This window comes from Lissotriton vulgaris, chromosome 4_1 (genome assembly GCF_964263255.1).
Source record: "Lissotriton vulgaris chromosome 4_1, aLisVul1.2, whole genome shotgun sequence".
NCBI classification, from domain to species: domain Eukaryota; kingdom Metazoa; phylum Chordata; class Amphibia; order Caudata; family Salamandridae; genus Lissotriton; species Lissotriton vulgaris.
This window is the reverse complement of record NC_141691.1, coordinates 2,067,548,854-2,067,810,574: the sequence shown is the minus strand read 5'-3', so window position 1 is coordinate 2,067,810,574 and position 261,721 is coordinate 2,067,548,854. Positions and strand designations below refer to the sequence as shown.

Here is a 261,721-nt window from a genome sequence, read left to right as displayed (position 1 = left end):
GTGGTCCTTGGCAGGGCTGCCAATAGTACTCGTTACAGTGAGCCTAAAGGTTATTTTGATGAGGCTGATGAATATGTTTCCCCTTGGTTGAGAAGATGTTTAATCTTGTTGATATTCATCATCCACGAAATGCAGAGGTGTGGCCTTGGCACATGTTAGTCAGTTTATAGCCTTCTTGATGAGAAAGCCCATAGCGAGAGAAGCTAGGAATGTCATGAAGGCGAAGTGTTGGAGGATAGTTATAGAAAATAATGTCTGTGTAACTCCAGGCCTACATCCAGATTAAATAATAGTTTTCTTTACACTGGGTAGCTGTCCAAGGAAAAGATGAGAGAGAGCACTAAAACAGTGCAAGGACCGTGTTCCTGAAGTGGTAGGTCCTTTAGCTAGGATATTGGATAACCCCGAAGAGGCGAATTGTAAAAAGGTGCAGGTTGATGGTCTGTGGGTGAGGAGCCAACAAGCTATATGTGTAACAAGAGCTGCCACTGTGGCTTTCATTTTTGAGAGATGTAAAGCCATTACATTGCGTATTAGACCTGACCTGGGCAAGCTTGCTAAGAGGGAACTTGTGGAGCTTTCAATAGGCCTTCTGTTTGTTGACAGTATGGTGAAGACAACTGGCAATTAAACTACTTAGCGATATTCTCCGGGAGGAAGATTGATTAGTGAAACTGGATCCGAGGGATGCATATTTTACGATTTATATGGATTATGCGAGTCAGAATTATCTCCAGTTCAGATGTGGTGTCATCTCTACCAATTCTTCTGTTTACCTTTGGCATGACATCAGCACCCTGGTAATTCATAAAGGTAATGAGACCAGTAGCAGCATGGTCGAGCAAGCAAGGTGTGCGTTTGATTATGTACTTGGACAACTTTCTAATAACTTCTTACTATTTGAGAGAATTAGTAGATCATTTGAGAATATACAGATATGTTGAAAGGACTGGTTTTCTAATAAATCTGGAAAAATCAATCATAGTCCCAAGCAGAACATTTCTGGATTTTCAACACTGTTGAGTCTTCCTTTCAAGAAAGTTATTGTAATCATTGTTTGTTAAATCTGGATCAGTTTCCTTTTAGAATGCTTGCTTGCGTTGTGGGTCTCCTGTCTTTTTCTATTTAGGCATTCCCCCTCAGTACCAGTGTCTTCAAAGGTTGAAAGCGGATCATCTTTGGCAGGGAGCTTGATACGGCAACTATTTGTTTTTGGCAAAAGAAGACAGAGAGGAATTGGCATGGTGCCTAGACAACCTAGAACGCAGGAGCTATATTTGATGGTCCTCAGAGTATGATGTAGAATTTCATGAGAGTTAACTTGCTTGCTGTGCAAGATTAGTTTACACCTTGGGGTAAATAGATGATTAGAGAGATTGTCCCATATACATTTTTTTAACTTGAAAGCAGGTCTATTTGCACTTCAGTGTTTTTCAGAACATGAAGACAAATTCCAGGATTACCGTGATTGGAAAATGAATAAATTGGTATTTAGGGGAATTCTGTAAGTTTGGGATCCTCCGAGGGTAGATCTATCAGCATCATGGTTGACCACCCCGCTTATAATATATTTCAGCTGGAGACCAGTTCAGAGTCCAGAAGCAGTGGATGCTTTTCTGTAGTACTGCAGATTGCTGAAGGTTTTGCTTTTCCACCCATTTCAGGTATTCAGAGTCATTGATGAAGGTCAGGAAGCACAGGTATCAATTAATATTGGTGACTCCTTTTGGGGTAGGTCAACTGTAGCAAAATAAGGTACTCAGAAGTGTACCACCAGCTTCCGCAGCCACCAGCAACTGATGTAGAATCTCGTGCTCCAATCTCTTTTCTCAACCCCTCACACGCTATCACACGCTCCCACCATCTTCAACTGAGACATGAAGTCAATGTGTGATGAGTGTGGAGTAACGTTATAAGTCTCCACACCCAACCAACCTCAGACTAATGAGCTTCATCAAGACCCTTAAAGGCATGATTATGATCCTACCAGAGCCCATGAGGTAGAAGTGGGATGACCTCTTGCCATGCCTTCTTTTCGCCTAGAGGGAGGTGCCATAGAAAAGAGTAGGGTTCAGTCCCTTTAAACTCCTGTATGGCCACCCTGCTAGGAGATCTCTAACTCTGGTGAAGGAGGGGTGTGAGCAAGCTCCCATGAAGTCCCACAATGTAGTTTGCTACATGTTGGCTCTCAGAAACCAGATGTAGTGCTTCTGGAAAGAGACCTCTGAGAATCCAAATCCAGCCAGGCGGTTATGAAGCTCTGGCATGACCAGAAGGCCACCCTAGTGGTGTTTCAGCCTGGAAAAAGTGTGTGCAATCAGGGCCTTATGAGGTGAAGGAGACACCTATATGGTGAACCTCAAGACCCCCAGTAAACCTTTAAGGGTACGCCATGTTAATTGCCTCAAACCACACTGTAAGAAGCCTGAAGTCACTGTGCTCCTGTTGACAGATAATGGGGTAAAAGAGGAAAATGACCTCTCCCTGTCTTCCTATCGTCCAAGGAGTAGGGTGGATCAGTGGAAGATGTCAACTCTTCCCTATCCTGACCCCAGAACAGTAGAGGAGCTGTCATCAGTTGCAGGGGCATGTTTCCTACCTGTTCTCCCTCACCTTTAGTTTTATAAAGTTGTTTACCCATGATATGAATGCTGGGGACAGCATGCCTGCAAAGAGCAACATTTTCAAACGAACAAGATGAGCACTAGCATCAAGGAAGATGTGTCCAAGATGCTTGAATTGGGGGTGATTAAGAACTCCACTAAAGCCACCCCACCGGCGAGAACTCAGGTTCTATGTGGATTGTATGGGGCTCATCTCAGTTACCAACACTGATGCTCATGTCATCCCCTGAGCAATGAGCTCATAGATAGGTTGATAGCTACCAAATTACTCAGTACTTTTAGGATAGGATAACGATAGGATAATACTTGTAAAGTTCACTAATAACCAAGGGTGTCAAGGCGCTATAGCAGACAATGAGGATGATAGGCGATCAAGCAGCGCAAGCTAAGACAAAAAAGCCAGGTTTTCAGATTTTTTTAAAAGCCAATGAGTCTGCGTTAGAGATGAAAGTGGATAGGGCACCCCATCTGCTCCTACGAAATCTAGGGAGCACAAGTTTTTTCTGTAAGTAGGATTGCAAATGCCTCTCTGGGAACATACCATTGAAACAGAAACTTCAGATATGAGGTGCCCTTACTATGCATGGCCTTAAATACTACACTCCGAGCCTTAAAGCAAATACGATTCCTGCCATAGAGCCACTGTAGGGAACAAATCCCATCCCTGGCTGACCGATGCTTGGGAATACCAGAAAAATTAGGAGAAAAGAAGGAACATAAGTGTGTCCAGATATTCCCACATAACCATAACATGAATTAATGAAAGAATAGATGTGATTGCATTTCAGACATGCAGAAGCTGCTCCTTAGTGACTCGTTAGTATGTTGTGTTACATATGTCCCCACAGGGGAGTAAGAGATATACATCCGTGGGCAAATCTCTAACTTACATAAACTGCAACAGAGGACGTGTCCTAAAGGCACCACTGTTCGATTAATCACTAAAATTGAGGCAACGTCAGTATTGTGTTTAGACTGCTCCTCTAGACAAAATGCATAAGCCTCTATTTTGCACTGCGAAGTAATGGAAGAATGTATTAGGGGTAACACTCACCTAAAAGCAGAATCTTACTACTACCTAAATACCTATTCCTGTTTATATCCACCTGATGTCAGTGAAATCCCACTGCACCGTCTTGACCCAAATAAATATTGTTAACAAGGTTCTATATGTCACTCCTCACTTAATATGGGGTATCATCAATACCTGTAGAGGTGTACAAAACGCAAATGGGTTTTGGTTAGACACAGGAGGTAAACTATGTCTCATTGCTAAGTCAGAACACTCACTGGCGCCTATTGTGAGGTAATGTGTTAGAGAACGTGAAAGTGTGAGAATACGCATACACACCTGTTTGTATATTTCCTACTGTGATATGAGATATAAGGTAAAACCGACTCTGACATATTCTTGATGTGCACAAACGCGATCACAAGGTTTTTTTAAGACTCCACTCCTTACTTATTATATTGTCAGTAGCACAAAAAGAAAAGATGTTGGATCAGGGTGTGTCAACAATAGCTACCGTACTGACTCTAGGATTTCGAGCAGACGTCAGAATATTGAGAATGGACAAAATTATTAATGACACATTTTTTATGTATTTTGTATTTGTGTAATGAACCACAAGCTGTTTCATACATTGATCATGACACTATTTTTGATTACCAGTGAAACGGGGCTTGTGGCAGGAGTTGGAAATGGATTGTGGGAAACGTAGTGCTTTCGATTGATAGTGGCACGGACACGTGATATTTAATGGGTTTAGTCCGTATTTGAATTTAAGGTGACCCAAGCAAGAGATGAATTACCTGTGAGGTAGGGGAGAGGCGTTCAACTAGTGAGTATGTTTAAAACAGTGCTTAGAGTCAGTAGGGTATCACGCTATTGAGCAGGAAATGGAAGAACACGGACCGCGCTCCAGTTGTGTGAAAGTATGATCACAGACGGAACTTCGGGTCTATAATGTGATAAATAGCTCTTATGTTACGGTAAGCCATTGCAGTCTATTGTATAAGGGAATAGAAAAATGATACAAAGACATGGCGACAGACGGGGAGGATAATATAATGAGATGCAAGGTTTTCATGGGAGGTACTTGTGAACTTACTAGGAATTTGAGTGTATAACCGAAAGCCTTGGGGAACGAGGCAATGATAAATGCAGTGATCTAGCATGCAGGGGAGTACACAGCATTAATGAGATTGTCATATCTGGAGTGAAGTAAATGTATTTGGTTGTTGTCAGTTGTCTGCATGTATTAGTTATGCTGATGGCAGTCGCTATGAACAATGTTTTAATCTTGGATTGTAGATACCCCTGACGAAGGGAAGATGGCATCCCAAAATGCATTGGGCCTTTTTAAAAAATAAAATAAAGACGCAACAAGAGGAACTATTTGGTGTCCTTTTAATTTATATGAAGAACATGGCATGGTTATGGAATGAATAAAATGAATTGAAGAGAACATGGCATATAAGGAATATGGAGAAAAAGAATGAGGAGTAAAAAGGAAGATATAATGGATAATTTATTTGAATTGATTAATTTAGTTACAAAAAAATGGCTGAGCAGTTTGATTGGAACCTCAACCTGCTCCAAACGTGTTTGTTGATTCAACTCTTATTCCGCCATGTAAATGTTTGCTATACTGGGGGCACAAGAAGCCCCCATGCTCGTACCTTTAGTCTGTTGGTACGTTTGTCCGTTGAATTCTAAAAAGTTATTAAGGAGGACCACTTCCAGGCATTCCAGGATAAAGGTGTCTAGTCTGGTCTTTCAAGAAGGGATGTTACAGATTGTAACGCTCGACATTGAGGAATGTTGGTATAAAGTGCCTCAATGTCAAGCGTTACTAGGACCACACATTAAGGGTCAAAGGGCATGTTCTCAACTTTGTCAATTATATCACCAGTGTCCTTCATGTTTGAGTGGTAGTTCTTGGTCAGCGGGCATAGAAAAGTGTCTACATATTTAGACAGGGGCTCAGTGCTGGGTCCTATGGTAGAAATGATCGGTCACAAAGGTGGATCATAAATACTTTTGTGGGTTTTTGGATCCCCATAGAGAGCTGATACCACTGGGGATGTCTTAATAAGGTAAGTATGTTCTTGATGGTAAATATTTCCTTCCTCAAGTGCCTTCCTAGTTATTCTTTGGATATGGGCATCTAATTTGTCAAGTGTTGAGGAATGGGCTTTCTTGTAGTGTTCAGGGACTGCTAACATGTTGTGTATCTTACTGTCTTAGCTTGCTTTGTCCATCACTACTATTCCTCCCCGACCTTATCCCAGGGCTTGATGACTATCTTTAGGTTTGTTTTGAGTTTGTTAAGAGCCAAATTTTCACTGCGTGACAAATTTAATTGGTTGTTAAGGGGATTTTTTGTGATGCATTGCACTTCATTCAAGACTGTCTTCTCAACAAGGCTGACCTTCTGGCCCACCATCTCTAGTGTAGGTGTAAATGTAGATTTGGACCTGCATTGAGATAAATTATCTTCATCGTCTTCTACAGGGTGATGCATGAAATATTTTATAAGCCTCACCTTTCAAAAGAAAGCGAAAATGTCTTGGTGGAGTTTGTAAGTGTCACATCTAGTACTAAGTACAAAAGATAACCCCTTCCCCAAAACTGAGATCGCTTCTTTAGTCAGTGCCACCGATGACAGATTGAAGGTGGGTAGAGAGTCATCTGTGGTTGTGTGGTGCTCTACTCTGTCTATGATCTCCTGTATTGTTGATTCCTCGTTTTGAGGTAGGGTTGCTGATGTTGTTGGTACATCTGCTGATAGTCGCTTCTGTCCTGTGTCCATGGTCTGTTTCTCCCCCTGTTTCGTCCCCTCTGTAAACAAGCATTGGCATAGCCAATAGGTCTCGCCTTTGGGACCTTTTAAGTGCTTAGCCATGCCTTGCGTCCACACCCCTAGTACAGACAATGCTGTTTGCCAAGGAAGTTTGGTACCATCACACATAAACACCCAGAGTGAACATTACTTAATCACAGATACATATATTAAAGCAAGCTACTTACCAATATCACACAAGCACTGGGACAGCTAATAGATCTGGTATTAGCCGGCCCTCCTTTCGGCTTTGTAAGTCCCTGTTTTGAGGTATTTTTTGTAAAACATTAGTGTTCTGGAGCTGTCTTTATCAATACAAAAAAATACCACTAGCTAACACTAAGTTTACTACCAGGTTTGAAACTGGACGACCCCACTCACTTAGAGCCCAGGCGGCCCCTATAGGCTTGTGTCAGATGATGCTGGAGCTTCGCTTCAGGTCCATGTGGACCTTCGAAAGGAGAGGAGCTTTCATGTGGTTTCCAAACACCCCCTTTCATACCTCATATGCCTAGAAATACACAGCATTAACTAATCCTTGCTTCAACAAGGCTAGAGAAAGCAATAACGCTCAAGTGGCTGAACTGCACACTGTGGAATCAAAAAACCTCAAATTGTGTGGTCCTAGACAGATATTGGATTCCTCTGTGCCTCATTTGGTCATTCTTTCACGAGTGAGCACCAGGAAATACTTCTGTTCAGAATATACACTGTACAAAAAGCTCTATTGTCTTTGATTTATTGGACTATAATGTTGCTTTAAATAAAATACAGATCTAGGTCAGCTGTCTGTTGCCCTTGACAAGTGACCTGCTTCTAGGTTCAATAATGTCATTGTCATTAAGGGGTGGAGAGGCATTAATGTTTCAAACTTCAAGTTTAAAAACTTCCATTTAATAAATGCCTATAAAGCAGTAATGCAATCTAAAGCAGGGTGGTAAAATGCTTCAGTTGTCATGGAAATATACAGGAACCTGCCCTTTGACCCTCCTAACCATGGGTGACAGCACGATTAAGTATTGCTCTATAATTCAGTGTACCGCGGACCCTGTCAGAGCTGCACTGAGGCCACACAGTCATTGAAAGAAGTGACCTGCACTATTCTAGAATAAGCCCCATGAACCTATACTTGGCACTCCATACTGGTGTCCAGCCTTTGTTGGAAGCTGGAGCTGGCCACATTCAGATAAAGTATTTTGCCCACGATCACGCATTTTGGTCAAGTGTGGAAATCCACAAAGAGAACTCAGTGCTTGTTGTCTGTATGTAACAAAATTTATTGAGCACCTGTATTATTTATATCAAAGGAGCACTGGAATTAATCAGTCAATTTGGTTTCTAAAAGTTTGGTGCAGGGCAAATTTAAAGAGCCAGCATGCCTATACCTCCACATAGTTGGCTGAGGTGGGAAAGGGTTAATGACCTGAACATGCCACCAAAGTAAACAGAGGCCGGGAACGGGTGGGAGGGATCCACAGTGCAAGATATCGGCGTTGTCTCTCCAGTGTGAAAAACCAACAGCTGCATTTGGGCTTGGAAGGTGAGGGAGGGATGCGAATAAGAGTAGGGGGAGAGGGGAGAACGAAAAACAAAGAGACAGTGACGGAAGGGAAAGTTGAGGTGAGCAATTTATGTCTGGCAGAGCATGTGCGCTGCGCTAGCCTGGACCTAAAAAGGGGACAGTTTGCAAGAAAATAAAGGTGCACAGACGCTACAGTAAATGCGTGCCGCGCTCCCAATTAAAACTAGCAAGCAAAAGCGAAAGCACGAGTTTGGAAGAAAATAAAGGTCCACGGACACCACAGTAAAAGCGTGCTACACTGCCAATTAAAAGCAGCAAAGAAAAAGGAAAGTACAAGTTTGGAAGAAAATAAAGGTGCACGGACGCTACAGTAAAAGCGTTCCGTGCTGCCAATTAAAACCAGCAAGCATAAGCGAAAGCGCAACACCTTGTGTGTAACCTGAGCTGCCACCCTGCAACCCGCTACTCGCTCCCGAGAGCAAAACGCCGGGGGAGTGACACATTGGAAAGGAGGTGGGACATGCAACTCCCTTTGGCCATTTCTGTCCTTTACTTATTGAAAGACACATGAAAGGCCAATCCAATGTGTGGGAGGAGTCAGACCCACACGGAATAGTTTGGAGTGCTCACAAGAAGCACCCCATAGAGCAGCATATGAGCGGTGTACTAGGCTCGACCTAAAAAACAGTGACGACACAGTCATCTGTGTATGTATATATCACCGGTAAAGGCATGAGGCCGGGCTAGTTTAATATTAGTTTCAAAAAGATCAACATTTTATTGGATTTAGAATTCAATGTAACTGTGACTACAGATTTACATAAATAAATCTACACGCATACGTTTGCTCAGTTTTAGGTGCCAATAGTCTATAAGTGTGAGTTTTTATTCGAACACTTGCTTGGTTACTTAAAACCCTTGCAATCTATACAGAATACATATCTCCATAGTAAGTTAAATCATTAATAAAATCTTTGTTTATCAAATATAATGGATTAAAAGAAATCTGGTAATTTCAATTTAAAATTGATCATGCTGGTACACGGAAACAATTACATTTGTATATATGCCAATAGATTCAAATTCGCCCTAACAGCCTGCCAATTAAAATTTTCATTTGATAGTAACTTATATATACATAATAAAACCAGAAAGTCATAATGAGGCAAAATTCGAAAATAAAATCTGTGGTATACAAATTTTTCTAATGGTAGGAGGCAAGCATAGGTCGTGATTTAGGGGAAAAGAACATTCAAGTTCATTGGTTGTTCTTAGAGGGATTCAGTTAGAGTCAATAATTAAATCCCTAGTAATGTTGTGGGGACTCTAATTTGCTTCTAAATGTTTGGTATAGCATTTAAATTGCTTCTTATGTCAAAAACTCTGAATGATTTTCATGTTCTTTAAGTCTTTGCTCCACTTTCAGTAGAAATTTGACAAAACAGCAATTTAGTTGAGGGTCCCCTGAATCGAAGCATGCTAAAATAGCCTGTCTTCAATAGTCTATCAGTATTTATTTGCACAATTTCTATGTTTGCAAGTTTGCTAACATGTAAGCATTTACAGATTCACACTTTGCAACTGTTTTACATAGGACTTAAGTGTCAGATGGTGTCACAAGGTCTCTCAGCACATACTGTCGGAAAAATAAATACATTTACGATTGATTTGCCTAATTTTTAGCATTTGTGGTGTTTTTTCTAACTGTTTAAATATCTTTCTTTTGATTTAAAACACAAAAACAATGGGAAACAAATGCCATAATGTATTGGCGATATAAAAAATAGATTTTTATCTGTAGAAGGCTGAAAGTAAAGTTAAATAAGGTAGTTAACAGTTGCTAAAATCTTAGTTTTTATAAGCTGAAATGTACTTACCAAAGATTTAACAATGGTAACAGTACGATTGTCACAATATTTTTCTGGGAGCAGGAAGTAGGAAGTGTTTGGGAGAGTGGCTTTTTGTGTTTAAATAAGGTAAAAGGTAATAAAACGTCGTAAAGTTGTTTGAATTCCAACAAAGAATCAATCGCAAAATTTAAATTAATTTGGAGACAGACGTGGTGTGAATGGGCAAGGGGTGAAAACAGCATTAGGGGGTTAACAGCAGTGTTTTTGTTTCGACTTCAGTCTGTTGGTAATATAAAGTGCCACAGCTTTGTGGAAGTGCACTCCTATTTTAATTAATGTGGCACCAGGAATGTACAGATGTGTAGATGCTCCTATTTGTGTGTGAATTGTGTGTTTTACAGTAGCGTGTAGGCAGTGTAATGTAGTTGTAAACTTAATTTGGTATACTTTAAATGAATTTTATTTAACATTATTGTTAAACACTTGGGTATTTGAACTGTATTTTACAGATAGAAGAGGTTACTGGAGGGGGGTACAGAGGGTGGGGTGTTTCTACAAGGGGAATGTAGAACACAAGCAATTGTAAGTTGGGAACAGTGGCTTCTAAGCATTCACACCTTTTTGTAAGATATAGAGGTGCTACAGGATGGAGACAGCCCTGCTGTGATAAGGCTGAGGATTGAAAGGCTGTGTCTGTGTCCGCTTGTTTGTACAGAAACCAGTGATTGGGCTTGGATCCAGTGATAGGTAGTAAAGGATGAAAGCAAGCGAGATAAGCATGACTGGGACCCGGGCTCACTTCCCCACAAGGTCCTTTAGAGCGCAGCGGTCGGGTTTACTTGGCAGCTGCTTCGAGTCCCTTAGGAGTTTGTCATTGTTTAATTAAAACGTCACTTCTGTTACAGGCTCCTGCCAGGGTGTGCTGCCAGGGCTATCACTGCCTCGGTTTTCCCTACATCTTCCTCCCCAGCCCCTACCCATTGTTAATTTGTATATAGGTCCTATTTCACTTTAAAGAAGCGACCCCCCCCCTTTAAAGAAACGGCCCCCGAAGGACACCCTAAGCGTAATGAAAGTGTTAACAAGCGCGGCCCCCAAAGAAAAAGCGGACCGCGCTACACATAACAAGCAAGGAAGAGTCAGAGGGGATGTAAACATACAGGCAGGCTGCAAATAAAAACAAGCCGATTCACCCCTAAAAAATAACTTTTTATATAGTGCTCCAAACCGCACTCCTGTCACTTCTTTTATTTATTATTATTTTTTTTTGTTTATATCTTTTTATTAAGGTTTTGTTATTACAGAGTCCCCCGTGAGGGTATCATACCAATCATTTGTCAGACGTTACACTTAAAAGAAAAGGTTTACACAAAGTTCATAAATACATCTCAACTGTTGCACATGGGGATGTACTCCGCCTGACTGGATAGTATATGCTCGCCAGAGGATTCGCGGGCGAGGAAACTAAGTGTATGAGAGAGATTGTCACACTCTGTCATATCCCATGAGCCACGTGCCGGTGGAGATAGGCATGTCTGTCGTCCCGGTGTTTGTCCACATGTCCCCTTACTAGACAGTGCATGACTAACGTGCGATGTGTCTGTCGGCATCGAAATTACCGACTAAAACCTGAACTCAAAACTGTGGGAAGGAAGTCCTTCTTAGAACCTGGAGAGAGGGAGGGTATTGAGGGCAAGCGAGGGCAATTGGATATTTCGTGGGCGGAGGGCGTGCAGGCACTCCTGTCACATCTAAGTACTGTAAATAGCAGGTGTTCTTGTCACCCCATGTAACGGAATTCCGTTTTTCCGACCTTACAAGGATGGGAGGCAAAGCGGCCTAGCTAGAAAGTGATCCTGGGGCCGGCATACTATGCAAAAGTTTCTGCGGTGCACACATTCACCCAGTAAGCTCATTGTTTTGAGTAACTTTTGAGCCATTTTTGCAACAAAAAAAATTGCAAATCCTACAAATCTGCAGATTATGATGAATTATGTGCAAATACGGCAAATCAATAATTATTCAGAAAAATCCATGGCCACTAAATCTCATAATTACACTGTCCCTTCTTATAAGGTACAACAGTGGGCTCTTTTACCAATATATTACAGAGGTTCCAAATGATGCTGCTCTTACTCAAAAACTTCAACATGAGGCTACGACGCAGTGGTATTAATAAACGCTACTGCTAGTAGCCATAAGCTCTACAGCTGAGAGATCACTACTGCATAAACACTAAAAAAACACCGTACAGTCAAAGTACACTGACTGAACACTAACATAAGACGGTAACGACGCCGTCATGCCCATGTATGTATATATCAGCGGTAAAGGCAGGAGCCCGGGGTAAAGTTTCATTTTAGTTTTAAAAAGATCACACTTTTATTGGATTATGTATTAAAAACTCATAAAATGGAAAAGAAATGTCATAATGTCACCCCATGTAACTGTGCTCAGTTTGCCGGCCTCAGAAAGATGAGAGGCCGATTGGCCTACGCAAGAAATATTCCTGTGGCCAGCATGCTATTCATCAGTTTCTGCAGTGCACGCATTAACCCACTAAGCTGTCTGAATCTTCAAATCATTCCCCATGCCTGGGCTCATTTCCCCACAGGGTCTTTTAGAGTGCAGCGGGCTAGTTTAGTGGCCAGCTGCGCCGAGTCCCTCAGCCGTTTGTCAGCAGCTCTACCAAGGAAACTCCAACATGAGGCTAGGACGCAGTGGTATTAATCAACGCTACTGCTAGTAGGCATAAGCTCTACAGCTGAGAGATCACTACTGCATAAGCACCAAGAAAGCTACAGTACAAAGTACACTGACTGTACACTAACATAAGACGTTGACAACACAGTCATGATGTGTATGTATACACTAGAGGTAAAGGCAGGAGCCAGGGATAACATTTCATTTTATTTTCAAAAAGATCAGACTTTCATTGGATTATTTATTAAAAACACACAAAAATGGAAAAGAAATGCCATAATGTCACCCCATGTAACTGGGCTCAGTTTGCCAACCTCAGAAGGATGAGAGGCAGGTTGGCCTACCTGTCAGCTGCTCTACCTCGGAAACTCCACCATAAGGCTAACATACAGTGGTATTTACGCACACTACTGCTAGTAGCAATAAGCTGCAACTGTCTTACATACGAGTTACCAAGTTTGAAATGGTATCACAAGGTCTCTGCACACACTGTTGGAATAAAAAATGCACGCACTTTCGGAATGAAAAATACATTTAGAATTGACTTGCCTATTTTTTTGCATTAGTGGTGTTTTTTCTGCAAATGCAAAACTTTCACTTCCAGCAAGCGCGGTCCTGAAAGTGAAAGGGGACCCAGCTACAAATAACAAAGAAACTAAAAAGAGTTTGTCAGAATAAAAAATTCACACACAGTTGAAATAAACAATACATTTAGGATTGACTTGCCAACTTTTTACATTTGTGGTGTTTTTTCTACAATTACTAAAATGTCACTTTCAGCCAGCGCAGTCCCTAAAGTGAAACCGGACCGTGCTACAAAGAACAAACAAAGAAGAGTGGGGGGGGTGGTGGTGCAAAAATGTAGCGCAGGCTGCTAATTAAAAACAGCAGCTCAAGAGAAATGGTGGGTGCGGGTGCAGGAACCCCATGTAACTGGGCTAAGTTTGCCGACCTCAGAAGGATGAGAGGCAGATTGGCCTTACCTTGACTTGTTGTTTCATAGTTATGTGTTTGGGTCTGTCCTTCATGGGCTGGATGCAGCCGAGGCGCCATTAAAGTCAAGTAAAGTGTGAGGGTTGGTTGGGTGCACAGAAGTGCGTCTTTTTCCCCTCTCTTTGAGAGAGGGTGATGAAATTTGTGTTTATAGACAGTATACAGGTTACAACGGGTAGAAGAGTGGACCGGCCTGGGGGGGTTGCTTTTCTGTCTTTACTCTCTGTGCCATTTATGCACTAAAAGTAAAGGTCACACTGTCGGAATAAAAAATACATTTTGGATTGACTTGCCAACTTTTTTACATTTGTGGTGTTTCACTTTCAGCAAGCGCGGTCCGCGATCCCTAAATTGAAACCGGACCGCACAACAAAGAATAAACAAGGAGGAGGGGGTGACAGCAGCTCAAGAGAAATGGTGGGCGGGCACAGGAATGCATTTGCCGCCCTGCGTGCCACTGCTCACTCCCTGCTCACTCCCTCACACATTGGAAAGGAGGTGGGACATTCACCCACCTTTGGCCATTTGTGTGCTTTATTTATTGAAAGGCACAAACAAAGGCCAATCCAATGTGTGGGAGGAGTCACACCCACATGGAGAAGTTTGGAGTGCTCACAAGAAGCCTCCAAGAGGGCAGCGCATGTGCGCTGCGCTAGGCTTGGCCTAAAACTGAGGTTGACTCTGGTGAAACTGCTGGTTTCCTTGTGCTCCTCTGTTGGCCCTATTATTATACTAGGCTCTAACTATCTCCATCAGAATCCGTCAGTATCGGAGAAGGTAAGAACCTTCCTCCTACTGTTTTTACTCTAATTGTGATAGTTGATACTTTGGTTCCAATCCTGGTAGTAAGTAGTAGTAAGGTAGGGGTACGCTCTTACCTTAAGTCTTTTCTGAGTTCCTCTGTCTTTTTTCCTACTAGATGTTCTTCAAAGTCTCTTATTTCATTACTCATACTTTCTAATCTCGCCTTTGCTTCATCTAATGCAGTCATTGTTTTAAGATTTTCCTCCATATCAGCTATTTCTTGGCTGAGTACAGCCATCACTTCTTTGTGTTCATCTGTATAATTAAGATCATCCAGTCCCTGGAGCAGCGGTTCGCGATCTGGGACCACTGTTCCAGGAACCCATGTATCTCTATTAACAGAGCTGGGTCATTGCGTACTCTGAGTCCCGATGGAATCACACCAGCTCTCAGATATTCTAACATAAAATGTGCGCGATTCCATCATTTTGAGTTTTTTCCTTAAGTTCAAGAGATTGTTCCATTCACTGCTGTCAGAGTTTGACATCATTGATGTTGGGTTTAGAAGTCCTCATCTGAGAATCCAAATGTCTTTAGACCCTCCATGTTTGAAATTGAGTAAGAATTGTTTCTGCAAGCCTGACTGAAACAGATAGCAATAGAAATCAGAGACGGTTTCTACGGCTTCTACGCTTGGTTAACAGTCAAAAAGACCTGTAATGATGATCTTTCTTGTATAAAACAATAACTTCTGGGCTCTGAAATTGTATTTATCTTTCTATGCTAGAAGAGAACTGCGGTTCTTGTGAATCTATGTGTTTATCCTTGCTAGGTAGTCTCTACTTGCATAAGGAACTCATCACAGGAGAGTTTTAATCTGAACAGTACAGTGTAAAAAAGTAACTTTTAGTGAATTCTTAGAAGAGAAAAGTTTTTTTCTTACCCCCCTCTTTAGAATAAAGCTTGTTGTATTCACTTCCACGGAGCTTATAGGTTCAATCAATAAATGTCTCTATGAGTTAATCAACCAAAAACAATCCCACGGTTAAAAAACCGCAACCCCTCCTAAAGAAAGGAACCCACTCTGATTATTTATTTAAAGGTCTGGAAGAAAAGGGAGACAACCAAACCAAACAACCTATCAAAACCTCCCACTTAACCTATATTTCTTTTCTTTTAGGGCTAGATCTGCTCCAAAGGGTTATTAATATACACCCTGGGACATGATGTATACAAAGGTGTTACTTTCAGAGCATTGCAGTAGTCCAGCCGAGAATGACCAGGGTAATAATGATTGACTGGTGCAGCTCGGACAGAATAAAAGGTATAATCTGTTTCAGAATCCTCAGGATGTAGAACCATGTGCTGACCGTGGGACTGACCTGGGCATCAAAACTCAGAGCATCATCAAATATGACCCCCCAGGATTTTAGCTGCCCTAAAAGGTACAGAGAGTGGACCACAGACCGCCGGCCACCAGGAGTTTGACCAGATGCAGTTCTGCAAGCCAAACACCAGCACTTGAGTCTTACCTGCTTTGATCTTCAGTGAGTTGTCCTTCATCCAGCAAATGCTGGTCATACACTGATGTAAATGTAAATGTATGTAAATGTATAGGCATTTATATAGCGCACTACTTACCCGGAGGGTCCCAAGGCGCTTCGACCGCTGCGAAACCCTTCCTGGCTTCCCTGAGAGATGGTCCCTTAATGGGTATCTCCAGGGTGAGACCAGGCATCCCCGGCGGTCTGGTGGGGCCGTTAGTGAAGATGAGGCAAGCTAATGCCCAGAGTTGCCGAGTGTGATCGCTGATCAGAGTGGGCACCGAGTCGAGAGAATTATCGAGTCCGCTGACCCTGGTCCAGAAACCTGCCGCGCCGGGAATCGAACCCTGGTCCCGGGCCGTCCTCTGCTCTCGGGTCTGCCGCCTCTAACCAGTGAGCCACACTACTTCACAATGCACCCCACCTGGATGACATATCGGTCTTCAGCTCCAGTTGGAAAATCACTTGTTGCACCTACAGAAGGTGCTTCAGGCTCTGCAACAGGCAGGCCAGACCATCAAGGCAAGTAAGTGCTAGATAGAGCAGTGATCTGTGGTGTATCTGGGGCACCTGGTGGGCAGGGGCAAGATACATCCCATCCAAGAGAAGACTGAGACTATACTGGCCTGGGAATCACCTAGGACTCAGACTGAGGTGCCAGCTTCCTGGGTCTCACTGGATACTATAGGATGTCTATTAAGGGCTTTGGCACCACTGTTACCCCTTAACTGAGCTGACTGCTAGGAAGAAGCCCAAGAAGGGGATCTGGACTGAGGCCTGCCACAAAGCCTTTGATACCCTTAAGGAGGCTGTGTACATCATGTGTATTAAAGGCCCCTGACCTCTCCAAAGAATTAATTGTGCAGACAGATGCTTCAGAACAAGGCATAGGGGCTGTGATCACACAGATAAATGAGAAGGGACTAAACCAATCTGTATCCTTCATAAATAGGTGGTTATTCTCCAGGTGGCAGAGTGCTAATGAGAGAGAAGTCTTTGCTGTGATCTTTGTATGAAGAAGCTGAGACCATACCTCTGTAAGGCTCACTTACGAGTTTAGACCGACCACAGGCCCCTTAGATGGCACATGCAGATGAGGGTTGAGAATCCCAAACTGTTGAAGTGGTCCATCTCCCTACAGGGAATGGACTTTGCAGTGGAACACCTCCCTGAGCCTGACCACATTAATGCTAATGGTTTATTCAGATTCTTCTGCCTTAATAATGAGAACTACCAAGAGGGGGAGTAGCTATCACAGCTTTCAGCTGCGGAGAATTTGTTAGACAAGACTTCCTTTGGTGTGCCCTTCCACCAAATGTTTTGCCTGCTCCCCTCCAGTTTCCCAAAAATTCACGTTTTTTGGACTTAAGACACGGTGCACTTTATCGCTACTAACCAATGTTAAAGTGCTTGCACCGTAAAACATGGTAAAACTGGTTTGCACCAATGGCACATTTAATTTACTCATACGTCCCTAGTAAAGTGGTACTACATGTACCTAGGGTCTTTAAATTAAATTCTACTACTGGGCCTGCAGCACTTATTGCGCCACTCACTTACATAACCATCTAAAACATGTCTCAGTCCTGCCATTGCAGCATGTGTGCAGTTTTAAACTGCACATTCGCTTGACAAAATGAGCATTTTCCCAAGCCTAAATCTTCCATTTGAAAACATATTTCATCCCTAAGGCAAGCCCTAAAGATACCATAGGGTAAGGGGCACTGCATTTAAAAAGTGGGACATGTACTCAAATGTTTTACATGTCCTGGTAGATAAAAACTCTAAAATAGTTTTTTCACTATTGCGATACCTACATGTCCCATAGGATAATGGCCTACCTTATTACATCAAATAAGTGATACCTTTTGTTTGGGAAGAGGTAGATATGTCAGGCTTAGTCTCGAATCGTAATTTAAAATCCTCTTTAATAGTAAAGGCAGATTTAATGTCACAGTTCCTAAAGTACCACTTTTAGAAAGTTGGCATTTTCATTTTCTAGCCATTTGGTGCCTGCAACCTGTGTTCTGGGTAACATGACTGTCAATAGAGAGGTATTTTTGTATTCCTCCCAGACAGTGAGACAAAGAGGGCACTAGGTGCTAGAAGGATTGATGTGGCAAAGATGTTCCCTGGCAGACTTACATTTCAACGGGCTACCTCTAGTATACTCACAAGGAACTTGACACCAGCTTTTTGTCACCCTAGACCTCTTGGAGCCTGGGCAGGACAATGGGAGAAATTTCCAGAGCTAGATGTAGAAAGACCTACTAGTCTCTCCCACTTCAAATGCTGGACCCATGTATAAATATTGGACCCTCAGACCCACTTTTCGGTTCACTGCCTTGCTGCTGAACATAGGACGACCAGAGAGACTCCAAGGGCTAGTTGGGTGGCCTCCTGTTCTGAGCTACAGGGACACAACAACCTCCAACAACCTTGAACCAGCACCTGAACCCTGCCTGAAGTGAGACCTGACCCCTAAGAGGTCTCCAACCAGTCCTGGATCCTTGGAAGCGGTGCTAAAGGTGCTGTACAAACCTAACCCTAAAACATGGGGAAAACATGGCGGCCACTGGCTAGAGTGGTGCGCGCGTCCAGGCAGCTCTCCGGTGCACCGCTGCGCTGTTAGGATCAGACGGCGTTTCTCGCTTGCAATGGGAGTAACGATTCTTGGTGAAGGTATGACCCCCCCGGTGTGAATAGAGCCACGAAGGGGCTCAGTTTCCAGCGCTTCCACGCCATACTACATCGGTTTCCTGCGCTTCCACGCCATACCACATCGCCTGCTCCCTACCTGATGCCACCTCTGTGTTGCACCGCGGATGTGTTTGTCTGCGGGGATATGCCTCCTCCCTCCAGTCTCTCTCCCTCACTGGGGCCGGGCAGTCGTGAAGCTCAGGCGTAGCCGTAGAGTGGCGGCTCGGGGGCTCCTAACGAGTAGATTGGGCGGTAGCAGAGGAGCTGCTGCCGGACCGCGGACAGTGCCTTACTCGACCTCATCAGACATTTCGGCAGAAACAAAGGAGCCCTCTGGTGATCCTGGAAGAGCGGCGCTGGATCCTGGAAGTAAGGTGGGTCAAAGGAAACAAAGAAAAAATCAGAAAACTGGGAAAAAACAGCAAATCCCAGAATGCACTATCAGTGAAGGGGAGAGTCCGGGTAAAATAGTAGGGGGTGCTAGCACTGTAGGGTCGGCTGTGGAGGTACGAACAGGGGGAGGTACCAGGGCTAACCAGAAGAACAATAGCAAGGAGGGGGGCAAGGGGGCAAAAGCCAGGGGCAGGAATAGTACGACAAGGGTTACTCCCTCCCTGCGCTCCTTTTTTAAAGTGTTACCCCAGGTCTTGGACCTACTGCCAGCCACAGATTCCCGTGCTTTAACACCTATAACATCATCATCAACATCTACACTTACACCCACACAGCCACGGATGGCGGATTTACCTCCTATCCCAGAAGCAGAAGGGGACTCTGGCTCCCGGGATAATGCAGCAATAGTGCCAATAGTGCTGGAGGGGGCTGGCAACGCAGCAGAAGTGGGTGTGGAGGTGGAGGAGGAGGGCCAGGGTGGAAACAGTCTCAGAAATGCACTGGAAGCTCTTGTGGCATCCATAACCTCAATGAGGGAGGAGATAAGAAACAACTTCTTAGTATCTAAGGCTAACCAGGATGAGATAAGGTCTTCATGCGAGATCCTAGAGAGGAAGATGGATGGCCTCTGTGAGAGAACAGAGGTGTTGGAAGGGGCAGTGGGTCTACTGAAATCCAGTCTTGAGATAGCCGAATCTAAAATCCAAAACCTACGGCGAGATGGAGACATTATGCGGGAGAGGGTCGAGTCACTGGAAAATCACTCACGGAGAAACAACCTTCGGCTCTTGAAGATCCCGGAGGGAAAAGAAGGGGGGATGTCAAGGCGTTTGTGATCAGGATATTGAAGGACTCTCTTGACCTCGAAGAATCAGTAGAGGAGCTTGATAAGGATATTCAACGGATTCATCGTGACCCCTTCCGCTTAAATCCTGGTAGAATTAAAGCCAGGAAGATTTGGGTCAATTTCCTCACTTATTCTCTGAAGGAAAAAATCCTGAATCTCGCTTTAAAGGCAAAAACATTGAAGGGCCCGCATTTTTCTATCGAGATAAGGTTGGACCTGTCTAAATCCACCCTGGACAGACAGTGGGAGCTAGGCCAGCGAATTGATAAGTTCAGGTCTCTAGGTGCAACGGTGCAGATGCGGTTCCCTGCGTTCCTGCGCGTGATGTATAATAATAAGATGCATAACATACGATCACCAGCGGAGGCCGATGAGCTTTTGGACTCCATCAACATTCATTCTCAGGGAGGGGTTTAGTCTAAAAATTCTGGCCCTAATTTCAGTCTCCACCCTGTTCTTATCTTGAGTTAGTCTTCTGTAGAATAATAGTCTAGGTAATAGAGGACTAGGCTAAGTAAGGTTAATGAAGCTTCTTCTTAAACCTTTTTTCTTCTTTGCGACACTGATTACAAGGCAAATAAAACTGCGGAATACAAGAGAGAGCGGAATAGGATAAATAAAGCCCTCCTCTGCGTGAACAAATGATTGTATCAAGGGTCGAAATATGCCCTAACAAAAAAAACCGAAAGGGTGTGTGCACACGAAGGGGGGGGAAGGGGGGGGGGTTAATATATTGTAGTGGGAAAAAAAAGAAGAAAAAAAGAGAAGAGGAAGGAAAAGGGAAAAAAACATTAAAACACATTATAGCACGAGGGTAAAAGGTAGCTATTTCTGTCTCTAACACTGGGGTGGTACTAGGTAAAGTCTCCCGACAGCTAGTTTTACGGGCTGCCGCTTGGTCCAGCAGCGTGAGGCGGTGCGGAGAGGGAGACTAGTCGGTGGACGCAAATCCGGCTACACATCTAGTTGGAGTAAGTATGGGTGGGTTTTCCAGGGGTGGGGGAGGGTTGGGGTGAGGGGGAAATTGATAAAAAAATCCTCATAAGGTTGCTCTCCTTAAGAATGGTTGGTATTTTAACTGGGTAGCCACTCAATTTCAGTCCAGAAGGTTAGTCGGGAGGGAGTATATGGGGGTGGGGGGTGGAAATTCAAACGCTGATGTCAGTCCAGTTTTTGTCCAGGAATGTTAATGGTTTGCGCGTGAGGAGCAGAAGAGATCGTATTCTGCAATATCTTAGGGACTCGCCCGCACATATCATGGTGTTGCAGGAGACCCATCTTTTGACGGCAGAGGTTACTGGTTTATTGAAAAAGCATAGATGGATAGACAAATTTTACTGCACGGATCACAACGCAAACATAAGAGGGATCCTCTATTTTTAAAAAATCTGCGAAAGTCCAGATTCTGGATTCTAAGGAGGACCAAAGTGGGAGATGGCTACTACTGAGAATCTCAGTGGATGGCTGGATCTGTACAGTGGTCGGGTATTATGGCCCCAACTCGGACGATACATCCTTTCTTGATATCATTAGCAATCATCTGATCTCCTCTCAAGAGCCTGTAGTATGGGTGGGTGACTTCAATATTGTGCTTAACCCTAAACTAGATAAAACGCCTAGCTCTAGAGCCAGTGTACCTTCCAAATCTAGGCAGACCCTCATTGCAGCTATGACACAACTCAGCTTGGCAGATCTGTGGCGGGAAAGAGCTGGCAACAAATTAGAGGTCTCCTTTCGTAACTTGAAATATATGCACAAATCAAGAATTGATTATGCTTTATTTAGTTACAGCCTAAAGGACATACTAATTGCCGTAGAATATCTACCGTCCCACCTGTCGGACCATTCAGCTCTAATGTTTGTTCTTAAACTAGAGTCTCAGACGAAACAGCCTTCCTGGTCATTTGACCGTACTATATTGTTGGAAGAGGAGGAAATTATCTGAAATTACATTTTTTCTGGAGATTAACTTAGATTCTGCAGCAGCAGCAATGGTCTGGGAAACTTTAAAAGCTTTTCTCAGAGGATGTATCACAAATAGAGCCTCTTATATGCGGAAAGTATATAGGGAAATGATAAATAGGCTTGAGCTAGAGATGAGGCTTTTTGAGTAGACGCTGGGGGATTCCATCGGGTCCTCGGAGGAGCAAAAGCAGTTAGGAACAATGAAAAGACAACTGGAGAACATTCTTCAGGAAAGGGTGGCGAAAAGATGGGAGGCTAGTAAGATCGCGCACTTGGAATTTGGAGAAGCGGCTGGAAGGTATCTTGGCTTGGAAAGTTAAGGCGGAACAAGCTAAGAACTATATCAGAGAGATAACGGTGGAGGGAGAGTCCCTTGCAAGGACCTCTAAGCAGGAAATAGGGCGAGCGTTTTTTGAGGAGATCTACAGGGAGGACACTCCGAATGGCGTGGCCAAAAGGGATACATGGCTAGCTAACATCTCTTTGCCAACTCTCTCAACAGTACAAAGTAACTGTTTGGAGATGACAATTTCGGAAGCCAAAGTGAGCAAGGCCATTCGGCAATTAAAGCAAGGGAAGGCTGCTGGCCCTGACGGCCTGCCAAGAGAGTTATACCGAGTCCTGGGTGTGCCGTAGTCCCAACATTGACGACCCTCTTTAATGGAATACTAAGGAAGGGGGAAGCCCCCCAAAATCCTGGGGAGAGGCGACTATTGTTTTAATCCCCAAGCCAGGGAAAGATTTAACGGAATGTGGATCTTACAGACCAATTTCGCTTTTAAATAGCGATTACAAGATCTTTGCTTCCATCATGTCTGCGAGATTGGGGGCTGTAATTCGATAAATCGTACAGCAAGATCAGAAGAGGTTTATTAAAGGGCGGCAGCTTTCTGACCTAACACATGATTTGGTTGGGTCAATAGATATTGCTTCGGCCTTCTCTCTCCCTCTGGCTACACTCACCTTAGACGCGACAAAGGCCTTTGACAGGGTCAATTGGCTATACCCGGAGGCGGTTTTGAAGAAGTTTGGCTTTGGCGAGGGTTTTTGTCGCGTCATCTCTCTGATGTATAGCGCTCCATCGGCAAGGCTTTTGATAAATGGTGTCCTGACCGAACCTTTTAAAATCATGAGGGGAACGATGCAGGGGTGCCTGCTCTGTCCCCTCCTCTTCGATTTGTATATTGAGCCATTTGCTCAGATCTTGCGGGGAGATGAAAATATCCCACCATTTAAATTCAGAGATCGGGAGAGGCGGGTCGCATTATATGCGGATATCCTTATCTTTATGTCGGACTCAGACAAAGCATTTCCTGTAGTCATAAAGAGGGCGGAGGAGTTTGGGCGTATATCGGGGTACGAGATTAACGCCAGTAAAACGGAGATCATGGCGTGGAATATCTCCAACTTACACCTTGGGGTGGCAACTTCTATGCGGTACCTTGGCATACGGGTGGTTCAAGATATTGCGGACATAGCTCAAATTAATTTGGAGCGTATACATAACGAGTGTAAGAAGTTAATGAAATCATGGACTCACCTCCCATTAACAATCTTGGGCAGGGTCAACTTGACCAAGATGTCTATCCTGCCTAAATTCACCTTCATTTTTAATAGCATCCCTCTGGCCTTTGATGCCAAATTACTGGACAAAAGCCAGCGAGAAATCAACTCCTTTATATGGAACTATAAGGCTACCAGACTTGTGTGGAAAAAGTTGAGAAGGAGGAGGGAGAAGGGTGGGCTTGCTTTGCCGGACCTGCAGTATTATGCAAGGGCTTTTCAGTTGTCCCATACAAGAATGCTCCTAAAAACACCAGTGGGCACATCTTCTGGAACGATGTTTAAAGCCATGCTGATAGGAGCGGACCTGTCAATTGACGGGTTCCTATTTAAATTTGGGGACCAGAAATTTTTTAACAAGTTCAAATAAAAAATGTTGTTATCCTTGGCGAAAGCCTGGGCTCAGATTAGGAAGAGAATTGGGTTGGCCTACTATTCCAACTATGCACCGGTGTGGGATTCTCCTGGGTTACCATTATGTTTACAAGATAGATTGTCCATTCCGGTGAGGGATGCTGGGTTTGTAAGATGGGGGAGCTATTGGCAGGCGGGATGCTGAGGGCCTGGGAGGAATTACGGGAATTGGTGGGCCCGGGCTTTTCTAGATTCAAATATCTACAGTTAGAAAGTTGGGCCAGGGTTTTGAGTAGGAAAGGAGCTCCATTGGGAAAGATCTGTAGCCTGGAACAGCAGTTGGTAGAGCGGCCAGGGGGGGCAAGGAGGTAGCCCTATGGTATTGGAGTTTGTTGGAGGAGGCTGACGGGGAGTTTGTTCTCCCCGACGATTTGTGGGGGGAAGAGGCAGGGTTCCAATGTGAGGAGACATGGATAAAATCTTTCACTGTCCTTTATAAAATCGTGAAATCAGCCTGGCTTAGGCGAAACCATCTGTTTACGGTACATCGGGCCTACCTTTCGCCCCTAAGACTGTCTAAATTTCTCCCAGGAAAGAAATGTAAGAAATGTAATTACAGCGAAGCATCCGATGTGCATATGTTTATGGACTGTCCCTACATCGCCCGTTTCTGGAATGAAGTAAAAAGTACTTTGGATTCTATCTTAAACCCCTCTCTGTCCCTTATATTGCCATTAATCATCTTTGGCTTGGAGGCAGGTATAACCGGCCAGGCAAGGTCCTTTTTGTTAGATGCGATTCTGCTGGCCAGGAGGCAAATTTGTAAAGTTTGGGTGGAAAACACGGCCCCTTCACACTCGGGTTGGTTAACATCGCTATATTAAACATCTAAAGTGGATCTTGCTAGATCTGGTAATAAAAGAAATTTGGCCTTTTGGGCCTTGTTGGTTCAGTGCAGATAATGGTACCGGGGTTTTTTGTTTTTTTTCCCCCCAGGTCCAATGATTATGCCTAGTATACTCCATGGACCAAGGACTAGGGCCCCCATCGAAATACTGTTGGTCAAGCAGGTTGGAAAATACTGAGATGGAGTTGGAGTCAAAGTGTGTCAGCACTCTATCCTCCTCCCCTCATACTTTTAGGATTCTCCTTCCGCCAATAATATCAATTTGTGTCTTGATACGGGAGATGGCAAAGATCTGAAGTCTTCTGGCAGGTGACACGCAAGGTGGTTGGTGACTCTTGAACGGAGGGCAAGGCATATGAGGACAATAAATAAATAAATAAATAATAAATTAAAAAAACTAACCCTAAAACATGTGACTTAAAATTTTTTCCATCAAAAAGTGGCCTGATAACTAACTGGAGACCAGGACCTACCTGCTTGCCGAACCGACCGAGGTGCATCATGGGTCGGCCTGATTTTGCAATAGCTCCAGCTCCTTATTTTTTACAGTAGTAAATCCTGTTCAGCTGCACCTCTCAGAAGGGGTATCCGGCCTGCTGAAGCCCTGGTTTGCTGCAACCTGCAACTTTATCAATCTAGAGATTTTCGACTTCTGAAAAACGGACAAAGTCAAAACGTAAAAATCTTAACTGCAACTTTGTCAAGCTGCTCCATGGCGACGATGTGGGGCAAGGCTCCTCGGAGTACACCACCTATCGCACCCTGCTGAATTTTACAGTTTTAGCAACTTTTTCTTTAAATATCTTCTAAATCTGAAGGTAACCCGGGATGGGCCCAATCAACTCCATGTAGCCGAACCATGCTCCATCGCCCTGGTCTGGTGCATCTAGACACCAGTTGTGGGCGCTTAGTTCTTTTTCGTGCTATTTTCCACCTTAAACTTTAAAAATTAATAACTCCGGTTCTACTGCTTCAAGTTACTTTGAGTCTTTTTATTTATTAAGTGTTATTCTATTTATTGTGTGGGATTATTCTTGTGTTGTGTTTTCACTTGATTACTGTTTGTGTGCTGCATAAATACCCACCACAGTGCCTCTAAGTTAAGCCTGACAGCTTTTGTACCAAGCTACCCCAGGGTTAAGCACAGGTAAGTCTGTGACCTTTTGTGGTTGACCTGACAAGGATTGTGGTTGTTGCTTGAGAAGGGTTAACACCCCACTCCACCCATTAAAAATAAAACAAATTCTTACATGTGGCATTTAATATCCCAGGGTACACAATTCTGCCCACTCCCAACATGGCTCAACATTTCTGTGTGTGGAGGGCTCTAGCCCATCCAATAGGTGCGGCTACCTGGGGGCTACACTCCCCTTGAAAAACCTGTTTGACAACTGCTTTTCCCTCTGTGCCCGAGATACCAGCTTGTCTGTCTGAACAAAAGAGCAACCGCTTCCTAAAGTGACTACTAATTGCCCTTCAAAAGTGGTAGAAACAGAGAAACAAGAGAGTTGGCACTCCAGAACACAACACACTCAACCCTCTCAGGGATCGCAGTAACATGACACAGACCTTCGCACTCGCACTCGTACTGTCAACAATAACATAAACAAGAGACACAAAGGAAATTTATAATATTTATTTAAACTGTCATGCTCTAAGATGCAGTATGTGTGCATGGTTAACAAACCATATATCATCAAAAGCCCTGTCATGTTATAAGACACTTTAGCCTACCCCCTCTTTCTACTGAAGCTAAATGATTATATATAAGCTTTACTGTTTTCATTTTATATTTTTGGTAAATTCTGGGGCGTTTTTTTCAGTGTCTTCAAGTGATTTTTACACCTCAAAAAAACTATGGTTATCAGTGGTTACACATTTTCGCGCCATTAAAAACAACAGGAACTGTTTTTCCAGTGTTTATGGAACTTTTTGCTTTTATTATTGCCTGCTTTCTGCAGTTATAGTGCATGGTATATGGACAGTATACTTACAGTGTAAATGAGGTCCAAATACATTTTTACAAATCAAACTTACCGTAGTACACCATACAATACTTGAGTCTTTGGGCATGCATGCGCACTCTTTCTTTGCCATGTAAACTGTTATCTGTAAAAAAAAAAGGCCCTCTCAACATTGCAACTTGAGACAGGTAAATGCCAAAATAGCCAGTATACAATTTGCTATCTCTGGCCACTGACATAACTTTCCATGCCCATACTGGTGCACCTGAAGATTGTGATTCTCTGCAACAGGTTCTGCAACTTATGCGTTGAACTGGGCGAATATGCCCTTAGAGTTATTGAAGCGGTCAAAAATGAGGCAGCACTTTTGAAACTCCGGAGAAAATTTCCCTTTATTGAAGAGATCTATAACTTGTGCAGAGGACCAGAGTGAGGATTCAAGGACTTCAAATGCCATGGTTGGTGAAGGGCTATTTCTCATACATTGTAAAATAAAAGTTCCTGAATTGCTCCTCAACATTTCTTTGCTTGCCAAGTGGCAGGCACTCAGACATGGAATATGTTGCAGTGCCAATGTCACTAAAAGTGTCACCCAGCCTGTTCTCGAGATGTTTCACATCTACACCAATTATGCTGAACACTTCATAGACAAGGGTGCTTTCAGACAGTTTTTCTATTATCTCCATAACAGCAGTCATGCTTTCCTCTAAAAATCTAAGAATGCAGTAGAGTGTACTTTTTTCAAATCACTATTAATATGTGACCATAGATCCTCACATTTCTTGCCTTTGGCGTCATCACTCAGCAAAAGTTCTGTAAACGGTTGCCACATGGATGATATAGCATTCATGGCCTCTAGGACTGAGAACCACAGGCAAGTGACACAGTTGGGATGACTCTGTCGTTGATGCCACACAAAGCACAAAATGAGAAATATTTACGTTTTAGTTTCCGTGCAAACAAAACAGTGCACCAGAATGGACTAAAAAGTCAATAGCATTCTTCATTAACTCAGAGGATTATAAAGATGCTTTCAGCATATCATCTAACAAGTGGCAAGGATCTTTCTTACAGGGAAGCACTTCAGCTTGGTATCGATTTTGACAGATCATCACACAACTTTTTCATATAAGTAGCTGAATCACTGCAAATACAAACAAAATCACTTTATTCTTTGTTAAATGTGGTGAGAACTTTCTGCAGCAACATTCCAAGGGCCATATGTAGATGGCCAAATACCGGTCGGTAACACCGAAAATGGCCCGTTTTCGGCGTTACCGACCGGTATTTAGCCATGTGAGATGTACGTAATACCGAATTGAATCGATAATAACAAATCGGTAAAAAATTACCGATTCCTTATTTACCGATTTGAAAATACCGAAACAATAAATACCGAATAAACGATTCGGTAAAACCCCCAAAAATGCGATGTAGCAAACCTCGTTATTACCGAATATGACCAGATTCAATAATAACGATTCGGTATTTACCACGTTTCAAGAGCATGTGGTAATCAGGTGCAGTGCATAAAAACAGGCCCAAAATGCATCTGTGTGAACACAATGGCGGCCCTCTACCTCATTGCAAGGCGGCTACGCTTGAGAGCAGCAGGAGTGAGGATCTGGAGACGTGAAGAGCGGGTGTACAGACTACGCATCACATTGTTCCAATTGACAGAACCAGAAATCCATGAAAGATACAGACTGCACCCAGAAACCATCCTGGACCTAATACGAGACCTAAAACCCTATCTGGAGCATCAGACACCAAGGGCCCACACTATCCCCACCCATGTCCAGGTACTCTGCTGCCTGAACCTCCTTGCATCAGGAAGTTTCCAGGGTGTGATAGCTGCAGTGGGTGGAGTGTCACAGAGCTGTCTATCCCATTTCTTCCACACCTTCCTGGATGCCATGATGGACAGAATGGAACATTACATTTCCTTCCCCAGTACACAGGCGGAGCTGCAGAGAACCAAGCTGGAGTTCTACAAACTTGCACAGTTCCCACACGTAATTGGCTGCATCAATGGGACCCATATACCCATCTGCCCACCTGCAGCAAGTGAATACATATACAGAAACCGCAAATCCACCCACTCCATGAATGTGCAGGTGATTTGTAATGCCAAATACATTATAACTGACATGGTGGCCAAATTCCCCGGGAGTAGCCACGACTCGTACATCTTCCGGAACAGTGGCATCCATACACGTCTGCTTGCTGGTGAATTTGGAGACGATACATACTAGGTAAGTAAATGTGACACACCCTGATGTACACCCTGGCTCAAGCTGTTGGTCACACAAATCAATGCCACTTACTTCTGTACATAGGTGACAGCGCATATGCCCTCCGGCCTTATCTACTCACACCATATCTCAACCCAACCACCCCAAGGGAGAGGAGATACAATATGGCACATAGGAGCACACGCAACGTGGTGGAGCGCACATTCGGATTGCTCAAAAGCAGATTCCGTTGCCACCACAAAACTGGAGGTGCACGTCTGTACAGCCCCATCAAATGTTGCAAGATAATTGCTACATGTGCAATGCTACACAATCTGGCCACAAAAAAAGGAATAGAAGTGGAACTAACTGACTCAGAGGACGAGGATGAGGACAACCCTCAGCCAGAGCCCTGCGCAGCTGGTGTTGCAATTGAACATGATGGGAGACAGAGACGGGCAGAGATTACGTCAAACTATTTCTGAGTGAGTAGCGACACTGAGCTATTAACAGTTACATGTTAAGGTGTTTATTGGGCACACCTCCAGTATTGGGAGCAATGTCCAATTGGACATGGGTTACATCACCCATCTCATGCATGGAAACAGCCATAGGTCTTTACTTCCTGCGTCCACGCGCTGCACGTTCGCGTTCCCTATCGACACTGTCTGGTGTGTTGGACTGTTCACGTGCAGCCACGTTGCGTTCACTACGCCTCCTGCACTCGGTGGGTGAGGGCGTAATGCTACCATGGCTGGTAGCCTCCTCACTGTCCCCCCCCTTCCATTGTGGCTGCCTTAGCATTCTGCATGAGCTCTTGCATTGAGGTCATGGACACCATCCCCCTGGCCACATCCCTGCTGCAATGCGCCATCTCCTCCTGCATGGCGATGGACCTGCGACACATCAGTGATGTTGTAGTGGCCAGCCGGTTCACCGACTTGGTATAGGCCTGGAGCCTCTGTCTCTCCCCGCGCCTGCCAAAACGGTCCTGCTCAAGCTGGCTGCAGAGGTTGTCCACCGAGGTAGCTACTCTCTCCATTCCCGCACACAAGTTCTCCCCCATAGCACTGATGCCCTTCTCCATCCTGTGCATATGCTTGTTGATGTGTGCCAACTCCCTGTGTATTGACTTCATCTCCCTCCATTGCAGGCGCTGGACCTTCAGCATGTTGCCTTCCAGTCCAGCAAACACACTGTCACCCTGCTCGGATGCTTCTGGACTGTCCGGCCTTGCCCTGCGGCGTCTTGATGAGATGTGGGCGCCCTCGGATGCAGAACCAGCCCTCTCCCTGTTGTATCTATCTCCTATGGGACTTTGTTCACACACTCTGCCCTCCTCCTCCGACTCCTCCATCTGCTGGAGGGTGGCCACAGCATGCCTCCTGCCTGACTGTGGTGGTGGTGGTGTTGGTGATCGTCGCAGTGGGGACTGAGTGAGAGGGGATTGCGTCCCTCCCTGGCGCTGTGGTGATGGCTGTGGTGGAGGATTGGGTGGCTGTGATGGCGCCGAGCTTGTGGTCCCTGCAGGCATGCTGTCATCCTCATGTTGCCTCCCCACTGGCCTGGCTGACTTGCCTCTGCTGCCCTCTGCTGCACTGCGAGATGACTCGCCTGTAATGACACAAATGTAGATATACTCAATGCTCTGTCTGCAATGGAATTACATTAAACAACATGCCTACAGAGCACAGTGGTTGTCCTGACGTAGCCAATTACTTTACCATGCTATTGTGTATGCTAGCCTGACTGTCCTAATCATGAGTTCCCTCTGACTACATCACCCATAATGCATTGCAGGTAACCAGTAAGACGTGGAGTGGGAGCCCCTTTGCCACTATGGGGATTGGGGTTGGGAAGGGGGTAGCAAAGCATGCTGGGCATGCTTCTTACCTTGTTTTCTTGCTGCTCTGGCGGAGCTGTCTGCGTCTCCCACGCCACTCACACTCTCCGGCTGGATGGTGGACTCCACCATCAGTTCCAGTGGTGTTGGTGCTGGGGATCGGTTTTTACCTCCACCTGTTTTGCCAGCCTGCCTCTGTCTCTCTGCCATCCTCAGTTTTGCAGTCTTCCTGAGGTCGTACCACCTCTTCCTGATGTCCTCTATGGTGCGCTGGGTCACACCTATGGCATTGATTTTGTCCCGAATGCCACTCCAGATTTGCCTCTTCTGTGACTCTGGCACTTGGTGGGACTGGGCTCCAAAAAGCTTGCGGTGCTCTTGGCTGACATCCTGGATCAGGACCTCCAGCTCCTTGTCACTGAACTTCAGTTATCTTTTTCTGTCTCCTCCCTCCTTCTCCCTTTCCTGGCTTGCCATTTCAATGCTTGTTATGTAGTTTTTCAGTCTTGCTTGTGGCTGTGTGGCTGTGTTGCTGCTGCCTCCTCAGCTCGCCTGCCTGCCTGTCTGCCTGCCTCCCTCACAGTGAGCTCCAGGTCCTGTGCACCTGGCTGGGTGTGTCCACTTCCTGTTTGGGAGGTAATTGAGTGATTCAGGATTGGCTGATTCACCAAATTACGATTTTTTGAATTGCCGAATTGGTATTTACCGATTCGGTAATGGATTCTGTAACACCGATTCGGTATTTTGCTTTGGGTATTTTTTTTTTTTTACCGATTCGTTCAGATTTGGTATTTAATACCGAATTTTAACAAATCGGTAAACTTTAACGATTTTTTATCTACATCGCGTTAACCGAAGTCTTAATACTGATTCGGTAAAATTCGGTATTAAGGATTCGGTATTCTCCATTTACCTACATATGGCCCCAAGTGACACTGCATTCCATATTTTCCAAAAATCTGATGTCCTGTTTTACCTAGTATCCCAGATGCTTTGTAACTGCACTCTTTTAACATATACCGGTCACTATACCTTGCATGAATGTTTAAAGCCTTGGGTGTTTGGCAAATCACCTACTATCAATATTGACTCACTAGAAAAGAGGGCTGAAGTATCAAGGGGTTTTACCCATTCCATGTGGATAAATGTGATGGTACATATTGGGAAAGATTCTTAGGAAACCCAAATCAAATATGATTTTGATATTTCCTGATTCTCTACACTTTATAAAATAAATAAACAACACTTAAAATATGCTTCTAACCCCAGTATCTTTAGACTAAAGAAAAAATGACTGAAAAAAGGAAGAAACAATATTTTAGTGACATCCCTAAACAACTAAACTCAAGCACAATAATGTTAGCCCAGTCTTTCTTACTGCTACCTTATATAACTTAGTTATATTGTATTGGCCCCTTCAGGAAGAAATAACAAGCATTTACAATGCAATGGTCTCAGCTTTGTTAAAGTTAGAGCTATTGGCATTGCAAATGACATTTTTTTTATTTTTATTTTTTTTAAAAACATAAATACATGATATTGTCATTTACAATGGCAATAGGTGAGCATTAGAGAGTAGTAGAGAGTATTCGCGGACACAGAGCCACATACACACACACACACACAGACACACACAAACACACACTGACAGAGCCCCCCACATACACACACACAGACAGAGCCTCACACACACACAGACAGAGCACCACACACACACACACAGACAGAGCACCACATACACACACACAGACAGAGCCCCCCCCACACACACACACAGAGCCCCCCACACACACACAGACAGAGCCCCCACACACACACAGACAGAGCCCCACATACACACACAGACAGAGCCACACACACACACACACAGACAGAGCCACACAGAGAGCGCCACACACACACACAGAGCGCAACACACACACACAGAGCGTCACACACACACACACAGAGCCCCACACACACACACACAGACAGAGCCACACACACACACAGACAGAGCCACACAGAGAGCGCCACACACACACAGAGCGCAACACACACACACAGAGCGCCACACACACACACAGAGTGCCACACAGACACACACACAGAGCGCCACACACACACACACAGCGCCACACACACACAGAGCGCCACACACACACAGAGCACCACACAGAGCGCGACACACACAGAGCGCCACACACAACCAGAGCACCACACACACACAGAGCACCACACACCCATAAACTACTCACCCGATTAAAAAACCTCACAATGGCAGGACAGCTCAGCGTGAAGTTATGTATTCATTTCAAATTGTGGGAGACAACTGCTTTTAGATTACACCCCCCCTCACCAAAAGGAATGTAAGAAATTACAGACGCTTCTTGCAACGATACCCTGAAATAATCAAGATTATAGGCACGTTATAAAACCCCGTAGAGACACTGGACCTACTGCCACCACCACAAGTGCATTTATTAACCTGTGAAAATAGCCGCATTAGGGGTTAAGAAAGCACTATCACAGCAGGCATTAAAAGGGGGTGTGATACGAACTACCGAAGCTTAGGTTAGACACTTTAAAGGCACTGCAAGACATGAGCAAGGGGGCGAATGCTTCTATCCAAACTAACCGGCATCCCCGCATAGGTCAAACCACGATTTAATGGTAAAACGAAAGAAACCACAAGGAGATGGGCAGAGTGAGGGAGTGGGGCCAAGATGATAATGAAGATCCACGAGGGCTCAACAGTGGAAGACCAAGGGCATGCTGTGACAGCTGTGGCGGGTTCACTGGACTGCGGCTGCTCCAGGTGCGGGATGGGCGGTACCTGCAAGAGTCTACACAATGGTTACAAGTCACCTCCCTCACCCACCGCGGGAGGTTTAGCACCCCCTATCGGCTTAAACCTTGCTTTCATGCAGCAGGCATGCTGACGGAAGGCACCGATCTGAATCCTGTGACACGAGGGGCAGGCACTGAAGGAGCCAGGAGAACAACGCACCTCCACAGACAAGCAGGCATGCCTGGGGACCCTGCCATCCGAGGAGCAGGCATGTCTGAGGTTACGTGACGATTCGAACCCGTGTTTTCGACGTCGTCGTAAACCCATAATTTCGGTACCAGTGAACCGTAAATGATCCATATAGTATATCCTGGTGTTTTCGCCATGCTACGAGCAAGAGCACTCTTGTTATGAGCACATTTCCGGTACACCGATGGCATCCATTTTAGATTATGGCATCCATCTTGTATTCTTGCCCTCACATAGTCAATGGACAAACAGTGACCTCTGATCAAATTCATTTCGCTAAAGGACACGTAGGCTTTAGCCGGCGATTCACCTTGCTAAATGACACGTACACCTTAAGGGTCAGAAACGCTGTGGCCGCATGACTCGGCATAAGCTGCCTCCTCTGCCTGAGGCCAGTCCTGCTATACTGGTTCTCGTGCTCGCTGGCCTGATCATGATTAGGCGGCCGAAGTTGGTAGCCTTGCCCGTTTACGACCCACAAACATCTCTTATCCTGTTTTTCTATCTTCTGCACCTGGCTCTGCTCCTTTCCTTCTGGGCCTTTATTAGGGGGAGGTAACGAAATTTACGATGAGGCGGTCCGGCTCCTGAATAAGAACATGACATGGGATTGTGATTGAACAAGTGGGAACCCCTCATTCGTAATGTTTAGCATCAGATATTTGTTGACAATTCCTGTTTGACGCCAAATATTTATTGTTTATGATACAAAGTTTTTAGAAATGTACTAGCATGTGAAGAATGTTGCCCATGGCTAAAAAATGTGTATTTAAGGAGCAACCCACTTAGTGCAAATCGAACAGGCTCCTAGAATCTGCCCGTGTGTAGTTTCTGTGACTTCTGTATCCCTGCAGTAATAAACCTTTGGTCTCTGACGCCACCATCGAGAAACCCGTGTTTCTGTTTATTTGTGCACCGAGACAGGTAGAACTCAGGGGTCTTCGGGTGTTATCCCTGACACCTCTGGACCGTAAATAAGTCCAGAACTCCAATTGGCGCCCAACGTTGGGCGACGTCATTCGGTACCGGTCCAAAAGCCTGAAGAGTTCGAGAAGCTTCGTGTGAAGATTCCAGAGGGAGGCGCCCCACTTCATCGATCCCGGCATATCGCAAAAGTGGCCCGACGTTCTCTTCCACGAGGGTTCCCGTTCAGACGGCTGCAGTGGTCAGCTGCCTTGACTGTCGCCCTGTCTTGGACCCGAGGTGCAGACCTTAGTACGGCGAGACGTAGACGGGTTTCTCCTTGGTGACGTCTTCAGTACCTCAGTTAAGTATTAAGTGGTTGCTAGTTGTTCTTGGTTATTTCGTAAGGATTTATCCTTTTTAGTTCTTTGGTTTGACTTGGTTTTGTAGATTATCATTGGTTGTTCTCCTCACGATAATCTTTGGTTTAGTTTGGGTATCGATACATTTGTTCATTTGGTAGGCCTAAGTTGTAAGTTCGAGTGCACCTCTTTGTTTGTGTTTGTTCTGTGTTTCGGTTTGCAAAATGGTAAGTCGGAAAAATTGTATGTTTTCATGTTTCGGTTGCAACAGGGATTCCCAGCTGGAGGATTCATGTCTGGTTCCTCCAATTGGAACTCCCATTTACGAATTATACTGCAAGCATGGTGTGGGTCCTATATCTTATAATGAGGTGTGGGTTCGTTACACGAAAGAAGATGGTGTCCTTAGTTGGCCACTACATGGTAGTTTTGAACCTGAAATTCTAGACAATTTGGAAGCGAAACTGTTTAAGAAGAAAGCCCGACCGGCAATGTTTGATTCTTTCCGTTTTTGGTGGAAAGAATCCAAACAAAGAGAAATTAAAAAATTGAAGAGAGAGAAAAAAGAGCAAGAGTTGACTTTAGAACAGTCTGCTAAGCAGCTGCAACTCAATGAAACTGAGAAAGCGATAGAGATAGCTGATAGAGAACGTAGTTTAGCGATAGACAAGTGCTACCCTGCCTTGCCTTCGAGTATTGTTAAGCCAGCAGAGGACCCTGAAAAGGATCCCCTGTTGTCTTACTTGTTGAGATCACCTCCACCGTATGCACAGGGTGCTACAGCTCCACCTTTACCAAATGTTGTGTTACCGGCTGCTGGACAGCCTCGGATGCCTGCCCCTGCTCCCTTGAATCTAGCTCCTGTACTTCCCGTGATTAACAATATTCCTCCGGCACCCCCTCTTCCAGGGTTGCCCGTTCCTCTGCTTATGCCTGCTCCACTTCTACCTGTTGTTTCCCAAATTACTCTGCCTGCTACCCCTACTCTTGCTGCTTCATCTGTTCCGACTACTACTTTACTCAAAACTTCTGCAAGCTATCTGACTCCGCTTTCTGTTCGTCGGAGAATCACTGAATCTGTCTCTAATATTCTATCTCCTTTTTATAAAACTCTAATTAGAAGTCCCGCTTCTGAATCTACTCAGAGACGTAGTCAGCTTCCTAGTGTCGAAGAACGAGGAATATTAGATTCTACAGCCCTTAGGTGGATTTCGAAAGTTGGAAGATATGATGTACGAGATGTACTAGATACCTTTATGCAATGGAATGAACCGACACAGCGCTATGTGTTCGATGTAATGTGTTCTCTTTTGCGGGAAGAAGGAGAAGAGGATGACTCTGAACTAGCTTTGGATGAATTAATTCATGTTCAACAAAAATTTGCTGCAGGTATGATAGTAGGCAAAGATATAAAAGAAGCAATGGAACTGATCTTAAGCTATAGGGTTGATCCATCCCTCAGTTCACCAAGGAACTTAGAGAAGCGTAGCACCAATAAAGGTCGTCAATATCCTATGAGGGAGGTTCCGCTAATATGGCACGAAGCCGTTCAAGCTGATGCAGTGAATGGTATTGCAGCCGCTCCAGCACAATTCCAGAGAGTGTGGATACACATTCCGTGGAAACGAGCTGAAGTGTTAGCAGTAAAACAGGCCTTGCCATATCCGCGTAAAAATCCAGCCAGATATTATAAAGAGTTAACTCAAACAGTTCAAGCTTGCGTAATGAATTTGGCAGACATTGACATGCTGTTTGGCAATGTAGTGCCACAACCTATTTAGGCTAAAATTCGTACCGAAAATCATCCAGTTGCCCTTGGTGGTGATTGGCCAGCTATAATAGCAGCAGATGGTCAACAAATTGGTGGTTCTAAACCCGAACCACTAATTGCTAATTTACCTGGTAGGATAATTGATTTGATGAAAACTTTGATGCCAGCATTGCGCGTTAATTGGGACAAACTGTCCGCATGCAAGCAGAAGAAAGACGAAAGCGTCTCCGACTTCTTCACTAGATTTGAAGAAACTTTCGTAGATCACAGTGGTCAGGATATGAGCACGGAGGGAGGTCAGAGATTATTCGTCGATAAATTTGTGCACAATTTGTTACCGGAGCTTAGTAATAAATTGAAAGATTCTGAAAGTGCGTGGGCTGTTTCCACGACAGCGCAAATACTTGCAACTGCTCAGTACTATGAGAATAGGGATAAAGAAGAGAAAGAAAAGTCGGAAAAGAAAACAAAAGATTTGAAAACTAAAGTCCTTTTACAACAGGCATATCCGCCTCGTACGAATCAGACAAACTCACAACAAGGGCCATATCAGAGGACCGATTACGGTTCCCAAAGACCGCAATATCAATGGAATCAGTGTGCTTATTGCAAAAAGGAGGGGCATTATAAGAATGAGTGTCCAGTTTTAGCACAAAATAACAATGCTCAAGCTCAGAGAGGTCGTGGTAATTTTACACAAGGCTCTAGAGGTAGAGGACGAGGTACTATGCCTCCGCAGACTAATGATCGTCCTTCTAATTATTTTGATCAGCAAAACGGACAATCTGCACAGCCAGGTAGGTCTCAACAGTACCATGTTGAAGACTACCGTGAAATTAATGAAGAATTTCAACAAAATGAGTACTAGGACAGCCATGGACAAAGAGAGGGAGTAGTATCAGTTCCAGTAGATCAGAGTGGGCCTTATGTCGCAGTAGCTACATCAGGTGTAGTCGAACCGTTTCTGTTGGATACTGGTGCAGCAAAAAGTTCTATCATACATGCGAAACTCCCTGGCGCACCTTTGTCCGGCTTAACAAATGTTTCAGTAGGTTTTTCAGGCGCCCCTGTTCACAACCCTGTTTCTGGTCCTTTGTCTATTTCTCTTGGGCCTTGTCAATTGAAAGCACCCTTGATTTTGACGACCGGTTGTAATGAAAATCTGCTTGGTTTAGACTTGTTAAAACGCCTATACGCGACTCTGTACTGTTCTCCGTCAGGAGTACAGCTTACATTAGGTAAGAGAATCATCTCCCCGATGTACTTGTCAATGGATGCGCTCCCACTGGAGCTGCGTTCTCTCCCTGATACTCTTTGGGCGACTGGTCCTAACGATGTAGGTCTTTTGGAAATTCCTCCTTATGTAGTAACTTTGAAAGCAAATGTCAAATTCCCAAGAATCCCACAATATAAGATCTCTAGTGAAGGCGAACGTGCGCTCTTATTGATAGTGCAAGATTTGATCCAGAAAGACGTAATAGAGGAAACTAGATGAAATGTCTGTAACAGTCCTGTACTGCCAATTCTAAAACGCACTGATCCTTCAAAACCTACAGTCTATAGATTTGTAATTGACCTTAGAGAGGTTAACAAAATTGTGATTCCACAGTTTCCTGTGGTTCCAGACATTACTGCATTGTTAACGTTAATTCCTGCAACAGCCACATGGTTTTCAGTTATCGACTTGAAGAATGCCTTTTTCAGCATTCCGATAGCCGAAGAAAGCAGAGATATTTTTGGCTTCTCCCTGGGAGGCCGAAGTTTCAGATTTAAACGCGCTCCTCATGGCTATTGTGAAAGCCCATCCATCTACAGCCAAGCATTAAAAAGTCAGTTAGATTCCTTTGTGCTTCCTCCTGGTTCTGCCTTAGTGCAATATGTGGATGACCTTCTAGTGGCTGCTGATGACAAGGAAACTTGCAAAACAGCTACAATTTCCCTGCTGCATCATTTGTCTGATTTAAATCACAAGGTGTCACCTTCCAAACTGCAATATTGTTGTCAAGAAGTGACCTATCTAGGTCATCTCTTGTCAAAGGAGGGAAGAAGGTTGACCCCAGAGAGAATAAAAGCAATTACACAGATGAATGTTCCTAGCACACAGAGAGAAGTGCGTGCGTTTTTAGGTATTACTTCATACTGCAGGCAATGGATCCCAAATTTTTCTCTCTTGTTAAAACCATTGGTGGCTTTGACTGGAAAAGGTGTTCCGAATCCAGTGCCATGGTCTGACGAATGTCAGCAGAGCTTCTCTGAGTTACGAAATGCACTGTGTTCAGCTCCGGTGTTGGGTACACCTGACTACAGTAAGCCATTTACACTCCATGTTCACGAGAGAGAAGGTTGTGCATTGAGTGTTTTGACGCCGCAATTTGGTGATAAACAACGTCCTTGTGCGTATTTTTCATCAACATTAGATCCGGTAGCCAGAGCGTTGCCAAGTTGCTTGAGAGCTACAGCAGCAGCTGCAGTGTCCATTCGACAATCTGCTGGTTTGGTCATGAACAATATGCTAGTAGTCATGGTTCCACATGCTGTGGATACACTCATGAACCGAACAAAGACACAGCACCTCACCAGTGCTAGATTATCAGGCTATGAGCTGTCACTGCTAGCAAGTCATATTCAGATTAAAAGATGCAATGTATTGAATCCAGCAACACTGTTGCCGACTAGCCAGGAGTCGAGTGATTCTGAACCACATGACTGTTGTTTTAGAACTGAGGAGGAGACAAAAGGACGGATTGATCTTAAAGACACTCCGTTATCAAACCCAGATGGCACGTTGTATGTTGACGGATCTTGTTTTAAATTGGAAAATGGTGATGTAACAGCTGCCTACGCAGTAACGACTTTGAGTACGATTGTGGAGACTGCAAGAGTGAGTCAGAATTCTGCCCAAACTGCAGAATTAATTGCATTGACTAGAGCATGTGTCTTAGCAAAGGGAAAGAGAGTGAATGTGTTCACAGATAGTCAGTACGCGTTCGGTGTAGCGCATAGTTTTGGTCGACTGTGGAAGGAAAGAGGTTTTATTACGTCCCATGGGACTAAGATACAGCATGGTCAACTAGTCAATGACCTGTTGGAATCTCTAACCTTACCGACTGAAGTTGCGATTGTGAAGTGCAGTGCTCATCGAGCGGTTACGGATGATGTTGGTCGTGGGAATGCTTTTGCTGATGAGACAGCTAAACAGACAGCTAGGAATACGACGAGTGGAATGTATGTTGCTAAATCTGCAAGATGGGTGGCTGACTCGGGAATGTGTGAGGACACAGTGGAAAGTGTGAAAGCAATTCTGGACGAAGCGACTGAAGAGGAAAAGTTTGCATGGAAAGAGAAAACGGGTAAATTGGACTCGATGGATGTTGGATCGATTTGTCGGAGCATCAGCGTTGGATGTTGCCTGATGCATATGTGCTTGCGGTGGTAACGATGGCGCACGGAGCAGCGCATATCAGTTCTAAAGGGATTTGTAAGATGTTGGCTCCAGTCTGGAAGAATGATGGAATTAGTAAATGTGCAGAAAGAGTGGTGAGAAACTGCATGATATGCCTGATGCATAATCCTGGCAAGGGAATCCCCACACCCACTGGTCACTTCGCTCCTCCTTCCTGCCCCTTCGAAGTGATTTAGTTGGATTTCATTCACATGGATCGATGTAACAACCTTAAATATGTCCTAGTGGTAGTCTGTGCTTTTTCAAGGTGGATCGAAGCATATCCACTAAAAGATAATACTGCCTTGTCCACTGCCAAAATCCTCCTAAAAGAGTACTTCCCCAGGTATGGTATGCCACGGATTGTATGGTTGGACAATGGGAGTGAATTCGTAGGGAAAGTTATGCAGTGTGTGTGTACAGGCTTGGGAATCAAGCAAACATTTCACAGTGCGAATCACCCCCAGTCAGCAGGTTTGGTTGAAGGGTACAATGGTACCCTCAAGCTGAAACTAGCCAAGATACAAGCCTCCACGGGCTTGTCCTGGCCAGACGCACTACCTTTGGCCCTGTTATCAACAAGAGCGACTGTGCATTCCCGAGTAGGGCTCAGCCCCTACGAGATTGTGTTCGGTCGCCCTGCTAATGTTTGGGGGGTACCAAGACCTAGGGAGTTTAAACAACTGGAATACCCAATGTTAATTGATTACCTTTTTGACTTGACTGCTAAATTGAGTCTCATTCACCAACAGGTTTTCGATGCGTTGCCAAAGCCTCCGGAGAGTCCAGGTCACCAGCTGAAACCCGGTGACTTTGTAGTCATCAGAAATTTTGGACGGACTAGGAACCTCCAACCCAAGTTCGTGGGTCCATTCCAAGTGCTGTTGGCGACAAGGACTGCTGTACGTGTGGCTGGACGGAAAAACTGGGTCCACGCGACCCACGCCAAGCGTGTACCCCTTCCACTCTCTTTTGATAACTGGGTTAGAAAAGGAATTGGTGCCTCTGATACAGAACCTGTCCCTAAATATGTTCCTTTCAGTGATGCAGAACTAACAACTGATTCACCGAACTCTGACTCTCCCCCTGAAGCTGATTCTCTGATCACTGACCAGAACACTGCATCGAACGAACATTTGACATCTGAAAATTCAAACATTGTTGTCCCTGCTGGAAACAGACTATTCCTGGATCAAACAACGCTAGGAAAACTGAGATACAACCTCCGATCTCATTCTAAAGACTAATAAAGCAGGAAACTGCCTATTTTTCATACTTGATCCATTACATTGCCTCCAGCCAGGAAGTTTGCTGAATATTTTGTATTTCACTGTTTATATCTGTTGTTTACCTTGCCGTCTGGGTAGCCGTAGGGTCGTGGCTTTGTGCCTAGTTGAATCTGCGGGGGCCAGACACAAGGTCGGTCTTTCTGTTAGTTTTGGGAACTCCCAGGACTGATAGAGGCATTTTCAACTACGTACATACCATCAGTGGTCGCGAGCGGTTGTAGAAGATGGAGCTTCCTGGGCTGCACCGAGAGAATGTAATTTATGTTCGCAGAAACAGATTATACAAAATTCTACATAACAAATGTTTTCTGATGCAATGTGCAATTATGTTTTTGATTATTTTAATAACGTTGGTGGGTGGAATTGCCTTCGGTATACATTTAATTTTTGCACCAATCTCGACTACAGTACCTCCCCCTGTTCTTGTTTCTCCTACTATTGATTCTCCTCATTCCTTTCATTCGTTCCCTGAACATGAGCAAGCTCGACGCTCAGAGTTCATAAATAACACTTTCATACAGCTCTTGCACCAACACCAACTGGTAGTTAACACAACAGACTGCTGGGTGTGCGGTTTGATACCACACACTATGGACAAAGGCATCCCCTACCTGGTCTTGCCTTTTAGCTATAATGGATCATGTCGGGCCTTCCAGACTGTATTCGTCTATGCCCTCGAGACCTATCCCCCGCGTCCTCCACGTTCCCACAAGTATAACTCCGTTAATAAAGCTTTGGTACAGGGAATAACTGACATGATTAAAGACGCCAATAACTCCCCATTCGTGCCTAAGGATGAGTTACGAGTTTATTTGAGTTGGAATACTACGGAGTATAGCATTAGTTTGAGTGAAAGCAAGCGTAAAAGCTCCACTCCAGTTTGGGTCGTACCCCACCGAGGTCAATTCTGCTTGCAAGGTAATGGGAGAAATCCAAGAGCTCGGCTAGGGAAGAGTGATTGTGTTGAAACTTACGTGTACCCATCTAACTCTTCCCCTGCCTTTCTAACTGCTAGGGGTACCTACTTCATCTGTCGGGATAGGGCATATACATGGTTGCCTGCTGACTTTTCAGGTTCATGCTATATTGCTCGACTGTTGCCTCCGACATACACAGCTGCCTCAAACTATCACAAAACCAGAGTCGTAAGAGGTGTTTTCAGCAAGGAAGACACCGCTGGTCAGGAAGCCGGAGACTTCTTCAAAGGTTTCCTTCCGTTTTGGGGGCCTATGGCCAATAGTAGAAATCTACGTCAGCTAACACGGGTAGTTGAATCTACTATAACAGAAACTACTGGTGCCCTTAGTAACTTAACAGCTGAGCTCCAGGCGGATCGTCTCATGACATTACAGAACCGTATGGTTCTTGATGTAATACTTGCAGATCGAGGTGGGGTATGCAGAATGATCCAATCGAGTTGCTGTGTTTATATCCCCAATAATGCTCCGACAGTATAGGAAGCGATCTCTAAGCTACACAAGATTTCCGACTCTATTCATGTAGACAAGGGAAATTGGTCGGTAATGGAATGGCTGGGGACTCTACTATCAGCGTGGGGATGGAAGGTTCTGATGGTTATTGGTATTATCTTAGTATTCCTATTCTCGTGCTGTCTTATTATCCAGTGTGGTCCAGCCTTGTGTAGCCTCTGCGCTGCAACCTGCCTAAGGAAACCGCCTGTGTTGGGAGACAGGGTACGAGAAAGAATAAGGCTACAGCAACATATCACTGACCTGATGAACATCGAAATAGACTCTGACATAGAGTAAGTAATTGCCTATGTAAGGGCAAAAGGAGGGTCTGAGGTTACGTGACGATTCGAACCCGTGTTTTCGACATCGTCGTAAACCCATAATTTCGGTACCAGTGAACCGTAAATGATCCATATAGTATATCCTGGTGTTTTCGCTATGCTACGAGCAAGAGCACTCTTGTTATGAGCACATTTCCGGTACACCGATGGCATCCATTTTAGATTATGGCATCCATCTTGTATTCTTGCCCTCACATAGTCAATGGACAAACAGTGACCTCTGATCAAATTCATTTCGCTAAAGGACACGTAGGCTTTAGCCGGCGATTCACCTTGCTAAATGACACGTACACCTTAAGGGTCAGAAACGCTGTGGCCGCATGACTCAGCAGAAGCTGCCTCCTCTGCCTGAGGCCAGTCCTGCTATACTGGTTCTCGTGCTCGCTGGCCTGATCATGATTAGGCGGCCGAAGTTGGTAGCCTTGCCCGTTTACGACCCACAAACATCTCTTATCCTGTTTGTCTATCTTCTGCACCTGGCTCTGCTCCTTTCCTTCTGGGCCTTTATTAGGGGGAGGTAACGAAATTTACGATGAGGCGGTCCGGCTCCTGAATAAGAACATGACATGGGATTGTGATTGAACAAGTGGGAAACCCTCATTCGTAATGTTTAGCATCAGATATTTGTTGACAATTCCTGTTTGACGCCAAATATTTATTGTTTATGATACGAAGTTTTTAGAAATGTACTAGCATGTGAAGAATGTTGCCCATGGCTAAAAAATGTGTATTTAAGGAGCAACCCACTTAGTGCAAATCGAACAGGCTCCTAGAATCTGCCCGTGTGTAGTTTCTGTGACTTCTGTATCCCTGCAGTAATAAACCTTTGGTCTCTGACGCCACCATCGAGAAACCCGTGTTTCTGTTTATTTGTGCACCGAGACAGGTAGAACTCAGGGGTCTTCGGGTGTTATCCCTCACACCTCTGGACCGTAAATAAGTCCAGAACTCCATGTCGAGGGAGCCTGCCACACGAGGAGCAGGCACGCGGAAGGAGCCAGGAGAACAACGCACCTCTCCACAGAGAAGCAGGCATGCCTGCAGACCCTGCCACACGAGGAGCAGGCACGTCTGGGGACCCTGCCATATGAGGAGCAGGCACATCGAGGGACCCTGCCACATGAGGAGCAGGCACGTCGAGGGACCCTGCCACACGAGGAGCAGGCACTTCTGGGGACCCTGCCGCAAGAGGAGGACTTATGAGGAGCAGGCACACCGAAGGAGCCAGCAGCATAAAGCATCACTTCACAGAGAGGCAGTACAGAGCGAGGGGGCAAGTCTGGGGTAACCTGCCTCACGAGGAGAGGCATGTCTGGAAAACGCTGCCGCACAAGGAACAGGCGCAGAGAGGCTCTGCCGCGTGGGGAGCAGGCACACTGAAGCAGCCAGCTGCACAAACACTCCACCCATAGAGGAGCACAGAGCGAGCAGGCGCGTCTGGGGGAAAACTGCGGCACGAGGAGCAGGCAAGTGGAAAGCATCCGTCCGGAGGTCTTGCTGGACGTGGGGAAACCTTGCACTGCCTGGAACAGGTACCTCTAGGGAGCAGGAGGTAGGGAGCAGGAGGTATAGAAAGCAAGGAAACTTAAAGCACAGAGAGAAGGCACTCCTGGAAAACCGCAACACAGAACACCACCTCCGGAGAACTTCGCACAGGCCCCTGGAGAGAACCTGTAGCGCACAGCAGGCAGCCCCACTATGAAAACCACCTACTAAAGCGTGAGGGCGTCTGCCAGAACCGTGGCCACTCTCTGGGGTCCTACATCAGTAAGGGGCACATGCTGTGGTCCTCAGGGAAGATGGAAGCGCATCAGCTAACAAGGGCCTGCCGCAGAGGGCACAGCTCTCGCGGGGTGTCTTGGTCCTCACACACCTCTGAGGCCTTCAGCTCCACCAGAGACCGTTGAGCCCAAGCACTGTACTGCTATCTGGGCATCCATCACAGAGGGGTACCTGGATCCCCAACACAGGGAATCAGTGGCCCCCAGACTAGTAAAGAGTCACCCTCTCCACAGCGGCACAGAGAGAGCCCCATCCAAGGGAAGCAGCCAGGGAGGCCCCCACCCCTGCACAGCCCGGCCCAGGCTGCCTCACACCATAGCAGGAACCAATTTAGAGAACGCGGGGTCTGCAGCGCGAGGCCTCTCCAGTGTTCTGCTTTTAAGCAGCCCACCGGCACCCTTCTCTGGGAAGGATTTACCAATTCAGTTCCAATTTGGGATTATTCTCGGCTGCTGCCGCGGCGGGACTTCTATAAAGGTAGGTTCACTTCACTAGCCTTTTTCCAACATTCATTAGCTGCCTGTTAATAACTCTGGGTCATAGATGTCTGCGCTGTAATGTATTTAAATGAACCACTTTTACGGCCTATAGTGTGCACTTCCGTGTGTCTGCACATGACAGCAGTGAACTGTGCAGGTTTTTGCTAGCAGCTTTCCTCTCCAGTCCTACTTCCATGCCGTGCGTGACACCATCGGCCGGCCCTGGTTCGTTAACCCGCAGAACACAGTTTTCACAGAGAGAAAACACACTGGAATTTGAACCAGTTGAAGAAAATATAGAAAAAAATAAACTCACCAGACACTGGCAGACGCATACAATCAGTGCCGATGTGACTCAGCAGCTTCTCTACTTCTTCGCGGTCGGGCAGAAATGGCTTCAGAAAAGCACCAACATTTTCAGATTCGGGGGCGTGGTTTTCTTTCTCTCCTCTTCCCATTTGCTGGAAGGTAAATTTCCAGCCAATGGGAAGAGGAGAGTAAGAAAACAAGAAAGAAGCGAAAAAACACGCCCCCGAATCTGAAAAAGACGGGGCTTGAACAGCATGACTCCCCTCTCCTTCAATGGCTGGCCTCCGTTTAGGAAGCCAGCCAATGGAGAAGATGGGTGGGTTCAAGCCCCACTCTAAAAAACATTAAATCTCTGACCGAGACTGCGCAAGCGCAGCCTACGGTCCTCGACCTAAAAATGACTCTTTCACTCTTTTTCCTTCCTTTGAATGGCATTTAGTTTGTGGTTGGGCAAAGTTTTTTCAGTGTTTATATGTTTACACTGGTGAGGGCTATTTCCCTTCCGGTGTGGTTTTATCAAATCAAAGTACGCTTTATTCGATTAAAACATATGTCATCATAAAAGCACAAAACATATCAAAAATGACATACATACAACAATGTAAAACTTTATAATGCAATAAAAGCCGATTAAAAATTGCGAGCTGATCTTTTGAGGTAGCATAGGTTAAAATGTTACAATCAATACCATAGACTCACATTAATATGCAACCCTACCACAAGTAAACTAGTAATCAGTTAAAATTAAGGCAGACCTTGCATTGTTTTCCTGGTTCTGACCACCCCTTTCAGATATTTTGCGATATTATCAGTAACAATTTCATCATCCAGAAGCAACAACTTAATGAAAGCAGCTCCACATAGTCTCAAGCCTTGCAGTTAAAAATGAGGCAAAATCCACCTTTTCCTGAGTGAGGTATAAAATTTGCAGAAAAATATGATGTGGATTGTTGACTGTGCTGCAGTGTCATCACAGGGGCACGGGCAAAGAGAGCGTGACCAATCATTTGGCTGGGGAAAGGTAACTAGATTATGAAAATTGCCTAGCCATGAACACGTCAATAATAACCTTTCATAATTACCATGGACAATTAATAAATAATATTGTATTCCCACCTTAACCAAAAGCAATTGAGAGGCCCGGACTGATGGTTTCATAATATTAGAGGATAGTCTGATCAGACTTTAAATGATTTAAACATAATGCCTTCAGGTCCCTTCTCGTGAGGCAGGACAGGGTCTCAGGATTATCAAAAAACGCTGATTGATCTAGATCCTGCATAATATTTTTGATGTAGGCAAGCCAGGGAATGTATTTTTCAGGCAATCCTTTATAACATCCCGGTTGAGACCTGTGGTCGCACCTGTTCAGACCCTATGCCACAACAAGAACAGCTGGATTTTAATAAGGTCGGACAGGTACAGAAGCTCCAACTCAGCGTGGCAGGTATATATAGCAGTGCTGTTTAGCACCTCAGGAACCTGTTCTTGACTTGCTGAATAGATTCCGCATTAACATGTCCCCAGATACCAGGTCCACACAGAGCGTCTGAGACACATTTAGCTTTATAAATTACCAACAGGTCATCAATATGGCGCTTTCCCAGCTTCCTAGCGAAGGCACTGATTGCTTTTGCAAAAAGCAGTTTTCTACAATTAACAGCTTTAGACCAGGAACCCCTTTTGTCGAATACAATTCCCAGGTATCAGAAGTGATCAGTGAAGTTAAGTTTTTCACTATTTATAAAGATTTCACCACTCTGAACGCTGGGCTTGCTACATTTCATAATGAATGTTTTAGAGATGTTGATTTTTAGATCAAGATTTGACATATAGATAACAAAATGTGTCACTATTCTTTGTAGGCCAATTGGAGTGCGGGCTAACAAGACCGCATCATCAGCATATAGCAGTGAACCAATTGACCTTTCACCAATCCTGGGTAAGTCCTGGCAGTACCTGGATAGGGTGTCACCAAGACTGTTGATGTAGAGGGTAAAGAGAAGGGGGGCCAAGACACACACCTGTCTTACCCCCTTGCCAACAGGAAAGCAGTCACTGAGCTCATCAGTTCTGCCTCAACAAACCCTGGCCCGTGCCTCTAAATAAGCCTGTTTAAAAAAATTAATTAGTTGGGTGTCCACCCCATATCCTCTAGAATATGCTAAAGTTTCTGATGATTGACACAGTCAAATGCCGTACTCAAGTCGGCAAAGCACATAAAGAGACTCCCTTTTTTGCCCGGGTGTATTTTCCCAATATGAGACTCAGGTTCAGACCCTGTTCCACGGTGACTAGGCCTTTGCGGAATCCGTACTGGAACTCTGATATGATGCCAGAGTCCTCCCCCATGATAACAGTCTATTTAATTCATTCAATAATCAAGGAGAGAGAGAGAGGACTAGGTAGCTAGTCGGTATCCCCAGGTATACACCACCCTGGGCCTTTTAATTGCTTCTTGGTCCCTCCTCGACTCATGCAACAAGGATTTAAGGGCAGCATGTGACTAACTGCACTGCGAATAAAACCAGCCTAGCTTACCCATGAGGTGCTTTTGGATTTTATTGTCAAATTGTTTTGAATATCTAGTGAGATATTACGATATGAATTGCATATATTTATATCTAAGGTCTTCTCATTTAGGCAGGTTAGGAAGTCTGAGTTGTACTGTGTTAAGAGTAGCTTAGTTAATTGCAAAATGTCCACCCCGGCCCATCTAATCATGTAACCATTTTGTCTATTAATTGTAATATCTTGTAGGGGTTCGCCGGACATAAATCTGGTAGATAACACTCCAGATGGCAAGTCTAGAGGGAAGCTGATGGGAAAAAGATCACTGAAGGCTACCAAGTGAGTTTTAAAATTATATAATCTATCAGTGTATCTGTTACGATATTAAAAAGAAATCAATGATGGAAGACAGCCCTCGGCCATTAAAAGTGCTACTGAATGATGTGGGTGGGGAGCAGAGGTCACTGACAAAACGTTGAGCAACTCCCCAACAGGGGGGTGGACAAAGTGAGAGATGTCTCTATCATCATCTAAAGACAGACCACCATGTCCCCTATCTGCCAAGTTACATGGGCCCACATTAAAGTCCCCATCCCAAATTAGGCAGAGATCTTTCTCTGTATTCGTATAGATAACATCCAAGTCCTCCTGCAGCTGCCTAATAGCTCCCCCCCACCAAAAGAGCTGGGATGTTATTATAAAAATTATCAAGAACTGTGCAGTGAGATTGATCAATCTAAATTTTTAGTATCTGATAATAAGTATTAGATGCTACCACGTCCACCCTACTTACATTCAAATTGTGGGATAAAAAAATACAAAGGCCACCCTTGTTCCTCCCATGACTTTAAGGCACAGCCGGAGTACAAAATGTTTTGAACCCATTAATGTGTAGCGTTTCAACTGCCCAGGTTTCCTGCAAATATAAAATGTCAAAATATTAGATACATTTGGGCCAGTCAGAGTTAGATAGTTTGGAAGCTAGACCAGCCACATTCCTTGATAGAACATTCAGCAGGCTAGACCTGGGATCACCCTTAGTTGCAGACTCGAGGTGACCACTATCCACATTAGAGTCGTCGGTATGGGAAACGGCATTGTTTGTAAGATATGCAGGATAAATATTTTCGATAAGCGGTAGAGAATCCTGCTTATTTGAACCAAATACAAGATGATCCTCTGCTGTAGCTCTACCTTGCTGGGTGTCGCTAGGTAACCTTGTACATTGAGAAATAACATTCCCCTCTGCGGCTACACTAGGCCTTTTAACGTTCCAGAGAGGCTCCAGCATAGATGTAGGAGCTAATTCAAAACTAGACTTGTTGGTCTCAAATGGCCTACTATGTGCTGTAAGTCCCGCTACAGGGGTAAGTCAATCAATGTCTTCCAGAGATGGGAGAATGTCAAATCTATTATGAAGGAGTAAACTGAACTGATGATAAATGTTGGAGGTAGTAGGTGTCTGGTGTGAGAACTAAGAGTGAACCTATGGAGGATAAAAATATCCCAGGGACAAAACATGTATTCCTCTATAAAGCACATGGGCATTACCAAGTTTACATAGGATCTCATGTACCCGTTTTGGGGATTTGAAGGTGAGAACGATACAGTCCCCAGATAATCTTTTTTCCCTTCTCCCCATCCATCCTATTCTCCTCACCATTTTAAACTCACAGAACAAGGCTGCTGTTAGTCTGCTTTTAGACCCAAGCCACCAGAGAGCCTTGTTTCTCAGTGCCCCCCAGGATTCATTAGCCTGGGGTGAGAGAGGTGGTACGTTCGCCAGGATTACAGTTAATGGGGTAGATTCAGGGTGCAAGCTCAGGCACCCCTCCTCCCTGTCCCTATCCCCATAAGCTGCAGGCTGGGGAGTAAATAATGGGGCAGAAGCAGGAGGTTTTGCCTGAACAATGGTGGGATCAAGGGTCAAGCTACTACTGCACTTAGATCCTGTAAGCGCTTTATCTGATACATGGAGGGGTTTAGCCTGGGGTAATGGGGCTACAGGGCCACCATCCGGCCCCAAAATATCATACATTGGGCGGGTAGCATGTGCCCCATGACTTTTCCTCAACGAATCCTCAATGGACGCTAGCCTGGCCAGCACTTGTTATAAAGGGTTTATGGCTGGAGTATGGGGCTCTGCATGGACCGCACCCTCCCCATCAGACTGTAAGGACCCATCAGAGGTAATCAACTTACTTAAAATGAAGTCCTGCTGATCTAACCGGCCTGCCTATGAAACAAGACTATTGTCAATCAGATATTTCAATTGTGTGCAAACAGAGTCCAGAGTAACTCCCCCCACGGAGTCCACCACGGTATACTCCAAGACGTTACATGCAGGAGGGACAATCTCAGTTTGTGTACCAATAGTGCAAGTTTTGGGCACCTCAGGATGATTTCAGCGGGTTCGCTTCTGTTTGGATTTTAGGGTTCCCGCCACTCTCCTTCGCTTCCCTGTAAGCTCACTCGACTTATCCTTGTTACCCCCGGTGCCCTTGGTAGGAGTAACAATGGTCCGCAACCTTGTTACTATCCTCGATTCAGATGGTTAAGAAAAATGGTGTGGGTCGGTCTCCGCGGAAAGCTGGAGCTGACCAGGACCAAGCGATGGTGAACAGCTTGAGGAGACATCACGCGGGGTAGTGGGGCCTTGGGATAGACTCCTCTTCAAGGATACAGGGTCTATCGATAAGCGACTCTCCGTTAGTTCAATTTCAAGGCAAAGGATGGATTCCGCCCTAATAATGAAGGCATCCAGGGTACCTGCCACTCCTTTGCGTTTGCTCATATTAAATAATACCTCAAGTCGAAACAGCCCCCAAAACACAATTTGGTTGGCTTGGGAAGGAGTTGTAATTACACAAGTAAAGCAAACAATCTAGCGTCCCAGTTAAGCCTAACAGAAAAGAACAGTTTGCCAGATCCACTGAGTATGGGACAATTATTGAGAAAACGAGTGGCAGTTAATAAACGTCACATGTCAGTACCTTGTTGCTGTAAGCCGAGTTCGGAGGCAAATTATATTAGAGGGGTGGGCCAAGACGGGCCCGCCCTTGGCCCGGGCTTCACCCGCGTGCGTCCCGCACTGAGTGAGCCCGTGTCCGTTTTCAAAGCACCTCCAGGCGCTGTATGCGGATGCGGTTGGTGGGCGCTAGATAGTGCAGAGTAGTCTGGTCGCTGTGGTCCTCCTCCTCGAACCGATAATGGCAGGTTATGGCAAGGGAAGCAACAAAGCTGGTTTTATTAGTTATTATAGGTTTAAACCTAAAACCAGACAGCCTAATTATATATTACTAGCAGCCCGTCCTGACGTTGTCCGGGTATGAATTGCTGCCGGCTAGTAGTATATTGTTTTGTAGGATTTCGTTTTGATAGCATTTCTAATCTGTGACAGGCCTGTGAAACTCTCCGATTCACAGTGCACTGCTGATGCACTTAAGAGTGTGCGTTCAGAAGTGTGTGAACTGGAGTTTCCCTACTTAATTTTTCCTTGCAATATTATAGAGCACGAACTCGACAACATGGCATGAGCAAAATTTACATTACAGAAAAACATATTCATTTGAGGTAGGCACGGGGAGACAAAGCAATTTGCTTGGAATCACAGGATGTTGAGCTGATGCCGAGATTCGAACGTAGCTCCCCAGCTCTAAAGTTCGCAATTCTCGAACTTGTGGCAGGAGGTGTGTCTAAAAGTGTATGTCGGTGCTGGCCATCAATAAGAGAGACCTGTGCATTTTTCAAATGGGTGGTGAAAAAATATGAGTATGTTGCTGGAAATGTGGGCCGCCGTGCCACCAATCTACTTACCGCGGGAGAGTAAACACCCATTATTCCGCAACTTTCTTTCCGCACACCATCACTCCGCATACTTTCATTACGAAAGTACCAAGACTCCGCAATGCCATTATAACGCATAGCATTACATTTTATATGCTTTTACCACCCATACATTTACAACTAAATTAGTTGTAAATGCATGAATGGTAAAAGCATGTATTTTTATGTTTGTATATGGTAAGTATGGGTATATGTTTTGGGGTACTGAGGTATATGTTTTGGGGTGTTTGGGTATTTTAAGGGTTCAGATATAGTTTGGGGTTATGGGGTACAGGGGTAGTTTTAGGGTTTAGGGATAGGTATGGGTTTTGGGGTACAGGGGTGTTTTTAGGGTTCAGGGCTAGGTTTGGGTTTTGGGGTATAGGGGTATTTTTAGGGTTCAGGGCTAGGTTTGGTTTTTGGGGTACAGGGGTATTTTAAGGGCTCAGGGCTAGGTTTGGGTTTTGGGGTACAGGGGTATTTTTAGGGTTCAAGGCTTGGTTTGGGGTACAGGGGTATTTTAGGGTTCTGGGGTAGGTTTGGGTTTTGGGGTACAGGGTTATTTCTAGGGTTCAGGGCTAGGTTTGGGTTTTGAGGTACCGGGGTATTTATAGGGTTTAGGGATAGGTTTGGGTTTTGGGGTACAGGGTATATTTATAGGGTTAAGATGGGTTAGTGTTTAAGGGTGTTGGGGTATTTTAAGGAGTACGGGTGGGTTATGATTATGGGGTGCAGGGGTATTTAAAGGGAGCAGGGTGGGATTAGCACACGATATGAGACATGGCATGAAGGGCGGAACGTACCACACGCCCCCAGCGTTCGTCACGCCCCCAGCAGACGCCCACAGCACAACGCAGACACGCCCACAAGGGACTACTTTGCTGGCATGGTTGTTTTACCTTTTAAATGTATATGGTGGGCGTCTGCATAGCCTATGTCCTTCTGCTGCAACTGCCCTTTCCAACGCTGTATTGGGTGTTGTGATTGGTGCTGTGGTTCCTGAGATTACCCGCCTCAAAGGTTTGGGCTCTCTCTTTATTATAGAAGTATAGATTGTGCATACTGCATTCCACAGGAAAGCGCCTTATATGTGGTATTGCCAGACACCAGAAATTCTGGGCAACATCTCCCTGGTTGACATTCTGGAAATTATATTTGCCCATTTGAAAAATGCAAGCAAAGTTGTTACAAAAAATGAAAATGTCTCCACATTTTTTATGACTTCATCAGGCTGCAATGAGGTATTGATGCAGGGTTTGCACCAATGCATTGCCCCAAATGTGCTGAATGAATCAATCATGTAGTTTGTATGGAATCTCAAAGAGACCATGGAGGTACAGGTGCTTGAACAACCTTATCCAAAACTTTTGAAAAAAGCTCCTGTACAGAGGAACATAAACACTCCGGCAGTCAAAAGGTTAAAGCAAACAGAAAACATGCAGTTTATAGATAAATGGACCTGTTCCAAGAATGTGTTAATCAAGATCTTTTACTAAGAAATCAAACTATGAAAGAAAAAACATGTCTTTAAAGGGGACGGTCAGGCCTTAAAGCCTTATGGTGATACATCAAGTAGGCGGTTGACGTTGTCTATAATTTCAGATTATGAAGCAAAAAAATAGAGTATCACACAATTAGTCCAGAGTAGGTTTACCATTTAAATTTGCTACTGTGTAAAAAATAATTTGTAATGCAGCAACTTAGGCTTCCTCTAACATTTTTATTAATGGGTAGCAGCCCGTCCCGACGTTGTCCGGGGAATAAAGATAATGTGTGCAATGGTGTTTGTTTGTTTCTAGAAATTGTATAATGAGGTAGAGGCGTTGTTCACCGTAGATATTGCACGTCGTCTTTTACCTTTGTACTTCATCTGTGCCTAGTCCTTTGGTGTGTCCGCTTGTGCAGCAGTGAGTGTCAGGAACTGGCCGAGTGAGAAGTGCCTAAACGCCAACTGCAAACGTTCCCGAGCGCTACCTCCCACCCCCCCTTTGAGCTTTACAATGAAGCAAGCGAAGGATGTGAAACGTTCCCGAGCGCTACTTCCCACTTCCCACCTCCCACCCCCCCATGAAGCAGGCGTCTTACAATGCAGACGCCCACACACAACAACGTTGAAGGGCACGTAGACGTCACGACGTGCACGAACGCTAATCTCATCACAGTGAGATTAGCGTTAGTGCAAGTCGTGAGGTGTGCTTGCTGTTTAGCGTTTTTGTGTGTGAGCGTGTGCATTGTAGTCTCTGAACACACGCCCACCCACACGCCCACCTCAATGTTTTTCTACCCGGACAACGTTGTCAGGCTGCATGCGCCTGTGAACGCACACGCCCACCCACACACCCACTTTTTTTCAACGCGGACAACGTTGTGAGGCTGCATGCGTCTCTGAACTCAAACGCCCACCCACAAGCCCCCGACACGCCAACGCCCACGCCCACAAGGGACTACTTTACCCCTAATGTTGTTTGACCTTTGTAAATGTATATGGTGGCCAGATGTATAGCCTATGTCCATCTCCTCAAACTCCCCTTTCCAACGGTGTATTGTATGTTCTGATAGGTGCTGTACTTCTGGAGTTTACCCGCCTCAAAGGTTCCCAGTTCTCTCTTTATAATAGTAGTATAGATAAATCACCAGGATTAATGGCGGACCCCGTATCGGGTGTTCTACATCTCAGCTGACACAGCATTCTTTCTTCAAGACCTTCCCTGTGTGTGTTTTTACAGAACCCTGTCCTCAGTTATATGACAAATTATGTATGCTCACAAACAGCAGCTGCATTCTCGTGTTATGTTTAAGTGATAGTGACTAACCAGAGAGAATAACAAGGGGCATTGTTGTTTGACCTTGTCTAGTGTGTTCAGACTAAATGCCAGTAAAAGAATAAAATATGAAAACATGTGCAGGTTCTGTGTGAAAATACAATGTGGCACAAAGGCAAGAGTGTTATGTAGTAACATGAGCAAAAGAAAAGCGGCCTACAACGTGCACAGTTAAGCTAACATACAGAAAGCAACAATGGGCCGAGCAAGAAACACACAACAGTGGCTTCACCTTTCGAGCTTGCCTTGTGAGTTCACATGCCCTCTAGCCGTCCTGCCAGAAGATCACACCTCTTACCCATGGCAGGTAATTTGTTCCCCTTCCTGAGAGTTGTTCTCACCTCTCCCTAGGAGGGTAGCATGCTGTCTCGAGGACAGCAGTTGTGCGCAACCAAAGACGGTTACTAGAAAGTTTTGCGCATTAAGTTAGATTTAATGCAATGATTCGTTTTATACCTTAAAGCTTCAACTTTAGTAGTCCCATTTGGAAGTTAGCAATACTGAGTTGTCAGTGTGTAACTCCATACTAACCAATGGGGCTACTAGTCTTAATACAGTGAAAACGACAATGCTGTTAGGACATGTAAACCATAACTGATATCATTCTCTTTAATATAATGCACCCTGCCTTTGAGACTCGTTAGACCTATCATTGGTGTGAATTACAAATATTAAAAAGGAAGGTTTGGGCTTTGCCACAGGTTGAAATGGCATAGTTGAGTTAACATTTTTAAAGGTGCTCTGCCAGCCTGCAATGGCATTTGTGGGAGATGTTACATCTTGTCACACTCGTGGTAGCACAGCAAGTGTTGCAGTCCATGAGGAACACTTAATGGGTACATCGGGTGTCAAACATTATAGACCAATGTATTAGTAAACTTATACCAATTGGAGATAAGCCAATCAAACACGTACTTTTAAGGGTCAGAGTACAAGCGCAAAGCCCTGAAATGCAGGGTCCACAGGAACTACAGACAGACCCCTCAGGATACAGCGGCATGGATTAGCAAATTTAGAGGCACAGATTAGCAAATTTAGCGGCACAAATATGAAAATTTAGCAGCATTTTTGAGGCCCTTTATTTTACTCATAATCATTAATTTTCAGCCTTAAATCAATGGAAACTGTTTTAGCAGAGTAACCACTTTGAATAGGCAACCTGGGATATGGAACACAGGAAGCAGTCCACAGGTGAAGGCTCTTTAACCACCGCCTCCCCTTCCACACAACCACCAGGCATTTCCGCTCTGCCCAACTGGCCTTGGCCCCCACTCCACGGGTCCACAAGACCATAGCTGGAGGAAGATCCTTCTGCTACCTTGCCGCGAGGGCTTGGAACTCCCTGACTCTACATCCCTGCCAATCACCGTCTCTGCCTCAATTCAGGAAGGATCTCAAGATCTAGCTCTTCGATTGAACCGCAAATCCACTCCACCCAATCAGCAACTTGAGACCCTAACTGGTGAGTAGTCGTGTTTTACAATTGACGCTGTCATCGGTTTTGCAACATCAACCACACCGGGGATTGAGCTGGGTTTGTTACGGGTGGACAAAGGAGAGCGCACTTCCTCCGTTTCTCACAGTAATTGCAGGCAAAGTTCGCTCCTGTACCTGCATCAAGCCCCTGGCTCTGCCTTGGTGCTGTCTGACTGAGGATGCATTGTAAACCATGCTTTTTCCAGGGAATAATACATCCCCTACAAGTGTCACTCTTAGTTTTTGCTTGGGATGCAAGGTATGGAATAGTTACTTCTCATGCAGCTCATTTTTGGCTACTATAGGGTATAGAACTTGCATATCTGGGGTCATCCCTGACCCGCAGCTCACTACAAACCCAATTCATCAAACGTGAGTGGACTACAGCAACAAAGGGACCAAGGGATGCAAGGGCAATGTTTTGGTTTAGGGTCAGCTGAACCCTCCCTGCCCTTCATGGAGATCTCTATTCCCAGTGTCTACATAAATCAGTGCACACACGTAACAGGACAAAGCACTCGTATGGGCACAGCACCTAAACATCTACGGCGAGGTACCTCTTGTGGTACAGAACTAGCCATACAACCGGGGCATGACAATAATGAGTAGCTTCCCTCTGCTCAACAGAAACCAGAGGTGTATGATTAACATCTTGTACAACCATTTTGGCACCATACCACACCTCTTCCCCCACACCCCATGCACACACACTCCGACCTATTCCGTCCCACCAAAATCACCTGCCAACAATACACTATTCTGAAATTACTACTTTGTTTTCGCTATTCGTGACTGTTCACTTTAAGCCCTGAGCCCGCCCCTCGTTTTGCATGCAACGGTGCCGCGATACTCTTCCAAAAAACTACTTTGTTTTCGTTATTAGGCAGAATCACCTTCCTAACAGAAGCAGGCACTCATGAGACTCTTGCAAGTCTCATGCCAGTGTATATTGCCGCACTATGCACTGCAGTGCCAGCCCCCGTCAGTCTAAGCAGGTTGCACTGGCAGCAGAAATCCAACCACTGTAAGTGCAACGCCTCACTAACATGCAAAATCCTTAAGTGGAGTGAGACGGATACCTTGTGCTACACAAGTCTTCGAAATGCCCCAGCCAAAAACTGTTTGATCCAATTAGGAAGCCCCCTAAAATCATGTCCTCCTCTCTGCATTATGAGAATTTGTCACTGCAAAAGTAGCAGAAAACCGAGCTGCATTCATACATTTCATACTTTCTGGTTCAATATAACGAACCGGGCAGTAGATCAGATGCTGCTTCCACCTCACAGAAGTGATTTCGCAGGCACTTTTGTCAAAATTGAGGCATTTTTGCAAAAGTGTCGATTTTGCTGGCACTTTTGTAAAAATCGCAGCATTTTTACAAAAGTGCAGATTTCGTGGCAAATCGCGAAATCCTGGAGGGTCTGGGTATTTAGGTCCATCTGCTGTCCTCTTCCTCTCATTAAAGCAACACAGCGGCAGGGGCAGATCGAGCACATACTGGGGCAGCGTGATGGAGTCCAGCTGAGCGGCCATCCACTGGATTGTAGGAGTGCTGTTGCCTCAGCGGGTTGGGAGTGGGTGCCACATCTACATATAGCTGCCATTCTACCTTACTTTTTTATACAAATTCTCTGTTGCATTTACCTCTTGGCCCAATGTATTATTGAGCGACCACATTTAGCGGGATCCTTATTTACAAATCTGAGACTTTCCCTCCATAGTACGGTGCTTAGCAACCCCCCTTTCAATAACCAATTTTGGTGGGGTCTTATGCACTTCACTTTCATTTTCCTTCAGTCCACCTAGCCCAAATGTATTTAGTTTTCATCAGGCTAAGCCACTGCATTAACACTGTAGACGCTTTTGTAGAAATAGCGGCATTTTTACAAAAGTGCTGATTTTGCGGGCACTTTTGTAAAACTCGTTGCATTTTTACAAAAGTGCCGATTTCGCTGCAAACGACGAAATCGCGAAATCCTGGAGGGTTTGTACAGAGTCATTACACAGCACTAACTCAAGCAACAGCAGGACAAAAAGTATACGGGGAGCCTGCAAAAAGAGTCTCGCTCACGCTTATCTACATATTTAAGCATTGCTTTTATTCTTTTACTACAAATAACAGAAAAGTATAGCATTTCACCTACTCATGAAATAAAAATAAGTCTTAAAAATAACATTGATAATAACTAGCTTATATTATATGTTACGGATCATCATACGCCATGATGTTTTCTCATGAGAATTAGTCATGTGTCAGTCACATTGCATTGAGGCTATAACATGGACTTTTGTCAAAGTAAGAAATGTTTGAATTTTTTTTTTTTTGTCCTCATATCCACCATGTTTTAAGAAAGCCATTTAAAATAAGCATAGGTACAGTTGACACAGTATTATAACTGGGAGGGATCATTTGGAGGGGGAAGGCCATAAATCCCGCAACTGTCTTAGCTTGATATCCATTTTGGCTACCAATGGGGAGGCCTACTGCTGGGCCTGGGCCGGGCTATGACCGGACAACTTCTGGATTTTGGCACCATAGTAGTGTAATCATTGGACCCGGGGAAAAAAGAAAAAAAATAACCCCAGATCTAATTGTGCCCATACAAGCATATGCCAAAAGGCCCTTTTGTTTTGATTTCCTGGTCTGGCTAGATCCATACGTGCTGTCTGTAAACTGGATGTCAACCAATCCCCATGGGAAGGAGAGAGAGGATCCTTCCACCTCCTGCAGATCTCCCTCCTTGCCAATAGGACCGTGTAAAAGACCAGGCTTTTGGCCGTGTTTTGAGATGTCCTCAGGACTCCAAAGATCACTAACGGTAAATCTATGATAATTGGGAGACCTAACGATGCCGTAAGTGTCTTACCTATGGCATCCCAATATGCTGCAATCCGGGGACATTCAAAAAACATGTGAATATCTGAAGCTGCAATCAGCCCACACCTTGCACATGCCACTGCATTTCCTGAGGCAAATTTGAATAGTCTTTGGAGAGAGTAATACGCCCTATGAAGGGTAAAAAGATGGTTTCTGCGAAGCCATGAGGGTTTGACCAGACTTTTTAAAAGCTCAAATGAGGTAGACCAGAGTTCTTGTATGTCTTGACTCATTATTAAGTCACCCCAAAGTTGAGTTGGTAGCTTAAATTCCCCATCAGATTCATCGAGTAGGAGTTTATACCATTGTGAGATCTCATGTTTGGTTGAAGGGATATTTACCAAATTAGTTATTAGTTGACTATGCCCTCCAATAGGAAACCTGTTTCTTTTTGTAGGTGGATCTTTATATGCCTGTGTCCAGCTGCTCATTTGTATGTATTTAAACCTCGAAAGGGTTGGACCTATTTTATTCTGTAAATACTCCCATGAAAGCAGGTCCCCCTCATAGAAGAGATCCCCCCATTCTTTAAGGCCTGCCTCTCTCAAGGGAGTGGCTAGAGTATCTTCCAACCAGGCTGGACTATCAAGTAACCCCCAAAGCGGTGCTTTTTCGCAGTAATACCCCTGTTTAATTGATTTTATTACCTCAGACCAGGTTTTTGCCAAACCAAGCAGGACCTTCAATTTAATCTTTTTAAAGAATTTCGGGTTGCCAAATTTGAATAAGTATCCCGACTGACTGAAGCCTTCCCCTTCCAACATGGCTGAAAACATTAATCCTATAGAAAATAAATGGCGACCTTGAAAGCCAATCTGGGTTCAGTATTGAATCTTAGATTGCAGCAGAGATGGGAAGCAAGCATATTAGCCCATTTTGAGTACAGCGAAGGTGCAGGTAAAATGCTTGCGTGGAAGACTAAATCAGACCAGGTTCGGAACAACATTGCAAATATCAAGGTGGGCAACGATTCCTTTACATCGGATGTTGAAATTAGACAGGCCTTTAAGGATTTTTTTGAGTCTATCTATAAGGAGGACATTGTAACCCGTTCTGTGGAGGCCAATGATTGGCTAAGACATATGAATCTCCCCAGTCTTACATATGATCAGTCTCAAACTTTGGAGGGTATCATCACTGAAGGAGAAGTTAGGTCCGCTATAAAAAAAAGCAAGAAGGGAAAGGCAGCGGGGCCCGATGGTCTACCTGCAGAAATTTATAGAATCTTAGAGGATGAGATAGCCCCCTTCCTTACTAAGATGTTCAATCAGATCCTTCTTGAAGGCCAGACTCCCCCGTCATCATGGGACAACGCATCAATCACACTCATATTGAAACCTGGGAAGCCTAAGGATGCCTGTGAATCATACAGACCCATATCAATCTTAAATGTGGACTATAAGATCTTCACCACAATTTTAGCCTCTAGGTTGGCCTTGGTAGCGCGACAGTCCTCCATGTAGATCAAAAAGGATTTGTAAAGGGCCGACAGTTATATGAACTGACATACGACTTAATAGGGGCAATAGATATCGCGGTGTCACAGAATTTGCCCTTGACTGCTCTCACTCTGGACGCGACCAAGGCCTTCGACAGGGTCAATTGGGTGTACCTGTCGGGGGCCTTGGCTAAATTTGGAGTGGGGAAGAGATTTTGTCATGTAGTTAGTCTACTGTATGCCAGTCCATCGGCGAGCCTATTAATTAACGGAGAGCTGTCAGACCCATTTAATATAACTAGAGGGACTCGGCAGGGTTGCCCGCTTTCCCCCCTTCTGTTTGACTTTTATATTGAACCTCTCGCACAACAACTGAGGAGAGAGAATGCCATCATTCCTTTTTGTCACAGAGGGTGGGAAAAGAAGGTGGCGTTATATGCTGATGACCTGCTCGTTCTTACATCAGACGTAACAACGGCACTCCCTGTTATATTTGAAATTGCTAAGGGGTTTGGAAAAATGTCAGGCTACCAGATCAATACATTAAAAACAGAGATGCTGGTCTGGAATGATAATCTGAGTTCCTTGGAAATACAGGCGGGTGAATCATTACGTTATCTGGGCTTAAATATCATAAAAGATATTAATAAGCTTGCCACTGTAAATATTATAGCAATCGACAAAGAATGTAGGAAATGAATGCATACATGGTCCCACCTTCAATTATCCTTGATTGGGAGGGTTAATCTCGTAAAAATGTCCATTCTGCCTAAATTTTCTTTTCTTTTTAACACCATTCCCCTTTATTTTGATCAGACTCACATAACTAAAATTCAGTCAGATATCACTTCTTTTATCTGGAACAAAAAACTACCAAGAATAGCTTGGAAGAAGCTTAGACGGCGATGGGAGAAGGGAGGATTAGCCGCACCAGATTTAAAATGATATCTGTGGGCTTTTCAGCTATCACACATGCGAATGCTTCTAAAAAAACCTACTGACTACGAAATGTTTGAATCTTGCTTTGTTCCAAATAACAAGTTACTGCACATTTATTTTCACAGGTGTGTCTACATGTGTGCATATAAATTCATGCTAAAAGTAGGTATTTAAAAAAAAGGACAAACAGTTGTCATGGCGAGGGAATCTTAGAAAGGGAGTGAATGGATTATTACTGACCTTAAAAAAAAAGCTCTTGCTCCGACACCATGGCGATAATGATCTTTACATTTATACTTTCGACAATCACGCACACAATTATATTTACCAGTCACGTACCCCTGGTGCAGGGCAAGACGACAATGTTTATAATATGAAGAAATTGTCAAATAATAGAATACATAAGGTGAAAGAGAGGACTCTTGTATTTTGAATTTGCTTTCTGGATTCCCTTTTATATCCATTTTATCTCTCAAACGCCAAGTCCCCTTGCTTCACTAGTATTCCACATTCAAGGCTATGAGTTTTCTACAATGAACAGATTCTCTGATTATTTTCCAATATCTGCATTCTTGTGAAGCTTTTCCAATGTTTGCCACAATTAATTCTCTATAAGAGGTTATCTGAGAGAAGCTACTTTTAGATTCAGGACAATAACAAGGTTTGTCATCAGTGTGGATTCTCTGATAGTGATTTCTTATCAGTAAAGCTTTTGCCACATTCTGTGCATGGATATGTTTTCTCACCAGTGTGGGTTATTTGACGTCTTAAGACAGCTTTCTTCTTAGTGAAGCCTCTCCCACATTCAGTACACCAATGTGGTTTCTCACCAGAATGGATTAGCTGATGCTTCGACAGCATACCCTTCTTAGTAAAGCTTTTCCCACAGTCTTTACACTGATAGGATTTCTCACCAGTATGGATTCTCTGATGATTCAACAGCGTACCCTTCACAGTAAAGCTTTTCAAGCATTCTGTACACTGATAGGGTTTCTCACCAGTATGGATTCTCTGATGGTTCAACAGCGTACTTGTGTCACTAAAGCTTTTCCCGCATTCTGTACACTGATAGGGTTTCTCACCAGTGTGGATTCTCTGATGCCTCAACAAATAGCTTTTGACAGTAAAGCTTTTCCAGCATTCTGAGCAATGATAGGGTTTCTCACCAGTGTGCATTCTCTGATGCCTTAACAGCGTACCCTTCAGAGTAAACCTTTTCCTGCATTCTGTGCAAGGATAGGGTTTCTCACCAGTATGGATTCTTTGATGGCTCAACAGCGTCCCCTTCTCAGTAAAGCTTTTCCCACATTCTGTACAGGGATAGGGTTTCTCACCAGTATGGATTCTCTGATGATTCAACAGCGTACTCTTCTTAGTGAAGCTTTTCCCGCATTCTATACACTGAAAGGGTTTCTCACCAGTATGGATTCTCTGATGGCTCAACAAATTGCTTTTCATAGTAAAGCTTTTCCCGCATTCTGTACACTGAAAGAGTTTCTCACCAGTGTGGATTCTATGATGTTTCAACAAATAGTTTTTCACAGTAAAGCTTTTCTTGCATTCTATACACTGATAGGGTTTCTCACCAGTGTGGAATCTCTGATGATCGAACAAACTGCATATCTTAATGAAGCTTTTCTCACATTCCGTACACTGATATGGTTTATTGGCGGAATGGCTTGTGTGATGCATCCTCAGTATGCTGTTCTCACTGAAGCATTTCCTACCTTCTGTACAGTGATAGGGTTTCTAACCAGTTTGGTTACTCTGATGAAGGTACTGTATGCTAATCAAAGTGAAGATTATCTCACATTCAGTACACTGATAGGGTTCCTCACCAGTTTACATTATCTTATGCTTCACCAGTGTGCCCTTTTCAATTAACCTTTTTGCACTTTCTGTACAGTTGCATAGTTTCTAACCAGTATGGACTATATGGCAACAGTGATTTCTTCTCAGCGAAGTGTTTCTCACATTCATTACAATGATAAGGTTTCTCACCAGCACGGATTAACTGTGGCTTCACCAGTGTGCCATTGTCAGTGTAGTTAATCCCACATTCTGTACAATTATAGCGCTCATCATCTGTATGGACTCTCTGGTCTCTCAAAAGCTTCTTTGGTTCAGTGGAGCTTTTTTCACATTCCGTACACTGGTATGACCGATCCTCAGAATGAACTGTTTGATGCTTGTGAAACGAAGAACCCTCAGTGCAGGTTTATCCACATTCTATATACAGCTAGATTTTCTCCCCTGTAAGCATTCTATGATATTTCAACAGAAATGTTCTGGGGGTCACACTTTTCTCACTCTTTACACTGGTATAACCTATCCTCAGGATATTCAGAATAACTGCTCTAATTTCGCATTAGAATTACTATTGTGGGAGTCCTGAGTGAACCAAAGGTTTTCACACTCGGTATACTCAAAGAGATGATCTCTGGTGTGCATTATTTTAAACTGTCCTTAAAGATGAACTCTGCATGAGCTTTTTCACACACTAGGTCTGTGTTTCTCCCATGAACGTATATATCATAGGGTGTGTATCCAGTTCCAACCTCCAGCTGAGGGTTTTCTCAGACTCTAAACAATGATACGAAGTTCATCATCAGGTAGATCCTGCTGATAGCTTCTCTGGTGCCGGGGTATTGCAGGTCTCTTCTTCAGGTTCTTTGATTCTGTGAATGAGAAACAAATCTCTGTAAGGGTGGGAATGAAATCAGATACCTGCTTTCATTCAAGGGACAATAAAAGACAGAGAAACGGGATGAGGAAGGAGTGGTTTTGAAAGGGAAAGGCAGAAAAGCAATGGGTCTGCACTCGAGATATCTAGGTTTAATGTCACAGTTAGAGCATAAATGTAAAGTACACTTTTCTAGTTGCAACTGGTAAACTAGTGCCCCTTAACATGACACTTAACTGGTTGCCAGCCCAGCACTAGTACTCCCAAGATTGACCAGTAACTTCTAGGGGGGGTGTGTGTGTGTGTGTGCGTGTGTGCGTGTGCGTGTGTGCGTGTGTGTGTGTGTGTGTGTGTGTGTGTGTATGTGTGTGTATGTGTGTGTGTGTGTGTGTGTGTGTGTGTGTGTGTGTGTGTGTGTGTGTGTACTTATTATTGGATTCCTTCTCTGAGCAAATCAGCAGTATTTCAAATCTAAGTAGCTGTTTCATAACATTGCAGATCTACAATGTCCTAACACAAGGTGGTTATTTAAAAAAAATTACTTTTCTCAACTATACAACAAACATCTTATGCAGCGTCATTATTGCTCAGTTATCTTTATGTCTACAGTCCCAAATGTCTGGTTTCGCATTAATGTCTCAACAGTATTTATGCATCGACAGTATACAGGTCAGTGACCATTAATCCACCCTCTAAGCTCTGTAGCCGAAGCACACAGCAGCCTTTCCCAGCCAACTCCTGCGGTAATCCCGTTTCATGATATCTGAGCATTATATCAATTAAAAAAAGAACAACTTTCGCCCACCCCCCACCACTCCTGCGTGTTTCAATAACTAAGTACTGTACTGTCCAAAGCAACCATACCCCCCAGCAGCCCATGCCAGAAACAAAAAAAAATCCCAGTTGCTATAGCATTTCCTAATCACCAATCACTCCACTACAGAGTTGCGCTCCATATGTGCACCAACGGGTTCTCCACTGTCCTTGCCTTTCAGGGGAACCTCTCCTGTTCATTTTAGGGCAGAATCTGTATTCTGTATCCGATATATATTTCTGGAGCCCGTAGTGTAACCACTAGGACTTCCCATGTCCTTGCAGCCTCCAGCGCCTTATCATTATTGGCGCGTTGGAATTGGACCATACTTTTACTCAGTGCCCACTTAACTAGCTCTACCTTCAACCTTGCAATACTAAGTCATCTCTTATACTTCTAGTGCACTGTGATTTCTCGCTTCGCCAGGAGCAATCCCAGATCCAAAAATTTACTAGTCACTTTCGTTTTGTTAGTATGTGGAAACCAATGCAACAGGCAAGTACCCCTATCAGGTTCAACCTGCCGCTCCGTGATCTCACAGAGCAGTTCCACCTCCCAGTACGCACCTAATTGTGGACAGTACCACATCATATGGAGAAACTCCGCTCCCTCTAAGCTACAACGTGGGCATTGGGCAGTGTCTGTTCGAAAGTACTTATTTATCTTCGCAGGTGTAAGATCAGCTCTGTGCAGTATAAAAAAGTGAATCAGTTGGAAACTGGCATTCCTTGTACTTTTCCATGCTTTAACGTAAGTGCGTTATCTCCCATAAAGCTGCGATGTGAGGGTGCGTCATGCCATTTCAAAAATCCAGATAGAGATTTTGCAATAGAATCTATCTCTTCTTGTACTCATTGACTCTAATTGGGTAAGGAACCACCGATCAACCAACAGCGAATAGACAACTGATCTCTGGAGGAATATATCCTATATTAAGTAACCCACTACTAGTAAAAGACATCAGAGAATCATAATTCACGCACACATACAAGGGAGTACAAAGCCAAGAATTATTTATGATCCCTAAACAGGCAGCCCTACCTCACAGAACACATTTGGGATCCAAGACAGCAAAGGCCTGGTACTGTACTGTGAGGAAGTGTAGACAACATCCTTCTCAACCAATTTCTCTCCTAGAGTTTCCATTGTTCAGTGCTCCTCTGATGCTTCAGGGAGCTAAGAAGAGCACAGGGGCTGCAGGGAGCTCAGAGGAGCATTGAGGGTAGGGGGAGCTCAGATGAGAACTGAGGCTGGGGGAGCTCAGAGGAGCACTGAGGCTGGAAGGAGCTCAGAGGAGCACTGAGGCTAATAGGAGAATTGTGGCTGCAGGTCGCTCAGAAGAGTACTGAGGCTGCAGGGAGCTCAAATGAGCACTGATGCTGCAGGGAGCTCAGATGAGCACCGAGGCTACAGGGGGCTCAAAGGAGCACTGAGGTTGCAGGTGGATCAGAGTAGCACTGACGCTGCAAAGGCCTTAGAGTAGCACAGAGGTTGTAGGGAGCTCAGAGGGGCACTAATGCTGCAGGGGGGCTCAGAGGAACACCAAGGTTGTGGTTGGCTCAGAGGAGCACAGAGGCTGTGGTGGGCTTAAAGGAGCAGAGAGGCTGTGGGGGGCTCAGAGGAGCACAGAGGCTACAGGGAGCTCAGAGGAGCACCGAGGGTGCAGAGAGCTCAGAAGAGTGCCAGTGCTGTATTCACTAAAATTTGCACTGATGCTGCAGGAAAACAAGAGGAACACTGAGCCTGCAGGGGTTCTGGGGAGCACCGAGGCAGCCGGGAGGGGGGGGGGGGGGGGTGGAAGGAGTTCGGAGGAGCACTAAGGCTGCAGGGAGCTCAGAGGAGCACTGAGGCTGAAAGGGGCTCAGAGGGGCACTGATGCTGCAGGGAGCTCAGAAGAGCACTGCGACTGCAGGGCACTCGGAAGAGCACTGAGGCTGCAGGGCACTCGGAAGAGCACTTAGGCTGCAGGGCACTCAGAAAAACACTGAGGATGCAGGGCATTTGGAAGAGCACTGAAGCAGCAGGGGGCTCAGAAGAGCACTGAGGCTGCAGGGGTTTCGGAAGAGTACGGAGGCTGCAGGGGTCTCGGAAGAGCACGGAGGCTGCAGGGGGCTCGGAAGAGCACGGAGGCTGCTGGGGGCTCGGAAGAACACTGAATATGCTGGGGCTCGAAAGAGCACTAAGGCTGGGAAGGGCTCAGAGGAGCAATTATGCTGCAGGGAGCAGTGAGGAGCACTGATTGTAGGAAGGTGGAATCTGACTATATAGTCACCCCCACTTTTTACCTGGTGTTTAGCTGGTTTTCGACTTAGTTGGACTGGGACCCTGCTATTCAGGGCCCTCGTCTATCTGCTTTCTCTATAAAATGGAATCTATGTACTTTAGGTACATACCAGATTGGTTACTGGGTCACCCTTTTGAGCCCCTGTATGTGGTACCTTAGGTACCCAGGGCATAGGTGCACCCTAGGCCTACCAGGGGCTGCGGTATATATTGTGCCACCCCTGGTTAGCCTTCCAAACGGACACCACAGGTTTGCAGTTGAAGCCTGGGTAGGGTGGTGTAATCACCCCTTACTTAGATATAGTATACCTAGATCTATATCAATATATAGACACATATTAACCTACAAGTCACTCCTTGGTTTTGTGTGAGAGGGTGCCCTAGCATGAGCTGAGCCCCTCTGCAGCTTTCGGAACCATCTCCTTATAGCTGTTCTGTGATATAGCCATTCCATAAACTCTTAAGTGCATTATAATTCTCGCAGTTAATGCTAACTTTGGTTTGGCTTTATCAAAACATGTCGTGTAAGGTGTCAAACACTTTGAAATACTACCCCCCTCCCCCGCCAGTCCTGGCGGCGGGGGTAGCATTCCACCCTTCTAGAGGGAGAAGACATGTAGTTACCGGTAAACCCGGTTAAAGTTAAACAGAGCCCCAGCATCACAAAATGGATGCTGCTGCCAAAGACACAAGTCTGCCCTCCTGCTGCTGGACGAAACTCCAGCAGGGGAGGCCTGGACAATAGGTTTCCTGTCCAGGAAGGTGCTAGCACCTCCCCGGACAGGCTTTAGTGTATTGGAGCAGGGTGGGTTACATTCAGTGAATGCTTTTCAGACACTGCCAGGGGCACACAAGGTGCTCTATGCATTTCCCAGTTCAAACCGGTTGCTGGGGCACTCAGCCCCAGCTCTGGCACGAAACTGGAAAAGGGGAAGGGGTTTAAACAGCCCCTCCCCAGGTCCTCCCATAAGTGGGAACCCATAGTTAGTCGAATCCCTAAACTTACTATAAGAATAGGAGCCCAGTCCCTGAGACTTTAGATTACCCTGGACAGAACTCTGATACATAATTCATGGACCTTCGACATTCCATTTCGACTGGAAGAAATCTCCCTTGTGGTCAAGGAGTGACCACCCTGTCCAAACAGGCACCAACAGCATCTTTGCCGGTCTGCTTTTTCGAGGCTCCCGCCGGATCCCAAAGAATCTGTGTCACAGGACACGGACTTCCAGACATCTCTGACGTGGACATCCTGCATCCTTGCTACTGCACCTACCTCCTGAGGTATCCCGAAGTTGTGCATTGGGGTATTTGAAGCCCCTGCTCTGAGCACCTTTTGCACCGAAGCTCGGAGGCCCACACTCCACGAGTGTCCCGTGGGCCAGCTTTGTGCATCTCAGCTTGACGCGTCTTCGCGGTTCCTAGTCTGTTGGCTAGTGAGCCCCCAAGAAGACCAATCTTCACTTTCTTGAGCTTTCCTGGTTGCTCCAGACGTCCTCCCACTCCTCTCCAAAGGAGGAGTCCCTCAGACCTTGCTGGTCTGCACCAAAGCCATTCTCAACATCCTGCGTGGGTTGCCGTTGCCAAGGCTTGTTGGGTCCAATCCGGATTCCGACACCACCGTCCACTAGATCCTTCGTGGGACAGCTCGAATCCAGCTCCTGGTCAGCGTCGATGCCTCCTGGTCCCCGTGGCTGAAGAGACAAGCTTTACCTCTTTTACCCGAAAGCACCCAACATCGGCTGCCATCTTCCTTCCGCCATCCTGGTCACTGGCTAGTGACCCAGACTCTGTCCCCTCTGCTTTCAGGTTCTTCACATCTCCAATCCACCCTTGGATCCACCCGGACACTTTTCCTCTGGTCGCCTGCAGCATTTCTTCGCAGCTCTCTATTGGAATCGACGACGAAAACCGACATCAAAAGACACCTATGCACCCGGCTTCCGTGGGTGAGGTAACTCGACTACTCTGGTAGTCTTGTGGGTCTTGACTCTCGGAGTATCTAACTCTAAAAGGGTTCCATCATAGTTCACCTAGAAGTGCCCTTAATCTTTAAAATTTTAACTTGTTTGTTCTCCATAGAAAGTCAATGGTAACCCGCAGCTGTGTTTATACACTGCACTATTCTCACGTTGGCCTCCTACATCCTAACCTTTGGTGGTTTTAGGCAGCCCCAGCGATTCCACAGGCCCTAGGCCTGCTTTCTAACTCTCACGTGGTTCTTATACCACTATTTTAGTATATGGTTTGGAGGCCCCTAGGGCATAACGTATACTGTGCAACTTATCGTATGCTAATTAAGTTCCTTGTATTGTGCTTTTACCTCTGACCTGATAAAGATTCCAGAGGGGTTGTGTTTAGAATAAATACATGTATTTGATATATACCTTGTGTGGTGTGCTTTCATTTGATCATTCAAGAGATTATAATTGGTAAAACACCTTGCTTAACTCGCCTTTAAGTCTTAGCCTGAAGGCTGCTCTCCAAAACTACCACTAGGATTGCTTTCTATAAGGTTGACTTTACAACCTACCATCAATAAGGGTCGTTTGGACTGGAGCAAGATGCCCACTAGAATAGTGGACATCCTATACCAGGTCAACTTCTCACACTGATGTGCGAGGAACTCTGAGGAGCACTAAGGCTGCAGAGAGCTCAGAGGACACTGAGGCGTCAAATAGCTCAGAGGAGCACTGAGACTGCAAATAGGTCAGAGGTGTACTGAGGCTACAAAGAGCTCAGAGGAGCACTGAGGCTGCAGGGAGCTCAGATGAGCCCTGAGGTTGCAGGGAGCTCAGAGGAGTACTGAGGCTGCAGGGAGCTCAGAGGAGTACTGAGGCTGCAGGGAGCTCAGAGGAGTACTGAGGCTGCAGGGAGCTCAGAGGAGTACTGAGGCTGCAGGGAGCTCAGAGGAGTACTGAGGCTGCAGGGAGCTCAGGGGAGCACTGAGGCTGCAGGAGCTCAGGGGAGCACTGAGGCTGAGGGAGCTCAGAAGAGCGCTGGTGCTGTATTCACCGAGAGCCGCACTGAGGCTGCAGAGAAAGAAGAGGAGCACTGAGTCTGCAGGAGTTCAGGGGAGCACTGAGGCTGCACAAGGGGAGTGGAGGAAGTTCAGAGGAGCAGTAATGCTGCAGGGAGCTCAGAGGAGCACTGAGGCTTCAGAGGGCTGAGAGGAGTAGTGAGGCTGCATGGAGCTCCCAGATGCACTGAGGCAATTGATGCCACCCCACCTCAGTAGTGTCACTGACCTTTACTGGCTGGAATTCATGTGAAAATTATTTTGTTTTTTCATGGTGTGGAGTGCCCGCTGCCAGAATGTGGGGATGGCGCCCCCTCTGGTCCCTGCGGCATGGCCCTCACATGAGTGTGAACCACTGTACCCAGCTGCCTGCTAGACTGAGGAGGGTTGGTCTCTCGCTGCAATATTCACCTCCTCACCCTTTTCAATGTATAGGTCGCACCGCTGCCAAAAGTCATCAAATCATATGGATTAGAGGTCATCTCATATGCAGATGACACACAGCTGGTCATAACCATGGGACCCATGTTTGCAGACACCCAAAAAATATTTAGAAACTGCATGAATCATATTGCCAGCTGGATGCAGACAAATTGATTACAAATTCGGCAAGCATAACAGAGGTGGTACTATTTGGGAAAGCAGCCCCATCCCAAAAGCAAACAGTAAGTAATCTAGGAACAATAGTAGGCAACACACTGTCCATGAAGGGCCACGTAAACTATATAGCAGGCACCTGCTATGGCATCATGTGCACCCTATGGAACATATTCCAGTGGATTCCACTGGGTTCAAGGAAATACCTAGTCCAGGCACTCCTAATCAGTCGGCTGGACTATGGAATTGCCCTAATTGCGTCCACGAATTAAGAACCAGGCTCCAGGTGGTACAAAACACCACAGCATGGTTGGTACTTCATCTTCCTCCCTGTTCACCGTCCGACCTCATCCTAAAAAACCTACACTGGCTACCAATAAGAAAACAAACAGGTTTCAAACTCATCTGCCTAACACACAAATCTTTACATGGAAATGGGCCACAGTACTTACAAAGAAAACTTAATTGGTAGACGCCAATAAGGAGCTTCTAGTCGGGTGGAAAACATTTGTTGCTCCCCCACAGGACCCGCACTGCCAGAAGTGGCTGGAGATCCTTTTCTTACCTACCCCATAATACTGGAACCAGCTCCCTACACACCTCCGGGCATGTACCGACCACAGACTTTTCAAACAAGCATTTGCAATGCAATAGGTCTCGCATTAGGAAAGTTTGAGTTATTTGTCCTGTACATGAACATTTTTTTATTTATGTGTTATTTTTGAAAATTGTGAAATTAATAGCTTTGTCATTTACAATGCTAATACTTTTATTTTTTGACAATGTGACACCTATAGCATTTTTAATGCAACATGTTTTGTATTTACTTGACTTAGAAGTATTGATTTTACAAATAACAATGTGTTTTTTTAAAATAATTAATACTTAAATAAAAGTTATTGTAATTTATAACGGCAATAGCTTAAACTGTTGTAAATACGTTTTGTGAAGATTATGTTCAGTGTATTTTATTGTGACTAAAATACAAGAACAGAAGTGAAATAACATTTTTTGTGACATTTGTAATAAAGCTTGAAACATTGAGAGAACATACTTGAACCAGTTGTTGTTGAATGTTTGCACAGATTGATACTGTGGTGGCGCTGAGTGATGTTGTGGTGGCGACAAGTGATGCTGTGGCGTTCAGTGATGCTGTGATAGCGCATAGTGATGTTGTGGTGCCCCTGAGTGATGCTGTTGTGCCCCTGAGTGATGTTGTGGTGCCCCTGAGTGATGCTGTTGTTGTGCAATAGATAGATAGGGTGAGGGCGATAGATAGATAGAGTGAGGGCAATAGATAGAGTGAGGGCGATAGATAGAGTGAGGGCAATAGATAGAGTGAGGGCAATAGATAGAGTGAGGGCGATAGAGTGAGGGCGATAGAGTGAGGGCGATAGAGTGAGGGCGATAGATAGAGTAAGGGCGATAGAGTGAGAGCGATAGAGTGAGAGCGATGGATAGATGTGTGTGGTTGTGTGTGTGTGGTTGTATGTGTGTTGTTGTATGTGTGTGCGTGCATGGTTGTATGTATGTGTGTGTACAGTTACAGAAGAATGTATGTGGAAGAGAGCAGCAGATCAGCATATTATAAGAGAACAGGGAGTTAAAGAAGGATGCGTGTTGAAGAGATCAGCAGAACAGCACAGAAGAATAGAACAGGGAGTTAGAGAAGTAGGCGGTGGAAGGGAACAGCAGAACAGCACGGGAGAAGAGAACAGGGTTTTGGAGAAGGGGCGGGTGGAAGAGAGCAGCAGATCAGGATGGGAGAACAGAACAGGGAGTTAAAGAAGGAGGCGGTGGAAGAGAGCAGCAGATCAGCACAGGAGAAGAGAAGAGAACAGGGAGTTAGAGAAGAAGGCGGTGGAAGGGAACAGCAGATCAGCACAGGAGAAGAGAACAGGGTTTTGGAAAAGGGAGCGGGTGGAAGGGAGCAGCAGATCAGGATGGGAGAACAGAACAGGGAGTTAAAGAAGGAGGCGGGTGGAAGAGAACAGCAGATTAGCACAGCAGAAAAGAACAGAGTTAAAGAAAGCGGCGGGGTGTTTGAGAGCAGCAGATTAGCTCAGGTGAAAAAAACATGGAGTTAAATAAGAAAGCAGGTGGAAGGGAGCAGCAGATCAGCACAGGAGAAGAGAACATGGAGTTCAAGAAGGAGGCGGGTGAAAGCGAATAGCAGTTTAGCACAGAAGAATAGAACAGGGAGTTAGAGAAGTAGGCGGTGGAAGGGAACAGCAGAACAGCACGGGAGAAGAGAACAGGGTTTTGGAGAAGGGGCGGGTGGAAGAGAGCAGCAGATCAGGATGGGAGAACAGAACAGGGAGTTAAAGAAGGAGGCGGTGGAAGAGAGCAGCAGATCAGCACAGGAGAAGAGAAGAGAACAGGGAGTTAGAGAAGAAGGCGGTGGAAGGGAACAGCAGATCAGCACAGGAGAAGAGAACAGGGTTTTGGAAAAGGGAGCGGGTGGAAGAGAGCAGCAGATCAGGATGGGAGAACAGAACAGGGAGTTAAAGAAGGAGGCGGGTGGAAGAGAACAGCAGATTAGCACAGCAGAAAAGAACAGAGTTAAAGAAAGAGGCGGGGTGTTTGAGAGCAGCAGATTAGCTCACGTGAAAAAAACATGGAGTTAAATAAGAAAGCAGGTGGAAGGGAGCAGCAGATCAGCACAGGAGAAGAGAACATGGAGTTCAAGAAGGAGGCGGGTGAAAGCGAATAGCAGTTTAGCACAAGAGAAGAGAAAAGGGAGTTAGAGAAGGAGGCGGGTGAAAGAGAACAGCAGATCAGCACAGGAGAAGAGAAAAGGGAGTTAGAGACGGAGGCGGGTGAAAGAGAACAGCAGATCAGCACGGGAGGAAAAAACTGGGAGTTAGAGGAGTAGGCGGATGGAAGATAGCTTAAAGATTATCACAAGACAAGAGAAGAGGGAGTTAGTGAATGATGCTGGAGGATGAGAGCAGCAGATCCGTATGTGAGAAGAGAACAGGGAGTTAGAGAAGGAGGTTGTGGAAAGGAACAAGAGATCAGCACAGGAGAAAAAAATGGAGTTAAGGGAGGTGGTGGGGTGGAAGAGAGGAGCAGATCAGCACAGGAGAAGAGAAGTGAACCGGGATTTAAAGAAGGATTTGGGGTGGACGAGAGCAGCAGATCAGCACAGGAGACGAGACCAGGGAGTTAAAGACTGAGGCGGGTGGAAGAGAGCAGCAGATTAGTACAGGAGAAGAGAACAGGGAGTTAAAGAGGGAGGTGGATATAAGATAGCAGCAGAACAGCACAGGAGAAGAGAAGAGAACTGGGAGCTAGAGAAGAAGGCAGTTGGAAGAGAGCATCAGTGCAACTCGGGAGAAGAGAAGAGACTAGGGAGTTGGAGAAGGAGGTGGGTGGAAGAGAGCAGCAGATCAGCACAGGATAAGAGAACAGGGAGTTAAAAAGGATGCGGGTGGAAGAGAACAGCAGATCGGCACAGGAGAAGAGAACAGGGAGTTCGAAAAAGCGGGGCGTGGAAGAGAGCAGCAGTTTAGCACAGGAGAAGTAAACAGTGAGTTAAAGAAGGAGGCGAGGTGGAAGAGAGCAGCAGATTAGCACTTGAGAAGAGAAGAGAACATGGAGTTAGAGAAGGAGGCAGGGTGGAAGAGATCAGCAGTTCTGCACGGGAGAAGAGAACTGGGACTTAGAGAAGGAGTTTGTTGGAAGAGAGGAACAGATCAGCACAGCAGAAGAGAACAGGGAGTTAAATAAGGAGGTGGGGTGGAAGAGAGCAGCAGATCAGCACAGGAGAAGAGAATAGAATAGGGAGTTAGAGAAGGAGGTGTGGTGAAAGTGAGCATCAGATCAGCTGAAGTTAACAGGGAGTCAAAATGCAATATGTTTCTCATTTGGAAAGTTTGAGCTATTGCTATTGTAAATGACCAATTTTATTTTAATGTTTTGTTGTGGAAAATAGTGAAAATAATTGCTTTGTTATTTACAACGCTAATAGTTATAACTTTTGCAAATGTGACACCTAGAGCATTTGTAATGCAATATGTGTTGTATTTATGTGACTTACATGTATTGATATTACAAACAACACTGGTTTGAAGTTGGAGGGTGGAGTTGGCTTTTGATTTGGAGGGTGGAGTTGGCTTTTGATTTGGAGGGTGGAGTTGGAGGGTAGAGTTGGAAGGTGGATTTGGATGTAGGATTTTGAGTTGGAGGGTGGAGTTGGAGGGTGGAGTTGGAGGGTGTAGTAGTACTTGGATTGTGGATTTGGATGGTGGATTTGGAGGGTGGATTTGGAGGCTAGAGTTGGATGGTGGAGTTGGAGGGTGGTGTTGGAGGGTGGTGTTGGAGGGTGGTGGAGGGTGGTGTTGGATGGTGGTGTTGGAGGGTGGTTTTGGAGTTGGAGAGTGGTGGGCGGATCGAGTGGTGGCGGATCGAGTGGTGGCGCTAGAGTGGTGGCGCTAGAGTGGGGGCGCTAGAGTGTGGGCGCTAGAGTGTGGGCGCTAGAGTGTGGGCACTAGAGTGGTGGTGGATAGGGTGGTGGTGGATAGGGTGGTGGCGGATAGGGTGGTGGCGGATAGAGTGGTGGTGGATAGAGTGGTGGCGGATAGAGTGGTGGCGGATAGAGTGGTAAAGTGTTGGTGGAGAGAGTGGTACAGTGGTGGCGGTAGAAGGCTGTACTGTGTGTGTGAGAGAGAGTGTGTGTGTGTGTGAGAGAGAGAGTGTGTGAGAGAGAGTGTGTGTGTGAGAGAGAGAGTGTGTGTGAGAGAGAGAGTGTGTAAGAGTGTGTGTGTGTGTGAGTGAGAGAGTGTGTGTGTGTGAGAGAGAGAAAGAGTGTGTGAGAGAGTGTGTGTGTGTGAGAGAGAGCGAGTGTGTGTGAGAGAGAGAGTGTGTGAGAGAGAGAGTGTGTGTGTGTAAGAGAGAGAGTGTTTGTGTGTGCGAGAGAGAGTGTGTGTGTGAGAGAGAGTGTGTGTGTGTGAGAGAGAGAGTGTGTGTGTGAGAGAGAGCGAGTGTGTGTGAGAGAGAGAGTGTGTGAGAGAGAGAGAGTGTGTGTGTGTAAGAGAGAGAGTGTTTGTGTGTGCGAGAGAGAGTGTGTGTGTGAGAGAGAGTGTGTGTGTGTGAGAGAGAGAGTGTGTGTGTGTGTGTGTGTGTGAGAGAGAGAAATAGTGTGTGTGAGAGAGAGTGTGTGTGTGAAGGAGAGTGTGAGAGAGAGAGAGTGAGAGAGAGAGTGAGAGTGTGTGTAAGAGAGAGTGTGAGAGAGGGTGAGAGAGAGTGTGAGAGTGAGAGAGAGTGTGAGAGAGAGTGTGCAAGAGTGTGCGAGAGAGAGAGTGTGAGAGAGTGTGAGAGAGAGAGTGTGTGAGAGAGAAAGAGTGAGAGAGTGTGAGAGAGAGAGTGTGAGAGAGAGAGTGTGTGTGATAGAGTGAGTGAGTGTGAGAGAGCGTGAGTGTGTGTGTGAGAGAGCGTGAGTGTGTGTGAGAGAGAGTGAGTGTGTGAGAGAGAGTGAGTGTGTGTGAGTGAGTGTGTGTGAGTGTGTAAGAGAGAGAGTGTGTACGAGAGTGTGTAAGAGAGAGAGTGCGTACGAGAGTGTGTAAGAGAAAGAGTGTGTGAGAGAGTGTGTGAGAGTGTGTGAGAGAGTGTGTGAGAGTGTGTGAGAGTGTGTGTGTGAGAGTGTGTGTGTGAGAGTGTGTGAGAGAGAGTGTGTGAGAGAGAGAGTGTGTGAGAGAGAGAGAGAGAGTGTGGTAGTGAGATAGAGAGAGAGTGAGGTAGTTAAAGAGAGAGTGAGGTAGTTAGAGAGAGAGTGAGGTAGTTAGAGAGAGAGTGAGGTAGTTAGAGAGAGTGAGGTAGTGATAGATTATTGAGGTAGTGAGATAGAGAAAGAGTGAGGTAGGCCGATCGAGAGAGAGTGAGGTAGTGAGCTAGAGAGAGGGTGAGGTAGGCTGATCGAGAGAGAGTGAGGTAGTGAGATAGAGAGATTGTGAGGTTGTGAGGGTGAGAGAGTGAGGTAGATAGAGAGTGAAGTAGTGAGAGAGAGAGTGAGGTAGATAGAGAGTGAGGTAGTGAGAGACAGAGGTAGTGAGAGAGTGAGGTAGTGAGGGAGAGTGAGGTTGTGAGGTAGTGAGATAGAGAGAGTAAGGTAGTGAGAGAGAGTGAGGTCGTGAGAGAGAGAGAGTGAGGTAGTGAGAGAGAGTAAGGTAGTGAGCGATAGAGAGAGATAGTGAGGTAGTTAGTAATAATAGTTTAATATTGTCTACCACTAATGCATGTTTAGAAAGTGGTTTTTACTCCCCAAACTACCAGGTGAAGGGAGAACCGACAGACTGTGCGCAAGGCTCTCCACAAACAGAAGGTTCAACCACACTCAGCGATCCTTTGAAAGTGAAGGGTTTTGTGTGAGGGCAGCGAGGGGCTGCCTGCCTGCAGAAGTAAATATACATCATTTCATTAGTAGCAGGGACAATTAAGAGTTTCAAGATGAAAACCATACACAAGCCTCTGATAATTTACCGGAGGCGCTATACTAACGTTTTGATCAAACTAAGGACTTGTTTTCTGAACCCATTAGTCCGCGTCCCAGTACAGAGCGGATGTAACGTGACATGAAGTGCGGATGCGCAGGAAGAGATTGTAATAGACGGACCATTTCCGTGTGCGGCAAATACTTATCAGCAATAGGCGTAAATAAACATGTAAGGACATGTTGGTCACTGGCCGCCTACTGGTATCTGCGACTATCCAAAGAAGTCAGAAGGGTGGGAGGGAACGAGCATATGGGGTGTGAGCAAGCCACCAACAGGGATTCCTTTGAAGTCTGATACCGAGGCTCGGAGAGCAAATGGCAAGCACGCGCACGGAGCACATGCACTATGCGTAATCCGCCTGCCAAAGCCCTCTTGGTAAGCTTTCCTAGTGCACCTCTATATGTCTCGACCGCTGCAATGCGCAAGCGCATTGGCAGGTCGAGACCTAAAAATGGCTGAAAACATGGATGTTCTAATCACTTACCACCACTGTCAATATCTGATGGAACCTGACAGCAGCGCCATGAGACCCTTAAAGGGTGAGATGCTCGTGGTTAACAAGACCCAATTAACATAACATGACTGCAGAGCACCATCTGCTTTCCTCCAGCCCTGCCTGCCCGCTCGATGAAGATACCCTGGCTGAGCTTGGCAGTGGCACTTGTGATTCTTAACACAGGTCATCCATTATAAACAGGACTTTATATAAAAGGCGGGGTTATTTATTTTTATACTGCTTTTTTGCCTTTGTTCAAGTATCAGTCACAGATCATTAAGGCAGCTAAAGAACACACTTTTAAAGTCCTTTCTTATTATGTTTGCAGTTTAAGTATGCACGGGAAAGAGGAAACAATATCAACTTTAGGTGACTTATTTTTTTTGCAGGCCGGTAAAAAAATAGCCATGTGGTCTAGTCGATGTACATGGGGCTAAATGGTTTGAGCTGGTGTTTGAACGCAGTGGGAAGGGCTGGCTGGTTTAGATTGAGACGGGAGCTAATGGAGGAGACTGGAGAGGACCACGCTGGCCCTGATGGGTGTTAATGGGGCTAGAATGGACTGGGCACAGCCGCACTGGTTTTGGTAGATGCGAGTGGGGCTGCAGTGATTTTGACCAGCCTGGGCTGGCTCGAATGGATGTCAACAGGGTGAGAGCTGATTGAGCATGAGTATACCTGCAGGAATTGTACAGGGTTTAAACACAATGGGTCTGGCCAGCTGTTTCTGATACTGTTAATGGAGTTAGAATGGACTGGGTTGGTTAAGGCTAAATCCAATGTATGTTAAAGGGGTTAGAAAGGACCATATAGTCCGTATAGTGCTTATCATTGCACATAAGGTGGTAATGCCTGATATTTAGCTCTTCATATTTACTTTCTTACTTGATACTAGGGAGAAAGGGTCACACTTTAGGTAGTAGCTCATAAGTACATGAAAACGGCACACATAAGCAATGTGAAAACTGCTATGCAGAATACGTGTAAATAAAGCAGGTGAACCTGCCTGCGGGATGACTGGGACACAGGATACTACAGGATCAGCAGCAGAGCATTGACCAGAGGGGCTACAGGATCAGCAGCAGAGCATTGAGGAGGTACAGAATAAGCATCAGAGCACTGACCGGAGGAGCTACAGGATCAGCAGCAGAGCACTGACCGGAGGAGCTACAGGATCAGCAGCAGAGCACTGACCGGAGGAGCTACAGGATCAGCAGCAGAGCAGTGACCAGAGGGGCTACAGGATGAGCAGCAGAGCACTGAGGGGCTACAGAATAAGCATCCGAGCACTGACCGGAGGAGCTACAGGATCAGCAGCAGAGCACGGAGAAGCTACAGGATCAGCAGCAGAGCACTGACTAGAGGAGCTACAGAATCCGCGGAAGAGCACTTAGAAGCTACAGGATCAGCAGCAGAGCACTGACCCGAGGGGCTACAGGATCAGCAGCAGAGCACTGAGGAGGTACAGAAAGAACAGCAGAGCACTGAGGAGCTACAGGATCAGCATCAGAGCACTGACCGGAGGAGCACAGGATCAGCAGCAGAGCAGTGACCGGAGGAGCTACAGGATCAGCAGCAGAGCAGTGACCGGAGGGGCTACAGGATCATCAGCAGAGCATTGAGGAGGTACAGGACGAGCAGGAAAGCACTGAGGAGCTACAGGATCAGCAGCAGAGCACTGACCCGAGGGGCTACAGGATCAGCAGCAGAGCACTGAGGAGCTACAGAATAAGCACCAGAGCACTGACCGGAGGAGCTACAGGATCAGCAGCAGAGCACTGAGGAGCTACAGAATAAGCATCAGAGCACTGACCGGAGGAGCTACAGGATCAGCAGCAGAGCACTGACCGGAGGAGCTACAGGATCCGCAGCAGAGCAGTGACCGGAGGAGCTACAGAATCAGCAGCAGAGCACTGACCCGAGGGGCTACAGGATCAGCAGCAGAGCACTGAGGAGCTACAGAATAAGCATCAGAGCACTGACCGGAGGAGCTACAGGATCAGCAGCAGAGCAGTGACCGGAGGAGCTACAGGATCAGCAGCAGAGCAGTGACCGGAGGGGCTACAGGATCAGCAGCAGAGCAGTGACCGGAGGGGCTACAGGATCAGCAGCAGAGCAGTGACCGGAGGAGCTACAGGATCAGCAGCAGAGCAGTGACCGGAGGAGCTACAGGATCAGCAGCAGAGCAGTGACCGGAGGGGCTACAGGATGAGCAGCAGAGCACTGACCGGAGGGGCTATAGGATCAGCAGCAGAGCAGTGACCGGAGGGGCTACAGGATGAGCAGCAGAGCAGTGACCGGAGGGGCTACAGGATGAGCAGCAGAGCACTGAGGGGCTACAGAATAAGCATCAGAGCACTGACCGGAGGAGCTACAGGATCAGCAGCAGAGCACTGACCGGAGGGGCTATAGGATCAGCAGCAGAGCACTGAGGAGGTACAGGAAGAGCAGCAGAACACTGAGGAGCTACAGAATAAGCATCAGAGCACTGACCGGAGGAGCTACAGGATCAGCAGCAGAGCACTGACCGGAGGAGCTACAGGATCAGCAGCAGAGCAGTGACCGGAGGGGCTACAGGATCAGCAGCAGAGCACTGAGGAGCTACAGGATCAGCAGCAGAGCACTGAGGAGCTACAGGATCAGCAGCAGAGCACTGAGGAGGTACAGAAAGAGCAGCAGAGCATTGACCGGAGGAGCTACAGAGGCAGCAGCAGAGCATTGTGTGGAGGGACTACGGGATCAGCAGTAAAGCACTGAGGAGCTACAGGATCAGCAGCAGAGCACTGAGGAGCTACAGGATCAGCAGCAGAGCAGTGAGGAGCTACAGGATCAGCAACAGGGCAGTGACAGGAGGGGCTACAGGATCAGCAGCAGAGCAGTGACCGGAGGAGCTACAGGATCAGCAGCAGAGCACTGAGGAGGTACAGGAAGAGCAGGAAAGCACTGAGGAGCTACAGGATCAGCATCAGAGCACTGACCGGAGGAGCACAGGATCAGCAGCAGAGCAGTGACCGGAGGAGCTACAGGATCAGCATCAGAGCACTGACCGGAGGAGCTACAGAATCAGCAGCAGAGCACGGAGAAGCTACAGGATCAGCAGCAGAGCACTGAGGAGCTACAGAGTCAGCAGCAGAGCACTGAGAATCTACAGGATCAGCAGCAGAGCAGCGAGGAGCTACAGGATCAGCAGCAGAGCAGTGAGGAGCTACAGAGTCAGCAGCAGAGCACTGAGGAGCTACAGGATCAGCAGCAGAGCATTGACCGGAGGAGCTACAGAGGCAGCAGCAGAGCACTGAGGAGCTACAGGATCAGCAGCAGAGCATTGACCGGAGGAGCTACAGAGGCAGCAGCAGAGCACTGAGAAGCTACAGGATCAGCAGTAAAGCACTGAGGAGCTACAGGATCAGCAGCAGAGCATTGACCGGAGGAGCTACAGAATCAGCAGCAGAGCTCTGAGGGACTACAGGAGCAGCAGTAGAGCACTAACCTTAAGATGTTCAGCAGAAATGAACAGAAGATTTGACTCCAGACCAGTCCGTTCCTGCAGATAAACACAGTGCTGCATCTGTATCGCTGCTGCCTGCTCAGTGCTCACCTTCCATATCCAGCAGCAACGCCTCCTTCGGGCCCCTGCCTTGTTCGCATATGGGCCCCAGGGTTCCCTGCACCCTAGGGGCTACTGCTGTGGTGCTTCTTGCACCACTCACTGCACATGGATAATGGGAAAATACAGTTTTATTGGGACAGGAGCAGATGCACCAGGGTGCTCCAAAGGACCCGAACAGGCACAAAAAAATAATTCCAATAGACCCATTTGGGCTTCAAATACATAGTGGCTTAAATTTCGATACTTTAACTTAAGGGAGGCACAAGAATGCCTCCTTTGACTTAAATTGAAATAGAGGGAATTTCAGGTGACAGACAACCAAAATAAAGATTTTTTCGGCTTCAGAACTGAGAGTCTCCTGCCTGAATCGGATGTAATGGCATGTACGATTTTTTCAAGGAACTTAGGGCCAGATCTACGACCCAATATGCATGCGCAAGCAGGTTTGCGACCCGTTTGCGCATGCAAAATATAATCGAGCCACGTAATAATCTTATTTAGCGAGTTGCAATTTTTTTGCGCATCGCTAAATAGGATTAGCGACTCGCTATTAGGAAGGGGCGTTCCAAGGGCGTCCCTTCCTAATAGCTAGTCAGAGCCCTATATGTATGACTGTTTGTTTTTGATTGTTTTGGTTTTGCAGTCGCAGTGTACTACCTTTCTCACAAGGGTGGTAAAGCACTCACAAACGGTAAGGTGTTCCAGGGGACCCCTTCCTCTTTCTGAATGTAGGGGAAAATATTTTTTCGGGGCAGACAGTGGTTCCAGGGACCACTACCTGCCATTAAAAAATTAAACAAAAACTTTAATTTTTTTTTTAAATGCATCCAGTTTTTCTTTACGGAAAACGGGCTGTATTTAAAAAAAAACTGCTTTATTTAAAAGCCGTCCCAGACGAGGAGCAGGCCACCATACCTGGGAGGGCCAGCCATTCCTAATGGGGACACAAATTGTGAGTGCCTCATTAATATGTATGAGGCATGAAATTTACGACCCTATTAGGAATCGCTAACGGTGTCTCAGACTCTGTTGTACACAGCATTTAGCAACTTGCAAATTGCAACTCGCAACTTGCGAGTTGCTAAATGCCATGGACCCAAGTTTTGTTAACATTTTGATTGCAGTTTAACACCCTAGAGCAATTCATCGTGTACTAGAGCATTTATACAATGCTTACTACCTCTATGGGAGGACGATACCCTGCGCTGGGTATGTGGTTGGAAGGATGTTGTCTCTATTTTAATTAGGGTACAACAAGTGTTAAAAGAAATTTAAATGGGGGGACTAACCAAGTTGGAGAGAACGCTAGTGACATCCTAGCACATGATATCACAGTGTGTGACATCGTAAGTAGCATCACAGGAAGTGACATCACAGGAACTAGCATTACAACCCATACCTCACAAGAAGTGACATCAGATCTTAAAAGACCTCACATATATGTTTAGCAGGTATATAAAGACTACTTTTGAGCGAATTACCAGATTTAACAAACAAGATTTTGCATCCGGCACAACACAAAATCTGGGCCTCAATTTTTACGTTCACTTTTTAAAATCTCTACCACAAACAAATTGACAAGGAGAAACATGGCAAAAAATATTTTTTGTTTAATTGGTTGCAAAGTCTGAATTTTAAAATATGTAATGGGGTTAAGGCACCTGCTGCACAGAGCTATGTGTGCCCCGTAAATCTCAGGAAATAATAATAATGGTAAAATAATGATAGAATCAAACACATTTGCTGGAGAGATCTGTGTTTTGCCTACTCAGAGGTTTCAGTCCAAGTTAATCTATCTCCTGCAAAGCACATCATATAGGAAGCAGTGGACCGCTGCTTTTAACATGGCAATGCTTTTGTTACTTTCAGTTCATAGATTGTAATCCTCATAATATAGCACAGCGAGCTATGAAGGACATGTGACTCCTTCACCTTGTAACCCTAACTGTCCTATGTAGCACATCATGTACATTGACAATAAATCATGAGTGTGTAACTCAATGTTGAATGTGTACATGTGATGTAAAGCACTCTGACACCCTGCATTGGCTGCAAAAGAAATAAAACAAAAAAGTGATATTTAATTTATTTGTGTAAATACTGGAACAGGCTAGCCCAATCATGTTCTTACTGTGCGTGCATATCTCATATCCAGAGACTGACCAAAATGAAAATCCTGCCTCTCTTAAGTACCTGTAAAGTGACAACAAGCAGTGGCCTTTGTTTCCCTCCATTGCATATGCATCTAGGTGTGAGGCTACCAGCCAGGATGAACAAAATGAGGCCTGATGGTCTTGCAACTTTTAACTTAGTTTAGGGCCCAGCTGGGGTGACCAACTGGCGTGGGTGCAAATTCAGGACGGCGAGTGTAAAAATTCAGGACAAAGGGTCAAAATTCAGGACAAAAATTCAGGACAGAAGGTCAGAATTCAGGACAAAAATTAGGGACAAAGGGTACGTTTTGCAGACGCATCAGAGGAGGTCGCGCAATAATACATAAGTAAATAGACAACCAACACAAGCACAAGTCAAAATAAGTTTATATTAGGTTGAGAGAACTTTGCACTGCATGTGTTGTGAGTGCGTGTGAAACTTAAACACCTGTGCTTGCATATTCAAAAACAAACCGAAGAAAATGAACAAAGCTGAAGGCTTCTCAGATCTTAAATGCCCCCTCTCCCTCCTGGAAAACAATCATCCCAAAGAAATGTGATGTGTAAACGCTAAAGGGGCTCGGAGGGCATTGGTAAACATGAACATAATAACAGCACAAAAGCAGAAACTTTTCACTATTGGAGAAAAATAAATAAATCATAAAGGACAATTGTATGTGTACCCTTATCACTGCTTGTGTGACAGTTCAAGAGGCTAACAGAGGATGCACCTGGGTAACATGCGCCAAATGAAACCTTCACCTCCCCAGAACGTGGCCCCTGGTGAGGTGACAGGAGCCCTTAAACAAAACCAGTTAGCAGGAGGAGACCCAGCACATGCTGTCACTGATCTGGCTCGCACAATACCTGTACACACTCATCACAATGTTCCCCCCTTTCCAGGGTGTCTAAGCTCAAACCAGCGCCAGCCTTCGGCGGCCCAGCAGATGCCACCGGGACTGTACAGCATGTGTGATCTTGAGCACCAGGTGCTCACGATCCCAGGCTGGTTCTCTCCATGGTTAGGTAGATTCATTGTCATGTTTAGGAGCTGCGAGATAACAATGTCCACCCAAACAACCTGCCCTGTCAGGTGACCTCTGACCTTCAGCTCCTCTCTGTAGGAGCAGGCCCGGCTCCAAGGTTCTGACTCTTGGAGGACCAAGAAGAAACATGGGTGGACCAAGATGATGGATGTGGCGCAGGCAAAAAATAAAAGCATTCAGGAAGATTGTGAGCATTGGGGAGAGAATGTAGCCAAATGGCTAGGACGGTCGACCTCTGATCTGGTGAACCGGGTTAGAGTTTCTGCATGGACGCTCAACATTCTGGGCAAATCACTTAATTTCCCTGTACCTACTAAAATGAATGTGTCCATCTGTAACGTAACTGCTGCTCATGTAAAGCGTTCTGATACCTCCAGGGCGTAGTTTGCGCAAAATCAAACTCCACACAAAAAAGATCTGCTGTTTTAGACACTGACAACATAGGCACACTTTTCACAAGTCTGCAAAGTGAAAGATGCATATGCTTACTAATGTTTGACCTAACTGAACATAACATTGGTCCTTCTCAGTACCCACATTGTACTTTTGAGCAGTACTGGGCATAAGACATGGCTGCAAACCTCTGCGCACTGCTTCAGGAAGTGCCAGTTTGGATGCTCATGCCACTTGTTAGGGGGCAAGGGGAGTGACCATTCTCAAGGTCAACTAAACACAGCCATGCCTAGGCATAATAGTAGGGAAGATATTTTTGGCTACAGTGCTTGACTAAATGCACTGTAGCCCAAAAATGTATGGGTTATGAAGGTGGAGGTGCTCTGTAACCATAACTGACCATACTCTTTGTGAAAGGCAATGTTTTTAGGTTGTGGATCATTAGTGGAATATCCTTTCAGCAGCAATTTCAAAACTCATATTTCACAGGAATAATGTCATACCGAATAATTATTTTTATTATCTATATTATTATTTATTACAGTATCAACCAATAATAAAACCAGAAATGCGTGTAATTTAGTATACTAAAGTGGTGAAATGTAGTGTTTTTAAGGCATATTTTAATGTTTCAAAAACATGTGATGTTAACAGTACATAACATAAAGTTATAGAGTTCTAGTGAGATTTACAAATCACTCTTTCATAGTTGAATATCATGTAAGTATGTATAGAAATGAGGCAATACAACTTATGATCTTGCCGTTCCTTTTGCATCACACCCATCCTTTGCCCGAAGACGTGCAGGGAACTGTTTTTCCTGTAGCCATTAAATGCTGAGAGCCAGCAGGGAAATGAATAGCATATCTAACCTTGACTTCCACTGGACGGCAAGGCCTGCCCTGGACCACCAGTACTGGGGAAAGGGAGGTAAGCATCTCATCAGAACCAGTAGGATAGGATTGGCTAATGATGCGATTACGGCCCCGTACAACAAGGGATCATTTTGTAATGCTTTCTCGGCTTCATACTTCACACATCTCGAGAGGTTTAAAAAACATATATGCAAAGGACTGAGATTTCCAACTCTATGGATCTCTTTATGGAACCATAATACCTAATCGTTGAGTATTTATCCTCTGTATATAAACTTATGGGGCTGTATTCTCAAAAGATACATTCTGTCATAAACATAGGTTTATGACTAAATATACCTTTTTCACACCTGCAAGGAATTCATAAAGGAACTCCTGACAGGTGTCTATGCATTTATTACTGTGGATTATTTCTCCACCAAGAGTCCAGAGAAATCCCCTATAGTAAATCCCACGTAAGGTGTGAGAATTGAGTGTTGTAAGGTGTGATTCACCTTAGTACTTTTTAGGTACACCCACAAGCATATACATTTGTGGGCACCCTCAAATTCTTTTTGGTAGCCATTCCACTCTGGAGATATTGGGAGAAACTCTATTTCCATAAATTGATGGGGAACAGATCATCTGATATTTTCTCCTCACAGTGATAAAGGTGAAAACTATACATTTGCACAGGAGGATCCATCCCCCCTCCTCTGATAGCATTCCTGTCGTCCACCTGAAAACCTCTGCCTGGTTCACTATCTGCCATACTATTGGGATTGTTTATTAATTGATTTGGGAATCAATGTCTGATAACTTTGAATCAGGCAATCAGGATTTAAGATTTAGCAGCTGATACTGTCAAGAGGGATAATTCCAAGCCTTTACCTCATGCTATTAGCATGGGTAAAAATGACTGCCCCATTCTGTTTTTCGAAGGCTAAAGTAAGGATCTGTATTGTTCAGGCTTGTGCACAGTATTAATTTCTGGACTGCGGTATAACCATCCTACTCGGATTACCAAGATCAGGCACAGTGTTCAAGGTCAACTCCTTACAAGGGCCTTGGTCACTGGGATAATTCAATGCTTAGTTTTAACAGGGGTCCAGGGTGAAATCTGTGCAGGCTACAACACAAAAATATACCTCACAGGAATTGGCATACATACATTGTATCGTGACAAAAACACCCACAGTGTTATACAGAATTACTTATCAATAAGCAGAGACTTCCTACAATATTCACAAATAGATACAATAGTTTGGTAATACTAAGATTTTTTTTAAATTTCAACTATGTGATTTAGTACTGTTGAGACTTGTTCATTTTTGTGTGTTGCAGTTTACAGTCAGTTGCACCTTCAACTCACACTGAAACCTTTATTTTTTTATTGAACAAATATACAAATGTATCTGATAGTGCTTGATATAATATATTCGGTCATAAAATATGTTTATGTGAAGTAGTGTGGCTCACTGGTTAGAGGCGGCAGACCCGAGAGCAGAGGACGGCCCGGGACCAGGGTTCGATTCCCGACGCGGCAGGTTTCCGGACCAGGGTCAGCGGACTCGATAATTCTCTCGCCTCGGTGCCCACTCTGATCAGCGATCACACTCGGCAACTCTGGGCACTAGCTTGCCTCATCTTCACTAACGGCCCCACCAGACCGCCGGGGATGCCTGGTCTCACCCTGGAGATACCCATTAAGGGACCATCTCTCAGGGAAGCCAGGAAGGGTTTCGCAGCGGTCGAAGCGCGGAGGTACCCCTTCGGGAGCGAGTCCTGCGCTATATAAGCACATAATTAATTAATTAATTAATTAATTAGCCACATTGTTCCATTATAAAGCATTCTAAATAGCAAGAATTTGTATTTTTCTAACCAGTGACTTCCATTTCATCAACTTCAGAAGGATGAAATCCTGAGAAATCCATATTGGTGTTCAAAACAGAGTCCTTCAGGTTAAACATGACTCCAGCAAAAGTCACAAAACCGCACTTATCTATACTACTATTATAAAGAGAGAACTGGGAACCTTTGAGGCGGGTAAACTCCAGAAGTACAGCACCAATCAGAACATACAATACACCGTTGGAAAGGGGAATTTGAGGAGATGGACATATGCTATACATATGGCCACCATATACATTTACAAAGGTCAAACAACATTTTTTTTTTTTTTGTTGTTGTCCTCATTTGCCTTCCCTTCCAAACAAGGGTAATACCAACCACCCAGCACGTTTTGAAACGTGATTTGTTTTCTTGGTGGCAGAGATATCCCAAAGAGGAAAGAGGGTATATTTTAACTCCATCTAGGTATTTTTCAACCTGTAGGACCAAAATCGATTCTAGGCTGGCCATGGTCCAGGAGCATTGGTGGCATAATCATCGGACCCGGGGGGAAAAAAAAAAAAAACCCCGGGTTCACCTCCAATTAATTAGAAGGTCCCAGAAGGCCAGATTGCGCTTACTAGCGGTTCTCTTAAGGTCCATTTTGGATGTTTCGTATAAGGATGAAAGCCACCGAGAATGTAGTGGAGGTGTTTTTTCTATCCACTGTATACAAATTTGTCTTCTCGCCAATAGCATCGCATAGAAGAGAAAAGATTTTGCCTTGCCCTTAATGTTTTCTTCCAGCCCAAAAATGACAAGTGGTAAAGTTATTGACAAAGTTGTATGTAGAATAGAATTAAGAGTATTCTTAACCTCTTCCCAAAAGTTCGAAATATTCGGACATTCTATGAACATGTGTATGTCACTAGCACCTGCCATATTACATTTGTTGCATTTTTTGTCTGGTAAAAATGTAGACAGTTTTAGTGGTGTTATATAAGCACGATGTATTGAAAAGAGATGGTTACGTCTCAGCCATGCAGGTTTTACAGTTTTATACAGTAATTCGCAAGATTTTTGCCATATATCCTCACATGGAGTGCCGATCTCTGATCTCCATAACTCATCTGGAAGTTTAAACTCGCCATCGCTTTCCTCCAGCATCTGCCAATACCATGTAGCTACTTCTTTCCCTCCGGTTGGTCGTTCTACCAGCATTTGTTCTAGTGTACTAAATTTCCCAATACTGGTATCTATACGGCTCTGTGATCTTGCCCAGCTGTCTACTTGAATGTATTTAAATCTAGACAATCCAAGTCCTACAAGCTCGTGTAATTCATTCCAAGTTATTAATTTCCCGTCTGTAAAGAGTTGGCCCCATCTTATTACACCTGCTTGCTTTATGATATTAGAGAGGCTATCTTTCAGACATGGTGGTAAGCCGGGTGAATCCCAAATTGGGGAGTAAGTAGAGTAATATGACAGGCCAATTTTTTTCCTTATGTTAGTCCAATTTTTAGCCCATGATTGTGCTATTTTAAGTTTGATTTTTTTGAAAAATTTTTGGCTTCCAAATTTAAACATAAAGCCCTCTGATGTTAGATTTGCCCCCAATAATATTGCTTTGTACATTGAGTTAGACGTAAGATTGGATGGAGTTTTTAATAACATCCTTGAGTGTGACATCTGAAATGCCCATGAGTAGTACAGCAAGTCTAGAAGTGCAAGGCCCCCCTTCTCTCTTCTTCTTCTTAGTTTTTTCCATGCTATTCTTGTTGTTTTATAATTCCATATAAAAGAGTTTAATTCTCTTTGAGATTTTTCAATTTGCTTTGGCTCAAATGCGATTGGAATTGTATTAAATATAAAAGTAAACTTGGGGAGGATACACATTTTAACTAGGTTTACTCTGCCCATTATGGAGAGCGGTAGATGTGACCAAGATTTTAAGAGTTTTTTACTTTCCAAATGTATTCTTTCTAGATTGTTTTGTCCGATGTTCCCCACCTCCTGAGTTATTCTTATTCCTAAGTAGCGCATAGATGTTGAAATATTTATCCCTAACTGAATATTTGGAAGATTCCATACCATTATCTCCGTTTTGCTGGAGTTAATATCATAACCTGATATATTGCCAAAATCTTTTGCACATGCAATAATAACTGGAAATGCTTTAACTGGGTCAGATGTAAAAACCAAAATGTCATCTGCATATAGTGCTACCCGCCTTTCCCACTTTCCATAAGTCAAGTCAAGTCAGAAACACTTTATTCGATTGTTTTAAAATCATAAAAGTATGCTACAGGACCATATTCAATCATACACACAAGTTTTTTTTTTTTTTTAAAACAAGTTAAAAAGTTAAAAAGTTAATTACACATGACAAATTCATATAAAAATCATCTTTACAAACGTATTTACAATGATCACAACGGTATTCAGGTTATAAGAAAAACAGTACAAAAGACTAGCAGATCTTTACGTTTTTGGATACGGGAAATGCTAGCCGCCTAGGGTAAAGTGCAAAATGTGCCGCTCAAGCATTCATAATTTGTACAGCTCTGGGTTACATAACAAAGGTCAATTATTCAGTGCAGGCATTAATAGGTTGCGTTAGTTATTTGGTTTTAGTCTAGTTCGCTTTGACCGGATAGACATAGTCAGAAAATTTGCTACCCCGTACATTACTACTGTATTTTCCATAAGTTGTAAGTGCAATAGGGCTGGTTTAACCTGCACGAAACCTCTCAGAATTGGTTTAATATATCTTTCCCTTCCATTCTTATAGAAGGGGCAGAAGAACAAGAAGTGTAATATGTCCTGATCTGAGAAGTGATCACATTTGCAGGGAGCATTTTCCTGAGGCTTACACCATTTTTCATATTCACCTAACAAAAAATGTGCTTGATTGAACCGATATTTGGTGAGGACCCACCTGTGAAAAGGTTTATTAACTATCATTAAATAGGATTGCATAGATAGTGAAGCAATCGTCATGTACTGGGCCCTAACAGTTGGTTTTACAATTTCGATAGCCTCTCGCTCTGCTACCTTTTTCTCAATATAGTTGTTCTTTACCCAGTCAATGTCCTCTCTCACAATGCTCTCAGGGTATGTATATAGCTCTGGGCGGCCTAAATAATCTGCTATAGTTTTAATATATTTTAACCACCCGATCTTCACCACGTTTTCTCTCCCCATGCAGTCCCTAATAATCATATGATTTAAGATTAAGGCTGGATTAAGCCATATCCTGATCCATGACAGTAGTGGGGCCAGGGTCAAGGTGTCCTCAATGTACCCTATCCCTAGTTCCAAGTGTACGGAAAAGGCTGGGGTAGATTTTGGGAGGCCCAGAAGGGATCGCAAAAATAAATTTTCTTCCCTTTGGATATGGTCCAGATTTTTATAACCCCATATCATTGCACCATACCTTGCAATGGACAGTGTTTTTGCCTTATAAATTGCTAGTATAGCCTCAGGTGGCTTACCACCCAACCTTTTAGCGAAGCCTAGGATGGCGGCAGCTGATCTTTTTACTGCCACAGCCTTACTTTTAATTTGTGGAGCCCATGTCCCGTTCTCATCGAACACCACACCTAGGTAGGTAAAAACTTTTACTTTAGATAGAACTGAACCATTACAGGTAAGGGTTTTCATGCCATTTTTGCGACTACCTACAGCCATAACGTGGGATTTCTCAATATTGACTGCTAGGTCTAAGCCTTGCATAAAAGCCCCAAAAGAATTTAAAAGGCGTTGTAAACCATTTGGGGTCCTAGCCAACAATACCGAGTCATCGGCATAAAGTAGGACTTTCCATAACTAAAAGATGGAATATTAGCCTCGTCCCTTAGAAGTTGAGCGAACGGTTCAATATACAAGTTAAAAAGGAGAGGGGAAAGCGGGCAGCCCTGTCTCGTACCTCTAGATATGTTAAAGGCATCAGTCAAACTCCCGTTAATCATTAACCTAGCCGAAGGTCTGTTATATAATAGTTTGATTGTTCTGCGGAATCCTTCCCCACAATTGAATTTTTTTAATACGTCGTTTAAATAGAGCCAATTGACTCTATCAAACGCTTTTGTTGCGTCTAAGGTCAATGTAGCCAGGGGTGCAGAGACGGCAGTAGCAATATCTATAGCCCCTACAAGTTCATGAGTTAACTCCGCTAGTTGTCTGCCTTTAATAAATCCCTTTTGGTCTGGGTGGATGATATTTCCCATGACACTGGCCAATCTTGTGGAAATAATAGTTGTAAATATTTTATAATCCCTGTTAAGAAGTGATATTGGTCTATATGACCCACACTCTAATGAAGATTTTCCAGGTTTAGGAATAAGTACGATTGTTGCCTCTCCCCAAGATTTAGGTGGCAGATCTCCCTCTATTAAGATACCATTGAAAAGTACCGTAAGCGCTGGAGCTATACTATGTTCAAGGGATCTGTAAATTTCTCCAGGGAGACCGTCCGGCCCTGCCGCTTTTCCTTTTTTCGAATGATGAATTGCTTTTATTACTTCATCTACAGAGATCTCTTCCTCTAACATTTTACTCTGATTCATTGATAAAATAGGGAGTGTAATAGCATCTAACCACCTATCTCTTGCTTGTTGATCATTGGGGAGATCTTCTTTGTAGATCTCCTCAAAGAATTCAAAGAATGCAATCCCTATTTCTTGATTGGTTGATCTTATCTCTGTCTCGCCTGCTATCTTAATTTCTCTGATATAATTTAGTGTTTTATCGGCTTTTATTTTCCATGCCAATATTTTTCCTGCGGCTTCCCCGAACTCGAAATTAGAGGATTTACTCACTTCCCACCTTTTATTTATTCTTTCTTGTAGAGTATTTTCTATTTGTTTTTTCAGTTCGGCCAGTTTTTCCTTTTCTACAGATATTTCTACATTCGGATCTATCCTTAGTTCTAGAAGTTTCATGTCCCTTTCTAATGCCCTAATCTTTTCATTGTATATTTTCCGCCTGTAAGAGGCTCTATTAGTAATCTGTCCTCTTAAAAAGGCCTTGAAAGTCTCCCAGACTACTGTAGGAGCAGCAGAATTGTTATTAATATCAAAAAAGGTTAGGGTCTCATCTGAAAGGTATTTCACCTCTTCCTCCTCCAGCAAAAGTGTCCGATCAAAGGACCAGGATGGGTGTTTAACTAAATTGTCCGTTTTTAAAGTAAATTCTAATGCGGAGTGATCTGATAGGTGTGATGGCAGGTAGTTTATTGATATTAGAGTATCCTTTAGGCAATAACTAAAAAGAGCATAGTCGATTCTAGATTTGTGTTTGAAGCGACTATTTCTAATATACATTTACAAAGGTCAAACAACATTAGGGGTAAAGTAGTCCCTTGTGGGCGTGGGCGTTGGCGTGTCGGGGGCGTGTGGGTGGGCGTTTGAGTTCAGAGACGCATGCAGCCTAACAACGTTGTCCGCGTTGAAAAAAGGTGGGTGTGTGGGTGGGCGTGTGCGTTCACAGGCGCATGCAGCCTGACAACGTTGTACGGGTAGAAAAACATTGAGGTGGGCGTGTGGGTGGGCGTGTGTTCAGAGACCACAATGCACACGCCCACACACAAGAACGCTAAACAGCACGCACACCTCACGACGTGCACTAACGCTAATCTCACTGTGATGAGATTAGCGTTCATGCACGTCATGACGTCTGCGTGCCCTTCAACGTTGTTGTGTGTGGGCGTCTGCATTGTAAGACGCCTGCTTCATTGGGGGGGTGGGAGGTGGGAAGTAGCGCTCGGGAACGTTTCACATCCTTCGCCTGCTTCATTGTAAAGCTCAAAGGGGAGGTGGGAGGTAGAGCTCGGGAACGTTTGCAGTCGGCGTTTAGGCACTTCTCACTCGGCCAGTTCCTGCTGCACAAGCAGACACACCAAAGGACTAGGCACAGATGAAGTACAAAGGTAAAAGACGACGTGCAATATCTTCAATGAACAACGCCTTTACCTCATTATACAATTTCTAGAAACAAACAAACACCATTGCACACATTCTCTTTATTCCCCGGACAACGTCGGGACGGGCTGCTAGCCATTAATAAAAATGTTAGGGGAAGCCCAAGTTGCTGCATTACAAATTATTTCTTACACAGTAGCACATTTAAATGGTAAACCTACTCTGGACTAATTGTGTGATACTCTATTTTTGTGCTTCATAGTCTGAAATTATAGACAACGTCAACCGCCTACTTGATGTATCACCATAAGGCTTTAAGACCTGACCGTCCCTTTTAAAAACATGTTTTTTCTTTCATAGTTTGATTTCTTAGTAAAAGATCTTGATTAACACATTCTTGGAACAGGTCCCTTTATCTATAAACTGCATGTTTTCTGTTTGCTTTAACCTTTTGACTGCCGGAGTGTTTGTGTTCCTCTGTACAGGAGCTTTTTTCAAAAGTTTTGGATTAGGCTGTTCAAGCACCTGTACCTCCTTGGTCTCTTTGAGCTTCCATACAAACTACATGATTGATTTATTCAGCACATTTGGGGCAATGTATTGGTGCTAACCCTGCATCAATACCTCATTGCAGCCTGATGAAGTCATACAAAATGTGGAGACATTTTCATTTTTTGTAACAACTTTGCTTGCATTTTCAAATGGGCAAATATAAATTCCAGAATGTCAACCAGGGAGATGTTTCCCAGAATTTCTGGTGTCTGGCAATACCACATATAAGGCGCTTTCCTGTGGAATGCAGTATGCACAATCTATACTTCTATAATAAAGAGAGAGCCCAAACCTTTGAGGCGGGTAATCTCAGGAACTACAGCACCAATCACAACACCCAATATAGCGTTGGAAAGGGCAGTTTCAGCAGAAGGACATAGGCTATGCAGACGCCCACCATATACATTTAAAAGGTAAAAGAACAATGCCAGCAAAGTAGTCCCTTGTGGGCGGGTCTGCGTTGTGCTGTGGGCGTGTGCTGGGGCGTGACAAACGCTGGGGGCGTGTGGTACGTTCCGCCCTTCATTCCATGTCTCATATCGTGTGCTAATCCCACCCTGCTCCCTTGAAATACCCCTGCACCCCATAATCATAACCCACCCTTACTCCTTAAAATACCCCAACACCCTTAAACACTAACCCATCTTAACCCTATAAATATACCCCTGTACCCCTGTACCCAAACCTAGCCCTGAACCCTATAAATACCCCTCTACCTCAAAGCCCAAACCTACCCCTGAACCCTTAAAATACCCCTGTACCTCAAAACCAAAACCTAGCCCTGAACCCTAAAAATAACCCTGTACCCCAAAACCCAAACCTACCCCTGAACCCTAAAATACCCCTATACCCCAGAACCCAAACCTAGCCCTGAACCCTAAAACTACCCCTGTACCCCATAACCCAAAACTATATGTGAACCCTTAAAATACCCAAACACCCCAAAACATATACCTCAGTACCCCAAAACATATACCCCTATACCCATACTTACCATATCCAAACATTAAAAAAAACATGCTTTTACCATTCATGCATTTACCAACTAATTTCGTTGTAAATGTATGCGTGGTAAAAGCATATAAAATGTAATGCCATGCGTTATAATGGCATTGCGGAGTCATGCTACTTTCGTAATGAAAGTATGCGGAGTGATGGTATGCCGAAAGAAAGTTGCGGAATAATGGGTGTTTACTCTCCCCCGGTAAGTAGATTGGTGGCACGGCGGCACGGTGGCATCTCCAGCAACATACTCATATTTTTTCACCACCCATTTGAAAAATGCACAGGTCTCTCTTATTGATGGCCAGCACGATAAACTTTTAGACACACCTCCTGCCACAAGTTCGAGAATTGCAAACTTTAGAGCTGGGGAGCTACGTTCGAATCTCGGCATCAGCTCAACATTCTGTGATTCCAAGCAAATCGCTTTGTCTCCCCGTGCCTACCTCAAATGAATATGTTGTTCTGTAATGTAAATTATGCTCATGCCATGTTGTCGAGTTCGTGCTATATAATATTGCAAGGAAAAATTAAGTAGGGAAACTCGAGTTCACACACTACTGAACGCGCACTTGTAAGTGCATCTGCAGTGCACTGTGAATCGGAGAGTTTCACAGGCCTGTCACAGATAAGAAATGCTATCAAAACGAAATCCTACAAAACAATATACTACTGGCCGGCAGCAATTCATACCCGGACAACGTCGGGACGGGCTGCTAGTATCTATCTAAATTCACACGAATATTATGTGAACTAAGCGGAACGTTCCATGAAATGTTCTTTTATTTACTGTCACAAAGCAAAATGTTCTCATTTAGGAAAGGCCCTACTGTAGAAAGAAAAGAAAACAAACCACTACTAAAAATATATATTCTGTAAGTGTTCTCCCTGAGAGAGAGTGTGTTTGTATGCGTATACACTTATGACATTTTACTGCCTGATTCACAATTGCTATGGCCACTTGCAATCTCTATATTTTCTGTAGTGGGAGTGTCAGACACTCTGGTGTTCTTTTGTGTGTGGGAGACATCGACATCCATGCCTGCTGACCTTCACACCTATACATGCTGATACTTTTAGAAGCCTAAATCATACAATTGAGGTGATTAAACAAAGTGTAAGGGCACACAGACGACGGACGCGGAGCCGCAGACAATGCCTACCGACATGCAAGGGTACTGCTACGCAAAAGTTTCCGGATCCAGTCTGACGCCTGGGGATATTCTAAGGTAAGGAATCTATCACTAACGTGTCTCTTTCAGATTGCTTGAGTACAGATCTAGAAAAAACACCTGAACTGGGATGTGATGTGTAAACGCTAAGAGGGCATAAACAAAAAGTAGTTTGCCATGCCCTGTTCCCATCATGCACTGGGACAGGAACAGACTAATTTGCATACAGCCAGGTTCTGAAACTAGGATGGTGCAGTGAGCTAAAAAACGGTGTTGGATCTAGCCCGGATCTCTTGACTGGGTGAGAGCTTTCTGCTTAATTCAGAGACTCTGTCCCTCACCACCCCTTGTTGTAAACATTTTTGTCCACCCTAAGCGTGGAAGGGTATTCTCAGATGTGAGACCCTTGCTCATTGCACCATCAGGATTCAAGCAAACCGGGCCGAAGACGGCTGTAATGCCAGAAACCGGTCCCCGGGAGCTTGTTTCCTTCCCAGTGTAAGAATTGGCTTTTGTAGTTTGGTTTGCCCTGTTCCCATCATGCACTGGGACAGGAACAGACTAATTTGCATACAGCCAGGTTCTGAAACTAGGATGGTGCAGTGAGCTAAAAAACGGTGTTGGATCTAGCCCGGATCTCTTGACTGGGTGAGAGCTTTCTGCTTAATTCAGAGACTCTGTCCCTCACCACCCCTTGTTGTAAATATTTTTGTCCACCCTAAGCGTGGAAGGGTATTCTCAGATGTGAGACCCTTGCTCATTGCACCATCAGGATTCAAGCAAACCGGGCCGAAGACGGCTGTAATGCCAGAAACCGGTCCCCGGGAGCTTGTTTCCTTCTCAGTGTAAGAATTGGCTTTTGTAGTTTGGTTTGCCCTGTTCCCATCATGCACTGGGACAGGAACAGACTAATTTGCATACAGCCAGGTTCTGAAACTAGGATGGTGCAGTGAGCTAAAAAACGGTGTTGGATCTAGCCCGGATCTCTTGACTGGGTGAGAGCTTTCTGCTTAATTCAGAGACTCTGTCCCTCACCACCCCTTGTTGTAAATATTTTTGTCCACCCTAAGCGTGGAAGGGTATTCTCAGATGTGAGACCCTTGCTCATTGCACCATCAGGATTCAAGCAAACCGGGCCGAAGACGGCTGTAATGCCAGAAACCGGTCCCCGGGAGCTTGTTTCCTTCCCAGTGTAAGAATTGGCTTTTGTAGTTTGGTTTGCCCTGTTCCCATCATGCACTGGGACAGGAACAGACTAATTTGCATACAGCCAGGTTCTGAAACTAGGATGGTGCAGTGAGCTAAAAAACGGTGTTGGATCTAGCCCTGATCTCTTGACTGGGTGAGAGCTTTCTGCTTAATTCAGAGACTCTGTCCCTCACCACCCCTTGTTGTAAATATGCCCTGGGCTCTGGCAGGACAAGTCCCAGCAAATGCTGTCACTGTGCAGAGGCCCATTATCATTCTGTATGTGATAATGGGCCTGATAGCAGCCTTTTACCACGTCGGGGAGGGGCGGTTACAGGCCATTTATCACAGCAGGAGCCGAGCTGGCCCCTGCAGTGAGAGTTACAGAACTCTCAGACTGCTTGCAGGGGGAAGCTCGCTCCAATGCCTAAAATACGGACAAAAGGCGTCCGTGGAAGAAACCCTCACGGACAACTGACAAGAGGCCCAAATTACGGGCAGTCTGTGAAATTTACGGACGGTTGGTCACCCTAGGCCCAGCTTGAATCTAAGATAAGAAAGCCTCCTCACTGCCGCCTGCACACAGCGCTCAGAAGGAAAGCAGACAACGTGCAGGCGCTACTGAGTGTGTCTCGGTGTCTAAACTTTACACTGGAGCGAGTTCAGCATATTTCAGTGGGGCACAAATTTTTGGCAGGTTGGACAGTGTCCACCATGTGAATATAATGGGTGGGCACCGTCTACCCGCATTTAACCCCAATTTGTGACCTGGTTTTGATCCAATGTGAATAGTGTGTCCTTGTCGTGCGTGATGACCACTGAGGTGCGGTGATTTTGTTATAGTATGTGGCGAATCGCAGTGTGTTGGATGATAGGCGGGCGGTTTAATGGTTTAAGGTTCGATATTTTAATTTAATTTGGGCACATGAATGACAACTTTAATTACAAGAGGCACTTTGTTAAGGATCTTTTTTTAATTAACATTTTGAATTTGGTTTTCACAAATTAGAGCAATATATCAAGTCACCTGGATAATTATTAGGTCCATTAACGTGCAAAAAGAAAGAAAATAATTTTGGGTTATCTAGTCCTCCAAATGAGGAAACAAACTTGTTATAATTAGCATACTTCACTATGGCGCAGCAGGGGTTGCAACCGGGCTCAATTATACCAGAATGACCTGTATTTTTATTTCATAGTTGTCAAGTTTTCAAGTTGCTTAGGTGTGAAATGTCCATTGTTTCAGAGTACTTATATGTGGCGTTCAGCTGCCAAATGTGTGACACTTAAGATGACACTTTCACACAAGTTACAGCAAGCACTGACTGCCTCAATAATTGCACTCATGAGTTCAGTGCTCTGCTACACTCACCCTTGCTGCTGTAAGCAGGGCCACTGGAATTATGCGATTCTGCAGCCCCAGCTTTTCTCCACATTATTAAGGATTTGCCTTATTTGCCACATTATCTATTATCTGCTGCATACTGATTTTAACAAATAGCAAATTGTATCTAGCTCAAATGATCAAAAGTTATAAAAACGTGGTGATAGGAGTTCACGCACTTTGGGGCACCCACAGCAAAGGTTAACTGGTCACCTTTCAGGTGCTTATTTGTGTATTTGGTTGTAAAACTGATACAAATGAAGTGAAATCTTTGCTCAGACAGTACCATGTTCAAAAATGACAAAATAGTGAAGTAATACTATCAAAAACTGTGCTGCATTATACCACACAATTTGCCTTTTCTTGCTGCATAATTTAGTCAACACTGCTGCATAATTTGGTGGGCACCTGCAGCATATTTCTAGTGGCCCTGAATATAAGTGCCTTCTCAGTGACTAGAAGGCAGAACCAGATACTGCATTCAGGCTGGGCTAGGCAGGGGCCATGGGGCTCAAGCAGTGCCGACTGTAGCCTTAAGTGCCCCAGTAGTGTTTGGTTTAGGAAGGCAGAGTTCCAGAGCAGCAGTCTGTGTCATTGCTCACTATCCTAATCACATTTCCTGTTCTGCAACCCTATTCCAGCCCACAGCATTTTTACTGCTCTGGCATCCCATTCTCTCGAGCCTCTCATTGGCCACTGTTAACCCTCCTGCACATCCCATCCCCGGGGTGTCATGACACTACCCCTGTCGCACCCTCTTTGTAAACCTCTTTCTTGTACACTGCCTGTTGCTACATTTTCGCTTTATGAAAGTCACACATATTTAATTGGATTGAAGTAGGAGATCCTCTTCAAGAAAAATATTTTTTTATGGCCTGCATGAAAATGTAAAGCAGATTTACAATAAACAAGACTGTGGTGAACTCTAGTTGTCCAGCTGTATCCCCCAAAGAGCCATTACTCATAACTCACCCCTCCCATGCATTCTTGTCTCCTTTAATACTCTTACTATTGATTATACTGACATACACTTCTTGTGGCAACAGTCTGATCATTACCCCAATAAGTGATGTCATTTTGATGCAATCCAAGACACACATTTCTGAATACAAAGACAATAGAGGGCAACATGAAAGCTGGTATATTCTTGTTGCCTTTGATAAGTCTTGACCACTGAAATGGCTTTTACCAGTCTCAGAATACATTTGCTATTGATGTTTGTTAACAGACGTTCAACACAGTAAGTATTTCATCACATCCCTGCCACAAAGATCCTGGAACCTAGCACTTATCCTTACGTGGAAGAAAGAAAAAAGGGTAGATGGAAGTTAAGAGAGTAAGTACTTTTAAGTAGGCTTCAGGAGTGACAGCGGAGGCTGTTCTCATGGAGTTCGGATGGACTGAGTTCTCGTATCTATTAGCCTGGGCACATTCAGGAAGATGACTGGTAACAAGGTTTGTGTGTTTGTCAGGATAGGCTCTAGTGGGTGGTGGCTGACAAGCTTGTGCCACTTGAGTGGGTGGTTCGTTTGGATAAGTCTGGAGAGCGTGCGTCTGAGGCAGATCGTTCCTTTGGGAAGGCGCAGGGAGGTCACTAAAGACAGCAACGATACTTTTGTAAGGCATTTTTCTGACAAGGCTCTCTCCGCCAGCAGTTACAGAGACACAAATTTAACAAGTCAAAGTGTGATAGAGTTAGATGATTGAAATCTAGACAGCCATGGGGCCTTATTCTTGGCAACACACCAGTCGACTGCATTGTACGTTGTCTCCACTATTGGAGATGGGGATCATCTAGATCAGTGTTTCCCAAACTGAGCATCGCGGCCCTGTGGTCGCTCATGAGCCGGTGGGGTGTGAATGTCCAAGCAATAAATAAAGATGCCTTTAAATTCTGTATTAATCTTGTCGCATTCGTTGGGCTTCAAAATCTGAGGGGTCAAATGTCATTGTTCTGCATTCTGTCCATCAATTGTTCTTTTTGCATTTGTCACCCCGAGTGGGACGGGTATGCTCAGAAGTGAGTCTCGTGCTCTCCACGCCACTGGAGTCAAGCTATCCTGGCTGATGAAGGCTGAAAGCCAGAAACCGGTCCTAGGATGCTTGATTCCGGCCCAGGAAAGATATGGCTTGGCAGCTCGGGCTGGACTGTTCCCATGTGGCACAGGGTCAAGACTGATTTGCATATGGCCATGTCTGAGCTGGGGTGGTGTGTTGAGCAAAACAACGATGAATTAAAGCCAGATCTGTGACTGGGGGTGAATGTTTTGCCATTGTGCAACATTCCGTCCATCAATTGTTGTTTTTGCACAAGCCTTTCATTAAGGCAATTTCGGCTGGTCTCTCTGAATTCCAATTAAGGAAGAACAGAAAGAGGATATAAGCTTCAGAAAGAAACAAACATTATGAAAAAATTGTTCAACCAAAGCGGATGTTAAAAGTATTTCAGCAGCTGGAAACTGATAAGAGAAGCAGACTAGGAACAAGCACTGATAAACACAGGAAAATATGCCACAGCCAATAGAAACGGAGGAAAAGTAAGTGGCAGGCACAGGAACCAATGAGAAGCCAGGAAAGAGAGGAGGCGGAAAGCGAGCCCCTTTTAAGTTTATATTAAAAACAATAGATTTCTCAAGCCCAGGCGAAACCTAAAAAAGAATAACAAAAAACTGCCATGCCAGCTGCACTAATTGAGTCTGAAAAGCCGAAGAAATCCCTTACCTATAAGCTCCAGTTAAGGTGCTGCGTGTTTAACCTGCCCTCGTCTCACCACACACCTTCATTTGTCAGGAGCCATACACCTGCACACAGTGCCATGTCCCAGCATATCTAGCCTGCGACAAGTTCGGCAGATAGACAGGATTGCGTACACAGCTATGGGAAAATAAAGTTGCTTACAATTTCTTACATCGAACACAACGGAGTCAGGAGGCTTTGAAGGCATAGCCAGTATATCCGCCATGGTTAATCCTATGAGCACAACAGAAATGACTGCCTATTGTATATGAGAAGGAATACAATGGGTAAGGCCCTCACCCACCTGGTAGGTGGCATGTTCCATCCTTTGGCCCCTACTTGCACCGAACCCGAGGATCTACCCACCAGTTACTAATGTCCAATCAAGTGATAGACAACTTTAACAAAAAAAAATGGGGGAGGGGAATTTTCAATTATGCCACTCTTTAAACTATGTAGGTGTCAGGGTCCCACTAGCGGAACTCAAAATGTTTCTATCTATACAACCTTCTGAAGAGGTTTAAGTCGCATTCATGAGGTCGAGGTCACCCTCTCTGCTCTAATAAACATAAAAAATCTTAAACATATAATTTACAAACTGCTTCTGATGAAGTGTACTCAAAGATGTGAGGTATGATCTTTAGTCGTTGAGCACAGTGCATAGGTAAAGAGAAAAGTCATCTGACAACCATTCGTTTCCAATCATGATATCATGGCATTAAAAAGTAGCAAAACTATCATGTTGTATCACATGTGAAGGACTCAAAAATGAAGGGAATGATATGCTCCCTACACTCCAATTGCAAAGTGCATGTTCAAAATTGTTATTTTCTCTTACACTAGATTATGACCCATTTTGAGACACCCTCCGAGCTGGAGTATTGGATCCGGGCTCTAATAGATATATTTACCAGTTGTATTCCTCCCATACACAATAGGTTGTCAGTTCTGCTGTGGTCATATAAAATGTCTTACAACTTGCGATGACTCTTAGTTATTAAAGCACAATAATCAAGGAAAACGTCTTGATGTAAAAGATTGGTTTCCTGGCTGAAACAGCTCATGAAAATGTGTCTCTATGTAAAGATGTTTTCATTCACAAGGAGAGAGCAAGTGAAAAGTGGTCCTAGTTGCGATCTCCCAAATACTATCACAAACGTGCTGCTAGAAGTGACTTACCACAATATACAGTCGGGGGGATATCAAAGATTTTGGAGTAGACACCTCACTCACTTAATAGTGGCATGTTTCATCATCTGAGCCTATCCACACCCTGATACAACTAGGGCAGACTCAACCAAAAACAAGCATTTGCAATGCAATAGGTCTTGCATTTTCCAGATTTTGAGCTATTGGCATTTGTAAATGACAATGCCTGTTATTTACGTTTGCTTTTAAAACATAAATAAAAAGCATTGTCATTTACAATGCCAATAGCTTAAACTCTCACAAATGTGAGACCTATTGTATTGCAAATGCTTGTTTGTACTTGCAAGTGTGGCTGAATAAATACATACTATTGCCTTGCATGGTGTAGAGCGTTGCCTAAATTATTACATCACTGCGAAGTATTTGGGACTCGTAAAAATTGTGCAACATCAGCACAATTTTCCCTCTTATTTATAAGTGCTTCTCGGAGAATAGTTTTTGATATACTGTGGTAAGGGAAACATCCTTAACAACGAAGATTGTACAACGACTTACCTGAACAACGAAGCCGGAACCACGGCTTACAAAAACCACAAATTTCATTAAGCACGACTTCCCTAAACCAGGAGTCTCTCCACTACGCTCTGCACCTGTAAAAATTCACTCCAAAGAATTAAGGGATAAAAGGGTGGTGTGGGGGGTCTCCCCCCACAAAAAAATGATAAATAAAAAAAAAAAAAATAACGGTATGCGTGGTAAAAGAGTAATAAGATAATACATTTAGATCCGTTTTTTTAAAAAGAAAGGTTCACGCAAGAAGTATTATAATTACAATAGTGCCATCTAATGGGCAAAAACGAGATATAACATTTCGTGGTTAAGGAAGTCGTGCTAAAAAAAAGGTATTAGTTAAGATAAATCGTGGTTAGGCAATCGTGGATAAGGAAGTCGTGGTTCCGGTAGTAGTTGTGATGTAAATAATTAATTTACTCTCTTAATTTCTATGCAGGTAAGTACTTAATCAATAATAACTCAATCGAAATGAAGGAAAACAGAGTCCGTGATGTAAGAGTTTCTAAGGGTTTTATTCCTCATAAAGGAATCAGGATATCATGTTCTGACCACCACACAGGGTGTCAGAAGGGATAGATGAGCGCGCTGACGTTTATTGACAATACATAGCTTATATACTTGATTTACATCATAATGTTCAATGTAAGAGGCGTAACAGCTGAGAGAAGACAAGATAACAGTATACACGTGGTGCTAGTACATCATCAAGAGGCGTAAGCTAGGCGTAACTAGGCGTGTGTGCTAGAAACGTCACTGATAGGTGACGCAAGTGGGTGGCACCAAGGGGTGGTGCTAACAGAATGTTGCAATGTCAGCAGAAATCGGAAGCTTGGATGCGTGCGCAGCTGCATGACGTGTGATAGACGGGGTGCAGGGGACTTGACATTTACACTGACGGGAAGAGACAGAAGTCTGGCATGTCAGATCAACTTGTGCTTCTATCATATCTGATATCTGATGTTTTAGGAACTAAGCTATCTGGGCAGAAAGGTCTCTAGAGCAGAAGCTATTCTATACTTGCTGTGAGTGCGTGTATAAGCGCCTGAGTGTCTGTATGAGAAGCGTGGGGGCACGGGGCCTTCCATGGAAGCATGGCAACAGAGGCTATGAATTACTTGCATAAAGACAGGTCGGCCCTTTAGCCCTGTAGCTGAGGAAGGATGTTTACTGAAGCTAGTAGGCTGGAATGTATCTTCGGGGAGGAAAACAGATAACTCGAAGGTTATAGTCAATCTTGGCAGGCAGCAGGCTGAGCTGAGCACGGAGGGCCGCGCTAGAAGTAAGTCAGAGTTCACGGGTACGGGGGCTGCTTGGGCAGAGGCCCTCGCAGTCAGAAGCCAGAAAAGAGGCTCGATGGCAGAGATTCAGGGCCTACTTTCAGCCAGGCTGAAAAACGTAGGAGTACACTTCAAAAAGACGTTGGCATAGCATACTTAGGAACGGACCATCAAACCCATTCATGGTGGGTCTGAAAGAGGACAAGTTAACGTTGGACGCAAATGTATTTGCGTCTTCATAGCTGGTACAGGAGGGAAGTTACATGCACTTTTAACTCGTACATGGAGTCGGTGGGGTACTCGCTAGGGAACACAACATGACCATAAAATTTATATTACCTCATTCCCTCCTTGTTCCCTACGGACCCTTCATGATATATCGATCCTCATAAATCGATCGGTTTGTTCTTGTAACATTATATGTTCGTCTTTCTTTCTTTGACTGTTTGAGAGGCAACTGGAATGCTCAATGCAGGATGTGGCACACAGTCCACATATCGCTGGCCCACACTGCAGGCATAGGCAACAACTGATTACTATAACAAGACCAATGCCTAGGAAGGATAAGATCTTCCATCCCCAAGCTGTTAACGTAGTCCAGAACCAACCGGACCAAGTCCAGGTGCCTGGATTCTGATGTATCTGATTTGCAATTTTATGTAAACGGGTGATAGCTTGATAGACAGATGGTGCATTTTGTGGAATGAAAACACAGCAACTTGACCCGATGACCTTACAGGCTCCACCTCTATCTGCCAAGATGACGTCAATCACAAGACGATTTTGAAGGACAACAGTCCGTATAGCAGACTGCTCCTCTGTTAGGTTACCTAGAGCGGAGGCAGTTTCGTTCACTACTGCTTCAAGTATTCTCGTTAATCTGCGTATTAATTTACTGTTTTGGACAGGTCCTAGGAAGAAAAAGAATCCTTTATTGAAATCAGTGTACTGTTCCCATGCCGTTTCTGTGTAGTCGACAAGGGGAATATCTCTTTTGGGTCTATTCGGTGCTAGATTCGTGTTTCTATGGTAATCAGGAGGAGCTAGGAAAACAGGTGGCAGAAGGAATGCAATGTAACAGGTACCGTCCCAATCTGGAGGCAAACGTATGTATGCGGTATGACCACAAACAAAATAGGAATGACTGGTAGCTTTAAAAGACGATTTACCATGGTCACTGAACTCGACCACAGTAGTGCATTTACTATGACCTAAGTGTACTGAACCTTTCTTGCTAACACATAATTCACCTGTGACTGGTAACACTAACATATGGGGCAAAACTGGAGCAGTTTCAGATTCAACAGTGAGGATCATAAGGCTAATTGTGTAATTACCTAATCCATATACTTCATTTTCTAGATCAGTTCCTATTCGAGTGGGAAGTCCCTCTTTATCAGGATAACAGACGTTGAGCAGGACTAAGTTCAAGTTTCCCCAAACCCAGCCCCCATCGAAAACAGCAATATCAGGATCTAAAGAGTTAATTATTTTAAACCATGCTCCACAAGAGCCATTGTGAGTGAATGGGTACGGAAAGAGAGGCAGAGCTCCCTTGTAATTCTGGTAGGGAGGGAGTCGGCCACATATCCAACAGTCTGTAGCATTACTGGTCTGATGGGAATGGTGTAACATACTAATGAATGTATTGTTGCGCAGCGCAAGTCTGTAAGAGAGTTCATGTGCAGGAAGTTCACTAAAAGTGTGTTCAGCAGAGACATTGTAAGCAGATTGTTTACGCCTGAAAATAGGCCAGTACATAGGAAGCAGAATGCTGGCAATAATAATTAGAATACTCAGAATAAACATGATTATTAGTGTCACTATGCAGTGACTACGGAGTGATTTGCAATATGTTCTTCTCTTTTCCTCTCTCTCTCTAACTCGATCTAGGGGATACATGTCAGAAACTATTTAACCGATTCACCTAGGGGAGGACTTAAACAATTAAACTGTCTGACTTGCTAGATCGAAGCTTCATACGGTAAAGTTCTTGAGGAGTCTTTTCTCTTTTAGGCACAGTAACGTCTTGTGCTTCAACACAGTCTTTGGTGGGGGTGGACGAGTCAGAGTCCTGTTTCAGTCCGTTTTTTAGTTCATTGCATAGCTTGATGTGACTCGTGTGGACCCACCCCTTTCTCCCCTCGATTTTCACGGCGGTCCTGGTGGTAAGCAGAACGGTCTTCGGAGACTTCCAGCGGGGCTCCAGCGGACTTTTCCGGTCGAAGTTCCTGACGAGTACCAGGTCCCCTGGACGGACCTCATGCGCCTTTACATCGGTGTTGTCAGGGAAGGCTGCGGCAACCTGTGAACGACATGATTGGAGTGCAGACATCAAGGAGGCAAGGTAATCTGTCAACATGTTACAATCAACATCAGTGATCTTTTTCGGAACGGGCGTCCCCCACATATTCGGCGGTCTGCCAAAGACCACTTCGTACGGGGATAGCCCTGATCTTGAGTGGGCGACCATTCTCATGTAGAATAGTGCCACGGGCAGGGCGACTATCCAGTCGACCCCTTTTTCCTGACAGATCTTGGCAAGACGGATTTTTAGTGTCTGATTATGCCTTTCTACAAGGCCAGCTGCTTCGGGATGTCGGACACAGTGGAACCTCCACTGATATCCTAGCAAGAGGGAAACTTGTTTCATCAACTCGGACGAGAACGGCTGTCCGTTATCTGAGTACACGACACGGGGCAAACCGTACCGTGGGAAGAATTCACGAACCAACTGTCTGGCTGTGGTCGGAGCAGTGTAGTCTGGGACTGGGTATGCTTCGGTCCAGCGGGACAGAGCACAAACGATTACAAGAACATACTTAAATCCTCTACAGCTATTCATCTGGATATAATCCATCTGGAGGACTTCAAAAGGGTGATCGGGAGGATGGAATCCACCTTGCTCAACAGGGACGCTTTTACCTGGATTGAACTGACAACAGATCATGCAAGTACGCACTTTCTGTTTTGCTGCTGCTCGTAAGTGTTTGTTGTACCAGAGATTCTGTAAACTGTCTAACATGGCTTTCTCTCCAAGATGGGCAGGACTATGTGCTGTATTTATCATGACTTGAACCATTGAGTCGGGGAGAAACCATATAGATTTTCCCTTCGTCACCCAACCTTGGTCTGTCTGAATCCCTCCTAGTTCAGTCCATTTCTTTATCTCCTCTGGAGTAGCATGTGTCTGGATGTCAATTACGTCTAGGGCGGGATCTCTAACTGTCATACACTGTGTTTGTACTATTGTCTTTGTCACATCAGTAGTCTGGGTGTGAGTCAATGCTGTATGTTTTGCTGTCTGGTCTGCCAGGTCGTTACCCTGGGAAACAGAATCTGTGACTTTGGTATGTGCCTTACACTTCATGACTGATATGCCCGAGGGCAAATGTATTGCTTCTAACAGTGCTTGAATGAGGGGGCCATGTTGTATCTTGGCCCCATGAGAAGTCAGAAAACCTCGTTCTTGCCAGAGGACTCCGAAGTCGTGTACAACTCCGAAGGCATAGCGGGAATCTGTGTATATGTTAACATTTCTGTTCTTGGCTAGAATACAAGCTCGGGTCAGAGCGATGAGCTCTGCTGCTTGAGCAGACAGGGTGTCAATACGATGTGTTTCTTTAATTTCAGTTTCAGTGGTCACGGCGTACGCGGCCACTAATTCTCCTGTACTTGTTCTCATGCATGAACCATCCACATAAAGTGTCAGGTCTGGATTTGTCAATGGGACATCTGTTAAGTCTCGTCTAGGCTTAGTTACTGCATTAATTATTTCTATACAATCATGCGGAGCTGGATCTGTCGTAACTGTAGGTAACAGTGTTGCTGGGTTCAGGATGCTGCAACGTCTGATTTCTATGTGTGGCTGGAATAGTGTTAATTCATAACCTGTCAGTCGTGCTATAGTTAAGTGTTGAGTCTGGGTTCTGTTTAACAAAACCTCTACAGAATGTGGTACTTGAACTGTTAACTGATGACCTAAAACAATTGAATCACTTTGTCTTATTGCTAACGCTGTTGCTGCTACTGACTTTAAGCACGCAGGGAGTGCTTGAGCTACTGAATCCAATGTACTAGAAAAATAAGCACAAGGCTTATGTGAACCTGCTTGGTCTTGAGTGAGGACAGACAACGCTGTACCATCACGTTCTGTAACAAAAAGTGTAAACGGTTTGTTGTAACATGGTGTCGCTAAAACTGGTGCTTGGCATAAAACTTTCTTTAATTCTTCAAAAGCTTGTGTGTGTTCCTGAGTCCAAGGGAGGACAGTCGAAGTTGCTGCCTCCTGTGTCGTTAACTGGATGAGTGGTTTAGCTAAAAATGCATACTGGGGAATCCATTGTCTGCAGTACGAGGTGAGGCCTATGAAGGCCCGCACTTCCTTTTGTGTCTTGGGTTGCGGCATGTTCACAATTAACTGAATGCGATCGGGAGTGAGCTGTCTCCCCACTTTGGACAGTAAGTGACCCAAGTACACAACTTGCTGAGCACAGAATTGTAGCTTCGAAGGAGACACCTTGTGTCCCTTGTCAGCCAGGAAATGTAAAACTGTCAGTGATGCTTTTTCACATTCGGGCTCACTTCGTGCGGTGATCAGCAGATCATCGACGTATTGTAGTAAAGCGGTGTTAACTGGCATTTGAATACAATCTAGTTGTCTTTTCAGTGCTTGACTATAGATGCTGGGGCTTTCTGTAAATCCTTGAGGTGCGCGCGAAAATTTGAAACTGCGTCCATTTAAACAGAATCCGAAGAGATATTGGCTCTCGGGATCAATAGGCACGCTGAAGAAGGCGTTCTTGAGATCAATTACAGTAAAGAACGTTGCTTCTGAATCAATAGCAGTCAATAGAGATGATATATCGGGGACCACAGGATACTGTGGGATAATGCATTTATTCAATTCTCGAAGATCAATCACCAGCCGATATACTGGCGGTGCATTGGGATCAGTACGTTTAAGAATCGGAATTATGGGTGAATTACAGATATTGGAGTCGGTTTCGACGACCACTCCTTGGGCAATGAGCTCTTCAATGATTTTCAGTAAAGCCGCTACAGCATCGGGTGGTAACTTGTATTGTCTGATTCTGGGTAATACAACACCTGCCTTGAGGGTAACGCGGTATGGTGTAATGTGCATACATCCTACATCAGTTGGGCCTTTTGCCCACAAGTAATCAGGTACATTTTTCAATCTGACGTCAAACTCACGAAGAACGTAATGACCCTTGAAATCCCGTAGAAAGAGTCTAACCCCCTCCGGGGAGCAACATATTATAGCTCCTAGAGCCTTCAGTGTTTTAATTCCTAACAGATTTTCCGGACATGATTTTGTTAGTAATAGGTCTGTAACGCGTGATAACGGACCCACAGCCAGGGGAACTGGTTCTGATACTTCATTTACAATAGGCTGTCCTGAAAACCCAAGGGAAACATTTTGTGAGCCTGAGAGGGGTGCCCCTGGAACTTCGTCATGACTTATTGTAGTGCGACTTGCCCCTGTGTCAATTAAAAACTTTCTATCTTTCCCCAATACTTGACTGTGTACATAAGGACCTTCTTGATCTACAGGAATCTCGATAAGAGGCAAGCCACCTTCCCTCTCTAGGCTGTTTCATGTATATCGGGAATATTCGGGGTAAGCAGACTGAGCATATTGGTACATCTGTTGTGAGACTTGCTGAGTTGCAGCAATGGGCTGTGGCTGTGGTACTGCTACGGTTTGTGCTGTCTGTGCAGATGCATGCATGGGCTGTGTATTCTGTGTAGACTGATGCTGGTTATGGTCTTGTCTAGGAGGATGCGGTCTCTCTTTAGTTTTTCCTGTCGCTATGTTATGTTTCAGAACTGCGCATTCGTGTACGTAGTGACCTGGCTGCTTGCAATAATTGCATGTCCCTTTCACAGGAGCTGCAGTGTGACTTGTCTGGGTCGTACCTTTTCTGTGACTGTCGGATGGAACCGTCTGGGCTACTAACATTTTCATTTTCGTGTCTTTCATGCGCTTCTGTTCCTGGTCTTGTTCTTCCCTAATTCTATTCTGGTGATATTGTAACATTTGTAACATCTGGGATGGCGTATTTGCTTGCCATGTACTCTCGACTTTATACACTCTATTTTTAACTAACGGTAGGGAATTCTCGACTAACTTTGATACGAAAAGATGTGGGTACGACTCGCTACTCGGCTGGAGGCCACTATTGATAATAAAACATTTCTCGAATCTAGAATAAAAGTCGCTAGTATCTTCATCATGTTTCTGTTTACAGGACGAGATTGCATCCCAATCCTCCTTTCTAGTTGTCAATAATCTGGGCAGGACCTGTACTATTAAACCTGGTAATGCTTTAGTTTTGTCCCCAAGGCCTAACCCTGGAACCCGTTTCTTTTCTTCATCCTCTATTTCTGCCCAGGCAATCTTTGCGTCTCCCACCTCCCAGTCCTTTTCCTTTAATTTCTCGAATATACCCGTAGGCAATAATACTTTCAACATTTTCATGATATCATCATATGTGTAGTCCCCCATCAGTAACATGTCTTTGAGCTCTCTATGAAAACCTGCAGGGTCTTTATCATGGCACGGTACTAATTTCTTCATTTCTAACAGTTCTAACTTAGTCAGAGGCGTGTGTACATACACGCGTTTCAAAATTTTATCCTCACCCATAACAGGGTGCACTTCTCGCAAGGGGTTCTGACTTTCTATACCACTCCCGCACTGCATATGGTACATTTTCCTTTCTGGGGGTGGGGCGGGAACATATTCAGGACTTACAAAGGTATCATATCTGCGTCGTTGTTCTAGAATTATTTGAACTAATTTAGTGCTTAGGCCTCTCCATCTATCCATCAGTAGTGCTTCTAGTGTCTCATGTAAGGGACCTGGATCGGAATAATGTTTTCTGTATTTGATGAGAAGGTGTTGAATCATATATACCCCTGCTAATTTCTGTTCGTCGGGGGAGAGGTTCAGAAATGTCTGTGCTACCGTGTCATCATTATATATGTTTGCATTTTCGGCCCATGATACCGCTGATCGGGCTAGTTCTTGTTCATCCATAGAATTGAGTACATGGTACCCAACTCGATCTCGAAGCCGTTTATCAGTTTCCTGGAACTGATGCTCAGCAGAATTCGGATTCGTTAAGGCAGAGAAGAAAACTCTCTTGCTTTCTGGACGGATACCCTTCCTAAGATAAGTTCCCTTACCTACATATGCTATAGTGCTTGTAGTTGGTTCTAGTTCTTCAGATTCTTCTTCCTCCTCGGAGGGAGCCTTTTCTTTCTCTTTGTCGTGTACTGCTATCACTGCCTTCTTAATCTTTTTATACATGGCCTCTATGCAATTTTGTCTGTCATGTTTTCCATCAGCTATATTTTGACCCCACTTACTCAATGCATCTAATTCACTCTGATCTGTTCCGGGCCTGTCTCGTTCTCTTATTAGACAATTTATGAAAAATCGGAGTATCAGTGCTTGCATGTTAACTTTCTGTTTCTCCAGGGCATCCTTAATACTGTCGGGGTCCTTTCCCGTTTGAACGAACTCATAAATTCTATCTAGGCGTTCCTTCATTCCTGCATAACATAACAAACTATCAGTAGCAGATCTTAACCGTAAAGACGCTAATACCATTAAGTCGTCCTGTCCAGGTTCTGGATCATATCTACAAACTGACATATTTTCTTTTAGTGCATCAAGACGGGACGAATTAGAAGAACGGGGGGATCTGTGCGTAAGAGGACTCTGCATACCTCTGAGATTTAATCTGTGAGTCGGTGGCGGGGTCTGGAGACCCGCGGTCGCACCTCCTGAAGCGGAAGCTTGGGCATTATCTCTGTGTGTAGTCAGTATCTGAATTTGTCTCTTAGTAGGATCTGATTGAAGTGGTTTCGGTAAATCAGTTTTAGGTGAGGGAAGTGGCGGAGCTGGCGGAACGGAACTAGTCTTTTTCGGTGTCGGCTGAGCGTGATCTTGGGGGGCAGTACCACCCCCGGCCCTGTCAGTAGGCAGGGCACGAACAGGCAGATTGGTGTAAGCTGGCGCTACATCTTCGAGATATGAATTTAGGAATATGTCTTTAGTAGTCTTATGCATTACTTTAGTTGGAACTAATGGTGACGGCAAATTTTCCGGTATTTCTGAAATGGCGTCAGGGGTACCATCGGCCAAAAGATACATGTTGTTCACTTTGCCATTTTGGATACGATCTATTTGTTCTACTTTTACTCGAATTCCCTCAGTAACTAATTCGTTTTCTTGGGCCTTTTCTGATTCTTTAAGCCTGTCTTCTCTACGGAGTGCTCTATCAGCACGCTTACGTGATTCCTTACGCCAAAATTCTATGGCGTCTTTCTGAGATTGTCTAGCTTTCTTTTTCCGTAATATTTCTTCTACCTTTATGATGCACTCGGCATCCCATGTTCCGTTAACTGGCCATCGGTATCTTTCCTCTAAGTGCTTGGTATAATCGGTCCATAACTCTAGATACAGGATGGCGTCTATGCCATGTTTATTGTACATAAAATTACCTGGAGTGTCCCTAGGGGGGATTGGAATCTCTTCCTCCAACATCCCTTTCCTAGTTCCTATCTGCTTTAATTTGTTGAAAAACGGCATTGTGCCTACTTGATACTGGAATGCTTGATCCTTGATACTTAATGTCAACTGTAACTATTTATACAAAAACACAATAATGCACAAAAACAATCACATTCATACCACGACATTAATCACATGAAACATTTAAAGACATAGTTAACTTCCCCCTACTCTGAATGTACCGCTCAACGATACAGATACACTGCTGTAACAGTGCAGAAATTCGGAATACTTTATATACTGCTAAACAGTACAGATACACTGCCTAAAAACAGTGCAGACCGGACTTGCGTACCCAAACCCGTCTAGATACGACCCAGCAATGGTACTCACCGGGAAGCACGGAAAACAGAAGGCCTCGGAAAACTCGACTGGACTCGACTCGGAACTTCGGAAAACTTCGGAAAACTTCGGAAAACTTCGGAAAACTTCGGAGAACTGGTGGGCCTCTTCACACCTCGGACCTTGCTTCCTTCGGCTGGGCTCTGGTCGGGATCCTCCGCACTCCTCACCGCCTCGTCTGGGCACTGATCGCAGTCTTCGTCACCTCCGTGTGTCAGAGGGGGATGCAGGAAATCCTGCCAGTACACGTGTTGTCCGTCTAACTGATGGCAGGGGACACGGATTGCAACGCACCTTCCGGCGCGTGAGGTGGGGGAGGGGTCCCTATTCGGGCGCCAAAATGATGTAAATAATTAATTTACTCTCTTAATTTCTATGCAGGTAAGTACTTAATCAATAATAACTCAATCGAAATGAAGGAAAACAGAGTCCGTGATGTAAGAGTTTCTAAGGGTTTTATTCCTCATAAAGGAATCAGGATATCATGTTCTGACCACCACACAGGGTGTCAGAAGGGATAGATGAGCGCGCTGACGTTTATTGACAATACATAGCTTATATACTTGATTTACATCATAATGTTCAATGTAAGAGGCGTAACAGCTGAGAGAAGACAAGATAACAGTATACACGTGGTGCTAGTACATCATCAAGAGGCGTAAGCTAGGCGTAACTAGGCGTGTGTGCTAGAAACGTCACTGATAGGTGACGCAAGTGGGTGGCACCAAGGGGTGGTGCTAACAGAATGTTGCAATGTCAGCAGAAATCGGAAGCTTGGATGCGTGCGCAGCTGCATGACGTGTGATAGACGGGGTGCAGGGGACTTGACATTTACACTGACGGGAAGAGACAGAAGTCTGGCATGTCAGATCAACTTGTGCTTCTATCATATCTGATATCTGATGTTTTAGGAACTAAGCTATCTGGGCAGAAAGGTCTCTAGAGCAGAAGCTATTCTATACTTGCTGTGAGTGCGTGTATAAGCGCCTGAGTGTCTGTATGAGAAGCGTGGGGGCACGGGGCCTTCCATGGAAGCATGGCAACAGAGGCTATGAATTACTTGCATAAAGACAGGTCGGCCCTTTAGCCCTGTAGCTGAGGAAGGATGTTTACTGAAGCTAGTAGGCTGGAATGTATCTTCGGGGAGGAAAACAGATAACTCGAAGGTTATAGTCAATCTTGGCAGGCAGCAGGCTGAGCTGAGCACGGAGGGCCGCGCTAGAAGTAAGTCAGAGTTCACGGGTACGGGGGCTGCTTGGGCAGAGGCCCTCGCAGTCAGAAGCCAGAAAAGAGGCTCGATGGCAGAGATTCAGGGCCTACTTTCAGCCAGGCTGAAAAACGTAGGAGTACACTTCAAAAAGACGTTGGCATAGCATACTTAGGAACGGACCATCAAACCCATTCATGGTGGGTCTGAAAGAGGACAAGTTAACGTTGGACGCAAATGTATTTGCGTCTTCATAGCTGGTACAGGAGGGAAGTTACATGCACTTTTAACTCGTACATGGAGTCGGTGGGGTACTCGCTAGGGAACACAACATGACCATAAAATTTATATTACCTCAGTTGTTTAAACATACAACCCTGTGGTAAGTGTGCTGGCAGGAGTCAGGAAAATGAAATGATCCAAACAATGGTAAGGTGATCCCCTCTGCAGCCATTGGTAAGAAAAGCAAATTCAGGGACTTCCATTTTATTCTATGCGCAGCGCTTCTAGTATTTGCCCGCAGAAACCTAAACATGTATTGAGAAGATAGTGTTCTCACTCAGTAGATAAGGCTTGTGATAGTTCATTAATATATGAAGAACTGGAGCTCCTTAGCATCCGTGTTTGCTACAGACCAGGAGCTCTGCACCAGGATCTATTAATCACATTGTAAGGAGACTCTCAGATGTAAAAGGGAGAGCTGGGGGTGGCTTTCAAGGAACATATAACAGGACCCCAAAAAGGTGCGGAAAAGAGCTTATAACCTGTTACGATGTAAGTTAATGTACTATGTGTGCTTTAAGTCACACCAAGACACCCTTTTGTAGATCTAGTTTTTTCTTGTGTAAAAACCAACCTATGACACAAATACTTCTTTGCTTCATCAGAATTTAATTTTTTTTTATGGTTGGTCGCTGGACACCTTTTATAAAGAAATACAAATCAATTTAAGGTAAATAACACATATAGAGGGGCTTTGAGCCAGTGTGGTGACTATGATGATGGCTCTGTGAGCTCACGGTTGGATATCAGGAAGAAAGTTTCAACGGTTATAAAGTCATACCAGTCATGGTGTGTTTCAGTAATTCTTTCAGGTACGTATGGTTTATATTCTGCCTTACGATGGAACCAGGGATGCTCTCAGAATACAGAGGAGTTTTTATTTTAAGACAATCAGAGGCTCCATAATATGCAAAGTAGTATCAGTTTGTGCTACATGTTCCAGGCTTAAATTTTCATTTAGTGCTCTAATCATGTCCTAACAATAGCTTTATTAACCTTCTTGTGTTCTCAAATTTGCTTGAAAATGCACCACTGAGAGCCTCCCAGAACACCCCCTTATGATCGTCGGGTTTGCTCAGTATGCTCACTCCCAAGAGGGCACTCATCCCAAACTATTACCCCCCACCACTTTCAAATGTCACCAGCCACCACTGTTGTCACTAATCAAATTTTGGGTAACCCTTCATGCACCAAGACCCCATCCAAAAATGTAACCACTGCTTTCACATTAGCACTTTCTATAATCTCCAACTCAACCTACTCATAAAAATTATCCACAAGAATGATTACATACTTATACCTACCTTGATAATTCAAAACTGGTCCCAAGATATCCACTCGAAGAGTTTCCCAAATCATCTTAGGACAATATCTGGCTTAAAGTGGGATGGAAGGGATCAAGGGCCAGATGTAGGTAAAATAGAAATACAGAATTCTTTTTTATTAAGTTCAAATCTTTTTTATTAAACAATAACAGGAATGAGTATGGCAGTTAAGTATACATAAAGCATTCAGTCATGTTTAAATTGCCACTGTCAGAGATAGGGTAGTACATAAGAAAAATAATATTAATAATAATAATAATATTAATAGTAATAATGGCAGATCCATCAAAATCAAAAGAGAAATCAATAGCCATAAAGAACAACAATCAGTAATAATGCAACACATTGTTGATTCCAACCCCGTCTGCGTGTGTGAACGCATGATGTTGCTATCTTGTCAACCGTAGGGATAGAATACGCATCTACATTATTATGCAACTTGTCTCATTATGAAAATGTGATTTTGGGGTTGAGTACGTAAACATTCTGTCTAGAATACAGCCTATGAAATACAGTTCCGAGCATCTACAGTACAAATATAGCATTACAGTCAATCCATTGAGCACCATGCCTAGTGCACTCCTGTGCGGTATTTTCTCCAAACTACTGGGTGTCCATTTATTTGTACAGACATCTTACGGCGGGTCAAAGGTAAAGGAGGCAGCATCCAAGGAGGACCATAATTTTTTATTGGTATCCTGCCATGGTGATGAGTGTAAGGCAGGATTGTCAGTCCCCCTAATGCAGGATAACCATTCTCTCCAAGCGTTGAAAGAGACCTCAGACGATGTCTTCCAATGGCATAAAACCACTTTGCACGCTAGTGTTAGTAAAAGATCAAGAAGCTGGCGGTCATGATCTCTCACTAGTAACGGGTCTATGGCCCCTAGAATAACATATATGAATTCTCTTGTGGGTTTTATGGAGAATATGTTTTCAATATAGTCAAAAATCTTAGACCAATATGTCTTAAGCAAGGGACAGTTAAATAACATGTGCGGTAGGTCACCGTCTGATAGTGAGCAATTCCAGCACGTTGGTGTGTCTCGCAATCCAACCTTAAATAGTCTCTGTGGGGTCCAAAATGTTCTGTTGAGTATCATGTATTTGGTTTGTGAGAGTATCGGGGAGACCTTATGTGTGAGTGCCGATGCGTGTATCTTGGTCCAGTCTATAGCTATACTGGTGTTGTTTGGTTCCGCTTCCCATTTAAGTTCATTTCGTCTCATCGATTTATTGGGTGTTGGCGCAAGTAGCTTGTATATTCTTGAGACAAAATGTCCTGAGGATTGAAAGTGTGGGAGCATAGTTTTTAGCCAAGGTGTCGCAAATTTGAACGTTTGTGTGGACAGAGCTGACTTTAGTTTTAGGAAAGCGTAAAAGTCAATTGGTAACAGGGAGTGTTTAGCCTGTATAACTGAAAAGGGCATTGGCATTTGATCCTCGTAGAGATCTGAGATCACATTAATACCTTTATCAGACCAATGATCCCATATAGGGGGCAAGCCGTTAATTTTAATAAGTGGGTTACGCCATAAGGACGCGGAAGCTGATTTATTGATCTGCAGACCGGTTTTATGTAATTTGTCCAGTCGTAAAAGAGCTCTTTTGGTGTTGAGCATGATATATCTAGAGTGTGTGAGGTGTGATAGGTCCATTGTGAGAATCGCAGAGAGCGGGGCTTTGCCTATGATGGATTTCTCAATATTAATCCATAAAGGTGTATAGTTAGGGTCTTCTGCGAACCAGGAGGCTCCTTGCTTGCAGAGAAAGGCGGTTTGGTAGTTCCTGAAATTGGGCAAACCTATACCTCCTCTAAGTTTCGGTAGTTGTAATTTTTTCATAGCTATTCTGGGTTTCTTTCCTTTCCATAAGAAGTCCGTGAATAACTTCTCTATTTTATGTAGGAATTCCTCAGTGAAGATCATGGGGAGCATACTCGCCATATAATTCACCTGGGGGCTGATCATCATTTTTAACGTCTCTGCCCTTCCCCACCATGATAGAAATTTTGGTGACCACCCATCTAGCAATTTTTGTATTTTTTTGTAGAGTATATCTTCGTTAATTTTTAAGGTGGTAATCAAATCTTTCTCAAATTCCATACCTAGATATTTGAAACTTTTTGGTTGCCAGGTAAGGCCAGAGTCACCTAGTATATTTTTATCACCCAGGTTGTTTAACATCTTCACCTCTGTTTTATCTCTATTCAGAGAGTATCCTGATACGCTTGAGAAATCCTTAATCGTGGAAAGTAAAGCCGGTATGGCTTTGTCTGCTTTTTCACTCAGGACCAACACGTCGTCAGCATATGCCGTGAGCTTAATTGTACAATCTTTAAACTGAATTCCTGTGATGTCCGCATTTTCCCGTATATGATACAGGAAGGGCTCAATCGCCAGGAGGAATAGGGATGGGGACAAGGGGCATCCTTGTCTAGTGCCTTGTTCTAGATTAAAGGGGGAGGAGAAAGCGCCACCAGCTCGCACTCTAGCAGTGGGGCAAGCATACAGTGACATAACTAATTTTGTAAATAGAGGGCCTAAGTCAAATTTGAGCAGCACTGCATTTAGGTATGTCCAGTCCACCTTGTCGAACGCTTTTTCAGCGTCAAGTGTAATCGCCACCGTGGCCGTGGATAGGAGCTTTGCTTTTTCAATTACATGAGCTAGAATTCTGGTATTGTCGCTTAACAACCTATTTTTCAAGAATCCTGCTTGTGACGGATGGATTAGAGACGGCAGTACCTGCTGGATGCGTCTTGCTAGGATTGAGGCCAGGAGCTTGCAATCTAAGTTTATCAATGAGATAGGTCTGTAGTTTTTAGGGAGTTTAGAATCCTTGCCTTCCTTGGGTATCACTGCAATCACAGCTTCGGCCATTGTTCCCTGAACTTCTCCCGTGATACTAATTTCTTGAAACACTTCCAAGAGTGGTGTAGTGAGAGTGTGGGCGAAAGTTTTATAAAACGGCGCAGTGTAACCATCTGGACCGGGGGCTTTCCCACTTTTGAGAGATTTGATTGCAGCAATGACTTCCTTCTCAGATACTGGCTCATTCAGGGATTCTTTTTCTGCGGGCTTAAGTGTTGGTAGCACGCAGTTGGAGAGGTATTTCTCCACTTTCTCTTTATCTACCTTCACGTTCCTAGCGTAGAGTTTTTCATAGAAGTCTTTAAAAATGTTCGCAATTTTATTGGGGTCAGAGCTGGGGATGCCACTATCATCCAGTAAGGAGGTAATGGAACTCTTTTGAATTTTAAATTTAAGATAGGCAGCTAGTCCTCTCCCTGCTTTATTAGAGTCACAGATTTTAAAACGTTTCCTCTTGTCTAACCAGATCCCTGCTTTTTCACTTATTAATTTGTTATAGGTGTATTTTTGGTTGGACAGTTCATTTAGATCCTTGGGGTTTCTACTATCTAGGTATTCGCGTTGGAGTTTTGAGATGTCTTCTTCCAATTTTAGTAGGGCTGCAGTACGGTTTTTATTAATTGCAGACGAGATTTTTATAATGAGCCCCCTTATGGTGGATTTTAGCGCCTCCCAGCGTATGAGATCTGAGGTGTCTCCTTTTTTATTAGTCTCCAAGAAATCTTTTATGGCGTTTTCAATAGTGTTCTTGTGTTTTGTGTCATTCAGTATGGCATCATTAAATCTCCACATTGACTGCCGAGTTGTCGGCTTGACATTCGATATTGTAAGAGAGATGCAAGAGTGATCAGAGACTAGTCTCGGTGCAATGTCTGAGTCTTCGACTCTGGCTACTGCGTTTTTAGTTATAAATATGTAGTCAATTCTCGAAAATGAGTCATGAGGTGGGGAGTAGAAGGAGTAGTCTCTACCATGTGGAATCTGTTACATAGCTTCATGAAATCTCTATGGGCTTTGCCTGGGCGGAAAACACATTTGGAGTCCCTGTCTAGGATAGGGTCATATGGAAGGTTGAAATCGCCTGCTATAATATGGACTGCTGTGTCTGGAATGGTGTTAGTCTGTTTTGTAAGGTCTTGCCAGAAGGAAGGGTCATGTGTGTTGGGAGCGTATACCGTTGTAATATAAAATTCAGTGTCGTCTTTGAGAAGCTTCGCTGAGACCCATCTACCCTTCGTGTCTATGGAAGAGGAAATCACTTCCACATTTGCTTTTTTAGCAAAGAGCATCACCACCCCGTTTTTCTTAGATACTGCTTCAGATCCTATCACTTCAGTGTAAAACTTGTTGCGTAGTGTATGAAATTGTTTCGCCTCTAGTTTCGTTTCTTGCAGGAGGGCTATGTCCCCTCGTTGCCTACGAAGGTAGTCGAGTATCTTCTGGCGTTTAACCAGTTGGTTTAAGCCCTTCACATTCAGTGATAGTATTTTAAGGTTAGCTATGGTTGTTGTTCCGATTGGGGTATCTAAAGTAGGAGCCATCAGACATTAATCTTCTGATATTCAACCATGCTACATGAAGCTATACATGCATTAAACCGGAGAAAGACCACCGCACAGGTAACAACAGAATTAGTAGCTACAGTCGCACTGGCTGCAAGGCTAATGAGAAGTACTATTGGTTGAAAGACAAAATGCAAGGTTTGGAATGCGACGCTACGGAATACAAACAATGTGCAAAACAGAAGAAATGAAAATGAAAATACAAACCCTTCCCCCAGTTCCCCACGCCTCCCTCCTCCCTCCACCCGTACCCCCATCCCACCCCTCCCTCCCCCATGGTAGAATAGGAACATGGCGACTTGGGAACGACCACGAGGCCACCTCCAAGCAGCTAGTCAACATCAATAAATGTCAGTGCTGTAAGAACATCTCACAAGTCAAGAGAGTTAAATGACTCCCCATATTCAAAATAAAACCATAAGCTACATCTCAAGGTGTAGACGCAAAACCTTTTAAGAACGGTGAACCATTATAACTAGGTTTGGGGAGATAACACGTGTAACCACTTCTAGGTGAATTAAGCCATATGCGGAGCATGTCATGGCGACCAGCCAGGGATCACTCCTGAACAGTGCAGTAAGGCACTTCATAGGACACAAGGATTCCATACTCAATAAGTGTGGCCGATCGCCACAAACTTATCTGGACAAAGTACAGCAAATGTATTGGCCATTTCAGACCTAATGTCAAGTTGAGACACATATAGGATTATGCCATATGTTGTGAACGGTGTGAACATCGTAAATATTGTGAGCATAATGAGTATAGTACAAGTCGTAGTTAAGTAAAACTAAGGCACATATTAGAACAATGTATATATCGTGAACCATGCAAATTTAGTAAGTATAGAGTCGAGCATAGGGATCGTTTCCAGAGCCTGTTTGAACAACTCTGTTTGAGTGACTCTACAGGGTATCAGTATGCGTACAAGACTGGTTTACCAGTAGGTCATCAGTGGTGAGCTTTGCAGAAAAGTCATGAATCAACCAAAACCAGATGCAGTGGCGCCTCCCTGATTCGAATTAGAGACCTCCATGTTGCCCTCTCCTTGGTCAGAGAGTAGACGACGCAGCTTTTGTGGATCAGAGAATACATGAGTTACTCCATGTATCGTCACTTTGAATTTTGTTGGACCAATAAATCCATACATGTATCCGAGTGACTTCAATTGCGGTCTCAACGCTAGGAAGACTTTCCTGACATCCATGGTCTCTTTACTGAAATCCTGCGAAATATAAACCTTATGACCTTGCCATAGGACATGATTGTGCTTGCGGACGAAAGAGAGAATCTGTTCTGTGTGTTGGTATCTTAGCGGCTTGCACACTATCGCTCTTGGGCCTTTTTGCTCTTTAGTAATCCGTCCCGGAACTCTATGTGCCCTATCGAATTCCAGGGGTTGCGTGAAGGACAAGTTTGTCGCTTGTGTAAACCATTTCTCAAGGAAGGGAACGCACGATCCATGGGCTTCTTCTGATTTTTCTGGTATTCCAAAAATTCTCAGGTTCCCTCTTCTATTTCTGTCTTCCAATTCCGCAATTTTCTTCACAAGATGGTCCGAGCACAGGGTGAGATTCTTGATGGCTCCACAGGTTTTATTTTCCGTGTCCTCCAGTTTACTTATTCTGCTTTCAGACTCAGACAGCCTCGAGGTAATGTCTTTGATATCCTGTCTTATCGCAACGACCTCCTCTTTGGTAGATTTCGCCAAGTCTCTAACTTCGTCTAGTCTGTGTAGGATAATGTCCATAGCATCAGTTAGTTCTCTTTTGCCTTTAACTGGCGTCGGTGGGTCAGATTTCAGACGTTTAGAATTTTTGCCATTGTCTTTATCCCCCATTTTTGAGTTGTTCATCAGTGATGCTGGGGTTAGCTGGGATATTGCCACTGGTTAGTATCTCACTGGTGACCTAATGACTGTGTTGGTCTGGGGTCACTGCTACTCAGTCTGCTAACTCCTTATGCAGATGCTTCTAGGCACTACTAAACATGTTGTTGTCAGGAAGGGTGCCTGTATTACAGAAGCGCAGGATGTAGAGACTCACGTTAATGCATATACACAGGAGCCACCAATATAGATTTCGTGTACGATAGCTTCTCTAATGGCTGTACAACGTACAGGACTTTTGCGTAGATTAAGGAAGCATATTAATTAAGCATATTAATTATGTCGATAAAATCTGTATCCAGGACATCATTTTCTTGTGGTCTTAGTCAGTTTGCTTACTGAATTCAGCTCAGTGAGTGCATATAATCACTTCTGCTTTAATTCAATTTAATTTAACATCTGCTGCATCGTGGCATTGTTAGATGAGCAATGTATACGATCAGGGGCTTCTTCTAATAACATGGACTGCAGCACACCATCCAGCACTCATTGGCACAGTCACAGTTTGTCAGGCAGATAAGCGTTGGTCACACTGCTGATTAGAGAGTGGCTTTAGAGTAATTAAGTTTACCGGCAAGCCGCCATTTTTACACGGCTGGGTCCCGCTTTTTGCACTTCGAGCAATGCACAGAAAATAAGCATTCCAGACGGTCTCATGCCTCATTACTCACGGCTCTGTCGTTTACATTGCTACGCCTTGTGGTGACTGCCTCGTAGAGCAGGTGCTCTTTGTGTGAGCGACGGGACCGGAGCTCCAGGGAACCTCGTGGATGCGGCCGGAAATAAGGTCCGTCACCATCTGCGGTCGCCGGCGGTCCTTGACGAAAGTCGGGTTTCTCCGTTGTCCTCGATCAGATCTGGCTGAAAATCACGCCATCGCCAGGTCTGGGGTTCTGACACCTAAATGTCCGCTATGATCCGGTTTGGACTCGGTTTACAGCTGTTTTGGTGGCAAGTACTGCAGCTGCCTGGAGGAGGACAGAAACTACGCGGCCATTTCTCCGGCGTCCAAGCCACGCCCCCCGAAATACAGAATTCTTAATACCGAATTGGTATTAAGAAATTGGTATTTCCAATGTAGATAAAAAAAAACTTAAAAAACCCCCAAAAATACCGAATCGGTAATAATAGGTAAAATTTACCGATTCCTTTTACCGATCGGTATTACCGATTCCTAAATACTGAATTGGAAATACAGAATCGGTAATTCAAAATAACAGCAATTGAAGATTCAGCCAATCCTGTGCATTCACATCACCTCCCAACCAGGAAGTGGCCACACCCATGCAGCTGCACTGAATCAGAATCTGCTGGAGAGGCAGGGAGTGCAGAGGAGAACACGGAAGCAACTGAAAGAACTTTTCCAGATACAAACTGCAGAATGGCCAACAAGGAGAGTTAAAATGATGGTGCAGAAAGGAAAAGAAAACTAAAATTTAGTGAAAGGGATCTGGGGGTCCTGATTGAGGAGGTGGCAAGAGAACACACAAAGCTGTTTGGGAAACAGTTACTGCAAGTGCCAGAATCCCAGAAGAGAAAAATTAGGACTGGAATACAGGAAAATGTAAATGCCATTGGAGTGACTCACCGTGAAATAGACATACTCAAGAAAAGGTGGTACGACGTCAGGAGCCTGGCAAAGAAGAAGATGGCCGAAAGGAAAAAACAAGCTAGCCTGACAGGTGGAGGAAGAAATAGAGCACCTGCACTGACTGCATTGGAACTGCTGGCAGACTCCATCATTGACCCTGAGAGCGTCAGCAGGATCGGGATGCAGACAGCTCAGCCAGAGCTGGCAACAAACAAGGTAAGATGCATGCACACCAAGCTGCGTCTCCTACTCCATTACCCCATTCCCCAATGAGGCAGTGTGAATCTCACTCCAGTACATGTTTTAGTAAACGCCAGCAATGCATTATGGGAAATGTAGTCAGTGTAACACCTATTATAACAGCCATCCCACTGAACACAAAGGCATGTGACACACATCAGTGATAAACAAGCAGAGGACGGTCAGATAGATTGGCAGACATGAACATTTATTTTTTCATAAGGCTGCCAAACAAGTGATCTAATGTACAATTTGACTCCACAGGCAAGACATCGCGCAGGTCTGCACATGTCAAGGCAGGAAAGGCACCCCGGAGGGAGAGAATGGAGGATGCCATTTCAACTACAGGTCACACCACACCACCACCACCGGCATCAACACCACCACCGGCATCAACACCACCACTGGCATCAACACCACCACCAGCATCAACACCACCACCAGCATCAACACCACCACCGGCAACACCACCACCACCGGCAACACCACCACCACCACCGGCATCAACACCACAACCGGCATCAACACCACCACCGGCAACACCACCACCTGCAACAACACAACCACCTGCAACAACAACACCACCTGCAACAACAGCACCATCACCTGCATCACCAGCAGCGTCACCACCGGCATTAGCAAGACCCAGGAGGCATGCAGTTGCCAGGTTCCAAGAGATGGAGTTGTCCGTGGAAGACTGGAGGGGTGGAGAACAGCCAACGGTCCCAGTGGATGGCAATAATGCAGGTTCACAGTCCCCCACGGAGCGATCGCACACAGGTGCCAGACGCTGCAGGGTTAGGGAACCCAGTCCACCTTTGCAGGGTGAGGAGCATGGTGTGTTTGCAGGTCTGGAGGTGAACATGTTAAAGGTCCAGCGCCTGCAAGGGAAAGCAATCCAATCAGTTCAGCGGCAGATGAGACACGTGACAGCAAACATGCAGAAATAGAGAAGGGCATCTGCTCAATGAACACAACACTGGCTGAGGGTATGAGGGACATGGCTCTGGGCATGAGGGACATGTCCCAGTCAGTGAGGCTGCTGTGCAGCAAGCTTGATGAGGACAGGATGGCACGGCGCAGGAAGAGGCATAAAATGGAGAATTATACCAAGGGGGTGAACCGCCCCTCCACTGCCACTTCTCTGCTCTGCAGGTGCTCTGTGGCCTGCAGGAAGGGATGGTACACTGAAGCTGTGATGTGTCAAGGGGGCTTATGACAGTGACCACTACACTTAAAGTGTTCCTGAAATAATCATGCTGCCAATACTGGTGCAGGTGAGGTGGGGGACAGTGAGGAGACAAGTTGCAGCAGTGTAACACCCCCTGTAACTGAGTCCAGGAGGAGCAGCAGGCGTCAAGTTGTTGGCACTGGATTGATTGCCAGTGAAGACAGACTGCAAAGGGAATGCAGCACTGTTGTGCGTGGCCGCAGGAGGAAATGCAAGCCACACTTAGTCTAGCTAACTGGGTGACTTAACCCATGACATCTTTGTAGGGTGTTTACAAATACGACTGCCATGTTGAGCCCTTCACGTGATGGCGTAGTGCCAATATATTAAACTATGTCATTCAAATACAACAACTGGCTGTGTCTCCTTACTTACTCAAAAATAGTTGCATGTGATCTCAGCCCGTCTTTGTCTCCCATCTGGTGCTGGCGCCACTCCTGCTGCGTTGGGCTCTGGCTGTGCAAATTCATCATCATCGTACTCAGAGTCAGTTAATTCAACTGCTGTACCTTTCTTAGTGGCAAGGTTATGCAGCATAGCACAAGTTGCGATGATCTTGCAGCACATGATGGGGCGGTACTGAGGTGGTCCTCCGCTTTTGAGGAGGCAGCAGAACCTGCTTTTTAATAGTCCAAACGGGCGCTCCACAACGTTGCGTGTTGGTTTGTGCGCCACATTGTATCATCTCTCACTTGGGGTTGATGGGTTCAGGTAAGGAGTGAGGATGAATGACCGCACAGTATATGCGCTATCACCTAGGTGGGGAAGACAGTGCCATTAATAACAGTCACCAACACATTCATCTGCAGTATACATCATGGTGTGTCACAGTGATTTACCTAGCAGGTATCCTTCTCCAAATTCTCCCGCAGCCAGAAGTGTGTAGATCCCACTGTTCGGGAAAATGTATGAGTCGTGGGTGGTCCTTGGAAATTTTGCCATAATGTTGGTGATTAAGTTGGCTGCATCGCAGATTACCTGCACATTAAGGGAGTGGGTGGATTTTCTGTTTCGGTAGATGTACTCAGTGGCTGTAGGTGGGCAAATTGGAGTGTGTGTACCATCAATGCACCATATAACATGCGGGAACTGTGCCTTTTGGTAAAAGTCTGTCTTGGTTTTCTGCAGTTCGGCCTGTGTGGTTGGGAAGCTTATGTAGTGGTGCATTCTCTGCATCATGGCATCCAGGAACTTGTTAAAGAAACGGGACAGGCAACTCTGTGACACACCATCTACTGCAGCTATCACCCCCTAGTAATTGCTAGATACAAGTAGGTGTAGGCCACAGAGCACCTGCACATGTGGTGGTATAGCGTGCACCCTTGGTGTTGGATGCTCCAGGAGTGGGTGCAGGTCCCTTATCAGGTCCAGGATGGTTTGGGGGTGCAGCCTGTACCTTTCATGGATCTCTGCCTCAGTCAGTTGGAAGAGTGTGATGCGCTGTCTGTAAACGCGCTCCTCCCGTCCCCAGATCCTCACTCCTGCTGCCTGTGGCCATAGCCGCCTTGCAATAACAGAGGGCCGCCATAGTGATCAGTGCGGGACGGCAATGGGAATGTTACTGTTCTAGTACTTCTCGATATGTCGGCCACATTCGACACGGTGAGCCACGCAATTCTAGTGGAAAGATTAGAGAAGATTGGGGTGAAGGGACGGGCTCTTCAGTGGTTGCGGTCTTATTTATTTATTTATTTAATGATATTTATAGAGCGCGTGCAAATACCCGTAGGCGTCTCGGCGCTGGTATGCAATGCTGTGTATCCCTGATCAGCAGATTGGTATCTGGGTTTACTGGTTGAATAACCACGTCTTCAGTTTCTTTCTGAACTGGAGGAGCGTGGAACTTATTTTAATGTGGTTCGGTAAGGAGTTCCAGATTTTAGGGGCTGCGATAGAAAAGCGGCGATCACCCCATGAGACTGTTCTACTTCGTTGAACCACAAGTTGGTTCAGTGAGGAGGACCGAAGTGTTCTAGACGGGTTATAAGGAATTAGTAGTTTTTTGAGGAAGCGCGGTCCTTGATCTTGCAGGGTCTTATAAACTATGCATAATGCTTTGAATTTAGCCCTATTTTGAATGGTTAGCCAGTGGTAATCTTTCAGGGTGTCCGAGATGGGAGTAAACTTGGGTTTTTTGGATAGCACGCGTGCCGCTGCGTTCTGCACAGTCTGAAGCTTTTTCGTGACTCTGCTTTGTGCATTAAGCAGAAGACCGTTGCAGTAGTCCAACGATGTCAGGACCAAGGAGGTGACTAACGTCTTGGCTGCTGAATCTGGTAAGTAAGGAATGATCTTTTTTATTACTTTGAGCTTAAAATGGGCGTTAGCTGCCACCTTGTTTGCATGGGCCATGAAACATAGCTTGTCATCAAATGTCACTCCTAAGTTTCTAACCTTAGCGGTGGGGGTAGGAGGGACACCAAGAACCGATGGCCACCAAGCTGCCGACCAGGCTGGCTGAAGGTTACCAAAGATGACCACTTCCGTTTTATCGGAATTGAGCTTCAGGCAATTTCTTGCCATCCACTCACCGATAGCAATCATCCCCCTTTGGAATCTTTCTGCTACCTCCTGTCCATCGCCCTTTATGGCCAAGACCAGCTGGGTGTCGTCAGCATAAAAGAGGAGGGCCAGGGGTTGTGGCCCTAGGCCAGGCGCGGACGGGCGCAGACGGGCTTGCCTCTGGCGCGCCTCCGGCGCGCCGCCGGCGCGCCCGCTGCGCGGACGGGCAGTACTGTTGTTTTTATACATACTTTGGGCGGGGCGGGAGGAGGGTGGAAGGGGCGCCGAGCTCTCCGGCGAGCCTGCCCAATCAAAGATGGCTGCCAAAGTGGTGTTCGAAGCTTTCCTGCACCTCACTAGAGTGATGCTGTGGAAAGGGGGTGCCTCAGCGAAGTGGGCTCGCTGTAGGGGGTATCAGGGGTATTAAAAACGCTCCCAATAGAATATAGAACAATTTTTAAAAAATTTGTGAACAATTAGCAAGTCGATCGTTTTTTTTAAAACGGGGGTGCAAGAGAGCACAATAGACCTCCGGCTTCCGCCTCAGAGGGAATCAACAGTCATTAAACACAGAAAACCGATTTAGATCCAGTTAAATACCCAGGGAGGGTGGGAGGGGCGCCGAGCTCTCCGGCGAGCCTGCCCAATCAAAGATGGCTGCCAAAGTGGTGTTCGAAGCTTTCCTGCACCTCACTAGAGTGATGCTGTGGAAAGGGGGTGCCTCAGCGAAGTGGGCTCGCTGTAGGGGGTATCAGGGGTATTAAAAACGCTCCCAATAGAATATAGAACAATTTTTTAAAAATTTGTGAACAATTAGCAAGTCGATCGTTTTTTTTAAAACGGGGGTGCAAGAGAGCACAATAGACCTCCGGCTTCCGCCTCAGAGGGAATCAACAGTCATTAAACTATCTATTAATTATCACATTATAACATTAAATTATCTGGCAGGGAAACAGCAGGTGGTAACCTTGGCGCCGTTTTCTTCCTGTAAGTCTTCGGTAGCCTACAGGGTACCACAGGGCTCTGCGATCAGCCCTATTCTTTTCAATATCTATTTGCAGCCTCTGTTTCCCATCATCAAATCGTTCAGGGTTGACCTGGTCAACTATGTGGACGATACGCAACTAGTTTCCTTGGAGACGTTTCAGAAGTGTCTGCGTCAGACAGCAGGTTGGCTTCGGAGAAACTCCTTGCAGTTTAACGGGGGGAAAACGGAGGTGCTGTATTGCTCTTCTGCTAAGATGCCTAAACACATACCACTGGAGTTTAGGCTTACTCCTGAGGAGGAACCTTTGGTCCCTGTCAGTACAGTGCGCAATCTGGGGGTTCTGATAGATGACAATCTCCAAATGGAGTCGCAGGCAAATAAGACAGCCAGTGTGTGCTTCTCTTTGATGCGCATGCTGCGCCAGATACTCCCAATACTTCCCAAAGATTTACGCACTCTTGTAGTGAGAAGCACTGTGCTAAGCAGACTGGACTACTGCAACTCCCTGTACTTGGGAGCACCACAGTATATCTTGTAGGGGTTGCAGAGAGTCCAGTCGGCAGCAGCAAAATTGGTGTTAAATAGGCAACGTAGATCTTCGTCTACTCTTGCCCTGAGAGATCTTCATTGGCTGCCTATCAAGGAAAGGGTCCACTTTAAATCACTCTGTATGGTGCACAGAGTGGTACACGATTCGGGCCCAGACCCACTACAGGAAACATTCCCCTGGTACCTCCCCAAGGTAGTTTTGCTCCTTCAGTGCAAGTCTGCTGGTAATTCCTAGATTCAAGCGTTCTAGGATGGGGGGGGGGGGCTTTCAGTGCAGCTGCTGCCCATCTTTGGAATGATCTTCCCCAGAATATCAGACAAATTAACTCCCTAATCGAGTTTAGAAAGAGCTTGAAATCCTGGCTCTTCCCCCAAGGCGTGATCCCTCTTTCTTCAACTTTCTCAGGTACACTCACATGACTGTTACTTCTCTAGTCTGAGCACCAGGATACCCGTAGGGTGGTAGTCTGCGCTATATAAGAACCCGCTTACATTACATTACATTACTACCACCTGCTTTGAGTCAGTGGTAATTACCGAGTCTTAAATACCGAATTTGTGGAAATTCGGTATTACCGAATTTTTCTATATGTCTTTTCTCGTTTTTACAATTTCTTATTTACCGATTTGGTATTTGGGGGTTTGGTAACTCCGAATCGGTAAATTGGGAATCGGTAATAAGGAATGGGTATTTCCCGATTACTTATTACCAATTCCTTTCCTACATTGGGGATTGCTAAATACCTGTCCGTAACCCTAAAATCTACCGATTTTCGGTATTACCGACCGGTATTTAGCTACCTACATCTGGCCCAATTGTTTTGTCTGCATTGCAACAATCCACACATCCAAACCTGTCTTTGTGTGTCCTTATCTACTCAGGGACACCAATAAATATTGTGACTCTTCTCTTATTTTTCCCTATTCCTAGATGACTAACGTGATAACTGTAAATCTAGTTTCTCAAATTCACTGGAGGTATAAGTTTCGCCATACATAATAGACACTCTCACTCAATTCATTTCATAACTCTCAGTATTTCCTGAGATTGACACTCAAAGTTCTCTTGTGTGACCAATCTAACTTCAGAAAATGCTTGATTATCACAAATTCACCATCCTTTTCTTAAGCAGTTGTCTGCTCACTCTTATTAACGCTGTATTCCTCACCATCTTCTACCATGGCATCTGCAAAATCATCACAATTATCCATAGGCACTTCCTTTAATGGTAAAGGTATCTGATGAGACAATCTGTAACCCAATTTCTTAGCACAGTTACATACGATACCTTGTAAATAAAATCTTGTGATCTTATTAATATGTTTGCTTTATGTTTAAACACTTTTTGTACCATGCTAGTAGTGGCTTGTGATCTGTTCTTAAATCTAATTCTTTCCCCCTGCATAAATGGCCTAAAATGTCCCGCACATACATGCCAAGGTCTCACATTCAATCACTGATTATCTTTCTTCAATGGGTGTCAAACTCTGTGAAGCAAAGGATATCACTCCTTCCTTACTATCTGTCTCTTTCTGTGTGAGAACAGCCTCTAGACCCTTACCACTAGCATCCGTTGTAATCACGCTCAAGAAATTTGAGTCAAACTTCTTCAAAGGTGGCGCACTACTTATGTTGTTTTTGATACTCACAAGGGCATTTGCACACTCATTAGACCACAAAAATTCTGATTTAACCATTAACAGTTGTCTGAGAACATGCGCATACACTAAAAAGTGATGTATAAACTTCAAATATACTCAGCAAATCTTAGGAAGGAGCACAATTCCTCCTTATTTCCAGGACAAGGAGCATGTCCTACTCACAGCGATAATGCAAATGTGAGTCAATCCTATTGTGATTTACTTGCCACCACTTTTCAATCCAAAGTATTAAATGTCTTGTCAGCTTTTCCTGCCAGCACCTTGCAATGTACAGATAACCCTCAGGAAATCTTAACCGACAGCCAACAGTCTCTTTCCAACTTCAACCCCCTCAGTCTGGATCAAGTTTTTAATCTATTTTGTATCTCCAAATCAGATTCTACAGATGCTCCTTGCCTTCCTCAAATCCTTCACCAAGTTGCAGAGATCATTACTACACTGCTGACACTTATCTTTAATAAAATTGTCCAGACAGGTACTCGTCTTAACATGTGGAAAAAAGCCTCTATTCTTCCTTTCATAAAAAAAAGTATGGTCTCATCTTTAGACCCCAACAACTATCTTCCCATTGCCCAGCTTCCTCTCCCAGCAAAAATAACTGATAAAGCTTTGGTCCTACAACCATCAACTTTTATTAATGAGAACAACTTGCTAGATTCCTCTGACATCAGTTTCCATAATCAACACAGCACAGAGACAGCCCTTACACCCGCAACTTAAAAACGAATAACTATTATTGACAAGGATGAGAACGCTGTTCTTATTTTATTAGAGTTCTCAGCAGCGTTCAACACAGTCAATCACAACATTCTCATTGCTTGCCTACTTGAGATGGGCATTATAGATTCAGCCCTTGCACTCTTGCTTCTTTTCTTTCAATAGAGAACAGCTGGTTGCCTTAGATCCCTTTACCTCAAACTCTTTCACTCTTCCTTGTGGGGTGTCACAGTGGGCCCTCTCTCAGTCCCACCTAATTTAATTTATACATTAGTCCACAAGCTTAACTTATAAAGTCCTTTGGTTTTTCCATTGAATCGTATGCAGACAACACATACATTATTGTCTATATATCTGGTAACCCTTCACACACAGCATCAGGATTCAAGTCCAGCATGATAAGTATAAACAATTGGATGATCGAGACCTGCCTCCGTCTTGATTCCAGGAAAACCAAAATTCTTTGCTTTGGCAATAACGCCTGCCTCTGGGGTTCGGAGCGGTGGCCACAAGAGCTTGGCCCCATACCCACACCAGTGGACAAGGTTAGAAATCTTGGTGTCATTTTTGACAGAAGACTCACTTTTGCTAATTAGGTAAATCAAATCGCTTCCTCTGTTTTTTTTTTTTTTTATAAATCAATTTTATTAAAGTTAAGAACAATCAAATTAATTGGCTGCAAATCAAGCATCACAGTTAAGACACATCTCATCATGTACACTCGACAAAGGTAAAGGTGGCCCCCCTTGATTGGATGTGGTATTCCCCAAACATTGCCACTGTACAAAAGACTCAGATTTTCACACTGGTGGTAAACCGAACCATTTACCCCACACTTTACGGAATAGTTCAGGGCAACCCCGGGCCTCGAAGAGAGACTTCTCCTGCACTCCACACCAATCCACTCCCCTCCTCCATCTCCGCACAGTCGGCACCGCTGCCTGAAACCAGAGCGCAGCTATGTCTCTTTTCGCCATCGCCGCTGCTGTCCCCAGGAAACGCTTGTCTGCCCTGGAGCCATCCAGGCCGAACACCCCAACAGCAAACGCCTCGGATCATGGGGAACCTCCCATCCCAGGGCCTGCGTGAGCTCGAGTTCTCTGTTTCTTTTAAAGATTAATAAGAGAATACTTATTTTCATCCCTCCTACTCTCAGTTGCAACAGCTCTAATTTTATCTAAACTAAATTACTGCAGTGGGTTGTACCTTAATATGCCGTAAAATCTTCTTGCCAAACTCCAAGTTTTACAAAATGCAGCAGCTCGCTTAGCTTTCACTCTTCCATAATATCAATCTTACATAGCAGTACACAAACTTAATTGGCTTCCCATAAAGAAAAGGATTGTGTTCAAAGCCCTGTGTATTGCCTTGAAGGCATTACACAACATTGGAGCTGAATGCTTTTTTTTTTTTAATTTGATTTATCAATTTTCACAATAAGTATTGTAACAAAGATACAGTACGGCTTAATATTGACTGTGCTTGATTTGATATCAGGTCCCTTTACACAAACAGGTCATCAAAACAAGCCTTACCCACAACAATCCGGAGTAACAAAGGAACAACAGCGTTCCTACGGATATATGATGTTACAACGCGGACTTTTACAACGCATACCGTTACAACGCGGTATTTACAACGCGGATACTGTAACAACGCATGTATTTACAACGCATTTTTTTACAACGCAGGTACATTTACAACGCAGACCATTACAACGTAAGTATTGGTAAGTATATAGTTATATTAATATTATAATGGTAAATTAATTGTAAAATTTAATGTAATTCTATTTAATTTAATTTCAATTAATTAATTTAATTATACAATAAAATTACTTTATTTTTACCCTGTACCCCTGCACATCAGAAACTCAAAACTGACCCTCAACACCTATAATAAATTAAACTAATTTAATTTAATTCCAAATAATTAATTTAATTTAAAATAAATTTTACTTTATTTTTACCCTGTACCCCTGTACCCCAAAAAATCAAAACTGACCCACAACCCCTGACAAAAAATGTAATGGAATTTAATGTAATATATTTACAATTAAAATTTACCCTGTACCCCAAAAACTGAAAACTGACCCTGAACCCTAAAAATACCCCTTTACCCAAAAACTGAAAACTGATCCTGAACCCTAAAAATACCCCTTTACCCAAAAACTGAAAACTGACCCTAAACCCTAAAAATACCCCTTTACCCAAAAACTGAAAACTGACCCTGAACCCTAAAAATACCCCTTTACCCAAAAACTAAAAACTGACCCTGAACCCTAAAAATACCCCTTTACCCAAAAACTGAAAACTGACCCTGAACCCTAAAAATACCCCTTTACCCAAAAACTGAAAACTGACCCTGAACCCTAAAAATACCCCTTTACCCAAAAACTGAAAACTGACCCTGAACCCTAAAAATACCCCTTTACCCAAAAACTGAAAACTGACCCTGAACCCTAAAAATACCCCTTTACCCAAAAACTGAAAACTGACCCTAAACCCTAAAAATACCCCTTTACCCAAAAACTGAAAACTGACCCTGAACCCTAAAAATACCCCTTTACCCAAAAACTGAAAACTGACCCTGAACCCTAAAAATACCCCTTTACCCAAAAACTGAAAACTGACCCTGAACCCTAAAAATACCCCTTTACCCAAAAACTGAAAACTGACCCTAAACCCTAAAAATACCCCTTTACCCAAAAACTGAAAACTGACCCTGAACCCTAAAAATACCCCTTTACCCAAAAACCCAAAACTAACCCTGAACCCTAAAAATACCCCTTTACCCCAAACATATAACAATTAAAATATAACTATATACTTACCAATACTTAAGTTGTAATGGTATGCGTTGTAAAGGTACCTGCGTTGTAAAAAAATGCGTTGTAAAAACATGAGTTGTAACAGTATCTGCGTTGTAATGGATGCGTTGTAACAGTAGTGCGTTGTAAAAAATGCGTTGTAACAGGTGTACACCGTTCATACACATCACTGTCACGTCGTGGGTTCCCCAATGGGTGCATGCGCTCCCTCGTCTGTCCCATTATTTGAAGAGGTGTGCTGCTGTGAAGGTGGTATGTCTCCTGTACGGTTAATAGATATGAGTAGAGTGGCTGCCATATATCAAGGGGCCTGGAGGCAGATGGCTGTAGCAGTGCATATGTGTTACAATATGTCATGCTGTATAACCACATTTTCAATGTAGGTGTGAATTTGCTACCCCAGTTTAAGGCTACCTCCTTTTTGGCGATGAGGAGTGCAGTTGCAACAAATCATCTTTTGGATTTGGGGAGATCATGTGTGTACCCCATGAGCGCCAGCAGCGGGGAGGGTGCAAGCTCTATCTATATCATACGGGAGAGTTTTACAAAAACCACCCTCCAATACCTAGCTAGTTTCTCGCATGTCCATGCAATGTGAGCAAAATCTGTCTCTGGGGAGTGACATTTGGAGCACGTGTGCGGATGGGATGGGTCAATGCGATGTAGTTAACTTGGTGTCAAGTATGCCCGCCAAAGAAATTTGAGGTGTAGCAGTTTATGCCTATGATTAGGGGAGACTCAGCATATTTGCGTGCAGCAGCGGCTCCACTGCAAATACGACATGGAGTGGCCCAGGTCCCGCTCCCAGGCCGCGCGCACCCCAAAATACCGACTAGGGAGTAGGGACATGGCTGCTCTACACAGCCGGGACATAAGGTGGTGGCCACTCGTGTCTTTAATGATTTCTGATAGAAGAGGAAAGTCAGAAGGTTCGAATGGGTAACAGTAGATGCTGGCCCTAAGGGTCCTCTGAAGTCTTTGTAAAATAAAGTGGTCCGTCACTGGTTGCCTCACTAAAACGGGGGCCCTCTGTACATGAGAAGATGTGGTCATATGGGAACAAGTCTCCAAACGTAACCAGGTGAAAATTGGTTAAAATGCGTTTCACTAGGGTCTCCTGTAGGACAGGAATCCAGCCTTTTCCCACCAGCGGTAATAAGGAGGTGTATAAAAGTGGAGACCCGGTCACATTAATCAGTCAGCACCAGGCCCAACTTGTTGTGGAGAGAGTTTGCATATCCTGTAGGACCGTGGCATCCTGGCCGGCAAAATCGTACGCAATGGCACTGGGTGCGTGATGTCTGCTTCTGGCCTAAAGTATGGGATTCTGATGTCCACGTGGTATCAGTGTCGCGCAGAACTTGCCTGTGCAACCAGATAATGTGAGAAGTTAGCCTGGTATATGATGTCCACTATTCTAGTGGACACCTTGCACCAGTCTAAACGACCCTTATGATGGTGGTTGTAAAGTCAACCTTATAGACCAGCTATCCTAGTGGTAGCATGGACAAGCAGTCTTAGGCTAAAACTTCAGAAAGCATGTGAAGCAAGCTGTTTTACCAATTATAATCCCTTGAATACCAAATGAAAGGACACCACACAAGGTATATATAAAATATATATGTATTTGTTACTAGCACAACCCCTCTGAACTCTTTAAGGGGTCAGAGATCGAGATACAGTACAAGTTACTCTATAAGCATACTTTAAGTTGCACAAATACAATTCTGCCCTAGGGGTCTCACGAACCATATACTAAGTAAGTAGTATAAGAACCACTTCAGGAATAGTGAATAGGCCTAGAGCCTAGGGAATCGCTGGGGCTACACTGAACAACCAAAGGTTAGGAAGTAGAAGACCCACAGGAGGCGTGTGCAGTGTCTAAACACACACACGAGTTACCATAGAGTTATAATGGGAACGTAAAAGTTACAAAGTAGTAGATTCAGGACACTTCCGGATGGACTACGGTAAAACCCTTTTAAACTAGGACACTTGGATAGTTAACACCCACGGGAGCACGGGAGTCCTCGAGTTACCTCACCCAGGGAAGCCGGGGGCATAGGTGTCTTTTCGTGACGGGTTTCGCCGCTGTTTCCTATGGAGAGCTGCAAAGAAGTGCTGCAGGCGACCAGAAGAAAAGTGTCCGGGTGGATCCAAGGGTGGATCGAAGATGAGAAGAAACTGAAAGGAGAGGGGACAGAGTCTGGGCCACTAGCCAGTGACCAGGAGGGAACCAGGAAGGAACCCGGCGATGTTGAGATGCAATCAGGTGAAGAGGTGAAGCTTGTCTATGCAGCCACGAGGACCAGGAGGCGTCGACGATGACCAGGAACTGGATTCGAGCTGTCCCACGAAGGATCTTGTTGACTGTGGCGTCAGTATCTAGATTGGACCCAACAAGCCTTGGCAAATGCAATCCACGCAGGATGGGAAGATTGGCTTCAGGTCACACCAGCAAATCCTGGGAGCTTCTCCTTTGCAGGAAAGCTGGAGCAAGCCCGGAGCAACCAAGCAAGCAGTGTAGTTTCACAAAAAAGTCTTCGGAGGGCTCACTAGCCAACGGGCTAGCAACCGGGAAGGCGAGGAGCTGAAATGCAGGCGCAGGCCCCACGTGGCACTCGTGGAGTGTGGAGGGCTGAGCTTCAGTGCAAATGCTGCTCGGGTCTGGGACTTCTCAAATCCCAATGCACAACTTCGAGGATACCTCTGAAACTGCACGGTTAGCAAAGAGCAGGTAGTCCAGGGCGTCCGGTTCCACAGCTCTCGTGTCCGCCACGGGTCTCAGCTTTGATGTGGATCGGAGTCAGAGAAGTCTGGAAGTCCAGTTCCTGAGTCGCTGAGTCTTCTGGTTCTGGCGGGAGCGTCGACAAAGCAAACCAGCAAGTTACTGGTGGTGCCTGTTTGCACAGGGTGGTCACTCCTTGACCACAAGGGAGATGTCTTCAGTCTTCTAGTCAGAATAGAACGTCAAAGGTCCAAGAGTTTTGTTTCAAAGTTTCAGTCCAGGATAATCCAATGTCTCTAGGCACAGCTCCCATCTTTATACTAAACTAAGGGGCTGGATTACCTGCTAGGTCCCTCCTATGGGTAGAACCTGGGAAGGGGGTGGTTACACCCCTTTCCATTTGACCAGTTTCGCGCCAGAGCTGGGGCTGGAGTGCCCCAGCAACTGGTTTGAACCGGGCTATGCATGGAGCACCTTGTGTGCCCCAGGCAGTGTCTGGAAAAGCATGTTTCCATTGAACCCACCCTGCCCCAATACACTACAGTACAAAAGGGGGTGGTAATGGACGGAGCACCTGAACCAATCAAACACTCACACCCAGTCAAAAGATCTGGGTTTAATCCATCACCGTTCTTTAGCCCACTCTGCCACCCCAGTTCAGACATGGCTATATGCAAATCAGTCTAGGAAAGACATGGCTTGGTAGTTCGGGCTGGACTGTTCCCATGAGGCACAGGGTCAAGGCTGATTTGCATATAGGCATTGTCTGACCTAGGGTGGTGTGGAGTGCAAAGAAAAGATGGATTTAGGCCCAGATCTTTGTACTGGGGTGAATGTAAGACATTGTTCTGCATTTTGTCCATCAACTGTGTTTTTTGCAATTTTCACCCGAGTGGGTTGGGTATGCTCAGACGTGAGTCCCAGGCTCTCCACATCACTGGAGTCAAGCTATCCATGCTGAAGAAGGCTGATAGCCAGAAACCGGTCCTTGGATGCTTGATTCCGGTCTAGGAAAGACATGGCTTGGTAGTTCGGGCTGGACTGTTCCCATGAGGCACAGGGTCAAGGCTGATTTGCATATAGCCATTGTCTGACCTAGGGTGGTTTGGAGTGCAAAAAAACGATGGATTTAGGCCCAGATCTTTGTACTGGGGTGAATGTAAGACATTGTTCTGCATTCTGTCCATCAACTGTGTTTTTTGCAATTTTCACCCCGAGTGGGCTGGGTATGCTCAGACGTGAGTCCCAGGCTCTCCACATCACTGGAGTCAAGCTATCCAGGCTGAAGAAGGCTGATAGCCAGAAACCGGTCCTTGGATGCTTGATTCCGGTCTAGGAAAGACATGGCTTGGTAGTTCGGGCTGGACTGTTCCCATGAGGCACAGGGTCAAGGCTGATTTTCATATAGCCATTGTCTGACCTAGGGTGGTGTGGAGTGCAAAAAAACGATGGATTTAGGCCCAGATCTTTGTACTGGGGTGAATGTAAGACATTGTTCTGCATTCTGTCCATCAACTGTGTTTTTTGCAATTTTCACCCCGAGTGGGCTGGGTATGCTCAGACGTGAGTCCCAGGCTCCCCACATCACTGGAGTCAAGCTATCCAGGATGAAGAAGGCTGATAGCCAGAAACCGGTCCTTAGATGCTTGATTCCGGTCTAGGAAAGACATGGCTTGGTATTTCGGGATGGACTGTTCCCATGAGGCACAGGGTCAAGGCTAATTTGCATATAGCCATTGTCTGACCTAGGGTGGTGTGGAGTGCAAAAAAACGATGGCCCAGATCTTTGTACTGGGGTGAATGTAAGAAATTGTTCTGCATTCTGTCCATCAACTGTGTTTTTTCCAATACACTACAGGCTGTCTGGGTCCCCGGTAGCTTGTCTCCTTTCTGGTAAAGAATTGGCTTGGTAGTTTAGTCTGCCCTGTGCCCATGATGCACTGGGCCAGGGACAGACTGATTTGCATATAGCCAGGTTCTGAGCTGGGATGGGGCAGTGAGATAAATAATGGTGATGGATCAAGCCCTGATCTTTGGACTGGGTAAGAGTGGTCTGCTCAATTCAGACACTCTGTTCATCACCACCCCCTTTTGTAAATCGATTTTGGCCACTATAGGTGTGGCAGGGTATACTCAGACATGAGTCCCTTTCTCACTGCTCCATCAGGATTCAAGCAAGCCGGGCCGAAGAGGCTGAAATGCCAGAAACCGGTCCCCGGTAGCTTGTCTCCTTTCTGGTAAAGAATTGGCTTTGTAGTTTAGTCTGCCCTGTTCCCATGATGCACTGGGCCAGGGACAGACTGATTTGCATATAGCCAGGTTCTGAGCTGGGATGGGGCAGTGAGATAAATAATGGTGATGGATCAAGCCCTGATCTTTGGACTGGGTAAGAGTGGTCTGCTCAATTCAGACACTCTGTTCATCACCACCCCCTTTTGTAAATCGATTTTGGCCACTATAGGTGTGGCAGGGTATACTCAGACATGAGTCCCTTTCTCACTGCTCCATCAGGATTCAAGCAAGCCGGGCCGAAGAGGCTGAAATGCCAGAAACCGGTCCCCGGTAGCTTGTCTCCTTTCTGGTAAAGAATTGGCTTGGTAGTTTAGTCTGCCCTGTTCCCATGATGCACTGGGCCAGGGACAGACTGATTTGCATATAGCCAGGTTCTGAGCTGGGATGGGGCAGTGAGATAAATAATGGTGATGGATCAAGCCCTGATCTTTGGACTGGGTAAGAGTGGTCTGCTCAATTCAGACACTCTGTTCATCACCACCCCCTTTTGTAAATCGGACTGTTCCCATGAGGCACAGGGTCAAGGCTAATTTGCATATAGCCATTGTCTGACCTAGGGTGGTGTGGAGTGCAAAAAAACGATGGCCCAGATCTTTGTACTGGGGTGAATGTAAGAAATTGTTCTGCATTCTGTCCATCAACTGTGTTTTTTCCAATACACTACAGGCTGTCTGGGGAGGTGCTAGCACCTCCCTCGACAGAAAACCTATTGACCAGCCTCCCTTGCCGGAGTTTCGTCCAGCTGCAGGAGGTCAGACTCGTGTCTGTGGCAGCAGCATCCATTTTGTGATGCTGAAGCTCTGTTTAACTTTAACAGGGTAAAGCAGTAACTACATGTCTTCTACCTCTAGAAGGGTGGAATGCTACCCTCGCCTCCAGAACTGGCGGGGGGGGGGGGGGGGTTAGTATTCCAAAGTGTTTGACACCTTACACAACATGTTTTGATAAAGCCAAACCAAAGTTAGCATTAACCGCAAGGATTATAATGCACTTAAGAGTATATGGTATTGCTATATCATAGGACAGCTATAAGGACATGGTTCCGAAAGCTGCAGAAGGGCTCAGCTCATGCTAGAGCACTGTGAGGGTTTCGCTGACCCGACCCAATCCAAGATGGCCGCAGAACGGGACTATGCCGGAAACGAGGTTAGCGTTCCAGGCTTGCAAGCATCAACAACCCTGACTCCATCCGGCCCTCACATTCAAATGGCCGGCTACGTGGGGAAGGAGCGCTGTCTGCCGGAGCCGGAATCCCGTGACGAAGACCCGGAAGCAGAGAGCGAGCCCAAGGAGGAGGACGTGACCAGCACCAAGACTTGCCTCGGAGAAGATATCGCCCAAAAGACCCCCGACAATGCGAGCGAAACAGGCCCCCTGAGGGAAACAGAGGAGGCGGGATCTCACCGAGCCACGGTCACCAGAGACCGTGGCAACAGGCAAGTGACGGGGGAGACTGGGTTTTCCATTAAGAGGTGGTGGGCAAGACGCCTGAGCAATTCACCGCGCCATAACACTTTGCCCCCTCCCCTCACTTAGGCACCTCACTGTTAGGGACCGGTGTGGGAAGGGCACGTCTACCCTACACCCCTATACCTGTACAGAAGCCCTGACCCTTGTTTGTTTGTGTTTTTCTTTTCCCTTATGCCCCTGCTGGAGGCCGGTTAAAGTCTATGCCAACGTGAAGCAACGTGGGACTAGAAGACTCCAGGAGAAAGTAAGCGGTCGCTACCTTTGCGCTTCTTACCTGAACTATTCCCTGAGGAGCCAGACTCTCCGATTCTCCCCCTTTTTTTAAAGTTTGGGTTGTTCTTTCACCCCGTGATCACTACCTTCCAGCCTGTAACTGGGATGGTATGCAGTACATGGATAGAACCGAACATCTAACCCCTAAGAGAGTGAATAAAGAATTCAAACCCTACCCTACGATTCGCTCTTACCTTCATACGACCAGGGACCGGGGAGGGGTTCCTCACAGTGGTGTCAGAAGTGGGATATCGACCACTGTCTTGCAGTCGGACCCCACCGACATGGAGAACATCGTCACCCAATTAGCGGAGGGACAACGTCATTTACAACTGATGGTAGAGGAGCAAGGGAAACAAGCCCTGAAGGATAGAGAGGAGCTACACACAGCTCCCAGGGATCAGGCTGCTCTCATGGTCAACAACCAACAGGTGCAAAACACAGCAATATTGCGACTGTCTGACGTGGTAGCCAACACCAGAGTTCATTCCAATGTGCCCAGTGCAGTATTACAGAAATACCAAACAGGTGACGATCCTGACTTTCTCTTTGTAAACTTTGAGAGAGTGGCCACTACTGCCGCATGGCCTCCCGAACGTTGGGGTCAATATGTCACCCCCTTATTATCTGGAGAGCTACAGGCAGCCTACCAGGCCGCTAATCCTGACGGAAACACACCCTAAACAGACATAAAGAGAACGATCCTAGAGAGACTAGGATATGACACTGAATATTATCGAACACGCTTCCGAAAAGAAAGATGGGCGACAGGCGACAACCCTAGAACTCCATATTATCGTGTTCGGGACCTAGGGTGTCGTTGGCTCCAAACCACCACCACGTCAGTAGACGACTTGACTGAGAAAGTGGTTCTCGAACAGTTTCTAGAAGCATTGCCAGGAAACACCCAGAGCTGGATACGCCAACATCCCAACGTGTCAGCCACTTTAGCTGTTGATCTAGCCTGTGCCTTCCATCGCTCCTCAGATTTCCGACCCTTAGCACACCGCCCCAACACGACCCCTGTCCGTCTTCCTCTATGACCCACACCCCCTCCAGTTCATCCTCAAAGTACCCCTACCGCCAAACCACCCCAGAGGTTTCAGCCAACCATAACCACACATCACAGTCCCCAGTGTTTTCACTGCGCAGAGTGGGGCCATATTGTACGTAATTGTCCCGCCAGATCCCCTGCCCCCGAGCCCATGGATGTAGGCTATACAAAGGGGAGAATCTATAGCACAGGAAACACAACCAGCCCATACAACCTGAGAATACATGTTAACGGAAAACCAGTAGTTGCCAACAAACGGTGGTAGCTGCTGACTTAGTACCAAAGGCCCTTTTTGTTCCGGACACGCAGGTTCAGGTGACTTGTGTTCAAGGAGAACATAAACTATATCCACTGGCAGAAGTAACACTAGAAATATTAAAAGAAATACAACTAAGAAAGGTAGGGGTTATCCCAGGACTACCCGAGCGGGTCCTCCTCGGGACTGATATCCCACGTTTTCCCGATTACTTACAGTCTCTAACCGGGTCTACGACACCCTCCGAGTGGTTAACTGAAGCCCCCCTTTGCAAACATCCCCATAGAGCAACCACCGGAGCGCCAAGTAAAAAGCAGAAAAGAAAAGAGACAGGAAAGGGTTCTCTTCTCCACACAGAATCAATCCCCCTCAGTTACTGTTCTTTTCTCCCCAGAGCCACCTTTGGGTACCAGTCGTAACTTCAGGGCAGACCAACGGGAAGACAGCTCCCCCCAGAACGCATGGACACAAGCCGAGGAGGAACAAGAAGGGAAGGTAGGACCCTATTTTGTGGTAAAAAGGGGTTTGTTGTATCGCCTTACTCAGACCACTAGAGGAAAAAGAGAACAGCTACTAGTACCCGGCCCATTCCGTCACCAGGTCCTGCTCTTGGCTCATAGCCAAGCTGGAGGTGGCCATTGCGGAAAGGAAAAAACCCTAGACTACTTATTAGAACGGTTCTATTGGCCTGGGGTCTATCACGAGGTTTCCAGGTTTTGCGCTGCTTGTGTACAATGTCAGCTCATCAATAACCCTACCCTACCTAGGGCTCCCCTTCAACCCGTGCCTATTATAGACATCCCCTTTAGTCGGGTGGGGATGGACCTAGTGGGGCCACCAATCCCCTCTGCCCGGGGTCATCGCTTTATTTTAGTTATTGTGGATTATGCCACCCGATACCCCGAGGCTTTTCCCCTAACCACAGCGAACTCCAAAGCAGTTGCTCAAGTCATGGTAACCCTGTTTTCAAGAGTGGGTTTCCCCAAGGAAATCCTTAGCGACTAGGGGACTCCCTTCATGTCGCGACTTATGAAGCAGGTTTGTGACATTCTCCAGAATAAACAGATAAGAACATCGGTATACCACCCCCAGACCGACTGTCTGGTGGAACGGTACAATAAGACCATAAAAACTCTGTTGAGGAAACACATCAATAGCACCTGCAGGGCTTGGGATCGCCAGCTACCCCTGGTCCTTTACGCAAATCGCACCCAGGAACAGAGATCTACGGGGTTCTCGCCCTTCGAACTGGTGTTCGGACGGAGACTCAGTACCTTACTGGACATGGTAGCAGAACAGTGGGTGGAAACCGAAGAGGAAGGAAAGCCCCTACTTCAGTACAGCGAAAACCTTAGAGACACCTTGTCGTCAGTTTGGGAAGAAGCTCACATTCAGTTAGAACATGCACAAGCACAACAAAAACGTCTCTATGATTGACGAACCCGGATAAGAGAGTTAGCCGTAGGGGACAAGGTCCTTATCCTTTTACCTTCCTCTGATAAGAAGCTATTGGCAACATGGCAGGGACCCTTTTCTGTACTGGCCAAAGTTACCCCTGTCACTTACCGAGTGGCCGTACCCCACCACAATAAAGCATCACAGATATACCACATAAACCTCCTGAAAGCCTGGGAAGAACCTATACCAGTACCTTCCTGCTACAAGACCAACACCATGTTGGTTGTTACCACCAAACCCCTAGAGGTAGCCCATTATACCCAGGAGGACACAGAAAACCCAACCTGGGGCTCCCAGACCACTGAAGAGCAACAGAGACAATTAGAAACCCTTTGTACTTCATTTCCCATAGTCGTATCAGGTAAACCCAGAAAAACAACCCTAGTGGAACATACCATCACCACTGATTCACAACCCATTAAACAAGCACCCTACCGCATCCCAGCAGCCAGGCGAACAGCAATAGAAGGGGAAATCGAAATGATGTAAGAGGCAGGGATTATTGAACCATCAAAAAGTTCCTGGTCCTCTCCCATCGTGTTGGTGTCGAAGCCGGACGGAAGCATTCGCTTCTGTATTGACTTTCGAAAACTGAACGCAGTGTCACACTTTGACGCCTACCCTATGCCTAGGGTAGAAAATTAATAGAAACCCTAGGTCAAGCAACAGTCATGTCCAGTATCGACCTTACTAAAGGTTACTGGCAGATCCCGTTACAACCAGAGAGTAGAGACAAGACAGCCTTTACGACACACATGGGTCTCTTTCAGTTTAAGGTGATGCCCTTCGGTCTCCACGGAGCCCCAGCGACATTTCAGCATCTCATGGATGTAGTCCTGGGGCCCCATAGGGAATACGCAAGGGCATATTTGGATGACATAGTGATGTTTAGCCCAGATTGGGAGACCCACTTGTTGCATTTACAACAAATCTTCAGAACTCTACAGGATGCAGGTTTAACAATCAATCCCCGAAAGACCACCTTGGCAGCCGACCACATAGACTACCTGGGGTATGATATCCGGGATGGACAAATCCATACCCAGGTGAACAAAGTAAATGCCATCTCCCACATTCCACGCCCCACTACCAGAAAGGAGGTACTATCCTTTTTAGGATTGGTGGGATACTTTCGGCGGTTTGTTCCCCGCTTTTCTTCACTGGCCAGCCCTCTAACAGACCTACTCACCAAACCACTAAAAAGAGACATATCATGGACCTCTTTCCAGGAACAAAGCTTCAAAACCCTGAAAACAGCCCTTTGCACCAACCCGGTCCTAAACTGCCCTGATTTCCAGAAGACCTTTGTTTTACAGACAGATGCCTCGGACAGGGGCTTAGGAGCCATGTTATCACAACCAGATGAACATGGGGTGCTCCACCCGGTACTATATATAAGCCGAAAACTCTTCCCTAGAGAGGCAGCCTATGCGACCATAGAAAAGGAATGCTTGGCCATTAAGTGGGCAGGGGAAGCGTTGCAATATTACCTGTTGGGCCGACATTTCGTTCTCTTAACTGATCATGCGCCTTTGACTTGGTTGGCCCTGCATAAAGACACTAACCCTAAAGTTCTACGGTGGTTTCTTGCCCTGCAGCCCTTCTCCTACAGCACGTTCCACATGCCCGGGACCATGCAGACCAATGTGGATTACCTATCGAGATGTCCTTCTTCTGAATGGCCCAACCCTCCATTCTCGGGGGGAAGGCAGTGTGAGGGTTTCGCTGACCCGACCCAATCCAAGATGGTCGCCGAACGGGACTACGCCGGAAACGAGGTTAGCGTTCCAGGCTTGCAAGCATCAACAACCCTGACCCCATCCGGCCCTCGCATTCAAATGGCCGGCTACGGGGGGAAGGAGCGCTGTCTGCCGGAGCCGGAATCCCATGATGAAGACCCAGAAGCAGAGAGCGAGCCCAAGGAGGAGGACGTGACCAGCACCGACTCTTGCCCCAGAGAAGACATCGCCCTAAAGACCCCCGACAACGCGAGCGAGACCAGCCCCCTGAGGGAAACATGGGAGGTGGGATCTCACCGAGCCACCGTCACCAGGGACCGTGGCAACAGGCAAGTGACGGGGGAGACTGGGTTTTCCATTAAGAGGTGGTGGGCAAGACGCCTGAGCAATTCACCGCGCCCATAACACTTTGCCCCCTCCCCTCACTTAAGCACCTCACTGTTAGGGACTGGTGTGGGAAGGGCACGTCTACCCTACACCCCTATACCTGTACAGAAGCCCTGACCCTTGTTTGTTTGTGTTTTTCTTTTCCCTTATGCCCCTGCTGGAGGCCGGTTAAAGCCTACGCCGACGTGAAGCAACGTGGGACTAGAAGACTCCAGGAGAAAGCAAGCTGACGCTACCTTTGCGCTACTTACCTGAACTATTCCCTGAGGAGCCAAACTCTCCGATTCCCCCCCCCCCCTTTTTAAAGTTTGGGTTGTTCTTTCACCCAGTGATCACTACCTTCCAGCTTGTAACTGGGATGGTATACAGTAGATGGATAGAACCGAACATCTAACCCCGAAGAGAGTGAATAAAGCATTCAAACCCTACCCTACGATTCGCTCTTACCTTCATACGACCAGGGACCGGGGCGGGGTTCCTCACAAGCACCCTCTCACATAAAACCAAGCACTCTGCCTTCAGGATTGTCAAGGCCAGCCATAGGAGTGACTTATAGGTATATATGTGTCTATATATAAGGTTAGATATTGGTATACTATATCTAAGCAAGGGGTGATTACACCACCTTGCCCAAGCTGAGTGATCAGCCTGTGGTGTCCGTTTGGATGGCCAGCCAGGGGTGGCATAATACATGCTGCAGCCCCTGGTAGGCCTTGGATGCACCTATGCCCTGGGTACATATGGTACACTATACAGGGGCTCACAAAGGAGACCCAATACCCAATCAGGTATGTACCTAAAGTACATGAAGTCCATTTTACAGAGAGAGCAGATAGCCTGGGGCCCTGAATAGCAGGATCCCTGGCCAACTAAGTCAAAAACCAGCTAAACACTAGGCAAACAGTATGGGTAACCATATAGTCAGATATCCACCTTCCTACAGATAATTAGTAAAGAAAATTGAAAACCCAAAGCCACTCCGCTCATACGGCAACATCAGTGTGTCCCAACTAACTTATCCGGGGTTGTTTGTCACCCCATACTAGCCTGATCAAGTGCGAATGAAGATTAAGGAAAACACTATTATATAGTGGGATTGAAATAAATACAAGAATTGAGGGAGAACAATTTTAACCATCGCTCGACGTTACGCTCCAGTCCAGTCTCAAACCACCGGGCCGTAGTTGAGTTGCAGTATGCGGTCCGCTTCCCTGTCCTTGCACCATGCAAGGCGAGATTCCGCCGCTCCATTACAGGGCGCTGTGTCAATGGAAAGACCTCTGACTTTCCCCCAACTAATGCAACGGCATGAGATGGGGCCATCCCTGACGATTTCTTGAAGGAGTGGCGCTAGATTGTCATCAGGATGCCGCACATAGAGTATAATGTCTGTATAAAGCGCGATGAATATGATTCTCCTCCAAGTGCCGTACCAGAGGATCCAGTGCCATGACGAACAATAATTGGGAAAGCGGACACCCCTATTGTGTTCTCTGCGTTAGTGGGAATGGGATGTTAGTGTGCCATTCCAGCGGATGCGCGCTGTGGGTTGTGTATACAATAACTTAACGATTGTCAAGAATCGTTCTGGCATCCTGAGTCGGCCCACCGTGGCATATAAAAATGCCACTCAGAGAGTCGAGAGCCTTCTCCGCATCGAGAAGCAAGGCCGCCGCAGGCACTAAAGGAGAAATTCTGTGCAAGGTGGCAAAAAAAGTTCGAAAGTTCAGGGCGGTCGACTTGTGCGGGATGAATCCTGCCTGGGCAGGCAATATCATTGGGTCGGCGATCAGAGCAAGCCGTATTGTCAGTATCTTGGCTAATATTTTGTTATCAAAATTTAAGAGGGAGAGCGGCCTCTATGAGCCACATTTCAGTGGATCTTTTCCGGACTTAGGGAGGAGTATTATAACCGCCTCACGCAGCAGGCAGGGGGGAGCTCTCCCGACACCAGCGCCTCCTGATATACATCTATGAGCTGTGGGGCCAGGATAGATTTAAACTTTTTGTAAAAGCTGCCAGAGAGTCCATCAAGGCCCGGCGACCTTTAGCCGTCTATTGCGTCAATGGTCTAGTCCACCTCATCTTCCATGAATGGTTCAGCCAAGAATTTGCGATGTGCCTTTTCGAGCCAATCTAAGGAGATCTCATCCAAATAGTCATCATATGTCATTGTGTCCACTTTGGCTCTGGATGTATATAAATCTGTGTAGTAAGTGAGCACCTCCTCAAGTACACCTACATTGCCTGTTATGCGCATGGCATCCTGTCCACTAAATTCGGCTATGAATGTCTGTTTGCAGGATTGTCTCATTAACCTGGCTAGGCTCCTGCCTGGCCTCTCCCCTCCCCGTACTGCCTGGCTACTGCAGATTTGCCCAGATAATGTGCCTCATGTTCTGCTGCCTATGTAAACTCAGCCATGAGGAATGCACTATGCTGTAATTGAGGGGGGTGGAATAGGGCAGCATCGCTGCTGTCAATCTCAGCCAACTGCAACTCCAGCTATGACAATGTGCGACATAGGTCCCTGATTACCTCAGCGCTCTTTGATATACGCAATCCCCAGGTGTAAGCTGTAAAAGCCTCCCCCGTAGGGTAGCTTTAGTGGACATGGTGCCGGTGTCGAGTACAAAATATTCTACTATCCCATCCCGAAGTCCTAATTCGAACACTGAATCCAGTAGGGCCATATCAGGAAATCTCATTGGCCTTTCAATGCCCCCAGCACGCGAGACTTGCAGCTGTAGCAGAACTGGGGAGTGGACTGACAGTGTGCGTGGTAGATTTCGGACTGTACCAACCCCCCACGCCACCCCGGCTGTAAGGAGCCAGTAATCTAGCCATGTCCATGTATCGTGTGGAGCCAAGTAGTGGGTGTTTTCATTCTGTTGAGGACTCAAATGCCTCCATGCATCAACCTGACCATGTGCCGCTCAAATGTTGGACAAGGAGCACCTGGCTCTATGCTTAGTGTCCATGGTGGAGGCTGTGCTGTCCCCACCCAAACAAATCTGATCTGCCCCCATGTTTTCGATTTGTGTATGAATAGCACAAAAAAAGTTTGGATCGTCACCATTTGGAGCATAGGCATGGACTAAAAGCATGGAGTGCTGCAACAAATATCCGTCAACCAACATGAATCCCCCCTCAGCATCTCTGTTAACCTCCACCTCCTGAAAAGGAACATGTTTATGAATCAATATTGCAACTCCTCTGGCATAGAACTGTATCCTGCAAACAATCTATGTGCTCCCCAATTGGCGGCCAACGTTGTCTGGACGGAGGGTCCCAAATGAGTCTTCTGTAAGAAACCAACATCCACCTTATCCCTTTGTAAATAATTAGATACTTGTTTAAATTTTCGCACGTTATTAAGGCCCCTTACGTTCGAGGACATCATCATAACATTAGCTTACGGTCGCACTCTATTAACCAGCGTGGTGTCATGCTTCGATTTTTTTTTGGGCTGAAACATGTAGACCTTTTCTTGACAACTAGGAGCAAATTCCTCCACTAGTTGCCACACTTGCTCTTAACGATACCCTGGGCCGTCATTAATAAACTTATCAGACAAGGATTCCCAGAGATCTTTTTTAACCCACACCTATCGCATTACACACGACACCCGCTCCACTGTAATAAGGCGTTGTAGCACAACCGGGGGGCATTCACCCACCCGGTTGGGACCCCAATGATGAAGCATGACACCAACTAGGTTGGTGTGTGAGGGGTCTTTTAATAAAAACCTAAAGGGTCCCAGAGACAGCTTACCACAACAGTGAGGTTTCATAATGTTTTCTCCTTTCTTTCAGTGGGTTCGTCCACATGGTTTATCTTACCAAAGATAAAGTTGGGCATGATGAGCCTCCAAGAAAGGTGTTGTTTGCTCTACAAAAGAAGGGTCTTTAAAGTGCGTTTTAAAGTCATATTGTGGCTCTACCAATACCTCTTACAGTTGACTCATTAAAATAAAACACTTTTGTATTGCAATGGGAAAGTGAACTGGATACGGAGATATCCAACGATACTTGGGGGTGAGAGGGCATTTGCCAAAGAGCAGCTAAATCTTCAATTTGCATCCGCTATAAGGAGATTGCGTATAAAATATTGATTTGCTGGTATTTTCCACCCCTTAGACTACCCACAATGTCCATAGGGTTGGATTTGTACTAGAAGGGGTGGGGGGAGAGGAACCTTTATACATACGTGGTGGTCATGCCCAGTGATCCAGACATTCTGGGTAGAGATCCAGAACACAGTACAGACCATTATCAACATTCAACTTCCACCTAAACCACTAATGATTCTCTTGTGCGATCCAGGGACCAACAGAATTTTTCCCACAACGACCCGTCAGGGCTGTCTACTCACCTATCTACTCCTTGTGGTGTGAGAATGTGTGGCACAGATGTGGAAGCAGCCACTTCCTCTTTCTTTAAATATATGGTGGGGGAAGGTTTGGTTCATCTATGCTATGGATAAATTGACTGCTATCATCCAAGACCTGGTGGCCAAATTCAATGCTTTTTGGTGCCCCTTTATTACTCACAAGGGCAGGAGGGCTTCATATGGCAACATCTAAAACAATATGCACATTCGAAAACCACATTATATCTTCTTACAACCCTGAGGAAGGATCTGTTGGAATGTAATTTTCATGTGAATGACCAAAGTGGGGTGGTATGTTGAACTGATTTCCTCATTACATCTAGGTGTAAGTGTTCTGCTTTTCCCATCAATTTTGAGCAATAATTATTATTCCTAGCGGAACTGTTCGATGTGTCATGTTTACTTTAAAAAAATGCAAACTAAAATTGTTTTTAAAAAAAGGAGTCTTACAGTGAAGTTTCATAAATGCATGTTTGCTACACATACAGTTAATTACTTGGGTCAAGAGATTTGTAACCAAGGAATTAAACCCAAGCTTGAAATGATTGAAGCTGTGAAAAATGTTATGTTATTAGGTTTGTTACGGGGCTGAGCTAAAGCATAAAAAGCCATGTTTTTCAAGGCCTTTCTAAACTGCAAGAATTTTTCAGAACATTTGAGGTCTTGTGGAAGAGAGTTCCACAATTCGGCAGTACCCACGACAAAGCTTTTGCCACCACAGGAAGATTTTCTACATTTAGAGACCATCACGTTCTTTAAAGTTAGTGAACGAAGACCTCTAGGGGGAATAGACCAGCAAAATGTGAATAAAGTATTCATGTCCAAGGAGAGCGTGGCCAAGCTGTCGAACGTAATGGCCGTGTAGGCTTGGAGCTCCGCCATCGTTCCCCGGAATCCTGCTGTCAGAGTGTGGTTTGCCGCAGCATCAAGGTCAACAACGGTGTGGGAGCAGTTACGGAGGTGATCGGGCCGCATAGGATTCCCTGTGAGGCTCGCTGTCGCTGCCTGCTCCGACCTCGTAAGCTCATGAGAGGTGGGGCCTACACTCGCTTGTGGAGCCGTGGGCTCTAATGGTGCATGCCGGTGGGTGACGCGAAGAACACGCCAGAACACTGGGGGAGAGACATGTGAACCACGGCTCTGAGGGGCGCGGTGACAAACAAGGTGAGCAGCAGCGGCGGAAACATCTTGCTTCTACGGTTTAACAAAAAAGCATAGAGACCCATGGACGGTCCCTCCAGAGGCCCAATGGTGAACCTGGAGGGCAGCCATTGGGCCGGGAGTCACAGCATCTAATGGGAGCCCCCCTGCCACACCACTGCAAACAAACCCAGGTGGGGCACCCACAAGAGCTTGACTGCTGCCCCCCACCCCCTCCCTCATGCCTCATATATACAAATTGGAAAGTTATTGGGGCATATTGTTAGAACTACGGCGCACTCACGGGCCCCACTGCAGTGAGCCAGGTACATGGATATAAAGCAACCATTGTCACACCACAGCTGCTTTAGCGCTGTTATTCTGTAGCGACTACCTCGTCTGTGGGTCCTGCTCAGTGCCAAGGGTCAGGGCATGGTCCGGACTGACCCCAAATAACAGATACTGTCCTTCATGAAAGCAGGTGGTGGCGCAGTGGCCCAACGACTTGACATGGTGGAGGGAGGCTGTGCACCCACGGCCACGGCAGCTGGGTCGGATGCCATGCTGGTGGAACTCCGGCGGGATTTTAGGCCCTGGGTACCCACTTCGACTCCCTAGATAAGCACTTAGATACCATGGACATGCGACTTGACCAACAGCATTGGGCAGGATCTCCAACCTGGAGGACGCCACCACCCAAGCAACAAAAACGTTTTAGCGAATGGAGAGGTTGCTTAAGTCGATCGCCATTAAGAGCGAAGATTTGGAGGCACGGGAGCGGTGCAACAACATACCCATAGTGGGTATACCCGAATCCACTAACACAGGGCGAATTGATGGATTTATGGAAATGCTGCTGGCTGATCTCTTCGGATGAGACTCCTTCGCCACTACCTTTGTAGTGGAAACTGCACATCGCACACTCAGGCCGCACCCTAATCCTGACTGCCCTCTAAGATCCATACTGGCCTGGCTTCTTTATTTCAAAGATAGGGACACCACGTTGCAGATGTCCTCCAGATCATTCTACCCGGACTTCCCTACGATGGTACAAGAGGTCCAATGCAAATATGCAGGAGTCAAGGAGAATCTTTGGAAATTAGGACTGCGTTATGGGATGCTATACCCCGCCTGCCGTAAGGTTGATGTGGATGGCCGCTCACGCGTCTTTGATTCTCCCCACGTCGCTCAGGAGTTCTGCCAGGCCTACACCAAATAGAGACAACACCGTGTGTGAGGGGTCTTTTAAGGAAACCTAATGGATCCCAGATGTCGTGTTCTAATCTAGGACCCCAATCAATACTGTGACCTTATGCCCCTATACGGCTATAATCCATTCATACCCCTATAATGGCATAAACGATCAGAGCCATATTTCAGCCATAGTTCAGAAACTCGCCTCTGCAGCTCATTACAGCACATGACACAGCAGAAGCCACTATCTAAGATTCCTAGATTATACTCCGAGTTCTTCAACAAGATAAAACCCAGCAACCTGGGAAAGCCCAGCTTGCTATATTTTGATTAGTAATAGAACTCTAATGAGCACTGAAAGGACGATCACTTCCTAGTGACATCTTTATTGACGTCTTATGTCCAAAAACTTACGTCAAACAAGGCACCTTTCAGGTATAAATATTACCAGCGTTGCCTTAAGCAAAGCGCGAACGATGGTGTGGTGAATACAGGAGCTGAACAGCTGTCCCTTGCAGAGCCCAGCAGATGCAAGCAGCCCACGGACGCTGCCCCTCCTCCTCCTTGACGCGCTGAGAGAGACGCTGTCTTTTCTCTTGCTGAGAAAATCCAGCTCTGGCGTTTCCAGCCTACTCTTGCGAGTGACTGGGATATCGAGTCCTGGAAGGAGATACAAGACCTCCAACATTCTATTCCAGAGGTATGGTGTTGACTAAACCCTTAGAGAGAATTCTTGAAGCAAACCTTGGCAAAACCAACTTAACTTAACGCTACTTACTTACTCCCTCCCATGTATTAGGCTTAGGTCAGGCACACTGGGGTAGGCGTAGTTAGAAGCACCAGTTGAGTACTTTAGCCTGATGTATATATGAATGTATATATTTTATTCATTTTAAACCATTGTATGGCTCAGAAACCATATCAATGCTTTTACAGTATTATTTCGCAATCCTTTTTTTACTGTACGCACTTTTTATAATAACTAGTCTTGCAATTGTGGCATTAATTTCTCTTGCATGAGAAGAAAGACTGTTCAATAAATAATACCTTTTATTGAAAACGCCTGTCTCTCTATTCTCTGCATCTTGGTGAAAGTAATCTGCACAACTGACTGAGTAAAATAACTGTCTATTGTTTCACACGACCCTAGAGATTGACTCTTATTCTAAGGAGCAAAGTTGTCATGTTTATGCGGTTGTTGGAAAACTGAATCCCTTCTTATCTGAGCAATGGAAGCTGATCACTTCCTATTCAGTCAAGAAAGTTTCCAGTAACTTCTGAGCTAGTTGGTACAAACCCAATTAAGTTTAGCATAGTCAGAAGAGACCTGGAAGACCGCACTTCTACGTCTACACTGCTGTTTATGTTATTCCAATGCGCAGGGCCTATAGGGAAAATAGGAACTACACTACATGGCGCCCAACGTTTGGTAAGGCGATAAAACTAACGCAAGACGTTGGAGTAACTCAGTCGTGCATTTTTCACACAGACCCTTTTCTACCGTAAATACTCCAATAGACGTCTGGAGTGGGCGAAAGGCTAAAATCCGCCCGAACTTAGTAGGAAGAGATTCCTATGTAAAGCTCTGGTTTATTCAACGTTGAAGGATACAGTGTTCCAGAATATTGTGCACCTAATCTTTGTCTCCTTGGAGACCTGCTCTGCAAAACCTTGCATTTTATACAATGTCAAATAATAGCAATGAAAACGGAATCGTTGATGCCGCAGTAAATGCGACTCAGCAGGGTCCCGATGGTAGAGGGACTACTGGATCGGGTGCGATAATCATCCCGGTAAACATAAAAACTATAACGTCAAAACTTATAGAAAATGGACTGACCACACAAGGTGGCACAGTCGTCTTCGTGATAGAGGCACACGAATATCGGCAGACAGAGGTATTCTATTCTTGGATAAAATTTCCAGCGGCAAACGTCGCAACACATGAGTTCCACTATTACAAAATAGGGGATCCACCGGAAGAGTACGGTCCTTTCGAGGAGATTGAAATCCCATTAAAATACCAAGAGCATCTCCTCTGGTTTAAAGGCGCCCTAAAACATAATGATCATATTACCAGGCTCGGTCCACTAGGTAGACCAGGAACAACATGGCCGGTTCTAGCCAGCTACACACCACATCCGGACATTGCAAAAATGTCAAAAGAGGAGCTGTTAGTACAGCTAAAAACACGAATTAAAATACATAGACAATTAGTCCAATATGTAATGCGGACTGCAACAGTTCAAACAGCTGTTAATGTTCCACAGCTGACCCCTCATCAGGGGAACACAAATAAAATTACACCACAGAACATACAATCATGTCTTGGTAAAAAACCCATAAAACGGGAACAAATTCCTTTCTTGTTAGCGCAGAAAATTACTCAAATAGAGGCAGTATTTCCGAATACTACCCCTATTGAGAAACACAGAATTCTGACTATCTGCCTTCCAATGGGGGTCGCACCACACGTGGAGGACTGTGACACTTGGGGTACAGTTTTTGCTTCCATTTACACGAAAACACATGGTGTTCCATCCATGGCGGTAATACCAGATGTGCTGAAACAGAGTCAGAATGAATACGGTCCAGAACCTGCTTTAACTCTTGGTATGAAATTACTGAAAGACTTCAAGCAGGTCTCGGCTATATTACTAGCCAATATAAAAGGAGAAGCAGCATCTGTGGCGATCCGCCAGAAGTTGAAGGAAACAGATATAACAGATCAACCAATTGAGCTTGCCAGAATTATAGAAAACTGCTATGAAGAATTAGGTAGAGACAGCTTGGATGGAAAACCAGTAAAACCCCAACTACTCGAAAATCCTGAAAAATTATTTATTAAAAATAATTCAAACACTTCTAAAAAGAGCTGGGATGGAAATAAACAATCCATTCCCAAGGAAAAAGTTTTCCAGTCCACAGGAAGGTCTCCTCGACGGAGGGAAAGAACTCCGACTCGAGAACACCAGTCTCCCCAGAGGGAGCCCTCTGAGAAAAGATACAACCTTAGAAATAGGGATAATTTGAAGAAGCCTGATAGATATCAAAGTATTGATACACGTCCCTCTCGATCTTTTTCGCAGAAATCGGAAAGAAGAGGACGGTCAGACCCAGGAGAGCACACCAAGTCCAAAGACAAGGAACCAGCTCAAAGTAAAAAGATACAATTTCCAAGAAAGAAGGTAGCCAGTATTGGAGTAATCGAACATGCCGAGAATACTGAGGACACAGTTGAAAAACGGGGAGTGGGCACAGACAATGCTAGACAGTGCAGCAGAAATCAGCATAGCTCGCAAGATCCTGATGAGTCATCTGGAGACAGTGGACACGAATGAATACATTCAGGTAGAAACTGCCGACACCAGAGTTAGCAAACCTCATAAGATATACGAAATAACACTGCGTATAGAGGGGGATAAGTCTAGGAAAATAAGGGGTCTATTTTGGGATAACCTCTCAAAAGGCTATGACATCCTGTTAGCTGAAAAATATTGGCCCCCGGAGTTTGTCAGTGAGTGCCCTCATGGCGAAGAAATGATTATGCCTGCCTTCTCGAATCACATTCCGATTCACACCAAATATATATATGCAAGGAAATGGGCAGTAGCCCAGGCACCAGCACTATATAAAAAAAATCATGTTGGATGGGATGATGCCTCTCCTCCTCACAAAATCCAGTTAAAAAAATCAACCGACTGCACAAAGGCAGTATCCAATTAAGCAAGAAGCTAAAAAACAAGTCAGGGAGATTTTAGATCAACTTGAATATCAGGGGGTGATTGAAACATGCACCTCTCAAATGAACAATCCTTTGTTTCCTGTCTCCAAACCAGACAATTCATATCGTCTAGTTTTGGACTACAGACACCTTAACTCATGTTGCAAAACATTTGCAGTACAGAATTCACATAGTGCTGCACTAATGAATAACATAGTTTGGAAAAAATATAAAACGACATAAGACATATCTAATGGTTTCTTTTGTCAAAATATTGCACCAGGGGGGCGTGGCTTCGAGGGGGAAGATGGCGGACGTGGCTCTGTAGAGCTCCCGCCGGCCCGCTACTTATCCGCCTAAATTATCCTGGCCCCGAACCCTTCATTCCCCGTGCAGTGATTGCGGAGACTGCTGGAGACTGGGGGCGCCTTCCGGTGTGGTTTCTGGGGCCCCGGATCGTGCCTTTGAGCGGCTGTTGGAGGCGGCGCCAGCCAGGCCTGCTTGCCGCGTGGTGAGCCGGGCCTCAATTTTTGCCTGGCCCGCCTGCTGGTCCTGGGCGCCGGGCGACCTGCTTGCTGGTGGGCCCCATTGGCTGCTACTGGACCGCCGGAGGAGGGACGACGGACTCTCCTGCCACTTGCGAACCCGGCGGAGCTGCTGGGGGCTGCGGGGCGGCAGCCCAGGGAGAGGATTCCGCGGACCCGGAGGCAGTTCGGATCCCCCCGGACTGCCGGGGACGGTGTGGTGGCGGAGCCGGCGGTGACTTGCCGGCGCGAGAGGGGGAGTGCCCCGCCCGGGTTGTGGACGGCGGTGGGCCCTGTGGTGAGGCCCGTCTCGCCCCCCTGAATCTGGGCCCGAGGTTGGTGGCTGCTACGTCCCGGAGGAGCGGCTTTGCCTGGTTGCCGCGGCCTCGGGCCCAATTGTGCCTGCTCACCGGCGGCCTGTGGATAGCGGAGTGGCTGGCGTGGACCGGCGGAGACCTGGGACGGTAGGGGACTGAGCTGGCCGCTGCTTTTGCTGCTGGAGCCCGGTGTCCCATCCGGTGTGCCTGCTAGTTGGAACTTGGCGTGGAGGTGGCAGGTGGGTGAGGAGCAGAGCCCGGCGGGACCCAGATACCTCGGTCTTGCCCCGAGGGGCGGCTGATATTGGTGTGTGGTGCCGAGAACCCCTCTCCGGGCGTGAACCGACCCGCTGCAACTGCTGTAATCATGACCAGAGGCGGGGGTGGCACGGGCACCACCAAACAAGGGCCCATCGATAAGTTCACTGGACCCGGAGGAGGCGCGGGGACGGCAGGGGGTGGCCAGAGTGCTGGACCGGACAACGCAGCTCTAATGGCGGCCATCACGCAGTCCCGAGACATGTTGGATGCGAAGATTGGCGAGGTCGGTGCCGATGTAATGCTGCTGCGCCAGGATCTCCGCAACGCGGTCGCCCGCATCACAGAGACCGAGACCAGGGTTGCAGAGGTGGAGGGAGACGTCGGTACCCTTAAAAAGAAGGTGGCTGAAATGGAGAGGATCCAGAAGGGCCTCGCGCTTCACGTGGAGGACGCAGAAGGGCGAGCGCGAAGGAATAACCTGCGCTTTGTCGGCTTTCCGGAAGATTACGAGAAGGGACCCATGGATGCCTTCCTGGCATGGTGGCTGGAGAGCTGGCTTCCCCCGGACACCTTGTCATGCTGCTTTGTGGCAGAGCGCGCACATAGAGCCTTGTCGCAGAAACCACCGGCGGGGGAACGGCCTCGGCCGATCATTGCCAAAATCCTAAACTTTCATGACAGGGATGTCATACTCCGGGAAGCGCGGCTCAAAGAGACATTGCTGTTCGATAACCACAAAATCATGATCTTCCCGAACTACACCAAGCAGGTCCAGCAGCAGCGACACTCCTTCCTGGCGGCAAAGGCCAAGCTGCGCGGCCTTAAAATCCAGTACTCACTGCTGTATCCGGCCCGTCTCCGGGTTATTTTCAATTCCAAGACCCACTTCTTTGACTCTCCGGAGGACGTCTTCAGGTGGACGGATGAGACGGTCAGGATCCGACCGAACGCCTAGCCGGGGCTGAGCTCTGGACCCTCACGTAGTTCCTCCCAGGAGAGGGGTGACCCCTCCGGTAAAGGGAAACGTCATCGGAAATCCCGCTCACGACGGAGGTCCTTGTCCCGAGACCCCCTTTTGGGGGACACACAGCCCGACACCGATCAATCTGGCAAAGAATCCTGATCGTCCTATAACCTTGGCTCTTGTCGGTTGAATCTGATCTACTGATGTACTCTATGGTGGACCGGATCTTGGTGGTGGAGCGGACATAGGCTGGTGCAGTATGACCTTATGTCTTGGTGGGGCTTGGGGGCCCTCAGTGGGCAGGTGCATATCTGCTGCGCCCTCCATGTGAACCAGATACTTGTGGGACTGGGGTTTGGGGCACTGTTTGTGGGCTGCCTAATCCTCCCGGGGTTGGGGGCGGTCCTGGGGGTGTGCTCTGTTGGTGGGGGGAATAGTTGGGATCCATTGGTATGGTTGGCTTTAGGCGCTCTGTTCTGGGCCTGAAGTTCCCCATGCCGCGACAGGTACTTCAATGTTTTATGAGGTATAGGGGTGGGGGGTGGGCCTTGGGAGTTGGGTTGTTTGGGGGTCGGGGCTGGTTGCTGGGGGTGAGGGGGGTCGGGTTGTTCTGAAAGGGGTGCACGTGATTCTTGCTATATTTGCTTGTATGGTGTTGGGAACCTCGGCCGGGCCTTGGAGGTTGCAGAGACTTTTTCATCGAGATAATGGTTGACACCCCAAGACCAGTACCTGCTAGTGACTCTATGCGGATTTTGAGCTGGAATGTCCGGGGGATGTTGGACAAGATTAAGCGCGGGGCTGTGCTACGCTGGGGCAAAAGGGAATTGGCTGATGTGATGCTCCTTCAGGAAACGCATATGTTGGGTACTAAAGCATTGAGGCTACAGCGATTTGGCTTCCATCAGGTATTCCATGCAGGGTTTTCCAGGGGCTCGAGGGGGTGGCTATTCTTGTCCACAGACGGCTATCATATACTCACGAGCGTCACTGGCTCGATCCCAGGGTCGGTTTGTGTTTGTGAAGGGGAAGATTAGAGCAGAACCGGTAGTGCTTGGCAGTGTGTATGCCCCTCCCCCGCTGCAGTGGTCCCTGGTGGAGAAACGATTTGACTTATGGACCGAGATCCCCCACGCCCTGGCAGTGATTGGAGGTGACTGGAATGATGTTGTGGATGTGAGTCTGGACAGGCAGAGGATGCAGGGGGTCGCGGCTGCGGCCTCGCCCACACGGCTGAGTGCAATGATTGATGGATTGGGTTGGGTGGACGCATGGAGGCATCTACATGCCAGGACGCGGGAATATACATATGTGTCAGCAGTGCATGGTTCCTTCTCGCGTTTGGACTGTGTGTTCGTACCGGGGGCCTTCCTTGACAGGGTGAAATGGGCTGCGATCCGGCCTCGAGGGCTGTCCGACCACTCCCCAGTAGCGGTACAGATTGACCTGTGCAAGGCACGCCAACCGTTTCGGTGGCGGATGTCTTCGTGGCACCTGCAGCGGCCGACCTACACACAGCATATGCGGAGTGCAATCGCCCACTATTGGCAGGACAACCTCACGGAGGGGGTTGACGCGGTGACGGTATGGGAAGCCATGAAGCCCGCCCTGAGAAGCGTCGACATTGCTTGGTGTGCTTCTGCTCGCCGTACTCGACAAGAGAGCATTGTTGCAGCTGCGGAGCGGGTGGAGGTGCTGGAGACGCGTTGCCGGGGAGGGGGTGATGACAGGGCGCTGCGATTGCTTCTACAAGCACAGCAATCCTATGCCTCGGTGTTGATGGACGAGGCTCACCAAGCGTGGCTGGCTACGCGGAGCAGGGTGTACCAGTGGGGGGATAAGTCCTGCACCATGCTCCTTAGGCTCTGTCAGCAAACGATGCAACCGATCACCTTACCAGGTCTCACAGACGAGGAGTGAGCTGTGATAACGGATCCTGCTGCTCTGGCAGCGAGCTTCGCGCGCCACTATGCGCAACAGTACGCCTCTCGGGAAAGCCTTTCACCCGAAGCGGTAGAAGGGTTCCTTGCGGATGTCCCCCCTCGCGCAGTCTCGGACGAGGTGCGGGAAGCCTTAGACCTCCCCCTGACAGCAGAGGAACTGGGTGATGCACTGGATCAGCTTAACGTCGGCAAGGCGCCGGGACCGAGCGGGTTCCCCAGCGAGTTCTATAAGAAATTCCACTTGCAGCTTGGTCCGCACTATAGGCGGGCGTTGGAGTTGGCGCGGGAGCGTGGTAGCCTGCCCTCGGACTGGCGTCAGGCCGAAATTGTGGTCTTCCAAAAACCGGGTAGACCTCCCGACCGCCATGAGTCCTATCGCCCAATATCCTTGATCAATTTCGAAGCCAAGCTCCTGGCCAAGGCACTGGCGAACCGCCTGCTCCCGCACATCGCAGACCTCGTCCACCCGGACCAGGCAGGCTTTATGCCACATCGGGCGACGAGACACAACATTCGGCGTGCACAGGCTGCGGTGGACGCGATGGGGGCGACCGGGGATCGGGCGGCGCTGTTGCTCGCTGATATCGACAGGGCGTTTGATTCGGTCAGCTGGACCTATCTTTTTGCCCTTCTGCCGTTTCTCAACTTGGATATTTACAACAAGGGGTGGTGAGGGACAGAGTCTCTGAATTAAGCAGAAAGCTCTCACCCAGTCAAGAGATCAGGGCTAGATCCAACACCGTTTTTTAGCTCACTGCACCATCCCAGTTTCAGAACCTGGCTGTATGCAAATTAGTCTGTTCCTGTCCCAGTGCATGATGGGAACAGGGCAAACCAAACTACAGAAGCCAATTCTTACACTGGGAAGGAAACAAGCTCCCGGGGACCGGTTTCTGGCATTACAGCCGTCTTCGGCCCGGTTTGCTTGAATCCTGATGGTGCAATGAGCAAGGGTCTCACATCTGAGAATACCCTTCCACGCTTAGGGTGGACAAAAATATTTACAACAAGGGGTGGTGAGGGACAGAGTCTCTGAATTAAGCAGAAAGCTCTCACCCAGTCAAGAGATCAGGGCTAGATCCAACACCGTTTTTTAGCTCACTGCACCATCCCAGTTTCAGAACCTGGCTGTATGCAAATTAGTCTGTTCCTGTCCCAGTGCATGATGGGAACAGGGCAAACCAAACTACAGAAGCCAATTCTTACACTGGGAAGGAAACAAGCTCCCGGGGACCGGTTTCTGGCATTACAGCCGTCTTCGGCCCGGTTTGCTTGAATCCTGATGGTGCAATGAGCAAGGGTCTCACATCTGAGAATACCCTTCCACGCTTAGGGTGGACAAAAATATTTACAACAAGGGGTGGTGAGGGACAGAGTCTCTGAATTAAGCAGAAAGCTCTCACGCAGTCAAGAGATCAGGGCTAGATCCAACACCGTTTTTTAGCTCACTGCACCATCCCAGTTTCAGAACCTGGCTGTATGCAAATTAGTCTGTTCCTGTCCCAGTGCATGATGGGAACAGGGCAAACCAAACTACAGAAGCCAATTCTTACACTGGGAAGGAAACAAGCTCCCGGGGACCGGTTTCTGGCATTACAGCCGTCTTCGGCCCGGTTTGCTTGAATCCTGATGGTGTAATGAGCAAGGGTCTCACATCTGAGAATACCCTTCCACGCTTAGGGTGGACAAAAATATTTACAACAAGGGGTGGTGAGGGACAGAGTCTCTGAATTAAGCAGAAAGCTCTCACCCAGTCAAGAGATCAGGGCTAGATCCAACACCGTTTTTTAGCTCACTGCACCATCCCAGTTTCAGAACCTGGCTGTATGCAAATTAGTCTGTTCCTGTCCCAGTGCATGATGGGAACAGGGCAAACCAAACTACAGAAGCCAATTCTTACACTGGGAAGGAAACAAGCTCCCGGGGACCGGTTTCTGGCATTACAGCCGCCTCAACTTGGGGCCGGTGTTCATCTCCTATGTGAAATTGCTCTACACAGACATCACTGCCTCGGTGCGCGCCTCTGGAGCGATCTCCGAGAAGTTCCCAATTGCCAGGGGTACCCGTCAGGGGTGTCCCCTTTCCCCCTATCTTTTTGCACTGGTCATGGAGCCATTGGCCGTACGAGTGCGCCTTGACGCACTGTATCGGGGCTTTGTGTGGGGGACGGAACTTTCGGACCGTATTGCCTTGTATGCGGACGATGTCCTTTTCTTTATGACCGACCTTCACCGAACTGGACCTCGCATACTGGACATGATGCAGGAGTTTGGCGAGGCATCGGGGCTCTTCCTCAATCCACGCAAATCGACCCTGTGGGTGCTAAGTGATGAACCGGAGACATACCCGTGGGTGGCAGTCGGTGGCCTAAAATACCTGGGCGTCTTCCTGTCTGCCTCGGCTACGGTGGCGTGGGAACGCAACGTGCAGCCGGTATGGGACAAGGTCCAAATGGACGTTAAGGCTTGGTCGTGCATGCCCCTCAATATATATGGCAGATCCGCCAATTTTAAGATGGTTGCCCTGCCACGGCTCCTCTACCAACTACAGAACCACCCGCACAGGATTGACCCGCAGTGGTTCCGTCGTGTTAATTCAGTACTTGGCCGGTTTCTGTGGGCCGGGGGTGCCTCCAGTGTGGCACTGCGGACATGCTTTCTATCCACGTACTGTGGAGGTCTGGCTACCTCTGACCTTCTGTCCTATTACCAAGCCTCTCATCTCCTGGTGCTCAACGAGTGGTGGTATGGAGATCACAGTGACCCGGCTTATGCGTTAGAGCACTTTCTGATGGGAGATGCCACACTCCCTACATTATTGTACTCAGCCAGGCGGAGGAGAGTGCTGTCGCGGGTCACCCAGGTGGTATTAGCGATCTGGAGACAAGCACTGCGCCGCATGGGTTGGTGGGGCAGGTTGACCGCCGAGACTCCGCTGTGGAATAATGGTCTGCTTCCAGCATTAGCCTCCCTATCAGGCTTTGGAGGCTGGGATGCTATCGGGATCTCCTCACTCGGTCATGTCCTCACGGGGACTACGCTCAAATCCTTTTAGGACCTTAGTTCCAAATTTCATATGCCCAAGACCCAATTTTTCAGGAACCTCCAGTTCCGTCATGCACTCGGCCCGAGCCTAGTGGATATAGACCAGCTTCCCGACTTCAGCCCAATTGAAGCCAAGCTTTTCATGGGGGACCTGGGTGACAAGAAGGTTTCCCAAATATACCGCTCCCTGGTTACGCATTGCTCCTCTTCCCTCCTGACACTGAAGGCCTCCTGGGAGACTGATGTTGGCCCCTTGGATGAGGATGACTGGCGAGAGGCCCTTGAATCCCCCCGAGGGGCTGCCATAGCTGTACGCCTCAGATTTATACAGTTTAAATACCTTCACAGGGCGTACTACACTAGGGAAATGTTGTGGAGGGCGGGCCTTATTGCCGCCCCAGAGTGCCTGAGATGTGGAGCTGAAAAGGGGGACATTACTACATACGGTGTGGTCTTGTGGGGGTCTGACCCGATTTTGGAATGGGGTGTGGAACTGCCTGTCGGAAGTGCTGGGGTGGGACCTCCCTCGTACGCCTAGGCTGGGCCTCCTCCATGTCCTGGAGAACGTGGGGGGCAACATCTACAAACGACATCTTCTGTTACTGGGGCTGGTTGTAGCTAAGCGGGATCTGGCGAAAGCTTGGAAGGGTGACCGTGCCACCCCACTCAGCGCCTGGAAGGCGGGGTTAGACTTTCTTATGGGGCTGGAATTACCTGTGTTTGAAAATTTGGGTTTCTGGTCATTCTACTATTTGCCTATTACTGACAGTATCCTCCTGATTGTGGATAACTGTATCTATGCGTGCCTGAACTCTCAATAAATACGGTTGTGAAAAAAAAAAAATTGCACCAGAAAGCAGATACTTGACCGCTTTCTTAATAATGGGGTCACAGAAATTTTCTGTAGGCTCCCACAGGGATTCAAGAACAGCCCAGGACTATTCTCAGCCAGAGTAACAGAGTTACTACAAATATATGATGATGAGGCATTATCTTATGTTGATGACATCTATCTAACAGACGACGACTTGGATACTCACTTGAAAAGAGTAAACACCATAATACTTGGGTTCGCTGCAAAGGGTTACAAATTCAACTTTAAAAAGTCTCGAATTGCCCATCTGACAGTCTTATTTTTAAGATACGAATTATCAAGTGAAGGAAAAAGCCTAGCGGACAACTTCTTAGAGAAGTGCGCTGTACTCCAAGCACCGAAAACGCTGAAGAACTTACAATCGAATCTAGGTTTCCTGAATTTCTGAAGAACTTACATTCTAAATTACGCAGAGAGGGTTAAACCTCTCTACGAACTAATTAAACCTGATTTTAAACCAATCAATTGGACTCAAAAACACACAGAAATTTTGAGATCATTGCAAACAGACATGTTAGCAAAAACAAAATTAGAAACACGTGATAACACACGCAACCTTGTAATCCGAGTCATCCCAGGAAGATGCGGATTCACGTACCTGACCTCTAATGAGGGAGAAACGGTACCAATTTCTTACAAATCACATTTGTACACAAAGGCTGAAATAAAATTCAGTTCAACAGAGAAAATTCTAACTGCGGTTCAGACTGCTGTAGCAAAAGAAAGGGCCCTAGCACAAGGTAAACGAATAATAATCGTTACACCCATACCGGCTTTAGAAGCAGTAACTAAAGCAAGCATTCCTAATGCTAAAGCTTTACATCCGAGATGGATACAATGGGTTAATTCTCTTGCTGCAACAGACCTAGTATACAAATTTGATCCTAACCTAAAGACACAGGAATTCTTACAATATGAATATGAGTGTCCTCTGCCAATTGAAATACTGCCTCTGGAAGAGTACGGAAGTATCATATATACAGACGGATCAGCACAATCCACAGTTGGGGGTAAACAAGTTTACAGTGCTGCGTGCGCGATTGTTAAAGGTCGTTGGCACAAAGGAAAATTTAGACCACTGGTCACTAAAACACAATCTCTAGGAGATTGTTCAGCTCAGCGAGCTGAACTGGTAGCATTTAAGATGGCGCTAGAAAATACCGATTCCGAATTCCCCACACTTATAGTGTGCAATTCATATTATTGCATACAATCTTATAATGAATACTTGCAGAATTGGGTGGAAAATGGTTTCAAAGATGCAAAAGGTGGCAGAATTAAGCATAAAATGCTTTGGGAACAAGTAGTTCTCTTACAGAAGGAACTACAAAAGACTCACGTGATACACACTCTGAGTCATCAACGTGATGGCGTTCACGTTGCAGGGAATTCATTGGCTGATGAAGTCGCGAAGGCAGCTGTGCAAACGGCTTCCGGAGCTGCGATTACTCGGTCACAAACAAAAATAGACAGTGACATTCTACAAGCTGTCAGTGCGTCAGTAAAAGATGATAAAAAAACACTCCCAAAAGGTTTCCAGAAAAGTACTTATATTTAACAGATACGAATAATGTTCCTTTTGCTCGAATCCCTGAAGTGGGGGATAGAGTAATTCCAAACATGGAACACAGGTTAGGACTAATTAAAGCGGCACACGAAGGGCTTGCTTCTGCACACGCTGGCGTTTCCGCAACAATATCACTATTAAAACAGAGATATTGGTGGCCTTGCATGAGAATACAAACTAAGAAGTATGTATTAGAATGCGAAATATGCCAAAGAATAAAAGTATCAACAGTAAAACGACCAGCGCAGACACCCCTTCTCATCTCAGATAAACCACTAGCATGTGTTTACCTGGACCACTGTGGTCCCTTACAAAGAGACGGCAACTATAAATATATCCTTGTCGCAGTGGATTCCTGTACGAGATTCATATGGATGTGGCCCCAGCGCTCGGCTGACGCCAGAACAGTTATAAAAGATCTGCGAGTCTTTATCGGCACATACGCAATTGCCATGTTCCATTCTGACCAGGGTCCTGCTTTCAGCTCTCGAGCTTATAAGGAGGCCATGGCCAGCATGGGCGTTGGGTTGCGGTATTCTTGTCCGTCACACCCCGAAGGGAACAGTGTAGTGGGAAGAAAAAAACGGGACATAAAGCAATCTATAACAGCGAAGGTATTAGGTTCGGGTGAGGGGTGGGTCAAACATTTAATAAGTGTCCAGCTTAGTCTAAACAATTTGGCAAGAAATTCTCTAAAAGGTTTCAGCCCGTACGAACTATTGTTCGGAACTAGAATGCATGTCCCTGACCTTGATAGTCAGGCATCAGTGGTAAAAGATAAGAATAAAGGCTTTGACATCAAAGATCGTTTGGCTGTTTTACAGGACTTGAATGAAACAAGAAAATCCTTAAGCAACATAAAGTTAAAGCAACAGCCAATTACCACTGACTAGGCACCACCAGCCCCAGCAAGGCCTGTCTGGATTCCAAAGATTGGGGATCTAGTCAGAGAGAAAATAGCGGTGAAGAAGGAATTTGGGCCTTCTTACAGAAAAGCAGTACCTGTCTTGGCAATCAACGGAACAAGATCAGTAGTACTACCGCCTCTTGCTGATAAGAAGGAGAACAGAGTTGTATCAATCGACCTGGTAAAACCACAAGCATGTGGCCTATAATCAACAGTAGGCCCAGTGGACTCCCGAGAAACAACAGAATACCCAAATTTGCAACAATCCAAGAGGTTCAAACTGAAAGACTAATCACATTTGATAAACCTACAGTGCACAGAGAGGGACTATGCAATAATGCCATGGAACTCGTGCCTCTTGAAACACAGATTGAATCAGTTTGTCAAGAAACACCAGTCTACAATGATGTGGCATCAGAATGTGCTACCGAAAGACAAATTGAGAAAACAATTCCAACAATTGACAGAACTGCCTCTGGCTACTTCATCAATTTCGATAACTTTTCTGAAGATCTAGGCAACTCTGAAGTAACGCCAGAAACAAAGACTTTTAAAGAAAAAGCAACAGAACTCTTTCATCAAATCAAAGAAGTATATCTGGATGCGGATGCACCATTGATTGAGCATTGGATTATCTCAGGGGTACTTATACTCCTACTAGGCCTAATATTGGTTTTAATTTTAGGAAAGTTTATTACAGTTCAATGGACACAGCAAGTCAGAACATCAACTTGGTCCTGAAACCACACAAATCATCCCACGTGAAGAAAAGAGAATTATCAACAGTAAATGTCACAGCCATTCCAATACCCGGCGGGGTAGTATGGGACAAAACTGACTATGAAGTATATGGCCCGGTTGAAATCTTGAAATATCCTCACCAGTTCAAGGTTTCCTTAAGTGACTTTGTAAAACCAAGTACATTTTCTGATTATTGGGATTTTGAAAGCATTAATAATATGATGTCTGATTTAGTGTTGTCAGCAAGATTTACAGAACATGATTATTTACAAGGTTCGTCTAATTATGAACAAATGTACTGCTTCTCACACTACGGTGACCATTACTTACATAAATCTGCACAACCTAGAAATGTTTTTAAATATAACCAATGGGAACATTGTGCTACTCCACCTAAAAGTAGTTCTAAAACATTCTATGAGAAATTCCAGTACTTCTCAGGGTTTAACACAAGTGATGCAGAAGCGTTTTATTATAAATTTTTGAATAAAACAGGGACGAAAACAATGTTGACAAATACTAAATTGATATATTCAGAAGCATTTTATGAAAAAATGAAGACATTTGGTTTTGATTTTTGGAGAAATAACATTGAAACAAAAACCATCTGGGGTACAAAAGATTGGCAGGTACAAGGCCTAGAAGCATTATTTAGAGCCTGCATGATCCCAGAACAAATATTGTTCTTAAATGACACAATTCACCAAACAACCTGTCTTGGCCTAGCTAAGATTAAAGAACTTAACAAACCGTCTATTCCAAAGCCAATACCTGATAATGCAACAACAGATATTGAAATAGACGTATCACAAATTTTACATCTAAACAGAACACATCCTGATTGGAAAAAGTGGGTAATCTGGCCTACTGACACGAACAACTGTCAAGATAGATTCCTGAATAAAACACAGAGGTTAACAATGACCAGACCAGACCCTAGATACTCCCAGAGACAACATCCAGGGATAGTAACAACATAGAGTGTAGGGAAACTCTGCCTTGAATGGCTAGGATCATCCACACTGGCAGAAATTAAGCAACACTTATCTTTACTTAAAGATGGTGCTGATTTGCGCGATTTCATTATGGGACCACGCAAACAGCGTCAAAAACGTTTCATAGCGACCAGTATGTATGCGGCTTACAACGAGTCTTGGAAAGTCACATAAATTGAAACAGCTGAGAAAATACGAGAAATTGATCGTATTAATTTGGAAAAATCAATTTCTGTTGTGGACAATGGGTTAATGACTCTGTCCTCCAGAATATATTCACTGGACAGTATTGTATCATCTGCCATAGATATAATTGACAAAGACTTGCTAATGTTACAGCATGGCCAGTCACAATTGCGTTCTATTGTACAGTTAGGCTGGATGCTGCAAAATCTTCGTTCAGGCTATGTGCCTTGGCGTTTAATCAACACAACGTCATTGTTTTTCATCTTTAACCTTACTGATAAACAAATCAGCTTGGCACAGAAAGGAGCAGACTATACAATCCTGAGCATCGAAAAACTTGAGAGATTACCATTGACAATGTCAGAAAGTCCTGTCATTGAATAGATAATACACAGGATTATCACAATTCCGATAACTTTCCGATTTAAAAATTGCATTGAATGCATACCGACTGGCAAGTATGAACGTTTGGGTAAAGGGTACATTAAGTCAGCATGGAAATTACCATTTACACACGCATGCTACAGTGACAGCAACAAAAATGTATTTCTTAGTGGTGAAAATTGCAAACATTCACTAAGCGGTATACTTTTGTGCCAGGGTATTAATTTACACGGGGCCTGTGAAAGAACTTCAAACAAACTTTCATGCCACCAACATGTCACACCTGCAACGCAGATAGAGCCTTTCTTTAAGCAGCTCTCGAACGGGAGTTACATTCTAATAACGGATCACAGCTGTTGTGGCCTTATGCCAGGGAAAGTATATCTCGTACAAGTAACTTCCATGGTCAAATGCTGTATGCAAGCATTGTTTCCAAACGGCCCTGGAGACTCCGAGACTCCCATATGGCCTCGTTTGAATGTCTCTTCTATACGAATTGATACTTTAAGCAGAACGAAGTCTGTGCTTTCACAGACAACAGTGCCCATCAAGTCATCAAAAGAGACGTATGATCTCCAAGTTGCAAGGACGGCTTCGGAGATACATGACCTTTTATCAACAAATTGCCCCGTGCATTTCACAGAAATGCTTAGCCAAATTCTAAATATGTCAAGTGCCATAGGCATCCCAGCCGTATTTAAGACCATTTTCGGGGAACTATTAATACCATTCAAAGCAATTCTGGGAATCATTCCCAATTTTGTCCATTCAGTCTTTGGCGGCATACCCCTGATTTTGGGACTTGTAGCAGGCATTTTATTTTTGAGCCTCCTGCTCCGATATGGCAAGCCAAAACACAGACATGACTCCGGCGGGGATGGAAGAAACAATCCTAGCAATACGCTACCGGGACCGAATAACTAGAGTCCTTGGATTGGCCAGGCTGAGAGATCTGAACATGACCTGGTTTCTTTCATTCAGACCTATATGGCAGACCTGCATCTTACCTGTGCTTCGATGTATGCTATGCGGAGATGAATGAGTGTTGGACACCTGTCTTGCACTTCCATCAGCAGTACCAATGGATATCGATACTTTGCTAAGTCCTGTAACGGCTCACGCATTGTGTTGTCCTCAGCGGCTACCAATCCTGATGACGGCATTCGTTGAGACTCCTGCGCTACGACTAGGTGGTGACAGTGGAGCGAGAAATAAAAGCAACATCACCCAGGTACGACCTTCTGTGAGCATTGCTGATCCAGACTTTGATGATAGCAATCATTCTCACACCTGCCAAGTTACAGCATTATCGAACTTGGTCGAACTGTCACCTGATTTTGTAGACCAATTTTTTGAGAGCCTGTCTGATATGATGTTCTCCCCTGAACAGAAACAATAATTTTTGAAAAGCATTCCGACACACAGCGTTCCCATGAACTCTGAATTCGGCCTTCAGTTTTGATCAATAAAAACTACTGAAAAACGTTGGAACTCTATTCCCCCGTTCACCAAGAAAGATTTTTTTTTAAATTGAACTATTTTTCAAAATATTTACTTTTTTTCGGGCACGAAAACATTTGCTTAAAGTAAAACTATTCATAAAGAACAGAACTTCTATTTTTAGTAAATCTAGAGACAAAATGACTTTACATCAGCCTCTAGCACATTTTTCAGCAAATGCATTTATATGTGATGAAATTATCTCGCCCTTCTCTTCTGTATAAAGAGATATTTCATGTGTAATTTTTTCGCATAATCGTTCAACTGATTACATATGCTATAATTTTTGAATGATTTCTATGCTTAAAGACGTACAGTACCTATATTTCCATGTATTTCAAATATGCCATTTCAAATGCAAATATGTATTTTGGGGTGGGTAATGTTACACATGCATCTTATTGCTTTAGTTTTTAGTAATTTGATGGACATAAATTCGTGGAGTGGGTGTCGTGTTCTAATCTAGGACCCCGATCAATACTGTGACCTTATGCCCCTCTACGGTTATAATCCATTCATACCCCTATAATGGCATAAACGATCAGAGCCATATTTCAGCCATAGTTCAGAAACTCGCCTCTGCAGCTCATTACAGTACATGACACAGCAGAAGCCACTATCTAAGATTCCTAGATTACACTCTGAGCTCTTCAACAAGATAAAACCCAGCAACCTGGGAAAGCCCCGCTTGCTATATTTTGATTAGTAATACAACTCTAATGAGCACTGAAAGGACGATCACTTCCTAGTGACATCTTTATTGACGTCTTATGTCCAAAAACTTACGTCAAACAAGGCACCTTTCAGGTATAAATATTACCAGCGTTGCCTTAAGCAAAGCGCGAACAATGGTGTGGTGAATACAGGAGCCGAACAGCTGTCCCTTGCAGAGCCCAGCAGATGCAAGCAGCCCACGGACGCTGCCCCTCCTCCTACTTGACGCGCTGAGAGATACGCTGTCTTTTCTCTTGCCGAGAAAATCCAGCTCCGGCGTTTCCAGCCTACTCTTGCGAGTGACTGGGATATTGAGTCCTGGAAGGAGATACAAGACCTCCAACATTCTATTACAGAGGTATGGTGTTGACTAAACCCTTAGAGAGAATTCTTGAAGCAAACCTTGGCAAAACCAACTTAACTTAACGCTACTTACTTACTCCCTCCCACGTATTAGGCTTAGGTCAGGTACACTGGGGTAGGCGTAGTTAGAAGCACCAGTTGAGTACTTTAGCCTAATGTATATATGAATGTATATATTTTATTCATTTTAAATCATTGTATGGCTCAGAAACCATATCAATGCTTTTACAGTATTATTTCGCAATCCTCCTTTTACTGTACGCACTTTTTATAATAACTAGTCTTGCAATTGTGGCAATTCATTTCTCTTGCATGAGAAGTAAGACTGTTCAATAAATAATACCTTTTATTGAAAACGCCCGTCTCTCTATTCTCTGCATCTTGGTGAAAGTAATCTGCACAACTGACTGAGTAAAATAACTGTCTATTGTTTCACACGACTCTAGAGATTGACTTTTATTCTAAGGAGCAAAGTTGTCATGTTTATGCGGTTGTTGGAAAACTGAATCCCTTCTTGTCTGAGCAATGGAAGCTGATCACTTCCTATTCAGTCAAGAAAGTTTCCAGTGACCTCTGAGCTAGTTGGTACAAACCCAATTAAGTTTAGCATAGTCAGTAGAGACCTGGAAGACCACACTTCTACGTCTACACTGCTGTTTATGTTATTCCAATGTGCAGGGCCTATACGGAAAATAGGAACTACACTACACAGAGACAGCTTACTACAACAGTATAATATATTCCTGTTGAGATCATGCAAATCAATACACAGTTGGATTTTCCCATTAGCTTTGTGTGCAACCACAACAGGAGACATCCAATCTGAAGACTTAACTAATTCGATCACACCCAGATCACATAGCTTCTCAAATTCCTGTTCTACGTCTTTTAAAATCCAAATAGGAATATTCCGTACTTGCGGATCACAGAACACACACCATCCTTCAAAATATTCTTCTGTTGGAAACCCAGAAAACACAAAGACTTGTTCCTGGCTATTTGGATCCAGGATGATATCCAGATACTTCTGATCAATGAAACCCAAAACAAAAAGACCATTTTCTGCAACAAACAACTTTCCTTCTCTTAAATTTAATGGTAACACAACGCAAAGCCATCATAATAGGATCCTTTATAAAACTACAGTATATCCAAACAAAACAAATACTACTAGTCTGTCGGCAAAGCAACATAGTGCAAAAAACAGAGTCTGTAGCAGCTCAACCGGTGCAGAAACTGGAAAGGAATCCCATCAGCCCACCAAATGGCAGAACTTCATCATCTGGGATTTGAAAACACTGGTCTATGATAGCACAACTCACCTCACACAATCGTGAGCTGTCCTAATCCAAAACCACCAGTGATGGATCAAGCCATGAATGTAAACTCTGGGGTGCTGAATAACTTATTTTGCAGTGATAATAAATGTGAGAAGAAATCATAAGTGCAATTTAAAATTGGCTACCATGATAATAAGAGTACGTTTATTGAAGGGTTATTATGGTGTCAAAGCTAAAAACAGAGTGTGGACAGTTTGTCAAAATAACTGTCGTCAGTTGACTAAAGGGGTCTACATGTTTCTGCCATTGTGGATAATAGTGAACCACTGGCTTTCACCAGGACCAAAGACTACACTACTGCAAAAAGTATAACATTCTTGATGGTGAAAAATAATAATAATAATTGATACGATAAATCCTACCATACATGTAACTCCAATGTGTAGGACGAGTATTCAAAAAGTGGATTATTTCCCAATATCTCATGGGATTAAACCTCACCTCTCCTGGCGACTGCTCAGGTGATGAGGCCCCGCTCTCTCCGTCGGTACCCCTAGCTGCTCAGGAGGCCACTTCAGATGCCACCAGGCTGTACCACTCCACTTCTCACCTGTAGGCCCGATTGCTGCTTCATGCGGAGATCTGTAACACATGCGCCTCTGGTTCTGCCCAAAGAATAACTGGCAAAGAGAGGCCAGCAGCTTGTATGGTTGCTATTGGTGCCACACTAGCTGGCTCTTGTCTGTCCCGGTCATCGGAGTCCTCAAATGAGTGATTCAGAGTTGGTGACCGGCACTTGATTTTTTAAATGTGCACTGGACTACCCGCCGGACTGGACATGTACCTCTCCCCCACATACATGACCTGAGGGCAGGTGAGTGGTCTACAAACTGTCTCAAGTAGAGTTAGCATCAACACTTATCTGGCAGAAACAACCTAGGGTCTGGGGCAGGGAGGAGCCGCATCAAATGAATAGTTCCTGTGCCATTGGTAAGTTTGCATATGTAGGCATTATGTAAGCATATTAGCCAGAAAATCAAGCCCATCAACCACTGTCATGTCTGTCTTGCAATCCACTTCCCACTGCTGCCACCTGTAGCCTTGGTTCCAGAATCAGAACACAGGATGACACTAGACGATGCACCCAAACAACATTCTACTAACAGGTAACAACTGATAAATGTAAATGTAAATGTATTTGAATTTGAATTTAAAAGTATTTGTATAGCGCGCGTATACCGGGCGGTTTCATGGCGCTGTGGGGTAGCTCAATTCAAATTACAGACTCCGGGCTAGCTCAGGTTGAAAATGCCTGTGAGAAAAGAAAAGTTTTCAGTTTCCCTCGGAACTCCATGTAGGATACTGAAGTATGGATAGAAAGGGGTAGGGAGTTCCAAAAGGACGGGGCGAGGACAGCAAACTTGCATCCTCCCGACCTCTTCCTCCTAAAACGAGGGACCACCAGAAGGGAGAGGGCGGAGGATCGCAATTGTCTGCTCGGAATGTAAGGGTGAATATGAGATATCATAAAGGCCGGAGCTGTCCCAGCCAGAGCCTGAAAGGCGAGGCAGCCAAGTTTGAACAGAGCTCTCTCTTTGATTGGGAGCCAGTGGAGAGAGTGAAGAACGGGGGTGATGTGTTGAGATCTGGGTAAACTGAAAACCAAGTGAGCCGCTTGGTTTTGCACCAGTTGGAGTCGGCGCAGAGCGTAATTGGGGATGCCATTATATAATGCATTGCCATAATCTAAGCGTGAAAGGACCATCGCCATAAGGATAAGTTTGAGGGCTGATAGTGAAAAGAAACGTGAGATTTTACGGATGGTGCGTAAAACAAAAAAACAGGCCGAAACCACCCTGCTCACGTGTGAGTGGAGAGTGAGGTGTTGATTCAGAGTAATCCCCAAAGTTTTAACAGAGAAAGAAGGGAGAGGGGGGGAACCAAGCAAAGAAGGCCAGAAAGCAGAAGACCAAGGTTTGAGTTTACCACCGGTCAGGACAAGCTCGGTCTTGTCAGGGTTAAGTTTTAGATGATTGGTATTCATCCAATCCCTGATGAATACCATCACTGACTGGAAGTTGGGAATAGAAACGGAGGAATCAGATAAATTAAAAAGGAGATGGAGGTCATCAGCGTAATTAAACACTGTGACCTCCATCTGCTGTAACGCAAAAATAAGAGGAAAAATTTAAAGATTAAAAAGAAGAGGGGAAAGAGAAGAGCCCTGAGGGACACCACATTGTACCTTGTGAGCTGTAGAAGAAAAATCCGCCAAGTGAACGGCCTGGGTACGGTCGTTGAGAAACGATCTGACCCAGACAGGGCGGAGCCCCCGACGCCTGCCGCCTCGACACGGGAAAGAAGGATGGTATGATCAACCGCGTTGAAGGCGGCAGAAAGATCGAGGAGAATCAGCGCCTGTGGGAGATTGGAGTCCAACCCCTCTCTAAGTGTATCCATAACGGATACCACCACCTTCTCGGTAGAATGCAGGGGGCGGAAACCAGCTTGAGAAGGGGCTAAGAACTTACTAGTCTCAACAAAGGCACTCAAGGTTTTGGTGACGTGCCGCTCGAGGACCTTCGCCAAGTAAGGGAGGAGGGAGATAGGGCGATAATTGGATAGTACTGTGGAATCTGTCCCAGGCTTTTTCAAGATGGGGACAATCTTAGCTGATTTATGCAAGGTGGGAACGATTCCCCTTCTTAAGGAATCATTAAGAAAGGTCAGGGGAGGAAGAGGGCAAGTTTGAAAAATCTTACACATAATGTGGGTAGGGCAGACATCCACCGGGGATCCAGATTTTACAGTGGGGAGAATAGAGAGGAAGGCATCTTCAGATAGCAGTGTGAGTTGATCAAGGTGACAGGTGTTGGGCGATGGAATGATGTCGACAAAAGCAGGGGAGGGGGGTGAAATGTTGGATTTAATATCTGCAATTTTACTTATAAAGAAATCATTAAGGGAATCGCATAAGGGTTGAGAAGGGACTGGTTTAGCTGAAGTCCTGTGTGAGGTGGCCAGTTCAAACACGGTAGCGAAGATGTCCCTCGATTGGTTCTCCGCCTGGAGGATCTTATAGGAGAAGTAGGAGGTCTTGGCCTTAAGGATAGCTCTCTTGTACTCCGCCTGAATGGAGTTGTACAGGAGTTTGGAGGACTCGCTGTAATTACGCCTCCAGGTGCGCTCTGCCTGACGGGCCGCCAACTTTTTCTCCTTAAGTTCAGGGCCGAACCATTTATTCGCGTCGTGGGAGCGCTTCACTTTGACGCGCCTGAGGGGGGCCACCTGATCGCATGTTGAGTACAGCCAACTATTTATGGCCACTGCTTGAGATGGAGTGGACAGGTTCTCGATGGCAGGGCTTGATGTTAGAAGAGAGGAACAAAGGGATGGAATGTCCACTTTTCCCCAGTTGCGTGCCCAGGTGTTCTTGGGGAAGGACGGCTTCTTCGCTAGGCCCAGATCCAGAAAGAAGGAAATCAGAAAGTGGTCAGACCAGGGGCAAGGAGAAACAATAGGAGCAGGGATCGAAATATTAAGGGACGAAATTTGGTCCAAAGTGTGACCTTGGACATGGGTGGGAATGTGGATGTGAGGAGTGAAATTCAGGCTACTGAGTAGGTCGGTAAAGTCTTTGGAGGATGCATCCTCCGCTGGATCGGAGGGCCAGTAGTTGAAGTCCCCCAATACCAGAACCGATGAATAATTGACTGCAAGGGTTGCTAATAATTCCTGAAAGGCCGGGAGAAAATGAGCCATATTTTGCGGTGGACGATACATAAGAACACAGGTAATGGGAGTTAAGAACGATGTCGATCGAGCAACTAAAAAGTCGACATCCAGTATTGGAGGGAAGGAAAGTAGCTGAAACTGGAAGCCAGAGCGAGCCAACAGGGCAACCCCTCCTCCCACTTTGCTGGGCCGATCAGCTCGCAAAGCATAGTACGAGGAGGGCAGGGCAGCCAATAGGTTGGGCAGTGACTCAGGGCGGAACCAAGTTTCCGTAAGGAACAATAAGTCTGGCTTATAAGTGTCTAAAAAAATAAACAAGTCCGACTGATGATGTACCGCCGAACGGGTGTTCAGCAAAAAAGCTGCAATGGTCGGGGGAGGGGTCCCTGAAGGTAAAGAGGAAGGAGTGGAATCGATGTGAGAGGGAACCCCAGCAGGAAGGGGACCGGGTACAAGGGAGGGTAAGTTGGGTGGAAGGGTAGGCAAGGGAAGAGTGCGAGCGATATTCAGATGACTAATATGCTCCCTTGTGGCAGACTCCAAACTCCAGGGGCCTTGATAGGCACACAACTGGTCGGGCGAATAAAAAAGAAAATTGGCATAGTGCCGTGCCTCTCGCCCCGTCTGGCCGCAGATGGGCGCAGACGGGCTTACCTTAGGCGCACCTTCGGCGCGCAAAAGGCGTGCCCGCTGCGCTCGTCCGCTGCGCTTCCGGTAACACATGGGCGTTTTATAGAGGACAGCCTCGGGCCGCTAGACCCCAGCCTGCGGTGTGCGCGCCCTTCCGGCTGGTTCCAATATGGTGCCCACTCTACAGCTGTCTGGCACGGAAGCCCCGCTGATGGAGCTGCCCTCCACGTGATCGGCATTGGGAGCCGCGCGGGACCGGGGCAAAAGATGCCGAAAATTGAAGTAAACGGTAGGTAGAAATGCCAAACACGTTTAAACAAGGCAAGGCAGCAAAGGCTGACAATTTACAGACAGTTAAAAGTGCAAGCAAATTAAAACACTGAACAGTATTGATCACTGCTAGTATTTAAAAACACAAAGTCAGCAGAGCTCTACTCCAACGTGAGAGCCCCCAATGAGCCCAGGAGCTGCCACCACCTGAGAGCCCACCAAGAACCCCACGCTGTATGCCGCTTTATAGAGGACAGCCTCGGGCCGCTAGACCGCTGCCTGCGGTGTGCGCGCCCTTCCGGCTGGTTCCAATATGGCGCCCACTCTACAGCTGTCCGGCACGGAAGCCGCGCTGATGGAGCTGCCCTCCACGCGATCGGCACTGGGAGCGGCGGGGGACCGGGGCAAAGGATGCCGAAAATAGAAGTAAACGGTAGGTAGAAATGCCAAACACGTTTAAACAAGGCAAGGCAGCAAAGGCTGACAATTTACAGACAATTAAAAGTGCAAGCAAATTAAAACACTGAACAGTATTGATCACTGCTAGTATTTAAAAACCCAAAGTCAGCAGAACTCTAATCCAACGTGAGAGACCCCAATGAGCCCAGGAGCTGCCACCACCTGAGAGCCCACTGGAATTTATATAGCGCAAATCACCACTGGTTTCTAAGCGCTTGCTTAGGGAACCCGTCCTGGTATTCCCCTGTGAGATAACCCCGGCAGGGTATCCGCAAGGTGAAAGCCAGGCATCCCGCCGCGAGGGGCCGTTGTGGAGATTAAGCAAGCTATTGCCCAGAGTCGCAGAGTGTGAACCCATGAATCGAGTAGGCACCGGAGCGAGAATTGTCGAGTCCATTACATCTTAGGACTCAAGACCCCGCCGAGCCGGGAATTGAACCCTGGTCCCGGGCTGACCTCGGCTTCCAGGTCTGCCTCCTCTAACCAGTGAGCCACACTTCTCCATAATATACCATAGAGAAATAATATATTATAACACATATCATAATAACAGTGAAAGTAAGTACCATAAGTAAATACACATTTACATTAAGTATATAGAATTGAACACAGGCAGCAGAGCATAGCAAGCTGAAGCTTCAGGGAGCTGTAATTTGCATGACTAATGTATTTTAGTGCAGTGATGTGGACACAGGCACTAAAATGCATGTATCTACCCCCTGATGCGTGGTACTGGGCATGGCTATTTGTTACAGTGAGCGCAAAGGTTATATTAATGAGGTGGATGAATATGTTTCTGATCTCCCTTCAGGTGAGGGATCGAATGAGAGTTAAGAGTGAAATTTCACTATAATTCAAGAGAATAAATGTGAAATTAGAAACTCTATTGGCTGAGTTGAGGTTTAATCTTGTTAACTTTCGTCATCCACAAAGCACAAAGTGGTCGTCTTTGGCAGATGTTAGTGAGTTCATAGCCTTCTTGATTAGAAAGCCCATGGAGAGAGAAGCTAGGAATCTTATGAAGGCAAAGAATCCGAGGCTAGGGGTAGAAAATAAGGTATGTGTACCTCCAGGCCTAGATCCAGATTTAATAATGTTTTTCTTTACAATGGGTATATGTCCAAGGAAAAGATTATAAAACACGAAAGCAGTGCAAGGACTGTGTTCCTGAGGTGGTAGGACCTTTATCTAGGATATTGGATAACACCGAAGAGGCGAAATGTAAAAAGGTGCAGGTAGATTTTCTGTCCGGAAGGAGCCAACAAGCTATAGGTTTAGTGGGAGCCCCTAATGTGGTTTTAATTTTCTAGCGATGTAAAGCCCTTATGAGGCGTATTAGCTCTGACCTGGGCAAGCTTGCTAAGAGCATTCAATGGGACTTCTGTTTGTTGACAGTATGGTGAAGACAATTGGCAAATATGTTTCGACGTTCACTGCTTTAAAAAAAAAAAAAAGTTTCTTAAGGAGAGTCTTTGGAGGCAGTGGAAGTTGTGGAAAGGCTGAAGGAAGGAAACATTCATCCGGCTGTGGTTTCCGGTGGTCACAATATAACTCTGGATGTTTCATGAATTCCATTCTAATACAGGATTCTTCCCACAAAGACAGAGCTCGAGTAGAGGATAATCAGGAAGAGGAAAAGCAATGCTATGTCCCATGTAAGTCGAACAGCCCGAGTTTGAGTGACCCAACACCACGAGGAGGTCTCGGGTGATCCTGCCCCCAGATCCAGAGATCCCTGACCTGCCTCAAGCCTCCAGGCGGTGCTGGCAGTTTTAATCCAGAAGGTCCCCCCAACCGCAACCAGGAGCTTGTAAGAACATCAGACCCTAAAGGACACCCCTGCACCCAATGCCCCACAGCATTGGAGGGACCAGCCGATGATGTCTAGCCAACCCCCCCCATCCCAACTTACTTCTCCAAGTGGTGGTCGCACCCAAAAGACCTTCGTCCCCAAGCCTGCAGTGTGTTTGCAAACAGGAGAATCCCCATTGAAAGTAACAGGGCAACAGTCTACAAAACAGCATTCTGCACCCCGCTGCCCTGGTGCCGCTGCGGCTGTACCTTTTGTGCTATCTTGAACACCCATTTGCCCTGAACTTAAGTTCAGGAGCTTTGTTCCCACAACCTTGGGGCCTGCTCGTGAGCAGCCACCAACTGAAGGACCACTATCCCCACTGGATAACATTGGGCCTCAGACCTCTGCACCCGGCTGCCCTAGTGCCGCCGAGGGTGTAACAAGAGTGCATCCTTGACCCTGGGGGACCCTTGAGTCTAACCCCAGAAACCCAACTCTCACAACAAAGTACTTACCTGTTAATCAATAACAATATGTCCTCCAATAGGATAAAATTGACTGTTTTCGATGAAAAAAAAAAGTGTGGAGTTGGAAAATCTATAAAAGTCTGTAAAACGGTAACCAAATAACCAAAACTCTTTTACTTGCCTCTTTGCAGGAAATGTCCCTTTGCAGTATCCAGGTATACTGCACTGTGAAGGAAAGTAATCTGTAAAGTAATCTACTTGACATCCTATTGAAAATTCAATATAAAGTATATGACCAATATTTCAAAGCATTGCATTACTAGTAATTGTACTGCAAGCAAACAAAAGTATATATACGACAATTTAAATTAATATTATTGCAAAGTATAAATCACTTGCCTCTGAAGGGTTGCTTGGTTTGAGGAAATAAAATAACTAAAAGAATATTCTTCTACAAACAAAATTGGTCTGAGCTTAGTCTTTGAGTGTGTGACAATCATTTGATGATTGAGTGTGTAAAACAAATGCTTAACATTACCCTCTGATAAAGCCTTACTGCTTGCCCACACTACCACAAATAGAGAGTAAGGTGCTATCTGCTTTTACCTCTGCCTACCTTTAGCACTGGACTCTGTACACACTATACCTCACTTTGGTACAGTATATACAGAGTCAGCTTCCTACATTGGTGGATCAGCTGTGGGATTAACAACTTTGCATTTGTTGGACTAGCTTGGTTACCATCTGATCACACGACAGAACTCAAATTGTTTTAATAATTGTGATTTTTGAATTGACGATTTTTCAAAATTACTGAAAGACTTGCTAGGGCCTTGGTAAAGTCCCTTTAGAATTTTAGAAAAATAAAGTCACTTTAGCTAGGGATAATAGGGGTTAGATGTTTTTTATTTAAACAATGTCTCTTAACAAGAACCCAGCTGTTAGTGATGATAACTACAATGGCATAGAGGACCAGGTGTGGAGCTCAACTTCACCCCTTACCTCCACTTATCTTTCAAGGAAGTAAGGTCCCTATACAAAATTAAGAATATAACCATGGGGCCACCCGTCACCAAACAAAAGCTCCAGGAGCTGTGGACTGGGTATGCTAAGGACTATCCCTCTGAGAATGGTGAAGACCTCTCAGATGAGGAAGAAGATGGAGGGGATGCGGAGACCGCCCAACCACCCCCCCCCTCCCCTCCAACCCGACACCCACTTCTTAGCCACACAGGTGGACCAGGTGTTACAGAGGACATTGTGGACAGCCTCAATGAGGAGGACAACCTGTTAGCCAGGTTGACCAAAAGATTGGATCTACAGTCCAGACTCCTGGCTCTAGAGAGAGAGAGAGAAGAAGAGATGGGCCTGCACCCATTAATGGTGGCAGCAATTTACTTAATAAGGATAAAGAGCAATCTTATGATCCTAAAATCCCCAAAGGGATTGTGTATATATATTACCTACTGGCGGTCGCCAGTAGGTATATATAGTTAGGATTTTTTCCCTATGGGATTTCTGAAAATTCTATGCCTAATAACTTTTGCGTTTGTGGACGGAATTGGCTGAAATTTTCAGGAAAATGGCACATTTTGTTTCTGAGCAGCCCTTGAAAATTTGGGGGGGTTTTGTGGAGGGGGGGCCGAGAAAAAAGGGGGGTCCCAAAACGCCTTTTTCCCATGTTAATTTCCATAGGGCGGTTGGACTCACTTTTAGCCCGAACGGCTGAATGGATTTTCACGAAACTTGGCAAAATTGTAGGGACTGTTAGCCCGATGTGCCTTTGCTAGGTCTCAATATATGTGCTTCAGTGGATTTTGAGAAATTAACGTTTAAATCAAGATATATATCTGTAACAGCGCTCCGGGCAGCGATCCGGTTAGCGAACCTTTCGCGTATCGGAACTTTGCGATGCGAAGCTGATTGGCCCTCCGGTGTCTGTCAACATTCTAAACAGTCCGGAGCGGCCGCCATCTTGTCTCTCGGTAGGATCGAGAGACAAGAGGAGGCCAAAACAAAGGGGGAAATTACCATAAGGGGGCATAGTAGATCCTCGTTGACCCCCTAGGTTTTATGTGGAGGTTTTAAAAGGGCCTAGGAGGGTCCAAAAAAAAAAAAAAAAAATTTTTTTTTTGCGTGGTAAGCGCCAAGTTCGCGAACCGGAAAGCGTTCTGGGCAGCGAACTTTATGGATAAAAGAATGAAAGACTTTTCTAATACTGTATGTTAATTGTTTGTTGTTTTTCTTGTTTTCTTTTTTTTAAAGTGTTTTTTTTATTTTGATTCTTTTTCATAATTTATTAAACTTTCTAACATTTCAGTGTCTGAAATGTCATTATTTTCTTGAAATATTGTTTGCAATCTGTGAGGTTGCAAAATGTCCTCATTTGCAAGGAGGACATCTACTGCTTGGACACATTGCAGCAGTTCATTATCCAAGCTTTCATCCATAAATTCCATGTCAATTTGTTCAATTAATTCCTGGCTGCTCTCTTGCAGGTCCATCTCAAAAGAAACTTGCTGCTCGCCTTCCATTTTGCCTGAAATTTGGATTAAAAAAATATATATTAGTAGAGATAGGGCACTGTTGGGATTAATTTTAGATAGGCAGTTTTTATCAGTGAATTTATCTTTTGGCAGTGTATAGTATGAGAGTGGAAATAGGACTATAAAAAAGTGTATGTGATTTAACCAAGACAAGCCTTACTCCATTCATAACTATAACAGAGAAGTCTATCTAAATACATTACTACTACAGAGGGATAGTGTATATCTAGCAGAAAAAGTCTACTATATTAAGTTATAGTGCACAATATATTAAATTATAACTTACCTTCACAAAGAAGTTGAAGTTTTTTGAAGCTATTGAAATAGGAGGTACAACAAGAAGTAGTAGTCAAAATGGCTGTGTTTCCTTCTCTCCCTTTATATATATACAGGTATATAACCAATCAAATGTCAGGTAATAAAAGTAGAAAATGAAAGTAACATTTTCATTGGTTGTCAATTCCAACAATTCAGATGTGTTTTGTGAAGTAATTTACCTCACGGTACTTGGAGAGGTCTACAGGCTAAATGGCTAAATGAAATTTCAATGAAATTTGTGAGAATGGAAGGGATTGTTATGTAGTATGAGCTAATCTATATTTGGTGAGAGTGTCTCTAGTCGTTTTTCTGTAAATTACTTTCCCACCTTTTTTTAGGACCGCTTTCCGGAAAGCGGCCCGGTTAGCGAACCTTAAGCGTCACGGGAGTCCACCATTTTGTGTTTCGGTCGCATTAAGATACAAGATGGAGGGCAAATAATGTTTAGAATGGGTAGAAGGGGTCATGGTAGACTTATCTTGACCCCCTAGGTTTTCTGAGCGTGGCTGAGGAGGCTTATATGTGCGGAAAAAAAACATTTTTTTAAAAAATCCGCGAGGTTAGCTTTCGGTTAGCGAACCGGGTAGCGCTCCGGGGAGCGAATTTTGTGGAAAATTAGTGAAAAAAGTTAGAGAAAAATAATAATTGTGAGTGATCAGATGTAGGGTAGCTCTGAGAAGAGCTTTTGGGTTTATGGTACATTTAGGTACTTATAAGTAGGTACCAATGCACAGTCTTAAATTCAGAATGAAAATTCTGTTGCCCTCATCTGAGAAGTGAACTCCATCTCCTCTGTAGATATCTTGCATGTAGTAACGCAAGTTATTGTTGTACAGAGAGCCCATTCCATGGTCTCTCATGTAAGCTGAAACAGATTTGTTTACATGCTTCCTCGCTTTCTCAATTTGTGGACAAAATTGGTTGGACCACCTCCATTTCTGTCTTTGGCATATATTGGAATATACCAAGGCAGTTTGAGGAAAAAGTGCCATTAATTGCTCAAAGGTGTCCTTTAAAAGCATTTCCAGACCTACCCCTGTCAAAGTGCCCAAATCATTACCTCCACAGTGCACTATTAACAGGTCAGGTTTTGGCAAATGCATAAAGGTTTTCACCAATGGTATCAATTGGTGACATTTTAATCCTCTTTGGCCCAACCACTTAATTTCCACATCTTGTAAATTGAGGTTAGGTAAATTTCTGCTCTCAGCATACCTTTGAGCCCAGTGGATGTAACTATGTCCAACAATCCAGACCTTAAACATGGTGGGAGAAGGTTGTTCTGCAGTCAGATGAAGTGTGGTAATGAAAGGGCAGTTGAAACAGTAGGAGTTTCTAAAGAAAAAAAACTGTGGATTTACAATGCTAATGATTCATTAGCAGTGTTTGGTGCATTTCCATTTCTGAAAACAGAAAGTTAGGGTGCATGGATGTGTTCTTTGAAACATGTAATTTGAATGGTCAAGGAAGAAACATTTAATGAAAGATTGCTCTGGATACGCAGGTGCACTGAGAGTTCAGAGTTCAATTGAAACATTGTTGTGTGAATTTGCAAACATGAGAGGTCTTCCAGGAGGTGGTTGCTATGGAAACAAGGCAGAGAGGGCAGAGGGGGGAAGGGTTTTGATTTGAAAAAAGTGAGGGAAGAGGTATGATTGGCTAATATGAGAGATATGTGAAATGAATATCTGTATTTCTGTGCTTTCAATAGCTGCAGCCTTTGGAGTGCATCCTTTTTCTTCTGCTGAAGACAATTTGGTGTATTTCTGAGACTGTTTTCAAAACTCAAAAAATATTTGCTAAGGTGAGAAAAGATTTATTTAATTTAGATAGAGAATAGTATGATTTAAGGAGAAAATGATGAAGAAAGCTGTGTTTTTAAAATGTGGTTTTGTCTCTAGTGATATACTAATAGAATTAGTTTCATAGAGAAATTGTAATTGCATATTTGGTGTAACATTCTGGCATGCAGTAACACAAGTTATTGTGGTACATGGAGCCCATTCCATGGTCTGTTATGTAAGCTGAAACAGATATGTTGTTTTTAAAAACGATTTAAGAAATCAATTACATTTCTGGATATGTACTGCTAGAGCTTCATAGGTTGTTTTGAGCCATATTTATAAGGTATTTGAGTGTCTAAGATGTTATGTTTTCCTTTTAAAATGTAAAGTGTTCCTCATGGGGCAAGTGTCTTGTAAATACGCTCCCACTTGTGCTTGGCAAATTTAGATTTTGATTATGGGAGTTACCTAGCCATGTTAATAGTGTCCCAAAAATGGTGCTAGGGCATTCCAGAAAACACTTTCATGTGTCTCAAGGACATTTTTAGTCATTTCTTCATGAATGCAGGTATACAATTGATTTATATGCTGTGTTTAAAAACGAATTTTGAAATCAATTAAATTTCAGGATATGTACTGTTAGAGCTTCATAGGTTGTTTGGGGTCATATTTAGAAGGCATTTTAGTGTCTTTGATGTTATTTTTCCCTTTTTAAATGGAAAGCGTTCCTCATGGGGCCCTGAGCAGTTCTTAGCCATGTTATTTAATAGGAAGTGGATAACATGGCTAAGAGCATTTGCTGGAAAATGCATGAATATCGCTGACTTTTCTGCGATATTCATGCATTGCGGCCTTTTTTTTTCGCATTTGCGAGCAGTTCTTAGCCATGTTATCCAATGGGAGGTGGATAACATGGCTAAGAGCATTTGCTGGATAATGCATGAATATCGTTGACTTTTCAGCGATATTCATGCATTGCGGCTGTTTTTAATCGCATTTGTGATAAACAATTACATTTCTTGATATGTACTTTTAGAGCTTCATAGGTTGTTTGGGGTCATATTTAGAAGGCATTTTAGTGTCTTTGATGTTATGTTTACCTTTTTAAATGGAAAGCATTCCTCTTGGGGCAAGTGTCTTGTAAATACGCTCCCACTTGCGCTTGGCAAATTTAGATTTTGATTATGGGAGTTACCTAGCCATGTTAATAGTGTCCCAAAAATTGGGTTAGGGCATTCCAGAAAACACTTTCATGTGTCTCAAGGACATTTTTAGTCATTTCTTCATGAATGCAGGTATACAATTGATTTATATGCTGTGTTTAAAAACGAATTTTGAAATCAATTAAATTTCAGGATATGTACTGTTAGAGCTTCATAGGTTGTTTGGGGTCATATTTAGAAGGCATTTTAGTGTCTTTGATGTTATTTTTCCCTTTTTAAATGGAAAGCGTTCCTCATGGGGCCCTGAGCAGTTCTTAGCCATGTTATTTAATAGGAAGTGGATAACATGGCTAAGAGCATTTGCTGGAAAATGCATGAATATCGCTGACTTTTCTGCGATACTCATGCATTGCGGCCGTTTTTTTTTCGCATTTGCGAGCAGTTCTTAGCCATGTTATCCAATGGGAGGTGGATAACATGGCTAAGAGCATTTGCTGGATAATGCATGAATATCGTTGACTTTTCAGCGATATTCATGCATTGCGGCTGTTTTTAATCGCATTTGTGATAAACAATTACATTTCTTGATATGTACTTTTAGAGCTTCATAGGTTGTTTGGGGTCATATTTAGAAGGCATTTTAGTGTCTTTGATGTTATGTTTACCTTTTTAAATGGAAAGCGTTCCTCTTGGGGCAAGTGTCTTGTAAATACGCTCCCACTTGCGCTTGGCAAATTTAGATTTTGATTATGGGAGTTACCTAGCCATGTTAATAGTGTTTCAAAAATGGTGCTAGGGCATTCCAGAAAACACTTTCATGTGTCTCAAGGACATTTTTAGTCATTTCTTCATGAATGCAGGTATACAATTGATTTATATGCTGTGTTTAAAAACGAATTTTGAAATCAATTAAATTTCAGGATATGTACTGTTAGAGCTTCATAGGTTGTTTGGGGTCATATTTAGAAGGCATTTTAGTGTCTTTGATGTTATTTTTCCCTTTTTAAATGGAAAGCGTTCCTCATGGGGCCCTGAGCAGTTCTTAGCCATGTTATTTAATAGGAAGTGGATAACATGGCTAAGAGCATTTGCTGGAAAATGCATGAATATCGCTGATTTTTCAGCGATATTCATGCATTGCGGCCGTTTTTTTTCACATTTGCAAGCACTTCTTAGCCATGTTATCCAATGGGAGGTGGATAACATGGCTAAGAGCATTTGCTTCAAAGGTTGTTTGGGGTTATACACCATTTTTGGGAAATTATTAACATGCCTATCTAACTTCCATAATCAAAATCTAAATTTGCCAACCGCAGGTGGGAGCGTATTTACAATAAATTTGCACCATGAAGAACGTAAAATAGCATACTAGACACTCAAATGCCTTATAAATATGACCCAAAACATCTTATGAAGCACTAGTAGTGCATATTTCCAGAAATGTATTGGTTTTCATTTAATGATTTACTTCATTGGTAGGCCTTCACATGTTTTTTTACCTTGGTTTTTTTCAGTGAAAATGTTATCTGCAACCATGTGTTGGCCTCACCTCAAATAAACAAAACAGGTGATGGACTGAATGTGGATCAATGACACACATTCACCCCAGTCTAAAGATCTGGGCCTAAACAAATCTTTCGATAGGCTACATCTTATCGTCATCCTGAATTAATGATTTAAAATATTAGGGAGTGATTTATGAGTGTTGTATGCCTGTTTTGTACCATTGAGTGTCATTTTTGTGATGCAGTGCTGGTGGAAAACATTTGCTATGTTAAATAATTAGTAGGGCATTAAGTTTTAGATGACTGTTATTTATTTACTGTTTGGTAATAGTGGTTAATAACATTTTATATTATATTTTTCCACAGATTCAACTGCAGATTCTTTCATAGTTTGGAAAATGCCTACAAAAAACAGAATGAGAAAGGCGAGAAAACGTCAAAGACAGCAGGATGATGTTTTATTGCAGCAGTCCTCTTCCCCAAATACTTGTCAAAACAGCAAGAAAGGTCCGGGTAAGAGCACGAAATCATTCTTAAGAAATATTTGTAGTAAAAAAAGTTTTGCTCAAAAAAATGTTTCAGTTCACAAAAAGAAAAGTAATTTAAATGGAAAGGAGAGACCCATCACAAATGTTACTGGTAGAGGAAGAGATAACTCTGTGCATGATAGTAGAAGGAAACAACAGTTTAGGGACATTCGAAATCGAATGTCCCGTAATAGGATATTAGTTAATTTATTGAAAAATATTAAAAAGAAAGGCCAACAGAAAGCGGCATTTTATAAGAAGAAGAAAAATGTAGAGAAAATTATTGATCATGCTTTTGAAATTAAGCGAAAGTTGTTTATTTTGGTAATCAATAGAATTAGGAAACTAAGCAAGGTAATTTCTGATTTCAAAACAAAAAGTAGATGGAAGAGAGTAGTAAATCGTACTAACTTTTGTGAAGTTTTTTCCGGAGAATGGATGCATAGTTCAAGTTCTGAGGCATTTTTTAATGAGGAGACTTATTTTCAGGATAATGATTTGGTGCATGCAGTTGACATCAGTGGTCGAGCTTATGAAGTGAAGGATGGTTGTCCAGTTGAAAAAGAACAACTTGTGACAACAGAGACAGAAGAGGCGCTAAGTGATGAGGTTTTAGGAAGACGTCCTAAGGGTCCTGTGTACATTTGGAAGTGTAGTTCTATTTGCAGTGTGCGACAGGTTTCCATCAATTTGCTTTGTGATTTTATACGGACATTTAATAAGAAAAGTTTGAAGCAGAAAATGAAGTTGTTGCAAGATTTAGATCCTTGCAGAGTGAGACAAATGACAGGTTTGCGTGGTCATTCACTGGCTTGTCTTTCCAGGAGAGTATGCCAGAGTGTTTTTCATCATTTCAGGATGCTAGCAGTGCATCATAATAAAGTGAGAAAATTAGTGAGAATGTTGTATTATGCTAAGAGTCCAGCAATTATGCTTAAACAATTATGTGCTGCTCTTTTGCATGGTTCTGAAATAGATGTGAAGAATATTTGTGAAGAAATTGAGTTTTGTTACTTTGGTAGTAAAGATGAGAATGTTCAAATTGACCCTGAAGTAGAGGGTAATGTGGAAGATAATGTACAGGTTTCCAGTACAGATAATTTTGAGAAGGAAATTGCCACGTTTCAGATGAAATCAAGTGAGAGGCCTAATTTCACTTGTGTATGTTGTCGACGCACTTATTATAAGAATCAGACTAAGGTAGTGGATTTATATGCAAAAAGTGAAAGGGAAAATAATAGTGAATGGAAGGATTTTGCCACATACTTGATGGTAGAAAATTATTTTGATTTGGGATCGGATCAACGTGTGTGTACTTATTGTTGTAATAAATTAAACCAAAACCAGATGCCTGCTAGGGCAGTTCATAATAATCTGGAATTGGTTGAGATTCCTTCTGAATTGAAGGATTTAAATACTTATGAATCTATTTTGATTCAAAGTATCCATCCCTTTCAGGCTATTGTAAGAATGGAGCCAAAGACAGGGAAGTTGCCTCCAGCAGATTTACAGAGAGGATTAAAGGGAAGAGTTGTTTATTTGCCTCTAGATTTGAACAAAAACATTAACACAATTGGAATAGAAAAAGTGGAAGAGGAACCTCTGGTTATCTTGGTTAATGGGGTTCCGACAAAGAATAAGAAAATATGGCAAGATTTAGTGGATGTTAGGAAAGTCAAAAAGGCAACAGTGTATTTGAAGAAAAATAATAAGTACTATAAGAATGTATATGTTGCAGAAGAGGAAGTAAGTGATGAAGAGGATAGCGATTTGTGTGCTGGCCAAATTGAGAAAGTAGAGGCCTCTAAAAGTGAAGAAATATATGAACATTATAGTGTTCATCCTTTGCATTCCAAGGAAGTCATGGGGAATGCTATTGAGTTGTTTCAAATGAAACAAGCCAAAGGGAGTCCCATTAGTGTTTGGGAGGAAAGTTTGGAAGCTCGGTGTTTCCCACAGCTATTTCCCACAGGTCAAGGAGGAAGATATGATGAGCGACCTCATCAAATTCCTGCGTCTGAATACCGGACTTTACGATTGTATGCAGAAGATCCTAGGTTTCGGCAATGCATTCCCTATTTGTTTCATCTCCTGTTTGAAAGCGATCTGTCTGGACTGTCATATGCAGTGAACCACATCTTAAAAAGTGGTATACAGATGCGAAACATCTCGGCAAGTGACTTTATGCATAAAGTCAATGTCCAAGACAGTATTTTGGATTCTCACTTAATTAATCTCATGGCGTGTCAGCGTGGTACTAATGAGTACTGGTACCGTCGTCATGGTGATTTAAAATGTATGCTGAGGAACTTAGGAACTCCAACATGGTTCCTCACTCTGAGCTGTGCCGAGTATGGCTGGGAAGACTTACTTGAATTTCTACGAGAGGCAAATGGAAATATTGAAAACATTGAATTCAAGACACCTGGAGAACTGTGTTCTTTGGATCCAGTGAATGTATGCAGGTACTTCAATCATAGATTTGAAGCTATGATGTCTTTCATCACAAATAAAAAGAATCCACCTCTTGGAGAGGTGTTGGATTTCTTCTGGAGAAAGGAGTACCAAGCAAGAGGTGCCCCTCATATACATATGTTGTTGTGGATCAAGGATGCACCTAAATTTGGAACAGATCCGGATGACTTAGTGATGAATTTCATCGAACAGTATTCTACGTGTGCTGTTCCAAACGCAACGGAGAAGAAAAGTCTAAGAGAACAAGTTCTACGTTTCCAAAGCCATCGTTGTGGAAAGTACTGTCGTCGTAAATTCAGAAACAAGGACAAGTTCTACACCAAATGTCGTTTCAACTTTCCACGACCGGTGATTTCTAAAGGAAGAGTGAACAGTTTGATGTCTTCGCTGCGACATAATGTGACGAGGAAATCACCCAAGAATACATACAATTTGAAAAGGAACGAAGAGTCCAAGTACATCAATGACTACAACCCAGTGATTTTGTCCATGTGGAATGCTAACATGGCTATACAGTTTGTGGCTGACAACTGTATGGCTGTGGCTCGGTATGTGACATCTTACATCACCAAAAAAGAAAAGACCGAACTGAAGGATATGTGGGAGGACATTTCCCATGAAAAGAGCCTCAGCAAGAAGTTGTACAGTTTCAGTCTGAAGATGTTGTCGCATCGAGAAATCGGAGCTTACGAATGTTCTGATCGATTGTCTTCAGCAAGTCTCTATGCCAAATCCAGGAGTCTCGTTTGGGCGAGTCTTGGTCTTGCTGCAACGCGAAATCGAGTTCTAAAACCTGTCCGGGAAATTGAGTATTTGGCAGAAAAGGAACCAAACAGTACCGACATTTTGAAGACCAACATGTTGGATACATATTATCCAAATTGAAGCAGTCACCTTGAGAATGTTTGTCTATATGAGGTTCTCCAAAATTATATATTCAAGAGGAACATCAAAGAAGATATTGAGAAAGGAGTGTTTGCTGTAATTGGAAGTGAGGGATGCCTGGTCAAGCAAAGAAAATGCCAATTAGTAAACCATCGAAAATTGAGTGGTGAATCTCCAGAAAAAAAGGAGTTTTTTTATTTAGCACTTTTGCAACTTTTCAAGCCTTGGCGTGCAGAAGAGGAACTGCTTGGAGATTTCCTCTGTTACGAAGACTCTTTCAATGCAGCCAAGGAGTCCATAGAATGTCCTGCTTTTTCTAAATATCAAGAAATGCTAACTTTGGAAATTGAGCAGGAAGCAACGATTGCAGCCGAGATTGCCAGAGACAGTTCTCAGGACAGTCAGAGTTCTGTTTCATTGAGTCAAGATCCACTTGGAGGACCTATTATCGAAAATGAAGCTGCCACTGCTATGAATGAAGTAGAAAGAGCCATGGCACATGCTCAGGAGGATTCAGTTAACTTAGAAGACTTGGAAAAACAACTCAACGTTGAGCAGAGGAAAATATATGATGAAGTTACCACGGAAATTGAGCACGGATTAAGTCATGAGAAGAACAAGTGCTCATGTACATCGTTGAAGCCTGTCCGACTGTACGTGAGTGGAGAAGCGGGAACTGGAAAAAGTTTCCTCATTAAAGCAATCTCTTGTTATTTGCAGGAAAGGAGTGAGTCATCGCTGTCTTGTGTTGTCACCGCTCCTACTGGACTGGCAGCACATAACATTAAAGGTATTACTTTGCATCGTCTACTGATGCTGCCGGTGGAGCATGACAACAAATTACAATACAACAAGTTATCTGGAGATGCTTGCTGTGAAGTTTCAAGAGTCTTGAGGAAAATGAAACTACTTATCATTGATTAAGTAAGCATGGTTTCCAATGTCATGCTTGCCTTTGTGCATTTGAGAATGCAAGAAGTACTTAAAACTGAATATGATGTGTTATTTGGTGGGAAACACATCATTGTTTTCGGAGATCTTCTGCAGCTGACACCAGTAAAAGGTCAACCTGTGTTCAAAATACTCACGCATGAAGATACCAGGAAGTGCCTAGGGAGCATTGGCAACGTCAATATATGGTTAAACTTCAATTATGCAGAACTGCATCAAAATATGCGTCAGGCAAAGGATGAAGATTACAAGAATATTCTACAAGATATTAGAATTGGAAAAGTGACTGAGCATGGGAAAGAAGCTTTAAATGCACGATTACTGTCAAATTTATATCCCAAACAAGAGATTGTGCCTGAGAATATTTTTCAGAAAATTACTGAGAAGAAATCCGGGATATGTCTCATGCCAACTCTTGCAGAATGTGCCATCTTCAACAACAAAATGTTGAATTTAGAAAAGCAAGAGATTGTGAAACTTGAAGCTATCGACAAATTAGAGCATATGGGATCAACAATTATTTTGTCAGACAATTTGAAATCAAAATTGGATTCATTAGAGAAGACTATATCTAAAACAGCGGGTTTTGAAAAGACTTTGAATGTGTGTTTAAATTGCCGAATCATTTTGAGAAGGAATTTACATGTAGAAAGAGGTCTGGTAAATGGATCAATGGGTAATGTTGTTGATTTTGAGAAATACAGAAATAGAGATGGAATAGAATTTTTAAGAATTAAATTTGATGGCATTGAGGAAGTACAGCAAATTGGTCGTTGTTCTGCTAGGTTTTTGCTTGTTAAAGACTTATATGTTCGCCGTAAACAGTTTCCTGTTTGCTTGGCATATGCGGTGACAATCCATAAATCGCAAGGTTTAAGTGTAGACTGTGCATTGGTGAATATTGGCAGTTCTGTGTTCAAGGAGGGTATGGCATATGTGGCATTGTCACGAGTTAGAACTTTATCGGGATTGTACTTAATTGACTGTGATGTCACAAACATTTGTGCGGATCTAGATTGTGTTAAGGAATACAATAGGTTAAGAAGAGAGTATGCGCCACATTTGCCTCAATATCCTTTGTTTGAGAAACGTGTGGTAGGCCGCAAACGTAGAAATAGCAGTAATAGTAGGGAGGTTGTTGCAAAAAGACTAAAAGTCAATGAACCGAAAATTGTTAGCAGAAAGAAAGTGGATTCTGTTGAAGATGTTGTCGGTTTTCAATTTGAAAACAGTTCTGGTGTCAACTGCTATGCAAATGTAGTGGTTAATGTTCTCTTTTCACTAGAGAGTTTAAAAGAACAGATTCTGTTGAATTCAGAACAAATTTTATGCTGTTTGTTGAATTCTGTTTTCGAGAAATGTAGCACTGATCGAACAAAAGTAGAAAGTGTGTCTGAAGTTCGTTATCTGTTAGATGAATGTTCAGGTCAAACAGACTTCTCTGAAAATAATCAGCAAGATTGTCAGGAGTTTTTAATGTATATGCTTGATATATTGCAAGATGAGGGTGTAGATGTAGATCAACTGTTTGGGCTTTCTTATCAATGGCAGCATGACTGCGAGAATTGTAGGGTATCAAGTACTACTAGTGTAGACTCAGAAAGATTTATATATTTAACTTTGCCAGACAGTAAATCAGTCTCCTTTAATAAGCTAGTAAATGCAGCGGATCACAACATGGAGTGTAGCCAATGTAAATCTGAAATGATGTCAACATTACTTATACGTAGATATGGACAGTATGTCATTTTAATGATGCAACGATGTAGGCCTGATGGATCAAAATTGTCAACTTTAATAAAAAAATTTGTGGCTTCTCAGCTTTCAATATCAGGAAGGACTTTTGTAACTGTAGCAATTATCTATCACGATGGTCCTTCAACAACTTCAGGACATTATACAGCTTATTTAAAGTCTCGAAACGGCTGGTCATTCTGCAATGATTCCGTTGTAAGTTTCAAAAAAAAATTGCCGTTTGACCTTAAAAATTCTTACCTGGTGTTTTTAAAACCAAAATTTTAAAGAAAGAATCTCGAGATTTCCTGTGAAGAATTGGAAAAGGTTCATCAAGTTGAGGGAATGTAAGTCTGCAATGCTGTCTAGATTATTGGTCCAAAACTTTTAATTATAATGTTATTTTGTAAAATCCGACTATATAAACCTGATGCAAGTAAGTCTGCTTCATAGTAAGCAGTATCAGTGTCATAGGAAAAGGAGAACATGAGTGACAAAGAAGGGTAAGATATTAGTAGTCCAGGATTGTGAAAGTAATCTTAAATGTTTTCTTTTTGAAAGTTGCGAAAATAGAAAATGACGGGATTTGATTGGAAGAATTACAAGAGTAGCGAATCGCGGCAACATGATTTGGCCTAGTGGAAACATGTGATAGAATGTGAGAAGTCTTTTCTTGTATGTAGCATATTTTTCGAATCGTTGGAGGTTTTCTTTCAGAAAGTGGCGGGCTGACAATATTTATAGCACAACACAGTGGACGCTGTTCATAGGACATCCTTCGACGTCATTGAAAGTAAGTTAATTTTAAGGAGTTTTGAATTCAGATTTCTTATGTTGAATGGGTTTTTTAAACACAATCATTTTGATTGTGTTTTTTTTTCCCCGCTGTTACATGATGAATACCTTCAAGTCACTGATTTAAGTGAAATTTGATACATTCTGAGAACAGCAAAAATAAACCATTTAACATGTATAATTAATGTTTTGCTTTTTGTACTTATGATATACATTTAGAAATGTGAAGTAGATATGGAGAAACTGAGTCTTCTGTAAGTGTCAATTTTAATGCTTACAGTGCTGTACTTCTGGGTACTGTTTTTTTAAAAAAAAAATGAATAGGCCTCACCTCAAAGTAAGCTCTTGAAAGCACACATCTTATTTGCATCCTGAAACAATCATTTAAAATGTTAGACACAATTTTATGATGGCTTTACATCTTTTTTGCGCTGCAATTGCATCACTATTGTGAGACATTAGCAGTGCAAAAAAAGCACCATGTTCCAAAATAGGCCTCAGTTCATCAACATCAAGATACAGTTTCTTTAAAATATATATCTTTAGGATTGTGTAGGGGACGTAGAGAAGCAGAGACTTCTGTAAATGTCCAAGTTGTTGAAAAACTGTTTGTTCTTGAACCTTTTCCCTTGTCTTTTCTAATTTTTAAATACATGTTTTAATATTTTTGGAAATGTTTGTTCTCTGTTTTACAGATTGAAAGTATGAAAAAATATTTTAAAAAGGTAACAAGAATTATAAGGTAAATGTTTTCTACTCTTTTTACCCGCAATGCACTGCTGATGATGTCACTGACACTATCTCTCATTTACTCTCTATAGCTGTCTTTCTTTTTACATTATTCTCTGTTTACTTCCCTTATACTAACTCTTCTTTTTTTTAAAAAAATATTTTTTTGGTTCGCTTCCAGTTCGCGAACCGGTCAGCGAACTTGAAGCGAACCAAAAGAAATAGAGCTTGCCAGAGTGATAAACATTCTAGCAATTTTATTTGAAAGGGGGGGTAGTTCTGAAAAGAACTTTTTTTTTTTGTTTTTGTTGTTTTATTTATTTATTTTTTTTTCTGAACATTTTTTGATTTTTTTGTATTTTTAGAACAGTTTTATGTTTTTTTTGTGTTTTTTTATGGAGGGTAAACAACAAAAAAACAGGCATTGAAAAGGGCTCAACAGGAGCAAAAAAAAAATTACTTCTTGGGTGCATTAGGGCACTTATGGTTTTCGAACACCATATTAATCAAGTTGACGCTCATGTTCCCATACGACAGCATAGCACCACAATATATACACGTAAACCTCATATGTTTAAAATTTGGCTGAATGTTTGGCACAGTTTCCTGTGCCTCTCTTCCAGTCAAAGACATTGTTGAGGTAGATCTGGCCACAGGAGTTGTCGGGGGATTGTCTTGTAGGTCCCTTAACTCAGCCCGGCTGTAGTTTAAGGGATGCCACCTGGTCATATGTCGATGCATAGTATAGTTGCCCATACTATATTTTTTCTCTGTGCCTCTAGACAATCTGTAATCACAGATGAGGCAGGTGGCATATTTAGCATTCACCTTCTTCTCCCCTGGAGGGATGGAAAAAAACTGCCAGATGAAACTTGTTTTTCTCTTAGAAACACGGGGCAACTCCGGGATAAATTGTGATTGATCTCTTTCCTCTTCTTCTTCTTCCTCCTCTTCCTCCTCTCTGTTGGAGGTAAATTGACTTGGTGGTCCTCTCTTCTTATGAGGAGGTGGAGGTGGTGGTGGGGGTGCACCAGCTGCAGCAAGTATGGAAGCCATTGCTGAACTCTAGGAAAATGGTCTTTCTCTCACCAAGATGAAAGTCAGAGTGAGGAAAGAAGGAGGGGTTTACATGATTTGGGAAAAGCAAAAGTTCTGAACCAATGAAAAGTGTTATTTTTAGGTCACATGACCTAGTCATACATCATTTGGAAACCAAAAGTGAAATGAACCAATGAAAAGTTTGATAAACAAGTCACATGACCTGTTCCGCTTACGTTAAGCGGTGCGCGCCGCGTCTCGGATCGCTTCCGGTTCGCGGTCCGGAGCACTTCCGGGAGCGCTAACGCAGCGCGTCATTAGACGCATTACGCGACAACGTGATACGTCGCGCTTCCGCGACGCGTCACAGTTCCGCTAACGTAACGTTGACCGGTTCGCGGACTAGGTCGCGGCATCAAGATGAGCTAACGGAAAGCTTCCCGGTTCGCGAACTAGAAGCGAAGAAAAAAAATATTAAAAAAAAATTTATTAATAAACATCTAAAATATATTTTAAGATTTAAAGAAGAATACATTTTACAGCTACAGATGTTAGCTTTTAAAAAACCAATGAAATTCACAGAAAAAACCATAGGTTATAGACCATATATAGTTAGGAATTTGCATTTACAAAACCTTGAAAATTCACTGAAAAAACCATAGGTTATAGACCATATATAGTTAGGGATTTGCATTTACAAAACCTTATTTTACTCGCATAAAACCATTGAAATTCCATATATAGTTAGTTGCGCTAACTATATATCGCGCACCCGCAATCCACTGCTGATGATGTCACATATTACATCATTCATGACATGGTCAGTGACATCACTGATGACATCACTGATGACATCTCAAATGACATCACTGATGACATCTCATTTGACATTACTGATCACATCACTGATGATATCATTCATGTGATAATACAATGAACCTCTTCAGACTCTAATATAACCTTAGATACAATCAGTGTAAACAGACACTCACAGACTGTCACTCATCCATGGAGTTACTCACACACCTAGTCAGTCATGCAAAGAATCAATCACACCTCCATTTCCTCAACTATACAGTTATACAAACTTTACTTATTCAAACATATACTAACACATATTTACTCTATTATACAATCCCTGATACAAGTTCACAATGATCCATACAGCCACTCACACATTCACTGGCTCTTATGCACAGTTATTTATATATGTCAACTCTCACATGTACTGTGTTTTACATATGTACTTACTTTGACATGTAGCACTGAGATATCCATTCACTCACCAATACACTCATGCACACAGTCAACCGCCCATACAGCTGTTTCCACATGCACTTTTGAAACCATACATCTAGTGAATCAACTGCTCACACATCTATGCACAGAGTCATACACCTCCCAGCCACCCCCACACACACTCAGTCTCCCATACAAATACTTGGGCAACCAATGAATATCCCATATAGTTACTCATATAGCTACTTATCAACACATGCAGCAGTTTACAGAACAACAGACATAATAATGCACAAATTAAGACAGTTTAGTCACTAACCCATGCACTCAGTGAGACACATTTAATCACTCACTCATACAGTCAGTCATGCACCTACTAAATCCTTCATCCAGACACTTATACATCCACTCATTCTTCAATATGTAAGACATATTTTAACTTTACAGAAACATACAGTCACTGGATGTTGTCATCAGTGATGTCATTTGAGATGTCATCAGTGATGTCATCAGTGATGTCACTGACCATGTCATGAATGATGTAATATGTGACATCATCAGCAGTGGATTGCGGGTGCGCGATATATAGTTAGCGCAACTAACTATATATGGAATTTCAATGGTTTTATGCGAGTAAAATAAGGTTTTGTAAATGCAAATCCCTAACTATATATGGTCTATAACCTATGGTTTTTTCAGTGAATTTTCAAGGTTTTGTAAATGCAAATTCCTAACTATATATGGTCTATAACCTATGGTTTTTTCTGTGAATATATATATATATATATATATATATATATATATATATATATATATATATATATATATATATATATATATATATATAAAGATCTCTGGAGGTTTGTGAAGGGATATGGGTCCATTGTGACTCCCCTCACAGAACTTACCTCCAAGAGGATGCCCAAAAAGGTAAACTGGACAGTTAGCTGACAAAAGTCTTTTGACACCCTGAAAGAGGCAATGAGCTCAGCACCAATTCTCAAATCTCCAGCACATGCCAAGCAGTTCATTGTGCAGACTGATACCTCTGAGCTAGGGATAGGAGCGGTCCTATACCATACCAATGATAAAGGCCAAGACCAACTTCTTGTTTTTATAAGCAGAAGGCTTCTTCCCAGGGAGCAGCGTTGGAACACCATTGAGAGGAAGGCCTTTGATGTGACCATACTTGTTTGGCACTCACTTCCTAGTTCAAACTGATCACAGACCTCAAAGTGGCTGATGCAGATGAAAGGTGAAAATCCTAAACTGTTGAGGTAGTCCATCTACCTACCAGGAATGGACTTCGCAGAGGAACACAGACCTGGGACTACCCATGCAAATGGAGGTGGACTTTCCAAGTTCTTCCACTTAGAAAATGAAGACTCTGTAGGAAAAGGTTAGTCTGTAGGCAAAGGTTAGTCTCATCCTCTTTTGTTTGGGGGGCGGGGGGGAGAAGGTTGTGGCGGAAAGTGCCCTCTTTCTGCATTGTCGCCCCCCGCATTTTGGTGAACTGCTGATGTACTTTGACCGAGTGTGCCCTGTGCTCCTGCCAATCAGGTACCCAGGGCCTATGTTCTTTCTCTAAAACTGCATTGAAGACCAAACCTAATTGGCACTATCTTGCTACAGGTCAGTCCCTGGTAAATGGTACCACAGGTACCCAGGTCACTACGGCCAGGGAAGGCCTCTAAGGGCTGCAGCACTTATTGTGCCATCCTTAGAGGACCTGTACCTTTACACTTACACACTACCTTTGCAGGTTGCATGCAGGCTGAAGAGTCGACATAGCACACATCCCTGTGTGCCATGCCTACAACCAACTGCCCTGGCATAGATCAGCCACACCTCTAGCTGGGTGAACTATACCAGTGGTGAAGGTACAGGTGCATGTCTAAGCTAATTCTTAGCCATTGTAAGTGCAGTGATGCCATTAATAGTATATGGTGCTGGTAGTTTGTCAGTACAAATTCCACAGTACCATAATGGCTTTACTGAAAACTGAGAAGTTTGGTATCAAACGCTCAGCATCGATGCCAGTGTGGGATTTAATGACAAATGCACACATAGGGCATCTTAGAAATGCCCCCTGAAAAATAACCTAACACTAGTGTCCAGGCAGAGTGGCTGCTTCCCAGCTGCCACCACCAGACATGTGCCTGGACCCCTAGGTCTGAAACAATGCACATCCTGGAATGAGGTGCCAAGTCTCTTCCCCCAGGATGGGCTGGGTCACGAAAGGGAAGCTTCAAAGGCTTGCTGCCTATGTGAGCTCCCACAGGCCTTTTGCTGCTTTCAGCAACTGGCCACCAGCGGTTCAGACCCCCACTTTGGACGGGAGAACCGGCGGGAAAACCTAGTGAGGAAGGGAGGTGTGCCCACCTCTGCCAACCCTACCCCTCAGGTGGGGGAGGCGAGGCAAAGCACAACTCTCAGCCATCTTGCAGATCTTGCCCCCACCTCAAAACTGCCTTAGCGAAACTCTGGTGTGTCCTGCAGCGAGGAACATCAAGAAACCCATGAACCTGCCCTGCCTCCCAAAGAAAAGACTTTGTCTCGGTTGAACACCAGATTTTTTCACCAACAGACTCCAGCTCCAGCGAAATCCGCAAGTCCAGACCATTCTGCGCCTGTCACCCACGGCCCGAGTAGTCCGAGTGGCCCAACACCACAAGGAGGTCTTCCCAGCGATTCTGACCAGAGATCTAGTGATCCCTGACCTGCCTCAAGCCTCCAGCTGATGCCTGCAGCCTCAATCCAGAAGGTTCCCCCAACCGCAACCAGGAGCTGGTAAGAAGATGCGACCCTAAAAGTCACCCCTGCATTCAACGCCCCACAGCCTTGCGAGGACCATCCGATGGGGTCTAGCCTACCCCCAGCATCCCAACTCACCTCTCCAACTGGGGGTCACACCCAGAAGACCTTTGTCCCCGAGCCTGCAGTGCGTTGCGTTGCGTTGGCAAACTGGAGAATCCCCATTGAAAGTAACAGGGCGCCTAACGACAAACCGGACGACAAACCAGCACCCTGCACCCGGCCACTCTAGTCTCGCTGAGGGTGTACGTTTGGTGCTATCTTGAACCCCCATTTGCCCTGAGCTTAAGTCCAGGAGCTTTGCTCCCACAACTTTATTGCCTGCTCGTGAGCAGCCACCAACCGGAGGCTTCCTCTCCCCTCCTCCATTGGAGGACTTTGGGCCTCAGCACTAGTGCCCCTGAGTGTGTAACAAGAGTGCATCCTTGACCATGGGGGACCCCGGAGTCTAACCCCAGAAATCCAACACCCACAACACAGTACTTACCTGTTAACCGATAACACTATTTACTTTGTGTTTGAGTCATTTTTATTTACTTAATTTTACTCTGTGTTGTGTGGGATTTTTCTTGCGATGTATTTCCACTTGATAACTGTTTGTGTACTGCAAAAAATACCAAACACAGTGCCTCCAAGTTAAGCCAGACAGCTTTTGTGCCACTCTACTAGAGGGTTAAGCACAATAAGTCTGTGGGGTTCACCTAACAAGGATTGTGGCTGTTGCTTGAGTAGAGTTCTCATTTACCACTGACAGAACCCAGAGAATAAGATTCCCGCCCTTCCTCTCGGAACCAACAGAGACCAGATGTGGAGACCCCAAGGATCCTCCCTCAGCCCCACCATCTTTAATGTCTACATGGCCCCCCACACAACCATCACCAGAAACCATGAGCTCAACATCATCTCCTATGCCAATGATACCCAACTATTCCTCTCCTTCACCAAGGAACACAACATCACCAGGCACAACTTCCAAGAAGGGATGAAAGGCGTCACAACCTGGTTAAAAAACAGCTGCCTGACACTCAACTCAGAGAAAATAGAAGTCCTCATCCTCGGCTCAACCCCCCTCAGCATGGGACGACACCTGGTGGCCCCCGTCCTCGGAAACCGACCCTCTAAAACAGACCATGCATGCAACCTCGGCATCATACTGAACTCATCGTTCAAAATGAATCGCCAGATCAATGCTGTCTCTTTTGCAAGCTTCAACACCCTCCGCATACTACGTAAACATTCAAATGGATAGCCGCCGACTCCAGGAAAACAGTCACTCATGCCCTCATCATTAGCAGACTATGGCAACACCCTCTATGCAAGAATCAACAAGAAACTCCTCAGCAAACTCCAGACCGCCCAGAATGCCGCAGCCAGACTAATCCTCGATATCCCAAGGCACAATCACATCACCCAACTGTGACGCAAACTCCACTGGCTCCCAGTTGAAATAAGGATAACTTTCAAGCTGCTCACGCACACATACAAGACCCTCCACAACATCGAGCCTCAATATCTCAATAACCGCCTCTCCTTCCAAGCACCCAAGAGAAACCTACGATCAGCCAACCTCTCCCTAGCCACTGTCCCACGCTTCTACTGGAACAGAGCGGGTGAAAGGTCTTTCTCCAACCTTGCAACCAAGACATAGAACGAGTTCCACCTCCGGCGAAGCCTGACACTGGACTAATTCAGGAAAGATCTTGCTCTTCGAATTACCCCAACAGAGCTGCAACTGGCTCCCCCTCCCCCCCCCCCAGTGCCCTGAGACCCTAATGGGTGAGTAGCACACTTTATATACAATGATTGATTGATTGATGGAAGGGTTAACACTCCACTCCTACAATAAAATGTGGCATTTAAGAATCCCAGAGTACACAATTCTGTATACTCCCAACATGCCTCTACCTTTCTCTTTGTGCGTGGAGGTATCTAGCCCATCCCATTGGTGTAGCTACCTGGGGGCTACACTCCCCTTAAAAAACTATTTGACAAGAGCTTTTACCTTTGCGCCAGAGAAACCAGCTTATCTGTCAAACAATCAGGGTGTTTAAAGCCCGCTACAAACCCATGAGGGTCTCAAGACGAGGTGGGGGGAGGGCAGTGCAGCTCCGGTTCAGCCAAAGAGCCAGGTCTTGAGGCTCTTCTTGAAGGTGTGCAGAGTAGGGGAGCGTCTGATGTTACAGGCTTTGGCCGCGATTTAGGAGAAGGCTCTTCCACCCGCTCTGCTTCTATAGATGTGAGGGGTTTCTGCTAGGGTGAGGTTGGAGGAGCGGACATTCCTTTTGGGTACGTGGAAGGAGACTATTTTGTTGAGGTATTTGGGTCTGATGTTGTGGAGGGATTTGTAGGCGTGGATGAGTAGCTTAAAGGTTACTCTTTTCTTGACGGGGAGCCAGTGGAGGTCTTGCAGGTTTTGGATGATGTGGTCATGTCGTGGGATGCCGAGGACGTGTCTGGCTGCTGTGCTCTGGATGGTCTGAAGTTTGCATAGCAGAGATTATTGGATTCCAGCATAGAGGGTGTTTCCGTAGTCCAGTCTGCTAGTTATGAGTGCGTGGGTGACGGTCTTTCTGGCTTCGGTGGGATCCACTCAAGTTAGCCCTGCTGGCGCCACTTTCTCCTCACTTCCGCCCATTAAACGCTTCCAGTTAGGACGCAGTCTAGTCGTCCACCAGAACTACACATAAAACGGCCAGATGGTGCGGACGCACAGCGAACTCAAGTTAGCCCTGCTGGCGCCTCGTTCCTTTTAGTCCTGCCTCAATCTATGCTTTTAATTGATTTTACTGGTGTTGTGTTGTGTTTTGTGTTTTTACTGCTGTTTTAGACATTGTGACATTATAGATATTTACTGCAGCTACTTATGAACCTTTATTTTAAATAACAATATTGTTGCTCACCGGTATCCCGCACTTTAGACTGTTCCTGCAGAGAGTGGGTGCCGACCCTCTTCCACCACGGCTGCTGTGCTGATTGCGGGGAGGGCGGGCACTCCACTACCAATTTCTCCACCCTTCCGCCCATTAAACGCTTCTAGTCGTCCACCGGAATTACATATAAAACGGCTAGATGGTGCTGGAGGCGCGCCTAAGTCAAGCCCTTCTGCGCCCGTTCGCGCCTGGACTGGGCCCAGGGCCAGAACCCCATGTCTTTTAAATTCTCATGCTCTCAGATATACTGCAAGTGAGCTACTCCTCCTCAATAACCCCAGGGATAATTGCTGCCTGTCAATTCCTGGTGAAGGAAATGCAAACTGTCCCTGCGGTTTTACACTCCCGCAACCACAAAGTATTAGTCCCTTCCAGTCCCCCAAATTTTCTCAGAGTCATGACTCTTCGAAACTTACAGAGAGCACTGAAATTCACTGTGGCCTTACAAATGTCAGATCACTGGCAAAGCATAAGTATGAAATTGCACATATGATCTTAAACTATGATTTAGACATACTTTTCATAACAGAAACTTGGGCAGATGTTGCCTCCGACCTCAACTTTGTAACCGCAACCCCTGCCGGATTTCGGGCTATCAGGGTCGATAGGCCATTAAAACGAGGAGGTCGAGTAACAATCATCTTTAGGGAGCACTTCCCAGTAACCTTCCACTCTAGATCCATGCCTTTGCTCTCAAACTCAGCCCAAGGCTAACTTCTAGAAGTATCTTGTTGTAGCAGCCTCCAGGCACTAGAAGCACCTTTACTTCAAATCTATATCGCCTTTTAGAACCTACTCTTTTAAACAATGATTTTACCATCCTTGAAGACAAGGACAACAGGGAGAAAGGGGTACTGCTAGACACATTGGAAGCTGTAGGCCTAACTCAACTAGTACAGACCCCTACTCATGAGGCGGGTCACACGCTAGATGGTATCTTTACCTCGGCCCATGGTCTCAAACTAAAAGAAACTCTTCCTTAGACATGGTCAGACTATTAGTTAATTAAGTTTAATCTTCCAGTCACTTCTGTCGGGCTCGGAGGTACCGCCAAGCCACCTCCCTCCACCCATATAGAGTGGAGTAAAATGGACAAAACGATCCTCCGTACACATTTCGAGAGCTCATGACCACAATTAAATGGTCACCCAGAATTAATGGTCACCAAATACACTAAATGGCTTAATGAGGCAATTAAGGCCTCAGTACCTATAACAAACACTTCAGGGAATAGGAGCACCCCCTCTGCCCCTGGTTTTCTGATGCACTACGGAAAGAAAAGCAAAAATGTTGTTGACTAGAAAGGTGTTGGCTAGCAAATTATCACTCACCAGAGGGAAAAGCATACAGAACGGCCCTAAAACAATATAAAAATCAAAAGTTTTGTGACGACATTGCAGCTGCTTTTGAAACCAAAGTCCTGGACATTTTTAAGAATTTCGAGGATACATCAGTTCAACTCCCCACCACTCTACCTACAAGCCCTGACTCTGAAAAGAACACCCTCCTTAGCTTCTCCCCCACTTCATCGGAATCAGAGGAAAAATGTATAAACGAAGCAAAGTTGGGATCCCCCTTCGACCCATGCCTGCCAGCACTTCTGAAAGAAATAGCGGACATGGTGAGTCCTGGGCTAACAGAAATTTTTAACTCTATGCTTGACTTGGCAATTTTCCTTCCAGGTGGAAAGATACCTCCATCCTTTCGCTGCTAAAAAACCCAACCTGGATGCGACCAACCCGATCAACTACTGTCCAATAGCCCGGTTGCCGTTGCCAGCCAAAATAATTGTCAAAATCATGAATATTCAATTAACCCAATTTATTCACAGAAATAACTTGCTTGATCACTCCCAGTTTGGTTTCCACCAAGAACACAGTACGGAAACGGCACTCATCAAAGCCACAGAGGAGATCAGAGCGGTGATGGATGGAGGAGGCACAGGCGCCCTAGTGTTCCTCGATCTGTCAGCCGCTTTTGATACTGTTGATAACTCTCGCTTGCAACAGCGGCTGGAGTGTCTGGATGTCAAAGGTACGGCACTAGCACTGCTGTCCTCCTTTCTTAAGGATAGGAGATTAACAGTATCGGTCGATGAGTATCATTAAGAGCCGTATACCCTCCCGTGCGGAGTACCACAGGGCTCTTCCTTGAGCCCTTCACTTTTTAACGTCTAAATCTCCGAACTGGCTCCTCTGATCCGGGTCTTTGGGTTCAGTCTGATGTCTTACTCCGATGACACCCAGATAGTGGTGGCTGCATATAAAAATCAGGCTCCTCCTACTTAACAATTTCAGAATTCTACAAGTACTATAAACAGATGGATGAGTACACATGGTCTTAAACTCAACTCTGAAAAAAACAGAGGTTCTGATCTTTGGTAATATGCAGCCAAACTGGGGCAATCTGTGGTGGCCGGCAGAGACGGGAGAATCACCAATACCAGTGGTTAAGGCTAAGAACCTGGGAGTATGGTTTGACAACAAACTATTGCTTTCTCAGCAAACAAATGCAACGGTCTCTGCCTCCCACTTCCTTATTACGAAGATAAGGACGATTTTCCCTTATATCCCCGTGGTCACCAGAAAAACAGTGGTAAAATCATTAATTCCATCAAAACTGGATAACTGCAATGGGCTTTATATTAACATACAGAATCAGTGTTCGAAAAAACTTCAGATTGTTCAAAATACAGCACCAATGTTACTGGTCAATATCCCTAGATGCAAATCTGTTTCTAAAAAGATTTGCAACTTGTGCTGGCTTCCTGTAGTACAACGCATCAAATTTAGGGCTCTGTGTCTTGCTTACAAAGCACTGAACCACACAGGTCCTTCCTTCCTGCAAAACCTTTTTGTCTGGTATGAACCTACCAGACATCTCCGTTCTACAGGGGCCAAACTCTTGACAGTGCCCAGAATTCGAACATCGCACTGGGGTGGCCGTAGCTTTCATTATGGCACCTCTAAACACTGGAACACTCTACCGACTGAGCTCAGAAGTGCGAGCTCCCTCGCCACCTTCAGGAAAGGACTAAAACCTAGTTGTTCCAGAACTAGATGCCAGAGCAGGCTTACTGTGTTCTCAGCGGCAAGATACCTCCGGGTATTTGTGCGCCATATAAATCCCGTTAACATTAACATTAACTTGAAGTTTTTATGGAGGATGCGGAGGATGTTGAAGCAGGTGGAGGAGACGGTGTTGATCTGTCGGGTCATGGTGAGGGAGGTGTCGAGTAGGATGCTGAGGTTCTAGGCGTGGTCCATGGGGGTGGGGAGGGTAATGAGGGCAGAGGGCCACCAGGAGTTGTCCAACAAAGATGGGGACGGTCCGAGGACAAGGACTTCTGTCTTCTCAGAGTTGAGTTTCAGGCAGCTGCTGTTCATCCAAGCTGCAATGTCTTTAATTCTTTCTTAGAAGCGGAGTCTGGTGGTTTCGGGGTCCTTTGTGAGGGAGACGATGAGCTGGGTGCCGTAGGCATAGCATACAATGTTGTCTGACGATGGCGGCGAGGGGGGTCATGTAGATGTTGAAGAGTGTGGGACTGAGCGATGATCCTTCTGGCACTCCGCAGTTGATCTCTGTGAGTTTGGAGAGGAATGGCGGGATTCAGATCATTTGGCTTTTGCCGACGAGGAAGGAGCAGAGCCAGTCGAGGACAGTTCTCTGTATTCTGGCGTCATGGGGTCTGGCTGCGAGAGTGTGGTGGGAGACGGTGTTGGACGCTGCGGAGAGGTCGAGTAGGATGACGCTTCGGTGTGGCCTTGGTCGAGAAGCGTGCGAATGTCTTCTGTGGCAGTGTGGAGGGCGGTCTCAGTGCTGTGGCTGCTGCGGAATCCAGACGATTTTCTCAGTGACTTTGGCTGTGAAGGAAAGGAGAGAGATGAGTTGGTAGTTCTTCAGGTTTTTGGGGTCTGCAGAGGGTTTCTTGAGGAGGGGCTTGCCTTCTGCGCGTTTCCAGATGTTGGGGAAAGTGCTGAATTCGAAGGTGGTGTTGATGGTGCATCGTGGCTCAGACGCTATGGTCGCGGCGACTCTGTGGAAGAGGTGTGGAAGAGGGGTCCGTGGGGGCTCTTGAGTGAGTGCTCTTCATTGTCGTGGTGGTATCTTCGGTGGTGACCGGGGTCCAGGCAGTGATGGTGGACCGGCTGTCGTCGCTGAACGGAAGGGTGGTTTCTGGACTCTGTTCGCTGAAGTTCCTGTAGAGGGCCTTGACTTTCAGGTGGAAGTAGGAGCCAAGCTTGTTGCAGAGGTCCTGGGAGGGAGGCACATCCGTGGCATTGCTGGGGGTTTGATAAATTGCTGAAAGATGTTAAAGAGTTCCTTTGAGTCACTGCAGCTGGTGAGGATTTTGTTCTGGATGAAGGTCTTATTTGTGGATCTTATGCGTTGGTGGTATTCGGTCATGGCGTTTTTGTAGGTGGTCAGGGCTTCTGTGGTTCTGCTTTTTCTCCATCGTTTTTTGAGATGTCGCAGGAGTGTCTGGCTACTTGTAGGTCGCTGGTGAACCAGGTGGCGTTCAGGGTGCCTTGTCTGTCGGTGGTGGGGAAGGGTACATGCTTGTCTACCCAGTTGGTGATCCAGTGGTGTAGTTCCTTGGCTGCAGAGTTGGCATTAGTCGAGGCGGGGGGTCGCAGCTGAGGGTGGAGTTGAGGTGCTCCTCGGTGTTAAGTTCACCATGACGATGCCACAAACTAAGATCAAATTTTTGGATGTTACGTTGTATGTGGCTAATAACATCTTGCACAGTACCCTGCATAGGAAAGAGACGTCAGTAAATAGTCTACTGCACTTTCAGAGTTCACATCCCACGAGTACTTAAAACGCCATTCCATTTGGCGAATTGGTACGAATAAAAAGAAACTGTAGTGAAAGGTCGGAATATGATAAACATAGTTCAGACTTGATACGGCGTCTCAAACAAAGAGGCCATAATAATCAGGTTTTAAAAAATGCAACTGATAAAGCCAGTAATTTAAATCGTATAGCAACACTGACGCCCAGAGCAAAAACTTCTAATGAAAGGTTATCTTTCATAACTACAAATTCCAGTTTGAATCAGGATGTTTATAAACTACAATGGAAACACTGGCACCTCTTACAAGGTGTTCCGGGTGTTGGAAATCTGGTTCAGGATAAACCCAGTGTAGTATATAGGAGATGTAAAACGATAAAGAAAAAGCCTGTGTCCAAGTTATACGCGACCAGCTCACAAAAAGCAAGAGATGTGGCTCAGTCCAAAAACTGGCTTTTTTCCCTGTGATTGTTGCAATGTGTGTAGTCAAGCCAGCCCGATGGCTTCTTTTAGATACAATACAGACAAAACTTATGACCTTAGATATTTCATAAATTGTCTGACCCAGTTTGTAGTCTATGTCATTGTCTGTAATTGTACGAAGATATATGTAGGGAGTACAGTAAGAACACCAAAGATGCGTATACAGGAACATAGACGAGCATGTGTGAATCAGGATTTGACCTATGCGTTGGCCTCACATGAGTGTGTAGGTAAAGGGGGTAGATCAAATTTCAAATTTCATGCAATTAATCATGTACCAGTTCCCCGAAGGGGAGGAGATAGGGAGCTACGCCTTCGCTAACTGGAAGCACAATGGATTTGTAGATTATGCGCTACAACGCATGGTCTCAACATTGACTCTGAAATGCACTATTTCTAGTAACAACAACCACCATGTCATGACTTGAAATGGAAATACTAATTTTAAAACATTTTCTACTGATGGGCCTGTATAAATGTATTAGGTAATTGGAAGGGTGAGGTATTATGAATTGACTCTACTTTCCTAACCGTTAACCTCCATCTAGTTCGTTTGTACTGAATATATATATATGAAAGGCGTGATAGCTTGAAAATAGCTTTCACTATGGAATTGTAATTTGTGTTTTCTGGTCTCCAGACATCTATACCGGGTAGTTTGTTACATCTCAGTGTAAGCCTTGTTAGCTGCGTTCGAATAGAAATCAGTATGTTTCGTTCTACAAAATACGGCGGTACAAGTGGCGTCTCGCATTAGACACAGCTTAATGTGAGCGTTTGAAGGATGTATGGGTTCGATCCTGCAGTAGGGATGACATGGATACAGCAATAGACATTTTGCTCCTTGCTTGGAAATATGCGTTTATTATATTGCCTATACACCAATATATGTCATAGAACATTTAATAAATGTCTGTATAGATATTAGGGAGGATTGCTGCCCTTTCATTTTAAAAAAAATATATTTTTATTAACAGAACAATCAGGGCAGTGATACAGACAGTTGAAGCAATATGCAGTGTGGAGATCGCGAGTACAAAGCAACCTTGTTCATTATTTGAGATACATATAAAAACATGCGTATTGACACAGCAACCCAATTTCACCTGTACATACCCAATCTGTGTCACTCTGAGGCAATTTCATCTTCTTCGAGGCTTGGTGGCTCACAAATATAACCACGAAACTTATTCCAAGCCCCCCAGATTTTGTCCCATTTCTTGGGGCACCCACGGTGAACAAACAACGCTTTCTCCGCCACCATCGCTTCATCCATATCTCTGCACCATTTACGGAGTGTAGGAAGTACCTCCGAGCCCCACCATAAGGCGATGTTACGTTTTCTCACCATCATGCCTAACATTACCCAGTCTTGTTGACGGTGATTTAAATCATTTGGCTCCCACACATTCAGTAAACCGCGTTGGGGCTCAGGTACCAAGGAAACATCTATAGTTTGGGAAATTGTACGCATAACTGCTGTCCAATATGTTGCCATGTGTCTACAGTCCCAGATGGTATGATAGAATGTCCCTTCTTCTCCGCAGTGTCGTAGACAATATTTATGTGGAGTCGACCCTATTTTGTATAACGTTGTTCTAGTGTAATATGTACGATGTAATATTTTAAGTTGAACCCGTTTTAACCTAGAGGGTATTGCTGTTTCTCGGGGGGATGAGAGGGCCTCCTGCCACTCGGACTCATCAAAGTCGCCCACGTCTCTGGACCAGTTCTGTTTTAGTGTGGACGTCATGTCAGGAAGGTTTTGATCAATTTCCGGTAGGTCAGGGAAGTGGCCCTATCCGCCATATATTCTGTCAGCAACAACATCTCCGCTACGACCACACCACAGATTCCCGACCCCAACCACCTACAATGCATCCTTCTCAACACCCGCTCGGTCCACAGACACGCCATTGACCTATGGAATCTACTAGACACCATCTCCCCAGACATCGCCTTCCTAACAGAAACATGGATGAACGCCTCTTCCGCCCCAGACATCCCTATTGCCATCCCTGAAGACTATAAGATCACTCGCAAAGACCGTACCGGCCACACAGGAGGAGGAATCGCTATCGTCCATAAGAAATCAATCCGCATCTCAACCAGCTCTGACGCCAACCTCGCCAACTCCGAACACCTTCACTTCCAGATCCACATCGACCCCAAGACCACACTTAGAGGCACCCTCCTCTACAGACCACCAGGACCCCGCGCAAAATTCAGTGAAGACATCACGGACTTCATCACTCCACACGCGCTCCCCTCCAAAGAATACATCCTTCTGGGAGACCTCAACTTTCACCTTGAAAAGATCAACGACCGCAACACCACCACCCTCTTGGACAACCTCGCCAACCTCGGACTTAAACAACTGGTCACTTCCCCCACCCACATCGCAGGTCACACACTCGACCCCATCTTCACCTCCAGCAATCATGTCTCCTTCAACCACACTACGGATCTCCTCTGGACTGACCACAGCTGTGTTCACTTCACCTACAACAAGCCAAAACCCACCAACCACCTCCAACCAACTCTGCAAAGAAACTGGAACAAAATCACCACCGACCAGATCTCATCGCTCCTTCTAAACACCCCAGCCCACTCTTCTAACCCAAACCAAGCCGCCGCCAACTTCAACCTATGGTTATCCAACACCGCCGACACCTTAGCACCACTGAAAAAACGTCAAAGCAAACCTGGCAACAAGAAGGCCTCATGGTTCAACGATGATCTTAAGAAGTCCAAGAAACTCTGCCGCTCCCTTGAAAAGGCCTGGAAAAAAGACCCAACCACCAGCACCAAGGACGCCTTCAAAAACGCCACCCTCACTCACCACCAACTAATCCGAAAGGCCAAGAAAACAGCATTCAAGGATCGACTTGACAACAACGCCCACAACAGCAAGGAACTTTTCAACATCGTCAAGGAATTTTCCAATCCCTCGGCCAACTCCAACGATATCACCCCCTCTCAAGCCCTCTGCGACTCCCTAGCCTCATTCTTCCACAACAAGATTGCAGACATCCACAACAGCTTCGACAACCAACCCGGAAACCAACCCACCCAACCATATGCTGAACATTCTCCCCCCGCGAACACCCTTAACGACTGGAACCCAATCTCCACTGAGGACACCATCCGCCTGATGAACTCCATCCACTCAGGATCCCCCACAGACCCATGTCCTCACCACATCTTCAACAAAGCAGACTCCGTCATAGCACCGCACCTCCGAGACGTCATCAACTGCTCCTTCAACTCCGCCACCTTCCCGGAAAACTGGAAACACGCTGAACTCACCGCCCTTCTGAAAAAACCCACAGCGGACCCCACCGAACTAAAAAATTACCGCCCCATCTCGCTCCTTCCATTCCCGGCCAAAGTAATCGAGAAAGCTGTCAACAACCAGCTCGCCGCTTTCCTCGAAGCCAACAAATCCCTCGACTCCTCACAATCTGGCTTCCGTGCCAAACACAGCACTGAAACCGCCCTCATCGCAGCAACAGACGACATTCGAACTCTACTGGACAATGGAGACACAGTCGCCCTCATCCTCCTCGACCTCTCTGCAGCATTCGACACAGTCTGCCACAGCACCCTCTTACAACGCCTCAGTAACATCGGAATACAAGGAAAAGCACTTGAATGGATCACCTCGTTCCTCACCGGAAGAACCCAGAGAGTCCGCCTTCCACCATTCAAGTCAGAGGCCACTGAAGTCATCTGTGGCGTACCACAAGGATCCTCACTCAGCCCCACCCTCTTCAACGTATACATGAGCCCCCTCGCGACCATCGCCCGCCAACACAACCTCAACATCATCTCTTACGCGGATGACACTCAACTAATCCTTTCTCTCACCAAGGACCCCAGCACCGCCAAAACTAACCTACACGAAGGAATGAAAGAAGTTGCTGAATGGATGAAACACAGCCGTCTGAAACTGAACTCAGATAAAACAGAAGTCCTCATCCTAGGTACATCCCCCTCTGCATGGGACGACTCTTGGTGGCCGGGAGCCCTTGGAAAAGCACCCATCCCGACAGACCACGCACGGAACCTAGGCGTTATCCTGGATTCTTCACTTTCAATGAACAGACAAGTCAGCGCCGTATCCTCATCCTGCTTCAACATTCTTCGCATGCTCAAAAAAACATTTCGCCGGATCCCCACCGAAACCAGGAAAACAGTCACCCATGCTCTGGTCACGAGCCGACTGGACTACGGAAACACCCTCTACGCAGGTACTACCTCTAAACTCCAGAAGAAACTCCAGCGAATCCAAAACGCCTCAGCAAGAATCATATTAAACATCCCGCGCAACGAACACATCTCTGATCACCTGAAAGACCTCCACTGGCTACCCGTCAATAAGAGAATCACTTTCCGACTGCTAACCCACGCACACAAATCACTCTACGACATCAGACCAGAATGCCTCAACTCACGACTGTCCTTCTACACCCCCTCCCGCCAACTACGTTCTTCCAGCCAAGCCCTCGCTACTGTACCTCGCATCAACAAGACCACCATGGGAGGCAGATCCTTCTCATACCTGGCTGCTAAAACATGGAACTCACTCCCCACCTACCTTCGCCTTACCCAGAACCACTTAGCATTCAGAACTTAAAACGTGGATATTTGACAAGTAATCCTCCTCCCCGTCCTAAGCGCCTTGAGACCCTCTGGGTATGTAGTGCGCTATATAAATTCTCTGACTTGACTTGACTTGACTAGAGGGGAGGATTCCTGCAGTTCTGTACCTGCAGGTATGGCCGACTGGAGTGCATGTCTAATTTGAAGGTATCTGAACTTCTCTGTCTCTGCCATTTCATATTGTGTCTGTAGGTGGGAGAAATCTACCACTTTTACCCCCTTCCAGAGATCACCCACCACAGAAATACCTATATTGTCCCAGTCTTGGAACCCTTTACTGTTATGAAGAAAGCCTAACCTGTAGGAGTCCCACAGCGGTGTCATTTGCGTGATAGTCCCAGAGCATTTAAGACGTCTACTTGCTTTGTACCAAAGGTGTACAGTGTTGCATTGGGCCAAGAAGGTCTGAGGGCATGTGACGGCTATACAGATTTCTTAACAGCCCTCTACACTCCAAGCACTGTCTGTCAGCAAGGTATGCCGGTTCGGTCTGTGGGGCATGCAACCAATAATGTATCTGCTTAAGATGGGCTGCCCAGTAATAGAGCTCAACATTTGGAAGCGCTATCCCCCCATCATACCAACTTTTTGTCAACTTTACTTGTGCGATGCGTGCTGGCCTCCCATCCCACAAAAGATTGGAGACCGGTGTGGCTATAGTTCTGAAGTAAGAGTCAGGAACCAGAAACGGCGTGTTTTCAAGTACATAAAGAAATCGCGGGAGTGCCATCATTTTATATAATGCCGCCTTGCTCAAGAGTGTAAGAGGGAGAGCTCGCCATACCTTAACATCGTGCTTAAACCACTCTAGGTGGGGTCTGAGATTTAGATTGTAAAATTCGTTTGGGTCTGGCGTAATGTAAATACCCAGGTATTTGAATGCTTTCGCAGTAGTTCTCAGGGGACAACTTACGGGCAGAATCGGGGGGGGGGTCGGTCAGGACATAGAGAATGGACTTGGACCCGTTAATTCTGTAACCTGACACTCTACCGAACTTCTCACAGACGTTCAGCAGTTCTATAATGGATTTCCTGGGGGAGGTGAGGTACAACAAGATATCATCCGCATATAGGGATATGCGGTCCTCCCACATATCGGTCCAACAGAGTCCTTTGATAGAGGGTTCCCATCTGATCCAGATCGCAAGCGGTTCTAAAATCAGTGCAAAAAGCAGCGGGGACAACGGACATCCCTGCCTCGTGCCTCGGCCAAGTGGGAAGTCATGTGAGATGTGCCCATTGGCAGCAACGTGTGCCATGGGTTTATTGTAAAGTAGGCGGATCCATGCGCAGAATTTCGGACCGAAGTCCATGTGGCGGAGCACTGCGAACAAATAAGGCCATTCCACTGTATCGAACGCCATGGTGGCGTCCAGGGAAAGGATGACTGCAGGCTCCTGGATATATGGTGTGCGTGCCAGCACCGCGCAAAGCCGACACAAGTTAAGTGCCATGCTACGATTTGGCATGAATCCAGACTGGTCCGGATTCACTAAGGAGGAGAGGTGGGGAGTTAGCCGCAACGCCAGTAGTTTGGCTAGGATCTTGGGTTCTGAGTTTATCAAGGAGATTGAGCGGTAGGAAGCGCAGTCCGTCTCCGGCCTGTCGGCCTTTGGAGTGCGACAATTGTGGCAAGCCGCTGAGATCTCGGCAACTGCCCTGCCTCGAGACTATCAGCAAACATATTCAGTAAGAAGGGAGCAGCCGTCTGCGCTGTTCTTTTATACAGTTCTACTGGGAGTCCATTGGGCCCCAGCGCCTTACCAGACGCAAGTGAGAAGGTTGCCGTCTGTAATTCTTCTATGGTGATGTCTGCCTCTAGCAAGAGTGCCGCTTCAGGGGAAAGTCGAGGGATCGTCAGATCTTTAATATAGAAAAAGAGAGCAAGCCACTTAGCACTCCATTAAATGTCCAGTTAGTATATGATGTAGGAAGTCATAAGACTATATTCAAAGTATGTCAGAACCCGTTGTACAATCTACCGTTAGTCAACAATCATAATTATCTAATGTCCAATATTTTTACTCATACAACACCAAATTTAGAGATCCAAGTCAAGTTGTATTCTTCCAAACTTCTTTTATTATATTTCAATAGTTTTATAACAACTTCACAGCTCACACCGCCGACACGTGTTTCGTCTCACAAGCAAAGAAGATAAAAATGTGAATTGGAGTGTTGTCCAGAGTCCGGAGTATTGGGGTGGGGTATATACACCCAAATGTGGGTCCTCAATAGTGGTAGAGAGTAAGAATATACGCCCTCAATTCCTATCCTCACAAATACGGCTGTATGAAAGGTCTTCTAATGTTCATTGAAATCGCGGTTGGCAGAAAAATGTATTGTGCAGTAAGTCAATACTGGGCGGGAGGTCCCTCTTAATGGTTAAAGCGTATGCGCAAAAGTAAAGACCATGGTAAGTCTCTAACGAGTAGATAGTCGGCAAAGAAGATAAAAATGTGAATCGGAGTGTTGTCTAGAGTCCGGAGTATTGGGGTGGGGTATATTCACCCAAATGTGGGTCCTCAATAGTGGTAGAGAGTGAGAATATACGCTCTCAATTCCCATCCTCTCAAATACGGCTGTATGAAAGGTCTTCTAATGTTCATTGAAATCGCGGTTGGCAGAAAAATTGATTGTGCAGTAAGTCAATACTGGGCGGGAGGTCCCTCTTAATGGTTAAAGCGTATGCGCAAAAGTAAAGACCATGGTAAGTCTCTAACGAGTCGATAGTCGGCCGACCCCAAGCCAGTCTGGGGTCGGCCAACTATCGACTCGTTAGAGACTTACCATGGTCTTTACTTTTGCGCATACGCTTTTTCCGTACTCGTATTAGGGTCCAGAGCACTTTTCCTGCTCCACTGGTGGGATGTGGGAGTGAGTGCTGCTGGTTCCAGCCTCAGAGCGGGGTGCTGAAATCTTGATTTCACTCTGCAAAATCCGAACCACGAGGTGTGGTTGTGAGTTTGCCCGATGTTCGATAGTACTCTAAAACCCCAATTCTGGGTTTAAAGTGTGCAAAAGTACGTTTCGCGGCTTTGTTCGTCTTGAAGTTAGTCCTGGTGTCTGGAGAACTGCTCCATGCTGGATTCACTGGGTTGTGGGCGCGTAATTGGCAAAAGATGTAAGTAGAATATAGAGTTATCTCAATGGCAAAAGAACTTAAATGACTCCATGACAATGCTTGGAAGGCAGCTCAGGGGGTGTAGAAACCGGGCTGTGGGCCGCCAGACTGAATCCCAACACGTCCGCTTTAAGCAGCCCATCAACTTTCCGACGTTTCTAAATTACTTTGAGATGGGTAGTAAACACCTGCTGTTGAGGCGAATAGAAGCCAGGTTTGTATTGTAAATGGATCATATTTGTACTGTTGGGTAGCATGGAATCATGGGGCATTCAACAGTATTACATGTTTTGTGATGTTTCTTATGTTATTTCCCTTTGTATAGTGCTTTCTACCACTAGCACGGGGCAGTCGTCCCGGGTTATTCGTTCAGGCAGATGCGTGCAGCTCTGACTTTTAAATACTGTAAATCACTGAAACCAAAGTGTTATTGTGCGTGAATGGAGCTGCTGCCCCCCTGCTCCTCCTTACAGGGAGCAAAGGGGAGCACAAAAGGGGCGTAGCACTCCTCATGCTAATCCCTGGCTTGCTGTAAGCCCACATTGTGGGGCCCGAGGGCCTAGAAATGTCATTCACAAGCAGGAATGTCAGTGGCCTCGACGGATGCCGCGGGGAGGGTTCAGACGGGCAGAGTTCAGCGCTCTGGCCTGGGGCGCAGAGCAGAAGACATGCCGATGTTGTCAGACATGCCCTCTCATGCAGCAAGAGCCAATAATGGACCGTATTACACGAGAGAGACCCGTGCTTCATCGGGAACCAACAACATGGCCGCCTGGTCCATGATAGTGACCGGCCCTTATTTTTTTTTTTATGCATTTCGATCACTGGTTTGAACTCATTATTAGTCCAGTGTGGATTTTGTGTTTTTGAAATTGGGAATGCAGATTGGGGGGTGGGGGTAAATAGAAACTGTGCTCGAGCTCCTGGGCGAGCTGGCCCAGGAATGCTAATTGGGGCTTGGAAGTAGAGCACCGGATGGTTTTCTCATAGCCCGTGCCAGCTGGCACTCCGCCTGATGGTGCAGCCTGTAATCCTACCTGTTCTGACAGACAACGCTGCAGACTTTCACTGAAGCTTCTTGTTGTTAAGTGCCTTGAGGATAGGTTCGTGTAATTCTACCGGAGACCTGAACACCCCAGTGAGACGTAACCTGGTTGGATTATTTTAAATCCATGTTTAAGGTTTTTTTGAAGCGTGGCTTGTCCTATGTTTTTGATTAGCAGGCTGCGGCTGATGCCCCAAGTGAACTCTCGCGATGCTCGACTATTAAACTATAAACGTACGCACTGCCCTGTGGTAATTTCGGACCCCTGCTTCTGTGAGGCAGTATCTGATGGTGAAGAGCTGATGGCGAAGAGCTGATGGCTTGTACGATCGGCCCCGGCCCGGATGTTGGCGATAGTGAAGCCTTTCAAGCCACGGAAGATATCGCATTCCTCCAGACCGTGGTTCCCAGAAACAGAGCACACATTGTTCAAAAGCTCGCCTTCCCCTCCTGCCAACAGGCTTTGACATCACGGGAGGGGCACTCTGTCGTGCAGGGGCATGTAGGGTGACACTCAAGGTGCAAGCTGCACTGGTTCAAAGGCAGGAATACGGTCAACGAGTAATCGCACATATTAAAAAAAAAAAACTGCCGCTCGCGCGCCACTGCACGCATTTGTTTTCAATTATCTCGGCCGTGACACCAAGATAATTGGAGAAATATGGCCTTCTGCTGCGCGTAACCGCACACAATATGCCATAGGCGGAGCTACTCTACCGCCTATGGCCTATTGCGTGCTCTCTTCTGAAAACACAGGCATGCGAGGCCCAATTGCCATGCAGCTCACAAAAACACATTGCAAAATTCACGAGCATTCAGGAATTTGGTAGGTACAATTTTCGAGCCCCTCAGAAATGGACTCTTAAGCCACGCCCACTTCATGGGACATAGGCCGAGCCCTAAAAAATGAAACCGAACAGTTACTCCCTTACCCCGGCTCCCACCCCCCTTCCCTGCCTCCCTGCCTAGCAAGCCTGCAACTGCCCGCCACCCCAACTCAGCAGAGTGCTTCTTCCCACCCAAAACTGCAATACTTGCTTGTCGGGGGTAACGAGTCCATTAAGGCGCCAGCCCTTCTCAAACTCCAAGGCTTGCCTCAGTCCAAAACCTCAAAACGGCTCAGTCACAATAGTCCACATAGCCGCTCAGTGCGACGGGGAACGCCGGCACCTTCGCTCGGTCTATTCCTCCTCCTACGGCGTCATCTGTCCTGATCCATGGCTCCTGGAACCCTGCTTCCCCAGGTCCTCTTCTCCATCCCTACGGCGGCGAGATCCATTCCCTCGATCAGCGTGGCCCACCGGACGCCATCCTTCCAGCCAGTCGTGAGCCACCTCCGGCGTGTCAAAAAAACAGGTTCGGCCTCCAGCCACTACTCTAAGTTTTGCAGGGAAGAGCGTAGAGTATGGCAGTTCCTGTTCTCAGAGCAATTTTTTTATTTCAAAGAAACTTGGTCCGCGTCTCGATACAGCTGCAGTGTAATCAGGGAAGAAGTTGACAGTAGAATTCAGTATTCGTATGGGAGGCGAGACCCGTGCCGCTTTGAAAATTGCGTCTCTATCTCTGAAATTGAAAAGCCTGGCTTGTACTGGTCTAGGGGGTGCCCCCGGCTCAGGTCTTCCTCCTGGCACCCTGTGGGCTCGCTCCACTGAGAAGAAATGAGAGAGTCCCTTAGGTTCCAGTTTAGTTTTTTCCAGCTCTTCCACATACAAATCCAACGCTTGGGCGCCTTCAGTTTCTGGAATACCAATAATTCTCACGTTATTCCGTCTTGCACGCCCCTCCTGGTCATCAAACTTGTCAGCGAGTATCTTGTTCTCTTTTTTGAGTTGTGCGACCATTACCTGTAGCTCTGAAGTATCCAAAACTTGAGATTTTGCAACTATTTCAACATTTTTCCCCCATCCGCCATTTTGTGGAGGTCCGCCCGTAGCAAGGAGATATCTGTGGAGATTGTTCCCACAGTAGTCTGGACGCTTGCGAGGGCTTTCATGATGTCTTCGAGCGTGATTGTTTTGGATCCTTCTCCATCCGGCCCCTTATGTTGAAATGGGCGTCTTCCGGCGCTGGAGGAGAGCTTTTGTCATACGCAAATTTATTGAGCTTGAGCTGTGCGGTCTGGTTTCTCAGACCCCTGCCCGCCATGGCTTAGCAGATTGAGGAGATAACTAGGGTTGGAGTCTTTCTGTGATATTACTACTGTTTGGGACGGGTTCCGAGGTGGTCAGTGGGCCCGGGGGGGGGAGATGGGCTGAAGGAGCACACAAAGCCCTGTAAGTCCACTCGCCGGTGCAGCACAGAAATGAAGGATCAGTTTTGTTCCTCTCCCTCTGATCCGGCGTGGGAGCTATTATGTCTCTGTGTGGTGACTCTGCACAGTATGTCGCAGTCTGACAGCAGGATCTGCCCCTCGCCAGCACCTCAATGAAGCGCAGTATTAGGTCCCAGCACAACGTCTGTTCTTAAGCAGGCAGTGTCAAATGCCCCATCACTCGCCAGGACCTCAGCGCCAGGGGGGGGGGGGTGCATCTGCACGAGGCTATGTCGCAGTTCAAACTGGCAAACGGATTTCGGCCACCGTATCACCAAAGATCGTATGTCCAAAGCTTTCGGAAGTTGAGGTAACACAGGTGCGTTGGGGGCAGCGTCACCACAGTCCGTACCACCTATTGGCGCTTATCAGCTGTGTGCGTGGTGGCCCGGTCCCTAAGTCAGCCGCTCGTACCCGGCGGGAACGCTGGTCATGGGTCCCAGGAAACAGAGTCGTCTCAGGCTGTGGGGCTCGCGTGGGGGAAGGTGTCAGTAGTTCCGCTTGGATGCGCCAACAAGGGGCGGGCTCCGCGGCGCAAGTGTCTACCTCCGGCCGTCAGCCGCTCTGTGCACCACTCCGCATTAGCCCCCGACCTGGGCGTCGCCACTACTCCAGTCCCCGGTTTGTCCGCTGTGTGCAGGCCGCTCCTTCTCGGACGGTGATTCCAACCGCAGGCAGCCTTAGATTTTAACCGGAGTCCTTCCGATTACTGCCGCTTGGGTTTGGACGTCCGCCTTAGCCGTTGGAGCACTGCTGGTATTGGATAAATGAACGGATCGGTGTAAAGGGCTGGATCAACCTCGGAGCTCAAAGACTTAGTCAGCCGTCAGCCACGCCCCTCTGCCCTTTCAGTTTTGAGGTTCTTGGCTATGGCTAGCTATAAGGGTGATAAATAAGTAACATGGAAAAGCTATTAATAATATCCCCTAATTATATAAATTAGAACTTAGAGCATTCCATATCGAGTTACGGGGAATATAGGATCTTTTTATGGAAGCATAGATACACTATAGTAGAGCGAGTAAATTGTTAAGAATTACGTACTGAAGGGTGAGCGCTCTAGTTGTTTGTAAACCGAGGGCCCACAGCTGAATAGAATGGAGGGATTTCTCTCACTATATAAACATGGCGTGTAAGGGACTGCCGTCACACGGAATCGGGTCGAGGCACACGGCGGGTCGTCAGAATGACGAGGTAAGGAGTTTGTAGTGGGTAGATAAGTGTGCTCCCGCTGTGAGGTGGACTATGGAGGGAGGGAAGTGAGGACGCTGGTATACTTTTGCTGTGGCGTATATGGAACTAATATAAAATTGGTTGCTGCTAGATGGTAAGAGATGTTTGAGAACGCCATCTGCCATGCTACAAGGGTGGAAAGGGTTTATGATGGGTCGTCTGATAGCAACAACCCGTAATTAAGGGTCAGAATAGGAATTGTTTGTGCCACATGTAAAATAGAAGGGGCAACAAGGAATTAGTAGCATATACAAGTTGGGGCCAATATGATGTGGCTGCTCATATAATAATGCGCTTTAGGAATAACTATATTCAACTAATTTTAATATGCAGGGAGAGTGATATGTTGTGTATATGGACAATGTATCAGTACAATACACAAGTGTTACAAAGACAAAAATAAACGCTAATGATTTCATGCTGTATGGCAGTATACCAACCGAGTACTTGTATATTATATTTTTCAGAGAGTCACTAGAGCTCTAATCAGCATGTGACATAATAATTCCAGCTCCTTATATGAATGAAAAGAATGGTTAGTTTTGAATGTACAAGGAAAACCGCACAGTAGGTAAGAGAGGACATTGGGAGTTGAAAGTGCTAGGAGTGGTATTACACGCTTTTGATAGTTGAAAGGAAATTTTTTAATTTAATGTATTTGATTGTAGACAGGTAAGTCTACCCCTGCCCCCTTTCTACTGAAGCTAAATGATGATATATTACAGATCTCTGGGATTAGTGGCGGACCCCATACCTTTGCATACTTAGATAGATGTTCTACATCGTAGCTGGTGTAGCTCTCTTGCTTCAGAACCTTTGCTCAGTGTGTTTTTTCAGAGCCCCTGTCTCCAGTTATATGACAAGATATGTATGCTCACAAACAGCAGAGACTGACCAAAGAGAATAACAAGGGAATTGTTGCTTGACCTTGCCTAGTGTGTTCAGACTGAATCCCAGGAAAAAATAAAATACGAAAACATGTGCAAGTTCTGTGTGACAATAGAGTGTGGCACAAATGCAGGTTTAATATGTAGGAACGTGCAAAATGAAAGTGGCCCACAAATTGCACAGTTGTTAACATAGGTGAAACAACAATGGGCTATGCAAGATCACAGTCGCTTCCCCATTCAAGCTCAACTTCTGGGCTTACAACCCCACCGGCCACCCGGCCAGAAGATCACACCTCTTCCCCCAGCAGGTCATTTCTCCTCTTCCTGAGAGTTGTTCTCACCTCTTCCCAGAGGGCAGCTGGCCATCTCTAGGACAGCAGTTGTGTGCAACCAAAGACGGTTATTGGAAAGTTTTGAGCAACAAAGTGACCACTTTCAAAAAATTGCCATTTACAAAATAGTTACATAAAACTCAAGTTGCGAATCAGGTTAGATTTAATGCAATGATTCTTTTGAAACCTTTTAATGTTTCAACATTAAAAGTCTTGTTTGGAAGTTAGCAAAACTGAATTGTCAGTGTGTAACTCCACACTAACCAATGGGGCTTCGCTACTAGTCTTACTACAGTCAAAAGGACAATGCAGGGTTTTTGCTGTCAGAAAATGTAAAACAAAGCTGATATCCTTCTCTTTAATATAATGCACCCTGCCTTTGAGGCTCGTTAGACTTACATTAGGTGTGACTTACAATATTAACAAGCAACTGTGAATTGCAAAACATGAAGCCAACTGTAAGTAATGGGTAGAATGCATTCTGAAGGAGGCTTTTAGAATTAACACAAGAAGTCCTTCGTAAAGCAGCCAGTACAGGCTCCACCTACAAAGAAGTATAGTGATTAGAAAAGCATGGTCCCAAAGCTATGAACAAGGTATGTGGTACTAGGCAAATAAAGCAAGTCAAGACAGCAGACCACACCTTTGAAACCACAGTAAGACGTGGTTATGTACCCACTGGTAGGCTGTTCTACCCATTCTTAGGAAATGGTTTTAGCATGCTATTGTAACTCAGGACGTTTGTAAGTTAATCTTAAATATTTAGGTACATTAAAAACTGAAGATGGGGAGAAGGCTGATGAGCAAAAGCAGATAAAGTAACTTGCCCAGGATCACTCAATGTTTGAGTGGGAACCTGGGATTACAACTCTGGTTTCCATGTTTCACCGTAAAGCACTGAAGCGCAACTCCTCCCACACAGGGAATGGTTTCGTCTCCTCTTTCTTTATTGTTAAGCCTTGGACGGTTCTTGTCAAGGAAGACAAAATAAAAAACATTAACTGAAAGTGCTCGAAGTTATACTTGGCGAATGGTCGGAGAGCGGCGGGGAGAGGAGGTGGATGGTGGACAAAAATACTACATTTCTCAGGCACAAATTCAGCGACTGCAGCGCATATCTAACAATGAACCTGCTTTTTTCAGAGAAGTGACTTTTTAAGGGGAAAGCATAAAAGTGGGGTTAACATTAAAAAACGAACACATAGACAGAAATCAAATGATGAATGTTGTAGAAAAGTGTAGATGATGGCAATGTATGTACAACTTTTTGAATATGATGAAGCACATCTTTGTAAATTAAAACATTTACGGGGTTGGGGGCGGGCATTGCTGGACAGCCATCACACTGTGAGAAACATGTGTGGAGTATGAGGGATGCACATATTAATGTCTAGTACATGCAGCACTGAGATCAACATACAAGTGTGGCACTCTTAAAAGGTTATTTATGGCAAGTGAAAGAGACGGAGAAGGGTTTTATCGAGGGTCTTGTTTCACTGTTAGCAGTGTGTAAAGATCACAAGTATAGAGAGCCCAAAGGAGAGGGATTTATTTGTCTGCCTTGTAAACAATAAAAAGTGCACATCTTTTAATCAGACACAGCACAGTTCAATTGCAACAATACATTTTTTAAGGGGGTCTGTCAAGGAGTAAAACTGAGTTAAGAAATGAGATAACTATAGATAACAAGGTTAACAAGCATTTGCAATGCAATAGGTCTCGCATTTGCGAGAGTTTGAGTTTTTGGCATTGTAAATAACAATGCCTTTTATTTATGTGTAATGAAAACCTGCAAGTATTGTGTAAACACACACTTTGTGTTTGTAGGCATTTCCTACGACAAGCAAGGCTGGCAGTAACTGTGCCTCTTTGTACTTGTAGTCCATGCTTACCAGAAGTAACGCTGGCAGCAAATGAGACGCAGTTACTGCCAGCCTTGCTTCTCGAAAAGAATTTGTGTTTAAGCACCACATTACAGGTTTTCAAAACACATAAATAAACAACATTGTCATTTACAATGCCAATAGCTCAAACTCTCAAAAATACGAGACCTATTGCATTGCAAATGCTTGTTTAATTTTGGGTGGAAATAAATGGGTGAGGTTGCACCAGCAGATTCTCCCCATTTGCTGAATGTCTAATTAATCTACTTTGAGATTTATTCGCTATGTATTCTACCACCTTTATGCATCCTAAACCCAAAGTGTTCCACAAATACTGTAAGTTGATAAGTACATCATGCAAAAAAGCCACATAAAATAAATATGTGGGTAATTTGAATATAAAGGAGGTGGAGGCAGCACGTAAAAGCCTCACAGCGAACATTGTGGCTACAAAAACAGTAAAAGAATGCAAAATGATCCAAGAACAGAAACAAAGAACAGCAAAGAGAGCCCTTGTTCGGTCCATTACTAAAAACACAGGCAGATGCTAGGCAGACCAATAATGCGGTCATCGTCCGCCTTATTACTCTGCGTTTCACAAGCAGACAAAACTGCATTGAAATTAAAACACGACCGTTTACTGGCAGTCACAAAATATATGCTGAACTCCCACTGACAGATGTAAATCTGCAAATACTACAAACACTCTAATTCTATAACTCACAAATAGGGTTCACACACAGACAACCGATAATGGCAAGCATCGTCCAGACACACCTTATCGTATGATAGATCAGACTGAAACACACAGGCTTGAGTCGACTGCGCACTGGGTCAAAGTCTGGCTAAGCCAAAATACACATTATGCAAGTGTCACCAACCTCTCCTGTCTGGGTGGAGGCAGAGGCAGTCTATATAAGGAAATAATGTGATTACATGTGCTTGCCATTAACCCTTAGCTTATGGCTCTGTGCAGGAAACTACACTGGGGAAACAACATCAGGTAGATTCATAGTCATGATGTAGTGTCAGGAAATGCTTAGCACTACTTTCGCACTATGGGACCTCTACCGCAGAGTGTACATGGGGCTCAGTGTAATCAACAAAAGATGGAGCTCTATGACAGTCGAGGACATAGTGGCGAGTACTGCCAATGGGAAGTAGTCATTACACAAGTATTGGGCCTGGCATTGTTCAGTAAAATCACTGGGGGTGGTTTGATAACTAAAAATCAGTAAGGCGAGTTGGGGTGTAAAAAATTTTGTGATAGGCACTGTCAAATAGTAGAATTCTCTTCCTTTGGATCTTAAAAATTCACAAAATCTTTTACAATTCAGGAAAGCTTTGAGAACATAGCGCCAAGACACTGTCGGGTAATCTAGCACTCTACAAAACCTAGTAACAAAACCTACTGTATTGACTGCTAGAGCAGTGGGGGACGCGTGCAATCACCTTCTGATGGAGCTCTATGGTAGAGGGCACGGTGGCTTGAACTGTTCTGTAACATCACTGTGGTTGATGGAGCTCTTTGATGTTCAGTGCGGTTGCTGGCTGTATGCAAGCTATGAGCTCTACAGTATGGGATATGACAGCTGGTACTTCTTGGTACCATGTGAGTGATGGGTGCTTCTTGACGCAAAGTTAGTAGCGCTGGGTGGCCTTAGTGTGATGGAGTGCCATGACATAGCACAGCTGGTATGCTAGACTTTATATTTGATGGAAAATATAAGCAGGAGGCAGATGGTGTGGCAGAGTAGAAATATGGAATTGGACAACAAATATAGCTCCATCAAGCACACTATACTTAGTAGTGGCATACAGGCAGTACAAGGTCTCCAGCCTTACCACTACTTGTCCTAAGTCCTTTAGGATTAGGGGAGATGATGTAGCCTAATGGCTAGGGCACTCGATTTCAAATGTGGGGAACGGAGTCCGAGCCTTGGCAATGACGCTCAACATCCTGTGATTCGGGGCATATCACTTAATCTCCTGGTGCCTAGCAAAACCAGTTATAAGCTTATCGGCAACAGCTTATTAAAACAGCAACCCGGTTCTACTTTTGCATCCTGTTTAAAAGTGGCACATTGCGTGTCAGATGGGACGAACAAAAAGCAGAGTCAGTTCCACAGCCGGGACATGTTTTTGATTTGTCTACAATCACGGAATGTTCAAAACCCAGCCACACTCAAACCTGGTTCCCAGCTTCATATAATAAAAAATACTTGCGGAATGGGGCGGGGCCAATGTTACAAATATGAAAGGGAGGAATAAAACAAAATTAAAAGACGCAAATCGACCCGAACATATCAGCCCGCTTTACATAAGCACCAGTTGCATTACAGATGCATTTGTCAGCACCGGGACATATAATAAACAAGGCGCTCACGTACCGGGCGGAGTGCTTTTTTCCCCGATTGTTGTTCCACCTAAAAATCCTCAAATATAAATCAATGTGGCGCTGATTTTACACGAAGATTATCCTGGCAGCAGACGAACAGTTACAATACACGGGGAGGGGCAGTGGCATTAGACGGGGGTGCAGGGACGACTGAGCAGAGACCAGAAGATGGGGTGGAGGTGCGGGTGGTGCATGAGCTATATACTGGTCTAAGCATAGTTTAAGGGGACTGGTAAGTGCAGGGAGGGTACATAGATACACATTTGGAGCTGGGGACTAATCCCTGCAGTGTGCCCCTTATTCCTCAGCACCCCCGAGCGCGGCCCTTACCTACGGGGAGAGCAGCTGCCAGCAGCAGCGCCCCTAGAAGGGTGTGCGCTAGGGACATGCTCAGCACGGGTCTCAACGCTGTTCAGCTCCTATCCGCTACGCTTAGGACTTTGACTGCATTTGATGCGGGTAAATGACTAGGGTCCCAGGAACAACTTGAGAGAACAGTAGGACCCTCGGAACAGCAGGAACAAGAACAGCCCGTCGGGAGGAGAGGAGCACCCCATGGAGCCATCGGAGGGGCGAAGGAGAAAGCTGGAGGGAGGGCTTGCTCACTTCAGACAGCGAAAAAAAAGTGGCGGCTCGCATCCATGGAAAATAATGATCAATCCCGCGAGTGGTGTGCGCGCGCCACAGGAGACGTGCTTGCCGAAACCACGTGACGGCCTATTGGTGTCTATTACACGCACCAAGCGTGGCCAATTGCGTGCAGTCTTTTATGAAAAGACGCACGCAAAGGCCAATAGGGTATCACCAAATGAATCGCACACGCGCGAGCGTATGCGATTCCTAGGTCAGTGCTAAAACCCCGTTTTTCGATTACAAAATGCCTCGTGCTGAGCAGCACAGCTTCGCAGTGCAAGGCAGGTCGCGAGACCTAAAAACTGAAGAAAACATATGCCCGCAGCCGAAGAGGAAAAAGAAGGTGAGACATGCACCCGCCTTTAGCCATTTGCGTATTTTCATTAGTGAAAGACACACGCAAAAGCCAATCCTATGTGTGGGAGGAGTCAGACCCACACGGAGAAGTTTAGAGTGCTCTCAAGAAGCCTCCCATAGAGCGCTAGGCTCAACCTAAAAACAAGGTGACAAAGTCCTGGCTAGCAAGAGATAGTAGCTAGCTTGATAATAAAAGAATAATAATAGTCAGTAGTGATACTTGATTAATACACAAGGTTTCGGACTGTGGTTGGTGTAACAAAGGGACTCCGAAAATCTAACAATCAAATGGAAAGGATACCCCATTACTATCCCTTATCTTCAGTCTCTTCCATCTACCTCCCCAAACACCACCATTTCATCCACTGCGCCATGCTAACAATGCCACGGAATACAAGAAGTAGATTGATGATTTTTCTGAATATCGCTTTCACTCTAACCTTCATCCTTGCGATAAACAGCTGGGCACCTGAAAGCATCAAGAAGGGTTGCAAACTGTGCTGAAAAACACCCACACGTTGATGAATGTAAATACTAAATAGGAAGAGAGCGAAGCGTCCTGTAGTCTACCAGGCATGGAGCTTCTCTGCACCTGCAGTGGGGTAGAAGATAGCTAGACAAAGGCTAGTGTCATCCAAGTTCTCAGCAGATGGATCAGTGTTGAAGTCTGCCAGCAGTCCACAGTCTAGTTTGTCTTTATCAAATGTTCAAAGCAGCTTAGCCAGGGCTTTAGGTGGGATGAAAAAACTGGGGGGGGTCTCTCAAAGGGGCGTGGCCAATGAAATTAAGAGGTTGGCTTAAAAAGTGTCAGCTAATAATAATAATGATACTTGTATAGCGCAGCTACCCCAGATGGGGTGTCCCGGCGCTAGCACAGACAACAGTAGAGAAAGTGGTCAGTATATCTTCATCATTACGACTAAAGAGCCAAGTTTTCGTGGCCTTACCAAATTCCTGTTCAGACAGCAAAGCGCGCAATTGAGGAGGAAGGTAATTCCAGCATTTGGAGGTCCCCACCTCGAATGACATACCCCCACCCCCCCCCTCCCCAATTCCCCCCCCCCCCCATTCTGGTTTTCGCGAACCGGGGGATGGTGATGTATCATTTGTGGTTGGACCCAAGAGATCTATTCTGCTGGTAGGGACAACATCTCTTCCTCTGGTAGCTGAGCCCCCTTCCTTGAAGTGCCCAAAAGGCAAACGCGAGGACCTTAAATTCGATGCGCTTGGCCACAGGTAGCCAATGCAACTGTCTCAGATAAGGGGAGATACGTTTGTGAATAGGGAGCTTGTAGACCAGTCTGGCAGCTGAATTCTGCACTATCTGACGGTTTTGCGTGCTGACTCAGGCAAGAAATCAATACATTTCCTAATGATTTTCATCTTGCCAAAGAAGGCCGCAGATACCTGTTGAACCTGGGTGGCAAGGGACAGGTCTTTGTCCCACCTAACTCCTAGATTTTTAACTGAGTCCTTGGGAGTGGGGGGTCCAAAATCAGCTGGTCACCATAATGCTGAGGGGGGTGTTACAGCTTGATTAAAAAGCTAAAAATCTGTGCTTAGCATAGTGTGCCACCTACTTGCATTTTGCTGTTTCTGTCATTGCATCCAGAAATATGATTCAACAAGTAACATCATGCCTACAACAAATCAAGACTATTGGCTTTGTCAATGGTTGTTAGTTGCATAAGATAAATAAGCAGCAACTATGGCTTGCATATAATATTGAAAAAGCTTCCACTTAAAAGCCCTGGTGACACTACGACAATGTTGCTGCTCCTGAGTTTCAAAAAGAAAAGGGGAAATTCAAAGAGAAAATTACTCTCTTTAAAGGATTTCCCTTCCCCTACAACGCTCACCTGGCATGATGTCATGCCATAACTTCTCCACTAGTGAGAAGAGAGCACGCGCACATCAATGTGTCTGCTGTCACTGCAGTCTGGAAAACACTGATCGCCTGTGCCAGGACACAAAACAGACCCCAATAGAGACACGTTTCGAGGCCTCCTTTAAAAAACTGCCGGTGCTCAGCACCGGTGAGACCCGGCCCACTTAAAGCCCTGAGCTTACCCCTGATAGCAGGAGAGAAGAAGATGGTTCCACTGCATCGTCGGTAGCCAGGTTGTTGCTTACTAGCATGTTTTCTTTAACTGGCTCTGCAGTTGCTGTGTGACAGTATTTGAACAATTTTCAAAAAAACTGCGGTAGATTTATAATGGCCCAGTTTTCAGGCAGTTTTGGAATATCTGGGATCAATGTTGGACCACTAACACACACAGACTCACAAAGTCTTCTACACTCACATCACTATGCTTCTTAGTCCGAAATCTACACTACTGTGTGCTTCAGGAACTAATTCAATTGTGAGTCAAGAAAGAGTTAAACCTCTTGTACCACCAAATGTATGCATGTGTATGTGAAGATCTAGCAAAAGCCTGCCCATAAAGCAATTGAGAACGACGTGATGGCCAACACCCTTGCTTACAAATGGAGGGGGGTTGCTTTGCTGGCATCCATGTTGTGGCAAACAAAGTGATTACTTCTTCTGGGAGAGGCGTTCCTCAGCAAAGGGCCTACCAGGATACTCCTGGAACCTAGAAGGCAAACAAGACATAAAACTCTCCTGAAATGGGTACCTTACTAGGCACGAATGCATCACTGGATGAGGAGTACTGTGCACCATACTGGCGTCCAATTCTGGGCCAGCTACTCCACTCACTGCAGAGACCAAACCGCACGTGCACTGTCCGACTCCGTGGCCGGCCTTTCGGACTGGGCACCTTGGCCACCGCGACCAGAGGAGACGGGAGCTGCTTTATAAATATGTTTTCCTGGATAATCGAAACCGATCTGCCGATTCCTCAGATCATCGCTGCTAAAGTGCTCTGCTGGTTGCGCTTTGAAAACCATCCTAACTCATATTTCCCAGTTCATAGGGAATAGAATGAGGCGAACGGTCAGAGCTGCCGACTTTTGAACTGGGGAACCAGGCTCGAATCTCAGCGTCAGCTCAACATCCTGTGATTCTGTGAAAATCGCTTAATAATCTTCCTGTGTCTGCCAAATCAATTAATGTATCCTTGTGTAACTTAACTGGTGCTCGTATAAAACGATCTAATGCCTTAGGGTCGTGTTCGCGTTATACAAAATTGCAAGAATTAAAGTAGGTTTTACAAGTGACATCCCAGAAAAAAAGTGTCTCGGGGCTCCCCCTCATGAATTCTGTTTCAGCGCCACAGTCTGTGCTTAGCCCACAACCAAGTCTCAGCACATCAAGGAAGTCCCTCGTGGTCATGGAGTCAGCAGTCGGGGGAGAGGCTTGGCTCACTATTGCTCGCCCATGGACTTGCCTTCAATAGTTTCCAAAACTGCCTCCATGATTTCTTTAAGCGACCGACAGCTTCAGCTCTGGCGGGTGTTGGGATACATAAAGCTGCACGTGCTGAAGGCGCCACCTTGTGGAGGATAGCTGAACACTCTCAGCAGTCAGGGCTTAAGAAGTGTGCAGCCCGCTTTACCGGTCTTTAAAAATGCAGAAAACAAGCCCGGGAGTGGTGCCTGCGTGCCCGCGCAGTCTTCGCTTTTCAGGCACTGCACTTGTGCTTGTAGCACGCCGCTGCTCACTCCCGCAAGGTGGATGCCGCCACAAGCAAGCGTGCAGTGCTTGAAAGTGAATACCGGTGGCTAAAGGCCCTCCTAGAGGTGAAGGTTGAGTGCCAGGTCAGGTGGATGAAGGGTGAGTGCCAGGGAGATGAAGGTTGAGTGCCATGCAGGTGAGACGTAAGAGTCAGTAGGGTCAATTGTGAGTGCCAGGGAGGGGAAGTGTAGCTGCCAGGCGTGGGGGGTGAAGGGCTAGTGGCATGGAGGTGAAGGGTGAGTGGCAAGGGGGCGATTAGTGAATGCTAGGAGGGACATAGGTGATTTTCTGGGAGGTGAAGGAGATGTGCCAGGGAGGGGAAGTTTGAGTACCTGGAGGGTTGAGGGCGAGTGTTAGGGAGGGGACAGTTGAGTGTTACAGAGAGTTAATGCTGAGTGCCAGAGAGGGAGAAGGGTGAGTGCCAGGTGCGAGGAGTGACTGCCAGGCCTGTTGAGTGAAGGGTGAGTGCCAGGGATGTGAGGGGTGAGTGACATACTGCAAACAGTAGTGATTTGGGGTCTAGAAGGAGGTGCGGAGATCATCACCCGGTGTGTACCTGGCTGGGACGCTCCAGTGCCATGCCCAATTTGGCTGGATGCAAGAACCTCTGAAAAGCGGGTGCCAGGTTACTTGTAACCTTAGTACAGGAGTGTGGTGCACAGGAGAGAGTAACATCTTCAAACTAGAAACTAATAAAAATTCTGAAAACTCCAATTTATGGTCTTGCAACCTTATGTTGAAATTAATTAGCAAATGAATAGGCTTCCGTTGCGGACTTGCAAGTTGTTACAGCAACTTTTTGGGATAAACTTTGCATTGAAAAGAAGCCAAAGCTAACACAATTTTAATTATTAATTAGTAATGGAAAGATTCGCACTGAACTAGAGAAAAGTTAAAAAAGCATCCCAGTATTGAACTGAGGATACAGCATAATTAAATATGGGCAATATTTGTCTATTTTTCACATCTGATAGTGAAAAAAATGGTTGTTGTGTGTGTGTGTGTGTGGTTGTGAGTGTGTGTGGTTGTGTGTGTGGTTGTGTGTGTGTGTGGTTGTGTGTGTCTGGTTGTGTTTGTGTGTGTAATTAAGGGAGCCGTCCGGTTATGAGAGCAATATGCAGGGCTACACTTAGAGAAAATTGACAATATAGCAGGGTTACGTGTGCTTAATTGAAAACTAGTTTGTTCAAACATATGCTTAGAAAAAATACAAATTAATATTAAAATTAAGCCAGTGTACTAGCTTACTCAAGTCATGTACATATGCTGAATCGTCACAAGTATCCGGCATGGTAAGTTTGCGCTTAAGGGGGTGTTTCACTGACTTAGTCAGATGTGAGACTGGTTAAGTGCTGGGTCAGCTTGGCCATCAGCACCAGCTAGCTGCTTTGATTGCATGAGTCATCAGGTATAGAGAATGGTCTGCAAAAAATAACCGGTATTGTAGCAAAGTTGCGGTGTACTTGTCTGAGTAGGAACCATTACCAATGTATGGCTGGGCTCTGCAGGAGGCACAGTAATTAGAGCTGCCTTAAAAATTCCAGATGCGTCAGAAGCAGACCTGGAAACAGGAAGCATTTGACCTCCCCCATGTCTTCAAATGAATAGGCTGACGGAAGAAATGTTGCCACAAGACAACCTTCTACAAGCTAATTATTTATGCGCTCAGCTAATTAAAAGGCGAAGGTGATTTGAGGAGCTGAGAGGGAATAATATGCTGTTCATTCATAGGTCTTCCTTTGACTGAACAAACTCAGTCTCCCCTCCCCCCTCTCCAAACGGAACAATTAGAGGCAGAGGATGAGAAGGCCGACGTTTGTGATGCAGATTATGTCAATAAGTCAGCATACTATGTAAGTGGGTAATTTCACAGGTCCTTGCTTTGAAGTTTGGCTCTGCCCTTGTTCTGCAGGAGCCTGCTATTCGGGAGTGCTGAAGTGAAGATTAAGTGTTAGTGCAGCGCGCGCTTCCGAGCCACAGACCCTAAAGATCTTATCAAGGAAGCAGCATAATGGAGGGGCGAGCCTCAGCTTGGCACAAGCCACTTATTTTTACATAACAAGTTGAGACTATGGACATCTTTCTTCTTGGGTGTGTTTGGTTCCTGTGCTGGCAGTGCACAGCCTTCATGGAAGGGAAGCGGGAACATCAGGATTGCCTTTGTCAACAGATTGTGTCTTTCATTGAATCTAGGAAGGGTGGAAACCAGTTGCGTGTTACTTTTCAGGAGACAGAACTGTACAAATGACCCTGAATTCACAGATACGTTTCTATGGATATATAACTTTCTCTCCATTGTGCCAGCTCAAACATGAAGCTGCTTTCTCGATCCGGTTATGTCATGTGTGAGTCAGACAGATGAAGTGTTGAAAAGCTACATCTACGCACGACTATTCCCTTTGTGGGATACCTGCAATTCATGCATGGCATATGCATATTATGTGTAGTTTGTGAAATGTATGTTGTTGAGTGGTATTCGGAACTTCGCGTTTTTATCAGTTTTTGACCAATATTTTGCATCAGTGTGATATTGGGCATCTGATCAGCACTTCTTTTTACTGTCCTCTCGGTAGTATTGAAAATATCCGGGATGTGTGTACTTTAAGCGTCTTTTACTTTATAGGCAGTAGTTACATGACATCCCCCAAGTTCAGATAAATGTCATTTCTGGTGAGGGAGATGGATAGAAATATTGATTAAATTAAAAGACTTTGCAAAAACGTGTATGAAGCGCCAGACAGTTGACTCATCAATTCTTCACAATAAAAATGTGTGAGAACCAATCAAATCTAACAATTACCATGCAATAATATTACGCAGGTGTGTATGTGGGACAAGCGATTTTAACTCTGGGAACTACATGAAACTCATGGCTGGTTCTACGCAAAATTACACTTGCGTAATAGATACTAAGCGCAGCCCTACAGTGGAGCTGCGCCGTCTCCTCCCACTTCATGACAGTATCAATGGCTTCCAGTGGTGAGCAGCACCCTTCAGGATCTGGTTTCATGGCTCCATCATCCTCTCTGTCTTTATGTACCTGTAAAGGTGGCGCAACTGTTGTGCTCGTTGTTTATACATTCCAGAGTCGGGCTAGAGGTTTGTGCATTAAGGACTCAGTGTTTGGAAAAACATATTTATAGGATGGGAGTAAAACTGTGCCTTTTATTTCAAAGTGCTCATGGTCTGATATGTGTCTCTTCTTTAGTTATGTAAGGTTTCCTACAAGAAGACCCGGCAATCTCTAAGTTAGCGGTACGAACAGAGTCACCTCGAATGTTCTAGGGTTCATTGTGACAGTTTCCATAGGGAAGTAGTTTCAATAACCATGAAAAACAAGCAGTGTCAATCAAACCTAGCCTGGTATCAGAAATGCGGTCTTCATCCTCGTCGCTAGAGAAATCAGTTGCCCTCTGCTCTGGAGGGACATATTTCATGTACATTTGCAAAAAAGCATCTTTCTTTTGATCACATTCTGGCAAGGGCACATGGTGTGCAATTAACTGATCCTTTCTCTTTGGCGAAATGTGCAGGGTTTTCCATGTACACGGTCATAGCTGCAGTATAGTTAATTAAGAGGCCGGTGTCTGATTCTGGCACCGCTCCATGAAATCTCTACCCCTACAAAGGCCTGTTCTGTAATGTGCACCGCTGCACTGGAGCATGTATTCCTTCCGACGTCGGGGATGTAAAAGTCAAAGCTGGCTGGCCACATGTATCGAATAAGCGAGCAGGAAAAAAATGTGGTGGGAGTGGGGGGGCGAGCCGCTACGTCATTGCAATGATAAGAAGTATTTAAATGCGGGAGGGGGGAGAGGAGGGGTGAGGCGCGAGCCGCGACATCATGGCAATGAAGAAAAAGAAGTATTTAAATGCGGGAGGGGAGTGGGGGGGCGAGCCTCGACATCATGGCAATGAAGAAAAAGAAGTATTTAAATGCGGGAGGGGTAGGGGAGGGGTGGGGTGTGAGCCACAACGTCATGGCAATGAAGAAAAAGAAGTATTTAAATGCTGGAGTGGGGGAGTGGGGCAGGGAGGTGGGGGCGAGCAGCGACGTCATGGCAATGAAGAAAAAGAAGTATTTAAATGTGGGAGGGGGAGAAGAAGGGTTTGGGGGTAAGCCGCGACGTCATGGCAGTAAAGAAAAAGAAGTATTTAAATGCGGGAGGGAGGAAGGGGTGAGCCACAGCGTCATGGCAATAAAGAAAAAGAAGTATTTAAATGCGGGAGGGGAAGAGGGGGGTGGGGTGGGGGTGAGCCGCAACGCCATGGCAATGAAGAAAAAGAAGTATTTAAATGCTGGAGTGGGGGAGTGGGGCAGGGGTGTGGGGGCGAGCAGCGACGTCATGGCAATGAAGAAAAAGAAGTATTTAAATGTGGGAGGGGGAGAAGAAGGGTTTGGGGGGTGAGCCGCGACGTCATGGCAGTAAAGAAAAAGAAGTATTTAAATGCGGGAGGGAGGAAGGGGTGAGCCACAGCGTCATGGCAATAAAGAAAAAGAAGTATTTAAATGCGGGAGGGGAAGAGGGGGGTGGGGTGGGGTGAGCCGCAACGCCATGGCAATGACGAAAAATGAAGTATTTAAATGCAGGAGGGGGCAGAGGGGGTGGGGCCGAGCCGCGGCGTCATGGCTCTGAAGAAAAGCAGATGGTCCTGTTTATGACCTGCGGAGCGTGTGAAGTGGCTGCTGGCAAATGGAATCACAGCGGCCGGTCGCTTTGATGTTCCTGGCTTGTCTTGTCTTGCTTTGTGGGAGGGGTAGGGGGAGCGGATTCCTGTGCACACGCCTGGCTCACATGAACTGTACGCAATCTGCAGAGGGTAGACTTTTTAGGTCTGCTTACTATAAATCTAGCCTATCATCCCTTCGGGATGAAATAGACGAGACCAAAAAAATCATGGGGGCTGCATGACTGCTGTCATTTTCTACGCCTCGTCAGGGGTAGCAAGTGCTATATAAATGCAATTACTAGCCTCCTATTATCTCCTTACTCCTTAGTTAAGTGCTCCACCTAGTTATAGGCCCAAGCCACAGGCAAGGGTGCATAGGGAGTGTGATTAACAGTTCCTACAGCTGTGCGGGTAAGGCTATTAGCACCCCCTACACACACCCAAAATAGGGAGCGCTGCCAGAGTGTGAAAAGCCTCTCACCAGAGGGGACGTCATCCTTGCGCGCCGCTCTCTGCACACAGGGTGCGCACTGAAGAAGACAAACGGAGCTCTGTGGCCAGTGCTCACCATCTGGGAGCTAGCCGGCCACACAATGTTGACCCTGTGGGCCTGTGATATTAAATACTGCAAGCAAAGGGAGCATTCCGATTTGCGGACCAATTCCCAAAGTTGTGCTCTGAGGGCTAATCGCCTACCCGGATCATCTGAATATTAATATATTTCATGCCAAAATCTTATCAGGGTCGATGTTACTGCATGTTTAAAAAGGCACCAGCTGCTTTTTTACTGATAACCAGAAAACGAATGGGCAGTTAGGAAATGCAGAGTAAAACACCAGGATAGCAACACCCAAACGCACGAAACGGCGCTCATCTCGCAGCGCCGGTCAACAAAGCACAAAACACGCGAGCCTAGAAACCACTGCTTGTTTCACAGTGTGAGCCTTGCAAACTCTACTACATAGTGTAACCTACAAAATAAACTTGCGTCCGCTCGTGGGGTGACAGAACTGCTGTTTCACTGAGCATAAACCCTCTGACACTTTCAGAACCTTTTCAGGGGACATGTCTTACGTCTCCTAGAGAAGACATTCCAAGCAGCAACACTAAGACACAACCAGCAAGCTGCCTGAAAAATATTTCAGACCTGTTTATTGTACCAACACCAGAACCCAGAGTCGGCATTTGCCAGGATAGCTCCCTGGGCAGAAAGACATTTGGCGCTCTCGTTGCTGCTTGTGAATACAACGAGAATCAGGGAGCACTGTTTTTGTGATCAGGGGTCAGCCCCCGACGTCTACACTACACCAGAATTGTTACTTGCCTCAGAACACAAACACGTCTGAACCTCCAGCACCTATCTAACTCCTCATGCATGTGGTTTGTTGGAGGGAGTGGGCATTTAGTGTGTGGCAGTAGGGAGCGAGAGGGTGATGGGAGGATAAGAAAGTGTTAAAAAGAGCGATTGGAGCTCCTGAAGCCAGGCGCTAGGCACTCGGCTGTCTGCATGACCTTAAAGCAGACAGCTCCTTCCGCCCTCTCTGAAGTTTGTCGCCATTGGCCTGGACCCATCTCGCCCATGCTAAAAAGCTGACCCTTCTGAAGCAGGCAACACACATTCAACAACTAACTCAAAATGTACCTGTTACCAAGCAACACCCGATCTACTGACCTTTAGAACGCTCGAGGACACAATACAGACCGTGCAGGAGATCCTTCCCAAAAATACACAACCTAGCAGCCATCAGGAAACAACACAGGTCATGTTACTCAGCCTACAGCTTTCAGGAAAAAAAAACAGGCATGCACGCACTTATGTTGTTTGCGCATGTGCAGCCGTGTCTGAAGTCCTGCAATTCCCCTGGCGCACAATCAGGCATCCACTTCTGTCATTACAGCTGATAGCAGCAAAAAGACAGAGGACTGACATAAAAAACAAGTGTGCTGCGCCTCTCGCTGGTAGCAGGGGGGACGGAGAGAGGAGGGAGCCTCGCCTGCTTCCCTTACGGGAACGAGCGCTGACACCATATGTTTGCTATTTAATTACAAACATAAGTTGTCAGTGCTCGAGCCTGCAAGGGAATAGCCACACGTGCACTATTTGCCATTGAAGGTAATGGAATGTGTGCACTGTTGTGGCTTAAAAAGGGGATTGATGGCATTAGGTCACTTCTATGCAGCGCATGCGCGCTGCATAGGTGAGACCTAAAAAGGAGAGGTTTTGGCTTTGCCGCAGGTTGAAATGGTAGTCGGGTTGCTCTGCTGGCCTGCAATGGCAGTTTGGGAGAGATGATACACCTGGTCACACTCGCAGTAGCACAATAAGTGTTGCAGTCCATGAGGAACACTTAATGTACAGACTCCGGGTACATTGGGTGCTATACATTAAAGACCAATGTATTAGTAAGTCTATTCCAATTGTAGATAAGCCAATCAAACACACATTTTTAAGTGTCATAGTACATGCACCAAGGTCTGGAATGCAGGGTCCACAGGCACTACAGAGTCATTACACCGCACTAAATCCAGCAATAGCAGTGCAAAAAGTGTATGGGGGAAAGCCTTCAGAAAAGAGTCTCTCCTCACACTTATCTACATAATTAAGTATTGCTTTTGTCCTTTTTCTACATACAAACAGTATAGTGTTTCATCTACTCATGAAATAAGTCTTCAAAATCAAGGATAATAAATAGCATATTACATATTACGGATCTTCATACGCCATGATGTTTTCTCATGAGAATTAGTTATAAATATTTTCTCAAGTCAGATACATTGCGTTGAGGCTTTACATTGAATTTTGTCACAGTAAGAAATGTTTGAATCTTGTTTTGTTGTTCCAAATGGTGTGTTATTGCACATTTATATTCACAGTTGTGTGTCTACATGTGTGCATATCAATACATGATTTAAGTAGTATTTTATAAAAGCACAAACAGGCGTCATGGAGAGAGATTATTTGAAAGGGAGTGAATAGGGTATTCCTGTCTTTAAAAAAGTTATTGGTCTGACACCATGGCGATGATGATCTTTACCTTTATACTTTCAACAATTACGCACACAAATAAATTTACCAGTCACGTATGGCCGGCGCAGGGTAAGATGACAATGTTTATAATATGAAGACATCGTCAAATAATAGAATAAGTAAGGTGGATTCGCTTATGTATCCATTCTATCTTCCAAATGCTGATATATTTCAAGTCCTGTTGCTTCACTAGTATTCCACATTCTCGCTTTGAGATTTTTACAATGAACAGATTCTTTGATTATTTTACAATATCTGCATTCTTGTCAAGCTTTTCTCATGTTTGCCACAACCAATTGCCTTTAATGAGGCTACCTGAGAGAAGCTTATTCTAGATTTGTAATAATGAAAAGGTGTCTCACCAGTATGAATTCTCTGATGGGTCAACAGCGTACCCTTCTGAGTAAAGATTTTCCCGCACTCTGTACACCGATAGGGTTTCTCACCAGTATGGATTCTCTGATGATTCAACAGTGTGCCCTTCCAAGTAAAGCTTTGCCCGCAATCTGTACACTGATAGGGTTTCTCACCAGTATGGATTCTCTGATGCTTCAACAGTGTGTCCTTCAAAGTAAAGTTTTTTCCACATTCTGTACACTGATAGGTTTTCTCACCATTGTGGATTCTCCGATGCGTCAACAAATGGCTTTGCACAGCAAAGCTTTTTCCACATTCAATACATTGATAGGGTCTCTCACCAGTGTGGAACCTCTGATGCTTCAACAATGTGCTCTTCAGAGTAAAGCTTTTTGTGCATTCTGTACAGTGATAAGGTTTTTCACCAGTGTGGAATCTCTGATGCTTCAATAAATAGCTTTTCGCAGTAAAGCTTTTCATGCATTCTGTACAGTGATAGGGTTTGTCACCAGTATGGATTCTCTGATGGCTCAACAGCGAAACCTTATAAGTAAAACTTTTGATGCATTCTGTACATTTGTAGGGTTTCTCACCAGTATGGATTCTCTGATGGCTCAACAGCGTGCCCTTTTCAGTAAAGCTTTTTCCACATTCTGTACACTGATAGGGTTTCTCACCATTGTGGATTCTCCGATGCGTCAACAAATGGCTTTGCACAGCAAAGCTTTTTCCACATTCAATACATTGATAGGGTCTCTCACCAGTGTGGAACCTCTGATGCTTCAACAACGTGCTCTTCAGAGTAAAGCTTTTTGTGCATTCTGTACAGTGATAAGGTTTTTCACCAGTGTGGAATCTCTGATGCTTCAATAAATTGCTTTTCGCAGTAAAGCTTTTTGTGCATTCTGTACAGTGATAAGGTTTCTCACCAGTATGGATTCTCTGATGGCTCAACAGCGTACCTGTGTGAGAAAAGCTTTTCCCGCATTCTGTACACTGATAAGGTTTCTCACCAGTGTGGATTCTCTGATGCGTCAACAAATTGCTTTTCACAGTAAAGCTTTTACTGCACTCTGTACAATGATAGGGTTTTTCACCAGTATGAATTCTCTGATGATCCAACAGTGGACCATTTGCCGTAAAGCTTTTCCCGCATTCTGTACACTGATAGGGTTTCTCAGCAGTGTGAATTCTCTGATGCGTCAACAAATTGCTTTTCACAGTAAAGCTTTTACTGCACTCTGTACAATGATAGGGTTTTTCACCAGTATGAATTCTCTGATGATCCAACAGTGTACCATTTGCCGTAAAGCTTTTCCAGCATTCTGTGCAGTGGAAAGGTTTTTCTCCAGTATGGACTCTCCGGTGTTTCAACAAACTGTATTTCTCAATAAAGCTTTTCTGACATTCTGTACACTGATAGGGTTTCTCCCCGTTATGAAGTCTCTGATGTAGAAACAGTTTGCTCTTTGCAGTGAAGCATTTTTCACATTCTGTACACTCATAGGGTTTATCAGCGGAATGGGTTGCCTGATGCATCATCAGTGTGCCGTTTTTACTGAAGCATTTCCTACAAGCTGTATGGTGATAGGGATTCTAACCAGTATGTGTGCTCTGAGGAATGTACTGAATGCTATTCCAAATGAAGATTTTCTCACATTCAGTACACTGATAGGGTTCCTCAACAGTATACATTATCTTATGCTTTACCAGTGAACCCTTCTTAGTGAATGTTTTTGCATTTTCTGTACAGCTGCATAGTTCTACCAGTATGGAGATTATGACAAGAGCGATTTCTTAGTGAATTTTTTCCCACATTCATTACACTGAAAGAGTATCTCACCAGCATGGATTATCTGTTGCTTCACCAGTGTGCCATTCTCAGTGAAGCTTTTTCCACAATCTGTACAATTATAGCGTTCACCACTGCATGGAGTCTCTGGTCTCTCAACAGCTTCTTTGGTTCAGTGGAGATCTTCCCTCATTCCATACACTGGTATAACCTATCCTCAGAAGGAACTATTCTGTTGAAAACCGGTGTAGCAAAGAGCCCTCAGTGCAGGGTAAACCACACTCCATATATAGCTAGATTTTCTCCCTTGTAAGCATTCTCTGATTTTTCAACAGAAATGTTCTGGGTGTCACGCTTTTCTCACACTCCTTACACTGGTATGCTTTATCCTCGGGATATTCAGATTAACTGCATTAATCTGCTTATTAGAATTTAAATTGTGTGAGTGCTGAGTGAAGCTTAGCTCCTATTCTGCACTAGTATTTTTTTTCACTATAACATAACTTCGGAGGTACAAAGTCAGAGCAAAGGTTTTCAAACTCTGTATACTGAAACATGATCTCTGGTGTGGATCTTTTAAACGGTCCATAAAGATGAGCACTGCATGAGCTTTTCTAGCACAAGGCCTGGGTTTCTCCCCTGAACATATATCATTGGGTGTGTATCCAGGTCCAACCTCTTGCTGCGAGTTTTCTCAGACTCTACACACTGATCAGTTTGATCATCTGATGATGCTGCCAAAAGCTTTTCTAGTGCTGGGATGTTGCAGGTCTCTTCTTCAGGTTCTTTGATTCTGTGAATGAGAAACAACTCTCAGTAAGGGTGGGAATTAAGTCAGGAAGCCGTTTTCACCAAAGGGACTACAAAAGACAGAGAAACTGGATGAGGAAAGCGTGATGTTAAAGGGGAAAAGCTCAGGAGGAGGGAAGAGAAAAGCAACGGGGTCTGCACTAAAGATATTAAGGTTTATTTTACAGATAGAGCATACATGTAAAGTACAGTTTTCTGATTGCACCTGGTGAACTTTTCAATCCAGTTTGTGCCTCCACCAATCAGATCAGAACTGTTCAGTTTTGAAAGAATTGGTGACCCTTTACCATGAAACCTAACTGGTTGCTAGCCCAACTACAGTACCAGTACTCCGAAGATTGACCAGTAACTTCTAGGACTGGTAGTGTGTGTGAACGGTCCCCCTAATGACTCAGACTCCACTTACCAGATACCTGGCATCACCACTGGAACCACTTTGGGATCCTATTGACTTTGTGAAGTAAACTTCCATAATTAAAATAATATTTCTTCTCTGAACAAATTAGCAGCTTTTCAAATCTAAGGAGCTTTTTCATACCATTTGAGACCTAAATGTTCTAAGGCAAGTTTGTTATGTCCCATAAATCAGTGATGTGAGGACGTGCCATGCCATTTTAAAAATCCATATACATGTTTTTCAATAGAATCTTTCTCCTATTGTCTCTCATTGACTCTAAATAGGTAAAGAAGCATAAATCAACCAACAGAGAATAGAGACAGTGTAGAAATCAATGAAGTCTGGTGGACAGCTCTTGTAGTTGTAGTTTATTCTTCAAGTTACATCTTGGTAAATTCCAATGTAAGTCTTAATATAAGCCCCACCAGGAACAGCCTCCTGGCTGCTCAGCCCATCTTCTCCAACAGCTCCACCTTCAAGTACAAACATCCATAACACTACAAATGACATCATACAGCTAGAGCATCAGGCAGAGAACCAGGGCCAGGGAGATGCATTACATAAGCAGCAGATTACTACACATCTTCCCCTTTATAATATGTAACAAAATGAAATAGTATACACATATATAAATATAGGAAGATAAGATAAACATTCCAGAAGTAAACTTAAAAGGAAACCATAATAACAGGAGCCAAACTCTCCTTATGTACTAATAAAAATAATAATGTAAAAGCAATGCAATAATGAGAAAATAGGAATGTAAGTAATAAAATAGCCTTCCCAATGTAATAATAATAATAACGATGCAATAGTAGTAAGTTAAGTATTAAACAGTAAGACAGCCTTCTCTATGTAATAATAATGATAATCATAATAATGACATCGTAAATGTAGTAATATAAGTAATAAAGTAGTAATATAGAAGTTGTAAACTTAATCAAATGGCAGGACCAGGGAATACCATACGCCCTCTACTGCACGCACTATAATATACTGTCCAGTTACCAAGAACACCCTCTACTGCATACTATTGCAGGACCAGGGAAATTTACATATCCCCTAATGCATATATTATAATGTTTCGTCTGCATACTATTGCAGGACATCACCCACATTAATACACAGTAGACTCCCAATAAGAGAACACATACCTCCTCGTAAAGGGGGAATCCACCTCCCTATAAACCACCACACACAGTAACCCAAGGGGGTATCCACCTCCCTATAAACCACCACACACAGTAACCTCCCAAGGGGGAATCCACCTCTCTATTGCCACACACTCGCAGTAACCTCCCAAATTATTGTAAAGGGGGAATCCACCTCCCTATAAACCACACACTCGCAGTAACCTCACAAATAGTTGTGTAGGGAATCCACCTCCCTATAATAAAACTGTAAAATGAAAATCACATTGAGTATCAATTTAGAATGACACTTTGCAAATCAAAAGCAGATGTACATAACATTGGCATATATCACCAAATTCAATGCCGTCATCACATGCACCACAACAAACGAGAGAGTGACTTAATACTTAACAATCATCTCACACAGTACAGTTCTGGGTTTCTTATTTTCTTTGACCCATATTCTAACTCCTTATAGCAATATTTCATTACTGTTCCAGTTTTGAATCCTCCTTACTCTCAGAGTGAACCAGTTAGTTCCTTTTCTTGGAGCCATTGAGCTCCATAGCCAGAAGATGGCGCTGTTGCACTAGTTCTAAGTTTTCCAAAGTGACATCCTCAGTAATATGTAGTTTTCAATTAGTGTAAATAACAGTACCTGTGACGATCTTCAGGCAGCAATGCTCATGGTAACCCTCACATTAAAATCATCTTTATCACCAGTACTTGACTCAGGAAATTAACTCTGATGGCAATCCAGGTCAGCTACAGAGCACAGAGACAACAACAAACTGGGGCCTTCTTTCAATTCCATTTCAATACCATGGAAAACACCAGTTGTGGTTGGCAAACACTGCACAGTTACAATAGACTGTGCAAAGGACTACAATCAAAAGTTTTCGCCACATTTGTTCTCCGTCACATTTTTAACAGCAGGGCTTGATGATTCTTTAAAGGCATGTGATCAAAATCTGCAATCATTGCTCTCAGTAGAAACTGTTAATTGTTGTTGACTGCAGTTCTCTCCACATTTGTCCTCTGTCACATTTTTAACAGTGGGCCTTGCCGATTCTTTAAAAGCATGTGATCAAAATCTGCCCCCTATTATTTTCTACCATGTGCAGCCACTTCTCATCAGGGCACACCGGAGCCTTGTCAGCATTCAACACCGGGGCATGACCTTCGCCCCTACCGGGGCTCGATGTGTACCCCCAACATCACTACATCACTTTTCCCCTTTCAACACTTTGAGGTTGATTTAGCACATACCTCTTCATTGGGCTTCACAGTTTTAATACAGGACTGCAGATACACTTTACAGTTTCATACACAGGTGGATCTGGCACCTAAAATTATTTACGGCGACCGTTGTCAGGGTCACTGGTGGGGCGGGTGCCAGAAAGCTTAAATAGTTCAATGTCTTTAGTAATATTAGTACCTTAAGTTCCAGTAGCCATCAAATAGCCTTCTTTTCTCCACGCGTAAGTTATTTTCCTTTTAAATCGTCGCCAATGTAGAAATCAATGAAGTCTGATTGACAGCTCTTGTAGTTGTAGTTTATTCTTCAAGTTACATCTTGGTAAATTCCAATGTAAGTCTTAATATAAGCCCCACCAGGAGAAGCCTCCTGGCTGCTCAGCCCATCTTCTCCAAAAGCTCCACCTTCAAGTACAAACATCCATAACATTCCAAATTACATCATATAGCTAGAGCATCAGGCAGAGGGCCAGGGAGATGCATTACATAAGAAGCAAATTACTACACACAGACAACTGGTTTCTGGAAGAATATATTCTATATTTAGTAACCCCACTACTAGCAAAAGACACAAATCAGCCAATCATAAAACATAAAAGCATACATGGGAGTACAAAGCCAAGAATTATTTATGATCCCAACACAGGCAGATCTACCTTGCAGAGCACATGTGGGATCCAAGACAACAAAGGCATGGTTCTGTGAGGAAGGGCAGACAACATCCTTCTCTCGTCAGATAAGAATCCAGGACCATGAGAGCCTCCCCAGCCTTCCAAAGTATGTTATACGGTCATCGAGCCGTCTGAGCAGTTCATTGGGCTGGGCATGAACAGGTAAGTAAATGTGTGTTATGGGTGCTGGGTTGGAATGGATTAGGTTGTTTTCAGGGGGCAGGAGATAGTTCTTTCTCACAAGCACTGAGGCTGCAGGGAGCTCAGAGGAATACTGAAGCTCTCAGAGCTCAGAGGAGCACTAAGGCTGAGGGGGGCTCAGATGAAAACTAATGTGGCAGAGAACTCAGAGAAGCACTGAGGTTGCAGAGGCCAGAAGAGCAATGAGACTGCAGGGTTGGTTCGAGAAGCCTGGAGGTTGCAGGGCCTCAGCAGAGCACTGAGGCTACAGGGGGCTCAAAGAAGCACGGAGGCTGCAGGGGGGGTCAGAAGAGCATTGATACTGCATAGGCTCAGAGGAGCACTGAGGCAGTTGGGGGCTCAGAGGAGCACCGAGTATGTGGGGGGCTCAGAGGAGCACCGAGAATGTGGGGGGCTCAGAGGAGCACCGAGAATGTGGGGGCCTCAGAGGAGTACTGAGGCTGCAGGGAGCTCAGAAGAGTGCTGCAGCTGTAGGGAACTAAGAGGCGCATTAATGCTTTGGGTGGGGGGCACAAGGGAGCACTGAGACTACAAGGGGTTCAGAGGAGCACTGAGGCAATGGAGGTCAGAAGAGCACTGAGGCTGCAGGAAGCTCAGAGAAGCGCCAAAGCTGCTTTGAGCTCAAAGGAGCACCGAAGCTGCTTTGAGCTCTGAGGAGCACCGAGCTGCTGGGAGCTCAGAGTAGTATCACTGTGGTTGCAGGCGGGGGGGACTCAGAGGAGCACTGAGGTTGAAGTGAGGCTCAGAGGAGCACTGAGGCTGCAGGTAACTCAGAGGAGTGCTGATGCGCCAGGAGGCTCAGAAGCGTACTGGGGTTGCACGGGGCTCAGAGGAACTCTGAGGCTGCCGGGAGCTTAGAGGAGGACTGAGGCAAGCAGGGGATCAAAGGAGCATTAAGACTGGAGAGGGCTCAGAGGAGGACTGAGGCTGCAAGGAGCTCGGAGGATTACTCAGGCTGCAGTGAGCTCAGGGGAGCAGTGAGGATTCAAAGAGCTCAGAGAAGTAATAAGACTGTAGGAGCTTAGCGGAGCATTGATGCTACAAGGGGCTCAGATGAGCACTGAGGCTTCAAGGAGCAGAGGGGAGCACTGAGGTTGTAGGACGGTTAGGGGAGGCACTAAGGTTACAGAGGGCTCAGAGACGTACAGTTGCTACACTGGCATCAGAGGAGCACTGCCGACTGAACGGAGGGTTGTAGCTCCCCCACCCCCCCGGCTGTACCAACTTCCGGCATGGTGATGTAGTACTGAAAATTTTGGACCCGTGTCATAAACATCGTCGAATCATGATGATTTTGGTATCAGCAGACCGGTAATGAGTTAAATACTATACATGAGCATTTGGGTCATGATCAAGTGACGAAATCACCCTGAAATCAGCATTTCCGTCCCGAACCCTCGGGTTCCATTTTGTGAACGGCATCCATTTTGTGATTGCCCTCACATAGCCAAACGACTAAAGCCAAAATCGAGTCCGAAGGACACGTACACCTTTGCTGACTCCTCCGTGACCTGGGCAAGCTGACTCCACTGCCCGAAGCCAAGCCTGTTCGGCCAGGTCCTTTCCCAGTGGCCGAGCGAGATTAGTATCAAGGCACAACATATCATAAACCTTTTATCGCACACAAACCATGCCTAATCTTACACACACCTGTCCCTGTTTCTTGCTTTATGACTTGCTTTACGAGGAGGAGGTGCCCGATTTTATTGGGGGTCCGTCGATATCTGATGAAAATACTGGGCCTTGCCGGGTAATTGATTACGGGCTGGACGAACTGAAATGTGGACTTGTCATCATGACTCTGCTTTTTCTTTGTAGTGAAAATATGTGAATGGTCAACTGTAAAAATAAGGAATGTTGCCTAAAGCATATTATTTTGTATATAAGGAGAAGACTGGCTTTGTAAGTTTGAGCAGTCTCCTGAGAACATACATGCTGTTGTACTTCTAGGATACCTGTTACTGGCTGCAGCCAATAAATACGATCTTTGACTTCACCTAGAAGACTCGGTGTTTCTGTAGTCTGAAACAGGAAGGACTCGAAGTCTTTGGGTGTTGTTCCCTGGCACCGCTGGGTTCTTAAAAATGCAGTACTTCAATTGGTGCCCAACGTGGGGCGGTATCGGCGGTACCGGTCCAAGCCAGAGGTTCATGAGGAGCTTCGTGTGAAAATTCTGGAGGACGGCCAACCACTTCATCGACCCCTGTATGTCGACATGGTCCGAAAGTCTTTGCTGCGAGGTTCCCCGCTTCCCGACGGCTACGAAGGACTGCTGCCCTGACTATCGCCCTGTTTTGGACCCTTGATGATTGGTAGAGCGAAACGATTAGACGAGTCTTCTGGTGACGTCATCAATACCTCAGTTAAGTATAAGCGGAGCGTCTCCCAGTCCTTAGTTTGATTCTTAGTTTTTGGTACCCTTCGGGATCACTTTGTTTGGAACTTGCAAGTGCCAAAACCGAAGGACTCGTGTATTCACGAGACTATCGTATTCGATAATCCTTCGAAGTTTGAAGCTAGACTAGAGAGAGAAGATGCCTGGTCTTAGCAGACTTGGAAAATTGTTTTGTCTTGGTTGTAATAGGGATTCCCGATTGGAGGACTCGTGTCCGGTTCCTCCGATTGGGACTCCAACTTATGAACTATATGTGAAACATGGCGTAGGCCCAATCGCATATAATGGAATATGGATCCAATACACCAGGAAAGATGGTGTTTTAAAATGGCCCCAAAATGGTAGCTTTGACACAGAGATTCTGGATAATCTAGAGGTCAAACTCTTTAAGAAGAAAGCCCGGCCGGCAATGTTTGACTCTTTTCGCATATGGCGCAAAGAAGCCAAACAGAGGGAAATGAAATTAGCGAAGAAAAATAAACGAGGTATGTCAATGGTACAAGCTGCTGTTGCGTTTAGGGATAATGAGGAAGAGCAAGAGAACGAACAGATGCTTAGGATTAGGAAATTAGCGGTAGATAAGTGAGTGGTTAGAGGCGGCAGACCCGGAAGCTGAGATCGACCGTGGACCAGGGTTCGATTCCCCGCCTCGGCGGGTCTCGGGCTCCAAATTCCACGGACTCGACAATTCTCGCTCTGGTGCCTACTCAACTCACGGGGTCACACTCTGCAACTCTGGGCAATAGCTTGCTTAATCTCCACTACGGCCCCTCGCGGCGGGATGCCTGGCTTTCACCTTGTGGACACCCTGCCGTGGTTTCTCACAGGGGAATACCAGGACGGGTTCCCTAAGCAAGCGCCGGGACGCTTACGGGCAGCTGTGCGCTTTACAAGTCCAGCACATTTACATTTACTTTGCCGCGTAAAGAACAGGAAGCGAAAGATCTCGAGAAAGATCCTTTAATGTCGCATCTCTTGAGTTCGCCACCCCCATATGCACAAAACGCTACGGCACCACCGCCACCAGTTGTGGCTGTGCAACCTCCGATTGTTGTGCCCCCTGCGATTCCTCCACAGCCAGCGCCTCTTCCGTTGGCTACTGTTCCTTTGGCGCAGCCTCCTCAGGGGCCGCCAACTTTGCCTCTTCCTTTGCCTGCTACTCCTACGCCTGTTTCTGATACTCCTTCTGGTCTGTCTTTGGATTCTTCTGCTATTGTTTCGTCTTCTCTTATTCTTTCACCTTCTCCTTCTGCAAGACAACGAATGACTACTGCAGTTACTGGTTTCTTTACTCCTTGGTTGGGACAATTGGGTATGTCCCCTGTTACTGAGCGTAGACAGTCACGTAGTCAGTTGCCGAATATGGAGGAGCGTACGATTTTGGATCACATGGCGCGTAAATGCATTATGTACGATACACAGTATGATCTCGAGAGTGTTATGCATGTTTTCCTTCAATGGGAAGCACCGAAGCAACGGTACGTTTTCGATACGATGTGTGCTTTTCTTGTTGAAAAGTGGGACGAGGAAGTGGGACAAGCTCCTGACAAATTGTACAACATACGTTCCGAATTTGCAAGGGGAACTATTGTAAGTCCATCCGATGTTGGAAAAGCGGTCGCAATGTTGTTGTCATTTAGGAGTGAATCACCTTCTCGACAATTGTTCGAACCTGATCCTTCAGTTAGGAGAAAGGCAAGGCAATATCCGATGAGAGAGGTTCCTCCTGCATGGAAAGAAGAAGTGCCTGCTGGTGTAAATAATAATCCGCCACTTGTACCGGCTCATTTTCAGCGCGTCAGTCTTTGCCTGGTCCGCGCAAAAATCCAGCAGGGTACTATAAAGAGTTGACTCAGATTGTAAATACGTGTATTATGAATTTGGCGGACATCGACATGTTGTTTGGCAATGTTGTTCCACAACCTATTTGGAGTAAGATTCGCCACATGGATCATGCCCAATAATTGGGTGATACATGGGTTCATCTTAGAGATGCCGACAATAGGCAAGTAGGCGGTGCTAAGCCTGAGGATTTGATTACTGAGTTGTCTGGTAAGATTATTACGTATATGAAGACCTTAATGCCCGAATTACGTGTTAATTGGGACAAGTTGTCTGCCTGTAAGCAGAAGAAAGATGAGACTGTGTCCGACTTTTTCACACGACTTGAAGAGACTTTTGTAGATCATAGTGGTCAGGATATGGCTACCGAGGGTGGCCAGAGATTGTTTGTTGACAAATTTGTACATAATTTGCTTCCTGAATTATGTAATAAGTTGAAGAATTCTGAGAGTGCTTGGGCTGTCTCCACGTCGGCACAGATTTTAGCTACGGCCCAGTACTATGAAAATAGGCACAAAGATGAGTTAGAGAAAGCAGATAAAAAGACTAAGGAATTGAAAACTAAAGTTCTTCTACAGCAAGCTTATCCACCCCGTACTAATAGTCAGCGTGATTATCAGCAGCCTCAGCAGTATTCGGGAAACTCGCAAAGAAACGAGTTCTCAACAACGTTTACCGTATGGTCCTAATCAGTGTGCGTATTGCAGAGAAGAGGGTCATTTTAAGAGTAGTTGTCCGGTTTTATTACAGCGCACAAATGGGTTTGGTGCGAGAGGCCGTGGTGGTCAACAAACACCTAGAGGTAGGGGACGCGGTGCGTTCCCGCAAAACGCACGTTCGTTTCCGCCACAGAATTCAATGAATAGTTTTGATCAGCAGAATAACGCGTCTCGTAGGACAACTCAGTACTACGCTGACGACTACTATGCAGAAAATTAGAATATGGAAGGTAATGATTGCTAGGACAGCCACGGACAAAGAGAGGGAGTTGTTTTAGTTCCAGTAGATCAGAATGGACCTTATGTCGAGGTGATTACATCAGGTGTGTCAGAGCCTTTTCTGTTGGATACTGGTACTACAAAGAGTTCTATTATGCACTCAAAACTCCCTGGCACACCTTTGTCTGGCGAAATGAATGTTTCAGTAGGTTTTTCTGGCGCCCCAGTTAGGAACCTGATTTCTAGTCCTATGTCTCTTTCTGTTGGACCTTGTGAATTGGAAGCACCCCTTATTCTTACAACAGGTTGTGGTGAGAACTTGTTGGGATTGGATCTGTTGAAATGTGTGAAGATACGATTGAGAGTGTGAAGTCCATTCAAGCTGAAGCTTCAGAGAAAGAGTTGCATGAATGGAGAGAAAGTAAGGGTAAATTGGACTCGAATGGTTGTTGGGTCGAATTATCAGAACATCAGCGATGGCTGTTACCCGATGCGTATGTGCTTGCATTAGTGACAATGGCCCATGGAATGGCTCATATCAGTGTGAAAGGGATTTGTAAGTTGTTGGCTCCGGTATGGCAAAATGCTGGAATTCCCAAATGTGCTGAGAATGTGGTCAAGAATTGTATGGTATGTCTGAAATACAATCCTGGTAAGGGAACTCCAACTACAGCTGGTCATTTTGCGCCTCCAACGTATCCGTTCGAGGTTTTGCAGCTAGATTTCATCCACATGGAAAGGTGCAACAATCTGAAATACGTACTCGTTGTTGTTTGTGCCTTTTCAAGATGGGTAGAAGCATATCCCTTAAAGGACAATACTGCCCTGTCCACAGCTAAAGCCCTTGCCAAAGAATTCTTCCCTAGATTCGGAATGCCGAGAATAGTCTGGAGTGATAATGGGAGGGAATTTGTTGGTCGAGTGATGAAGTAAGTATGTGAAGGGCTAGGCATCCATCAAAAATTTCGCGCTGCAAATCACCCCCAATCAGCTGGACTAGTAGAGTGCTATAACGGCACTCTAAAACTGAAACTGGCTAAGATTCAAGCGAGCTCTGGTCTTAAATGGCCTGACGCTCTGCCTTTAGCACTCCTATCAACGAGAATGACTGCGCATTCTCGAGTGGGACTTAGTCCCTATGAAATCGTGTTCGGTCGTCCGGCCAACATATGGGGAACGCCAAGGCCAACCAAATTCAGCGAGATAGAACACCCTGTACTGCTTGATTATTTGTACGAATTGACGGCTAAATTGCGTGTTTTACACCAACAGGTCCACGACACCCTTCCTCAGGTCTCTGAAACTCCAGGACATCCGATCGATCCTGGATCCTACGTGCTGATTAAAAATTTCCAGCGAACAAAGAATGATCAGCCCCGGTGGACCGGCCCTCATCTAGTCCTTCTCTCAACAAGATCAGCTGTTCGAGTGGAAGGGAAAAAGCACTGGGTTCACGGGGTACATTGCAAGAGGGTCCCTTTGCCTCTAGCGTACGACCGGTGGACCCAGGAGGGGATCGCTGACTCTGAGACTGAGACTGTGCCTCGTTTTCTGCCTTTTAGCGATGCACGTGTAAAAGGAACAACTTCTGAACAGGAAAGCGATAATATTTTGCAAGAAGCTGTGCCACCGTCAATTCGATTGAACACTACAGAGCCTGAACTCTTATTCCAAGACCAGACAGCACCTGGAAGAACACGTTATAATTTGAGGCCGAGAACTATGACTATGGACAAATAAAATTATTTTCTTCTATTTTTGAAAGTGCAGCTCTCTCATCTGAGAAACTTGCATATTTTTGTTTTTCGAACCGCCATCCAGGTTCCGCTGCTAGGGTCGCGGTTGCCCAAGTCTTTGGGGTGCAGCCGCAGACGTTAGGTCAACGGTTCTGGTTGGTCTAAGGGAGTTGCCCTGGACTGACAGAAGCATTCGTTAGCATAGAACACCCTACCGCCGCGGGCAGCAATTATAGAGGATGGAGTTTTTCAAGATGGAGAGACCTGTCAAACCGATGAACTTTAAAGCCAGAATGTGTACATTGATGACAAGAACACGATTTTTGATATTATGTATTTTTATGTTGCTTAGTGTAATGACGTTTTAAATAGGATATGTTCTATTCACTTTTCAAGTGACATTTGCACCCACTATACAGCCCATACCTCCTCCTACTGTTTCCTTGCATTCTTTTCACCCTCTGCCTGAACACGAGTCCGCTAGAAGATCAGAATTTGCCAATAACTCATTCATTCAGCTTTTACACCAACACCAACTAGTAGTGAACAGGACTAACTGTTGGGTATGTGGTCTTATGCCACATACTACCGATAAGGGTATTCCGTACTTGGTTCTCCCATTCAGCTACAATGGTTCTTTGTGGGCGTTTCAGACAATGTTTATATATGCCATCGAACCATATCCTCCCCGTTCCACAAGAAGTAACTCGAGCAACAAAGCATTGGTAGTGGGAATTACAAATATGAGCAGAGACATTGACTCGTATAGAACCATTCCCGGAGATGAGTTGCAAGCATACACTAGATGGAACATAACAGGATATAGAGTTGCTTTGAGTGAGAACCAGCAAGCAAAGAGATCCTCCCCGATTTGGATTGTACCCCATCAGGGTCACCTATGTCTGCAAGGTAATGGCAAGAATCCCAGAGCTCAGTTAGGGAGAAGTGTCTGCGCTGAAACATATGTTTTTGCATCTCGAACTTCCCCTTCGTTCCTAGCCGCTAAGGGTACCTATTTCATCTGCCATGATAGAGCCTATACATGGTTGCCCCCTGACTTCTCGGGCACATGTTTTGTTTCGTTCCTGTTACCTCCCACCTACACGGCCGCAGCAGATTACCATAAGACAAGGATAGTTAGAGGTGTCATGAGTAAAGACGACACTGCCGGACAAGAATTTGGAGATTTCATAAAGGGTTTTCTGCCGTTTTGGGGGCCTATGGTGAACAGCAGGAACATAAGACAATTGACGAGGGTGGTTGAATCCACTGCAATTGAAACAGCCGGTGCCCTTAGTAATCTGACTGCTGAGCTCCAGTCGGATCACCTTATGACTCTTCAGAACAGGGTCGCATTAGACGTCATACTTGCAGACCGTGGTGGGGTATGTAAAGTGATCCAATCAAGTTGCTGCATTTTCATCCCAGATAACGCTCCGACAGTATACCAGGCCATCTCCAAACTGCATAAGATCTCTGAATCCATTCACGTGGATAAAGGAGACTGGTCACTGATGGGGTGGTTCTGGGAACTAGTATCCACCTGGGGATGGAAGATTCTGATAGTCATTGGGATGATCTTAGCCATTCTTTTCCTGTTCCGTCTGTGTGTACAGTGTGCTCTGCAATATGTAGTCTCTGTGCTACATCGTGTGTAAGGAAACCTGTATCAAGAAACGAGCTAAGTAATAGGATGATGCTACAGCAACATCTCAATGACTTTATGAATATAGACCTGGACTCAGATTAGCGCGAGTATAGGTTATTGCCTATGTAAGAGCAAAAGGAGGGTCTGTAGTACTGAAAATTCTGGACCCGTGTCAAACATCGTCGAATCATGACGATTTTGGTATCAGCAGACCGGTAATGAGTTAAATACTATACATGAGCATTTGCGTCATGATCGAGTGACGAAATCACCCTGAAATCGGCATTTCCGTCCCGAACCCTCGGGTTCCATTTTGTGAACGGCATCCATTTTGTGATTGCCCTCACATAGCCAAACGACTAAAGCCAAAACCGAGTCCGAAGGACACGTACACCTTTGCTGACTCCTCTGTGACCTGGGCAAGCGGACTCCACTGCCCGAAGCCAAACCTGTTCGGCCAGGTCCTTTCCCAGTGGCCGAGCGAGATTAGTATCAAGGCACAACATATCATAAACCTTTCATCGCACACAAACCATGCCTAATCTTACACACACCTGTCCCTGTTTCTTGCTTTATGACTTGCTTTACGAGGAGGAGGTGCCCGATTTTATTGGGGGCCCGTCGATATCTGATGAAAATACTGGGCCTTGACGGGTAATTGATTACGGGCTGGACGAACTGAAATGTGGACTTGTCATCATGACTCTGCTTTTTCTTTGTAGTGAAAATATGTGAATGGTCAACTGTAAAAATAAGGAATGTTTGCCTAAAGCATATTATTTTGTATATAAGGAGAAGATTGGCTTTGTAAGTTTGAGCAGTCTCCTGAGAACATACATGCTGTTGTACTTCTAGGATACCTGTTACTGGCTGCAGCCAATAAATACGATCTTTGACTTCACCTAGAAGACTCTGTGTTTCTGTAGTCTGAAACAGGAAGGACTCGAAGTCTTTGGATGTTGTTCCCTGGCACCGCTGGGTTCTTAAAAACCCAGTACTTCAGTGACAGACTAATGGCTGGATCATTTTTACTTAAACAGCATGCTAGGTCGGACGTGCAGCATATAAAAGCTTGTAGATAGCACAGTGAGGGATATTCTTAAATATTTGACTTACCGCTCGGCTGACATCAGTTTTAATAGGGTATTCTTTTAGGCTGCATAGTTTTAAGTTGCTGAGCTCTATTTTTATGTACCTCGCACTTTTGCTCTTGTCCTAAGTTGCGTCCTCGGTCTGCTGCGGCAGTTTACTGCCGATTGAGCGTAGGGTCGTAACTCCTCCTCACCCCTGGCTGTGCCAACTTCCGGCATGGTAACGGACTAGTGGCCGAATCATTCTTACTTAAACAGCATGCTGGGCCGGACGCACAGTGGACAGGTGTAGAGGGTGTGCCATGGGGTGCTGCTGACGTGCAGATGGCATGCTAAAGGCAAGGCCACCTGTGTCTGGACCACGCTCCGCGCCAGAGACGCTGCCCGTCGTTCTAGTCAAACAGTGTGTCACCTGTCCGACACAGGCAAGGAATTGCGGGCTTTAAAGCACACTCCTGCTACTATTCTTAACAAGTTCGTATCCTTCATCCCGAACAAATTGTTCATAAAGAGGCCGACTAAACGTCCCAATTGCTGCTTTTTCCTGACACGTAGCTCAACATCACGTACTTTCCCTTTCAATAATGTGCCTCCCCTGAAAATTACCACTAAGCCCAAGCAAATACATCGTGGAGCCCATATCAATGCACAAACCTTGCCCAAACACAAGTTGGACATTGCTGAGCTAAAAGATGCTCAGGGCTTAGACATGCTTGTTATTACTGAAACATGGGCTGATCAGGCATCAGGCCATGATTTCTGTGCAGCTGTTCCTCAGGGCGTTACAGTATTCAGACAGGACAGAATCCCCCAAAAAGGTGGTGGACTGGCTCTAATTTCAAGAGACATACTCAGCATCCTTCAAGCCTATGTCCCCCCCAGACTGCAAAGCCGTTTCTTTCAATATAAAAATAGCCAATCTAGTCTCATTTATGGGGCTGCTAATATACCACCCGCCTGGGGCTAAAAATACTTTCCTTAACTTCCTCAACACACTACTTTAAACATGTGCCCTTGGGAGCAACTTTTTCATATTGAGCGACTTTAATTCTCATCTTGATGCTATCACCAATACAAATACGATTTCTAACTTGACACCATGACACTGCAATTTGAAACAGGTAGATAACAACTTCCTTAATCTTCAGCTTTCTCGCTCACAAACTAAACTACCTGAAAAGGCAGAACAGGCCTCCATTCATTTTAATCAGTGGCTCATTTCAAATGCCAATAATATAGCTCCCCTTAAAACAAGCATTGGCATAGCCAATAGATCTCGCCTTTGGGACCTTATAAGTGTTTAGCCATGCAACAGTTGTTGTTGCACCAAGGATATTGTGCTGCATAACTAAATACTTATAAGGTCCCAAAAGCGAGACCTACTGGTTATGCCAATGCTTGTTTAATTAGGAGTCGGGTCTGGCAACAGCTTCCCCATACATTATGGATGACGCGCCACTTGAATGCTCGAACCTGTCCAGTTGTGATTCGTAGATACTTGAACATGGCGTCTCTTGAGCTCTTAATAAAAGGCCATCTCATCCCTCACTTTAGATAGACACAGTAAATGAAAGGTGGTTCTAGGATTGACATATTTTCTGCTCGAGCCAAGGATCACGCTGGGCTGCTGCAGGGCACATCTCCGATGTGGAATACAAGGCCAAACATGCCCACGGGCCAGAGTTAGTTTAAGGCCTGTGACCTGCCCCACTTTCCCCTTCTTTATTTTTGTATATTGACTGAGCCGTGCCATTTAGCGGCCTGTCAGGGAGGAATCCAAACAATGCTGTGTTTTCCTTTGAGAGGACTATAGTAAAAGAAACCACGTTTAAGTTTTAGGAGATTTTGTGACGGCTTAAGTGCTTAATAATGGAGTTAAATCACCTCTCCTTCAACAAAATCCACATACTCCATCCCCAGTGATTGTTTGATATTTTGGCTAAAACGAGTGCATCATTCGCTGAGGTGTTTGTCACCCTCGGAGCCTGGATCCGGACTCAGCAGTTAGAGGTGGCTTTAGCGCAGAGATGCCCTTCTGTGGATTTAGGATTATATCGGGTTTTGAGCTTTGACAGCCCACCATGAACCAAACTTAACACACCCATTAATTGTAAAAGAAGGGTCCTCACGCTGACAATGCGAAAACAACTCTATTGCTGTTTCCAACGTGCAACGGCTGAAAAAGGTTGACCAGCTACAAATGGTTTGTGCTGGTTTCAGCTGCTGAAATGTGAGATTCTGGTATTTACTAAATGTGTCAGCAGAAAGACATAGTTGAATCCGTCTGAGTCTTAGAGCTGCCCATTGCTGATTTTTGGTTCCAAATGATGTTTTTTAAGCAGTAGGCCTTCCCGTGCGTGTGTGCTGGGCTCCAATATTCCAATGCTGAGCTGTCCTATGAGTGAAAGGGGATGTATGCATCTCATATTTTAGGAAAGTTGCCCGGAGGCTGCAGGGAGTCTGAGAAGCGAGCTCAGTCCACAGAAGCAGGTAGTAAGTTGGTAGACTCAGTCTAGCCGCCACACTCCCGTGTCTACCACGATGTGCAGTTAAAATTGGGTCAGAGGTCAAATTTGCTCATAAATGTACTCTCGGTAGAATAGATATTTATTGTACCGCATGTGGCCCATATAAATTGACACTTAGTTACTACTTCTGGGGTTACCAGAGCCAGAATCCTCCTCCTGTATTTCTCATTACATGTAACCATGCTCACCCAATTCTGTTTACATCCCGTTATCCAACAAAAGTAACGGGCAGCGCGGCAGTGAAAGGGGAAGCGTTCTGTAGTGTGGGAGAAGCGGAGCAAGGAAAGGCAGATGGTGGCGCCGCAAAAGTGAAAGTTATCGCGGCTGTAAGGGTGCCCGCGAGATGGCGCCTGTGCTCGCAAGCGCATGCGCGTAACCACTCGCTGGTGGCGGGAAAAAGCCTTTTGGTAGCACTTCAAAAAGCCAGTTACTAAATGTCTCGTCAGACCAGCGCATGCGCTGGCTCTAGCGAGACCTAATAACGGGGTGCGCGGCCGTGAAAAGGGGATGCGTTCTGTGGTGTGGGAGAAGCGGAGCGAGGAAAGGCAGATGGCGGCGCAGCGAAAGTGAAAGTAATCGCGGCTGTAAGGGTGCCCGCGAGATGGCACCTGTGCTCGTAAGAGCGCCCGCTGCGTAACTGCTCGCTGGTGGCCTGAGAAAGCCTTTTGGTAGCACTTCAAAAAGCCAGTTACTAAATGTCTCGCCAGATCAGCGCATGTGCTGGCTCTAGCAAGACCTAAAAACCTCAAGTAATAGGATAATAGGTAAATGGCGTTAACAACGAAACTTTCCCCCCGCAGGCAATCACAACACAGTTGTTATAACGACCGCGTTGTGATTCCGCATACCACTACTCCGCAAGTCGGAACGACGACTTGCGGAGGGGGGGGCTATAGGTGTTGGATTTACAATCTATTGTCCGCACAGACTGGAGTTGGATTAGTAAATTTTACTATTCCAACATCCAGCGGCCCCCCTCCGCAAGACGTTGTTCTGACTTGCGAAGTAATGGTACGCGGAATCACGACGCTGTCGTTGTAACGACCGCGTTGTGATTCCCTGCTGAGTGAAAGACTGCAGGATGGTATCATATATTCGGGATAACCCTGTCAGCTCACTGGTTTCCTGACCTCTTTAGATCTAGAAAACAAGAGTGTTGAAGACAAGAGAGATGTTGGAGAACAAACTATAATGAACTTAAACTTGCCAAGTACAGGATACTAGCGGATTATAAAAATCTAATCTTGTCAGAAAAACTTATTTATTTTGCTAAACAAATCAAGGAGGCAGAAAATTCCTCTAAAGAGCTCTTTCGAGTGGTGACTAAACCGTCCACAATCCCTGACAGAAAGGTGAATGATCAATCACAGGAGTTTTGCGATACACTAGCTCAGCATTTTCAAAACAAAGTGGAACAACTCTATATTGCATTTGACAATAGGGCAAGATCTGATACTTATGATATAGGAAAGCCGCAGCACCCAAGTGCCCCCACCTTCTCTGTATTCAGATCAGTAACCGTGTATGAGATTACTATTCCTATTCTAAAAGCCAAATCAGGTTCTCCCCACAATCCCTTTCCTCCCACATTTAAACAAATCCCTGAGATCCTTGGATCCAGTCTAACCTCCATTTTTAACTCAATGTTTACAGAGGTGTTTCCCCCGCTATAAGGAAGAGGGCATCGATTCTGCCCCTTCTAAAAAATGTAAGCTCGATGCATCGGACGCAAATAATTGTAGGCCTATCTCGCAACTTCCACTTCCATCTAAACTGGTGGAATAAGTCATGAATCACCAGCTTACACTATATTTACATGAACGCAATTTTCTGGACGAGTCCCAATTCTGATTCAGGGCAGAACATAGCACAGAAACAGCCCTAATAAAAGCTACAGATCAAATCAGAGCAGTTTTAGATGCAGGAGGCACTACAGCCCGTATTTTGCTTGACCTGTCAGCCACTTTTGACACGGTCTACCATAAGCTGCTGCTTAATCGTCTGAATACTCTTGGCATTACGGATAAGGGGTTTCCTCTTTTCCATCAGATAGGATACAATCAGCTGCCTTAGGCAACTACGCCTCTGCGCCTTTCACTCTCCCATGTGGGGTCCCTCAGGGATCCTCTGTGAGGCCTAAGCTCTTTAATGTATATGTATCTGAATTAGCTGCACCCATCAGATCTTTTGGGATGGCATGAACGAGGACGACACTCAAATGTTCCTGTCCGAGTGTAAAAATATTATACCATCAGTAAAAAGATTTAGGGATTTCATGCTGGCAGTCGACTCATGGATGAGCTTGCACTGCCTCAAGCTTAACTCAGGAAAAACTGAGATAATCCTGTTCGGCATCTACTCCAAAGGCTGGTCTCAGATCTGGTGGCCGGGTGAACCGGGAGCAGTACCTATACCGGTCCCGAAAGACAAATATCTGAGAGTGATTATAGATGAGAAATTGTCAAAGCAGTTTCTTCGTCCAGTTTTTTCTACTCAAGGCAGTTAAAATAACTTAATTTTGATCCCAGCAGAGAACAGGAAAATGGTAGTTACATCCTTAGTCTTTTCCAAACTGGATTATTGCAATGAGCTCTATCTCGGTATACGCGAGAAGCAGTTACATAAGCTTAAGATGATCCAGAATGCTGCTGCACGGCTCCTCCTGGGGATCCCCAAATTTCAATTAGTGGAGAAGTACCTTTGG

The 261,721-nt window shown here is 45.2% G+C and overlaps 2 protein-coding genes across 2 annotated transcripts; both read right to left on the bottom strand.

Annotated features, from left to right (window-relative positions):
- Nucleotides 1-58,476: 58,476 nt before the first annotated feature.
- On the bottom strand, nt 58,477-63,345 carry LOC147725017 (uncharacterized). Its single transcript, XM_086966485.1, has one exon. It carries the CDS (start codon nt 63,343-63,345, stop codon nt 62,323-62,325), a length of 1,023 nt encoding a protein of 340 aa, XP_086822611.1. The 3' UTR covers nt 58,477-62,322.
- Nucleotides 58,477-242,360, bottom strand: LOC147725016 (uncharacterized). The gene is made up of 3 exons (XM_086966480.1): nt 240,584-242,360; nt 116,623-116,694; nt 58,477-64,331 (listed from the first exon to the last, which is right to left on the bottom strand). Exons 1-3 carry the CDS (start codon nt 242,118-242,120, stop codon nt 64,237-64,239), a joined length of 1,704 nt encoding a protein of 567 aa, XP_086822606.1. The 5' UTR covers nt 242,121-242,360; the 3' UTR covers nt 58,477-64,236.
- Between the last annotated feature and the right edge of the window lie 19,361 nt (nt 242,361-261,721).

What these genes read in the sequence shown, in the direction of transcription:
- LOC147725017 (XM_086966485.1), bottom strand. Translation starts at nt 63,345, where the DNA reads ATGCATCACACAAGCCATTCCGCCAATAAACCATATCAGTGTACGGAA.
- LOC147725016 (XM_086966480.1), bottom strand. Translation starts at nt 242,120, where the DNA reads ATGATGCATCAGGCAACCCATTCCGCTGATAAACCCTATGAGTGTACA. An exon ending in CCATCAGAGAATTCATACTG is followed by an intron (nt 116,695 to 240,583) that starts GTGAGACACCTT and finishes TCCCACTTTAAG; the next exon opens with CCAGATATTGTCCTAAGATG. An exon ending in ACCAGTTTTGAATTATCAAG is followed by an intron (nt 64,332 to 116,622) that starts GTAGGTATAAGT and finishes TCTCATTCACAG; the next exon opens with AATCAAAGAACCTGAAGAAG.